Raw genomic sequence first — 263,880 nt, forward strand, 5'->3', positions numbered from 1 at the left:
TCAGTCAATTAATTCTATAGAACAGGACTGAATAATAATGCAAAGTTAATCAAATTAGGTCAAAAACAGGGTGACAGACATCTTTAAACATGTTTGAATGTTTGTCCAGTGACAGTGCTGTCATGGTCCAACTATCTGTTTTCGGGCTTCATCTGCCATGAAAGAAGTGCCAAAATGCAATGGCTCTAATGTGTGTAATCCTTGCCTCACGTGATTCCTACAAGGGCAGCTTGTATTAGGAATTAAACAGCCTTTGCCGAATGCTTACAGTGATGCCTCTCCAACAGATGCTTTTCTAAACATCTGTTGTCCTAGCAAGGACACGCATGATAAAATCCACCATGTTGCAATAAAGTTGTATCAATTATCTACCGTTTAAAAGTGGAGGGCTCAGTGACTTGATCGTATATTAAAGATACACACATAAATTAGTGTGAACCCTAATTTGGACAAGCCCAAATTTTCTGATCATATTAGAATATTTACAGGCTTTACATAATTACAGATTTTTAGGAAAAAATAAAAAATAATAAAAATATAATTAAAAAATAAAATAAAATATTTTTATGTTTTGTTAAATTAAATAAAGACACAAAAGCTGCAATTATTTTATTTTTTTATTTTTTTCATACATTCATAGACTGTGCTGAACGAACATGATTCAAGTAAAATTAAATACATTGTAGCCAATATACACTGCTAAATTAAATAAAAACATAAAAGCTGCTTTTAATTTAATTTCATTTTGTTTACATTTATATAGACTGTGCTAAATAGATGTGATAAATATAAACATAAAATAAATAAAATAAAATCATAAATAAAAAAGATTATTTAAAAACAAGAAAAAGCAAATAATGGCTAAAACTACATGCAGGCTCAGAGTTTAACCATTTTTGGGAAAAATATTATGGGAATGTCATTTTGTCCTTAATGTCAGCAAAAAAGGTTTAGTATTTTTACCCTATTTATTGTTGAAGCGTGAGCCCTTGACACATTCTGTTTCTATAGGGATGTGAGGTTGCCAAGTAATACCAAGAAAAGTCTAACTCTTGGGAACTGCAGTGTGTCACGGCCTCTGCTACTGATGCTGAGCAGAACAGGCATTTTTCCCTCAACTTCATTTGTCCATTTAAAAGAGTGGGTGTAAGTATGTGAGCATGAACTGTGCATGGTATACTTTCACTAATGTGGCAAGAGAGCATGTTTTCATGCTTCCAGTTCAGGCATGAAATTGCAATGATACGGCTGTTTTGTAAGACAAATATGCGTGATTTCAGACATGTAGCTGTAAAAAGGTTTTACATTAACTTCACTTGAATATTTAAGCTGCTGAAAGTGCACTACTATGCTGCATCTTAAATAAACTAGTGCATCTTAGTAAAAGGGTATGACTTATTTCACATATTGTGCTGAAAATCACTGAAGATATGAACAGTGTGTGTTTTTAGATCGATTTTGTTATTGCAGTGAAACAGTGAATACCTTATAAGGTAATGCTTTTTTTTTGGACATATTTAAATATATACTGTATATGTGCATCTATAATGTATAATTCCAATCAATTATGATAAACCTATACTTTTTATACCATTTATATTATTCATGATTATTGTATGATTTTTGTTATTTGTATATTATTATTATTATTATATAATTCACATATATATTAATATATAAACCTTTAAATATATTTATACAATTATTATTTATAGTATTTATTTATAACCTTATTTTCATCCTTGTTGGCACTGAATCTCTGTTGGTTTGGTGAATTATGTTCTTCGTGAACAACAACAAAAAATGAGATTTACAGAAATACTTCAAATATTATACAATATTTGCAATTAAAAAATAAATATTAATTTTTTACATTATTCATACATTATATATTACATATATATTTACATACATCCATTATATTACATACATTATTTTTTCCTACATTTTTATATACAGTTTGATGCCAAATAGTGGCAAATAATGCCATTTTCTGAATAATATTATATAATGTGTCAAACTTTACAGTTGTATCATCTTTTTAGCAACGTAGCATTAATAACATAAAATTTGACTTGCAGATTTTTGTCTATGTCTGTGCTGTCTATGAAGTCATCTGTAACCTATTGTACTTCTAAGTGGATCAAATTATTTAAAGTAGATATATACACATTTAAAATGTAGTTTTTCTTGAAAGCAGACTAAAAATATTGATCATACACTCAGGGGCGTGTCCTAATGTTTGTCCAATCAAATCCTTTTTAACACATCAGAACTAAAAGTCATCTGATATTTTAGCAATTCAGCATTTTATGTCAGGGCAAATCAATCAATCAACCCAGTACTGTGATAGGTTGCTGACCAACCACCTCTTTGGCTGTTCTCCATTATCGTGCTATTGCCAGACTGATTCTGTTGGTTGGTTTACTGTATTTCCTAACACTTTGAGCTGCCATCTGTGTACCGCAATCTAGTTAAAAACAATCCAAACCCCCAATGTTATGAAAAGTGCATATGAAAATGCGTGTACCATAATGCATCACAGTAGCTGTAAACCAATAAATACTTTAAAGCAAGACCTACAACTGATATTACAGACTTTATGCTGCCGATTATTACATAATCATCAGAGTGTATCGAACTAATGATGTTAGAGACTGAACTCGAGTGGAAACTGCTGCGTATCCACTGCAATCAAAGAGAGCGCCATAAGTTGAGCCTTGGCGAAAATCCACTGTTACCAAGCAACCAAACACACCATGAAACATAAGAAACGTGCTGACTGTCAGGAAGGTGTGTGAACTGCAATTGTGTGAAATGTAATTGTGCTGTGATGGAGGAGGCCTAATGACATGACATCAGGCGAAAACCATCTTTTGACACATGAAAAGCTCATTTTATACATTAGATACATGCTTAAAAGCCAGACAAAATGTCTATTTGTGAGGTATTTATATGTGTAATTCTGTCCACTGCAAAATCCTCCCATATATAGGGATAGAAAAAACCCAAATACCCGTGACTAAATCTCTAATCCACTTTATCCTGTAATGATGTGTCTCATAATAAGCCAGCTATGGTAGTGGTACTGTCCAGACATGCTCAGGAGGTCCACGCTAAAGCATCAGGCATGTGATTTTCCAAATATAAGCTGGAGCTACAGAGTAATGAGGTGTTTGTTGCTCTTCATGTACAAGTTTTATTATGTGTTGACTTTCTAGCACCTCCCTGATTAAAACTACTTTGACAATATGACCAAAATCTTTGATATAAACAAAATACTTGTACTTTTCATAGACAACACACATAATTGTACACATATTAAACCAATAAATACAAATATTCACTTACCAAATTTTTAGACTTAGACAATTTTCAAACTTTGTGGAGAAGCTCACAAAGATGGCTGACGAACGTCTGCAAATCTGCAACGGTCTTCACGAGATCTCACAATAAGTGCTGTTGAGAACATGATCTTGTTATTGAATTGATTCAACACGTTTTTGTTTTTTTAAGTTGATAGGGGCAAATATACTAGTTCAGTCAACTTACTCATTGTTTTGCCACAAGATGCACACCAGTAATGTTTTTATCTAAGGCATATGGTTGAGACAGTGAAAACTTACAATGAACAAAATGTGAAAGTTGAATGAACAAATTCAGAAACTGCAAGTTGTGTCAATGAAAAAATGAAAAATAACATTAGTGTACTATTTACGACATTGAATTTAACTGTAGGGGGCTTCAAAGTAGCAAAAATACACAAAACTAATAAAATCACGAATTCTGACTGTAATGAAAAAAATACATTGTGATTTTTAATAGTAAAAATGCTACAGTAAAACCTGTTCATAATGGCAAGCTCTCTTACTAGGCTGTGAACAATTGTAATAAATCTAATGGAACATTTCATGTCATTTTTCAGTAAAATTCTGTTAAATTCGCAGTTTTTGGAAGTGAAAAAGAACATGTGATTATGATAAAACCATGAAGTGATATTCCCAGAATTCCCTGACAGCTCACGTTTGATGTTTTTCATTAAAATAACTGTTTTCGTCTTGCTTTTTCTTATGCTTTAGTTACGTACATTAGTTTAATATTACATCTTGTTAAATGAATGTTTATTGCATTATTTCAGTGTTGTGTGTTACACGTCTAGTGTTACCTCAACTTAAAATGTATTTGTATTCTTAATGTGTGTTTTTGTTAATCACCTTCTGTTTTTTGATGGCTGTCAGTAAATTTTAAAGATATTCTCCTGAAACTGATCATATTAATAATTTAAATCTCACACACACAACATTACCGACCAATATTAAAATTGTGTGTGGGGGTTGCCGCAATATAACAAGATTTAAAATCACTTATCATTGGTATATATCACCATAACCATTATAGACATAGTATGATTTTCCGTAAGCTGCTTTGAAATGATTTGTATTGTGAAATGCACTTTACAAATAAATTAGACTTTTCTTGCTGAATGATATAGCAAACAGCTCCTATCAGCACTATATATCTAAAAAATGACCTTAGCATCTTTCTCCACGTGTTTGCCTTTGATGTGAGGTGTAACACCATTTAACACTAATGCGGGCTTGTGAAACACATTCCTTTGGCCTTGTTTCCAGCTTGCCAGAGCACCTGAGATGGTTGCCATGGTTTCCTGGTCACATATGTTCTGATGATGCAGATCAAGTAGCTGTTGAAATGATCTTCAGATACATGTGCACCATTGGATGATTCCATCCAGGAAGGCATTTCACTGCACACACAAACATGCATGTGAATGTGTATTCAAGACATCATGCATCATATAAATAAATATATACCAGGCCAAGAATGAATGAAGCTCTGAAGGTGTCATTGTTCTCTAGAGGACTAAAGTGCTAGTATTTAAACACTCTGAGCAGACGCAGGAGGCGCTGATAGAGCTGGACAGTTTGGTCGCAGTGTGTGCAAACACAGTGTAACAGTGGCGAGAGGGGGTGTGATTGCAGGCTGTCTCTTCGGCAGTGCTCCAGTGGCACTGTGTTTCTAAATGCCAAAAAAAAAAAGGTTTGTTTAAGAATAAAATACTAACTGATGAAAATGAAACCTGTAACTTGCATGAATGCATGAACATCCTATGTTGTTCTCTAATGAAGACTAATAAGATTCATCGTCCTAATTAAAATGCCAATTAATAATTGATTCTCTGAGTTTGCTTCTGTGAATAGTACTGTACAACATAATAAGCTAATTCCCTTGTTGAGCGTGGTGTGGTTCGAGCCCAAGAAGTGAATAATGCATTCAAATTATAACATGACATAAATAAATTAAATTAAAAAAACTAATGCAGTGACCAGGGAATTAGTAAATTTAAATACACTAATAATACACACAAAGACATTGTTAACATAACATCAAATGCATAAGACATTTTTAATCCTTCAGTGTGACCTTTGACCTGTGCTCATAATTTTATATAACTGTCCTCTCCATGTTATATATGTTGTATGTTGTGTGTGTGTGTGTGTGTGTGTGTGTGTGTGTCTGTGTGTCTGTGTCTGTGTGTCTGTGATGAAAGTGGTGATATACCAAATATTTAACAAATATTTACTGCATTGCATGGATTCTACTATTTCTTATTTTTATTTTCTCTAAAACGATTGGTAAAGGTCATATTTATTATTTGAATTAAAAATAAATATATTCTTTCCTTGTGATTTACAACCTGAATTCCGGAAATGTTGGGACGTTTTTTAAATTTGAATAAAATGAAAACTAATATAACATAAGATAACATAAATGTTTAAATTTTATGCACAAAACTAGCTAATTTCAAATTTGATGCCTGCTACAGGTCTCAAAATAGTTAGGACGGAGGCATGTTTACCATGGTGTAGCATCTCCTCTTTTTTTCAAAACAGTTTGAAGACGTCTGGGCGTCGAGGTTATGAGTTTCTGGAGTTTTGGTGTTGGAATTTGGTCCTATTCTTGCCTGATATATAGGTTTCCAGCTGCTGAAGAGTTCATGCTCATCTTTGATGTATTTTTAAAATTATTATTAAGTAAATAACTTGACAGTTCGCTTAACTTATTTTTTTATTTATTATTTACTTAACAATTTTAAGGCAACGGGTTTCCTAAATTTTTTTAAGTTAAGTCAACTAATCACTTTTTACAGTGTAAAACAGATCTGATGTCAATTAACTTAATTAGTTGCTAGATGTTCTCCAAGCTGAATCTTTTCAAAATGTCTTACTTTTTCAGCCCTTTGTTGCCCCGTGCCAACTTTTTTGAGACCTGTAGCAGACATCAAATTTGAAATGAGTTCATTTAGTGGATAAAAATGTAAAATTTCTTCATTTAAACATTTGTTATGTTCTCTAAATTCTATTGTGAATAAAATATTGGCTCGTGTGATTTGAAAGTCTTTTAGTTTTCATTTTATTCAAATAAAAAAAGAAATTAAAAAAAAAAAACGTCCCAACATTTCCGGAATTCGGGTTGTAATATCTGATTAGCATTTAGTGCAAAAAAAAAAAAAGAAAAAATAAAGGAAAAATCTGTAAGCAGGTGTGAGGTGTCGGATACAGACAGACGCTTAGTCTGTCTGCTTAGTATGGTGTTACATTTTTTTGCCTTTTTTGGCAACTCAAATAATTGTATGCAAAATTCTTAATTGCTTAAAATATCACACATCTACTCATACTACAGTAATTATCACAACAGTATATGAACCTTTTGGTAATTAATTTTAGTAAGAGTGTTTAAAGAAACTGTTTAATTCACTTGGATAAGAGGCGAAGAGTCTTACGCTAATAAAAAAAACATATTTAGATGAACATGATATGAAAACTGTGTGCCACAAAAAATATTTTATACAGTGGTGGCCAAAATTATTAGAACACTAGTATTTTCACCAGCTAAAAATGGTGAGTCAGTAGGAAATATCAGTTTACATTTCCAAACATTAATTTTTCCATTAATTATAATAATCCAGTGAGATTTTTGTTTGCACAAGGAGTCTGACAACAGCCAGAGCTTCACACAGAGATCTGATCTGATCATCATCCAGTCTGTCTGGAATGACATGAAGAAACAGAACAAATTTAGACAGACTAAACCTAGAAGAACTGTGGTAACATCTCCAAGATGCTTCAAGAAACCTATCTGTACACGTATCATGACTTTATACTCTAAATATATATATAAAAAATAACTATAAAGCAATGATACGTGTACAGGCCACAGATATTATCTTTATCCTCTCTAACACTGCCATCTGGTGTTGAAATGTGAAAATTATGCTAGAGGCATTAATTCGACTGATCATATTTTATGTAAATGCATTCGTTCTTTAGTCACTCCCTTTTAAATCCAAATCCATTTTTAAACTACTGGGGGGGAAAAAAATTAATAAAATAGATTTACGCCCAAGTGAACATGTATCGCTCTTATCCGAGAAATGGCCTACACCTACTGCTATTTACCACATATTAACATAATTATCGATTTAAGTACTATTTTAATACCTTCTTTTCAAGTTTAATCCATATATATCTAACATTAATGCTCATCATCAACCGGAAGTCCACGAGCGCTGTCTCAGACCCTCCTCTCTCTTCCGCTCAGATGTCCTTGTAGCTATGGAAACTCATCAGCGGCAGCATCCTCCAGTTTGTTCACCCCGTCGCCTGGACAGCTAAGCTAAATTTGTATGTAAAACATCTCTTCAAAATGGCGATCGGGCGTCAAACGCTTTCCTTGGTGCTCTTTTCATGGCTGTGTGAGTAAGATTTCTTTATTTGCTGTGAATGAGTGAGTGGGTCTTGTTGAATAGGCGGTCGTGGATGGTGTGATGGCATTCTCGCGCTGACCCCTGCTGCTAACGCTTTACTACCGTTAGCCATTTAACGCCACGCTCATTTTAGTGTAAACACAGTTCGCGGTTTCTAGTAAGATAGGAACGTTACTCACTGTTGGAGTAATTGGTTTATATCGCCCTGCGGTGGAATACAACGACCGTGTCTCAAAACCCAGTGAGCTGCCTGCTTTGACAGCATTTTTGGGCGCGTTCGAATATGAACATTCTATATTCAAAGATGCTGTTTAGGTAGGTAGTTCACTAGGGGTTGAGACACAGCTCTAGTTTGTATTCCTTAGCATGCTTCTCGTGCTTGTGTGGTGTCTGTGTATTAATATCCTAATTGAGAGTCGTTTTTAATCAGATTAATTTACCCTTAAAAAGAAGTACACTACGTTTAAAAAGAGGGAAAATTTACAATTAAATGAAAATGTAATGTAGTTTAAATATATATTAAATATAATTAGTTCAACTTAAGAATGTTTTTGACATATGCAATTTCATAATTATATAGAGTGTACTGCCAAGTGTACTGGCAAGCATTTATGGTAAGCTAAAATCTAATGCCATTTCAATTAAAATGTATATGTCATCATTAAATATAGTTGTAATTACACCTTTAATGATGAAGATGCAATTTAGTACATTTAAAATATATTGAATATCAAGTACTTTATGTGATTTAGTACTGTATGTTAATATTTAGTGTCAGCAACACATTAAAATAAGTGTACTTAAATCATGACAAAAAATATATATATATATATTAAAACATAATTTAAAATGTACTTTAAAGTAAAACTTTTAAATTGACATTACAAAGTTCACTTTTTAAAAGTTTAATTATGTGTGTTAAGAAACAGACATGAAAGTGTACTCTTTTTAAGTACTCTTTTTATTTCAGAAAGTATAGTTTTCTAAAGAAATATGCTTTTAAGATTTGAAGTACACTATAAGTGCACGTGCAATACACTTAAGCTCACTTCTTTTTCACAAGAAAATCAACTATTTAAGATCATTGTTGAATTATTTCATTGTAGCTGACATGTTTTTGAGGTATTGCAGGTCACATGTTATTGGACTCTTTTCATTTTCTTCTCAGCACAATGTGCCTCTGTGCAAGTTGTGTGATGTGTGAAGAGGTGTAGCTTTATTCATTCATTCTCAAAGCCTTTGCTGTTGGTCAAAGTGTCCTGAATACCAAGCTACTTTAAAATGGACTCAACTTCAGCCCATTTTCACTTCGTCCAGTGACGGGATCTTTGGATTTTAGAAAGTGCTGTCAGAACTGTGGAGAAGAATTTTTGTAAACAATCATGCAATAAAGAATTTCTCAAGCCAAAGATCACACCACATCCTCCCCCTTTTCCCACTCTTTCTTTTCCCGTCACTTTTTAGGTCACTTCTTTGTAAAGTCTGGAATAGCACATTTAGTTAGTCTGTTTGTAATTTGAAATGCTACAACAATCAGCTATTGTCTTGTAAAGTAATTATCCACCAAGTGTGCCATCAAAACAACCATAAACCGGAATCATAATTAACATAAATTAACACAAATATTAAAATGGGGGCTTTTGTTATGTTGTTTAGAGTGGAAATGCAGAAATGTGTTATTAGGATTTGTTGCAAATGCATATACATTCTTCTCATACATATATACACTGCCTCTCAAAAGTTTGGGATCAGTAAGATTTTTTATGTTTTTAAGGGAGTCTCTTCTGCTCACATCAATGCTCTATTTATTTGATCAAAAATACAGGAAAAAACAGTAATATTGTGAAATATTGCAATTTCTAATATTGGTTTCCTATTTTAATATACTTTAAAATAGAATTTATTTCTGCGATTCCTTCAGAAATTATTCTAATATGCTTAATTATTATGAGCGTTGAAACTGTTGTGCTGCTTCATATTGTTTTTTGGAACGTGATACTTTTTTCTTTGATTCTTTGATAAATACAAAGTTAAAAAGAGCAGTAATTAGAAATCTTTTCTAACAATATAAGTCTTCACGTTAAATGACTTTTTATTCATTTAACACATCCCACCTGAATGAAAGTATTAATTTATATTAAAAAAGAAAGAAAGAAAAAATGTACTGACCTCAAAGTTTTGAATAGCATTGTATATTGTGACACACATTTTTTTTTTAAATAAATGCTGTCCTTTTTACTTAAGTTTTTATTAAGCATAGAATCCTAAAAAAAAACTTCACAGGTCCCCAAAAAAAAATTTAAAAAATGGAGCAACACAACGGTTTCCAACATTGATTATAAATCAGCATATTAGAATGATTTCTGAAGGATCATGTGACACTGAAGACTGGAGTAATGATGCTGAAAATTCAGCTTTGATCACAGAAATAAGTTATATTTGAAAGTGTATTAAAATAGAAAACTGTTATTTTAAATTGCAATAATATTTCACAAAATAAAATTAAAAATGTCTGTATTTTTGATCAAATAGATACAACCTTGATGAGCAGAAGAAACTTCTTTAAAAACATTAAAAATTTTATTAATCCCAAACTTTTGAGCGGCAGTATATATATATATATATATATATATATATATATATATATATATATATACTGTATATGTGTGTGTGTGTGTGTGTGTGTGTGTACATATATATATTATGTATACACACACGAAGAAAAATAATGACTACAGTAAAAAAAAAATAAAAAAAATAAAATACAATAAAAAATATTATCTTCAAATGCAGAGATTTGATTTACACACTTACTTTTCAAACGTGACATTAGCTTTTCCTAATCTTAAAAGTTGTTTGCTGAAAAATTAATCTTATATTTATGCAACATTCTTTTGTTCGGGGACAAAACAGGGACATTTCTAACATTGTCGCTTCCATACTGTGACCGCATGCTTCCCAGCGGTGGATAATGTAGCTTGTCTAATCGGGAAATGTCAACAGCAGATGTAAAAATAGACCATGATGCATGCGATGGGAAAGTCAGCCTTGGAAACGTCACCGGAAACCTTGAAGTCCTCCAGCTGTGGCAATATGAGTCTTTTCTCTAGTCTCCCATAAAGTGCCTCTTCACAGTGGTTAAATGCAGCAGAATTCAGTTCATCAGTTTTGTCAGAACTGTCCCATGTGTAGCTCTTCCTCGAGCTGACAGTCTAGGTGATGATAAAACGCCACAGATGTTTGTATTGTGATAACCGAAGTCTGTCTCATGCTTTGCAGAAGTCCATATGGTAAGATTTTAATCTGATGCTAAAGCCACAGATTATCACATATGGATCACTGTAAATACACTCTGTGGATTTCATGAGATTATGTGAAAGTGGAAAATGCATCTGGAAATAGCAAATGCCCTAAACCCCAAATAATTTTCTCATATGAACGAAGCCTATCGGGACTGTCAGGCTTTGCCAGATAATTTGTTTCATATTTGCCTTTTCATTATGTCACACTGTCTGGCCTTTTTGAGTTGGTGCAGACAGACTAACACTGAAAAAACACACAAGCTCTTCTAAATATGTCCATGAATTTTCAACAGAAATTTGTTCAGGTCTGGGTACAGTTTCCCCAAGATACTTACAAAGTTTATTCTTCCATTATGCTTTCCATAAACATCATAAAAAGCTGAAAAAAAAAATGAAACTGAGAAACTTAGTCACCCATTACTGAAAAGATTATTCATCTTTGACATTAAAACAGAAAAAAAAAAAAAATACTGTAGAGGCTTTTTTAAAACATGAAAGTATAAATAAATCTCACAAAAACATGTCTGGGACTGGGTCATATCCGATATTAATTCTCAACAATGATTCTCATTATATTCTCATTACTGTAGTACAGTGATGAAAAATGATCCTGCCCGCACACAATATATTAAAATCAGAATAAATTAAAGCCAGTACAACAAATATTATAATTGATACATCTTAAATGGGCTATATTTAAGATGTTAATTTAATAAATTATAATAAATGAGTGAAGAGGCAACACAGAATGAGAATGTTAAGGCAGTAATGTCTATTAAATTTACTTTTTTTTTTTTTTTTTAAATTGCATATTATATATAATAATACTTTGGTATACAATGGTATAAAAATGTCTTATTTTTGTACTGTTCTTGACAGATCTGTTATCTGTTCTTTGTCATCTGTTGCAGGCAACAGTACAGCTTCTGCTGTAATTCTCAAAACAACTGAAAAATCAGTATGGACAAATGAATTTGAGTGTAAGTCTTATATGAAGCTGTTTAGTAAGATTACCAGTGTTGGCAAGTAACTACTCACATGTAACAGTGTTACGTAATTTAATTATAAAATAAATGTAACTGTAATCCGTTACAGTTACTAAGAAAAATGTGTATGGCTAATTAAATTACAGTTACTTATGAAAATGTTAATGATTACAAAGGAGGTTACATCTGAATACTTTCTGTAAAAAGCTAGGATATGTTAAATAATATAAATTTCTTGCTTTGCATTATGATGTGCATGATGCCTCCTGCCATTTAAAGGTCGTTTAGTACAGCAATGCTATTCTGATGCTGTTGATTGTTTCTCATGTTTGAATTTATATAGTATAGTAATAGTTATATAGTAAGTAGTAAAAAATAGTAACCTTCCCAACACACTGAAGATTATTTCATTAATGTGTGCATAAATTGATAGGCTATTTCTTGTTTCTTTAAAGCGATTGAGTTGACCTGCTTGATAGAGTCCATTTCTACAAACAATCCCAGAATTGAATGGAAGAAAATTAAAAATGGTGTACCCAGCTATGTTTATTTCCAAAATAAAATTTCAGGTAACAAATTCTTTCTCTCAGAAAATAATGCTGTTTACGTGTTGACAGTGTTTAAGCTAAATTCAACTGAACTGAGCTGCTTTATGTTCTCAGGTGACTTGGAGCACAGGGCTTTGCTGAGAGAGCCTGCAAACCTTCTGATCCTGAACACCAGCAGATCGGACACAGCTCAGTATCGCTGTGAGGTGGCGGCCATCGACGACCAGAAGCCATTTGATGAAATACTAATCAGTCTCGCTGTAAGAGGTACTGTTGGAATAGTTCCTCTCAGGTTCAGCAAGGGGAACATTCTGCGAGTTTTAATCCATGGTTATAACTCTCAGTAATGTTGCACTGAAATGCCAGATGAAAACAGAATTGATTGGACTGTCCGGACAAAAATGTTTCAGTGGGCTTGAGGGCAGGATGAATACATTGAGCTGATCAACGTGATTCCTCTGGACGCAGAAAAATGTCTCTGATTATAATATGCGATGTTACTGTTTGGGACATAAAGCTGAGAGGGAATTTAATGCCATGCAGTATTATATTTAATGCGAATGCTGTTTTCCATTTGCAGTTCAAGTTGGTCTGAAATGAAAATTCACCCTGGTCATTTTTCTAAATACATAATGAAACATTAAAAATGTTTTTTCTGCTTTTTTGTTGTGGATGTGTTGCAGTGAAGCCGGTGATGCCCAGGTGTAGTGTGCCGGAAGCGGTTACGGTGGGTTCGAGCACTGAACTACGCTGTATTGAGAACGAAGGCTTTCCACAGTCACAGTATCAGTGGTTCAAAAACAGCGAGGAGCTGCCAGAAGACCCAAAAACCAGCAGCAAGTTCTACAATTCTTCATACACCATGAACACCGAGACTGGTTCTCTGGTAAGTATTTTGTGCTGACTTGCTAGTAAAAACAACTTACGTTTATTACTTTATTTAAATTTCAGAGGCTTGGATTACATTCTGCGTCACCGTTGTTTTGCAAGGAATTGCAAAAATAATGATTTGTTTTGCTGTGCTTTAAAAATAAGCAGCCTGTGACTGAGTTACATTAATTTTACATTTATTTAAAGCACCATTTATTTAAAACACTTTTTTCTAGAATGGAGAAAGTATTTTAATATTGAAAAATGGCAAACTTAGGGTTTAAATTAAATAATAAGAATTAAAAGTCAGTTAATTTTTGTAGTGTTATTTCTGCGTTTGTGAGAATATTTCATAATATATTTTCTTGTGATCCAAACATGAACCAGCACCGTGTTCGTGCACATATCATGTCTTCTTCAAATGAAATATGCGCGAATAAGGGCGCTGATACAGTCTGATCATGAACGCGATGACACGGCGGATTATTGTGATACACAGCAAACAATGATATAGACCGAAAATCTAAAGAAGAGTAAACAAAAAATAACTATGCCTTTATTCTTTCTGTTTTAAATATATTTTAATATTCATCTGTCTGTATAATGAGGTCTGTGTTTTATTGGTTGTTTTCTCCCCTCTTCCCACCCTCTACACTCCCACTTTTCCACAGTTTTACACGCCCATTTCTGGAGTCTTTTTCAGATCTAAGGTGTGAACGACCAGTGCTGAAACAGGGGGGTTTCATGACCCTTTAAATAAAAATTAGGTTAAGCTATATGTCTTTGTTGTTTAATAAAAATTTGAGGTTTAGATGGAGTTATATATCTTTGTTTTGTTTTTGTTTTTTTGTGGCCAATTAATTGGATTTTTAAAAATGATTTGAATTATGTTGTATTTTACCAGTTTTAACATTAACTGGGCTTTTGCTAAGTGTATGATTTACATTTGATCCACAGAAATTCCGGTCGGTGAAGAAAGAGGATGCAGGTGAATACTATTGCCAGGCCAGAAATGAGGCAGGATGGTCAAAATGCAGTCCTCAGATCATGGAAGTGTGTAAGTGTGCCCCTTAAATGTGCTGGTCAGTAGCTGCACTTAGAAATAATGATTAAGCTCTTAATATAGAAATGATTTATTCACCCTCGTGATGTTCCAAATGCAGTTATTTTTATAACTAAATTATAATAATTCACATTTTTGCGGAGTTATTTATTCATTTGTATGTCATTTCTTTCTAGATGATCTGGACATTGTGGGAATATTCCTAAAGGTGTTAGGTGGAGTGGCAGCATTTATATTTGTCATTGTGGGGATCTGTCAGATTCAGAAAAGTGGCTACTGTTCCTGCAAAGACCACAGGGAAACCAAGTGAGTAAAAACCATAACCACAAAATGAACCTTACAGCATTACCATAAGGGCTGAACTGATTTGATCTTGAATTGAATGCACTTTTGGTAAGATCGCAATGCTCTGTTTCATACAGTTACAAAGTACCCCAACATGACAACAGGATGGACTACACCAGTCCAGATGAGGTAAGGCTGTGTGGATTTGTGACGTGATAAAGCACCACAGATATCATTTTCATGCATTAGCGCACGTTTAGAGGCTGTAGTCAACACTTTGAAATGTTCTTACAAGGATGGATGAAATATCATCCAAGATTTGTTAGTGTTTATCTTCTCAGATTACACCGCAGCGTTTCTCTGACTGCAGATATTTTCTTTTTATTAATGCTAGCAAAGCTCAAAGTGGCATTAGTGCAATCCTCAAAATAATCTCTCAGTAAAATCTCTACATGAAAAAAATATTCAGCTGGATTTGTTTTGCTTTTGTAGTGCCACATTTTAAGTACATATTATTTGCCTGCTCTCTGTTTTTCCTCAGGGACATTTCCGCCACAAGTCCTCCTTTGTTATTTAAAATCAAAGAAGAGGAGACGAGCGCTTAAGCTGTGTGAAGGCCTTGTGAGCTGACATTTGAACTGTCAAGTTATGGATTTTACGCAGAGGTGCGACTTGAGGTTCATGGCTTGCCAAAGTTATTACAAAAACGAAAACTACTGTGTTAAACAGGGAATTTTTACTCCCCTTATTTTGATTTAAACAGACAGGAATCAAACACAGGTTTACTTAATACTCCACAGTTTATATATAAAAATGATGTTCAGTTGAACAACACTAAGATTTATAGCTATTACATGCATCTTGTTCAGTGAAAAATCATTGTTTCAGCAAATCGTAAAGGACTGAACTTAAGAAGTAACATAAAAGATGAGTTTTTTCTAAATAATTGTGAATTTCTGAATGTCACTTGCACTTCAAATTGTAGCAAGGTTGAAATTGCATCCAGGTGCTGCTGTATTTTTGCCCAAAAAGTAGTTAACACATAATACCAGTGCAAGAATTTACATGTCCTCAAGGAAAATATTATATTTCCCACTGGAAATATAGTGTGTGTGTGTGACTATGTAAAGAATCCTGTCAGTGTAAATGTGTACAATGCCATGCCAAGACTGTTTTATCTGGGTCACTTTTGAGAAGAGGATTTTGTGTTAGTGTTTCAGTAGTAGTTTTTGAGTTGATGAACTATAAAAAAGTAGCATTTTAGTTTGAGATTTAATCAAACATCTCCGTAAAGTCAGTAGACTTGGTTGTGCAAGATGATTCATTTACTTAGTTTCATTTTTGAAATATTCCTCTAGATACAGATTACGCACTTGTGGGTTTTTCAGAGTGCCATTTCTGTGTTTAAGTGACCTTCAATGCTTTATAATTGTTTTATACGTTTTGGACATATTGTCCAGGTTTTTTGACTCTGTGTTATTGTTTTAATCTATTTATAATATCTAGGTATATTGTAGTTCACTCCAGAGTAGTAGTTAGACTGTGGGCCGTGTCACAAGAATAAAACTGATTATGTGGAAGCAATCAGCATTGTCTATCCGTTCATTTTGTTTTTAAAACATGTAGCTATATATGTAATTGGACCATCAAATTTACTTTGATTTAACTTGATGTTTTTTCCCCCCACTTTTTATAAGTAACTTACGGAGCCCTTTAAGGGACATGGTGGTGGGAAAAATTCGGGGTGGGAGGAAAAATACTTTTCAAATCTTTTCCGTTCTCTCGCAAAACTTGTGCGTTCCGTCAAGAAACTTTGCGTTCCTTCGCAAAACTTTCGCGTTCTCTTGCAAAGCCATTTGAGTTCGGACAAACATTGGAGGACTAAATTTGATAATAATAAATCCTGATAAAAATTATTAGGCATAATTTTTTAACATTAATAACCTTATTAATTATATTACTAATAATAAAGCAGAATATGAACGCACGTTCAGAATATGAATACAACGCCCTGCATGTTAAGCCTTTTCTTACCCATAGAAAACGCTTAAGGTAGGCTAATGAAAGGTTCATACAGCTCGTATGTTCAGAATGGAGCGGTTCATAAAGTTTTTATTTTGAACTTGGACTCAAGTATAAAGAAATACAGTCAGTGGTTAGTTCAAGGCACGGTTCTGGGACATTCTAAAACGCTTTAATGTGGCTTAATGTATTAAAACATTGGAGGACCAAATTCGATAATAATAAATACTAATAAAATTATTAATAATAAAATTATTAGGCTTATATTAATAACCTTATTAATAATATTACTATTAATAAAGCAGAATAGCCCAGAATATGAATGCAACGGATTTGGTATTTTTAATTCACTGTTTTCATTATAGCCTACCTTAAGCGTTTTATGAGGGAGAAAAAGCTTAGGCTACGTGCAGGGCGTTGCGTTCATATTCTGGGCTATTCTGCTTAGTAATATTATTAATAAGGTTATTAATATTAGCCTAATAATTTTATCAGCTTTTATTATTATCAAATTTGGTCCTCCAATGTCACTGTTTTAAAACATTAAGCCACTTTAAGCGTTTTATTATGTCCCAAAACCGTGCCTTGAACTAAGCACTGACTTATTAATTTATTTGAGTCCAAGTTCAAAATAAAACACTATGAACCGCTCCATTGTGAACAAAGAGTTGTAACCACTGCAGGCTGTAAAGTAAACAGGAAGAATTTGTCTGAACTCAAATGTTTTTGCGAGAGAATGCAAAAGTTTTGCATGGGAACACAAGTATCTTTGCGAGAGAACGCAAAAGTTTTGCGAAGGAATGCAAAAGTTTCGTGAGAGAACTCAAAACATTTGAAAAAAAAATTTTCCTCCCACCCCAAATTTTTCCCACCACCATGTCCCTTAAAGGGCTCCGTAGTAACTTGACGCACTATGACAATATATATTAGTCTTCCTCATGGCATGTCCCACTGTCTAAAAACAGTTTGGCAGACTGTTTATAAAAAACAAATGAAAAAGAGAACCTGGGTTTGATCTTAATAAAATTGTCTAATTTAATGAATAGGAAAATCTAATAGATATGCCCAAGTAAAATTTAAATGTCCTGTCAGACTGGGGCCAGATACTGTATATTCCCATATGTAAACAAATGTAAATACAGTATCTCTTATTGAATTATTCAAAGTGTTTGATGGCAAAACATTTTATTTTACCTTTTTGTTTAAGGCTCAGTGTCATACGATTTTTACATATACTATTGACTGCCAGTCAATGGACAAAGAGAAGCTAAATTATGTGTAGTTAAGCAGTTAATAATGAACACACACTCTTAAAAATAAAAAGTTCTTCATTTATATGTGGTTCCATGAAGAACCTTTAACATCCATGGAGCCTTTGCATTCCACAAACGGTTATTTTTACACTAAGAAAAAAAAAGTTATTTTAAGAAACTGAAAGGTTCTTTGGGGCCCAAAATAGTTTCTCACTGGCATCAGTACAAAAACCTCCTTCTGGAACTTTTATTTTTAAGAGAGCTGTTGATGCTCAGCCACAATATTTCCAAACAATTCTGTATTTGACTTTATACTATAACAAGTACTATATGAAATACCTGACATTCCAGCTATGGTTAAATATTGAATGTATATTCTTAATATTTACAGTTACACTGCAAAAATAATTATTTTCTTAATCAATATTTGTTTTCTTGACAAAATGTTTTTTTCTTGTTTTAAGCATAAACCTAACAAAATATAGTGATGTTTATGCATAAAATATGTTTGCATAATAGTTTAATAAACAGAATTCGAGAAGTCTTATACACAAAGATGTAAATGTGTCTTGTTTTATGGATGTTTAGATATATTTTACTGTAAAACAAGAGAAAAACATTGATTTGGAATTTTTTGCAGTGTATGTTATTATAAGGAAACTTGTCATATTATGTTAAACTGCTGTCCAATTATTTTTGTATTATCTTTAATGTGTGGTTTGTGTGATGTGAAATCAAAACACATTATTAGAGACGAAATCTGAATAGCATTACCACCAAGATGTTTAATTCTTTATGCCACTACACTATTGTACTATCGATAACTAATCCATTATATTATGCTTAGATTATAATATTCTCAGGTACAATTAAAAGAAGTGACCATGTATGTGTACAGTAAATGTGGTCATGTAATCGCTTTTCTTTTACCGTTGTTATTTAATAATAAAGAAATTCTTCTATTAAATAATCACATCATTATTGTTTCCCAATCGCAGAGCCGCAGACCTTTATTATGAAATAAACTGGAACTTTTATTTTGAAATTACCCCTGCAGGAAGATCCAGGAAGTGCGGGAGTTATTTTATGGGCAAATATCTTCCCTGACTGCTGTCTTGCTGTAAATTGAGCTACTTTAATTAAATCAGACAGAAGTATGCATTAGTTTTCGAGCATAATATATTGATATCTCCATTTAATCGCGAATAACAAAGAGTCAAATAGCGTATGCGCTTGTTTTTGAAGGCCACTTGGTAAAAGGTAACTATCAGAGCGCTAGAGAACCTGTAGCTGCTGTCAATCAGGTGATCTATGATCGTACAGCACTGACACTGACACTCAGACATGAGCTTCTTCGGCTTCGGACAGACCGCTGAGATCGACATTGTGTTAAATGACGCCGAGAGCAGGAAGAAAGCTGAGCACAAAACCGAAGATGGCAAAAAGGACAAATATTTCCTTTTCTACGATGGTGAAACTGTAAGTGGGAAAGTTAACGTGACTCTGAAGATTCCTGGAAAGAGGCTGGAGCACTATGGGATCAAAATCGAGTTCGTCGGACAGATTGGTGAGTTCATCCGTCTTTGAATGGACGTTTAGAAACAGTCCTGGTGTTTATGTGTATACAAGGGTGTCCTGTGATCCACAGAGCTGTACTATGACAGAGGGAACCACCATGAGTTTGTGTCGTTAGTGAAGGATCTTGCACGACCTGGTGAGCTTTCGCAGTCCCAGACCTTTGACTTCGACTTCACCCATGTGGAAAAGCCCTATGAATCTTACACTGGCCAGAATGTCAAACTGAGGTAAATCGTTCTATTGCTTCGTTACTAGGGTTACTAATCAGTCAAAGCATTTAGAACTGGCGCTTAGAGTAAAACCATAGTTAATGTTGCTTCTGTAAATACAGAAAATTATGGGATATATATTGTCATACACATTACCAGTCAAAAGTTTTTGAACAGTAAGATTTTTAATGTTTTTTTTTTAAGAATTCTCTTCTGTTCACCAAGCCTGCATTTATTTGATCCAAAATTCAGCAAAAGCAGTAATATTGTTTAATATTTTACTATTTGTAATAACTGCTTTCTTTTTGAAAATATTTAAAAATGTAATTTATTCCTGAGATTATAGAAATTAATACTTTTATTTAGCAAGGATGCTTTAAATTGATCAAAAGTGATGATAAAGACATTTATAATGTTACAAAAGATTTCTATTTCAGATAAATGCTGTTCTTCTGAACTTTCTATTCATCAAAAACTGAAATTCTACTCCGCTGTTTTTAACATAAATGTTTTTTGAGCAGCAAATCAGAATATTAGAATGATTTCTGAAGGAAATGATCACAGGAATAAATGACACTTTATAATATATTCAAATAGAAAACAGTTCTTTTAAATAGTAAAAATATTACACATTTTTTACTGTACTTTGAATCAAATAAATGCAGACTTGGTGAGCAGAAGAGATTTCTTAAAAAAAAAAAAAAATCTTACTGTTTAGAAACTTTTGACTGGTAGTGTTCAACAATATAGCAGCATGGAGTCAGTACCCGAATGTACAGTGTGTGAAGTGTCTCGTTGGGAAGTACAGAACGTACCTGAATTTCTTCATTCTGATCTGTTTAGATACTTTCTGCGAGCGACAATCAGCAGAAGACTGAATGATATCAGTAAAGAGATGGATATCGTCGTACAGACGCTGTGCACGTATCCAGAGATCAACTCCTCCATCAAGATGGAAGTAGGAATTGAAGATTGTCTCCATATTGAGTTTGAATACAACAAATCCAAGTGAGTATCCATGTTGTACCATTAATATAAGTTAAAACAGTTAGATTCACCAAAATGTTTGACACAATTAACCCCAAAAATTAAAAAATATATTGTGTATAATAATTATATATAGTTATTTTTATTAATATTTTTTTATAATGTGCAATGAAAATGTTAAGCACATTTTGCATTCTTTTATTACAAAAACTTTGTATTTTTTACATTATAATGTGTGTGTTTGTGATATCCAGTTTTTTTATAGTTACAAAATAACAAAAAATATGGTAATAAAATGTGCTTATTTTGTAAAGAGGTGTGTGTGTGTGTGTGTGTGTGTGTAGATAGATGCTTGTAAAATGTGCTAAATAATATTGCATACAAAATATATAATTTTTGCAAAAATAGTCCTAAAATGTAATGTTTTTTATTCATAATATAATTTCCTGCGTCCTGTTTAGATACCATCTGAAGGATGTTATCGTAGGCAAGATTTACTTCCTTCTTGTGAGGATAAAGATTAAACACATGGAAATCGATATAGTAAAACGGGAAACGACTGGAACAGGACCCAGTGTGTACCATGAAAATGACACCATTGCCAAATATGAGATCATGGACGGGGCACCGGTGAGAGGTAAAGCTAAACCTTTCATTAGTATTATATTATGATACTACAGAGTCCGTATTGGATGAATTTTTTGTGGCTTCTGTTTAGGCACTTTTCTGAAGTGCATTATTTTCACATGCACTAATATATGGATTTGCTCCTTTATTCTTTTCAGGCGAGTCAATCCCCATCCGCTTATTTCTCGCTGGATACGAGTTGACACCCACCATGAGAGACATCAACAAGAAGTTCTCTGTGCGTTACTACCTGAACCTAGTCCTTATAGATGAAGAAGAGCGACGATACTTCAAACAACAGGTCCGGATTCCACATATAATGTAACATTACACATTACTTATTACTTACAAATGAGTAAAATACATTGCTGTTCATTCTCAACAGGAGATCACACTCTGGAGGAAAGGAGATATTGTGAGGAGAAGTATGTCCCAACAGGCCACCATTGCCGCCCAGAGATATGAGGGATCAAACTCTGAAACGGCGTCAGCACGAGCCAAAGAGGAGAGTAACTAGACCCAAGATGCTTTATGTTCCCTTGAGATCTCAAACGAACCTTGTTACGTCAAAATAATGTTTTATAAACCTCAAAGGGATCAATGTGACACATGATTTTTGCCGAAAAAGTGGTATCTTTGCTTCTTGAGATCAAAAATTAGAATTGAGCTTGTAAAAGGCAGTCCAACTATGTGTATAGATTACAAAATATTTTTTTATTTCTCTTTCCAATACTGCATACATTTCCATTATACAAAAGTGACCAACAGTTTTGAAATGCCAGGCACGATCTTTTCACATGTGCGCCGCTGTTTTCATGCTGTATGTTTGATTTGTGCTTCATGAAGTTGTAAGGCTCAATACTTTCCTATTGTTTGTACATTGCTCAAATTTTGCTTAAGTCAAGTACACTGAGAAATCGAAATCTAACTTCTGTACTTTGTCCTGTTTAATGAGCCCAAAATGACATTTACTGTGATCTTTTGTGTTAAATCTAACTCTTCATAGAGCTCTGCACAGTATTATTCTGTCGTTTAGGGTATTACAGACGAAGGCCTCCAAAGAATGTCTAATAAGGGAACTACTAACTTACTTAACATGAATATTTTTATTATTGATTTTTTTTTTCTTATCTGGTGTCTAAAATGTATTTCCTATAAATAAGAATCAGCAGAATCATCGGCAGCACAAGTTTCCAGTATTCTCAAGAGTGCAGTTTAATGCTGTAATAGAGAAAATCCTTCTTGTGATTGTTTGCTACTCATTTTTCATGTGTATGACATTGTATTATACTAAATATTTGTTTAATGGCTTATTAGCTGTTCAGGTGATGAGGTATACTATTAACAGCCATGCAACCGTGAAAACTTCTGCAAAAGGCTCATTTAATCAGCCCTATTGTAATAAAATTTACTAACCTCTGCATTCAAGATGATTTCCTTTTTTCTACAAAATTAAAATAACGTGATAACTGACTTCTCATAAATGTCGAGAAATCTGGAATTATTAAGTGATATGAAGGAGACAGAAGCACAAGCAAATATTTTATTAACAAAGATTGAAATGTTTTAAGATTATTATTTGCTCATTTGGTATTTTGAGGTTACATGAGTATAGATTACAAAAAGAAAAGACTGACTATAAAATTTAAAGTGAGAGAGAATCATAATGGGATGAGATGAAACAGACTTATATGATGATTTTCATATTGGATCTTCATTCTCCAAACTCAGGATAAAGTCATATTCCTCTGAAAAGAAGAAAAAAATAAGCATGAGCTAACCATTATATTAATATTAATTATATAAAAAAAATAATCTGCTTTTCACAAACCCATAAAGCTGAATATCTGGACTTAATTTAGATTTTTGTCAATACTTCTAATAAATTATAAAATATATTTAATATATAAATTGCTTTTATTTCAGCTAAAACAAAAACAGCATTTAACATTATTGTTATTAAGAAAAAATACATTTTACATTTATAATCACATTTTAAATAATGTTACACTACAGTACATAAAAATGAGAACATTAAATACAACTAACCTGCAGTGAGGGGCTGAACTGATAGTCTGGCTCTGGTGAAGAGGGCCATATCTTTTAAGGGTCCACCTTTAGCTTTGTGCTGCAAGTGATATTTCTTCAGCTCAGTAAGAGGAATGAAACGCTTGGTCATCCTTTCAAACTGAACATCCACCTATACAGAGTTATTAATCTGTGGTCAGTTCTGAAGGCAAAAACATAAGGTTGTCTTTATGAATGTGTTTGTGGTCTGTGTAAAGACACACCATACTCCATTTAGGGTTGTCTGCTTTGCTGGAGGGATCGTAATGTGCGTCCTTCTTGTCAAATTGTGTATGGTCCACATAAGCCTCCTTTACAATCTGGAAAAATAGTTAATGAAAATCATTCTCACTATTGTTACAGTATGTACGTGGTGATCATGTTAAGGTGTTAAGCTTCTACTGTAGTGACTCCTCACCTTCATGAGGCCAGCAATACCTGGCTCTTTGCAGTTACTGTGGTAAAAGAAAGCCTGCTGGCCCACCTTCATATCTCTCATGAAATTACGTGCCTGAGGAGAAAAGTCTCAGGTCTCAGTATAAGTCAATGTTCTGCATATGCTTCTTAAAAAACATAGTCAATAACAACACAAATAATCATAGTCCACCTGATAATTCCTCACTCCATCCCAGCATCCAGTCTGATCGGGAAGGACTTTGAGGTCCTCAATTCCAAACTGAAGTTGGAGGATGACAAGATAATATAATATTATACCATACAGCATCACTTCACATTTAAGTTATTGAGATAATTAGGTTTACCTCCACCTAGTAACATTTAAAAATCTCCTTCAGTAAAAAAACTCCTGCATTATTGAATTTTTTCCTCATATGGAAGTCAGTTTCCATCACATAAGAAAAAATGTGAGGCACCAAATCATAATTATGAGATAAATGTCAAAATTATGAGGTAGGAAGTCATAATTGAGGTGAAAAATGACAGTTAATTATGACATAAAATGTCAGGAATATGAGTCTCTAGTAATTCCTAAGTATGAGATAAGTCAAAACTATGAGATACTAAGTAAAAAACAAATGACATACTAAGTTATGAGTTAAAAAGCTGACATTTTGTCATAAGTGTTTTTATGTCATAATTTTGATTTACAGAAGCATGTTTTTTTCATGTGGTGGGAAAAGACTTCCACTTGTTGTGGTTGCATTGTTGCATGTTGCATTTTTGTTTTACGTTTAAATTTTGCATGCAAACATACATACAAACAAAACAAAACCGTGGACACACGCACACAAAAAAAAAAGGGGTTACCTTCACATCCACTCCATTTTCAATCCGACTCTCAGGTTCAGATTTCATGAGCCAGTGGCTGCAAGATGTTTTGCGTCCGTCATCATTTTTATTTTTCTCCACATCACTTTTTACTCCTGCTGACCTTTTTCTTTTGCCAGTTTTGAGTTGTGCAACATCATCAGACCCCTCACCGTGTTGGGCGTCTGCATCAGCTAAAACAAGAAACAATTAATTATTTAAAGTGGTGACTTTAAAATACGACGCAACCCTTATAATAAGCAGATTACTTACTATGTTTATTAGATTTAGCGCTGCTTCGTGTTCTTTTCTTGGGGGGCATGTTTCACTGGAATTGCGAGGAAATGTTGTTTATACAAGCCCTAGTGATAAAACAGCGCCCTGGCAGATCGCATGTGGTCTGGAGGATCATTTCTGGATTTAGTCTGCTTTTATTTAAAACCAAACCACACAATGTGGAGTATATTAAAATTAGAACGTTTATAATTATCAAAACTGCTTGCAAGTTAAATTTAATACATTCATGCGTGGTATAAAAAACCTAAAGCTGCGTTAATGCTGCGCATGTATGATTCATTTGAAGCTACCTGTCAAGTCCGAACTTTATAGAACTACATTACCCATCATCCCCGCGGTGATGATCCCCGCGTCACTGAATCAACATGGCGGCGGCTAGGGCACTCGTAAGAGGTGTCCGATTGGGTTCATATAGCATCGGTAGAAGTCGCAGTTTAATATTTAACAGTGTACAGAGACGAGGAATAGCAGCGTGCATTGATCGTAAGTCAAATTATTTAAAGACATTGATAATAATAACAGTGTTTCTAGAGAGGCAACGACAAGCAGTCAGTCATTTAGGAGTACTGGAGCATGATTAAGATTCTATGGTTTTAATAAAGTTAGTATATATCTAATGTAGATTTTAATTAATGTAATCTCATATTCGATTATACGTAATTTTGGTGCAGATTTATGGTTTTAAATATCTGTCGATGGACTAATTTCTGTGGAAATCCATGTCACACATTCAATGTTTGGTCCCACTGATAAAACATGAGTCTGTTTTTAATTTGAATTTTATTGGAGTAATACATTTAACGTCATTTTAATCTACATTTTTGTTTAGTAAACTCGGTTGTGCAGGATTGTTGAACCAATATAACGCTTCATTACAGTGTTCCTGGAGTTTCAAAGTTGACGGTTGACAATTTGTAAAATGTATGAACAAATGTTTGATATATTTTTAATTATAAAATCTTACGTTTTATAAACGCGTTATTTAATCGGTTTCGTGCAAACGCTATTGGTTGGCTTTTAATGAGCTCAGCCAATCATATTTGGGGGTGTGTATCGAGCGCAGTTGATTGGCTCAGATGCCGTTTCCTTTGATCCTTCTTGGTCTTCATTACAGCAGATGCTGCTGCTAATACATGATACAGTAGATAAACAATATAAAGTCATATTAGTATATATAACTAATATATAATATTTACTCACACATACACATTTCTGCATATATCTCCACAGCTTCTATAGGACTCACAGATGAACAAAAAGAGTTTCAAAAGGTGGCATTTGACTTTGCTGCCAATGAGATGGCACCACATATGGCAGAATGGGACCAGAAGGTAACCTGCACATCTGACAATGGTGCTTATTGTTTTTATTTAATGCTGAAGCATTCACCAAAGTTGAGCCTCATTAATATCTTTACTTGTAGGAAATTTTCCCTGTGGAGACCATGAGGAAAGCCGCCCAGCTGGGCTTTGGTGGGATTTACGTGAACCCTGATGTTGGGGGGTCGGGACTCTCTCGTCTGGACACCTCTATCATATTTGAGGCTTTATCCACAGGCTGTGTCAGTACTACTGCATACATCAGTATTCACAAGTGAGCCATCTACGCCTCATAAATATCCCTACTAGCTTACTAATATAATACTTGTTATAATAATAAGTTGTTGCTGCATCATAATAATACATAAGGTTGGACTAAATATATTTTTACATAAAGTGGTACATAGTTTTCATTCTTCATGGTTAATTAGGTTTTACATGGTGTTTACTGGTTGTGTTTTAAACAGCATGTGTGCCTGGATGATAGACACATTTGGAAACAATGAGCAGAGGGAGAAATTCTGCCCTGATCTCTGCTCTATGCAGAAGTTTGCCTCATACTGTCTCACAGAACCTGGTAAGTTCAAGATCACATTTTTCTGTGTTCTTTTTTGGGACACATCGGTGTAACTTTTTTTGTGTTCAAAATGTAAAAAAAATTAATATAATAAGCAAGTACTTCATTAATCCATTTTCCAAACCGTGTTCTTGGCTTATCTTAAACACTACAGTACACCTAAAATAAGTTTTTATATTTACTATTTCAGACTGGTACTAGTTGGACTGCTGTGGTGTTCCTGCATGATTTGTCATAGACATAAACAGAGAGAAGTAGCTCCGGCTACAATGTTCTTCCGCAAGACGCACACAGTTCTGTTTATTAATCGATAGAGCGCCAAAAGTTACGGACTGCAGCATTAACTAAAATTATTTAATTCTAAATAAGATATAAATATTATATGAAAAACTTAGAAATGTTGCCTTTGTGACTAACATAAAAATAAATCTAAATAGAAATATAAAAAAATACAAAAACACAATAATTACTAAACTTAAATTAAAGTAGAAATTATGTATAGATATAGTAGTATAGAAATAATTTTAAAATATAGCCGCAAGCATCAATTACGGGGCCAAGCCCGCGAATGGGCTGTTGTTTCGGAAGAACGTAAAAGCAGAAATAGAACGTACATTGAAAAAACAGATAGGTTCAGAAGCACGGAAGTTCAAAATTGTACAGAAGTTCAGATGAGAATGACCAAAAACATGTTTCTGATTCAAGACAAACACGCAAGAAAGATCCAACGTCTGGAAAAGAAGCAACGTTCGCACCGCTCCTGGCCACAGTACCTCTTGCGGTATGGGCATGTGCCACCCTGGATTCGAACCCACGACCTGAAAGGTTCGGGGCCAGTGGCTTAGCAGAGCATGCCACTCAGTTGACACACGTTTGGCAGGCTGCCGAGGAGAGGTTTAGGTGTGAGAATGAGCTCACAAAAAAGTTCTTTAGCATTTTATCCAGAGTAATATGCAAAGTTAAGTTAATTGAAACGCAGCTTATGGTTAACTTGATAGCTGAAGAGTCACATTAAACAGTTTGGTAACTGGTTAGCCTGTAACTTATTAGCATAAGACAACAAACACAGGCAAGGTCAACTTCCGAGAGGTATTTCGGTAATTTGTTGAGTCATTTCTGTGCGGCTCGGTCCAAAGATCATCTGATCAGATTTTGTACAAAATTGAACAAAATCTGTAGGAAGAGTAGCAATAAAACAGTTTTTCATTTACTTCAATATGGCGGACAGACACCCTGATGGAAAATGACAAATGAGACATCGTCAGAATCAGCATAACCCAGGGAAAGTAAGGACATAAAAATAACATTATTTGGACAATGCTTTCAAAAGTTATAAGTGTTTTTGTAAAAATTGTTATATCTCTGGAACACTAGGTGGCGCTGTCTTCTAGCTTCTGAGGTACCTCCGGGACATGGTGTTGATGATCCCTATCGATTTTTGTGCAGATATGTGAAATGGTTCAAAGGATATTGCAATGTATGTCAAATTTCAAAATGGCAGACACGTGGTTCAGCCAATCCTGAACCATAGACCCCAAGTTTATAATTTTCTGACTAACCGTTATAAAAGTTATAAGCAAAAATGTGCATTTTTGGTATCTTACGACCCCATGGGTAGCGCTATCCCCAACTTTGGCATGGGTCCTCGGATCGTGGTGTTAATGAAGCGTACTAAGTTTTGTTTCGATTGATCAAAGTTTGGCCGAGATATAGCCTCTGAACCAATTTTCGGTCAACCTTGTTAAGTTCACAACATCATAACTTTTGGACAAAGATGAATAAAAAATTTTTTGAAGGAGTAGTAGCGAAAAGCCAGAATAATGTACTTTTCAAAATAGCAGCTACTGTAATGGGTGGAGTCTTAATGTAAGCTATTGAATGTGATCAGCGTGAAGAGAGTAATCGGGTATACTGAGTTTTATTTTTCTAGAATTAAGGGTTCAAAAGTTATTACCATTTCAGTGTTGAATTTTTGAACTGCTGGTGGCGCTATAGAGTTGGTCCTAGAGACCCCAAAGTTGGTCAGATCACTATTCATGTCCATCTCTAGAAGTGTGCCAAATTTCATCATTTTCCTATGTTCCCTTCATAGGGCTGCCATAGACCCCCATTGGGGACGAAGAAGAATAAGAAAACATACAGATACAATAGTGGCTACAGCCCATTCTGTGCTTGGCCCCTAAAAACATTTAGGGACATTTTAACTTTTTAACAAAAATATTAAAATGTGAATGTAATTTTACACTTACACTTAAAATTATTTTTAATGCCCTAGCTGTTTAAGACATTGATGCCATAGTTTTAATCATATATAAATATATGTATATTTATTGATTTTTTTTAAATGTATTTATTGATTTTTGTTCCCTAACCTCAGGTAGTGGGAGTGATGCCGCTTCACTTTTAACAAGTGCAAAACTCCAAGGAGATCATTATATCCTGAATGGCTCCAAGGTACCTTGAAAAATGATTGAGAAATTGACAAAAATCTCCATGCAGCTTCCCAACACTTCTGCTGTTTCTGGTCAGGCGTTCATCAGTGGAGGTGGAGACACAGATGTTTATGTGGTGATGTGCAGGACAGGTGGGAAGGGACCTAAGGGCATCTCCTGTCTGGTGGTTGAAAAAGGAACCCCTGGACTCAACTTTGGCAAAAAAGAGAAGAAGGTAATGAACATTTTCAGTGTAAGTGTATTATGTAGGACAGGAACACTGAGCGGTAAATATCGTCCAGCAGATGGCAGGATTGAGTTATATCGTCACTGTTGTGATTTATAATCGGTGTACCAACATCTTTCAGGTAGGTTGGAACTCGCAGCCAACCCGAGCCGTGATATTTGAGGACTGCGCTGTCCCAGTAACCAATCAGCTTGGAGCAGAGGGTCAGGGCTTCAACATTGCCATGAAAGGCCTTAATGGAGGCAGAATTAATATTGGTGAATTGTTTCATAACTTTGATTTGAAACCTTTTTTGATAACCTATTTTTGACAGATTTGTATTCTGGTCATTTTAACCCAGAGAGGATTTTGAATATTATGACATTGGACTAAAACTTACTGACTTTGCTCACAGTTGTGTAACAACTTCCTAACTTTTATACTTTTTTGGGATTTGTTTCCCCCCTTTTTGTTGCACTTGTGGTGTTCCAAGTCAAAAATGAACAGCCTAAGAATTTCTTATAAATTTCATTTGTTTTCTTTCAATTAGAACAAGTATTTTTATTTATTTTTGGAGCTGATTGATCATAGGCCTCATTGATCTGAGCTTATGCACCTGAGTTTCTGAGTGAACACTGGCAAAAATTATCCACAAATAATGCTTTTTCAATCAAAAAGCTCAGATCAATTTCGCTTCGAAAAATAAATTCAAAAGCTGCTAAAAGAAAGAAAAGAGATTTACAAGCAATTTTTCCAAGGATTTTCAGCACAGCACAAGGGTTAACGCTAGTTCTTTGAACCCACAGCTTCTTGTTCCCTTGGAGCAGCTCACGCATCTGTGCTTCTGGCCCGAGATCACATGTGTGTGCGGAAACAGTTTGGAGAAACACTATCAAACAGCCAGGTACCAGCTGAATTGTCTAGCACTGATCTATCTAATAGGATTCAGTCAAATGTCTGTTAAATCAGAAATAGGAAGTTGTTATTGACGTCTGTGTTCAGTTCCTGCAGTTTAAGCTGGCTGAGATGGCCACTAAGCTGGTAGCTTCTCGGCTGCTGGTGCGTCAGGCGGCGGTTGCTCTGCAGGAGGGGCGACCGGAGGCGGTCTCGCTCTGCTCAATGGCCAAACTCTTTGTGACAGATGAATGTTTTTCAGTAAGTATACATACACATTGCTCTGTCGGATTGTGATGAGCTGTTTGATGTTGTTACATAAATACAATAAAGTTTTTGTGATCATCTATTTCAGATATGTAATCAGGCCTTACAGATACATGGAGGTTATGGTTACCTAAAGGACTATGCAGTGCAGCAGTACGTCAGAGACATTAGAGTACATCAGATATTGGAGGGTAATGAGTTTTTGTCTTATAAAAAAAGTTGTAATATATTTTTAAAAATATTTATTTATTTTTCATTTAACTTTTTTTTTTTTTTTAGGTACAAATGAAGTGATGAGGATGATCATTGCGAGAAGTTTGCTCACCGAATCATGATGCTCATAAATGGTCTCCTGTACGGGACGAAATTGTGTCTTCATTGTCTAAAATGTTCATCACAGATATAGGGTTAAGTGACCTGTTATATATTTATATGTCCTACATGTGACTGTAGAGATAACTGGTCTTTCACACTCCAGCATCTGTTGATTTTGATCTTGAGATGTCAACAGTGTTTTATGCAGAAAGTTTGTGCCTTAAACTTGTGAATTAGAAAATATAGATTGCAGTGTTTATTATAACAACACACTTAGGAATTTGGTTTGTTTAGGGTCAAAATACTGTCAGGTTACGAAATGATATGTAAAGAGAAACACTGGCTATAACATTAAAATGAAGCATTTACAAAAGTTACTGAAACAATTTAGTTGAAATCATATAATAAGGCTAACCCATATGTACATATAGACATCAGATTAATTCAATATAATATTAATTCGATAATATCGTCAGAACTTACTTTTTATCACAGACAGCTGTCTTTGTGAGATTGTTTTCAAAGCACAGAAAATCCAATTAGTTCAAGTGTGGCTTTATTATTGTTTGTCTTCATTACACAATATGTATAAATCTGACCCTCATGTTGTTTTTAAAATGATTCTTGTGACTTAAGCTGTTGTGCACCCTGTAATATATATATAAAAAAAGCTGTTTGGTGAAACTTTCCACAAAGACTTTTTGGGTTTCACCTGAAAATCAGTTTTTCTACACTACACTACACTACATTAAAAGTATTTGAACAGTAAGCTGTTTAATGTTTTGTTGTTTTTTTAAGAATTAATACTTTTATTTAGCAAGGATGCTTTAAATTGATCAGAAGTGATGATAAAGAAATTTATAATGCTACAAAATATTTCTATTTCAGATAAATGCTGTTCTTCTGAAATTTCTATTCATCAAAGAAACCTGAAAAATTCAACTTGGCTGTTTTCAACAGAAAAATGATAACTGTTTTTTGAGCAGCAAATCAGAATATTAGAATGACTGGAGTAATGATGCAAAAAAAATCACCTTTGAAATTACAGGAATAAATGACATTTTTAGATATATTCAATTAGAAAGCAAAATTATATCGTTTTTGCTGTACTTTGGATCAAATAAATGCAGGCTTGTTGAGCGCAAGAGATTTCTTTAAAAAAAACATTAAAAATCTTCCTGTTCAAAAACATTTGACTGGTAGTGTATGTTTTGTAAACATGAGTTTATAATGTTCTTAAAGTCGATAAGAATTAAAAGGCTATACATTAGAATGGTCTCAATATCTTTAATTCATCATTATAGTGTTACTGAATGAAATGAGTACAAAGGTACACTGTAAAAAAAATTCCGTAAAATTTACGGTAAAAAACCGGCAGCTGTGGTTGCCGGAATTCTACTGTAAAATATACGGTAGCAACATTTTAGGTTTTACAGTTTTAACTTAAATTTACAGTTAAATACTGTAATTTCATTAACTGATATAATGTTAATATACCAACCTATTGAAGTACTGAAATCTGTTTTGTACCTTTGAAATACACTGATAATTACCAAATGCAGGTGGTGATGAGAAAGTCACATGAAAATCACCAAAGCCCATCACAAGCAGCTTTTAAATAATAACATATATAGAAGGTGCACAGTGTCATTCACACAAACACTAAACACCATCATGGTGAGACTCATTAAACTGAAATGTGCAATAAACATTAATTTAACAACATTAGATGTAACATACAACCCTAATAAACATAACTGATAAGAAAAAAACTAAGAAGAAACATAGTTATTTCAAAGAAAAAACATCAAATTCAAACAAATTTTGAAATGCAACGCAGGGAATTCTGGGAACGTCAGTTTACGGTTTTTCCCTGTAAATTTTACATTCTTTTTCACTTCCAAAAGCGGTATTTCACTGTAAAATTGTCTGAAATGTCTATTACAGTTTTTCACCGTATATATTAGGGAAACGTACCGTTAACCATTTAACAGGTTTTTACCGTAGCTTTTTCACAGTTTTTTACCGTTAAAATCATGGTCATTTTTTACAGTGTACGCTTCTAGGTACATGGGGAAAAAAGTGAATATTAATTGTAGGCTCAGAAATTGAACAAGTAGAACAGATGCAAGAGAAACATCTGAGAAACATCTAAACAGCTGGACTGAAGTGAGACACTTTCAAGTCCGATTGGTCTTCAGTACTGGACTGAAACAGTAGTAGGTTCCCACCGCTCTGCTGATGACGTGCTGAATTGGTTTTCACCTGCCTTGTAGAAAAATGAATGAAAATGCGGAACATGTTGAACATCACATCTAGTTCATAGCGATTTAAAGGCACACCTAACCTCTTTTGCATGTTTTCTGGACGTGCTTCTCCCTTTTCCGTGAAGGATGATATACATGACCATTACTTCAAACAACAGCACAATGAGAGTGATTCCCATAAACACTCCGTCATTGGCAGCAGCATCTATCAATAGAACACCATGCCAAATGATTTCAGTATTCAGTGATTTTAGAGCTGTGTGTGGGGTGTGTGGGGTACTCACAGGTCACTCTGAGGGTTACGCTGCACTCTGCCTGATCGAGTTCATTAAACGCTTTACATGTGTAGGTTCCAGCGATTAAGGCATCAGACAAGTTGTGCAACATCAGAGAACCTGTGTGCTGATCTGAAGAACAAATGAGACAGGATTTTTAGTAATTTTGATTGTAGTAAAAATTGATTATTAATTACTATAAAACATTTTTATTGCATTTGGTTATTACAAACACGCAGCGTTTCGCTTTACAAGATGGTTGATTGTCTGGAGTGGTGTGGAATACTTGTGGGTCATTGTGATGTTTTTATCAGCTGTTTGGTCTGACGGCACCCATTCACTACAAAGGATCCATTGGTGAGCATGTGATGTGATGCTAGATTTCTCCAAATATGCTTTCATGAACAAACAAACTCATCTATATCTTGGATGGTCTGAGAGTGAGTAAATTTTTTAACTTTTGGATATTTGGGTTTTTTGGATTTAGATCATCCTGTTTGGCTCTTTATAAAAGTTGATTAAGCAGATCTGTGCCATCCGTGCTCTATTTCCAGGTGCCAGATTTATTGTTATAGCAGCAGAGGTGTAACGAAGTACAAATACTTCGTTACCTTACTTAAGGAGAAATTTTGGGTAGGCTATCTATACTTTACTGGAGTAATTATTTTTCAGCCGACTTTTTACTTCTACGCAATTATCTGTACTTTCTACTCCTTATATTTTAAAAATAGCCTCCTATTTCATTTCGGCTTGTTTTCATTCCGCTTGTCATCGTTCAAAAAAAATAAAAAATAAAATAAAAAAAAAAACCTATCCAGATTAATCTCGCCATCCGGATAGAGTGATTGTGGTTGGATGAGAAGTATAAACATATATCATTCCGACACGCTATTGGTTTGTACGCGATCCATCGCACCTGCACATGACACAAATCACGTCACACTCCAGCAAGGACATAGCCAGTGTTGGGGTCGTTACTCAAAAAAGATTATTTCTTAAAAGTTATTATTTCTCCACTACTGGCTCATTTATCAAACGGGTGCTTTCTCTTCGTCCTCCGCAAATGAAGCTACAGTAGGTAGTTCGATAGAGAGACGTTTGAATTAATTAGCGTTTGCGATTGACAATGTTGTGATAAGTAGGCTATACTAACTTTGTAACTCGTTACCCCCAACACTGGACACAGCAGACGTATGTAGCCAAGTACGAAGATGTCCGTGGCAGAGACTCAAGAAGAGAACTCGAGCGAAATGTAACTGATGTAGATTACCCTGTTGTTGTACATACAGCATTGAGTCCAAAGTGTTTGTTACGTCTTCTAGTTAAATGTGGCATTGTTGCCATTAGCTATAGAATTGAGCATAGTACAAACCAGGAAGGTATCAGGATTGAGTTTATTAATCACTTGGATTAATCATTAATTTTGACAGCACTAATGTTTATTGTATATAGACAACCATACAAGGGTAATTGTTACTAAGCCTGCCCTGGGTACAGCAATTTTTTTGTCCGTTGCCCTCACAGATTCCTGCAGCTAAGCTTGGGTATACATTTACATTCCAATAAAGGTTAATGATGACATTCCTCTGAAGTTTGACTTTTTGCACCATTACAATACTTATAGACAACTAGTCATCATATCTTCTGCTCCATGAAACACGTTAATGCTCAGTAGTACACATATATGGTTCTTTAATGTATTTGCATTGTACTAAAATGCGTTCATTTTTAATGGGCATATATGCGGCTGAAACAGGTAGCCTAGTGCAACCCAAATTTTTCTACATTAACATTTTAATATAACATTATAGTCATTATGGCCTTTAGAAAAATGTTTTTTAGAGGAGGTGGGGTGGTGCACAATAGGCCCATGTGGCGCGGCCTAAGCTTTTGTCCTTAATGGCATTTTTTTCCTTACATTACTTTTACTTTTATACTTTAAGTAGTTTTGAAACCAGTACTTTTACACTTTTACTTGAGTAAAAAGCTTGAGTTGATACTTCAACTTCTACAGAAGTTTTTTTAAACCCTAGTATCTATACTTCTACCTGAGTAATGAATGTGAATACTTTTGACACCAGTGTATAGCAGCAGCTGATTGTTTCTTACCTTCAACAAAACTGTCTGACGGCAGAGGGGCTGCGTTCTGCTCTCTGCGCCATGAATAGATTAGTGTTGGCTGACCCTGAGAGGAATTACATATCAGAATCACATCATTCTCCATGAAGGAGCATGCCTGCAGCCAACATTCTGGCACAGATGGAGGAGCTGATGATGGAGAGAACAAGTTTCAAAGCTTGAAAAAGTGTGAAATGTAAAAAAAATAAACGTGTAAAATTTAATATATACATTTAAATATATCACAGGAGGTTATTATATTTGGGGTCTGGTATCAAAAAGTTTGAAAATCCATGATCCATCTTACCTAGCACAGTGAGGTTGATCAGACCTTGTCCGCTGCTGGACCAGTCGTTGGGGTTGGTGACCACACATATATACAACCCAGCATCAGATATTTGGGCATTGATGATCCTGACAGAAGCCACGCCCGGCACTGGAGGGTTCTGCACGAGAGCCATCCTTCCCTTCCTAGAGTTCACCCAGTACAGCTTCCCATTGTAGTACAGAACCTGTGTCAAACAGGACATTGAGATCAGATGTGGTGGTTTAATGTACCTGACTGTAAATACAGGAGTCCTCACCCTCTTGGCTTGGGCGGCAGGAGTTCCTGGAGTGGCATAACGCCACTCCAGGGTGAAGCCCTCTGAGGCATGTGTATCATACGTGCAGGTCAGCTCAGCCGATGACCCCGACCGGACAAACACAGAGGGCTTAACCACAACCGCCTGCACATCTGTACAAACAGAACATATCTGTACCTTGTAACAGTAAAGGCATTTAGAATGTTACAAAAGATTTCAATTGCGAGTTGTTCTTTTAAAGTTTCAGAAAAATAAATGTGTCACAGTTTCCACAAAAATATTAAGTAGCACAACTGTTTTCAACTGTTTCATTGATAATCATTTCTGAAGGATCATGTGACACTGTAATGACTGCTGAAAATTCACCTTTGTCATCACAGGAATAAATTGCATTTTCAAATATATTAAAACAGAAACCAATTGTAATTATATTATACAGTATTACCCTTTCTACTGTAGTTTTGATCAAATAACTGCACCCTTGGTGAGCAAGACTTTCAAAAACATTCAAAAATCTTGCCAAAATAAAACTTTTGAACATTAGGGTAATATTTGTTATATAGTTCTCCATTTAACCATTTCCAATTCATATTTATTAAAAAGGGTGAAGGAATTACTCACCGAAGTACTGGAACAAAATGCAGGTTGTGAGGACAATGTGACCATATGCCATTCTTGCAGAGTTCGGAGTTCCAGAAGACAAAATACAACTTTATTGGAAGAAACCACAAAGCCGAGGTGCCTGCAGAACAAATGACCAGCTCACTCGCAGCTCACACTTTTCTACAGTTTTTAACCTGTTGTCTTATTGTAGAAGTTACTTATCTCAAAACTCCCTAACTCTGTTTCCAAGGATCTCCTCATCAGGTGGTTACATTGGTCTACCTTGGCGGACTGCCAAATAGCCTGCATCAATAGCAAAATGATTATTCAGTGTATTTTCTCATTATTTTTATCAGAAGACCTTGAAAGACATGTGGCCTAGAAGAGTAACTTATCAATAAATGCCAACTTCATCCAAAATCTCATTTTTTCCCATGGGACTTCACATCTGGCTTTTGTAATGTTCAAGCTATTTCTACAATTGTTTTCTATAGGATAAATAGAACATTTTTAACAAACCACCCATGAAAAAGTTGGCCATTCTATAGCCGTCTTCTAAGACTACCAATATTATTCCGAATTTTAATTTTATGCCTACTTCGAAAGCAATTTTGCTTCCCATGAGACTAACGAGAAAAAACTGTATTTCTGTTAGGGCCATAATAGAAATTGGGGGCTTGTCCGGGATCCGAGAAAGAAGAAAAATGTTACAGCCAAAATAAAGTGTCTGGTTTTAATATTTAAGATTTGTTTAATGTTGGGTCAATCAAATGCCACATTAAAGAGATGTGCTAGTTTAACTCTTTAAAAAATGTTTTACAATGCAATTTTATATTGGTTTATTTAGCAGAACATTATGGTAAGTGATCAAAACAAGCACCACCACTTAAACACTTGAACCTCACTGAGGCATTTTCCACTTTGAGCCCGTTTATTACGTCTCTGTTTCCATCATATGGACAGTTAATGTATAATGCCTTCAATTCCATATAATGCCAATTTGAAAATAACAAAATAAGTGGAAAAGGCTTACAGAGTAAACAATATCTTCAACCAGAATATTCACAATAACATTCAGCATTAACACTATTATCAAAAATCATATAACATTGCTTCCAATATTCAAGTCATTAAACCACAAGGCTAGTTTTTTTCCGTACATTATCATAAACACACGAATGAATAAATGGACACTTCCATGTAACTTACATGATCAAATGTTTTACAAATTAAGAGTCCTTCCTGCTCCAGTAAACAAGCATGGCAGACACTGGCATTTATGTGTTTGATGCTCTACATCATAAGACAGCATTTTGACGGGCTCTCATTTTATTTTCTACTTTACAGTCATCCCTTTTCTCTCTAAATTTCTAAACAAACTGCTTCACAAATCTGTCAACCGCTTGACAGAAAAAGCGAAAGCTCCTGAGAGAAACAGAGGCACAAAAGGCACAAGAACAGCTGACTCTAAAGATTATTGTCATAAACTTAACAGAATGTCTAAATAACTGGACAAATCTGAATCCATAAACACAACTGTTACAAAAAGTGGACGTCTGCATCCCGTCAAAATGTATAACACACTGTCAAAATAAATGAAAAATACTATTCTCAGTCAGTGAAACGGTTCAAAAAGATGACAAAAAGAACTTCACAGAGTGTTTAGGCATCAGAACACAGATTAAGCTCATTAAAAAAAAACATGTAATACTTTAGAAAACAAATCATAGGTGTTTTTTTACATGGAACTATATTTTACTGTACTTTACTATGTATAAAAAGTCAGCCAAATTTATCGTCACATTTGTCGAAATCCTTCTCCACATACATTTGGCTAGTCGTTAGCACATTATTAGTCTTGAGGGCTGTTACACCAGTGACCCGGCGTGGTTCTGGGTGGGCACCATGATGGGCACGGCCCCCATGCGGGACAGGGTGGCAGTGTTTATAGGCATGTTGAGCGGGCGCGGGGTCTGCGGCTGCGGCCCCTCAGTCCTCTGTGTGGAGCAGCTGTTGGGATTGAGGACTGCGGGAGTGTGATGGCGATGGTGGCGGTGTGTGTGATTTGGTGTGCCGCTGGCGTTGTATCCGGGCAGGCCGTGTAGTGGGTTGGGCTCCCCTGGGCGGAGGCGGAAGGTGGTTGTGCTTCCGGAGGTGGTGAGGATGGAGGCGGTGTCCGAGGCACCAGGGGGGTATGGGTAATGGTTGTTTTGGGGTGGATGCTGAGGGTCCTGTACAGGAGGGCTGGTGGCTATTGAGGACAATGTGCCATTCTTTGATATGATGTCCGATCCTGTGCCACTTTTAGCCCAGGAGACACGTTTCGGAGCCTGTGCATCTTCCCTTAAAGCAATAGAAAGCAGATACTGTAATACACACATCTAATCTGTAGCATTATTATGGATGAAGTGCAAAAATCAAGTTCAGATAATCAGTGTTGGGAAGGTTACTTTGGAAAGGTTATAGATTACAAGTTACCCTACTTAAAAAGTAATAAGTTGTGCAACTATTTCAATTACTTTATTTAAGTAATGTAACTGATTACATTTGATTACTTTTCTAAATTTCTAACAAATGTTTTCAACTGCCAATCATTTTCAGACATTTAAATTAGTAAAAAAGTAATATATTTAAAATTCATTTATTTCATACTAAGTATAGTTCAAATCTATTAACATATTTACTGACATATTGCTCAAGACTTGCTGATATAAAAATTATAATTCAACTTTATTTGGACTACTACTTGTGCACAATGCACATTTCTTAATATTAAGCCTAAAATGTGTTTTAATGTCACTATTGATGTGGATTGTATGATCTTTGAATAACATCGGTCTTTAAATGCAAGATATTTAAAGTAGCACACTTGCAATAGTTCCACTTCAGCACAATCAAATTTACTTTGGTATATCTTTAGTTGGACTATAGCACTACTTAAGCACATTTAAAGTGCATTTAGTACAAAATTAGTTGTTCCAATTTAGAAGACTTTAAGTAGGCCTATACCAGTTTAGTATACTAAAAGTACAATTGCAGGTTTTTTAAAGTACATATACTGTATATGTAAATGTATTTGTAGTATACTTTGCATGAAATAAGTGTATTTTAAATACCTTTTTAGTATATTTCTTTCCACTAGGGTATAGTATGACTCAACACTGAATAAAGTCAGACTTTCAAAATCCTTCATCACTTGAATTAAAATTATAATAATTTTATTTTAAAACACATCCACCACAAAGTCTGAATTTAGCAACTCTTTTTACTTTGAGATCATTCTGAGGTTAAATACAGATTCATAAAATCATAACAAGAAATGGTAAATATTAATTCAAGAAGTATTCAGATGTAAACCCCTTCGTAATGGTTAACATTTTCATTTAATTTTCATTTCTCTTAGTGACTGTTACAGATTACAGTTACATTTATTTTGTAATCAAATTACATAATGCCATTACATATAAGCTACTCCCCAACAATGCAGATATCCTAATAAAATACACATGCTCACTTGATATCATTGGCCATCTCCTCTTCTGTGTCACGGCTTCTCCTCAGGATAAAGATCAGGAATAAAACTAGAGCCATCAGACCCACCACGGAGCCCACCGTGGCCCCGGCGATCACCCAGGCATTGTTAGCTGCAGCCACAAGAGGAACAGTTAGGTAACAGTGAGTGCTGAAATCTACAATATAGAATGTTGCATCAATCTTTTTGAAAGATACTTACGGGTGGAGACCTCTAGATTGATGTGGCAGCTGTCAGTCCCAGCCGTGTTGCTGGCGCGGCAAACATACTTGCCGGACATGCTTTTGGTGAGGTTGCTAAGTCGAAGGGTGCCCTGCCTCTCATCTGAAAATAGAATCAAACATTCATAACGTCATAATTGAACATCAAATATGTCTTTTCAATAGAGTTCACCTTTCTGTATCTATCTTTCAGCTGTTGTAACCTGTTTTAGCATGTGACTGCTTATTCTACTTTTATGGGTGTTTCCTGAGGACTTTTAGATTAAATTAAACATTCCAAAAAAAAACCCACCTTTCCCACTCTCACCAGTTCAATTTGTTCACTAACATTGTTAAACTGTTTACGCCACCATTCAAAAGTATGGGGTCAGTAAGATTTTTTTGAAAGAAGCCTCTTATATTCACTAAAGCTGTATTTATACATGAAAAACAGTAATATTGTGAAATATTATTAAAATAACTGTTTTCTATTTCTAACTGTTTTCTATATTAACTTATAATTTGTTTGGTTTGGTGGAAATGATGTGAGACAGCTATAATTTGTGGAAAATTTAAATTTAATTCATACTTTAAGATTAAAAGGGTAAAGCAATAAAAATCTCATTTGTACATAAAATGCATTTGAAAAATAGCAAAGGTAAATGATGAAGGCATGATAAAAAGTTTCCGAAATGTTTTTTAAGTGATCTTCATGTAAGAAAAAGCTAATAATCTTGTAGTTTCAGTAAAAAGAATAAAAAAACACTTTGGCCATAAAAGTCCACAAAGAAACACCCTTATATGAAATATGATGACATAGGCAGTAAATAAGAGTGTAATTCTTTTAAAATCCCTATTTATGAGAGCACTTTGTCATATGTGTTAACACACATATGTGAGACATATGTGTTAACGACTTGGCTACAGTTATGTTGACAATACTACGCCTATTTTCACTGCATGATACTGGCAAGAAGGACGAGAAGTTAAAAGCATCAAGACAGAGAACAAATATTACATTTCTGCCATTATTACAGTGTTGGCAGAGATCGCAGTCGACCATCTGCTGCTGTAGCTTCTGTCCACACACTGATTGGCCTGCAGTGATGAGCAGCCAAACGCAAATTCCTCAGTGACCAAGAGCCGAGGCCAGACGCCCAGGGACCCCAGTCTGGGCTTTACAGATTTCACAGGAACATTTATACTAATGAAGTGTCACTTAAAATGATTGGCTTCATAAAATCAACACTTCAATGGTCTGTTCAGTTTGTGTTGCTTCGAAACTACGAGACACAGGACTGATTTTAGCACTCTAACAAGACACACAAATATTACAGCACCACATGAGTCATAATTTCAACAATGGGAGGGAACAAAAAAAATGAAAGGGGTTGGATGATGTTTAATATGCTTTTAGACTGATATGGTTTGGATATTGAATCACTCTAATCTCACTGACACACATTTATACAAATGGCTGATTGCTAAACATGCTTATCAAGCTTAAAGCTTTTTTGTTGTTTTTGTCCTTTTTGCCATTTTCTATTGAGAGGGGTTTCGTGCAGATTGTAAACCTCTCTCTGTGAAGGTTAGAGGTTCTGTGGGACTCAAAATAGTGTGTGAACTTTGTTTGTTTTTCACAGAATGATGATCCACCACTGTCATGACCTGAGGAGATGAGAAATGATATGAAGAATATGATGGGTGAGATCGGGAAATAACCCTAGCCAGATTCAAACCCTGCTAGGCCACATTTCAAAAATATTTCTATTCATATCATACAATAGTTTAACAATGATGTTGCAAAGACTATCTTTAAAGACTCAGGATTTTATGTGGCACCGGTCAGCTTTGACTTAAAATACCACCTCAAAAATCAGCAGAATTGTATTCACAGTCAGCCATTTATTTATTCTTACTTCAAGTAAAAATGTCCCATTACAGGGGGCTTTCAAAACTTTGGGGTCACCAAGATTAACAAAAGTCTCATATGCTCACCAAAGCTGTTTATTTGCTTAAAAAAAAAATAATAATAATTTTTTAGGACTCTGATGAATAGAAAGTTCAAACAAACAGCATTTGTGAAATAGAAATCTTCTGTATCATTAAAAATGTCTTTACTGTCCCTTTTGATCAAATTATTGCATCATTGCTAGATAAAAGTATTTATGTCTTTCAAAAAAAGTGATAGCACCAGTAGCTTTATCATTCCTTACTCAAGACAAGCAAACAAGGGTTGAGGAATAAACTAAACAACACTAAGAGTGAACCGCACTCTCAAGAGTCTATCTAAAGGAGTTCTCTCTATCCTAGGGTCTATTCCCTTACCCAGGTATCCCAGCACAAGCACAGGCTGGGGGCAGGACCTCCACTCTGTGAATGCACAGATGAGAGTGACAGAGAGAGAGAGAGAGAGAGAGAGAGGAAGACAGATGACCAGGAGAACACGATACGCTTGTCTTTCCTGAGGGGAGTATTACTGAGCACCTCACCTCCCTCAGGACTCTCACGTCAGGAGAGAAACTGGGAGAACCACGTGCCTGGGATCAAGGAGGAAATTTGCTACATTTGATAAGTATAAGCCAGCTTTTGCGAACAGCTGGCACAGCCGTGTATTTTGACCAAAGATTTGTGCTGATCAGAACGAACATGTCAACAGAAGTCATCATGATATATTTGGGAAAAATGTATTGGATACTAATGTACATTTTCTATTTCTGTAACTGTAATATGTCATGCTTTCTTTATCGTTTGACACGGACTTGAGAGAGCATGCCAGTAGAAATGTAAGATGTTCCTGGCACTCAGTCAAGGTCAAACTTGTTGTGTTTAGAAGCAGATGGGAATGTGTCTCTCTGGCTGATCTAAGGGTAGCGAAGCCACTTCCACCTCTCCTCAGGCCAAAGAGAGGGAGACTTGCTAAATTAGTGATAAATGATGCCTGTGCTCTTCCTCTCTACACAGCATCTAACCAATTTCATCGAGCACAGAGGAAAAAAATAGCCCCTTAAAATGACACAACAATAACAACAAAAATAAGACCTATTTAACACAGTCAAGTTTGAGATCTGTATTAAAAAAAAAAAAATTATTTATCGTAATATTTGGAAATATTATTACCATTTAAAATGACTGTATTTTTGAATATATTTAAAAGGCAAAGGTGAATTTTCAGTATTATTACTCCCGTCTTCAGTGTCACATGATCCTTCAGAAATCATTCAAATATGCTCAAGAAAAATTTGGTTATTTGCTGTTGAAAACAGCTGTGCTGCATAATATTTGTCTGGGAATTGTGAAATATTTTTCTTGCTACATAAAAGCATTCATTTATTTAAAATTCATACTGTTAGTGTATTTCTTTTTTTCTGCTTAAGTAAGATTTATCAATAGAGTTATTTTGTTTTAAGCCTTTTTGGATCAATAGGCCTCCTAGGAATTTTGAATGTGTTTTTAAAATAAATTTTTTTGAGTAAATTAACTCATTACTTCAAGAGACTAACATTAATTGCAGTCAAACAACATGAATTGTAAAACTGTTGTATGGTTTAATATCGTTAAGTAGCAACAACAAGTTTAAAACAGTTGACCAATTTTTCCATCAATAAATTCCCAAAATCTCAAAAGAAATTCCTGGGGGAATGCATGGTAGTCTTCCAGGTTGGTTTACAAATAGACATCATAACTGTCATATTCTAATTCCTTTTCTATCTAGTTAGTTTGTGCTACAGGTAAAAGCAATTAAAAAAGAAGCACTTTACTGTATATGTATGTACAAGAAGAACCTGATTGTTGCTAAATCTTTTAATGCAGCATAGAAAATAATAATTGCTGCTGATAGGATGATCTTGAGTTAACATAGTTTATCAATTTTAATTCTTCAGTCTATTCATTTAACAGCCAGTTGAATTATTGACACACAATTACGCTATTGTCAGGATTCAGCTACTGCTGCTGTGTAGGAATGAGGAATTGTCGGGGTAATTCAACACAGAACCATCTTTATTCATCCAAATAAAGAGACGTAGAGGCAAGACACACACACACATAGCAGGGGGAACAGACGTTTAACAGCGGACAGGAAACAAGGGGCAGAACACACTATAAATAGACAGAACTAACGAGGGGAAAACGAGACACACACCTAGAATCAAATAAGACACGGCTGGGACTAATAGAACTGAATGGGGACAGGAACAGGAAATACCAAATAAGGGCAAACCGGAACTAAACAGGAATACACACGTGACAGCTATTTGATCACTTCTTGTAGTCTGAATATCTCAAGTTTGCTGAAGTACAATGACTTTTGTATAGACAGTTTTGCCAGTTTATCTCTTTAAATAAGATTTTGTTGTTGTTGTTGTTGTTGTTTTAAGAAATTAATACTTTCATTCAGAATCTAACTTGACAAAAGACATTTATAATGTTACAAAATATTTCTGTTTTAAATAAATTTTGTTCTGTTGAACTTTGCATTCATTAAAGGTTTTGCTTGCACTTTATTTTAAGGTGTCCTTGTTACAGTGTAATTATACATTTAAGTACTAAGTAATATTAATTACTAGATGTACTTACTATATGGTTAGGGTTAGGATTAGGGTTTGGTTCAGGGTTACTTGCGTGTAATTATGCATAATTTTTTGTTATTATAATAGTAAGTACATGTAACGTGTAACAAGGACACCTTAAAATAAAGTGTTACCAAGGTTTTCACTTGGTTTTCACAAAAATATTGAGCAGCACAAAATATTCAGCATTGATAATAATAAGAAATGTTTTTTGAGCATCAAATCAGCATATTAGAATGATTTCTGAAGGATCATGTGACACTGAAGACTGGAGTAATGATGCTGAAAAATCAGCTTTGCATCACAAAATGGCATTTTAAAATATATAAAATCTTATTTTAATTTCCAATAATATATCACAATATTATAGTTTTACTGTATCTACAGTAACAATCTATTAAAAATCTCACAGATCCCTAATTTTTGAACGGTAATGTACCATTTAAATGAACCCCATTTTAATCAGTCAAAATATATCAATCCACACAGCAAACAAAACCAAATTTACCTTTCGGTATCATTAGTGAATGAAGAATGAAAAATAAAATCAAAAATGATTTTTAATGCATCCACAAAAGCTCCTGAATTTTTCTCAGACAAAGAAAGAGAATAAAACAATTGCAAATATACAGCTGCAGGAGACTCACTTTGCATGGGAGAGAAGAAGACCTCCGAAAGAGGAGCTGCTTTGGTCCATTTGTACTGAGGAACAGGTTTGCCATCGCTGGATTTACAGCTCAGTGTTACATTGCCATTCAGTACAGGATTTCCTGTCATAGAGCACACAGGCGTGGATGGAGGAACTACAACGATCAGAAAAAGAAATCATGAGACAGACAGTTAAATGTGTAAACCCCAAATATGTGAATAAAGCCCCATTTTGCCAATGTACCTTTAACATTGAGGTGTACCTCTCCAGACAGGCCCGGAGCTCCAGGAATGATGACGTGGCAGTGATAGCGCCCGGAGTCAGACTCCAGTGTGTTATTGATGTAGATGGACAGATTGGCAGAGGGCATCGACATGGCAAAACCCACCCGCCTCCGAAAGTCAGTGCTACCAATGCCAATCTGTCCTGAGAAGTAGGAGATGACCTGCAGTCAAAAACACACAGAGAGACCTTAACACACACCTAGGCATGTGCAGTACACAGTGCGATTATAACGGAGGTAAACTGTCATACTAAAGATAATCCTCTGATGCAAATTCAGACGATCAAGTTTAAATTTATGATAAGCTATAGCAGGCAAAGGGAAACTAGTGAAACTAGCACAAATATCATTCATATACATGCGTACGTTGCATGTGATAGCTGGCTCGCGCATACGGTATAGCTTTACACATTATCATGCCTCAGGGTGTATTAGCTGACATTTACATCTCGATCTAAAACCCTCAGCGACAATGGCTCGAGTTAATCCACTTCTTGCACATCCATCAGATTCATCATGTGCATTTTCATAAGCAGTCTTTGACCTTTCAAGTGTTTCATACTCTTCCTGTGACATTAATGTGAAAGCCATCTGTTGAGTGAGCTGGGTCTGACATGTCAGGTTCATGTAATTTATTAGTCTGCTGATGGAGGACAACAGATTGTTCTATCATGTAATCCATCCATCTTTTTTTCAAAACAACAGCAAAGGAGGACAGGAAATGGATAGCTGACCAATAAAATGGACTTATTTCATATTCAACATTAAGATGAATTTAAAATTGGATAAAGAAATTTAAGATTGGATTAATATATATATATATATATATATATATATATATATATATAAATTGTATGATTTGTTATTAAATTTATATAACCTGGATTTAGACATATATAATGTAGACTTCTAAAATCAACATCAACATGGGTTTAATATAAAATATAATACTGTATATGCACATTTAATACATTATTATTAGTAAATTAATTATATATAACATGGACTTACTGTATTTTAACATTTAACATCAAGATTATGGGTAAACATATATAAAGTGGTTGGCACCGAAAGGCAAAGACGGCAAAAAATAAATTATATATATATATAATTACATAACATATTATATACATAACATTTTTTTTAAATATATACATGCATGTGGTTGTATTTATATATACATAATAAATATACACAGTACACACTCATATATTATGTAAACAAAAACTTTTACTTAGGATGTGATTAATCGCGATTAATCATTTGACTGCACTAATGTATATATATATATATTTAAATAGTTATGAATAAATTACTTCCATTGGACCTATTTGTAACATGGACTTATTTTAAAATTCATCATCAATATTTTATATAAATGTAATAAATTATAAATGAATTATCCAAATATAACATGGAAAGTATTATATATATATATATATATATATATATATATATAAACTTATCTATCTATCTCTCGCTCTCGCTATATATATATATATACATATATATAAACACACACACACACACACACACACACACACATATATATATATATATAAGATTATTATAATGCTAAAAAATGTATAATACTGTTTTCAAACATACTCACTTGTTTGGAGTGATTGGCCATAAAGGTCCAGATGACCGCATTCTTCTCGATGGAGGTAGTGGGGGTGTACCAGGCCTCCAGAACAACCATTTGTCCCATGATTACCTCCATGTCTTTCCGTGGCATCTCGACCCGCTGAGAATCGCCTGTGACAGCAGAGAAACAGCCAGTGTTGAGACACTTATCCTGGACTTCAGAGGGCAAGTTCGGCGACAGGGCTTGACTTTTAGGTGACAACATTAAATTGTACATTTGACAAAATATAATAATCCTACAAAGGCAAAATTCCTAATCCACCCAAACACACAAAAAAACCTTTAAAACCCCTGTGGATCCCAAAAATCATGTACTGAAAAATGAATAAGGTGATATAAGGCATATTTTTCAGCAGTCCATTGCACACAATTTTTTGTATGCATTCAATGCATGTATACGAAAATGCATCTTACAGTATAGAAAAACCATAAATACATCCAAACATGTACATGTTGTATGCTTTCATTTGATGGATTTAGTACAAAGCAGTTCACAAAAACTAGTTGATGTAATTAATGAGCTCCTGCTCCTCGATAAGCAACAAGAGGTTACAATGAATTGCCAAGATAGTTTGAGCAAAGAGCAAGAAAACTGAATATAAAAGTGAAAAACAAAGTTAACTTGTTTATAAGAAAAAAAAAAAAGCAAAGCATGCAAAGCTTCCACTGAAGGAAACATGCTAAATGCTACTCTGAGGAGACTAATTTAAGTACACCCAATGTCAGAGGTCACTCACAGGGCAGGAAGTCTCCTGAGCTGCTCAGCTGGAGGTGGATCAACTGATCCCAGCATTCCAAACTGTCCTGGTCAGCCAGTTTGGTGGTGGATCCCTCACTCACAGACAGACGTGGTGCTGGAGCTCTGCTGAGCTGAGCTGCTGCGCTGCACTGCTGCTATATTCCCTTTACTTTCAGCTTTAAACTGAATCTCTCTGTGACGTCAAGACGCCGGTGTCTTGCTTTAGGCTGAGCGCTGCCCTCAAGCTGCTTTGTTATTGCTCATGAGACTGCGCCCATCTCTCCATTTTTTAATTTCTGTTGCGGATCTGAACTAGTAATCCTCCAACAATCCGCAGCTCAATCTCGCCACGCATTCTACGGGCTCACGTGAAACAAGTCAAGCTCAGCTGGACTTAAAGATGATGTAACTGACAGCTCCTTTGACAAGCACTTTCACTGCTGGACTGCCTTCATTCATATTCTCTCAGAAAGATAAACCTCCCAGATTAAAGGATCCGATGGCAAACTGATCTAAATCACAACCATATTCCTTATTTATCCTCATTAACCTCACAGGGGGGAGCTATACACTGGTACAAGATCTAATCACCAAAAGATTCATATTTTTATTCGTATTTAATACCATTAGTAATCAACTGAAATAAGCTAATTTTATTATTACATTATACAATATTTGTTATTTTGTTATTTATATTTTATTTAGATATAATACATTTATAATTTTATTATATCTAGATATTCAAATATTAATAAATTATAAATCATAATAATAAAAATAAACAATCTAGTAATAATCTATACAAATAATCTATATTGTATTTATATATAAAAATATTTTTACATTATACATTAATAAATTATAACTATTATAATAAACAATAATAATTATTTATATAATATTTTAAGAATTAACATTTATTCAGCAAGGATGCAAGGCAAGGCAAGGCAAGTTTATTTATATAGCACATTTCATACACAGTGGTAATTCAAAATGCTTTACATAAAAGGAAGTGAAATAGTCATTAAAAATAATAATAATCACAGCAATAAAAACAAGGAATTAAAATAATAATAATAACCATCATCACAACAATAAAAACAAGGAATTTAAAAACAAACATTCTCAAGCTTTGTTCAAACTCTTCCGCACTACGAGAAAAATCCTTCCAAAACACCTAACTATTCCACTACTTCACCCCCTGCTTACTTTGACCATCATAAACCAAACATATAGAACTCAGAGGTCCTACTTTCAGTTAAGAATAGAAAATGATTATACATAAAATACAGTGCAATCAGTCCGGACGTAGCACAGTGCTCATTCAACAAATGCACAGCTAAACAGATGAGTTTTGAGTCTGGATTTAAATGTGGCTAATGTTTTAGCACATCTGATCTCTTCTGGAAGCTGGTTCCAACTGCAGGCGGCATAATAGCTAAAAGCGGACTCCCCTTGTTTTGTGTAAACCCTTGGTATTTCTAACTGACTCGATCCTAATGATCTGAGTGGTCTGTTAGGTTTATATTCAGTGAGCATATCTGTAATGTAGGTCCTAGGCCATTGAGTGAATTATAAACGAATAAATGTACTTTAAAATAAATCCTAAATGTAACTGGAAGCCAATGCAAGGACCTGAGGACTCGTGTGATATGCTCAGATTTTCTGGTTCTAGTCAGAATCCTGGCAGCAGCGTTCTGGATGAGCTGCAGCTGTCTAATGGTCTTCTTTGGAAGGCCGGTGAGGAGACCATTACAGTAATCCACCCTGCTTGTGATTAATGCATGAACAAGTTTCTCCAAGTCTTGACTGGAAACAAAACATCTAATTCTTGCAATGTTTTTGAGATGATAGTATGCTGATTTAGTTACTGCTTTGACATGACTACTAAAACTAAGGTCTGTCTCCAGAATCACCCCAAGATTTTTGACTTGGTTTTTAGTTGATTGATCCCTAGAGTCAAGGTATGCATTCACCTAGAGAACTTCATCTTTGTTTCCAAATGCAATGACTTCAGTTTTCTCCTTGTTTAACTGAAGAAAGTTCTGGCACATCCAACTGTTAATTTCATCAATGCATTGGCAGAGGGAGTCAATGGGGCTGTAGTCATTTGGAGATAAGGCTAGGTAAATCTGCATATCATCAGCATAGCTGTGATAGGCAATTTGGTTCTTTCTCATTATTTGACTTAGTGGGAGCATATACAGGCTAAACAAGAGTGGTGCAAGAATTGAGCCTTGTGGGACTCCGCATGTCATGGACGTCCACTTAGACTTATGCTCTCCTATACTCACATAATAACTTCTCCCTTCTAAGTATGACCTGAACCATTTGAGTACCATCCCAGAAAGCCCGACCCAGTTTTCCAGTCTCTCTAGAAGTATGTTATGATCGACAGTGTCAAACGCAGCACTAAGATCTAGTAGTACCAGCACTGATATTTTGCCTGAATCAGAATTAAAGTGAATATCATTTATTATCTTAATGAGTGCTGTCTCTGTGCTATGATGTGCTCGGAAACCAGATTGAAAATTGTCCAGGTATCCATTTGAGTTTAAGTAGTTGTTCAGCTGATTAAAAACTACCTTTTCATATTTCAGATTTGATATTAGTTGCTCAACATGGTGTTATCAAGATTGCGCTTTTTCAGAAGGGGCTTAACAACTGCAGTTTTCAGGGAGTTTGGAAAAGTCCCAGAAGGAATGAGGCATTCACCACTTCTATGAGATCTGCTTCTAAACAGTTAAGCACACTTTTGAAAAAAGATGTGGGAAGTGTGTCAAGATAGCAGGTTGACGATTTAAGGTGCTGTACTATTTCTTCCAAAATCTTACTATCAATTGCTTCAAAAACAGTCACTTATTTTTGAAATTGCGGTCGAATATGTGTGACCTCTGCATAACTTGAGGATGTGCCAATCTCCTTTCTGATATTATTGATCTTCTCAGAAAAGAAGGAAGCAAACTCACTGCATTTGTTGTCGGAGAGCATTTCACTGGGAATCTGACTTGGGGGTTGTCAGTCTCTCCACAGTAGCAAAAAGAGTGCGAGAGTTGTTTAAGTTACTGTTTATAAGGTTTGAGAAGAAGGTCTGTCTAGCTGTGGCTAGTTCCACATTGAAAGCATGAAGGCTGTCTTTATAGATGCTATAGTGAATTTTGAGTTTCGTCTTCCGCCACATCCGCTCAGCTTTTCTGCATTGTCTTTTCATACTCTGAACTGCTGTTGATTTTCTCCAAGATGATTTTTGTCTGCCAGTCTTCTTGCTGACCTTGACCAGAGCAATATCATCAATAACATTCTTAACTTTTGAGTTAAAAGAATCCAGGAGAAGATCAACAGAGTCTCGTTAATGCATCTCTTTCTGACAGAGACAGATCTAGATTCAGTGGTAACAGAGATCAATATATCAAAGAAAATACAGAAGTGATCAGATAGTGCTACATCCTTAATAACAATGGATGAAATGTTTAGACCTCTACTGATGAGTAAATCTAGAGTGTGTCCACGATTGTGTGTGGGTCCATGCACATGCTGGGTCAGATCAATCTGTTTGTGATGAGCTCTGTGGGCAGGGCTCAGCCGGGATAGTTTCCATGAGGAAAGTTTGTTTTGAGTGCGTGGCGTTATCAATGTCCTCGTGGGATGTGTCAACCACATGATGACTCGGAAGCTGATATGAAGTCCTGTGGTCACTCATATTCTGTCCAGGTGTGTGTGTGCCATTCAGGCCGAGTGGATTGGCACACACCACTGAAGGATGACGGAGGGAGAAATAGATATTGCCCTTTAGCACTCTTGCACCAAGTTTGTTTGGGTGGAAGCCATCCAGTTTAAACAGTTGTCTATGGCCCCAGAAAATATTGAAGTTGTCGACGAAGTTGACTCCTTTTGTACTGCAGGTTCTTTGTAGCCATGTATTCAGCCCAAGCAGCCGTGAAAACATGTTAGTTCCCCTTGCTGGGAGTGGTCCACTGATGAACGACTGAACTTCAAGTCTTTGAAGTGTTTCAAAGGGTTCACTGAAATCCTTCTTAAGGAGTTCTGACTGCTCTTTCCAAATATCATTCTTCCCTACATGGATGATGATTCAATTTGCAGTCTTGTGCTTCATCAGAATGTTCCGAAGTTCCTTTTTCACATCAGACACAGTTTCTTGAGGAAAGCAGCATGCAGTTGTAGTCCTGCTAATGATATTTCTGATAATACAGTCACCCACTCTAGCTGCGCTCTGAGTGCCACTGTCTGCTCGACCTCAAGCATCTTTTAGTAGCGATGTTAGCTGCTGGCTGATACAATCTATGTTCAATCACATTTGGGGATTCCTCACCCACATTCATTAATGCTTCAAATCTGTTCTCAAGATGTATAGGGGGTGGTAGAATAACAGTGTTTTCAAGCCTTGTCATAGCCGTATCTGGGGTAGAGGATGCTACCGCAGCAATACGAGATACTCGTGACAATCTGATGTCTCGAGTGCCTTTGGGTCTCACTCAGTCTCGACAGACTAATCGATGGCACAAACAGGGGTTTGTGCCATCGATTAGTCTGTCGATCAGTTTCGGCTTGTTCCTCTACACTTGGTATAAACTGTTGAGATTCACTAGATTCACAGGACTCACCGGCTGTATGCTGAGGGCGTCCGTGATGACGATCTGCTGTGTGTTCCACCTGTTTTAGGAGTCCAGCAAGTAACTTTGTTTCAAGAACCACAATCCTTTGTAGAAGTCTGTGGCAGTTCATGCAGCAAGTATATTCCACAAGAGGCATTTTCTTTCCCATCTGTTAGAATGTCGGCAGCTGTGTTTTCCCGTCTCTGGAATGTAAGCTGCTGGCAGTGGGAGACAAAGAGTATTCCAGTCCCAAAAAATCTTTAGTTTGATGTTTGTGCCAAAACTGTGTTGTTTGAGCACTGTTCTGATCTGCTGAAGTTAAGGTCTTAGAAAAATCTGAGAAAAGTATATAAACATGGAGCAAAGCGCAGAGCAGTAAGCAAGAGCGTCCGAACAGTAGCGAAGCCGGAAGAGAACTCCTTGCATTAAATTGATCAAAAGTGACAATTAAGCAATTATTATGTTATAAAGGTTTATATTTCAAATAAATTATGTTCTTTTGAGCTTTATATTCATCAAAGAATCCCGAAAAAAGTGTGTCGTGGTTTCTACAAAAATATTAAACAGCAAAACTTTATTGATAATATGATTCAGTGACACTGAAGACTGGAGTGATGGCTGCTGAAAAGTCAGCTTTGCATCACAGGAATAAATTACATTTAAAATATATTAAAATACAAAACAAAATACAAAATATTACCGTTTTTCATGTAAAAAACAAATGCAATCTTGGTAAGCATAAGAATCAGGGTAGGGTATCTTCCGTTCATTCGTTACAAAAAAACATGAATTATGCTTGATTTTCCGTTTTTACATTCAGGGCTAGAAAATGAATAAACGGCTTGAATTTTCGATCTCTGCATGTGGGCGGGAATAAAATGACCCTTTCCGATGATTGGTCAACCAAACATTAAACCGTGCTGTCATTAGTTCTTCCACAGTTCTGCACAGCAGAAAACAGTCCTGCTGCTGCAGTTGTATTCGTAGCGTGTTTTTTGCAACTTTCATCACTTTCTCATCAAACAACCAGACTAACAAATGGCTAACGTCTAACATTACCCCTAAAATATAACAATGAAAACCAATTAAAATAAAAATATAATAATAGACCATATACTACACTGATATGAAATAATGTCATATCTTTACATATCTATATAATTTCAACTTCATCTCATGTCCAAAACTCAGCTCAATAAAACAGGCGATGTGCCAAAGATGTAGGCTAGGGGGGTAGCTATGAGTACAGATGTGAATAAATTAATATTAAGCTATGAGAAAATAATAACTTATAACTTTTTTAATAACTTATTTCTCGCACAGGATGCCGAAATTATGCCCATACAGAAGTAAGCCATCTATAGGCTCTGCCCCAGTATGGGCTATTCATTAGCCATTTGTTAGTCTGGTTGTTTGGTGAGAAAGTAATTAAATATAGTTGCAATAAATGCGTTAAGAATGCATATGCTGCGCAGAACTGCAGAAGAACTAGTGATGGCACGATTTAATGTTTGGTTGACCAATCAGCGGAAAGGGGCGTTTTATTCCCACCCACATGCAGAGATGGAATATTCAGGTCGTTAATTTATATTCTAACCAGGAAACGGAAAAATGGAAAATCAAGCATAATTCTTGTTTTTTCGGGGGGTTTTTTAATTGAAAAACTAAAAAAGGAACCGTTTTCTTATTTTTCTGTTTTTAATATTGAATTAAAAAATGAATGAACAGAAGATACCCTGATTCATAAGAGACTTCTTTCAAAAACATTTTAAAAATGTTACCGACCTCAAAATTTGAACAATATATCAAACATAAATATGTAATTAAAGACAAGAAAAAAAAGTGTATTTAAACTTTCCTCGGATATTTAGAACAAAATTCACTTCACGGACTGTCTAATTCAATCAAAATATTATTCAAAAACAGTATTGTACTTGTTTCTGTCTGCTAGATTTGTTTTGCACTTTGTCAACCTTTAATCTTTTTAGTGGTAAAAGCTCAATCTTCCCCTTCGTCCCGGCCTGGGACTTTGGAGGGAGTGTAAGTAGGACATGCGTCGCCTGGGCTCATGAAAGCGACATGCCGATGTGTGGCGGCTCTCTGATGTGCTGCGCTCAGCAACTGTCTCTGTCTGCCCAGGTTTATCCCTTACATTTCTGAGCCATAGTAGTTTATTAAATCAAGGGAAATCTTCCCTAATCCCGTCCCTGGCTCCATCTGTGCTGCTCTAGACAGACACACACAGCACCCAGGTGGAAAGCCTGACATGGACACCTTGATTCAAAGATTAGCACATGGCCACACGACACACACATGTACATTTACACTCAAGAACAGACCTGATGAACTAATTTAGAAGTTCAAATCTTCATCCTGATGCACAGCTATTCACAGTTTGTACTGTGCTTTTATCAAATGTCCTTCCTGAAATAAAAAAAAGTGTTGATATGAAGCTACTCTCATTAAACAGAAACCCATTGTCTTCTAATATAATCTCGACTTTTGCTTGTCTCCTGCTCACATGGTTTGCCTAATAAAGCTTTAGCATGAGCGATCTGAGCCAGCCTTAAAACACAGTGTAACATACAGTGCACAGTGGACATTCAGAAGGTGCAGACTGGAGAAGCTGCACAAAAGCAATGGGTGAGGGACATCTTTTGGAGATGTGTGGAAAATTTCACCCCCCTAAAATTAAAAACCAAACGGAAATGGAGATCACAAATTATAGTACAGATTACTGCAGTTACAATAGGCCTCCTAGTGAGGGCAGCGCAGTACTGCAGGATGAGAACAAAAGAGTAACGGTGATAGATGAGTTTAGATTAACAGATTTAACAGAGTATATATCAATGAGTCAATGAGCCACGGAGTCTCATGTGCATTCGAGAGAATCAGAAATCCACATCAGATCTCAATTTATAAAGCAGATTGCAACCTTTATTAAAAATAAAGGTTGCAAAAGGGAGTTTTCATTATGATGCCACTGAAGAATTATTTTGGGTTCACCAAAGAAACTTTCAGTGAAAAGTTCTTAAAAGAACCATTTTTTTCTTAGTGGGAAGTACATTTTAATAATCTAAATAACCCTTTTCCACAATAAAGAACCTTTAGTACAATGGAAAGGTTCCGTGAACACTAAAGATTCATGAAATCAATGCCAATAAATAATCATTATGTAGTGTAGTGAACTACACTGATTTTCATCACAAACTTTTATACAATACTATTTAAAAATATACATATAATATACATATACATACAGTGTGTGTGTGTGTGTGTGTGTGTATATATATATATATATATATATATATATATATATATGTATGTATGTATGTATACACACACACACACACACACACACAATTACATATGTATAATATAGATAATTAAATAATAAGATAATAATCAATAATAAGATAATTTTAGTTATAAATTAATATACATTATAATATTATAAACACTATAAAAATAAATGAGAATGTACTGGTAATTTTCTGACAAATCATTATCAATTCAACCTGTAAAAAAATTCATATGGAAAATTCCTTTTAATGCATTACATTCTGCCGTCTTTTTACAGATTTTATTAGTGTACCTGTATGTAAGGTAATTTACCCCAACATCCGAGTTAGTTTAAATCATTCAGAAATTATTATTTTTTTCCTTAGCAAATCAGACTGATCTGATTCAGCTCACTGGCTCAGTGATCCAGTCGAAAGAGTTCACAAGTTTATAGCTCACTGGAGAGGAATAACAACAAATGTCTGTTCCTCACACCAAGCTATTGAATGATTTCAATAGATTTGCAATACAGAGGTGTGGACAGATGTTGTTAGTACTGAATGAATTGTTGTTATACAAAAAAAGTTGTGTAAAGATTCTTTAGAATTCTCCTTTTGTATTTCACAGAAATACAAAGCATAGAGATTTGAATGACTAAGGGCTGAGCAAATAAATACCAGACTGAAGTGGATTTATAGGCAACAACTAGGCTACAAGTAACTACCTTCATCCAAAGGTTCATGGTCAACTTATAGGCCTACTCTAAAAGCAAAAGCTGAAATCTCCGTACATCCAAGGTGCTAAAAAACAGGCAAACAGCTTTAATCAAACGTCCTTCCTGAAAAGAAAAAAAAAAGAAAACCTTGAACTGAGTGTTGATAGGAGCCTACTCTCATTAAACAGAGACCCATTGTCTTCTAATATAATCTCCTCTTTTGCTTGTCTCTGGCTCACAAGGGTTGTCTGATAAAGCTTTAGCATGAGCGATCTGAGCCAGCCTTGAAATACCTGCTGATCTTGGGCAGCTGCACATCAGAAAGCACTTAACTGAGGAATGGGCGATGCAGTACGACCGACCCTTCCCGTTTGATTTCAGACTCTATTGTCAGGGGAACGCAGGGTTTAATTATCAGAGAGTTTACCTTGAGTGCTGAGAGCAAGGTCAGCAGTATATGGTGACACTGAGTGAAGTTTGCAAAGGCTGATAAAAATAAAGGCAAATATAAATGCCGTCTTTCCTAAGGAGGAATTTGTGTGTTAAGCAAGAGTTTTCTGGCAGATGGCAATTGAATAATAAACATTTGGTGAAGGTTCCTTTAAATAGGATTACATCAGTTTAATCTCTAGTGCTATTTTAAGCAATTTTCAGTGTGTTGTCACATCAAAAGACCTCTAAATCCCTGCAAGTTTAGATCGATTCTTCATGCATACATGGACACGGACAGGACTGTCATCAAGAGAGGACAATCAGAAACAGTGTCAGGGGCCTACCAAGGTCTTTTAGGTTGTAGCCTACTGATCCAGGCCCTGGGCTAGTAGCTACATACTGTAGGCAGCATTCTAACCACAATGGAACCTATGAAGGTTACTATTTGGAACACTTTACATAGGTCGCATCTCTGCATGCCACTAAAATAATGATTCGCAGGTGAAGAGTATGGGAGACTACACTCACAATTGAGTTTGAAGCTATTATGTTGCTAAGCTAACAATGTGAAAATGAAGCCCTATTCGGACGGGACTAGTTTTACAGGGGGTTGTTAGAGAAATTTGTGTTTCACAGACGTACTTGGTGATTTTAATCCCGTCCGAATCTGCCATGTCTGTGTTTTTCTCACACAACCTCTGTAATAATTCCAGAGCAAATTACCTACTGTTTTTCAGCAAACTCGGTGATCCTCTGAGAAAACTAATCCCGTCCGAATGCGATGTCTGTGATTGCCGGTGATATTTTTTTTCACAACAAATTTCCTTGTGTGTTTTGGCCAACGTGAATTACCGCAGACGCTCTTACCGCACGCAGGTTTGATATTTGCAAAAAAAGCAAAAACAATAATAAAATCAAGAGCCAGATCACGTAAACTGTTAAGACAGGCTATTGTAATATCAGCGTCAGGTAAAATTACTCGTGTTCATTTCTGCACTCAATTACATAATGTTTTAATTACATATGTAGGCCAACCTTCATGAAAATTAAACACAGGTTTACTACAAATAAATAACTAAAGTAAAACTACAGTAACCACACATTAACATGGTTTTGCTATACTAGCCATATAGCTTCACCATGGTATTTGTAGTAAAACTGATTAAAATACTAATGGTAATCAATCTGAAATACGCAATGCACGCATACAGAGCGCGTGATCTCTGAAACGCCCAGATGTACAAAACAGACCCTCCCACCTCATTAATAAAAACGGAGATGTTAGTCCCATCCGAATTGGTACATGAAAATCGCAGACGTCAGGTGATAAGAATCGAAACTCAAACGTAGTTTAGAAAACTAGTCCCGTCCAAATAGGGCTTTACATGCACATTAAAATATACACTACTGTTAAAAAGTATGGGGACAAAGTCTCTTATGCTCACCAAGTACAATGAAAACAGTAATATTGTGAAATATTATTACAATGTAAAAATATAGCTCAAGCCGTCAGTGCAAACGCCACCCCGGTGGCATCAGGAAAACTGTGCCCAGCAGGCACATGCATTACAGTAACCCTCTGGCAGTCTGGTTTTGAGGGATACAGCAATGAAAGGGTTAATCCAAACTATGAAGACTGTGAAAGACACACACACACACACACACACACACACACACACTTGTTTCACTATCCTTGTGGGGACATTCGTAGGCGTAATGGTTTTTATACTGTACTTACTGTATGTGCTATTGCCCTACACCAACCCTCCACCTAAACCTACCCCTTACAGGAGACTTTCTGCATTTTTAGATTTTCAAAAAACTTAATTCTGTGTGATTTATTAACTTGTTTGCCCGTGGAGACCTCAATTTAGGTCCCCACCGTGACACGAGTCCCCATGAGTCTGTGTGTATTCAGGTTTAAGTCCCCACCTGAATAGAAAAACAAGTACACACACACATACACACAACAATATATCAAATTTTGGTAACACTTTCAATAAGGTTTCAGTTATTAACATTAACTATTTTAATTAATATGAACAATAATTATATAGCTTTTATTAATGTTAGTCTCTCTCTATCCTCTCTCTCTCACACACTCACACACACACACATAAAGAACAATATGTAAATCTTTTGTAACACTTTTCAATAAGTTTTAATTTTTTAACATTATATAAGTTAACATGAAGTTAACATGAACAATAATTTTATAGCATTTATGAATCTTCGTTACTGATATGTTCAAAATTGACTACTACATTATTAATTAAAATTTCTGGTTAATGTACATCACTACTGTACCATGACTGTACCATGAACTAACAAAGATTTTTTTACTAAGACAAAGAAATATAGTAAAACGTATGTTGTTCATACTTAGTTTGTTAGTTTTGAATTAACTAATGTTAAAAACTATATTATTGAATTATACTAGTTAAAATGAACAATAATTATATAACATTTATTAATGTTAATTAATGTTAAGTTAAACATTTATTAATACATTATTAAAATTGAAAGTCGTATCTTATTAGTTTATGTACTGTGAATTAACATAAAATTTATATTTTTAATGTTAGTATTAACTAACATCAAATAAGATTAATAAATTATTTTAAAATATATTGTTCCTTTTTAGTTCATGTTAATTAATGCAATACCTTATGTTAACCAAAGGGACCTTAATGTAAATTGTTACCAATACTTTTTATGATCTATAACAATTTAAATAAATAAATAAATATAAATATATATATATATATATAAATGACCTTATTGGAGATTGTTGCCAACAATGTTATGATCTATATCCATTTTAAAATTATCTATAAGCATTTCTAAAACAATTATATAAAACTATATTAGCAGTAAAATACATATTAACTTATTTTATGTATATATTTCATATTCTGTTTAACTGAAATGAGCAGTAAAGGGTCAATACTTAAAATATTTCGTATCCTATCAGTGAGAGATTAAGATACATAAAAGTTGTAATGATTTTTCTTTAAAGATTTAAAAAAAATTATTTTAATGCTGTATAGGCATTTCTACAATAATTATGTAAAAGTATACTGACAGTACAGAACATTTCAGCTGATTCTATGCATTATTTTTCATTCTGATACACAGACAGGCAGATCAGGTAGCTCATGAGGATTAAGGTTATGTCTCCATCCGGTGCTCATACTTGGTATTACAGTCTTCACCTTTAAACAATTTTCAGTGATAGTTTTAATTTTTTTGTGGCCGCTGAGCATGATACATTTTTTAAACTAAGCATGTTTCCTCAGAATGACTTTTTCCCTGTATGTAAAAAGTTTTGAAGTGTTTGGAAACTGCACTTCAAAGATATAAGAAAATTACTGCTATCTTTTTTTACTCTCACTTTAATAAATCACCATTTCAACACCGTTCAAGCTATCCAAAAGCCATTTAAATCTCCTTTGTAATAGATATGCCTAATTAGTTAAGAACAAGGCATTTATAGGTGTATTTATAAACTGCTTACTAATGACTATGAATATTAGAACAATGCTTTATAAAAGGATGAACTAACTATTTACTAATGCTTATCTAATTCATAGCGTGCAGTTATTATAAAGTGTTACCAAATTATGCTGTCAGTTCCCTACAAATTAACTGGTTCTAGGACTTTTTTGGGTAACACTTTATTTTGATGGTCCCTTTTGAACATTCTGTTGACACTAAGTAATGTTGCAACTACATGTCAACAAACTCTCATAAGAGTATTAGTAGACTGCCTGCTTTATATCTACTAACTCCTTATTGTGTTGGTCTCCCAACAGATATTCTACTGACTATAAGTAACTTTGCAAGAACGTGTCAACTTAATCTAACCCTAACCCTACCAGTCAACTAATACACTACTAACAATCTAATGAGAGTCAGTAGAAATGTAGGTGCAACATTACTTATAGTCAATAGAATGTGTTAAAGGGACCATCAAAATAAAGTGAAACCCTTTTTTTTTTTTTGTCCCTAAAACTGCCAGAAAATGATAAGTTCTAAGACATTTCTCAAACTGTAATGCAAAAAACACCAACAACAACAACAAAAAAAAAATACAGATTTTTTTCTTCTTCTGGTGATTAAACAGATGTTTAAAAGTCTCTCTCTCTCTCTCTCTCTGTCTGTCTCTGTCTCTGACCAACCCCCTCAGTCACGCTCACACTTAACAGCCCCCCCACCACCCACACACACACTCACAGAGCTGATGTGCAATCAGATGTCTGATTTTTTTTTTACATTTTCTCTTATCCATAGAGTTTTGTAAAGTCATGAAACTAACCATATTTCCTCAGAATTACTTTTTCTATGTAGTCGATTAAAAAAAAAAATAATAATAATCCTGAGGCCTTACTGGCTTGGGCCCCAATAAGTGTTTTCTATTTTAATATATTTCAAAATGTTATTTATTAATGTGATGGAAAACTGAATTTTCAGCATCATTACTCCAGTCTTCAGTGTCACATGATTCTTCAGAAATCACTCTTATGTGCTGATTTGCTGCTCAAGAAATCTTTCTTACATTATCATTGTCGAAAAAAGTTGTGCTTCTTTATTTTATTTTTTGTGGAAACCATGATACAACCATGATTTCAGGACTGATGAATAGAAGGTTAAAAAGAACAGCATTTGTTTAAAATAGAAATCTTTTGTAACATTATAAATGACACTTTTGATCAATTTAATGCATCCTTGCTGAAGAAAAGTTTTCATTTCTTGAAAAAAAAAAAGCCTGAACATATGTACATTTATAAACATCTCTCAATGTCATGCTAGATGAATTTTTCACTAAGCCAATCGCAATGCATTCTGGGATTGCCCTGTTCATGAAAGATGCATGTCATGCTGCTGAACTTGACCAAAATGAGGAATATCAGAAGCTGCCTATTTTTTGAAACTGCCTTCAGGTCAGCAGTGCGCCCATGATGACTTAAAATGCTGGCTAGGTAGTCAGTTCACAAGTTTTGAGCAGAGCTTTTCCCCCCTTTTCTCCTCTCAGCAATTCATATCCTCTTCCTCTCTCTTTTCGGGCACACACACCACTATAATAACTAATATTAATCTTCAAAAAAAGAATACATTGTACAATGGAGGCCATATATTGTGACATGACATTATGGGAGAAGCTAAAATAGAACGTCTGCAGGGCTGGCGAAAAACTTATGGGCCATAAATATGGTCTTAAATCAATGTGACCATTTTTTGCTCTCAGTCATCAGGACCCAAGCTGTCAGCTGGCCTTTCAGAGAAACCCAAACAACAGAAATAATACCTCAATATACAGAGAGTTAATAGACTCTACAAGTTCAGTCAATAACTGATCATAAAAACACGAGTAGACAGCCAGATACATAGATTTTCAATAAACACCTTTAGGCACCATTACAAACGGTCTTGCTTTAAATAATCTAAGCTGCGACCAAGATCATTATATTTGTTTACAAGTCTGACTGCTCTCAAATTGGCGCACATGCTTTGTTTTGATTGGTGTATTGGTTGGGGAGAGCGCTATAAATCTAAAGAGAGCTGCCTAGAGTGTGGAGAGCATCAATCAGCCTGAATGTGACGGTTCTGAAGTGCTCTCCATCTCTGCCACTCAAGTCTGCGGGAAGAAAATGATGCCGTTCCACAAAGCTACTCTCTCCATAGCCTCTGGCATATGGACACAATCTCCTCCTACAAATCTGTGCAGAAAATATTAATCCATGCAACAGGCAGATGGATCGGGCTTGAATTATATATGGAGCTCGAGCTCAAGGAGGAGAATTACTCCATGAGTCTGACGTGCAACATCAAAATCAGGTTCTGGTGAAGGAAAGTCAGGAGAGAAGATCATTAAGGACTCCTTGGATGAGATGTGATTCACGAAGATAGGATTAGGGTTGGAGTCACAAAGGAAATTTAATGGCCATAAAAGGCTATCAGGAGAGATGAGGCGGCATGTTGCCTCGGGTCCTCAGTTCACTCGGTTCACAAAATTGCAGAGACGGTTTCATCAAAGTGTACGCATGGTATACTGTTGTCCTTGCTGATTCTGAACCAGAGAGCATTGAATTCTGGGTAGGCAGTTACAGCATTGGTACAGCAATGCGGAAAATGCAGACGGAATTACAGAATCCAGTCAAAAAAAATGCGGAATTTGACGGAATTTGCCAAATTTTGGATGGATACATCAAAAGTAGGACAGTACACTTAAATCAAAACGCGATATGGATTAGTGTATGTGAATATAAGCCACAAAATACCATTTAAATATGAATCCTGTGTGTTCAGCTTGTCTCTGTGTAAATAAATGGAGCAGACACGCAATTTCGTTTACTACACGCATACTGAAGCACGAGTGACGTTCGCTGTGTTTTCAGCCTCTGCTGCCTCAATATATGAGTGCATTAACACATGAATATAATCACTATAGCTGCTCTGAGTGTCACTTCATGGGCATTTTACCATTTCTTTTGAGAAAAATAGCGTCATATCATATACAATCAGAAACAGGTCTTCACAGCAACCCGTCAAAATAAAACTTTAGCTTAACTTGAAGAAACCGTGACAGAAATAGTACTTAATGTAATGATAGTACTACTACTACTAATAAAATTACTATTAAAGCATTATTTTTAAAGGAATATTTACCAGAAAATTTATTTACAAGAATTTATTTAGCAGAAAAATGTAATACACAACACAGAGAAATAAATAAAACAATCCAGCAGGCACACTACTTCATAAGACGTTGATATTTGGTTAAATTTCGGTAGCGACGTCAGTTGACAAAAATTCAATGTCAATTCAATGCCTAATGTCAATGTAAATTTGACGTCCAGTACCGACGTCAGCTGATGTTGATATTTGTTGTTTTTAGGTTGTGTAACCAAAATCCAACGTTAAGTCAATGTCAAATTAGCCTTTTTCACAAGAATCGGAAATTACGTCAGCGCAGGGCAGTTAGTTAGTTAGAAGTTAGTTCCGTTACAGGTCTGCGCCTATTATATCAGTGTGCCCTTTTCTCAAATAATGTTTCTTACCTTTTCTGTTTTGTCTGTTTTCCAAGTTGTTGTTATATAATCTATAAAGAAATATAATTTTACTTGTTTGTAACTTATATGTTCCACTCAGACCGCTGACTCGTGAGTTAATGCGCTTAACATAGCGCTGGATGGATCTATTCTCCGTCTCCAGCAAAGTCCCTTTTTTAAATAGTCTTTGATCTCCGGTACATTTGAGCATATTATCTCAGTTTACTTTAATTTATCATGATGTGAACATTTATGTCCAGATGCACATTATTCCAAGAATACATTAAACAATTCTCAGTCCGGTTGAAGCATATTAAACTCAACACAACAATTTAATCCCGATAGAATAGGAACAAAGCAACCGAGTCATCTCTTGTTTAATATGTATTTCCCAGGGCACATTATACAATGTTCATTTACTCCATCACATTAATGCAAAGGAGAGCAAGTAGAAAATTCAACAAATTGTGAAATGTTTGCGCTTTGTAGAGTACAGTACCAGCAGCTCAAGCATTTTCATAGGATCTAATTTGTAAAAGATTCTCGAATTCATTCTTGTTTAGTACGGCCGCTGTTCTCACCGGAAAAACTTTTACCCTGCAAGCGCCAATCCGGAAGCCAGGAACGCGGAAGTGTGAAAAAGGCTAATTGCAGTCAATTACTGACGTTAACCCGATTTTCATTCTCATCCAAAATGCAACGTCTTCCCAACATCATGTCCAACATCAACCTGACGTTAAATTGACATCCTGTGCCTGCTGGGAATAATCAATTTTTTAAAATATAAAATCAATTAATTAGAGATGCTTTTCATTATTAATATTTAATGAAACCATTCAAATGAAATCCAGAAAATTAATGGCAAACAGAATTTGGTTAAAATAAAACTGATTTTGTGAAAAAATAAAACATTTCATAGGGCCATAAGAATGTAATTTTTGTTAAGCTTTTAATAAATTACTATTTATTATTGTAAGTTTCATGATTTCAATTAATTAGACATGCATTTTGATGAATAAAATTTAATTTAACCATTAAAACAGAGTCTGAAAATTTTTTAAACCGAAAATACATAAACAGAATCCAGAAAAAAACTGAATTTGGAAAAAAAATATATGGAAAAAAATTAAATGGATTTCATAGGGCCCTACGTAGGTTTGGACACAGGATCTGCATAATAAGTGGGAAATGTAAAATATGGATAAGAATTCTTATCAGTAAATATTAATAGAGAGATGATAACACTACTTGTTATCCATGTGTGTGTTGGGATCTGAATGTATCCATGTGTAATGACATTGGCTTTATTGGACACCCTCCATCTGTACACACTTATCAGATGTCCGTCATCTAATCGTACGCAGGTCTGTTGAGCTCGGCTCCAGGGTGGGCTGTCTGGATTATAAAAAGAACAAAAATTAAATCTAAACTAAATCACGGAGACCTTAAATCAGACGGTCTCTCCAGTCATGGGCTGTGGGATAAATATTTAGATGTCAGCAAGGGGAATGGATGCACTCTTTTCATCTCTTGGATGTATCATTTCCAGGGAGATCAGACAGCTGCTATGGCAACCTCAGAGCTGACATCATCTTTCAAAGTTTGGGAGGTTAATTAGGCCATTGTTCAATCAAATACTGAAATATATATATATATATATATATATATATTGGTATAGAAACTCTTTTCACTCAGAAGTTGCTAGAAATTGCCAGAAACTTGTCAAATAATTACAAAGAAATGGCAAATTTTGAAGTAAGCAGAAAGTTTTTTTTTTTTTTTAAACAGAGGCTACTAATAGTTTATTATCCTTGTTGTATGTATATATGAAGAGTTCATTTGCAAAAACAGATAACAGATAAAATGTCTGTTTGTTTTTTATCCTGCATTCCAATTAATATCAATCAAAATGCAGTTGGGTTGTTTTGATTAAATAATAATAACAAAAAAATAGCTGACACAATAAAACAATAAAAAACATATATAGTACATAAACACACACACTTGTAAGATTTTAATTTTTTGAAAAAGTCTACTTTCCAAGGCTCCATTCATTTGATCAAATATACAGTAAAATCAGTAATATTGTGAAATATTATTACAATTAAAGAACTGTTCTCTGTTTTAATATAAAATGTAATTTATTCAATGCAGTCAGTCTTCACTGTCATTCTTTCTCCAGAAACATTTCTTATTATTATCAGTGTTGAAAACAGTTGCGCTGCTTACAATTTTAAATATTTTATATATTTAAATATTTTAGGCTATATTTTAAATAATATTTTAAAATGTGACATATTTTATCAGGACTCTTTGATGAGCAGAAAGTTCAAATGAACAGTATTTATTTAAAATCTTTTGGATGTCATTACTGTCGGTTCCTCCTAAATTTGAAAAATCTTATAGACCCAAAACTTTTGAACAGTAGTGTCAGTCTGCTGGAGAAAAGAAAGAGAAGGATGACTGATTAAAACAACAAAAGATGATCCATGTTAACAGCTATTTAAAAGGATGGTACAGTTTTTATAAATGTGCATGTTTGACATAGGGCTCCCAAACAAAACTAAAATGCTTGATCTGACCTAGAAGAAGAGGAGGGCCATTGGGAGCTGAGATGAATGTGAGAGGTCTGTGCCTAAATCCCACAGGGCTGCCCCGTACATCTGTGGGACAGAGTGGACCCCGTGCTGAGGCTCAGGTGTTTTATACAGTTGCCAAGCAAAGGAGCTCAAAGCTAGCATGCAGAACATAGAGTGCTTCGTTATGCGCTCCAATGGAGAGCTGGAAAAACTTAAAAATATGGTCACATCCCAATCTGAAACCCACAGCAGGCCGCTGGCCTTCATTTATTGCCATTACTAGAATGCTCTCCAGGGATGGGAATTTGGATAACATATGGTGAGCAACACAGTCCTATGAGATTTAGTAACATTTAAACAACATTTTTGAATTTTGAAAATATAAAACACTATCAACATAACGGAAAACAGTACAAAATAGTCACTCAAGCTAGCAACATAAAAGTTTACACTACAGTTTAAAAGTTTAGTTAGTTTTTTTTTTATGTTTTTGACAGAAGTCTCTTATGCTCAGTAAGACTGCATGTATAAAATAAAAACAGTAGTACCGTAATTATTTTCAAAATTTAAAGGAAAACGCCACCGTTTTTCCATATTACAATATGTTCTTCTCTCAACTTAGACGAGTTGATACGTACCTCTCCCGTCTCAGTGCGTGCACTCAATCGCTGTAGCGCGCGGCGCCACTATGCTAGCGTTTAGCTTAGCACCATTCATTCCATAGGATCCAAACAGGGATGAATTTAGAAGCCACCAAACACTTCCATGTTTTCCCTATTTAAAGATGGTTACATGAGTAGTTACACGAGTAAGTATGGTGACAAAATAAACAGTGGCGATTTTCTAAGCGGATAAAAATGATGACTGTAATGTATGGCGGAAGAGTATGGAAGCCCGTTTCCGCCACTGAATAAAAAAATAAAAAAGGTTATTGCGACTTTTTATCTCAGAATTCTGACTTCTTTTCTCAGAATTGTGAGATATAAACTCGCAATTCTGACTTTTTTTCTCAGAATTCTGAGATATAAAGTCGCAATTCTGAGATATAAAGTCGCAATTCTGAGATATAAAGTCGCAATTCTGAGATATAAACTCGCAATTCTGAGATATAAACTCGCAATTCTGACTTTTTTTCTCAGAATTCTGAGATATAAAGTCGCAATTCTGAGATATAAACTCGCAATTCTGAGATATAAACTCGCAATTCTGAGATATAAACTCGCAATTCTGAGATATAAACTCGCAATTCTGACTTTTTTTCTCAGAATTCTGAGATATAAAGTCGCAATTCTGAGATATAAACTCGCAATTCTGAGATATAAACTCGCAATTCTGACTTTTTCTCAGAATTCTGAGATATAAACTCGCAATTGCGAGTTTATATCTCACAACTCTGACTTTCTCTCACAATAGGAAACTCCGTGTAAGGCTTTGCAGTGCTTTGTTCAATTTGCACTATCAAAATGAACTAGATAAATGCTGCGTCCGAATATGATTGTTGAACAAACATACAAATGACTAATTATTCTCCATTTCTGTGTTCTGCGCTCATGATTGGACAGTACCATTACCGCCGGGCAGGGTGCGGGAGGGGACGGCACGCACAGCTTTCAGACACAATATTCTTCATTTCTTTATATTTCTGAGTTTGAGGCACGCAGGTGGATTTCCTTCACTCTCGCATAAAACGCGCTTTCATCTCTGTTCTTGCTCTAGAATTATCTTATCTCCTGTATTTAATGTTGTAAGATATCGACCAAGCAAGGCATCTCCGATGAAAATTGTAATTCCTTAATTTATTTACAATTTTCATCGGAGATGCCTTGCTTGGTCGATATCTTACAACATTAAATACAGGAGATAAGATAATTCTAGAGCAAGAACAGAGATTAAAGCGTTTTTATGCGAGAGTGAAGGAAATCCACCTGCGTGCATTCATTCACACTCATGTTACAATAATACGCTCTTTACTTGACAGCTGTTGTTAAAATAACGCGATAGGAGCTGCCTCAAACTCAGAAATATAAAGAAATGAAGAATATTGTGTCTGAAAGCTGTGCGTGTTGCCCCTCCCGCACCCTGCCCGGCGGTAATGGTACTGTCCAACCGCGAGCGCAGAACACGGAAATGGAGAATAATTAGTCATTTGTATGTTTGTTCAACAATCATATTCGGACGCAGCATTTATCTAGTTCATTTTGATAGTGCAAATTGAACAAAGCACTGCAAAGCCTTACACGGAGTTTCCTATTGTGAGAGAAAGTCAGAGTTGTGAGATATAAACTCGCAATTGCGAGAAAAAAGTCAGAATTCTGAGATAAAAAGTCGCAATTCTGAGATATAAACTCGCAATTCTGAGATATAAAGTCGCAATTCTGAGATATAAAGTCGCAATTCTGAGATATAAACTCGCAATTCTGACTTTTTCTCAGAATTCTGAGATAAAAAGTCGCAATAACCTTTTTATTTTTTTTCAGTGGCGGAAACGGGCTTCCATAGAAGAGCACTTCGACCTCGGCGCAGTAATAGTTTTCAGGAGTGATGATATTACTGCACCGAGGTCGAAGTGCAAGGATCCTAATCTGAAAATAACTGTTTTGTATTTTAATATATCAATTAAAATAATAATTAACATTTTTTCCTGTGATGACAAAACTTAATTTTCAGCAGCCATACTCTAGTCTTCAGTTTCATATGATCCTTCAGAAATCATACTTATATGCAGATTTGAAAAACATTTCTTATTATTATCTATATTTTAAAAAAGTGTTGTGCTGCTTAATATTTTTGTTGTGATATTATGTGATATTAATATTTTTGTTTCAAGTTGTATTTTTTTTTTTCAGAATTCTTGAATAAAAAGTTATAGAATAGAATTTTTGTAACATTATAAATGTGTCCCTTTTGATCAATTTAATGCTTTCTTGTTGAATGAAAGTATTAATTTATTTAAAAGAAAAATGGTATGGTTCTTCGTCGGTTCTGATATGTGTATAACAAGAAGATGCATCACTTGACCAGAGAACTGGGATGATGGGCTCATGAAAGATGATGAGTCATAGTGAATCCACCGTTTGCGTCATTGACTGAAATCATGAGTCTGACCTGATCATGTGCACCACATTAAGAATGTTTTCAGAGTCTTAAAGTTTAAAGTGACACAAAAATTGAGTCTGTTGAGTTTTAAAAACAAAACAAACAGTTAAAGTCTAAAAGGGAATCTTCCACCTTAATGCATACAAAGAATAGCATTTTCACACATCGTGATGTCTCTCGTCACACTGCACTTTCATGATGTGGCAAAACTGCAATGCACCTCTCATCAAACACTATACAAATTGTCCTGTAATCATTCAAAAGGTCAGCAGCAAGCAGGTTCAAATTTGACTGGATTGGGTAACACAGGTTTGAGAAACACATTAATGCAAGGATCCTGAATCTTTTGTTTTGCTTCTGGAGACACATGCTGCCTTTTGATGATAAACCATAGGAATGAGCTTGGAAGATGAATGCATCTTATTAAATACTTGACATGTTTATGACTCTGTTGAAAGGACAGGTCAGGATGCCCAGAGCGAGGCATAATATTGTCACAGTGCTTTGCAGTTATACAAACAAAATGAAACATAAAACTAACAGACCAATTTAACACACCACATTTGCTAGCCTGTTGTCAAAACAATTAAGAATAAATCGACTGTTATCATGATGAGTTCTAAAAGAAATTAATGTAATTATGTGGACTTGTGAGGGTAGGCACAATTAGCAGACTCATTTACTATAAATATATATCAGTATATTTATTAGATATCAAATAAAGGGTACAAGATTGTTTTTATAATTTATCAATGTACATTTTTGCTGTATTATGAGTAAGTTGTACCAAATGTTACTTACGGCTGTTGTGTATACTAGTATTTCTTTTAAATAAACTATACATATACACTTTATGCACTTATCACTGTTTCCACAAAACATATTACTGCTTTCAACATTGATAATAATAAGACATGTTTCTTGAGCAAATTAGCATATTAAAATGATTTCTGTAGGATCATGTGACACTGAAGACTGGAGTAATGATGCTAAAAATTCAGCTTTGAAATCACAGAAATACAAACCAGTTATGTTTAAATTGTATTTTGCAACATTAATGTTTTTACTGTATTTTCAATAAAACAAAGACAGCACGGTGAGCATTCTTCTACTTTTTCCAGAAGCATTTAATAATGTTATATAATACAGTAGTGTAAAAATGGTATACATAAAACAGGCTGATGTTTTACTCAGTATAAATATATCTGTAACTCCAAAAGCAGATAATAATGTCACATGTTTTTGCATCCTGTCATATTATCCATAATACATTACTGCAAGATGTGCATGACATGCAAATATTTAAACAAAAAAGCCTTCAGCCTTCACACTGAAGGAGCCACACAACTGTCACACCGAGCTGTGTTTTAATCTGTCAGCAGATACACAGGCACTAGCAAAGACTGAATCAGGACAGGGTGGCACATGATACGTCTCCTTCCTCTAACTGTCACACACACTATTTAGTTAGTAGGCCTATACTAAGACATTCAGCAAACACACAGTACACCAATTACAGAAATGTCTCCCTGGAGCAAACCTGAGGTTAAATGCTTCGCTCAAGGGCACAATAGTAATAGGTTTCCTCATTAGCACACACATTGCCTGGACATGGAAACAAACCTCGCCCAACGTACAGTATGCAATGTGTAGAAAAGAAAATGATATGAATATTGTTAAGTACCATGAGCTGATTCGAAAGTAAAAATTGCTGCCACAGATATCAAATTAGAACCCTAAAATTGCATTGTATTCAAACACAAGACTTCATTCTCTGAATGCATCATTGTCTCAAAGCAGAGGAATCTGCTGAAATGTGCAGGTGTTCATTCACTGACGCACATTCACATCAAGGACATTAGACAGATTGTCCTGTAATCATTCAAAAGGTCAGCAGCAAGCAGGTTCAAATTTGACTGGATTGGGTAACACAGGTTTGAGAAACACATTAATGCAAGGATCCTGAATCTTTTGTTTTGCTTCTGGAGACACATGCTGCCTTTTGATGATAAACCATAGGAATGAGCTTGGAAGATGAATGCATCTTATTAAATACTTGACATGTTTATGACTCTGTTGAAAGGACAGGTCAGGATGCCCAGAGCGAGGCATAATATTGTCACAGTGCTTTGCAGTTATACAAACAAAATGAAACATAAAACTAACAGACCAATTTAACACACCACATTTGCTAGCCTGTTGTCAAAACAATTAAGAATAAATACGACTGTTATCATGATGAGTTCTAAAAGAAATTAATGTAATTATGTGGACTTGTGAGGGTAGGCACAATTAGCAGACTCATTTACTATAAATATATATCAGTATATTTATTAGATATCAAATAAAGGGTACAAGATTGTTTTTATAATTTATCAATGTACATTTTTTTGCTGTATTATGAGTAAGTTGTACCAAATGTTACTTACGGCTGTTGTGTATACTAGTATTTCTTTTTAAATAAACTATACATATACACTTTATGCACTTATCACTGTTTCCACAAAACATATTACTGCTTTCAACATTGATAATAATAAGACATGTTTCTTGAGCAAATTAGCATATTAAAATGATTTCTGTAGGATCATGTGACACTGAAGACTGGAGTAATGATGCTAAAAATTCAGCTTTGAAATCACAGAAATACAAACCAGTTATGTTTAAATTGTATTTTGCAACATTAATGTTTTTACTGTATTTTCAATAAAACAAAGACAGCACGGTGAGCATTCTTCTACTTTTTCCAGAAGCATTTAATAATGTTATATAATACAGTAGTGTAAAAATGGTATACATAAAACAGGCTGATGTTTTACTCAGTATAAATATATCTGTAACTCCAAAAGCAGATAATAATGTCACATGTTTTTGCATCCTGTCATATTATCCATAATACATTACTGCAAGATGTGCATGACATGCAAATATTTAAACAAAAAAGCCTTCAGCCTTCACACTGAAGGAGCCACACAACTGTCACACCGAGCTGTGTTTTAATCTGTCAGCAGATACACAGGCACTAGCAAAGACTGAATCAGGACAGGGTGGCACATGATACGTCTCCTTCCTCTAACTGTCACACACACTATTTAGTTAGTAGGCCTATACTAAGACATTCAGCAAACACACAGTACACCAATTACAGAAATGTCTCCCTGGAGCAAACCTGAGGTTAAATGCTTCGCTCAAGGGCACAATAGTAATAGGTTTCCTCATTAGCACACACATTGCCTGGACATGGAAACAAACCTGCGCCCAACGTACAGTATGCAATGTGTAGAAAAGAAAATGATATGAATATTGTTAAGTACCATGAGCTGATTCGAAAGTAAAAATTGCTGCCACAGATATCAAATTAGAACCCTAAAAATTGCATTGTATTCAAACACAAGACTTCATTCTCTGAATGCATCATTGTCTCAAAGCAGAGGAATCTGCTGAAATGTGCAGGTGTTCATTCACTGACGCACATTCACATCAAGGACATTAGACAGAGCTCCTTTTAGACACTCATTCAAAGCTATGAATATGCGATAGGTTTATATGTCCTGCAACAGACCTTGGTCAGGAAACACAAAATTTAATTTGAGGGAAACAATGCTCTGAGGGATTTCAGTACAGTGCTCTCAATTTGACATACTGACCTAGGTCATATCTACTTTTTACTATCCGAAGTGTTTTGTTTACTGAAAATTTTCAATCCTTTCTGTGAGCTTGTTTTCATTCATGCTGAATTACGTATGGCGTCTACTCCAGACTAAAATCTATAACAGACCATAACAAGTGGATATTTTGAGGCAAATGAAATTAGTGCCTCAACAGTAAACAAGCCAATTAAACGAGGAGGATAAAATGGATGCAAATTTAAAATGATGCATGCGTCACTACTGCATCATGGATTTGAAAATCATAAATACTACAACAGACACAATCATCCTGACTCATTAACCTTGTCTCATTAGACATGCTCAGTCCATTTTGAGCATTTGTGATGTATTCTTTACGAAAGCTACAAAAAATGAAATATAAAACATTTTCAAAAATTAAAACAAACCCTATCTATCAAATTTTTAAGTGCTCTATATGATTCACTATAAGAGTGCTGCTACAAAAATGGTGGCTTCTCTAAGCCTTCATATCAAGCCAACATATCAAACATTAATTACTACATTATGGATTTAGACCATTTATGACCTGTTTTCAGTAATTTAAATAAATGTGTATATATATATATATATATATATGTGAACTAATAAAAATGATAAAAGGTACATAAACCAATTACTGTATTAAAACTTTGAGGTCCAAATCTCACTACTGTTAAGAAAATGTGGTCATGCAGAATAAAGCATGAATATGTGTTTTATAAGTACTAATAAACAGCCAATGTGTATATTACTTGTGATAACTGGTTCTCAAAATAAAGTGTCACCATTAAAACGTAAACTGAAATTTAAAAAAAAAAAAACTCAAACATAAACTACAAAATTAGAAAGTTATATTTTTTAAAAAGCTAATTCAAACATATCAAAATACTATAATAAGATAACACTAAAATAACACTGATAGCAAGCATGATTTGGTGTAAAAACAGCAATTTTCACTTCCATCTGCAAACAACTGTTAATCGTTTGAGTTACCTAAAATATACAGTATCTCACAGAAGTGAGTACACCCCTCACATTTTTGTAAATATTTTATTAACACTGAAGAAATGACACTTTGCTACAATGTAAAGTAGTGAGTGTACAGCTTGTATAACAGTGTAAATCCCTCAAAATAACTCAACACACAGCCATTAATGTCTAAACCGCTGGCCACAAAAGTGAGTACACCCCTAAGTGAAAATGTCCAAATTGGGCCCAATTAGCCATTTTCTCTCCCATGTCATGGGAGTCATGTGACTCATTAGTGCTACAAGGTCTCAGGTGTGAATGGGGAGCAGGTGTGTTAAATTTGGTGTTATCGCTCTCACTCTCTCATACTGGTCACTGGAAGTTCAACATGACACCTCATGGCAAAGAACTCTCTGAGGATCTGAAAAAAAGAATTGTTGCTCTACATAAAGATGGCGTAGGCTATAAGAAGATTGCCAAAACCCTGAAACTGAGCTGCAGCACGGTGGCCAAGACCACACAGCGGTTTAACAGGACAGGTTCCACTCAGAACAGGCCTCACCATGGTCGACCAAAGAAGTTGAGTGCACGTGCTCAGCGTCATATCCAGAGGTTGTGTTTGGGAAATAGACATATGAGTGCTGCCAGCATTGCTGCAGAGGTTGAAGGGGTGGGGGGCAGCCTGTCAGTGCTCACACCATACGCCGCACACTGCATCAAATTGGTCTGCATGGCTGTTGTCCCAGAAGGAAACCTCTTCTAAAGATGATGCACAAAAAAGCCCTCAAACAGTTTGCTGAAGACAAGCAGACTAAGGACATGGATTACTGGAACCATGTCCTGTGGTCTGATGAGACCAAGAAAAACTTATTTGGTTCAGATGGTGTCAAGCGTGTGTGGCGGCAACCAGGTGAGGAGTACAAAGACAAGTGTGTCGTGCTTACTGTCAAGCATGGTGGTGGGAGTGTCATGGTCTGGGGCTGCATGAGTGCTGCCGGCACTGGGGAGCTACAGTTCATTGAGGGAACCATGAATGCCAACATGTACTGTGACATACTGAAGCAGAGCATGATCCCCTCCCTTCGGAGACTGGGTTGCAGGGGAGTATTCCAACATGATAACGACCCCAAACACTTGCTAAAGAAGCTGAGGGTAAAGGTGATGGACTGGCCAAGCATGTCTCCAGACCTAAACCCTATTGAGCATCTGTGGGGCATCCTCAAACAGAAGGTGGAGGAGCGCAAGGTCTCTAACATCCACCATCTCTGTGATGTCGTCATGGAGGAGTGGAAGAGGACTCCAGTGGCAACCTGTGAAGCTCTGGTGAACTCCATGCCCAAGAGTGTAAAGGCAGTGCTGGAAAATAATGGTGGCCACACAAAATATTGACACTTTGGGCCCAATTTGGACATTTTCACTTTTGTGGCCAGCGGTTTAGACATTAATGGCTGTGTGTTGACTTATTTTGAGGGGACAGCAAATTTACACTGTTATACAAGCTGTACATTCACTACTTTACACTGTAGCAAAGTGTTATTTCTTCAGTGTTGTCACATGAAAAGATATAATAAAATATTTAGAAAAATGTGAGGGGTGTACTGACTTCTGTGAGATACTGTATATGACTTAATACATAAATAACGCTGGTCAAATCATTTCATAAAGCTGTCAAGAGTCAACTCTGCAACTGTAAGTATTTTAGAGTGAGAGCTGTTGTTGTTCTGTGGTGTAAAAGATACTGTAATTAGCGCTCAGTACGATTACAGTAAATGGGTTATATTATACGAGAGTGTGCAATCAAGAACGATGACCTTTCCCCCGACTTCTTTTTCCTGGGGCATTTTGTGGATCCTTAGGGGATTGGACGATGTTCCTTAGTCCATGTAGCTAAGCTGTCTCTTCACACTATAATCCCATTAGCAGCCCAAGCTGTCTTTACGAGGAAAAAGACAGGCCGATTCTGGCCTTAACGAACAACAGTTCTTAATCTGTGACTTTTCAATTCCCAGTACAATTGCATTAGGCATTGCTAGTAATTCAGAGAGTGGGTGGAAACCCCTTTTCACATGCTACAAGGAGGATTTCAGCAAATCTACTTTTGGTTATCTATGTTACCAGCCAACATTTTATAATGAGACATCTATTACTATAAAAACGCAATATTAAAATAGATCAGAGGAAAACACAGAAGATCTTATGCTACACAAGTCTGATGCAAGCTGTCTATAAAAATAACATGTCAAGTGGCATCTGTACTGAAATTAATGGAACTTCATCACACCAGCTATGATGGATTGATGTCCTGTTTTGCCTGAAGGAAATCCTTTGCCCTATATTTTGGACAGAAAATCTATTCTATACACCTGATGGTAATTTTTTATTTTAATTGAAAGAGAATAACACTTCCTCTCCAACAACCAAATTCTTCACAGGCTTAAACGTGGGGGTCTGATGAGGAAAAACATTCTCCTAAATAATTGATCACACCATCAGTTCGCTTTAAATTCTACAATGGTTTCTTGGTGCATGAAAGATCATGTACTAGCTTGAGCAAGATATTCGCATGAGACGTATTCACCTTTGCTAAACAATGACGCATTTGGTTTCTGTCACTAAAATAAGTGAACAGTGGGGTCTTGCTATGACTGAATGCCCTAGCGAGCATTTAATGTAGTCACATTTTCCCAAGTATTATCATTGCGCTTCCCTGCTTGACAGTAACAGTCTGCTGCTCAGAAATAATAGATGCTCACCAAAACACTACTTCATTTGCCTCAAAGAAAGTCTATGAGGGAAGCCTGAGGAGAAATGCATTTCAATCCTAGAATGACACTCACTTAGGGATGGAAATCACAAGGAATTTAGCTATTCTATTTCAGATTCATGAACAATTATTTTTAAAGTTTTCTTTCAGGAATTTTGAGGAATAAAAATAAAAAATTGGTTATTTTCCATTGGTGGATCTAATATGGTACATGGATTTCTCATATTATCTATTCTACTCTTAAGTATAATTGAAATAAGACAAACACCATAATCGATATTAATAGAAACTGTGCATGTGTTAGAACAAAAGATAAAAAGCTCCAGGGGACTTCGTGTTTATGTGGAAGCTGTTCATATAGGCAAGATAAATGAAATTCAGTCTGTAGGGAAAAAAATAACTACTAAGTAGCCTGCTTACTTCTCATTTGTAAAGCACAATAGAGAGCCGCTCTTTACCATAACAGAAGCTCCTATTTGCTCCAGACTGCTCTGCTTATGGAACATATTCCAACTATGGAAACTGATGGCTGCGTTTTACTGCTCTCTATCAGGCTTTATGTTACAAACTTTGACAATCAAATTATTAAGGGCAAATGGTTAATAAACAGCACTGAGCCCAATGTACACAGCACAATTTCCACAGCAGAATGTAGAGCACTCCAAACCTCCACAGACTAGGATGCCGGGCTTATCGGGTCCAAGCAGGTTTCACAGATGCTGCTCTGTGCGTGGAACTGGGACTACATCAATTTAGCAACCAAGCTGGGGAAAATTGATGCCTGACATAGAAATGAGAAGGTAACACAACATTAAAGATGACAACAAATTTCCAACTGGCCACATTTGCTTTGGGGCCTGAATTAATTTTTTTGCAGACCACCTTTTTTTCCAAAATAATCTACACAACTGTGTTTATAACTTTAAAAAACTTTAAAAATATAGATATACGTTTTGTATACATACATGTACTGTTTGGGGTTAGAAAGATTTCTTAACAATTCTGAAAGAAGTCTCTTATGGTCACCAAGGCTGAATTTATTTGATTAAAAATACAGTAAAGACAGTAATAATGTAAAATATTTTTATAATTTAGGCTATAATAACTGCTTTGTATTTTAATATATAATTTATTCATTGATTCTTTGCTGAAACGCTGGTGTTTTGTTCACAGCGTGCGCTCGCTGAATGCATTCTGCTCTCTCTAGATTCTCTCATCAGAAACAACAAAGTGCAGAAGTGCTTACGAATTTGTAAGTAATATATTCATTTCACAGTGTAAACAGCATCAGAGATTATAATGGGAGTTTTTGAGAGTGCTTAAAATGTTCTTTGATAATGTAAATGTTCTTTGCTTTCTTTCTGTACAATCAAGGTGTTATAATTAGTAACTTATAATGTTTTATTTAAAAATATTTTATGGCATGACACCCATATCTGGTACTTAGGTAAAAAGATGGGGTTTTATGCATAGTTAATAGATTACAGTATTAGGCTATACTTTGCCTATCGCCCATTATAGATCAACTAACATAATAATCTATAAAGGTGCAAAATGCATTTACTTACACTTATTTGAGAATTGAGATATTAAATTATATAGTTAACACATCTGGGAATATTTTGAATAAAAAGGAAAAATAAAACAAACCTATATCAGTTATACAGTGCTATTGTGGCTGCTGTGTGTCACATGAGAAGCATGATGAACAGAATTTTGGCACCCTTGGTAAATATGATCAAAGAAGGCTATGAAAATTAATCTGCATTGTTAATCCTTTTGATCTTTTACAAAATTCACAAAAATATAACCTTTCATTGGATAATAAGAATTTAAAATGGGGGGAAATATCATTATGAAATAAATGTTTTTCTCTAATACACATTGGCCACAATTAACTTTTATTCAATACTTTTTGAAACCTCCATTTTCCAGTTTAACAGCTCTAAAGTTTCTCCTATAATGCCTGATGAGGTTAGAGAACACCTAACAAGAGATCAGAGACCATTCCTTCATCCAGAATCACTCCAGACCCTTTAGATTCACAGCTCCATGTTGGTGCTTCTTCTCTTTAGTTCACCCACTCATTTTCTATAGGGTTCAGGTCAGAGGACTGGAATGGCCAGCAGAAGCTTGGTTTTGTGCTCAGTGACTCATTTTTGTGTTGTTTTAAATGAGTCAACACAACATTTGTGTTTGGATTATTGTACAGTTGGAAGATCCTAACATGGCCCATTATAAGATTTCCAACAGAGTCAGTCACTTATTGATTTTTTATCTGTTGGTATTTGATAGAATCCATGATGCCATGTGTCTAAACAAGATGTCCAGGACCTCCAGCAGAAATATAGGCCCATGACATCAAAAATACAGCAGTATATTTCATTGTACACATGGGGTACTTTTTATCCCTGTGTTCACCAAACCCATCTTGAGTGTTAAACTCACACTAAAAAGCTCATTTTTTAGTTTCATCTGACCATAGAAGTCAGTCCCATTTGAAGTTCCAGTCGTGTCTGACAACTGAATATGCTGGAGTTTGTTTTTGGATGAGCGAGGAGAATTTTTCTTGAAACCCTCCCAAACAACATGTGGTGATGTAGGTGCTGTTTGACAATTTCTTTTTAAGGTTTTCTGACCCCGAGACTCAACTATTTTCTGCAATTCTCCAGCTGTGGTCCTTGGAGAGTCTTTAGCCACTCAAACTCTCCTCCTCACCATGCATTAGAACGATATAGACACACGTCCTCTTCCAGGCACGTTTCGTAACATTTTATGTTGATTGGAAATTCTTCTAATTTGCGAAGCTCAATTATCTTTTGCTGCACATCAGAAATATATTCTTTGGTTTTTCTCATTGTGATGGATGATTAAGGGAATTTGGGCTTTGTTTTCCCTCCTATTTATATTTCTGTGAAATAGGAAGCCATAGCTGGATAATTTCATGTTCATAATCACCCTGGAGTGCTCAAAATTGTGAATATGAATGGGAGTATACTTAAGAGATATTTTACTCATAAGAATTTCTAGGGGTGCCAATAATTGTGTCCAACGTGTATTTGAGAAAAACATTTATTTCATAATGATATTTCCCACACTGAGGAAGGCTTGGTAGCCGAAACGTTTGTGTCTATTCCCTAATGGTAATGATTGTAAAATAAAACGAAAAAGAAGATTGTTCTCGTGAGTGCGGATCATTAATTCTTCTACAAAGTAACTTAACAGATTGACGCACCAAAACAAAAGAATTAAGTAGCGGAGGAGCACAGTGCAAACGACGTTGTTATAATGATATTTCCCCCCATTTTATATTCTTATTATTCAATGAAAGGTTAAATTTTTGTGAATTTTTAAAATAAAAGATCAAAAGGATTAACAATGCAGATTAATTTTCACAGCCTTCTTTGATCATATTTACCAAGGGTGCCGATATTTTTGGCCATGACTGTACATATAGTACAGTATACAGTATTTATATAGGCCTACAGTAATATCCAAAAAGACTCGAGGCTCTAATTGCTGCCCAAGGTGCTTCTTCAACTTAGTACTGTGTAAAGGGTCTGAATACTTATGTAAATGTGATATTTCAGGGGTTTTTTTCTTGTTAATAAATTTACAGACAATTCTAAAATTCTGTTTTCACCTTTTCATTATGAGATACGGAGTGTAGATTAATGAGGGGAAAAAAGAATTTAAACAATTGTAGTATCAGGCAACAAAATTGAAAAAAGTGAAGGGGGTCTGAATACTTTCTGAATGCACTGTATGTATATCTATACACACAAACACACACACACACACACACACATATATATATATATATATATATATATATATATACATATTACTGACCTACTGTCCAATTCTTCATTATATATTATGTCTAATTCTTCAATATTAGGTCAATTTCTTGTTTATAAAACTTTATCACAATAAGCAATATCGCACTCACAAACATGCTGCTGTACTGAACATGAGCACACAAGTGTGTGAAATTGCTTAATTTCAGACATAATCACTGTCTTTGGACCTTTAACTGCTATTTCGGGATTCAGAATGAAGTCATTGCTGTGCTTCATGCTGCAGGTGCTGAATGCTGCCCCACACAGATGACTGCAAGCTCAGCCCCATCATGCCTGTGATTATTCTACCTAATTACATTTGCAGGTGATGGGTGCACAGCATGGCCAACCTCTTCCACCTTTGATATTATCTCACATGGCCATTTCTCATCCTCGGGCACATCAGAGTAATTGCTACTACTATCAGAGGGACGGCGTAATAAAAAGCCATCCTAGATAAGAGTTAAACACACACAGCCCCTTCACAAGATGTCTGTCACGTAGAGTCAGTGCGATGAAGGACGGACGGATGTGGATCAGCTGCACAGATGTAGCGGCAGGGCAGGGGGAGGTTTAATAAGAGCTCAGGAGAGATGGGGGAGAGATGTTATGCTCTGCCGCGATAAGAGAGAAGGGAACGGACGACTCCGTCGCAGATCAGAGAGAGTGAGAACGAGGAGGGGGAAGGCAGATGAAAGCTTAAAACAATCAGCGGCGTTAATCTGCAAGGTGCAACATCTGCTCCTGGTGTATTCTGAGGTGGCTGGCCCGGATCGGATCCTTTAGGCCCTTATTAGCCTCGCTCGACCAGGACTGGCCTGCCTAAATCCAGGTCACACCTCCTAAAAAACAAGATTTCTGTCAGTCCCCTCAGACTATACAGGGCAACGGGGATTATGTGCCTCCAGGACCAATCTTGCCCCTAAACCACCTTTTAGAATCATGTTCAGCAGGTTAAGTGAATAGCATTGACTACTATAATCTAAAATCAATATATTGCACTATAATGGGTGGTTTGAAAAATATCATGATTTAAACGGTAAAAGACTGTAAAAATGCAATGGTTAAAAAACTGTTAATTGGTTAATAGTAGGTTTCATTACTCTATGAAAAACTGTAATATACCTAATGGGACATTTCATGTGAAATTTAAAGTTGTTGGACATTAAAAAGAAAAAGTCATGTTATACTTGTTACGGGTTGTGGTTGTGGCAATCGCAAAAGGAATATAAATGAAAGACGGGAGGACAAAACGGCTTCAACACACTTTTCCCATTTATTAAACTTAACATTACATTACATTATTAATCACGGACCAAGACAAAGGGAGAACTGAGGACTTTTAAAGGAAAGAGAACAAAAGAGCAAACAACGTAATTAAACTCAGGTGGGGACAATGACAGATAATTAACTAATGAGGAACGGAACTAAACCAAATAAGGACAACGGGGACTTCAGACAGGGCAGACACGTTACAATACTTTACAGTAAAAACATAAATTGAGCTTCCCAGAATTCCCTGAGTGAGCTCACATTTGATGGTTTTTCACTGAAACTGTTTCTTCTTATTATTTTAAATTTGTGTATATGGCACAGTGCACTTTCTGTGTGTTTGGATTTACCTCAGTTTGTGGAAAAACGTCTTGTGAACTTTGATTCATCATGTGGCTCTTTCTTTACCACTTGCGTTTTATCACAGTATTATATATTATATTATATTATATTTAGAGCTGGGTAGTAACTGATTACATGTAATCTGGATCACATAATCGGATTCCAAAAATTGAGTACATGTAAAGCAAATTACATTTTGAAATGTTCATAATCAGATTACAGTTACTTTTTATGGATTACGTAATTACATATTACATATTATTCACACAATGGTACTAAATTATACATGATTTATTGATTCTCTCAAATTCTTATTTTTTTCTCTTTTAAATTTTCCCTTTTAACTTCCTTTCTAAATGTTCTTTTTTAACAACTCACAAACCCACTGCAGTTCTTATTTTAAGCCCAGTTTGGGAAACCCTGGTGTAATGTAATGTTTAATGCATTTATATAAAAAAGGAATATATTTTCTTTCTCTTTGCTTTTTAATTCAATATGAGATGTTTAATGGCAAGTTTAAAACAAGTAAAAAAAATTTAAAAAGATATTCTAAAAGTAATCTTAAAGTGTAGTCTGAATTCTTTACCCAAAATGAGTAACCCAAATTACGTTACTAACTACATTTTGATCACGTAAACTGTAATAAGGAATGGATTACAATTTGTAAGTAATCTACCCAGCTCTGATTAAATTATGTTATGTTATATTATATTATATATTAAAGGTTAAAAAATATATTTTATATTTAATATTATATTATATTATTATTTGATATACCAGATTTCAGTAATAGTGGTATATGTGGTATATCATCATAATTTTTGGTTTATAAACATTATTATAATTTTTTTTACTGTAAATTTAATTTAAACATGTAGTACGACGGCGTTTTAGTGCCTCGTTAAAAAATAAAAAAAATCGAAGATTACGAGATTAAAGTCATAATATTTCGAGAATAAAGTCGAAACTACGAGAATAAAGTCGAAATGTTACGAGAATAAAATTGAAACACTACGAGAATAAAGTCTAAATATTTCGAGAATAAAGTCGAAATTACGAGAATAAAGTCGAAATATTACGAGAATAAAATAGAAATTACGAGAATAAAGTCGAAACACTACAAGAATAAAGTCGAAATATTTCAAGAATAAAGTAGAAATTACGAGAATAAAGTCGAAACACTACAAGAATAAAGTCGAAATATTTCAAGAATAAAGTAGAAATTACGAGAATAAAGTCGAAATGTTTCGAGAATAAAGTCGAAATGTTTCGAGATTAAAGTCGAAATGTTTTGAGAATAAAGATTATATACTTATAATATTTTGAGATATATTTGGAGCACCGGGAGATATTCCAAATCTCAGTTTTCAAAATCTGTCAGTTTTATAGCGAAATACAAACAATATGTAGGCTATATTGCAATAATGTGTTTGTCAAGCGGCATGTGAGTCAATCATCTTTCCGATTACAACAACGAGACATTATTTTCATTATAAATTAGGCTAAACTGTTTTTTTGTTTGTTTTTTTCATGCCTTATGATGTTCCTTCAATTTATATCTTGCTATAAACTTGAAATAAAGAGCAAAAACACATTTATAATTTGTATTTTGTTATAAAACTGGCAGAATTTGAAAGCTGAGCTGTGTGTAAAAGCAACAAAGCACAAAATTGTTGCGATAACTGGTTGGCTGGCGCGCTACAAATAATGAATGGAAGACGTTAAATATTATGTCCTCATTTACAGTATACCATGAATAAAACAGTTTGTGAATAGACACTTAACGTTTACAGCAGAAAAGACAACAATATAACGTATGTTAACAAATTTGAGTCCACTTCAACCTTTAGAACATTTTATTGCTGTTTAATTAAACAGGCTATGTGAGGAATGAAAGTTTGGACGCCACAGACATTTTTGCGGAGTAGGTGGTGGAATTTTCACAATAATTTAATGAATTGATTCACATAGCGATCTGTCACGCCACATTAAAGATCTTGAAAATCACATTATTGTAAGACACATAATTTGTGTTTCGTTATAAAACTGATTTTGAAAGACGAGACTTTGTTTTATATTAAAAGCAGTAAAAGCACAAAGCTTAAGCTATTGCTATTGGGTGGCTGGCGCACTACAAATAACGAATGCAATGGAAGAAATGAAATATTATTTCCAAGCATACTGTCAACGCGAGTATGACACATGGTATGATTTCTGCTAATGATCCCACATATATTTGTAGTGTATTAAAAAAGGGTTAAATAAGAGAGCTACAGTGCCCCCCAAAGGAATGTCGATTGAGTGTGTGAGCTGATGTTAAGATAAACAGTTGTTCCTGTTCAGTCTGTTAATAAATATCATATTCTTGATATTAAGCTGTTTCCGCGAGTCCTTAAAATTGACATCCCAGTAAGATGATGTAGCCACTCGGACGCAACAATATTCAAATCAATTCTGGTGGATTGGCAACTTCTCACGATGCTCTCAATGCGGGCCATTTGCATGCGCAATATAGGCTATACTCTCAAAATATTATAACTTTAATTTCTACTATTTAAATTCTCAAAACATTTCGACTTTATTCTCGAAATATTATGACTTTAATCTCATAATCTTAGATTATTTTATTTTTTTTAAGGTGGCACTAAAACGCCGTCGTAATGTAGAACCTAAAATGTTACTACAGTAAAGGCTTTTTTTTTTTTCCATTTTTTATTGTAACTTTCACAGATTGTTTTTTTTGTTTGTTTGTTTTTTTACAATTTCATTACATTAGTCCTATACAGCACACACTTCATGGTATTTACATTAAAAATTGCATGCCTTATCGCATGTGTTATTGTGGTACTTAGATCAATATAGCCCTTGACAGCTGATCTATGCCAGGGATCCGTCCATCCTAATGAAAGGATAAGCTTCTCCATGTCTAATCCCGCTGAGATAGCTATTTCTCCCCAATAATCCCCATAAAACATACTCTGAACATACAATGACACTATATAGAAATACCTATGGCATATATTGTCAAAAGCTGGAGTGTGTGGTCAGCTAGTTTGCAGTTCCCCAGGTGTCTCTGAAGCCCACACAGGCGCACAGCAGTGTGCCCAGAGGAACCATGGCCTCATTTAGATGGCTGAGATCCTCATTACTGTATCCACTCTCCCAACTTACACCTGCTGTAAAACAGCGTTGCTCTCGCCTACGCTCCGGAAAGCGACACACCGGCACCTTTGAACACACAGCAGGCTCTCAAGGGAAGTGCAACTATGATGCCATGTTGATCTGCTGTTGAAATTGCATGCAAGTTTATAAACAGATTGCAAATATAATTATTTAAGAATCGTGTTGAGAAAACTGTATGGCAGTTGCGTCCGTCCTTTTGCTGTACTACTTCCTGCAGGTGGCAGAAAGAGGGGGAGGGCAACGGGGCTGCAGGTGTGATATGGCAGCACTTACATGAGAAGCTGTGTCTCTTCTAAAGCATTAATGAGAGCTGAATCTGTCTTTTGTCTCAGATCTGTCTGGATATTTCTTGACAGATGAATGTGGGCTTAATGGTTACCAGCCATATAGTTTCCTGGAGTTAATAAGGACTGCACATACAGAGATATAGATATGCCATATAGCGAATTCAAAATATATGTAAACAGGGATGGGTAGGATAACAACATAAATTTGTCATCCAGCACATCCTTTATGTATATTTGCACAGCTAGTGGTCAGGACAATTTTACATTATCACATGTGAAAGCAACAAAAGAGTAATGCAAAAATACATGATGGAACATGTCCCGCAAATGAACATGACATGTTTTGGGGACAACACAAATTAGAGAAATAGCGTAACATGCAAATACAGAATTCAAATTATGTTGTGGATCATCCAATGAGTATTTAGAGTCAGAACTAATTTTATAATATTAGCTTTACTATTTTAAGTATTTGTTTTAGCTCAGTTGCATAATGTGAAGCTGTTTTTGCACTGTCTGACATTCATTTGTTATGAATAATCTACCGTTTTAGTTTGCGTCCACCAAGTTCCAAAAATGTGTTCATTTGTAATATATTTAATTGACTAAATTATCCCCAAAAATACTATGTAAAAAATAAATAAAACTAAGATTACTGGAGTATGTTTTACAAGAAAATACAATTTCCATCCTACTAATTAAAATTTTCATGTGTAATTCAATGCTACTTGTCATTTCTTTGTAATTATTTGTGAAATTTACTAGCAATTTTTCAGTGAAAGTAAAATACTACAACTACACCATTTGTCAGTGCATGCATTACCACAAGGTTATTTAAATATATATATTATTTCAGTTTTCAATAAACCAAATTATACAGTGATATATAGTGTGATATTATACTATCATGTAAGATTTATGCCTAACCCTGTTTTATAATAATCTGTATCAGTACAAATCAAAAGATTGATTCCAACAATAGACCGGTGGCAGGGTTAATGAATTGAAACATGGATTTTTTTGCCAGTATTGAATGTTTTTTGCTGTGCAGTGGGCAAACATAATTTCCTCTGGTAGGTGAGCATTACCGTTTCTAATGATCTCTGTAGTGAATACCCAGTGATCCGCACTCAATTACAGCCATTGATTATCCACCTCCGGCTTTTCACCGAGGATGAAACAGTTTGTTTAAACATGCCGCAATTTGCTACAGGTGGTTTTGTGCTCGGAGAAGCCAATTATTTTATTAGATTTTGATTGATAAAGACGACAATTTTTCAGAGTCGCCTACTAAATGTTAGACTTATTTCAAGCTATCTTTTCTAAAGTACAATCACAATTGACCTTGTACAGTCTAGGAAAAGATCTACGCTATTTTCACAAAGGTTGTAGGATCACAAGTAGATGTAGGTCAGAGTCATACTGACCACAACTGAATACTTGATCAAGGGACTTAAGCCATCTCCTGTGGGGCTTTTCCTTTAAATCGGTATGGAGTGTATTTAAGCTGGTATGGATTAAAAAGCGCTTGATAAATGGCATTTAAATCCTGGGCATTTTCATTTTCAGAAGATTTTAGTTCACAGCAGGCATTAATAAGCCAAAACTGATGTTTCACCATTAATAATAAATAAGGGGTTGTGCCTACATTTACAGTCTGCATACAGAACGTAACCTTCAGAGCACCTTCAGGACTTACCTTCATGTCATTCCAAGCCCTTAAGACTTTAGTTCATCTTCGAAACACAAATTTATATATATTTTAATGAAATCTGAGTGGTTTCTGTCCCTCCATTTGAAGTCCAGGAAACTAAAACTTAAAGATCCATAAAGGTCATAAATTTGTTGTAAAAAATTTTGAATGAACCCAGTGGTTTAAAGTCTTGTGATATACGATTGCTTCATATAATAAACAGATTTAATTTAGGCTTTTGTTTATATATAAACAATGACTGACACACATACATAGAGCACATCAAATATGGTAAACATTGAAGCTCAAACTTTGGTTTGTGACGGATCCATATATGTTTATATGTGAATAAAATGTTCAATAAAAGTTAAATCTGCAAATTATACAAAGCAATCATATTTCTTCACGTTGCTTAAATTAAACCACTTGATTCATATAATTATACAAGGCCTTTATAACCTCTTTGGATCTTACCTGAGTAACTGACTTGAACTTTCAATGGAGGGACAGAAATCTCTCAGGATTCCTTAAAAAATATCTTAATTTGGGTTTCGAAGATTTAACATAGTCTTATGGGTGAGTAAATGATTAATTAATTTTCATATCTAGGTGAACTAGTCTAAATGTTTCTCAAAAAAATGAAATCATTTCAGTATCAAGCATAATATTCTACAGGCTACCACAAAAATGTAACTGCAATATAGTAATTTTGCAAGGCAGCATATATGGTGGCAATTTCCTTTCAGGGTCACTCAAGACAGGTCAAACAAAACAACTAAATATTTGCAGGCTACAACAATCGCATCTGGCAGTTTCCCCATTATAAGGCACACTCACCATATAATGCGATAATGGTGCCTCCCCTGGAGGTACAGAAAACACCACCACATCAGCAACTTGCCATGTCGGAAACACAGACCAAAACCCTGACAAAGCAACCAATACCAGTTTAATAAGGCTCACTACATTTCGAAACATCCAAGAGGTTACGAGGGCATGTGAATGCAATTTTATTATATTCAACCTCGTCCATGGATTGTGAGCAAGGAAGAAAAAACTGCAACACAATGACACGGTTTAATCTCGTCGGCCAGCACTGAGAGTGAATTCGTACCTTGTCCTTGCTTGTAAAAATGCCAGGGTAATTCAGCGGATTACAAGCTCCTCTGACTTGAGGCTTGTTGGAGATTAGTCAGGACAATGGTCATATCACAGCGCCTGAATTCACTGTCACTACTTTCAGGAGTCAGCTGCAATTGGTTACCAACAATCTTCATTTTACCACCTGATTTACTATAAGGAAAAATCACGATTCAAGTCGTTAAGGGTTAATGTGATGACTTCCCATTTAGCAATGAAGAACATGGCTGTACACCAGGATAAAATGTATCCGTTGGTAAGGAGGAAATATTCATTTCTAAAATAATGTCTACAAAAAATATCATGAGGACGCCTAGCCAATGTGTTTTGATTTGTTTATGAATCTCTAGGCTACATCAACTTTAGTTGAATGTTTACACTGCACGGTTTACACATTCAACTACAATATTAAACAGTTGTCTTATTATATAAGATAAATGTATCACAAGATAAACAAAACATAGTTTGATTTTACTAATGATACAGTCCCTTTTAACTTTGTCAGAGTTCGCTCAACACAGTACAGACCATTTTGAAAATGTAGTATTTACATTGTAAGTTAGCTGATATTTATATTCTTATTTATCGTACCTGGAAACAACCACAGCAAGGTGAGAAGCAGAAATGTTGGAGGTCTCCAGTCCATCGCCCCTCACGAAGCGCCCGCTGGAGCGACACCTCATACAGCATGCAGTGACAGTCACTCCCGCGCTCTTCTTATTCTGCCCCGAGCTGTCTTCTGCCGTCCCTCCGATGTTAAAATTAATATTTTTGTTTGAGTATATCAATTCACTCAACCCCGACAGAAGAACTAGACTCCAGCTTGGAAATAAATCCCATTCCCTCCTCTTCTCTCATCCGCACAGCGGACGGCATTTGGAGAAGGGCTCTTTGTAAAGCTCTGGTGGTTCTTTCTTCTAAATAAGCTCTCTGCGGACAGTTACGCAAGTATTCTCATTCATAACTGAAGTTTTTGGCTGTTCTGGGACGGTATGAATCGCGGCTGTCACCTGAGCGCGAAGCCCCTTGCAATCTAGATGTGTGCGGGAAGCCACGCCCCTTTCAGCCTACAGGTGTTATGAGCGCTCCTCGATAATTTCCTCTCTGTATTATAAAAGACAGTTTTATCCATAAACTACTTTAATTAATTCAATGTCATTTTGTAATATATTATATGATTCAATAATATTGTACTGCAAAAACAGTATGAAATCTGCCATCGTTGCAAATGATTAACATCACATGCAACCGATACTGTTCAAAACTGAACTAGTGAAACATATTTTGAGACTCTGAAAGATACTAAATAAATAAATAAAGAGGCAAAACAAATGTATAGATTTGCATATTTCTTCTTTTCTTTTTTCTATTTATTTCTTTTGATGATACAATCATAACTGAAAACATTGTATCCACAATGTATTTGATTATATTTTGTATTTGACCTATAAGAACCATTTTCAGTGTAGGTTTCCATAAGACTGAGTTGGAGCAACCAATTACCGTCTCACATATGTGCATTGTGACATGAGTTGGTCTGTGATATTAGGCTAATCAGTAGGCTACAGGATAAAGCATATACAGACCCCGAGCAAAGCTCATTCTCACCTTCTCCGATTGGATGGTTGCCATAGAAACACATCAGAAGTTCATGCATTAGGGCTGCTCAATTATTGGGGACTGCAGAGCTCAGGTCTTTGATTGTCTTGTCTGAGCTTAACGCTTAACTTAAACTACAGGTACAACGTGTCTGGCACAAAGACTGTGATTAAGAGAAAATGGTCAACTAGAAGTCTTGGTGGTAAGTCAAGCCTGCGCTGTACCCTTCAGTTATTCAGTGTTAAAATGCAGCCTACTGTACAAAATGAGTTGCATTTCCTGAGCGATTTTCAAATGGGCGACATAAGTATATTTTAAATGATTAAATACATTCATAAAATCTACTTATTTATTAAACTGACTGCTGCAGTCAGGCCAGGATTAACAATTATCATATTATTGGAGACAATAGGCAATGTCAATGTCCTTAGGCAATGTCACTGGTCAGCTTTCACACCACTAATATATATTTAAATATGATATTATATGCATAGAAATATTGCTATATAAATAGAGATTTAAAAGTAGAAGCCAAAAAATAAAAATAATTTTTTTTTTAAAATTGGGGTGTCTGTGGGTGTCACCACTATAAAAAGAATATACTGAGTGGCAGAAAGTTACAGCTGCTGTCAGCACTGCTGCTTCAGTGAGAGGAGCAAAAATGATCAGATCTTATGGTTGTTGATTGATGAAGCGGTGACAATATATAAAAAGGTTTTACAGGCTGTCAATGTTGTGTATGCAACACAGAGGGAGACAGCACAGCCTGCACATAATGTGTGTGCCAAACAAAAAAGCTAAGAGACAAATATTGCACCATGACTTATGTTTTTCTTCACATTCAATATTATAATATCCATTTGGAGTTCCATGACATTGAAAACTATGTTGGCAAGGCCATGGTTTAAAGAATAGGTCACACAATATGAAAACTTGCTGAAAAGGACATTAAGATTTGGTTACTTCATTGGAACAGATTTAGAGAAATGTTGCATTACATCACTTGTTCACCAATGGATGCTGTGCAGTGAATGGGTGCCGTCAGAATGAGAGTCTAACCAGCTGATAAAAACATCACAATAATCCACAAGTAATCCACACGACTCCCGTCCATCAAGTAGAATTAGAATTAGAATTCTTTATTGTCATTGTACACAAGATACAACGAAACTGCAGAGCTTCTGAATAAGGTGCATAGACAAAAAAACTAAAAGGAAATATACATGATACAAAGAGATGTACAATTAAAATATTTAAGCTAAGGCAAAAGAATAAAGAAAAAGAACGTAGAAAGAATTGCTTGTATATATATAAAAAATAATAGTAAGTAACAGCTTGTCAAAAAGATTATTGCACTGATGTGAGGTAGACTTCAGACTCTGAATAAAACTATTTGGAATGGGGATATAAAACATTGCACTAAAAAGAAGATAATGCACTAGAATATAATGCAGCACTGCACTGAAGGAATAAAAATATAGAGAAACATTGCACTAGGAATGGAGATTGCACAGAATATGATACCCATAATACACATATTGTACTGAGTAAAATGTAAGTACTAATGTAATGTACTAAGTAACAACTAGTGAAGTGTTTTTATCAGCTGTTTGGACTCTCATTCTTATGGCACCCATTCACTGCACAGCATCCATTGGTGAGAAAGTGATGTAACGCTAAATTTCTCCAAATCTGTTCTGATAAACAAACAAACTCAGCTACATCTTGGATGACCGGAAGGTGAGTACATTTTTAGGTGAACTATTCGTTTATTTATTCTGGTGAACTATTTGTTTAAGGCCATTGCGTGTCAGCTGTACGGCAACATGTTTTTGGATTCATGTTCTGCATAATATACCATTTTATATTACATACAGTAACTGTGTGCAGTAATGATTGTCTTTTTGTCTTGTCTGGAGTTGACCATAGCCACTTCAGAAATAATTTGGTCAAAGCCATCACAGGTTACTTACATACAAAGGGATTGGAAGTGCTTTCTGATAACAAAAGCAAATTCACTAAGAGCCTAAATTATATATTCAATATATAATTATATATAGGCTTCTATGGCAAGGTTACATAAACCCCTTGTTGACCAGGGTTTTAGGCATGAGGCTTATAATTTACTTTTAAGTATTGGAATTTTGAACTATATTTGAATGCTAGTTTGCCCATTGTTATTAATCCAATTTCCTCTTGTTCCCATTTATTGGGCATCTTATTTATATGGCATTTTTATGTTTTCTATATAAAAGTATTTTAGATAAGAACTTTTAAAACTATTTTTTTTCTATGTAAAAAAAGGAAATAAATAGCTTTTAAACAAAAATGAAAAATTAAGTAATATATGTTCAATATAGCTTCACTTGAACCAACAGTTCTAAACAGACAATATATGTGTCTTCTCTGCCACCTAGTGGTCATAAAGGACCCTCCAAAAATTTCAAAAAGACTTGATACACAACCAAATTACATTCATTTATAATATTTCATTTTACAAAAAGGAACGTCTTACAAGGTCAGATTTGTGCAGTTCACTCGGTTAAAGTGTTTGACAACTGGGACAGAATATGGTGTAAACCACTGTATATATAATAAATGGTTTTAAATCCGTTTAAAATCTAAGCCAAACATACAGAGATTTACTGACCTTTAACCAACTCCATAACATAGAAAAATCTGCTGATAGAAAACTATAGCTGCCAGTGGTATTACACAACCATTAATCCAGACATTTCACTCAGTAAGGTTTTGACCCAGTACAGCTCATATACACATAGACATATGGGGCAGGAAAGGCCGGAATAGCCACTGACCCTGAGAGACTGAGACCAAACAATCAGCTCCTGACTGTGGAAAGTAAATTGCATTCCATGTGAGTTTGTGGTTATGTACATCAATAACAATAACATAACAACAATTATTATTGTTGTTGTTATGTTATATAAAATATGTAATACAAATTTAATAAATATAAAAGTTTTGATAATCAAGAAATGTTTTCGTTTTCCAGAGTCGCCATTAGTCAGTCTGCACGTGACCATATTAGCGAATTGTGCTGTTGCTTATCCCCAAGATGTTTTGCTTCTGTATTTTAGGTCGTGATATCTTCTACTCAAACTAAAATTATTTTAAATTACGCAGAAGCCTCCAAAGTGACATATTTTTGGTCACGCTCTGCTACGCTGGACTTCAGCCGCCGCCTGGTGCTTCTATCAAAACGAGGTACAAAATTGAATGAAGGGTCACTTCTCTTATGTATCAATATATATGTAATAATTATATAGCTATACAGCTCCAGATTTTTTATGCTTTTGAAAGACGTCTCACCAAGCTCACTAAGACTGCATTCATATAGCTACAGTAAAAAACAGCAATATTTTGAAATATTATTCAAATTTAACAATAACTGTTTTCTGATGCATTTGTAATTTATTCCTGTGATGGCAAAGCTGAATTTTCAGCAGCTATTACTCCAGTGTTTAGTCTAAACTGATCCTTTGTTTTGTTTTTAAATATATATATTTCTAATACATTAGTTTGGTGCTCAATAATGGTCCTTCTTGTTACTCAAAGCTTGTATAGGAGTACATTGCAAAATACAGGCATTAGGCACATGTATCTCTTATCTATGAAAGCTGTGTTTTTAAGTCAATGTTTTGACTTAACTCCAACAGACCGAGTTTGAATATCTATTTTGTATGTGTAAATAATATCAGTGAACATGTTCTCTTCTAATTAAACATCTGTTAGGTTACACAGTAATCCATGTATCTGGACTCCATCAGATAAATCAATAAGTCTTAGTGACTGCAGGGGCAACAGTGTTCTGTTCACTGCCCCTTGGCCATTCAGATTCAACATAACAAAAGAAACAATGAGTTGAACCTCAGCTGTGAGAATGCACCTCATCACAGGGACAATAGACTCCTATATTCTGCCTTCATAAACACATTCCTTGGTTTTATTTTTGTTAGTTAATAGTGCGGTACTCTTTTCTTCATCAGAGGCGCTGGTTTAATTGCATAGAGTTACAAAAGAAGCGATCTGTTGGTAAGCATGATTCCTATAGTTTCTTTGGTACAATCTGTTGAACAGATTCTCTGGGGAATCTTTGTAAAGAAATGATGCAGATGGACAGAAAAAGAGAGAGAGTGCAAAAGACACACAGACAGAGAGATGGAGCTCCAGTGGCAGTAGTCATTTCCAGTAGTCACATAGGTGGAACTGATGCATTTGTTTCACCTCTGCTTTCAGACCAAGATAACTCCATCCATTTTTTATTTCAACAGTATCTTCAAAATCTCAGACTTACTTGAATGGATTTATATTGATTCTAGATTATTTTTTTCCACTGAATACCAGCGGACATTGAAGACTGAAGCAAAAAGTTTGTGCACACAAGAAGAAAATGCTGCTCCATCTACTCAGAGCACTTCTTCAGTTGAACATATATACACAAACTAAAGACACAGATACCACGCTTCCCTTCACTTCAGTCACTGCTAAGAGTCTGTCACACCTGGATTTGGAGGGAGCCATTGATGTCAACGGTGAGTTAATTTTCCTAAATGTTTTAGAAGGTGTTTTACAGACTTGATGTAAGCTGTCTAATATAATATAAAATGCACTTCATGATAGATGTGTTTCTTGTCTGTATAACTGAATATATTTGAATCAAACTGACTGCATTTAGTTTGAAGTAGTCTTAAAAACTATCATCCAAAAATGACTTTTATGTACCTGACTGCTAAAACAGGTACAGTCTCAAGGGGCTTCTTGGTCGTTGCCATGACAACAGTTGAGGAGTGGTCCTGCAAGGACTTGAGTTGTATAAAACCTTTGTCTGTACTTATAAAATTGTGGAGTCTTTGAGTTGAAAGACTCCAGTCCCTGATGCTGATTTTTGTATTCTCATCAATCCCTGATGAGGATTTAAGTATTACAGTTAGTTGTAAGATGTTTGTTTACTAAAAAGAACAGAGTTCGTTTGGGAATCACACTACACTGGTTGCACTGTGAGGTGTTCAAAATCGCCCCCTATACCCTCATTCACTTTTCCCTAAATCATGAAAACAAGCTAGCAATTTTGGAGGCTGCATTCAAATTCGAAGTGCGCCTGAAGGGCTGCTGCTTTTGCATAGTTTGTGCTTGCTGTTTAATAATCATTTGAAACTTAGCAAACTGGCAGCTCCAATAGTAATGAAAAGATTCATCTTGAACTCTGTCTTGGATACTAGCATGTATAAATCTTAATTAAACAATTTAATAATTGTTAATAACTAATGATTGTTTAATAAATAAAGGTTAGCAGGCTAATGTACTATGAAACTCTACAAAGCAAAGTTTCACTATGAATTTTCATATACATTCTTACAAAATGTATAATAAAATTTCTTATAGTTATAACAATATTTTTTTTAAACATTTTGTAAGAAATGTGTTACACAAAATGTATTAATCATGCATAATTTATTGTCATTACTATAGTAAGTACATGTTATGTAATAAGGACACTATAAAATTAAAGTTACCAAAATTTCTTATCAATTTTTATAAAATTGTCTTAAAATTGATAGGACAATTTTGTAAGAAAAATGTATTTATTTTTGTTTTCTTATAAAGTATATATAACTATAAAAACAATATATAAATATTTATTCATCTGGCAGTGTTGCTTGCAATACCGCCAGGTGCAAGTATTGCTGCTTCAAGTCAAGGTGTCAGACACTACCAGGACTTGCTGGTAGGCATGGAAAGGCCACTCATGTCAGCCCACCAGATGCAAAGCTTACCGAAGACAGAAAACAACTGGGTGGCCTTGACAGGAGTTGTTTTCTGATCAGAATCAGAATCAGAATCAGAATCAGAAAGAGCGTTTATTGCCAAGTATGCTTGTGCATACAAGGAATTTGTTTTAGTGTCATAAGCTTCCTGTTTACAGAGACAACAATGACACACAGACAATAAATGTTCTTCACGTCTTACTCCATGACCTGAAACAAAAATAAAATCAGCATTATTTGTCTAAATACTTTACATTTAGAGCAAATTTGACTTGGCAAAACGTTGGCAAAAAATGTAACTTCTCTAAACAATGTGAATTGTTTTGTTATAACAGCTAACATATTTGGCAAGTTTGGAAATGACACCTAATAAAACTATTCTCAAATCATGCTCTGATCAAAAATCATGAAATTAATTCTAAAATGTTTGGTGTTATAATGTAAGCAGCTTGTTTTGGGACAGTGATTCTTTGTTATAAAAAGGTAGAAGTACAGAAGTTTCCATAATTGAAGAATCAAGCATTAATCAATAATATCTTTATGTGAATGTACTGTCAATAAATGAACGATATGATTCAGCCTCACTCTGGTACTCCTTCTCAGCTTGAGCCAGGTCGTAATTTTCAGCTCTGCGGGCCAGAAGCTTCTTTTTCTTTTTTACTCCTTTCTCTCTACCTCCTTTCTCCCTCCATCAATCTCACCACTACCAACAGGCGTCTCATCAAGACAATGAGGATGATGGCTCTCTGCCGTCTTGGTGTTGTACATGGGTTTCATGTACACATTCCATATCAATCGCTTAGCTTTTGGTCGTGAACTAAGCTGTCTCATGGTAAGACATTGGATTTGGGTTCAGTGAATCTTGACATTGTCGTCCTGGAATACACAGATACATTTTCCAACATAATTGTTTAAAAATTAAAGCTACACACTGCATCAGTTACAAGAATTGTTGCAAAATGTTATATGCCAAAAACATATTAATCACTGCAGTAATGATTCAGTTCTAGGCTCTTCAGTATTTGTTTTTTATATCCAAATGGTGACTTCTTAATGTTAAAATAATCCAACATAGATTATGAAAATGTAAAGCTTGATTCCCTGATAGGTTTTGTAGACATATATAGGCCTATATCCCTTTGATTTCCTTTGACATTTACAGAGTGCCTACTTTTTCCTGATGATTTGACACATTTCATTTGTGCATATATGGCTATATATCTATATAAATCATTCATACTGTAAGTATATCTCAGAAATTTTAGTATGTTCACAATAGCATAATTCCACAAACAAGCCCCCTATTGTGGTTCCCAACCCTTTTATTAACTAAAAAGGTATTGATATCTCCAGTAGATGGCAGTAAATATATATATATTTGAGGCACCGTTGTCAGTTTCTAGGGCCATTTTCATCATAATTCTGCACAGATAACCTCAAGAGTTTATACTCTAGTGATAAACCACACCACCCTCAAGTGAATTAATAAACAAAAGCATCTGTACCATAGCAGTCATGCTATTCCCAGCTGAGGTCACAATTGTGTCTACTAGAGGTCAAGCTGTGAAGTTTTATTGATGTTGTCAGGCAGGTGTACGGTCTGCTCTTTTATCCCAACTGACCCCACTCCCCCTCCCCAAAAATACACCCCTCATCACCATCCTCATCCCAAACCCCTACATTTATCATCCTCCACACTTATACACAGATGAATGCCCTCACTTCTGTCACTGAGCTGTTATGTCGTTGTGCCAGACCACAGGGAATCATCATAAGTCTATTGTGTTCTCACAGTACGCGTGTCTACTTGAGCACCCGTCCCGGGATCAGGCCCTTTGTTATGAAAAGCTCGACCTGCCCCTGAGTGACCCGCAGTCTGTGTCTCCGTCCCCCACCTCTCCCACCCCTTTCCTGAATCCGGGAGAAACTCGGAGCCAGGGCCATATGGCACTGCCACGCCACTGACAGGAACTGTAGACAGCAAAAACAGAAACATGGGCTATAGGCCAACTTAGGCCATCAAGAACCCAAATACGTGTGTGTGGTGCAGCGATTATGTTATTTTTAGCGTTGTGCTGTTGTTGTTTCCTCGCCGTGTGTTTACACGGAATACATGGAGGCGTATCTGCAGGTGCTTGGCCTAATCAAAAGTACTCAAATGTATTTGCGTCAAGGGTCCTCTTCAAGTATCACCTAGCGTTTTTGTAAAAGAGCATGGATGAGTCAGTATTTACCTTCACGTGCCATTGACGTGAGCTTTGCTTTTTCTTTTCTGTCCATTTTTTTGTACCGTGCATCACTTTGGCAAAGTCTTGTGTGAATCGAAACACAATTTACAGCTGAAGAAAATTGGTGATGCATTGCCATGCTTTTTCCAAAAAAAGTTGACTTCCTCAGTGTTCCTTTGAGACAGCATATGGATGAATAGCCAGTTCCCAATGGGAAAATATACGTTTGTTCACCAAAAACTAGCAGGTTACGGAGGCGTATTGGAAGAAAGTCTAGAACTGTAGTTAAAAAGGTCTTGCGCAGTCTGCTTCGTTTGTAGAAATGTCAATAAAAGCCTTTGAGGAGATAAAAATGTAGTTCTGTGTGTTTGTTTGTGCTGTCGAGTTTTTTTGAAATGTGCCCCACATTGTTAGAGTCCATAGTTTCTGTGGCAGAAAGAAATTATGACTCATCCGTCTTTGATTACAGGATAGCAGGATGATAATTTGTTTGTGACAGCACTGGTCTGAATATGTCTAAACACATAATTGTGTGTCCCCTGCAAGGCAATCATAGCTGACATCCTCCTTTGACATGTAGGTGCATGTTGATGATAAACATGTCACTGAGAGTATCAGAGAAATGGCTGAACGTAAATGAGCAATTTTGCATCTCATCTCAGTCTGAGAGAGTTATAATGTTAATTAACTGTTTCGTATAAGGAATCAGATAAAACATTGCTTTTAGAATTTTGACGGGTCCGTTGTTTCTGACGCAAGCAAAGAAGCGTGAACCCAACGTGCGTGGACAGCAAATTCATGCTTTTAAAATAGTTGTTATTGATGCAGTGAGATCTTGATGAAGGTTTTCATTCGGACCTCTCAGACATTGTTTGCTATTACTCAGAGCAATTTCTCAACCGAGGTGAGGAGAATTTCAATTTGTTGCACAGTTGGTTTCCTTAGAGCTCGCAACTGTTGTCTGTCCTCAGATTCTCGGCCGATTTTGAGCATCAAAGAAAGACAAATGTTCGCTTCTTGCTTCAATAATGGTGGTCTTTCAAAACAGACACAAAGTCAATGCAGTAAAGAAAAACGGCACATAGTATAAGGAAAGCCCTGGAGAAGAGCACCAGTAAATCTTGAGAAGGCCGATCAATGAGAGGTCTGATTGCATTGGAAGTAACATCCGCTTAATGGGTTGCTGTAAAATATAGCCGCATATCTAGAAATGCAACACTGAAAAGGATAGCCAGACAGTTTAAACAAAGATAATTTTTGCTTCAGAATACTCTGAAATTTGTTAAAGTGAGTCCTGCTGATGTGAGGTGAAACAATAGTGCACAGGCTACAATTCAGGTACATGGAGCTCAAACATAAATGCTTTGCTTTTTGATCACATAGTATGTCAGCTTGACTGAGAGTCAGTGTCTATGATTTTTAAAAAAATAATAAAAAAAACTTTTAAAGAATTTTTTATTTTTTATTTTTTTAACCAGTTAACCATCAACCAAAGATGAAAAACCTAGGCTATATACAGTAGTGGACAAAATTATTAGAACGTTAGTATTTTCACCAGCTAAAAAATGGTTTTAAGTCAGTTATATCTTTGCTGAAGTGTGTCAGTAGGAAATATTTGTTTACATTTCCAAACATTAATTTTGCCATTAATTGTAATAATCCAGTGAGCACAAGGAGTCTGATAACAGCCATTGCTCCACACAGAGATCTGATCTGATCATCATGCAGTTTGTCTGGAATGACATGAAGAAACAGAACAAACCGAGACAGACTAAATCTAGAAGAACTGTGGCAACGTCTTCAAGATGCTTCAAGAAACCTACCTGCAAAGCTCCCTGAAAAAGTGTGCCCAATTGTACCTAGCTGCACACCAAATGTTGATTTAATTTAGTTAACAGAAGTTAATTGATAAAGAAAATCTATTTATGACATTATTTTTGACAGCATCCTCATTTTACACCATTTTTACTCAAGTGCCTAAAACTTTTAACAGTACTTGCAGATCAGACTCCTTGTGCAAACAAAAATCGCACTGGATTATTACAATTAATGACAAAATGAATGTTTGGAAATGTAAACTGATATTTCCTTCTGACACACTACAGCAAAATACACTTAAAACCATTTTTTAGCTGGTAAAAAAATACTAGTGTTCTAATAATTTTGGCAATCACTATAAATATATATATAAAGTAAATAGATATTATAATACATAATTATTTGATAATGATTTTTTTTTTTTTTTAATTAGTTAGAAAGGTTAAATACCCTTGAACGGGACAGCGATGCAAAGCTGTCGCTTTAAGGTTTGTTTGGGAAGCGCGCGCTCTGCTCTGAAGCTCCACTCGCTTCATTCTGCGGAGCGCTGTCACACTCGAGCATCTTATTCAAACGCCGTGCAGTGAGCTGAATGGATGAACAGCTTGTGAACTCTGTGTACCGCATTCAGCGCTTCAGCCGACGGACATTACAGCCAAATGAGTGACTGAAGGAGTGAACAAACTAGTTAGACATTAGAGTCGTCATGCAGTTCTTAATACAAAGACCCTCGCGTTTCGGATCCAGACATCACTGAGACTTTATTGTAATGCGCTGCCGTGGATTTCTCCAAGAGAGCAGCTGAAGTGCTTTTTCCGCCCTCATTTTTATTTCATGAGTTCAAATTGGTTCGCGTTCGCCTGCCATGTTCCAATGAGAATGTCTTTTGTTTAGAAACTGTATACTTATGCCGTAAAGAAAAGCGCAAGCCTAAAGCCAAATGGCTTTTACTGTCATAGGAACCCTGTTACTGATGCTCTCTAACATCTATAGCTCTTCAGGTGAGTTAAAACACTGTATTAATCTGATTTTTGGTTCAATAATGTAATTTGTAATTTGAAAGTAAGTTTAATCTTTAAGTTTGACTCTCAGACGTGATATAGCCTATCACTGTAAATACAGCCAGTTTTTGGATATATAACTTATTCGATGTGAATTTTTTAGAACTTATTCGATGTGAACTTTATATTTTGTACCAGAAAATCTTGCGTTTACTATCAATTTTGAGTGACATCAGGTCACATCTACCTATAAAAACAGGTGTAGAAACATTTTCACTAAGAAATTGCTTCTTAATACATAAAGTTCAACACAATTCTAAACTGGAAAGACTGAATTAAGTGTCTTCTAGTGAAACGTACTCAAGAAAACTTCGACAAATCATTTTACAGTGACAACAACAGTAACAATACACTGTGAAGAATTCAGAACTTAAATGTAATGCTTTTTAATAAGTTCATTCAGCTTTTTGACTACTTTAAATGTAATTACTGATCATGGAAATTGAGCTAACACTCAAAATCAAACAGAAATGACAGACTTTTTTTGTAATGAGTTAAATGGAAACAGTAATGTTTTTATAGCATAATGATCATTTTTGCAGGGAAGCGTGAGACAATAATAAGAAAAGGTTTCCATTAAAAGATGAGAAAGATCAAAATCACGCTGGATACAACACAAGACAGCTGTGTTATAAAATATTCATGTTCAGGCACTTCTCAAAGCGTATTATAAGGAAGACTATTGTGTTTGATTTCTTCATTTGGTAGCTAATGGTACAAAACAAGCACTGCAGTACAAATAGAAATTTTATGCTGTTTAGAAAGGTATTTCTAGCTATTAGAAATGCCATTTATGTTTATTTGTTTTGACAGTCTGTTATTACAGTACTCACAGATGTCTTAAATCTGGACATGACAGCTACTGTTACGAGTAAATATTTACAATACAAGACCCATTTCCATGATTTCCTCCTACACCCTTTGTATGTGTACCATGCTTGATTGCGGTGAAATGACCTGTAAGAGACTGACCGCATACGTTTGGCAGGTGCAGAGAGGGATGCCACTGCTGTATCATCAGTCTGCAGTGTGGCATGATGTGTCCCCCTGCTGAGGCTGGCTTAATGGCCTTCTGCATTACAGGAGACAGCGGCTGCTGTACACGGCGAGCTTTAGAAAGAGACTTTATGAGTTATGCATCTGTCTTCCCATTGTGGGGGTGCCCGAGCTGAAAGGATTCTTAAAATAGAGCTATGTGTGTATTAATATGCAGTGGGTTTATCGATTTGACTGTCAGCTGTGAATATGAAAAGCATTATGTGCTGTGTGCTTAGAGAAAGTTCAGAGTTAAAACATACTGTATAATATGAAAGATGATAGATAATACCATATAATAGCAGACTTCATATTCCGGTTGCTAAGAGACGTCTGTACCACAGGCAGATCTGGAGTCACAAATTGTTTTTGAAGGTATACTTAGTCCAAATCTGACCAAATATGAAATAGTAATAATATGTTTTAAATAATCCAATACATTGCCAATTTATTTTGACTATACTTGGATTAACTGCAGCTCTTAATCCAATGACTATTTGGCTATTATCTATTTGTTTATCATTCTATCTATCCATCGTTCCATCTATCGATCTATGTTTATCTGTTTATCTGCCATTCTATCTATCTATCTATCTATCTATCTATCTATCTATCTATCTATCTATCTATCTATCTATCATCTATCTATCTATCTATCTATCTATCTTCATCTATCTATCTATCTATCTATCTATCATTCTGTCTTTCTATTGTTCTATCATTCCATCGTTCTATCATTCCATCATTCTATCTATCTATCTATCTATCTATCTATCTATCTATCTATCTATCTATCTATCTATCTATCTATCTATCTATCTATCTATCTATCTATCTATCTATCTATCTATCTATCTATCTATTGTTCTATTGTTCTATTGTTCTATTGTTCTGTCTATTTGTCATTCTATCATCTTATCATTCTGTCTTTCTGTTCTATCATTCCATCGTTCTATCATTCCATCATTATATCTATCTATCTATCTATCTATCTATCTATCTATCTATCTATCTATCTATCATTCATCTATCTATCTATCTATCTATCTATCTATCTATCTATCTATCTATCTATCTATCTATCTATCTATCTATCTGTTGTCCTCTTATCTATCATTCCATCTATCCATCATTCTAGTAATTGTTTTATCTATCATTCTATCTATTTTATCTGTTGTTCTTATCTATTTAATCCAACGATTATTTTGAGACATGTTGGCACCATTCACAGTAACATCACATCAGCTTTGCTTAATTTTTCCATAGACCAATGATTCATTCGGCTTATTGCTTTTCACTTAGCAAATAGGTGTTCCAGATTTAATTTTCGTAAGTAAATGCTCTTGTTCCTTAAATTGGGGGAATGTGGGTGTGTTTGTGTTTATATTTATTACCAGAAAACTGCAGACTGCAAAATCTCCCGCAGCTGTCATTAATGTAAAATGTCTGAAGCTTGGAACTGACATAACAAAAGCTGTTCAGTTTGTGTAACTTAGCAGTTGCAGTCACGTTAGGGCAAATGGCCAACTACGAGAGGTTGAATGGGGTTGACAGAGATAATGGTGTTTCTGAAACGATGACAAATGGCCTGAGATGGATCACCCAGCAGAGATGTAAGCTGTCACAGTTAGCCGATAAGAACAGTTTTTGCGGCGCTGTGAAAAGCGTTGTGCCTGGCGTAATAATGGGTCTAGGAATCATACCAGCAGATCTCTTTCATGAACAACTATTTTGTTTTGTTCTTTGATCAGTGTACACCAGTACGCACCCGTGCACCCATTAGTAATGTCTGTTGAGGAAAAAAACATTACTGATCCCAGAGAGCCAGGCTGATGCTCTGTTATTTGAATATGTTAGAAGCAAACAGCTTTGAAAATTTGACTGGGCACAAGGTCTCTGGTCACTGTTTTCAAAATGTATTAGCTTTAGTGATGGTACACTTAAGCCCTAAGGAAAAAGAGGGTGAAGCATGCATGTCTAATATTTGTAAATATTAATTACTGTAATGCATTACATAATGCCATAGCTTGTGGACATACACTGAATATAACTTATGTCAACAGTATTTCAGCGGGAAGACACTTGATCCTCCTGTTTTAATTCATCTATCCATCCACCCATCTAAATGCTTTAACATCTATCATTCTAACATTTTATCTATCATTCTATCAAACGTTCTATCTATTGTTCAAGCAAACATTCTATTTCTAATTTTCTATCTATAATTCTAACATTCTAGCTGTCCTATCCATTCATTCATCCATTCTTTCTAATGTTCTACCTAACACAGTCAAACATTCTATCATTCTGTCCATCCATCCCTCTGTATATCAAACATTCTGTTTCTAAAATTGTATCTATCGTGCTATCATTCAATATCATCTATTGCTCTATCTATCATTCTGTTACATCAAACATTCTATCTATCTATCTATCTGTCTGTCTGTCTATCTATCTAATGTTCTGTCTATCGTTCTCTCTATCTATCGTTCCATCTATCCATTATTCTAGTAAATGTATCATTCTATTATTCTATCTATCATTCTAATCTCACTATCTGTTTTCCTATCTGTCAAATGATTGTTCTATAGTTCAAACGACTTTAAGCCAACTTTTAAAGTTTATCCTTTTCTAGTTAACAATGATAGTGATATAAATTGATTTCAGTTCATTTTAATTCTTTGGTTTTCCATTTGAACTGCAATTCTGCATGCTATTTGCTTATTTCTCTTGACATGCCAAACTTTCCACATTCATGTTCATAATATGTATCCAGCAAAACCCATTTATATCCACTACTCAGGGAATCTACCACTGAGAGATACCACGAGAATTAGAATCTCCCACATATTTCTCATGTGAGTTTCGTGCGTAAATATTTAACAGAACTATGTGTGACTGCATGACAGCACCTTCTTTCAGTGCTTTTTTCACTTGATTATGCTGTGGGACTAATTTGATTCACTGTTGCCCATATGTAACCTTCTTTCCCGTAAGAGATGAACCTGTTAATGTGGTCTTATACCTCTCATTCGCATTTTCCAAAAGGAAGCGGTGACTGTGTACGCCATGAAATCACTGACAGATAATTATCCTTTCAAATCAGGCGTAGCTTTTCATGTGTGATGGGATTGAAAAGCACAGGCTTTTATTCGTTCCTTTCATTCTCTCACAAGGACCAATTAGCTTGCCATAACTTTAAAAATGATGATGCCTCTGAGTAGTGAGGAGTTATAATCTCAACTGCTGTAAATGGATGGAAACATACTTACGCTGAGTGTAATGCGCAGCAGGAGGCTGATGAACTATTTAGGTGTTCATGACCGAGTTTTTATGAAAGTCATTAGTAACTTCATTGAATTTAGTTTCACCAAGAAAAACACCTTGTGCTTTCTAAGGGCTGTTTTCTTCCACTGGAGTGCTTTTAGACAAATTACGTTTTCTCCTTCGTTCTGTAGATGCTATTATTTAATCGCAGCACGCACACACACCAACTGTTGAAATTTTACACCCTTTTAACATCAAGTAAAACCCAACACATGGCCACTGCAGTGCCTTCCACTGTAAGTATTCCACCTCGTAAAAGCACAAAGAAGAAAACCTCTCTGTTTGTTCTGTAGCCCCGGATAGAGCAGAATTCATCACTAATGGGCGGTGAGGTTTGGAGCCTCATTCAACAGCCGCAGCCATGCTAGACTCAGCCTTAATGTCAGCTTCTTTTAACTTTGCACTGATTTCGTCTGGCTCTCTGGGCTGAAAGCTTAATAGGTGCTGAGTCATCAGCCTTTGAGAGGTTCATCCCCGGTTCGCTTTCCCACTGGCCATTAGAAGCCTCTCGCCCCTCGTTCCATCCTTTGACTGATGCTGGTGAAGACTATAGTTGTGTGGTTGAATGGTGCACCCCAGGCACTCTGTTACAAAAGTTTTTATTTCACAATTTTTTTTGTTAGAAATGCAATTCAAGTGGTTCCACACAAATGTTAGGCAGTTTCAGTCCTGCTTTGTTTATGCTCAGAGCCAATTAAATCAGGGTCAAACCACCTTAGACACTGGGGGATAATATTTAGGTAACTAAAACTGAATCAGATGTATTAAACAGACATGCATTTAGCTAACTCATTATGTTTGAGTAAATAAAGCTGATATGGCGATAAACCCAAGTAATGAAGGTTAAGTGCTTGAATTAGTATAGAAGTTGTGTCCCAAGTGAGATACTATACACTATGCACTTATACAATGCACTATGTACTCAACCATTTAGTGAATGAATTTGATAAGGTTATTTCACCATCCTGCGTCAGAGTCTGATACCCCCTCCACCCTTGCTATGTAAGGAAAGCTGTGACAGTTGAGTGCATTAAGTGTCCAACATCCCACACTTCAGTTAATTTTGTGTATTATCTGGGTATTTGAAGTGCACTTTTTCTTTGGATTTTTTTGTTTTGTTTATACTACAAATGGCACATAATTGGGATGCACCTACTGTCATTTAGCTGAAATGATTAACAAAGCAGCTTACTCTTGAAGCAATCAAGGTTAAAACTTGTTCATATGAAGATTGAAGCAGCAACCTTTTGGTTACTAGCCCTGTTCTTTAGCCACCTCAGCTCACCACCATTTTTATCTTTTGTTTTGTTTTAAATTTTATGTTAAATTAGGTTTAACTGCCTGGTTTTGTTAAATAGTATTTACTATAAAGGTGCCTAACATTCCCTCTGTATGTCCACAGATTGCTCTGATTTAGTATTTTATTGGAAAATTTTTGGGTCAGGGTCAGGAATTAAGGGGGGTTTGGGGCAAAAGTAAACAAAAAATCCCTCAAATTTAAAGTGCCCCTATTTTGCCATTTTCAAGGTTCCTAATATTGTTTTGGGAGCCTCCTACAATAGGTTTACATGGCATGCGAGGTCAAAAAATGTGTGGTTTTCTCATAATCTGCATTTAATATCACCTCATTTTCCTACGATTCTCTATCGATCTAAAGTTTCAGTCTCTCTAAACCCCTCCATTCTGTGAGTCTACTCTGCTCTGATTGGTCAGATGGCTCAGTCTGTTGTGATTGGTCTACCACATACAGCGTGTGTTGGAAACGATACGGCCCTTTCCATAGTTCCGCATTTTGAATGCTCAGTGGAAAGTATAAACATCTATTATTTATCATACTGACAGGTTGGGATTCAGTGGAGACAGCTGGTCCAATTAAACTGGGTACTGAGCAATATTTCAAGAGCAAGTTTTTTTTGAATGCTGCGTTAAACTCCCCAAATCTTTGCAGCCTCATCTTCCGGAAGTGAAAATAAAATGAATTTACTTTCACATTACATTTCACACTTAATTTTTTAAAATATCCAAAAATGCCCTTGTACAATTAAACTAAATCTGTTACCAGTGTTACAATTAAACTGTAATGTGAAGGTGAATAGATAGTGTTGATTGTGTATTACATTTATATCTGCTCACGTTGCATCAAATATTTCTTTTTATGCATAGTTTTTTTGCAGCGTTGAGCATTATTACCAATCACACACATATCTATTGGGTGCATGAATGTAATGGCCAGCAGTGTTTAGATTAGTCACCGGTGATGAAAAAAGAAAAGTAGATTCAGCTTTGGTGCCACTTTTGCAATTTAAAGGTTACTTATGTTGATTATGTAACTGCATTTAGCACTCTGATTGATTGACTTAATTTAAGTATTTGACATGAAGGACAACACAAATACTTTTTATAAGGTACGGTAATTCTAAAAATTGCCCTTACAATCTTAGGGGACAAATATTACTGCTTACTAGAAAAGTACATTTCTGGCACTGATATACATTACATCTGCCAGATGCTTTTAGCCAGATGCTTTTAACCTTCACTGTTGATTCCTCACAGGGTCCCGCCCACGTTTGGATGATGTTCCCCCCAGGATAGTGGAGGATCCCTCTGATCTGATCGTGTCAAAGGGTGAGCCGGCCACACTGAACTGCAAGGCAGAGGGTCGACCCACGCCCACGGTGGAGTGGTATAAAGACGGCGAGCACGTTGAAACCGATAAGGACGACCCTCGCTCTCACCGCATGCTTTTGCCCAGCGGCTCTCTTTTTTTCCTGCGCATCGTTCATGGACGCCGCAGCAAACCTGACGAGGGAGTTTACACTTGCGTTGCCCGCAATTACCTAGGAGAGGCCGTTAGCCGAAACGCCTCACTGGAAGTAGCTAGTAAGTACCTTCTGATGAATTCCACCTTGCTTAGTGATTCTGGATGGAGCGTAGCTATGCTGAAATAAAAGTAATCTATCCCTCTCAGACATGGCCTGAGGTTTTGTTTGTCGAGTTCTTTGTGGCAGGCTGCTGGTGAGTTTTTGCCTGTTGTGACAGTGTGTCCTCCTGCTGTGTGACTGCGCTCTGGGCCTTTGGCTCAGCTGTAATCCAGCTCTCTGGCACGGGAACGTCACCATATCCAGCTCCACCGCCAGAAGAAACTGGATTAGCAAGTTTGTTGATTAGAATTGGAATGCAACTAATTAGATTCCCCAAAGTTTGCTCATTAAAACAAACAGCAGCAATTTCCTGGTGTCTGTTTTCCACACGACCATCTCCTTTCTTTTTATACAAGCTGCATCTTTTGGAATACACAATTTATAATATGGTCCCTATTTTAGTTAAATATTTTATTTAATTTTTCATTTTTTTGTTGTTGTTTGTTTTGTTGGTTAGATTGAACTAACAATGAAACATACTTCTAAAGTATTTATTAATCTTAATGTTAATTTCAATATTTACTGATACATTTTATTTTACATTTTGATATTAAAATCAAGAATGAAATTATCTGTTAATATTATTTAATGGACCTGAACTAACATGAACTAACAATGGACAGTTGTAGATGTTAATGTTAAGATTATGCTTTAACAAACAGTGCTGGGAAGGTTACTTTGCAAAAAGGTTACAGATTACCTTATTTTATTAAGTTACCTTATTTAAAATGTAATACGTAGTGTAAATATTTCAATTATTAACTGATTACTTTCTGATTACTTTTTCTAAATTTCTAACTTTTAATCGTTTTCAAACATCTTAAGCAGGCAACGTTAACCTACAGTATAGTACTCAACGCTGATTACTGTCAGACTTTCAAAATCCTTCATCACTTGAATTAAGATTATAATAATTTTATTTTAAAGCACAGCACTAATCCATTTTTAAAACACCAGAACACATTTTTATCACTTGCCATGGTGGCAACTCTTAGTTTGTAGCCTAAAGCTTTCAGCTCAAATGGAAATGAGAACCAATCAAAACCATCAGAATAGCATCACTTTACTAAATGGCCTTTAAATGGCAGGAGGCATTGTGCACATCAAAAACAGGCAAAGCAACAAATCAGTATTATTCAACATATCCTAGCATTTTACAGAAAATATTAAGGTGTAATCCCCTTTGTAATCATTAACATTTTCATAAGCAACTATCATTTAATTATACTTTTTTTTTCTCAGTAACTGTAATACAGTTAGATTTATTTTGTAATTAAATTATGTTATCCCGTAGCATGCAACTAACTGCATGTAGTTACTCCCCAGTCCCCAGCACTGTTAACAAATATTTGGCTCATTGTTAGTTAATGTTAGTTAATGCAATAACCAGTGTTAACTAATGGAACCTTATTGTAAAGTGTTACCACTTCAAATTTTCTCATATTTCCTTGTTATTTTCAGGAGTCTGATTTTTGTCAGTTTGCTGTGGCGCTTTGAGATGAAGGTGAGGCTGATCTGATGTAAACGTCAGAAGGTCAATGTCAAATCAAACCCATTTCGATCTACCGACTTGCCTAAATAAATGATTAAAGTGTTTCCCCGTTCAAAATGAAATGAGCTCTTAAAATAGACATCCTTAACTGCCGAGGGAGAGTCGAGCCCTTAGAGCCATTACAGACTTTTGCTTACTATCCCAGAGGACGCTGAGTAGCAGAGCATGCTGGGTGAAAATGATTTGCAATCATGCACTCGGCGGTAGATCTTATCCAGAAGTCTGCATACTCACTCTCCCAAATAGCTCTTCATATTTTTGGCCACCTATAAATAGCAGGAAGGGGAATACTGGCTGATTGTAGTGCCATTCTTTAAGACCTAAATCTCATTATATCACTATTCATTTAGAATGTGGGTTTTTTTCAGTCACAAGATTTGCTGAATGATGCTGCGTGGCCTTTAAATCCAAGTCATAATTACCGCATTGAAAAATATGTCGTCTAAGCAAGCCTTACAAGATGATTTATTATGTACGATTAAAGTCAGAAAGAGGAAGGAATCGTTTTTTGCTCTCTAGAGTCCATATAGACTCACACTCAGCACTCCTGCGAGCTTCAAATCAGGCTGGATATTAGCTCGTGCTGCACAATGCTCGTGAATTAAGTGCTCGTCCTTGTGGAAGATGAGACTCGGGTCATACACCAGGAGACCCAGCTCACCGCCGGCCGTATCTTCTCCTCAGCAGTGATTAATGTGCTAATTAGAGCTGGACAGTTTCCAGCGCGACCGCGGCATGAGGGCAGAGCGGGTGGTTTATGAAGACGGAGGATCCTGAGGGGTACAACAGGTGAAGGAAAGGGGCGAGGGTGAGCAATCCTTCACACATCTCTGAGACCTCGTCTAGTCCTGCAGCTCAGATTATAGCAGCAAGCGGATTGAGGTGGAAAAAAAATTTGATTGTATACATGGGATCAGCCTGTTTGTGATAAGTGAGCAGTTTTTGCCACGACAAGTCTGATGCAGCCGTGCCCATCTGTTAGATATTTCAGCTTATGGGACTCGTAAACACGGAGAGTTGTTGAGCTATGAAATGTTCACTCTGTGCTTGTTTGTTGGTGAATCACTCGTGTTTTTCAGTATTAGGCACATGTGTGATGTGATTAACTGTTCTAGTCGAGTTGTCCTGGGAGAGAGAATTTTTGGAAACACATTAGTTTTTGGCTTGATCTGTGCACACACTTTTCACCAAGAAAGAATAATAATGATCAAACAATGTGTTTTTTACAGATGAAAGAAACTTTTAGTGTTAGTTATAGTATGTTTTAGTAAGTATATAGAATGTTTTAAATTCACATTTATTTTTAAATTTAATTTATTTGATTTTAATTTTAGTACGTCATTTTTTAAAAGTTCTTTATTTAAAGGGACAGTTCACACAAAAATGAAAATTACCCCATGATTTAGGCCTACTCATCCTCAAGCCGTCCTAGGTGTATATGACTTTCTTATTTCAGATGAATACAATCTGAGTTATATAAAAAAATGTCCTGGCTCTTCCAAGCTGTGGCAGTGAATGAGGTTTAAGATTTTGAAGCCCAAAAAACTGCATCCATCCATCCATCCATCATAAAAAGTACTCCACACTGCTCTGGGGGTTTAATAAAGGCCTTCTGAAGCTCACTACGACTACGTGCTATGTCATCTGCCGTAACGCCACTCTCTCATGAACGAGTGTACGACAGTTAGCAGAAGCTAGAGATTATAGTTTATAAAGTTATAAATATGGATATTTTTCTTATACAAATGCATCAATTCACTTCAGAAGGCCTATATTGACCTCCCGGAGTCATGTGGAGTACTTTTTATGATGGATGTATGCAGTTTATTGGGCTTCAAAAGCTGGACCCCCATTCGCTGGCATTATAAGGCTTGGAAGAGCCAGGACATTTTTTAATATAGCTCCGATTGTATTCGTCTGAAAGACGGTATACATACAGTATACACCTAGGATGGTGAGGGTGAGTAAATCATGGGGTAATTTTCATTTTAATTTTTTATATTTTAATATTTTAATATTTATATTTTATTTCAGCTTTATTTCTAATAAAATTATTATTATCAATTAAAATATCAAGACTTACCATTTTTTTCAATGTCATAGAGAAATCTTATTCATAAATGGCTGACAATACAAAGTCAGTGTTGATCACATGACCATGCATGCATACTTTGAGAAGGGTAGAGAAGAAACTAATTCAAATTCAGCACGTATTCTGGCAGTATGTGTCTTTGGACAAAAGCCTGTGTTTACAGCAGTGAGTTTCAAGCATCCACTCACTTTTTTTTTTCAAGAAAATGTTAAAAGCGACTTTATTCATCAAGGTTTAAACAGCCATCGCAAGTATAAATCGCTCTTTAAATTCAACTTGCATTTCAAGGTCTTTGACAAACAAAAAGAATTGTGCATTTTATGAAAAGCCAGTGTTGTTCTGTAATATTAAAGGGTTCACCAGTAAGAGAAGACTGAATCTGCGTCTTACACTAATATATTAATCCATGCAATGCTAAACCGCAGTATATTGGGGGATACAGTATTATCCACCTAACATATGTATGCCACAGGACCACTGCTTAATCTGACGCTTGTCATAATGGCAGAATGACAAATGGCAAGTGCGACTAGTGGAGCCTGTTATTTCCTTTTTTAAATTTTTTAAAAAATTTATTTTTGGCAGAAGTAGATATTTAGCTCTTGGCTTGAATGCAAATCCATTCACGTATTCTCTCAAAATAGCAGCTTTGTGTTGAAGCTTTTATGCAAGAGAAAAGCTGTATCTATTTCAAAGCATTGAATGTGGCAGTCTGTCTGGGGGAGCAAACTGCCGCGTTCCCTGAGCCTGGATTAAGATAAAGTAGGACAAATGAAAAATAAAACTTGCTTAAAAGGCTCTAGACCCAGCTGTCCCTCTTTCACCCAGTGTGGGATTATAAAGTAATGATGCTCCGTGGCAGCTTTTCCCTAATACATCTTTCCCCATGCGCTCTTATCTAAACCCTCTGAAGGGCTGTTATGGGATTTCTTGCATGCGCAATGTTGTTGAACATAACCAATCGCATTTTATATCGCATATCTTCCATGCTCTTTGTCCGTTTCATGTAAAATGCGTTACATTTTCAGCTGTTGTGTTTCATTTCAGGAAGACAATTTCCGACCAAGTTCTATCCTTTTATTGATTGTTCAAGAAAGCACATAAAAGCCGGAAAGAGATGTTGAATGGGATTTTATCAGTCCAAACGGAAGTAAACACAAACGACGTGCAGATTAACCCAGGCAGTGTCTCTCTGGGTGGGTCGATTAGCCGAGTCTCAACACAGGGACTAACGTAGCGTGGGATTAGCCCACCTCATGGGATGGATTTATTTATGTGGCTCTGAAATGAACAAATAACAACATCCTGTCTAGTCCACACACACTTCCAGCTGTGTGTCAGAATCCCGGCCGGCCGTAACCCATCACAACCACATCCACTTTCATGCACCGCCATATAATTACACGTTAACGGTTAGCATAATTCTGCATGTAATTGTCAGGCTGAAAGTGTAGGAGTGCTTCAGTTAGCTTGAAACATTTCACAAGTCTCCTCCCACTCCCATACACACACACACACCAACAGATGGCCGCTCGTCAAACCCGATACGGATTCTTCAGGTTAGAATGATTGTCCTTTTAAGACCGATGTCTGAGTCACAAACGGGCGAATGTGTTGTGGGTCTCCATAGTGGGGGATGCAAATGAGCGGCCGTGTGTAAAGAAGGAGAAAGAGCGCGTGGTGAGTCAATGGTGGGCTATTAATAATGTACATCCCAACAGGCTTGTCATTTACCATCATTCCATGATCTCTACGGGGGGCAGAGAAGAAAGACTTCTGGCCTTTTGAAATGAGCCTGACCTGTGTGATTCAGATTCAGCTTGTGAAATGTCCTTTTGCTCCTATAATTCAAAATCATGAGTTGTCGGAATACCAGTGATCACAAATTCAAAATTTTTGGTGCAGTGATGAATATGTTTAGGTTGTGTTCACTGCAGGGGTTTCACTGTGGAAGCATGTGTAACAACCTAACAGGAACTCATTGAAATGGGAAGCCCAAATGATTAGTTACTTAGGTCCCACTTTATATTAGGTGGCCTTAACTACTATGTACTTACATTTGAATTAATCATTTGGTACAATGCACTTATTGTGTACATACATGTTATTACATTGTGCTTATATTTTTTAAAATACCTATATGTAATTACATCTGTAATGAATTTCTGTAATTACATTTATACACTGTTGACCCATCCCTTAAACCTTAACCCACCCTTAATCCTACCCATACCACCAAACCTGTCCCTAACCTTACCCATATCACACCTCAATAGCAGCAAAAGTGTTTTGCAATACAGTATGAACACAATAAGTACATTGTACTTATTTTTTGATGTAAGTACATAGTAGTTAAGGCCACCTAATATGAAGTGTAACCGTTACTTATTTATGAAAGCAATGGTTGTGTCTGAAAACATAGTACCTACCATAGTAACTACCTTGTTAGGGGGTCTACCAGGAGAGAGACCAAATTTCTGGAAATGTGCGTTATATGACTAATGACTCAGGAAAATGAACAGTGACTGTCCTGAGTTGTAATGTAAAAGAGAGCAAACGGGCAAAAATATATTGGCTGTTTGGTCCATTTAATGCTTTTAACAGATGTGTGTGTGTGTGTGTGTGTGTGTGGTTCAGGTAAACCCTATGTTATGGAGAAAATGTCCATTTGCTGTCCCCATGAGGAAACAAGCTTATAATAAAATTAAAAAATATATATTTTTTATTTTTAGAAAATACAGTTTGTACAGTATAAAAACCATTATGCCTATGGATTGTCCACTAAAAAATGTGCATATAATATTACTAATGTACTAAGGCAAAATTCATTTGTCAAAATATTACATGTGCTGGATAGATAGTATATTTGGTGTGTGTGCATATACAGGTGCTGGTCATATAATTAGAATATCATCAAAAAGTTGATTTATTTCACCAATTCCATTCAAAAAGTGAAACTTGTATATTATATTCATTCATTACACACAGACTGATATATTTCAAATGTTTATTTCTTTTAATTTTGATGATTACAACTGACAACTAAGGAAAATCCCAAATTCATTATCTCAGAAAATTAGAATATTACTTAAGACCAATACAAAGAAATCATTTTTAGAAATCTTGGCCAAATGAAAAGTATGAGCATGTACAGCACTCAATACTTAGTTGGGGCTCCTTTTGCCTGAATTACTGCAGCAATGCGGCGTGGCATGGAGTCGATCAGTCTGTGGCACTGCTCAGGTGTTATGAGAGCCCAGGTTGCTCTCATAGTGGCCTTCAGCTCTTCTGCATTGTTGGGTGTGGCATATCGCATCTTCCTCTTCACAATACCCCATAGATTTTCTATGGGGTTAAGGTCAGGCAAGTTTGCTGGTCAATTAAGAACAGGGATACTGGTTGCTTTGGCACTGTGTGCAGGTGCCAAGTCCTGTTGGAAAATGAAATCTGCATCTCCATAAAGTTGGTCAGCAGCAGGAAGCATGAAGTGCTCTAAAACTTCCTGGTATACGGCTGCGTTGACCTTGGACCTCAGAAAACACAGTGGACCAACACCAGCAGATGACATGGCACCCCAAACCATCACTGACTGTGGAAACTTTACACTGGACTTCAAGCAACGTGGATTGTGTGCCTCTCCTCTTCCTCCAGACTCTGGGACCCTGATTTCCAAAGGAAATGCAAAATTTACTTTCATCAGAGAACATAACTTTGGACCACTCAGCAGCAGTCCAGTCCTTTTTGTCTTTAGCCCAGGCGAGACGCTTCTGACGCTGTCTGTTGTTCAAGAGTGGCTTGACACAAGGAATGCGACAGCTGAAACCCATGTCTTGCATACGTCTGTGCGTAGTGGTTTTTGAAGCACTGACTCCAGCTGCAGTCCACTCTTTGTGAATCTCCCCCACATTTTTGAATGGGTTTTGTTTCACAATCCTCTCCAGGGTGCTGTTATCCCTATTGCTTGTACACTTTTTTCTACCACATCTCTCTATTAATGTGCTTGGACACAGAGCTCTGTGAACAGCCAGCCTCTTTTGCAATGACCTTTTGTGTCTTGCCCTCCTTGTGCAACGTGTCAGTGGTCGTCTTTTGGACAACTGTCAAGTCAGCAGTCTTCCCCATGATTGTGTAGCCTACAGAACTAGACTGAGAGACCATTTAAAGGCCTTTGCAGGTGTTTTGAGTTAATTAGCTGATTAGAGTGTGGCACCAGGTGTCTTCAATATTGAACCTTTTCGCAATATTCTAATTTTCTGAGATACTGAATTTGGGATTTTCCTTAGTTGTCAGTTATAATCATCAAAATTAAAAGAAATAAACATTTGAAATATATCAGTCTGTGTGTAATGAATGAATATAATATACAAGTTTCACTTTTTGAATGGAATTAGTAAAATAAATCAACTTTTTGATGATATTCTAATTATATGACCAGCACCTGTATATTTATATTGCACTAAAGCAAAGATTTATTAAAATATCATGTGATACAGTGCTAATTTCATATTATGTATGTACAATTATAGTTTTATTAATATTTTGAACTTGAATTTAATATTTTGAAACATTAATTTGATACTTTGACTTAAAATTTTACTTTGTGTTAATAATTTTCTTATGCACATTTTTGTTAGATTGTGTTTAATAATTTTTATATTTAGTTTATATTTATATTTAAGATCTCTACATTTTTAAAAAGATTTTGAATTAATAAAAGTTTTAGTAAACAATAACACTACACAATACACAAACCTGAAGAAAAACAGTTTTATTCAAACTGATTTGTATAGTGCTTTTCACAATTAACTTTTGTCCTCTGCAATTTTCTGCAGACCCCCGAGCACCAATTTGCAACCCTCTAATTTGAAAACATCTGACCTAAACAGCATTTTTTTTTTTTTTATCGTTGTGGGCGCAGAATGCTGTCTTAGAAAGTATGCTGTTGGATTTTGAGACACAGCCAACGTATAAGGAATAAGTTATTGCTAATTCATGTCGATTTATTTCCATATATAATTTTAGCTGCTGAAGTAATTGGCTTGTACAGCATATGTAAGGGATGATGATGATTTTGCTGTGCATGGTCTGCTCGTTGGAAGGAAGCCAAGCAGAATTAAGAGAATGACCGTAATGTTTTGTGCCGGTCATGTGACCCACTCAGGCTTTCAGCTGTAGCTAATGAGTCTCTCTGCTCATGTCACTCACCTCACAGATGATTAAAAATCACATTGCTTTCCCTTTTTCGTGCTTCGTAATAAAGTGCAGATGATGAGAGGGGGAATGAATGGCTTCCTGAACACACCGCCAAGAGGGACGAACCCTGTCAGAGCCAAGCGTGTATCATTCTTTCCCATAACTAGGCATGTGGTATCGCCGAGGGCACTTACGAGCTTTGTGTGCGGGCTGGCCAGCTCTAGGTAAACGGTGACACTATTTTACCCTCTCTTTTCTTAACCAGCGCTCATGAATAACACATGGCTTCGTCTCCTGAAAAATGCAACATGCTGTGGGCTGTTTGGGAACAGCCTGTCCTTGTCCTTGCTTGTGCATATGCCTCCTGCGAGTTAAATCCTGTTCAGGAGGTGACAGGCCACCACAGTGGACTGCAGGGGACGGAGAATGTATGCACACTGCCAATTTGCAAGCTCATGCATGCATATATGTATTATACCACTGTTGTTATGTTTCTGTTTGGGGGCCATCAGTTACCCTCGGCGTCAGCTTTCATTATCAGAGTGGCCATCGGATCTGCAACGATTAGAAGGTGTCCACCGGGTGAGATGGCTTTTGTGGAACGGGGCAGATGTCTGTGTTGGGTGTGCCGTTGGTCGGTTGGGCATTTTTCTGCAACATCTGCACTCTTTCTCTTGTAAAAACATGCTTTTATATGCTAGGGAAGGCCTATGCTTTGTTTGTACACTGTTAGAGTGGCCCAAGGGAATGAGTGGATGCTTATTTAATGGTGACAGACAATGGTGGATGGAGTCGGCAGATCTTACGGGCCAACGGGGGAAAAGGACAAGTGAATCATTTTATAGTCAGTTAGTTTAAAAAATAATTAGCCTTTAGGGGATGAATTTATTTGTTGGGTTGATAGCATTTTCAACTGAATGTCAAATCTGTTGTGTAATTGGCTTTTGGTTGCAGGCACTTATTGTTGTATTACTATATTTTGTATTAAAAAGTCCATTTATGAATTTTAATGAAATTATTATCGAAAAAACATGCCTCTGCCTACATTTTTACAAGTTTACTGCAGTTACCAGCTGAAATCAACACTAGTGACAGTAAAACACCAACAACTTGTATTCCTTTTTTACACAAATTATAATTTCAGGGGCAGATAACACTATAGTTATAACCTTAAAATTTTTACCATAGTGTGTGATTTGTAAAACGTATTTATTTTGACATTCGCATGACATAACCAGGTCCATAAATATGGGTTTTTTGACATTGTAAACTTGCTCAGTAGCTCATGTGGTACAGAATTGCACAAGTCATGTGAAACACGATGAGTCATGATAAAACAGCTCAAAGCCTTGTAGAAGCAAGCTAAATTTCCATGTTTGCTTCAGCAAATGCATTTCTACCTCATGTTTGCTTTTTTTAACATATAGGTTAGGTTTAGAGTAGAGTTTAATGTAGGTGGTACATTTTTTTTAAACGCTATAAAGCGTTAACCTTCTAGCACCACCACTCATTTCATTTCTGAATTGCCACAATTTGTACAACAACCAACTAATAAAACATTGGTAGATGTCACTCACTGGATATTTCACTTTAAAAGTGCCACTTTAAAATGAGTAGCCTATTTCATTCAGTATTAAAAAAATCAAGTAAGTCACCTAGCCTTGTGTCCAACAGACTGTTAGCTTCACAACATGCTAAGAGATCAGAGTCTTTTATTGAAAAGGTCAGCAAGTAATAAACCAATATTTAGACATTTTTAAAGTATGAGCATTGGCCAATAATTGTGCAAAGTTAATTTCAGCATACAATTAGCACTAAGTTTTGTGAGTAAGGCTAACCATTAAGCTTAGGGTGTATTCACACCTGTCTTGTTTGGTTCGATTGAATCGAACTCAAGTTTGTTTCCCCCCCCTGGTGCTGATCTTTTGGGCAGGTGTGAATACAGCAATCGCACTCTGGTGCAGACCAAACAACCGTACTGAGACTCAGAGGTGGTCTCGGTCCGGTTCCAAACGAACTCTGGTACGGTTGAATGGAGGAACCAATGAATGGATGACCTTAAGCGCACGTGTGGTTTTGTTTACAGTTTCTGGTTCACTTGCAAAATTACAGTGTGAAAGCAAACCAATCAAAAAAAATCAACATTGTATTTGGTCCGGACCAAAGCAAGTGAACTAGCGGGCTTTCCTGGTGTGAATACACCCTTAATTTGCATAGAAAGGATGCATGTTTGTGCTAAAAAGAATGACAGTGAGCTAATTACATTTGGCCCTGGTTAAACTGGATTGCGAGTAGATAATGAACAGGATGCAAAAAATACCATGGCACAACAACGATTGCCTCTATTGATTTGCCACTAAAAATCAAAAATGTGAAGAAATGTGTTTGAGTGAACAGGAATGTGGCAGATTGTGTTGGATGGAAGAGTGTTGAGGTTGGTTATGGTCAGGTTGGGTGCCCAGACTGACAGATGAGCACTTCAAATTCTGAAGTGAGTCACTTACTGTCCATAGACAGACCCGCACCATTTGTCCCAGCCTGAAAGATATGAATATTCATAGACAGGAGATGAGCATGAGTTTAACTAACAAAAAAAATGGAGCACTCGGCACTCTGGATCTCACCAATAACATGACATTTCAATGAATATTTATAAGTAATTATCACAAGTCATTGCATTTATAAAGGTCTGCCAAGGGACGGTGTAGCCAGGACTCGGTAATACAGCAGAAATGCAGAAGAGGTCATATCATAAATATGAATCGATGGCTGAATTTATTTATTTGGAATCATTTTAATGCTTTACATTCTACGATTTCATTTGTAGCCCACGACAGGTGAGATTACACCTTATAATTGAGGTGTTAATCGAAAAAATTCATCCACAAAGTGTTTAAGAGATAAGACGGGAAGATATTGCGGCTGTCAGATTGGTGATTAATTTGAGGACAACGGTGTGCGTTATTACCGAAATGCATTTATATTTCACAGAGATGAGAATATGAGTGGCATTTATGCTTGTGTGTGTGTGTGAGGCTCTGTAGCAGCCGCTGGTGAGAGTCTACAGCCCGTAGGAGCTCACCCTTTGATGTAGGAAACTCAAAGGGCCCCCTGAGGCAGCTGCCATAGGGCAGGGGTCGCATTTTTAATCTGTCAGTCACCACTTGGGATTTATGGGTAACTTTTCCTGCCAAGCCAAACAGCGGGGAATGTAGCATTCTGCCGTTCGCTCTCAGTGTGAAGGGTATAGGCATAGAAAAGAGAAGGGGGCAGAGTTCACAGTGTTTACCGTTAACACTGACGCTTAGTAAGGTCAGCAAAACCAGCCATTGTTGAATTTGGCTGTCTGCAGAGTTTAAGCATTGGCTTCCCTGTTGGATTTTGTTTTGCGAGACTTTAAAGTTGTGTACCAAAACCTAGTGTGCTGTCTATTAACGTTTTGTTCAGGTCCATATTCATATTTATGAGTTGTGAAGTTGTATTTATGATGACAGACTTTGATTGGATGTCGATGTACCTTTTGCAAAAATAAAGCATTTAAACTTCTGCAAAACGATCATTAAAGAATGAGCATCAGGTGTGTTTTTGCTTTGTTTTTATTAAGTTTATGATGGTGCTATGAATTATCATATTATTATCATTTATTATAATTGTGCAGTTGTATTTTATACATGCTACTTAGCTAGTTTTATTGGAAAAATAATAATTCTCGGGGCTCAAAGAAAATCCTTTAAAAATTGTTTCAATTTTCAAAGAAAATTACACATTTCCCACTTGTAATTATTATTGTTTATGTGTGTTCAACTGGTTAATACAGGCTTACTGACATGAACGCAATATACTGTAAGATACCTTGTGTTGGCCAAATTCTAAGGGGAAAAAAAATACAATAAGGTCAACAAAGTGAGAGACATATATACAGTCATGGCCAAAAATATCGGCACCCTTGCAATTCTGTCAGAAAATGCAACCCTTCTCTCAGAAAATTGTTGCAGTTGCAAATGTTTTGGTACTCACATTTATTTATTTTTTTGTTTGCATTGGAACAACACAAGTCAGATCTGATACAATTCCACACAGAACACAAAAAAAGCACTGGACAAAATTATTGGCACCCTTAACTTAATATTTGGTAGCACCCCCTTTGGAAAAAATAACTGAAATCAATTGCTTCCTGTAACCATGAATGAGTTTCTTACACCTCTCTACTGGAATTTTGGACCATTCTTCTTTTGCAAACTGCTCCAGGTCATTCAGATTTGAAGGAGGCCTTCTCCCAACTGCTGTTTTGAGATCTCTCCACAGGTGTTCTATGGGATTCAGATCTGGACTCATTGCTGGCCATTTCAGAACTCTCCAGCGCTTTGTTTTTAACCATTTCTGAGTGCTTTTTGAAGTGTGTCCTGCTGGAAGACCCATGACCTCTGGTGGAGACGCAGCTTTCTGACACTGGCCATTACGTTGCGCCCCAAAATTCTTTGGTAATCATCAGATTTCATGATACCGTTCACACAGTCAAGGCATCCAGTGCCAGAAGCAGCAAAGCAACCCCAAAACATCTTTGAACCTCCACCATGTTTGACTGAAGGGACTGTGTTCTTTTCTTTGAAGGCCTCATTTCTTTTTCTGTAAACAGTGCCATGATGTCCTTTACCAAAAAGCTCTACTTTTGTCTCATCTATCCACAGTACGTTCTCCCAGAAGGATTGTGGTTTTGTCACATAAGTTTTGGCAAACTCCAGTCTTGCTTTTTTATGCCTTTGTGTCAGCAGTGGTGTCCTCCTGGGTCTCCTACCATAGCGTCCCTTTTCATTCAGATGGTGACGGATAGTGCGAGCTGACACTGTTGCTGTGTCTGCAGATCAGCTTGAATTTGTTTGGAAGTTAATCAAGGTTCTTTATCCACCATTCGAACAATCCTTCGTTGTAATATTTCACTAATTTTGCTTTTGCGTCCACGTCAGAAGGTCGGGAGGTTAGCTACAGTGCCATGGGCTGTAAACCACTTGATGATATTGCGCACAGTGGACACAGAAACATTAAGATCTCTGGAGATGGACTTGTAGCCTTGAGGCTACAATTGCAAGGGTGCCGATATTTTTGGCCATGACTGTAATTAATTCTGAAAATAGTTAATTCTATTCAACATGTTACTGTTTTACAGTTTTTTTTGTGTGTTCTGTTTCTATGCTTAATAGGACATTGTGACATTTGTTGAAAGGCACTCTGATAAGCTGATTGTTTGGTTAGCAACATGCTAACATCAAACTGTTGTAAATAATTGTGAGTCAAGTCAAGGAGAGTGAAATGTTGATTTTAGTGTAGCTTTAAAGGGATAGTTCACCCAAAAATGAAGATTCTGTTATTAATTACAACCTGAATTCCGGAAATGTTGTGACGTTTTTTAAATTTGAATAAAATGAAAACTAAAAGACTTTCAAATCACACAAGCCAATATTGTATTCACAATAGAACATAGAGAACATAAATGTTTAAACGGAGAAATTTTACACTTTTATCCACTAAATGAGCTCATTTCAAATTTGATGTCTGCTACAGGTCTCAAAAAAGTTGGCACGGGGTCAACAAAGGGCTGAAAAAGCAAGAAATTTTGAAAAGATTCAGCTGGGAGAACATCTAGCAACTAATTAAGTTAACTGACATCAGGTCTGTAACATGATTATCTATAAAATGGATGTCTTAGAGAGACAGAGTCTCTCAGAAGTAAAGATGGGCAGAGACTCTCCAATCTGTGAAAGAGTGCGTAAAAAGATTGTGGAATACAAAAAAACGTCCCAACATTTCCGGAATTCAGTTTGTACTCACCCTCATTTCGTTCCAAACCTGAAGATATTCGCTCATCTTCGGAACACAGATTAAGATATTTTTTATGAAATCCGAGAGCTTTCCGACCCTGCATAGACAGCAATGCAACTGAAATGTTTTATGGCCCAGAAATGTAGTTAGGACATCATTAAAATAGTCCATGTGACATGTGTTGTTATTTTTGTTTTCTTTGCACACAAAAAGTATTCTTGTAGCGTCATAAAATTACGATTGAACCACTGATGTCACATGGACTATTTTAAACAATGTCCTTATCTTTCTGGGTCTTGAATGTGGTAGTTGCGTCGCTGTCTGTGGAGGGTCAGAAAGCTCTCGGATTTCATGAAAAATATCTTTATTTGTGTTCCAAAAATGAACAAAGTTCTTATGGGTTTGGAACGACATGAGGGTGAGTAATTAATGACAGAAATTTTTGGGTGAACTATCCCTTTAATTCTGTACAAAAAGGTACCAAAAATAATAGGTAAGTTAATAAATAATCTAATTACAAAAAACATATGTGTCTGTTCTATGTATTTTTATGCTTATTTCAGAACTTACTTAGAACTTAGCAACTTGTCATACACTGTTGAAATCAATTCTGAGTTATATCTCATGCAGATCAATATTTTTGTGGCACGCAGAGTTGCTACCTAAATAGAGTGCTCCAAATTGGCCACATATGAGGTTCCTACTTATGTACATAACTGTTCAAAATATGGGGTCTGTAAGATTTTCACTGTTTTTGAAAAAAAGTCTCTTATGCTCAATAAGGCTTCATTTATTTGATCAAAAATACAGAAAAAATAGTAAGATTGTGAAATATTATGACCATATAAAATAACTATTTTTTGATATTTTAAAATTTAATTTATCCCTGTGCTAGCAGGATTAGATATTATTAGTAACGTAATTAGACGTACATTATCACACGATCCTTGTAAATATCTTTACTGTCATTGCATCCATGCTGAATAAAAGTATTAATTACTTTAAAAAAATCTTACTGACCCCAAGCTTTTGAACAGTAGTATAAATAGAAGGCAGCTCACTAGATTTTGGAGCAGACCCCTAGTCATGTCATGCTTCTTTTCTGTGGTCAATTATTCAGCTGTATTTAAATGTGAATGTGTTGTCATGAAAACACTTTATAATTGATAAGATGAGAAAGCCAAGGCATTACGTACAGGAAGGAGCACAGGAGATTTGAGGACAGGAGCTGCGAGAAAGCGAAGATAAGACGCCTCATTCATCTCTGACTCACAATTCCCAAGTTCCTCAATGAAGATCCATGAATAAACAGCTCACACAGGGGAGCAGATGAAAACATACCAAACAAGCACAACACAGCATACAGCTAACACTTGTCTCAATCTCCCATAGTTCTCAGGGATGATTTCCGCCAGCCTCCCAATGATGTGGTGGTGGCAGCAGGAGAGCCCGCTGTGCTGGAGTGCGTCCCTCCCAGGGGTCACCCCGAGCCCACCGTTTCCTGGAAGAGGAACAATGTTCGTGTCAATGACAAGGACGGCAGGATCTCTGTGAGTCAATAGCAGATAGTGCAATGTTGGCACAGGAGTGATGATTAGGTTGTAGTGCAGCAGTGACATCACCTCTGCAACCAGCATCGATTGAAACATAAATCAGTGCACTTGCTCACGTCCTGTTCTCCACCAACAATGACATCACTGCCAAATGCAAATTATCTAAATGAAAGGTGCACTTAGCATTATTCTATGTTTGTGCTGTGCTGGTTACCAGTGTTGTTATAGCTAAAACTGAAACTCTTTGTGTTAAAAAATGGAAAATTTAAATTTAAATTAAAAATGTTGCTTAAGTGTAAGTCCTAAAATGACTAAAACTGAAAACTGAAAATATACAAATAACAGCTAAAAAAAAAAAAAAAGCTATAAATACTATAATAGTATAATAAATTAACTTCTTTTATTAGGCTTCTGATATAAGTGGAGTCTTCATATAATGAATATTTTTCCAAAGTATATATTTAAAAAAATATATTATTCATTTATTTATGTGTTAACCCAGCTAACAAGGAACGTTATTGGTCTTCATGGAATGTTTAATTCCTGAAATATTTTCATCTGACTTTTTTAAATGTTGCTACTTGTTTCAGAGAACATAAAAAAAAAAATTACATTCACATAATGTTTGCGTGTTCCTTTAACATTTGAATAACCAAGAAAAATGTTTTTTAAATATTTGGACATTTTGAATTCATTCAACATTCAGAAATGGCATTTTCATAAATTAATGAAAGTTAGCTAACCATTCTTAGAACATTTTTGTTAGCTTGAAAACTTTTTAAAACTTTTTTTATACATTACTGAGTGCACCTTAACTGAAGAAAATACTGAAAAATCATTTTTAAGAATCAAATCAGGTTGTACGATGATATAGTGATATGTGTGATTTTTTTTTTTCTTCAGATGCGTGGTGGTAAGCTAATGATTTCTCACACCAGGAAAAGTGACGCAGGCATGTACGTGTGCGTAGGCACCAATATGGTGGGCGAGAGAGACAGTGATCCAGCCGAACTCGTTGTGTTTGGTAAGTCTAATTTCCTGGCTCATTTTTGAGGTTTCACAAAGGAGTGAAAATAATCACTATGTGATATGTGTGTGACTGTGTGAGCAGAGAGGCCAGTGTTCATCCGCAGACCTGTGAATCAGATTGTTTTGGCTGAGGAGACTGTTGACTTCTTGTGTGAGGTTCATGGAGACCCGGCTCCGACTGTCCGCTGGAACAGAGACGAAGGAGAACTACCGCGGGGGAGGCAAGACTCTGCTTACAAACATTTGCGATGCTGTTACAGCAGCTTCATGAAGCTCACATGCCAGTTTAATGACATTTATGGAGAGCCAGATTAGAAAATCAGTTTCCTATTTCCGTTATAGTTGAGTTAGAGAAGCAGAAAGCTCATTAAACCAATAAACCTCAAACTGAGGAATAATGTTTATTGCATAATACAGCATTATACAACAAGACCTTAAAGGGATAGTTAACCCAAAAATGAAAATTCTGTCTCGCCCTCATGTCGTTGCAAACCCATTAGACTTTCGTTCATCTTCACAGCACAAATGAAGATATTTTTAATGAAACCTGAGAGATTTCTGTCCCTCCACTGAAAGTCTGTTACACCAAAACAATTCATGAAGATATTCAGCCAGTCTGATTGTGCTTCCCTTTAACGTATTTGATAAGCTTTACTGTGTGTATGTGTGCTGATCAATGTTTATAAGATTTCATTTAGGCTTTTATTCATATAAAGCAGGGTTGCACAATATTTTTTACATATTTTAAAGCCCTAATATAATGCGATCGTGTCTCAGCTGAAGAATAAATGATTCATATAGATTGCTTTTACAATGTCATTTTGTACTTTTTGATGCATGAAAGTTTAGGTTCCATGAACTTTCAGTGGATGGACAAAAATGATTAGAGAATATTAAAAAATATCTTAATTTTTGTTCCAAAATTAAATATGTTTAGTTAGGAAATGTATTACTATCATTTGAACTCAGTCTGAGCGGTGCAGTGTAGTGGTTACCACATATTAGTGCTGATTCAGGTTGAAATCTGGCTTAAATTATGTCAGAGACAGTTTGAAGAGAAGGAGACTGACCACTTTTAGAAAAATGTGTGTTCGAAACTGCAATGCTCAATATAGCAATGGAAATGGAAATCGCATTGTATTGTGTTTTGAGCTAACGAAGCAAAACTTGTTAACGTTGTTGTTAGGTTTTATTGGCAGTATGGCATATGTGATTTCAATGAAAGCTTTCTTAGCCAACAATTTTAGAGATTTCAGTCTTTTCCCATTCAAATAGATTGCTGTCGCTGTTTGACTAGAAAGATGACCACCAAGTGAACTGATTTGAATCTTGGTCCCATTTCCTTTCTCTTCCCAAATAGTCTCCTTTCTACTGTCAAATAAAAAAGTGGCAAAAGCCCCAAGAATAAAATATAATTAGTGTTTCCTAGAGTTTGGGGCGCAGTAAAGTGGCATATTTGATGGAGTCTCACAGAAATGTCCTCTCAGAGAGTATAAGGATGTAGACAGGCTGTAGGAGGAAAGTGCGATGACTGTTCAATCTGCTCTCCTCACGGACAACCACTGTCTCTTTTCACCTTCTCGGCCGAGTAGATTTGAGATCCGTGGTGACAACAGCCTGCGTCTGGTAAGGGTCAGAGCAGAGGACGAGGGCACTTACACGTGTGTCACAGAAAACAGCGTGGGCAAAACCGAAGCCTCCGCCGTGCTGCAGGTCCACGGTAAGACGCTCAGGCATGCGTCCTTTTACACAACACACATCACAGCGCACATGAAATATGAATCACAAAGAAGCAAGCTGATATTCTTAGCTTCATGCATATGTTGCCACTCATCTCCATTAAACAGACCTCACTGCAGCCATTTGAACCTGTCAGGCACAATCAGTCTGATCTGTGTGAAGTCACAAGGAAGGATTTATCAGCTCCTCTGTTGCTGCTTAAATGTTAACTCTGTTCTAACGCATTGCCTCATTGCCTAGATAGCCAGCTGACTTCTAAAGCCCAAATATAGTACTCAGTTCTGATGCAAACACTTTGCATATGCATTCAGCCGAACACATCGCCTTTCGAAATATTCGCCATTGTGCTTGACACGTGCACTAGAAAGATTCATCCTTGTCAAGTGCACTATTTCTTTCCAGAACTTACTAGCAATAAAAATGTCATTGTACTCATTTAAACAAGCTGTCTCATTTAATTTGGGTGTATCTTTTAACTAACTCATGCCAGCACTCATAAATGCATGTATATTTTGTTGTTGAGGTCTCTGGTAGTTCTTTTTCAACTGTGAAACAATGGCCCGGGCCAATGTTGTCACCTTGTGGACAAACTAAGTAGTGCAAAAAACAAAATTTTTGAAAATGCATATGCTAGGTGCAGACACAGAGCATGCAAGATTAGAAAAATCGGACTGTGTGCCTACAGTGTGTGCATACTGTACTATGCTGTAGTGATGGCTAAATGAAGCTTTGTGATGCACTGAAGCTTTTCTCGCAATTGTATCGCAAAAGGGTTCATTACGCAAAGCTTTACGATACAGTGTACAATGTGACCATCTAGTGGTTGTAGCAATGTACACTGGCACAAATTAAATTAAACAAATTCATGAATTAAATATGCCTATATGCTTATAACTATATTTTATATTTTAAGCTTAGTGTGGGCATAATATAAAATGATACTGGATGACCACCCTGGGATTCGTTCTTTTTTAATTAGATACTGAAGCAGTCAAGTGATTTTCAGGCGAACAAAGTTTCGTCATAATTCATGTCAACGAATCAAGCTCCGATACAATGCTTTGTTTTGTTTTTTTGACACAAGCTTCTCAGCTTTGTTGTTGAGCATAACATCACTGCTATGCTGATTATAACATTTACGCAATGTTCACTGTATATATACCCTAGCGTACACATAAATCCAAAATAATCTTGGCATCACGACTGTCATGGAAGTGACTTATTTAGGCAGCAACTGGAAGCACAATACAAATAGCAAGAGACTTGATTCACAATTGCTTTCATTGAAGTTTATGTTAGCATGTTGCTAAGCTAACAACATGATACTGAAATAAGCACAAAATACACAAACATCGGGTACTTCTTTTTTTATTAGACTGAACTATTTTTCTTGATACTTTTCAGTGTTGAATGAAATATACACTTTACATATTTATATAGCCTACCTCATTCACCATCTTGGATTTAGTTATCCTCTGAGCTTATGTGAAAATTCTGTCATGATTTACTCACCCTCATGTTGTTCCAAATCTGTTTGACTTTCTTTTATTATGTTTAGATAAAAATAAATGCAAAAAGTCAGTGGGGACCAAATGTTGTTTTGGATCCCGTTGAGTTTCATTGGATTGACGAAAACAATTTGAAATACATTCTTCAAAATATCAGTGTTCCACTGAAAACAGAAAACTCTTGAACAGAAAACAGCAACATAAATTATTGTAGGTATTTCTACTCAGGCAGCTTCGGAACAGAGCAACTATATGGAGCTTACATTAAAGCGTGTGGATTACTGTATTTGACAGCTGTTATAGAGAGACGGTATGCTTTAGCAAACTGCCGGAGTGCAGAGGCAGTGTTAATAGAACGTGGCAAAGTGTGTGTAGAAATGAGCAAGAGAAAGAGCGAGTGAGAGAGAGAACTGGATGGGAATCTAACTGGCACAAGCTGGGGGAAGCAGCTGTAGCAGACCTGATTCAATTCATCCTCCAGTTATTTTGCCAGTCTGAATTAAGATGAGACCAAGCAGCTCTGCCTCCATCTCCTTCCTACTGCCTACTTTTTCTGCCTCACTCTCTCTCTCTCTCTCTCTCTCTCTCTTTCTCTCTCCATTTTCTGACTCAGGGCCATTTTCTTGATGTTTCATTTGTGAATTTTCTGTCTCATTTGCCTTGATGTTTTGTTGCCCTTCATCATTTCATCCTTACCAACCTTTCCTTCCTCTTCACTGCATGCTGCCGCATTTCACAAGGTGGCACAGGCAAACTGTTTTATGTCTGCTGCTTTGCATTGAGTATGCGTGAGTATGATAGAAATGTGTGTGAATGCTTCAAAAAGACATTTCAAGTCATTACTCTGATACTGCCATTAGATTAAAGGAGATTTCAGAGCTTGTGAAATGCAACGTTTAAAGCAGCTGCTTAATATTAATAACACTGAAACTGGAACAATCAAACTTTTAAAAAAGACAGTGACTACTACATTTTCAGGAATCACAAGCAAATTTTACATTTATATTTGTGCATTTTTTTGACACTTTTATCCAAAACAACGGTGCTAGCATTACCTAAAGATCGAACCCATGACCTCACGTCGCCCTCTACCAACTACAAGGATTTTAAGACTGAATACAGTTGCTGTCATCCACCTCTCTCAGATCTTGAAAAGAAACGGTGTAAAATATCAATGGGGCCAAGCCTTCTACCATCGATGCTTGGCAGTGCTTTCTTTTTGATATACGTGACTGTATAAAGGAGTGACTTTTGTGTTTTCTTGCCTTTCCTCTTTCCCTCCCTTTGATTGGACTTTGAGATATTGAGTATGTGTCTGTTGTTGTTTTTATTTTATTTTATTTTATTTTTTATTTTTTTATTTTATTTTGGATGTTGTGTATAAAAATAAATAAAATGTTGATAACAAAAAGAAACGGTGTAAAATAGAAAATAAGAGTTAAAAATAGAAACCTTTGAATGTGTCTCATTAATTAGTACACTTGCTTTACCACATTAATTTGTGGCACCCATGTTAGTGACGTTAGTTAAAATCTGACATGTGACTTTGACTAATCCTGTTTCTGCACATCTCCGCATTTCCTGTCCTCTCTCTTACTGTCTATATCAATATAATATAATTTTTATATTAATTATTAATATTAAAATAACTGCATAAAGAGGATCCAGTTAAGGTTTTTCCATACCAGCCAATAAAGAGTAAATTATATAGTATATGTTTAGCATTTTTTTCCTTGGTTCTTGCTTACAAACAGTATGTTTTGGAAAGTAAATTAAATGAAATTTTGCATAATACTGCTGTAATACATCTGAAAGTATTTTAGTCACATATGTGGAATATTTCTCACTTTAATCTGCCAAAACTAAAATATGACAAACAAAATCCCAATGCGTTGTTTTTTTTTTTTATGTCACTCACAGCATCACATATGACATGAGCCAGTATCCGTCTCTCAGTGGAACCGCACCTGTCACAAAAACCAGGATTTCACACTCCACATTTTCATTGCGGTGGATTAACGTGAGAAATATTCCACATATGTGAGTGTAATTCTTACAGATTTACTTCTGTATTATGCAGCAGTATTATGCAAAGGTTTCCAGCCACTGGCGAGTAACTAGTTTCATTTACTCTCCACAGCAATATTTACTTACATTGGCACTTGATGACTTTTAGTTTTGGACCTACACATATGTAAATACACAGTAACAGAAGTTTGAGTAAATATATGTATGCAGTCTGTTAACTTTTACTTCCTGTGTGATGTTATGAGAACACCTGTGCTCATGTGAGATTGACAGGGCCTGAGTCTGTCAGGGGAACGCTGTCTTCTCTGATCCTCTCAGCAGATGTTTGCTGCCTTCTAGCCTAACATTTTCCCAACATACCAGGGAGCAAAGCCACGGCATCAGTGACTTAACACGCTGAAGATTACGACTGACCACACACATCTGCTGTTTTTACACTCATCAGACAAGCGCACACAATGAGCGGCCATGTGCACAAGAGCTTTTACCAAGCCCAACAAATGCCCACAGGATGAGTCGTGAGTCAAATGCATCCTCGTTCACTGGATCATCTCAAACGTGCCCTGTATTAAAAATGGGAAATGGTGCAGTTTAATTCTGTGGCTTTTAAAAGGGACATTTCATGCAAAAATGAAAACTGTCATTTATTCGCCCTCATGTGGAAGCTTATTTCTGCCACAGGATAAAAAAATGTAAAAAGGTATTAGTGAGTTTTTATCAATAGAAGCCTGTTTCCGCCACTGAATAAAAAAATACAAATAAAAGGTAATTGCAACTTTTTATCTCACAATTCTGACTTTTTTCTCACAATTGCATGTTATAAAGTCACAATTGCGAGATATGAACTCGCAATTCTGATTTATTTTCTCAGAATTGAGAGTTTACATCAGAATTGTGAGTAAATATCTTGCAATTTTGACTTTATAACACAGAATTGTGAGATATAAACTTGCAGTTGTAAGAAAATGGCCAGTATTTTTTTCCCCTCAAAATTGCACTTTATAATTCACAATTGAGAGTTTATATCTCACAATTCTGAGAAAAAAATTAAGAATTGCACGTTTATATCGTGCAATTTTGAGAAAGCCAGAACTTGCAATTGCGAGAAAAAAGTCTGAATTACAAGTTTGTATCTCACAATTACAATTACTCAACGATCCTATCGAAATAATAAAAGCAAAAATTCCATATAAATACGTTTTTTGGGGGGGTTTTTTGTCAATGAGGTCCAAAACAACATTCTCATTGGACCACATTGATTTCCATTGTACACTCTTAAAAATAAAGGTTCCATAAGGTGGTTTTCAAAGTGATGTTAAATAAGAAACATTTTGGGTTCCATAAAGAACCATTCAGTAAACAGTTCTTAAAAGAACCTTAGTGTGAAGAACATTTTAATAATCTAAACAAACTTTTTTCCACAATAAAGTATGATTTGTGGAATAGAAAGGTATCATGGATGTCAAAGTTGCTTCATTGAACCATAAATACTAATAAAGATATTTAAGGTCTTGATTTTTAAGGCCAAGAATACATTTTTAAAAATATTGTCAGTCCCTTTAAGGCTCCAGAATTTTTATTCTACTCGGAAATGTTTCTTTAACTCATTATTTCAATCCCTAAAGCTGACATGCAAGTCAATCTGTCGCTTGGGAGTTGTCACCTGCAGAAGTGAACAGTAGCTCCGTCAGCCCCGAGCCACTTCTCCCCACACTATTATTCTCCTCCGGTTTATATGATCTTTGTCGGCTTCTCGTCATGAGTTGTTATTTGTGTGGGAGCTTGTAGCCCCATCAGAAAAAATGTGAAAATGGAGAAACAACACGGATGAGTCAGATCTCGCGCTCTCTCCCTGTCTGCCTTTCACGCTCTCATACGCCTTCTCTCACTTGAGTCTGGTGTACAAACCTACTGTGAAGTTTCTGAACAGCAGGGTAGCGGTCTGGTTATCTAAACAAAGACACACAGCCTTGAGCCCAGTGCCGTACTAAAAAGTAGGCGGGAAATGGCTGCTGGATAACGTTGGTGGTTCCGTTTGGCTTTCAGAGCGATAAACCGAGCAGTAACCACCTCAAACATCACCGCTGAAAACAGATGTTTTTCGATATCGTGCATCCACCGCTATCCCAGCGTGAGCCACAGACTCCAGCATCAGAATCTGCTTTGCAGTCACAACTAATTACTTGCTATAATCTGGGCTGAGTGGAGACTATGTTTTAAATCTGACAGCTCTCGCGCTAATGTGCAAATCACAGAGCTGATGAGCCTCAGAGGACAGCACTTAACTGATAAGTGATTTAAAATATTGAGAAATCCACTTCATGTTTTTATAGAGTGGGCGAGCGTAGATGGTGTTTGGTGAGGGTTAAATTCAATCAAACCAAGTTCAAGTTTTTGTCAGAGCCCTCATATGGCATCGCAAATTCTGTCTCTTCAACATCTCAGTTGTTTCTGCTAGAAGATTTAAAGGAGAACAAATTAAAATGTTTGCTCACAAAACAGCCACAAACAGACATCTCAGTAAAGTACGCCAAATTTCGATAGTCTGCTGTGTCATTTTAGATTGGAAACTGATTTTTGGGTGTTGGGGTTTTCAGCTGATTAGCATTAGTTTTTTTTTTAGTGAATCAGGTGCTGAAACAACAGAGACTGTGTATGCAAATAAATGACTCCCCCTGAGATGTTTGCTTGAGTCTCCTACTTCGCAGATGTTTCTCTTGAGAAACATACTCTAGAGTTTTCAGAATGTTTCTCTGCAATGCCACAAACTCTCTAATTTGCAGAGATGCCAAAGTCTTCAATCATTTGGTTTCAGAGCATTTCTCAAGTATATGTTTATTACTTAAATCTCATTGAGTTGATAGATTTGGTCTACTGGCTAATTCAACTTTTCCTCTGTAAATTGCTTATTGAGTCCAGCTTGTCCTTCTTGTGTCATTTTGCCAACATTTTTTGCCATTATTTCTTGTCCTCCCTCCATCCGTCTGTATAGCAAACGTAGCAAAAAAAGGACAAACATACAGAAAAATCATGAAGCATTTCAAATTCTCTAACCAGCCACATTCTGCTCTCTCTGGCCTTAGTGCCCCCACAGATTGACGTACGTCCCCAGGATCAAGTCGCTGCTCAAGGACGGACTGTAACTTTTCAATGTGGCACCCAGGGAAACCCTCTTCCTGCAGTTTTCTGGCAAAAAGAAGGCAGTCAGGTGAGTGCTAGGGGTGGGCGGATCGATCCTAATATCGATAGTATCGATACCAACGTTGGTATCGGTATCGGATCGATACTAGCCTGATTAGATCGATACTTTAGGTTAATTTTCTCTCCTCTACACTTAATATATTGCTGTATACATTCAACAAAGAATAGACATGTCTGTGTGTTTATATACCGCTCTTTTCACGTCTCGTATGCAAACATTACTGCTCCTCCCCTGCATTAGTGTTTTGTTATGCCATTATGTGACTCAGCGGCTTCAAGCAGAAGCGGATATTATTGGCAACAGCGAGAGGTGGAACTGTAGAAATTCGCTACTGTGGCAACAGCACCAAACTTATTCACTTTTTTTCAATGTGGAAGTAAGCCTTTTTCATAGACTGAATGTGCGAGACTTCCACTTCATTAGGCACGGTAGGGAAATCTTGAGTAAAATTGTTTCTGCACTCCACCGTGTGTGTTTATTATTAAGACAATTCATTAAAATAATACGGTAAGAAACACCAGTTTGCAATACCAAGCAAGCAGCAAAACGAACTGTTTTGTACAGTTAAAAATTTCTGAAAGCGGATGAGACTGGAAGCCAGACCCATTAAATTTACTGAATTTGGCCTTTTTATACAGTAATACTGTCTTCAACCATTAAGCCATGTTGTTGTTTTTTTTTCTTTATAAAGGTTTTCTATCAGAGGAAAACACTTAACATGCATGCACTTTGCGATCATATCCTGGGCTGCTAGCCTGCATATAGTTTGCATCATCAGTATACTGAGTTGGCCTTTCAATATTACTTTCTTAATACATTAGGCCCCGCTAAGTTTTTTTTTTCTTTATAACTCTTTTCTATGGGAGGAAAATGCTTAACACGAAACTTTACGGTTGCTTTCATATTCTGGGCTCCTCTGCTTGCAAACTACTTTCAGAAAGGCAAATAATATCCACATAGCTTTAAGGTGAATGTAATATTTTAGTCATATCAGCATAAGTTATTGTTAATTTTCAAAGTGTAATTGGTCATTTAAATGTATGTTATTAAAAAGGGAAAAGTATCGGTATCAGTATCGGCGATACTTGCCCTGTATTTACTTGGTATCGGATCGATACCAAAATTTGCAGTATCGCACACCCCTAGTGAGTGCAGCTTATGCTTCCTACAGTATCTAATCAAGCACACCTTGTTTTGAGCTCAAACAATGCAATGAAACTGTATAGTCCCTAGTGAAAAATAAACATACTAAAATGTATTTGAAATACATTTATTTCATGCTAATACATTTAAAGACCTGCAATTGTACTTTTGGCATACTAAACTGGTATACTTCTGCTAAATTGGAAAAACTTATTTTGTACTTAATGCACTTTAATTGTGCGGACGTATTGCTGAAGTCCAACTAAAGAAATACTGAAGTATATTTGATTGTGCTAAAGTGGAACTAAAGCAAATATGCTTCAGGTACACTTTAAAGTTTAAAGACCGATATTATTAGGAAATAATAATATTAAGAAATGTGTATTGTGCACAAGTATTACTCCAAATCAAGTTTAATTATATATTTTTTATTTATTTTTTTGTCAGTAAATATGTTTTAGATACTAAAAGATTTGAACTATACTTAGTATGAAATAAATGTATTTTAAATATTATTATTAAATATTACTTTTTATTAGGGGTATCTGTCTCATTTTGTGTGCTTTTGTGATACTGCACTAGTAGCAAGCTTGAAGTTGTGGTTAAGTAACATGCTAAAGCTACAGTGAGGGAAAATATTATTTGATCCTCTTCTGATATTGTACGTTTGCCCACTGACAAAGAAATGATCAGTATATAATTTTAATGGTTTATTTTAACAGTGAGAGACAGAATAACAACAAAAAAATCCAGAAAAAAAGCATTTCAAAAAAGTTATAAATTGATTTGCATTTTAATGAGTGAAATAAGTATTTGATCCCCTATCAATCAGCAAGATTTCTGGCTCCCAGGTGTCTTTTATACAGGTAAGGAGCTGAGATTAGGAGCACTCTCTTAAAGGGAATGCTCCTAATCTCAGTTTGTTATGTGTATAAAAGACACCTGTCCACAGAGGCAATCAGTCAATCACATTCCAAACTCTCCACCATGGCCGAGACCAAAGAGCTGTCCAAGGATGTCAGGGACAAGATTGTAGACCTACACAAGGCTGGAATGGGCTACAAGACCATCGCCAAGCAGCTTGGTGAGAAGGTGACAACAGCTGGTGAAATTATTCGCAAATGGAGGAAACACAAAATAACTGTCAGTCTCCCTCGGACTGGGGCTCCATGCAAGATCTCACCTCGTGGAGTTTCAGTGATCATGAGAACGGTGAGGAATCAGCCCAGAACTACACAGGAGGATCTTGTCAATGATCTCAAGGCAGCTGGGACCATAGTCACCAAGAAAACAGTTGGTAACACACTACGCCGTGAAGGACTGAAATCCTGCAGCACCCGCAAGGTCCCCCTGCTCAAGAAAGCACATGTACAGGCCCATCTGAAGTTTGCCAATGATTCAGAGGAGAACTGGGTGATAGTGTTGTGGTCAGAGGAGATGGCCATCCCCACCGTCAAACATGGAGGTGGAAACATTATGCTTTGGGGGTGTTTTTACGCTAAGGGGACAGGACAACTGCACCGCTTCAAAGGGACCCAAAACACACGGCCAAGGCAACAAAGGAGTGGGCCAAGAAGAAGCACATTAAGGTCTTGGAGTGGCCTAGCCAGTCTCCAGACCTTAATCCCATAGAAAATCAGTGGAGGGAGCTGAAGGTTTGGGTTGCCAAACGTCAGCCTCGAAACCTTAATGACTTGGAGAGGATCTGCAAAGAGGAGTGGGACAAAATCCCTCCTGAGATGTGTGCAAACCTGGTGGCCAACTACAAGAAACGTCTGAACTCTGTGATTGCCAACAAGAGTTTTGCCACCAAGTACTAAGTCATGTTTTGCTAAGGGGTCAAATACTTATTTCACTCATTAAAATGCAAATCAATTTATAACTTTTTTGAAATGCGTCTTTCTGAATTTTATTGTTGTTATTCTGTCTCTCACTGTTCAAATAAACCTACCATTAAAATTATAGACTTTCTTTTCTGACATTTCATTGTCAGTGGGCAAACGTACAAAATCAGCAGGGGATCAAATATACGTTTTTCCCTCACTGTAGCAGCACCAAAACGAGAGAATGTGTGTTTAAAATGAAAAACATTAACATTCAAAGATTTTTTTTAAAGAAATGAACAAGGATCCATTAAATTGACCAAAAGTGTGTATAAAGACATTCATAATATTACAGCAAATTTTTATTTCAAATAAATGCTGGAAAAAGTATAGGGTATAATGTATTCAACAAAAATACTATAAAAACATTATTTAAGAAAATAATATAAAAATACAACAGAACTGTTTTCAGCATTCACAGTAATCAGCATATCAAAATGATTTCTGAAGGATCATGTGCCACTGAAGACTGCAGCTGAAATTCAGCTTTACCCTCACAGGAATAAATTACATTTCATATTCAAATAGAAAACAGTTATTTTAATTTGTAAGAAAATTTCACAATATTACTGTTTTACTGTATTTTTGATTAAATAAATGCAGTCATAGTGAGCATAAGTGGCTTTACATTAAATAAATCCTACCAACCCCAAACTTCTAAACAGTAGTGTATAAATACACTACATTACCCTTTGAAATTCATGCAGTATATAGTCAAGTACATACTGTATAGTGTAAGTAAACAGTGCATTGTACATGATTCGAGACACTTATGAGCTTATGAGATGGCTCAGCATTGTCCCCCAGTAATCCAATACTTCACTGTATGTCATGCGTGGGTTTAAAGAGCCTGATTGGAGATCAAAGGCAGATCTCTTCATATAAAGATGATTTATTTGCATCTCAGAGCATGTTTATCAGTGACTCATTAACTTAGCCAGAGCTTGAAAACAAGCCTAGAGCCTCTCGATGATTATATTTACCCTTGTTGATGCTGATTAGTCGTGTATTGCTGATTGCATTGAAGAGATGATTCAGAGCGTTGGATTGCTGGAGCTGGGCCCTTTGACAAAACAGCATGTTTTCAGAGCCATTATGGGAAGCCACCGATGAGAGTTGGGCCTCCTAGAGAGACTTGTGAAGGAGTGGGAGGAGAAAATTTGACACAGAGGAACATCAGGTGTCAGAGCAGTTCCCATAGGCCAGCAAAAGCACATCGTTCAGTGTAATGGCAGTCAGGAGTGTGTTTCGATGCTAAAAATAGACCTCCATCAGTGCGGTGAAGAGCTAAAGACCACTCAGCCTTGATGGCTCACATCATTTTGGAGTCATTTAGGGTGTGGTCTGTGCAATGGATTTTATAGCACATCCCCCGTGTTCACGCTTGTAAGCCATTTGCAGCTGTGTTCCAGATTAGGCTGTAGCCTTTTCACCTTCATCCATTACTTGCCCATTTTAAGCCTCTTAAGAGAAGTGCATGGATTCCCCCTCACTTACTGTACGTACCCCCAGTTAACCCCACTGAAGTCCCACAAAGGAGCAAACAGCTTCGCTCAGCGAAATTAAACTGCCAGAAAAACACAACCGAGCGCTCAAATCAGTTGATGTGCAGTTTTGATGGAGATGAGATCTTTTAATCGGCTTACAGTTTTTCAGTGATATTTTGGAGGCACCATATTCAAGCATTTTATTTTTTTAGATACTTAAATACTTGTCTTCAACAAGGACACATTAAATTGATCAAAGTGACAGTGAAGACATTAATCATGTTAAAAAAGATTCCTATTTCTAAGAAATGCTGTTCTTTGAACTTTCTATTTATCAAAAACTCCTGAAAATAAAAATGTATTAAGCAGCACAACTGTTAATAAGATGTCTCTTGAGCAGCAAATCAGCATATTAGAATGATTTTTGAAGGATCATGTGACCAGTGTTGGGGAGTAACTAGTTACATGTAACGGAATTATGTAATTTAATTACAAAATAAAAGTAATTGTAATCAGTTACAGTTACTGAGAAAAAATGTGTAATTAAATTACAGTTACTCATGAAAATGTTAAGGATTACAAAGGGGGTTACATCTGATTTTTTTCACACACACTCTCACATACAGATTTAATTGACTTCTTTCATAAATTGCAGTGACTGCTCTAAAATATGAAACACCAATGTTTCAGGAGTTTATAACATGCTTATCCGATAAATCTTATATTTCCTTTATGTATATGCTTTATTTTTTTAAGATTAACTCTTTTTTTTTCTAAGGCATTGTTAGATCCAGTGTTTCCTGTCATAGCTATGCAAAGATTTGATTTCAAAAACAGTATCATTGCTATTAAGGTATTTCTTGTTATAATTTTAAATCTGTATTTAACCTCAGCATGATTTTAAGGTAAGTCTGATTTTGTGGTGGCTGTGCTTCAAAGGGGACATTTTCCACAAGGTGGTATGATTCATTAGGGTCTTCTTGAAATGGTCTCAGTGGTTGTGTAAAACAACACCCTTTTACCTTGTTAAAAACAGCTCTGTTCACAGTGACTTGTTTCGGTGCATATCTCTTTACATGCTAATGAGCACTGCTCACTCCGCCCCTCTCTTCTGTGGAAATGATCCATCCTTGAGTTTTAACTTTTTTAACAAAACCTACCTTTAATTGTCCCTCATTCAGAATACAGTCTGGAGTAAAATGATTTGCGCAGCCAGGCATAAACGAATTTAGTGAATGTGAAGTGAAGTGACATGTGGCCAAGTATGGTGACCCATACTCGGAATTTGTGCTCTGCATTTAATCCATCCAAGTGCACACACAGCAGTGAACACACACACACACACACACACACACCGTAAACACACACCCAGAGCAGTGAGCAGCCATATTGCTGCGGCACCTGAGGAGCAGTTGGGGGTTCGGTGCCTTGCTCAAGGGTCTCACCTCAGTCATGGTACTGAAGGTGGAAGAGAGCGCTGGTTATTCACTACAAAATCAAAATGGCTTGATAATTGAGATTGTTTAGGTTTTTGGGAGATTAAAAAAAGGAGTGAATTTCTATCATTGTGGTTGTGTCCACAAACTGCTAAGACACATTTATATGCAAATGAAGATATTTTTCATCCAATGTCTCCTTTAAAATTAAAATATTATAATCTTAATTCAAGTGATGAAAGATTTCAGTAATCAGTGTTGAGTTCTACTGTAAGGTTAACCCTGCCTGGTTAACATGTTTGAAAATTATTAACAGTTGAAAACATTAGAAATTTAGAAAAGTAATCAAATGTAATCAGTTACATTACTTTAATAAAGTAATTGAAAAGTTACACTACTTATTACATTTTAAGTAGGGTAACTTGTAATCTGTAACCTATTACATTTCCAAAGTAACCTTCCCAACACTGCATGTGACACTGAAGACTGGAGTAATGAAGCTGAAAATTCAGCTTTGTCGTGAGTAAATAATATTTTAAAATACATTAAAATAGAAAAGTTATTTTAAGTTGTAATAATATTACTGTTTTACTGTATATTTTATGAAATCTTTTAAAAATATAAAAATTCTTAATGACCCCAAACTTTTAAATGATACTATATGAACTATTGTATGTAAATGTTCTATGATTTAACACAAAATAACATATTTTAAAATGAACATTAACCTAGATTAATAAATGCTTTAAATTAATTTTTAATTGTTAGACCATTATTTTAATATTAGATTATAAACGATAAATGGTGGATATTAAAATATTTTTAATTACAACTATTTTCATATAATGTCCAGTTCTGTTCATCAAACTCTTTTACTTCAAAAGAACAAGAACGATCCTGTTTTCCATGGCTGTTTGGAATTTGTAAATCAGACATTCAGTCTCTCTGAACACTGTGTAATTTGCCCACAGTGTGGTGTGAACTCAAGAGTCTGTCCTCTGTCGTAGATGCTGCTTTTCCCCGGCCAACCTCCTTCCCAGTCGGGCCGTTATTCTGTGTCCATGAGTGGAGAGCTGTCCATCTCTGATGTTCACTCTGAGGACTCCGGCTCCTATATCTGCCAGGCGATCAGTGTGGCAGGAAGTGTCCTCGCCAAGGCTCTGCTGGAAGTGGAAACTGGTGAGTATCTGGGATTACAGTTCATCCTACCCAGCAAATGGCATCTCTGGAGACAATTGTGAAGAAAACCCCTAGTATTAACAAACCACCTGAGCGTGAACACACACACAATGCACACGGCTCTTCAATTTGATGTGCGTTCCTTAAGTCATAAAGCTAGTTTTTAATTAATGGTGCTTGCTGAGGGATCACTAAAAGTGAAGTGTACTTGAACACACTTCATTTTAAAACTTTGCAGTATCTCCTTTTATAATAAACTAGTTGACTGTTCTACAAGCTCAAGGTTTTAGTGCAGTTCACAATCTTTTGTGCCAAGTGATTGCTTATGATCAGTGTTGGGCACGTTACTTTAAAAAAGTAATTAGTTACAGTTACTAGTTAATTCTCACAAATAGTAACTGAGATAGTAACTAAGTTGCATCATTATAAAAGTAACTAATTACCAGGGAAAGTAACTATTGCGTTACTTTTTTTTTTTTAAATGTTCAAATGTCAAATAACTTGGATGCCCCCAATATTAAATTTGTTAAATTAATGAAATGGACGCTAAGTAGAAAAAATTATTATTATAAAACATTGTACATTAATCTACACTATTTATCTACTGACACTTGCATCAGTCAGTCAAGCATTATAATATAATATTATGATAATTTAGCATTATATGATGATAGAACTTTAGTAATTAGAATAACCAAGTATGAATGCATATTTGTCATGTTGACTAAACTTTTAGTGTTTCATTTAGTGTTTCTATAAAAAAAAAAAAAGGCGGGGGGACTAAGGATCAATGAGCTGCTGGGTTCATGAATATTAATCATGTTGTCTGCGTTCGCTCGAATTGATTTGCTGAAATGAAAACAGGGATGGTAATAGGTGAGCCCCAGCCAATGAGATTGTCGTTTGCGCATTAGTTCCGCCCACTGCCAGAGAAAAAGCTGAAGAATTCCAAAGGAACTCCGTTATTTTGACAGGAAAATACAAGAAAGAATATCGTTTACATGTAGCGCGTCAATTCTGCATGTTATGAAAGACTCTCTTGCTCTGTATCTTTCTTTGCGAGTGTGAGACAAAGCGACGACTAGTCGTGCGCCTTCACACTAGAGTTTATGGTACGTCAAATACAGGTAGCCTACACTGCGCATCCATTCGGATGAATTGAAAAATAAAATTCTAATAAATTATAGTAACGCCGCATTTTATTGTCAGTAACGGTAACGGCGTTGTAACGGGGGAAACAGTAATTCGTTTGATTACTCATTACTGAAAAAAATAACGCCGTTAGTAACTCCGTTTATTTATAACGCTGTTATTCCCATCACTGCTTATGATCTGCTGTTAATATGAATATTTACCTTACGGCATTTATATTGTAATATGTTGAGAATTGTTGTAAGAGTATTGCTTCCTCCTCTTTTTTAACGAGTAACGTTACCTGGAAGGAGTAAAACATAGACACTTCAAAATAAAAGTCCTGGGGTTTTTTGGAGGGCATGTTTGTAATTGAAAGTCCTGCATTATGCATAAAATCTTTTTTCTGAATATTATTGGTATTGTGGTTACAAAATAAACCGTATCTGGTGTTTAATTAAATGTAAAACCCTTGTGACTTCTCTCTGGGCCGCCTTGTCACAGTAAGAAAAGATTCAGTATATAGATTTTATTAGTATCAACACAATAATCTTGTAATTGTTTTTCTTTAATATCATCATATCAGCAAATCCAATATGGATAGACTCTAGTTCATATGTATTGATGTCTTGAGTATTTTAACCCTGTTTTGCTGTTGAATATGTGCCGTAGCCAGTTTAATTAAGTAAGAATCTGAGAAACATGCTTTATTTTGAGATTGTATGGGTTTGTTTTGTATGCGGAATTCATTTTATTCCTGCAACTCTTAAAAAATTCCTTAAAAAGTCTTAAAATTCAGCAGATACCCTGAAATAACTAGTCTTAGTCAACCATCCTGACCCATCACCCCAATTCCACAATATCTTCATCTTTTGTGCCATTGTGTTCTCAAAGTGTGATTAACTCTGACTGCCAGTTGCACTTCCGTAGCCGTACAAGTAAGTCGGACTGATCTTTGGATGCCAGAAGCACTGTTAGACAACTGGACAGATGCAAACACACTCCTCACAAACACACTGTGCTGTTTATCCTCCAGGCCCATCAGATCTCGTCCCTCCAATTATCCGACAGGGCCCAGCCAACCAGACGCTCGCTTTAGGCTCCAGCGCCCTACTCCAGTGCCATGTGATGGGCAGCCCAATCCCCAGCGTCAGGTGGGAGAAGGACGGGCAAAGCGTTCTGAGCGATGACATTCACATAAGCCTAATGGAAAACGGCACTTTACACATCAGCGGCTTGAAGGTATTTGACAGACACTTCAGACAAAGATGTGAATTGTTTGCTTTGATTAGGGCTGTGAAAAGCGAAAGCTCCCCGGACAGAGAGCCTCTGAGAAAACATTTCAAACTAAGTGAGACGTTCACAAGCACACCTGAAATAATGGTGTCCACTTGAGCGTTTCTTACTCGAGGCAGGGTTTCCATCAGCGCATGCAAAACACATTTAGCCACGTAACGTTCATAAATCAATAACCAACAGATTTGATCACTCGGAGAATCTCTGCGTACATTTAGCTCAGATGTAATTACGCACACGAAATTACACTGATAAAGTGGAAGTGACACTAATCTGCAGTTTCCTTCCAAGTTTGGAGAAAAGAGTAAGATTTGATTTAATTGATTTTGGCATTCATTCATCAAGTAGGTTCAATGGAAAAATAGCTCAAGACTTAAAGCTCTGAGTGCAATACATCTAAACAACCAGCCAAATCTTTCATGTCATGATATAGTGTTTGACATAACAGATATATTAGCCTATCAAATAAGGATGGAGGACTGAAATATTTCATTTGCTAATATTACTCTGTGGAGCTCTCTTTTGAATGTTAAAGCAGCATCGTACATCTTATATCATAACATGATATATTAGAATCATGGTTGTGTGCCATCCACAATTCAATTCATGAATTATCAATATTAGTTGTGTTTAATATTACCGACATTTTATTTGATAAATTAACTTGAATTTTTATGGACCATAATTGAGCAATGCTTGATTTCCCAGAATGCACTAATTTAGTTTTCATTACACACAAAAAAAAGTTGATTTACAAAATAAATAAATAAATACATTTGAAAAAAGGACCCTTAGGAACATTATTGCATTTTTCCAATTTTTTTTTTTGTTTTTTTTTTTGTTTTGGCTGTTTAACTTAATGCAAACACCATACATTTTGCCAAAAATGTGTATTTTTATTTGAAATTTTAATATTTCACCCTCATGTCCTTTGTGTGTGTAGAAAAAGTAGTACCATTCACTTTATTATAGTTTATTTGTTTATGTTGTATTATGTTGTAATGAAATAAAATAGTAATCGTTATATTATATTATATTTTATATTTTAACAGTTTTTTTTAATACACATACACATGTGGAATAGTTCCAGAAACATTTTATGATATTAATTTTATTCGATATAATGCATTTTATTTGATAAATTCACTATAATTTTTATGGACCATAATGGAGCAATGCTTTATTTCCCAGAATGCACTAATTTAGTTTTTAAAAAATTAAATGTCTTTTATTTTATATTTATTGCAATGTATTTATTTTGTTATTAATTAATAAAAATGAAGTGCGTGTTGGGATACTATGCACTATAGTGTACAGGGTACATATATATATATATATATATATATATATATATCAGGGTATATGTAAGCATAATTACTTCAAATTAATGATATAATTATATTTAATCATAAACATTCTTGTGTTGAACATTAAAATTGCTCTGTTATGCAAATGTGTTCATTGCAATTCTGTAAATTTCTTTTTCTGCCATTCCAGTTGGAATTCTTGTAGCATCTGGTCAGGTCAATTTAAATTCATACTGAAAGGGCACCTGTTTTTAAATTCAGAAGTTTGACCCTAATATAGCATTCAAAAGACATTGTCGTTCAAAAGTTAGTTTAAGTAACTTGAGAAAAGCAGCTGTATATTGTACAGCTTTTCTTCGCTTCACATTTCAAGAACATTCCAATATGAATGCCATCTGTGGTACAAAGTCTGTATATCTTAATTGAGACGTTTGACAGATTTCACTGCGGTACGCAGAATACAAAACAGCCGTTGAGAATGTCAAAAGTGATCTTAGAGGAGCTCTAACAGTCACGACCTCAAACTAACCGAAAACAAATTGAAATGACTGATCGGTTGAAACAATACATTTGATCTGCATCATTTGGAGAGAAAGAGAAAAGCACACAACTACTTCAGAAGCATTGCATGCTCGCAATTATCTTCGTCGTCTTTCAGAGATGATTTTGTCTTCTCTGTTGCTAGGAGACTGACTCAGGGACGTACACCTGTGTCGCATCCAGTTCCACTGGTGAGACGAGTTGGAGTGGGACCGTGACAGTGAAAGGTAGCATACAAGCATTCTTCTCTGTAACACAGCTCTCTATAAGACTTTGAAAAGGCTGACACTTCAAGAAACATGGATGATTTCAATGTGCAGTCAAATGTCCTTGGACAAGAATGCACCCTTGACGCAGTCACATTTGACTCTTGTTTCTTGTGTTTAGCGACTGGAACATCGTCCGTCCCGCGGGTCTCGCAGTCCCTGCAGCTGCCTGGTCCTCCTCAGAAGCCCGTGGTGACAGATGTGACCTCAAATAGCGTCACTCTCACTTGGCAGCCCAACCCACATGAGGGCGGAGCTGCTGTCACTTCCTACATCATTGAGGCTTTCAGGTTTCTATCTTTATTAATGCTAAATTACTACTGTTTGAATAACTTTGCACCTTTTTACTTTCATTGAAAGGGTTGGTAACACTTTAAAATAAGGTTCCATTTAATAACATTAGTTAATTACATTAGTTAACATGAACTAACAGTGAAAAAATACTTCTGAAGCATTTATTAATCTTAGCTGATGTTAATTTCAGCATTTACTAATTCATAATTACACTCATAGGTTGTCTGTTAATATTATTTAAAAAGGGTTAGTTCACCCAAAAATGAAAATTGTCATTAATTACTTACCTTCATGTTGTTCCAAACCCGTAAGACCTTCGTTCATCTTCAGAACACAAATTAAGATATTTTTGATGAAATCCGAGAACTTTCTGACCCTCCATAGATGCAAAGAAAACAAACTTTATTCAACAGTTGTATACAAGCAGAGGAATGCACACGCATGCGTCGTGGTAATCTCATGAGCACGTGTTGAAGACTGACACGCAAGAGAAGAAATTGTTGAACAAAGTCATTATTTTTGTTTTCTCGTAGCTTCTTAACATTAAGGTTGAACCACTGATGTCACATGGACTATTTTAATGATGTCTTTACTATCTTTCTGGGCCTTGAACGTGTCAGTTGCATTGCTGTCTATGGAGGGTCAGAAAGCTCTCGGATTTCATCATAAATATATTAATTTGTATACCGAAGATGAACAAAGGTCTTATGGGTTTGGAATGACGCGAGGGTGCAATTAATGACGGAATTTTTATTTTTGGGTCAGCTATCCCTTTAATTGACCTGAGGTAACATGAACGAACAATGAACTGCTGTATTTTCATTAACTAATGTTAACAAAGATTAACAAATACAGGAACAAATGTCTTGGCTATAGTTAGTTAATATTAGTTAACTAATGGGAGTTTTTTGTAAAGTGTTACTGAAGGGTTTAAAGTGTATACATCAATATTCTTGTGCATCCTTGGGAACATTTTTGTATTTTTGATCATTTTGGCTGTTAATGCAAATTATTTTTGCCAAAAATGCGTATTTTTTATTGGAATTTTAATATTTCACCTTTGTGTCGTTTGTGTGTATAAATCCATAAAAGTGGTACTATACACTTTATTATCGGTTTAGTTTATGTTGTATTATGTTGTAGTTGTAGTTGTAGTTTAGTTGTTTATTTTTCTTCTACAAACTTCTCCTTATCTACCAAGAAGTCCTTGAAGAGTTGAAAGTTGAAGACTTCTGATTTATGGAAACAAGCATTTTGGAAGGTTTAAAAGTATAAACATACAGCTTTAATTTGAGTTAAAATGCTAACATTTTGCATGAATATGTGTGTGTAATTTGAGCTGTTATTTTACCTAAATCAGCCTTTTGAGGTGGCACTACTTTTCTAAGTGGATAAACATCTGGTTATGTGTTTTTCCTCAATATAAACAACCCCTCCTGGATCTTTATGCACATCATGAGAAAGTTACAAGGTTTACTCCAGTGCAGGGCTTTGCCCTATAGACTTCTATTGTAATGCATTACTATACACACTTTCAGTGTCAGAAATCCAATTTTCCATTAAGAGGCAATATTGGTCCCCTGGATTTGATTTTCAGGGGCATTTTTTTTTTCACATTTATGGGGTTGTGTTTATTTCTAACGATATAAAATCACGTTGTGTCATCATTTTATATCTTTTATAATTGGATTTTAGGGTGTCACCAATAAAACAAAATCAATATTTACTCATATTTTCTGTCATATTGTGTATAACTAGGCCTAGAATAAAATATTAAGAGCTATATCAGATGTTACAAACGAGAAAAACATGTTATGGAGCATTTCTCCTGTGTTTTAAAATTCAGTGGGATTATTTTTCGCCTGAGCCACTTTTAATTTCTGACCCTGTATGCATTACATATGATTTGTGCTTGTGTTTACACACTGAGGGCTGAGTTTTGTGGTAATCAAAAGCCTGTTACGGATGCTGTCGATACAGCTTAACTTGCATTGAGCCTGGAACATTCCTCTCCTGCAAAAGTTTGCACTTTATCTCGTATTGGGAAATGCATTCAGTCAGTTCCTGCATGGATTTAAAATCTCCAGCACTGCTACATACTAAAAAGAAATATATCAGGAAGGGGGTTCTACACCTTCTCCAGTGGCCTGATGGGTAGAGCGGGTGGCAGACGTTCTCATTATAGTGCCGGTTTTGTTAGAGACGTCATTCAGAGTGTCAGAGCGGATGGAAGTTTATGATAAAGTGAGAGTGAAGCATTGCTCTCTTGCAGGCTGGATGTTCCCTGGGGCTGCAGTTAGAATTCAGCAGAACTTGTCCCTCTGGGCTCTGTGGAGGTCAGATGAACAGAAGGCTCTATTATTGTCCCGCCAGGAGAGCAGCAGGGAGGGTGATGCAGGGAGGCCGAGAGTAGAGGCCAAGTCGTTATTTAGCTCTGCTCTGACACCTTGTTAAGAAGACGCTCGGATTTATAGTGCAGCTCGCTCTGTTGAGAGGTCACGGTCGTGCGCACAGTCCGAGAAGTCGACTGAGCAGACCTTATGTGCTCACGGTGCATGGAGACGAGGCCAGATCCTCTCCATTGTCCTTCACACCCTGCTCCGTGCTCATTTTTTCTCATTAACAAAGGCCAATGTGTCCAATTCAGCATGCTAGTGAAGCTTTTTTTATTCACACAAGACATTAGAGTCTGTTGGGGAGTAACAAACTTGCTATGAAGTTAACTACATTTTTCATTTGCATGACAATAGCTGTTTTTGAAAAACTGCAGGTTTTCTAGTAACATGCTATTTTTTCGACAGGTAGCAGTATGGCAAAATAGCAGGTGTTTGTATTCTGTACACAGCCACCTTACAACTGAGCAAGCTGAGGGAATAAATAAACAGTCTCTACTAGAACGTCTGTATCTCTCAAAGTCAGATTGATTTAGAGAGTCAGATAATTCATTTTAATGAACTGGTTCAAAAACAGTTTGAATTATTACTTGGTTAATTACTGCTATTTATCACTGTTATTCAGTTACATGTTGCCTATTTAGTGTTTAATAATAATAATAATAATACATTTATTTTATATAGCGCCTCTAAAAGTTGCTTTCTCAAAGTGCTGTACATAAAAGCTTACATAAAGGAAAACACAACAATAAAAACAATAAATTATAAATTCAACAAGAGATAAATAAAAAAAATACAACAGAAACCTAATCAAATAAAAACATTCCTAAAAAAGAATGTTTTGAGAGAGGTTTTAAAAACAGCTAAAGAATTAGCATCCTTAATGTCAGATGGGAGAGAATTCCACAGTTTTGGAGCATAAGTTGGGAATGCCCTGTCCCCCTAGATCGCAGCCGTGTTTTAGGAACAACTAAGAGACCATGCTGAGACGATGAGTAGGGCGTTAAAAGATCTGCCAAATACTGTGGAGTAAGACCATGCAGAGCCTTGTATGTAAGCATTAAAATTTTAAAATCTACACGATATTTAACAGGGAGCCAGTGTAACGTCTCCAAAACAGGAGTTATATGATCACCAGCCCTAGCCCCAGTTAAAATTCTAGCTGCTGAATTCTGCAAGTATTGCAATTTGTTAAGAGAAGATTTGGACACTCCAATAAGGAGAGCATTGCAATAATCAATTCGTGAGAAAACAAAAGAGTTAATAAAATTTTCAGCAACAGAAAAGGGCAACATAGGCCGAATACGTGCAATATTTCTAAGATAAAAAAAACGAGGTCTTTATCGTATTCTGTACAAAAGGCTCAAATGACAGGGTGGCATCAAAGATAACGCCAAGATTTTTTAATTTACTTTGTAGCTCTAGGGCAACACCATCATCTGACAGATCTATAGAAGCAGCATTTCGCAGTTGGTGAGGAGAGCCAAGAAGCATGACTTCAGTTTTAGAGCTATTCGGACACAAATAATTGTCAGACATCCACAACTTAATCTCAGAAATACAGTTGGAAAGATGAGAAACATCCACAAATTGACCAGGTTGAGAATGTATATAAATCTGAGTATCATCAGCATAGAAGTGATAGCTGAGGTTAAGGGATCTTAATATCTGACCAAAAGGATAGATATAAATGCTAAAAAAACAGGGGACCATGAACTGAGCCCTGTGGGACACCAGTACAAACGGGATCCACATCAGACCTGGAACCATCCATGAAAACAAACTGACTGCGACCCATAAAATATGACTGAAACCAATCTAGGGCAGTCCCAGATACACCAAAAACAGTTTCCAGTCGATTAAGTAAAACCATATAGTCAACAGTGTCGAAGGCTGAACTGAGATCAAGTAAGATGAGAATAGAGAGAGAGCCAGAATCAGAAGCTAACAGTAAACCATTGACTACTTTAACCAGGGCTGTTTCAGTACTATGCAACTTCCTGAACCCAGATTGAAGGGGCTCAAACAGATTATTGACCGTTAAATTATTGTGTAACTGAGACAAAACAACACCCTCTAAAATTTTTGCTATAAATGGAAGGTGTGAAATTGGACGAACGTTGCAGAGATTGTTCCAATCACTATTTTGCTTTTTTAATATAGGAGTGACAGCAGCAGTTTTAAATGCTGCCTGCACAACACCAGTGGACAAGGAGTCATTTATTATTGTAAGAACAGCAGGGCACAAGTAACCAAAACAGGATTTGAATAAATTAGAAGGCAAGGGATCAAGTATGCAAGTAGATGCTTTCATACGAGATACCTGTGCACAAAGAGACTCAGAAGTGACTAAGGAGAAATTAGAGAAGGGTGTACCGGAAAAACTTGGTAGATTTAACTTGGCCTAGAAGAATTAAGAATATCTTTTAACTAAAAAAATTAAGAAAATCATTGCATGACTGAACTGACGCAGTTAAAGTATTCACACTGTCTACTTTCAATAGACTGTTAATGATGTGAAAGAGCTGCCTAGGGTTATTATGATTATTGTCAATGGTCTGAGAAAAATATGAAGACCTCGCAGTATCAATTTCTGCTTTATACTGGCCCAAACATGATTTCCAAGCTTGATGAAAACCTGACAAGCCAGAGCCAAGCCATTTACGTTCCAGTTTGCAACATTCCACCTTCTTTGAACGCAAATGATCATTATACCAGGGAGCTGTATGTACGAAGGAGACATTTTGTGTTTAGTATGAATCTATGTAGTGTTAATGTTATACTATTGAAAACTGAATAATAGAATTATGTATCATATGAAATATCATATAAAATTTGGGTTCTGTAAGATTTTAATATTTTTGAAAGATGGCTCTTATGCTCAGCAAGGCTGCATTTACTTGAACAAAAATACAGTAAAAACAGTAAAATTGTTAAATATTATTACAATTTAAAATAGCTGTTTTCTATTTCAGTATATTTTGAATTGTAATTCATTCCTGTGATGGCAAAGCTGAATTTTCAGAAGTCATTACGTCAGTCTTCAGTGTCACATGATCTTTCAGAAATCATTCAAATATACTGATATGATGCCTAAGAAACATTACTATTATTATCAATGTTAAAAAACAGTTGTGCTGCTTAATATGTTTTGTGGAACCTCTATATGGAACAAGTCTATGATGAATAAAAAGTTCAAAACTACACCATTTATTTGAAATAGAAACCTTTTCTAACATAATAAATGTCATTGCTGTTATTTTTGAGAAATGTAATGCATCCTGCCTGAATAAAAGTATTAATTTTACTGACCCCAAACCAACCACATATATATCTGATACAGATCCCTTATATTTCTTCAGTGTCTTTGTTAATAGCTTTAATATAATATATTTAATTTATGAGTAGCTTGTGATTTGTGACAAGCTACAGTTTCAAAGTAGCTTCCCCAACACCGAACAGAATTACTAATATAACAATTATTTGAATATTCAAATGCGTATCCTCTGTTGTATAATTGAACCCTGTCATAATTCAAATAATGTATTTTCATGTCTATGGATGAGCATCGCACTGATTTTTTTCTGATGGATAAGGAATGTTATTAGGCATGACGCAAAGCGCAGCAATTCACAATGAATTAGTTCTTTTCTAAAAAGGCATCAGTAGCAAAGATAAATGTTAAATTATTACATTTATTAATAATGTAATATAGTAATATGGCTCATCAGCTTAACTGTAAGCTGCAACTTGACACATTAATATGGAATTCAGTTGATGTAAAGTCAGTGGCTTTGAAAGTCATTCATTTTGATTGTAAAGCTGGAGATGTGTTTTGTGAATTAATGTAGTGTTCATTTAATGTGTCTTATTCCAGTCAGTCAGTGGGCAGCACATGGCAGACTGTAGCTGATCTCGTGAGGCTAGAGAAGCACACAGTGTCTGGGCTTTACCCCAATACCGTGTACCTTTTCATCATCCGAGCGATCAACTCCTACGGCCTGAGTGACCCCAGCCCTATCTCAGAGCCAGTCCGAACACAAGGTTAGTGTAGGTTTGTTGTAGTGTGTGTGATGCTGTTTTTATGCTTTGTGCACATCAGCATAATTTTGTGTGTACATTTTCAGATGTTCCAGAAGGTCAGGGGAAAGACCAGGCACATGTGCAGATGGATTTAGGAGGGGTCAAGGTTCATCTGCAGACACCCAAAATCTTGAGCCCTACAAGTGTTAAAATCACATGGATTGTGAGTATATGATTTGATGTACATATGTAGACATGCATTTTCAGTGGGACGGTAAATGATGAGAAATAAGTAAATATCAGTACATTAGTACATAAATGATTTATTATCGGTATCTGACAAAATTACATGGCCATTCACAAGCTCTGAAACTCATGATACCATATGTATGTGTTGATATTTTTGCAGCTTGACCGGCATCCTCGCTATATTGAAGGTTACAGGCTGTATTACAGGCCTGTGGGGAGTGCGTGGATGATCCAGGACGTAAAAGCAGGCCCCCTACACACTGCTGTCCTAACAGAGCTATACAGTGGAAAAGAATACGAGTTTAAAATGAGACCGTATTACAATGAGTTTCAGGGGATTGACAGTGAAATAGCTGTGGTTCGCACTCCTGATGAAGGCAAGACTTGTTTTGATATTCAAATCGAGTCTTTAGCTTTTAGTTCGCATGACTTTCATTTTACCCTCAAACTTTTGCTGTAATGTTAATGTTTTGACATTTGCCCATCATATTTCTGCTTTTAGTGCTGAGCGGCCCTCCTCAGGGAGTCGGCGTGGTGCAGTTAAGTAACAGTTCAACCGTACGAGTGTCCTGGCAGCCTCCTCCCCCTGATGTACCAGAAGAGCTCATACAAGAGTACAGGGTGAGACCGGTGAAGCCTTTATATGGGGAGCCTTTCGGTGACCGCTAAGTAAAATAGTAATGGCTGAAGTCTGTTTCTGGGTTGTACAGGTGTGGTGTGTAGGAAACGAGTCTCAGCAGATGATCAACAGGAGTGTGGATGGGGATACGCTGTGGGTGCTGTTGGATGGGCTGTTGCCTGAGTCTATGTATCGCGTGCAGGTCGCAGCGGTGACAAGTGCAGGAGTGGGCGCTCATAGCCAACCTGTTTTCATCTTCCTGAGTGAGTACCGCCATCATTTCCACCCAGGAATATCTTAAACTATTAGCTCCTTTTTGAAACATGATAGCTGGTTTCTAATTGGTCTAAGTTGGTCAACAAACCAGTTACCAGGTGGTCATACTAGATGCCATGTAATGACCAGCTTGAACCAGTTGAAAAAAACAGCACTGACCAGATAATAATCAGCTGTGACCAATAACTTTTTTGGCCAACTAATAACTTGATCCAACTAACAACCAATTTAGACCTGCTAATAACCATCTTCACCAGCTATTAACTTGCTTGATCCAGCTAATAACCATCTTGGTCACCTAACAACCAGATTGAATCAGTTAAAAACCAGCAGTGACCAGCTAAAAACCAGCTTGGACTAATAACCATTTTGGCCAGCTAATGACTGGCTTGAGCCAACTAATAACCAGTTTAGACCTGCTAATAACCATTTTGGCTAGTTAATAACCAATGACCATCTTCATAAGCTATTAAAAGGTTTGACCCAGCTTGGAATAGCTAATAACCATCTTGGCCAGTTAATGACCAAATTGAACCAGTTAAAAACAGCTTTGAACAGCTAACAACTTGCTTGGACCATTCAGTGACCAGTTTGATTAGCTTGGCCAGCTAATGACCGCCTGATCCAACTAATAACCAGTTTAGACCTGCTAATAACCATTTTGGCTTGCTAACTACCTGCTTGGACAAGCCACTAACCATCTTTGCCAGCTATTTAAATGCTTGATCCAGCTAATAACTAGTTCAGACCAACTAATAACTATCTTGTCCAGCTAACGGCCAGATTGAACCAGCTAAAAAGCAACAGTGGCCAGCTAATAACCAGCTTGGACCAATAACCATTTTGGGCAGCTAATGACTGGCTTGATCCAACTAATAACCAGACCTGCTCATTTTGGCTAGCTAATAACCATCTTGGCCAGATAATGGTCAGATTGAACCTGCTAAAAACCAGCAGTGACCAGTTAATAACCAGCTTGGACCAATAACCATCTTGGCCAGTTAATGACTGGCTTGATCCAACTAATAACCAGTTTAGACCTGCTAATAACCATTTTGGCTAGTTAATAACCTGCTTGGACAAACTAATGACCATCTTCACCAGCTTTTGACAGGCTTGACCTATCTTATAACCAGCTTGGACTAGCTAATAAGCCAAAAACCAAATGCTTGATCTGGCTAATAACTAGTTTTGACTATCTAATAACAATCTTGGCCAGCTAATGGCCAGACTGAACAAGCGATAATTTTCTTTGACCAGCTTGTCCAGCTAATGAGCGGCTTGTTCCAGCTAATAACCAGCTAGACCAGCTATTAATCCTGCTACCATGTTTTGTGCTGTCCAAAACACAGCTGCCAGTTTAAGCTGGATTTGTCCGGCATGTTTATAAAAAATATTTACCACACACCTCTGATGGTGACATTTATCCCACCTAACAGATTCTTATCTCAGCATTTACTCGTATTTTATGTTAAGGAATCGAAAATGCTAAGGAATCAAAAATGTTAGGGATTTTCATGCTGTGTGTCAGTTGAAGATAAATGATGATGAAATATATTTTGATAAAATGTTTCCTGTATAAGACAAGAAGCATTTACTCTTCTGTCTCTTTTCCGTTTTCACATAATCGCTCTTATTCACTTTTTTCCATTTCCTCCTTATATCTTCTATCAGAAGTAGCAATAGATCAGTCGTTGTCAGTGGTGAAGGATGATATCGTCAGCCTATCCGAGCAGATCACAGGGGTGGTCCGTCAGCCAGCTTTCATCGCCGGGATTGGTGTATCATCCTGGATGGTTCTAATGGGTTTCAGTGCCTGGATCTACTGCAGACACAGGAGGAGGAAAGAACTTGGACACTATACTACTTCCTTTGCATATACGCCCGCAGGTAACCTTCTTACCATACTAGCACAAAACTAACAATGTGTGTCTCTAAATCATGTTGTCAGAAGAGCTTTTGGGATGAATTCTTTCTCATATTTTTTTCTTTAGTTGCTCTCTCTCGAGGTGATGGGTCGGATCTTATAAATGGAAGGTCTGTATCATAGGAGACTTTAAATTTACCCACGGTAGAACATGGAAAATGGTCAGGAAAAATTAAATAAAAAATGAACATTAAAATGACTATTATTAATTAATTTAATTACAAAAAAATTTAATATAATATTATCCCTTATAAAAAATTATATATAATGTAAAATAATTTATTTTAAATTAAATGATTTAATTTCCTTTACAGGCCATGTTTGTTGGAGTCACATTTGGGTAACTACCCTTGGCTGGCTGACTCGTGGCCTACCAGCAACTTCTCTCGAAATGGAAAAGACTCGGTCAACTGCTGTGCAGGCGGACTTGATTCCACAGATCAATACTACAACAGTAAGATCTCTGTCATGGGCGTTCCCCTACATTATGGTACTGTCACACTTACAAATCAAATCTCCTATAACTCATTAATCTGTTTTCCAGCTTCAGGATTATCAAATTATATGAGCCAGAATGGGAAGTACAGCCCGGCCTCTAATGAAGGCGCCATATACTGTACCATCAACCCAGCCGATGCAGATGGGCATGATGTGTGCAGCCTGTACTCTCAGGGTCCAGACCCATACACCAGCACTCCAGTCCTCTCCAAAACTGACCTCTACAGCATGGAGCAGGACCTGGATCAGTGGAGCCTTCAGTCCAGCCACAGTGGAGCAGAATATGCAAAGCTTCAGTACCCAAGAGGCGAAAATGGTAGGAGTGACATTGATTTCAATCATGAGGGTTAAGGATTGGTTCTTTAGGTCCTAGGCAGGAATTATGCAGACAGATTGGATCAACAAGTGCTGCAACAAATGCTGATGTCAATTTTATGCAGATGGACTTGAGTTTAGCCTTGTGACCGTTTCATGCTGTTTTACAGCCAAACTGATGAAGCAGAAGTCTCTAGGACAAACCACTTCACCAACTTGGTCTGATGTGATGTCCCTACATTCAGCACAAAACAAGGAAGTTCAAAACACAGACAAAAGACACAGGTAATAACCATTCTAAGGCAGAACATTTGTATATGTCCAGATAAGCATGGTAGTTTATGGTAAATGTACAAAAGAACTTGCTGTGATCATGATGCATGATCAACAAGCCATGGTAACGTCATTGAAATGGTTCGTATCTGAAAAACATGGTATTACCATGTTGCATGTCCAAAAACTGTGGTACAGTAAAAAAATATGATAATACTATGGTAAATGTCCACAAACCATGGCATCATGTCAAATGACCATGGTACTTAAACAAAAAGCCATTTTAATACCACAGTCCAAGCTCTTGGTACCATGTCAAAACATCAAAATACCATGGTACATACTGTATCTAAAAATCATGGTATTACCATGGTGCATGTCCAAAGCCATTGTACTGCGTGATAAAAACCATTGTAATGCCATGCTGCATGTCTAAAAACTGTTGTATAATTAAAAAAAAAAAAAACATGCTAATACTGTGGTAAATGTCAAATAATCATGGTACCATGTCAAAAGAACATGGTACTTGTTTAAAAACCAATGTTAATACCATGGTGTATGTCCAAAAATTTGTAGTACAATAACAAATTTAAAAAACATGATAAGACCACAGTAAATGTCCAACAACTATGATACCATGTGATAAAAGCATTGTAATACCATGGTAAATGTCTATGGACCATGGTACCATGTTAAAATATCATGTTAATACCATGGAAAATTTCCAACAACCATTGAACCATATCAGAAGACCATGGTACTTGTTTGAAAAGCCATGATAATACCATGGTGCATGTCCAAAAACTGTGGTACAATTTAAAATAAAACATGCTAATTCCATTGTAAATGTCAAATAACCATGATATAACCATGGTACTATGTTAAAATACCATGGTAATATCATAGTATATATCCAAAAACCATGGTACCATGTCAAAAGAACATTAATGTTATTAATACATACTGTACATGTTAATACTATGGTGTCCGAAATGTACCATTTGTATGTCTAAAAATTGTGGTACTGTACAATTAAAAAAAACATACTAATACCATGGTAAATGTCCATGTACCATGGTACCATTTTAAAATAGCATGTTAATACCATTGTAAATGTCCGACAACCATTGTACCATGTTAAAATACCATGGAATTTGTTAATATGACAGTACATGTCCAGAATCAAATGATACGACCATAGTACAAGTTCAAAATCTGTGGTAATACCATGTTACTGTCAGCCCATTTCTAGAAGATTTCATCAACGTATAAACCTGCTTTTCAGTAGTTGTCCTCTGACTTTTTTTCTTTTAAGTTCAGACACTTCTGGATATAAATCTCCTTCTCAGAAAAGTGACCCAATATGGAACCTGTGCAACATGGTAAAATGTAGTCTGGGTGATAAATTGAGGTCTTATCTAAACGTATTTGATGTTTCAGCTCAAAGTGACAGGGGCTAATGATGTTAGCGCTTAGAGCCAAGCCGTCCTGGCTGTTTGAGACGGGGCCGAGAGGCAGGTCGCCAGACGCGGCTTCTCAGAATGAACCTGAAAGAATAGCCACGGGTTGGAATGAAGCGGAACCACACATATCAACCTTTGTCCTCAATGCTTTCTTCCTTTCACATCATATTTTTATCACCACCCTCCATGGATGAAACTGCTTTGACAAATTTTTGATAAGCTTTTTTACAATGCTGTCTTTTGTACCCACATTGGATTCTCTTTTATAGTATTTTTTTTACTTTTTTCAAAGGACCGCAGTCTGATTTTATTTACCGCAGTCTTTTATCGTGTAATGAAATCGCTGCTAGATGCATCAGGGGTCCAGAGTCTTTTGATATGTGTTCTTTTTGTGTGTTTGTATGAAGTTTCTTTGTTCTTGCTTTGTTTTAAACCTAGTTTGTGTTTAATAGTGTACCGATATTTTAGGTTTAACTGGAATCCTAATGTTTACGTCTCAATAGCCTTGAGGAGGATGAAGAGTGGTGTCCTCCACTGCCTGAGCGATCTTATCTGATTGAGGGTCTGGAGGACGTAGCCATTCTGCCTTTGAGAGGAGAGGAAACCAACAGGGTCACGACCTATAGCCTGCAGTCCACAGCAACTCTCACACCCTCCCCCAGCGAGGAGCAGTACCCGCCAAACCTGCACCATCCAGACCTGCTGCCACGGTAAACACACACACACACACAAAGGCATCAGGGCTCGACATTAAAGGAATAGTTCACCTTCATGTTGTTAATGTTAATTGGGTTAAAAATGGTAAAACTCCTAAATATGGCCATTTTAATGCAAATAAGCATTTTTTATACAGTAGCCTATTTTGTGTGTGTGTGTGGAACAAACTGAAATTTAAGTTGTTACCTAACCATAGTTGATTTGACAGCTCAATATAATCAATGAATAATAATAGATAGATAGATAGATAGATAGATAGATAGACAGATGCTATTTTTCTATATAAATGCTAAGTTTCTATAAGGAAAAAAACATTTATCACGGTTTCCACAAAAATATTAAGCAGTGCAACTGTTTTCAACATTGATAATTTTTTTGTTGACCATCAAATCAGCATATTATTATGATTTGCAAAGAATCATGTGACACTAAAGACTGAATTAATGGCACCTAAAAATTCAGCTTTGAAATCACAAATTATTTCACATCTTTTCATATCTCTTCATATATTTTTAGCTTTTTTCTTTATTAAAACTGATTTTACTTTTTTCTTGCCATGACAATAGCTTTAGAATCTGACTTGGTGTAAAAGAAAAAAACAAACAAAAAACAAAATTCTCATGTGTCTATTCAACAGGAAAACACAGTGTGCACACAATACACAGTTTGCTCTTTCCAACCCAAATCTGTTAACCAAGACAGAGTCTCTAAATGGCAGCGTTCCCAACCACAGCGGTCCTTGGAGAGATATTGCTGAAATGGAGGAACTGTTCTCCAACAACACAGGCACGAGTAGGCCCTTCACCGCTGGAAAAATAACTGTTTTTATTACATTGCTGAAGATTATGTATGGAGAACATAATCTTTGTTTACTTTAATCTGCACTGCTATTAGGAGAATATACATCATTCACGTCCTCAATTCAGAAGCCCAGGCCTAAGAAGAAATCTCAAAAGGATGGCTTTGCGAGACGAGAAGTGTTGAAACCAGGGAGTAAGAATCCACATAGTTAATAAATTATTGATTGTAGTAATTAAAGCAGTTGCTCTTCTGTAATAATGGAGTGGAGAGATGATCATTCACACTTTTGGTTTGTGCGTGTCTGCAGACTTGCCTCCTCCACCTGAGCCCCCTCCTGTAACGGAGGACCCACTCAAGCACCTGAAAGACAACGGCGGGAGCAGGACGCCCCCACAACACAGAGAGAGAAGATCAGACCGCAGAACAGCTGCACAGTGGAGCACACAAGGTCAGACTTAAGGTGGAGCAAAAAACCTTAGCTAATAGAGATGCAAGTATCACTATTAGTACTAAAAATAAACCCCAAAATACCTTAGCATTCACATTGCAATGCAATAAAATAGGGTATGTAATTATTTTTTATTAAAAAAAAAAAAAAAGGTAAAACTCTTAAAATGGCTAGTTTTATGTAAATATTAAGCATTTAAAAACGTGTTCGTATAAAACATTATTTAAAATATATGTGTATATATATACACATATATAGATTATGAAATCTAAATGTTAAATCTAAATGCAAATGTTAAATCTTAAATTTATAAATAAATAGAAATGTTACATGTATATATAAAATATAAATGTTAATTGAATTTTTAAAAAATTATTTGTTACAAACTGCAAAATATGGCCATTTTTATGCAAAAGCTTTTAAAAAGTTTAAAGTTATGCATTTGTGTAAATGTTAAATCCTAAATATAACCATCTTAAATTTAGCAAATAACTATAAATGTTGTTCAAAAAATCTAAACATGTTAAATCTAATTGTAAATCTAAAACATAAATGTGTATAGCAATAAATATTCATGTTATAAATAAATTTTATAGTGTTATAAATAAAATACTTAAATATAACTATATATCAGTGTGGTAAAACAAGGGGGCAGTTTTTTTTAATTAAACGGGTTGAGAAAAATATGGCCGGTTTTAAACAATTATGCATTTGTGTACAAACAATACCTGAAAAATTTTGATTTAATTTTGATATTTATTTTGATATTAAATCCTCTATTTAAATTTAAATGTAAAATATAAATGTTTCAAATAAAATATAAATGTTAAACCTAAATGTAAACCTAAATTATACGTGTTAAATATAAAAAGTATTAATAATTAATGTATTAAATAAGTGTTAAATATAAATCTAGATCTTGACATTTATATAATTACAAATCAAAACCTCTGGGCTTTCTCGACATTGGACTAGTGTGACATTGAACACTTTAGCAATGCCCTGGCAACCATCCACAGCATCATCCATAGTAACGCACTAGTATCGTGACTGCAAGTTTTGCACCACTCTCATCTTCCTTATAAAACGTAGTTGTGATTGATATCAACAAAACAATCTGCACCTAAACTTCCTAGTAAAAATCACTTAGAGCACCTTGAAACAACCTGGCAACCACAAACAGCGTTAGCCATTGAACCACACATGGGCAAGCAGCGTCTCATATTCTAAATAAAATATAAAAATAAAATTCTGTGTGTTGTGCTTTTTGTTTCTCACTGTATATTTGACTGTTGTATATTTCACTGCACAGATGAAGATTTAATCCAGTATTTCAAAGCAAACCTGCTGTCCAGTGGTCAGATGTCCAGCCACTGTTCCCTCTCCAGAAGCTCTGCCTCTCAATCCTCTGCAACCTCGCGTTCCTTGGGGGCAGGAAGGAGGAGAAACGAGGTTAGATGAGTTTGTGTGGGACTGTGTATCTCGTCTGGTCACACATGGTCTGAATAAGTTCATTAGTCACTGGCCACGCGTGGGGCCTTGGAGCATTGCAGTAAATTAACAATCGATAAGCTCCAGGACACTGAGCGTGCAGAGCTGGAAGCACACTAAATGAATCAGGCAAATGATTACATTTCCACTTTTTTAAAGAACTGTGTTATCTCATGTGGTCTCCATGGTATTGATATTCCAATGAATATTAAAAATACAACTAATATGTTTGTTGGTTAGAGCTAAGTAGAATATTACTGCATGTTACTGCTTTAATGTGCCAGAACTAGATTGCTTGGCAACAAGATGATGATTTTATGTAATTTTGGGCTTGCTTATTTTCAGAACATGATATGAAGAGAGGAAGTTGCCCTGTTGTTCACCACTCTACATGCAACATACGCCATGCAGTGTATATGCCTCCACGCTCTGGTCCTTCACCTTTTTTTGTTCGTCATTTTTGTCTCTGTATTTTTTTAGAAACGTTTTTTAAATGATCCATTGTTGTCCTACCTCTGTATGTATATATTTTTACAATGTTTTTGTGTGAGGAAAAAGGCATGCCGGAAGGTGTGCGATTTTATTATTTATTATTATTATTTATTGTATTTATTAGTTTAAAAAGAAAATCAAATGTTTAAAAATATGTCAGAAAATTTTAGATGAACATGATGTTTGAATGTATCTGGCGCATACATGTACGCCTCAATGTCTACATGTAATAAAAAGGTGTTTCAACATTTTTGTGAAAAATATAGCAGATATTATCAGGCAGAGTCTATGTGAACAAACCATCCAATCATACATTAGTAAGCCTATAGAATACCAAATGTTTCTTGTTGTAAATCCACACTTTGACTGTCTCCTTACTATCCTGTGCTCACTGAAAGGTTTTTCATTTCTCCTGGAGAATGATTTATGCCATGTCAGACTGTTTTCCACTAATGCATCAATCATATGCAGTTTTACATGTTCGGATTGCATACAAAACACAATAAAACTCATGTTCTAAGACTTGTTTTACAGTACTGTTACTGATATGGATTTCTTCCTGTATTATTTTGTCAATAACTGTGCACTTGGGTATGGAATTCATGAAAATGCATCCGTTCATGACATGAGTGTGTATTAAAAATGCATCACAAATCACGTTTGCATGGCAGAATTTTGTGAGAGAAAAGCATGAGGGATCCAAGTAGGCCTAGGTAATCATGCAATGGGCGTATTTCAAGTTAACCATACGCCAGTAGGTGGCGACAAGCGAGTCATGAATCTTTCTTTCAACCGGTTTGTTCAAAAGCACTGATTTATTCATAAACAAAGCGTGACCATTTTCACAAGAGTCATTCAATGGTAAAATTGCATCCAATACTGAAAGTAACAAATTTTTATGAACTAGTCATTGAATCATAAGTGATTCATTCTGGAACAAAACAACGCAGGTTTTCCTCAGAGACAAAAAATTACAAAGTAACTCAATATTGTGTCTAAAAGGTAAGTTGTTTCTTTTATATTGAACTGGATAAACAACAGCACTCTTGGTCGTATGATTATGCTTAATTATCTTTATTTATCTCTCATTAAATCTAAATGGACTAATATTGATAGCCCGGTGCAGAGAGCCTCACCTGACCATCTGAAATTACTATTTACAAACGCCTACATCTTTTATTTAGATGCAAATTCTACAAGCCACTGATTGAATTCCTCTTTTCATAAATTGAATTTACTCCCTGAAATGGCTTAACTGCCGCAGAAATAATTTAAACCCTGAAAGACTGTTATTTTGGTGTTGCAGTTGCCAAAAGGTACCTTTAAGGACAAAACATATTTGCGTCTAATCAGCATCAGTGCACGAGCATCAACACAGCTGTCCAAAGCAGAAATGTGCATTTTCTGTCGCTTAGAAACAAGCGCAGACATAAAAATATGACACGTTTAATGAATACACCAGTCTGTTTTGAGCACATTAACTATGGCCTAGTTAAAGTAGGGTGGTTCAAGTCGGCAAGAGGTGAGGTGAATGTGAGTGTGTCTCACCTGAGACCTTCTTCTCAGGAGATGATTTTGAAATGTTAACAAACACTTTCTGACCTCTGCATTGGCTCTGAATATGACCCCACTCACCTCGTGCAGTCTAGTCACATTTGAAATCACACAGTAGGCAGCAAACAGGCACAGGCTTAATTAACTCACATGTGGTGTATTTAAAACCCTGTGGGCCCCTCTGGGTTTAAACGAGAAAGGAACATTTGAAAATGTATGCTAGTGTGAATGGGCCGTTGCTGGGATACGTGTGGGTAATGCTGGGTATTTCAGTTAAATATGGGTCAGTCTTGTCCCCACACTCATTTCATATGGTGTCACGTGTGTTAAGAGAGATGTCTGATGATTTCTCAAAGCATATCCCAGTGGTTCTTTGGGAAGGCAGATGTGTAAAACCTCTGCATTGATTGGTGGGGAGTAAAGCTCCATTAATGCAGCACTCAGAATTGATGAAGGGAGTCTATGGATTTTTACAAGCAACTTTGCAGGTTGAGTTTTTGGTAGCACAAGCATTTTGTTCGGATTGTATAGCAACCGGATCCCACGTTTGAGAGTTTGTGGAGGAGACTTAATCGAAGTTGTTGTTGTTTAATTTTTCTAAATAGATTTTAGCAATTTTAATTTACTTTTTTTTTAAAATGATTATATCATACTATATCGTCATGGTCCATGGAGGCAGCTTTTTGTTGTACTGTTAGAGTCTCCAGTGCCATATTATCATTTGTTGAGCGTGTTAGCAATTTTCAGGATGTATGAAAGATTCATAGGCTAATAATTCATAATTCAGTATTGTTAGACTGAGGTTTAACTTTAAGCTTTATCCTATTTTGGACATAGACCCCTCTTTCCCTATAGGTCATTTGAGCATTAGGATGGAGAATTAAGAAAATTGCAAAATAAAACAATAAGCAATGATCCAGCGATCTGTAATTTTACCTTTAATACTTAAGTACATAAAAAGTAAGCATTTACTCATGTATTATTTAAAACGAGTATGGGTCTAATACTGGCCTGATATTTCATGAGGGCCTCTGTACTGTACTTGATTTGTGTTCTTCGTCCACACTGTTTATGAGTGCAGTGGATTAGGGTTTTATATTGTAATTTTCATTCCACAATGACAAACTGAACCGGAGAGGGGCTGGTTGGCTCTAACTGTGAGTGCTTTTCTATTTCAATTAATGTGGATTAACTGAGCTACAGCAAGGCCTGTGCTGGATCATTGTCTAATGAGGAGAAATGACTGACAGAATGCATTATTTCACACATTTGTAAGTATGGGAAAATGTGCTCTAGAATGTGTAATGAACTTGCATCACAATATGAGATGCAAATGACTGTTACTTTTGATTTTCATTCAAATCTGAAAATACAGTTCCAATCACTGGCAGAAGTAATATTTAATAATTTTACAATTCTGGCTCTGAATTTGCTAGTCAGTATTGATAGACAAGTAAAATCTGTACATAAATCCAACACCATTTTAATATTTGTATGCATATACAGACTCATTAATATTGTTTAAAAGAATTACAATAAGCATGATATTCAGTAGCATTTATAAAATATATAAAGGCATATTCTTTGTTGTATGTATAATGTATAATATATTTAAATGTTTTTAAATATTTATTTATAATAATTTAATTTATATTATCATTGTACTAAAACAAAAATATTATATTATCATAAAATATTAATATTATCTTTAAAATATGATCTGTTAATGTACTGTTAAACCTAAAGAGAAGTGTTTTAGTTAATTCAGATATAGTGCTTTTCACAGTAAATATTGTTTACAACACCTAACAATGTGGATGAGTGATTAAAAACAAGGAACCATGAGAATCTGTCTTCACCTAGTGGTGGATCAGTGTTTTTGCACACTAAAAATGGTGTGGGTGTGACTGGTCAAGATCAGAGTTGACTGAGTTCAAACCAGATGGTCAGGACACAGCAACAAGTCTCACACTCCAGACCTCAAAGTATGTTATCATGAATAGTCAAAATAGAGAGTTTGAGAAAAACAGCAAACCAGCCCAAGCCTGTTTTACCTGGTTAAAGCTGGCTAAAATGTTTTTGACAGGTTTAGCATGGCCCAAATCACTATAAAATCAGCAAATATCACTTCTTGAGAGACCAAAAAAAAACAATTCAGACTGGTTTAAGTCATTTTTCAACAGGTATATTTCAGAAGTCTTCTAAAATCGAGGCCTTTATTTCACTACTTGCATATGCAGTGTTTGAGCTCATTTTTGCACTCTTGAAAAAGCACTGGGAGAAGATTGGAAACTCAATTGCTTGAAGCCATTGTTTCAGTTGTAAAATGGATTTAGACGAGCACAAATCTAATTAGCCAATTAGCTAGCCAGCAGCACAGATCCACAGTGATGTTTAGCCTAATGAATCCGGCACACTGCGTTGTTTGCCACGGTTCCCTCAGCGCTCTGAAATGAAGCGTGTGTCCCAAAATGAGCTTTTAGCACCTCAGAAGCCATTCAGACAGACACAGGAGGATTACAGAGACTGTGATCATTTAGCCATTGTTGCATCATTCCAAACTCAGCGCCTATGACGCAGAGGATGACGTCATGATGCATTACTTGCTATGCTGAGGGCATCTGCCTTGTACAATTTCACCCCTGGGAACAGAGAAAATGAAGCTTGTATAATTGAGGAGTGAGTTAATACTGCATCACAAACTCTTCAATTATACAAGCTCAGTTTTCTCTCTTGGACCCCATGAATCTAGTTTCTGTGTCCACAAATCATTAATTAAAAAGCCCTTTTTTCTGCCATTTCTTTCAAGCTGCAATTGTTCGGTTTGTGAAGTTTTTTTATTTGCTTATTATAACTAGTCATAGACAAAAAAAAAATAATAATAATCTTTTTAACAAAGCATGTACTTTTTTTGATGAGGTAGATCAAATTTAGTTTTCCTTCCCTAACAAACAAGTATGATTTTATTAAACAAAGAACAAAATAAAACAGGGAAAAAACAATGTATAAAGTACCATAACATTGCATAGGATCTTAATATACAAAAAAAAATGGAGACAACGTAAGTAATAAACAGAGTATTTAAAGAGGCCTAATAATAACCATCCTGTCCATTTCAAGCCAGACAGTGCAAAAAAGGACTTACCCTGACTCATTAATTATTATATTAATATATATATATATATATATGTGTGTGTGTGTGTGTGTGTATAGGGAATTATTTATTTATTCATTTGTTCAAATATAATAACTGTCTCATTTACATAAAATGCATTGTTGCATTAAAAAACATTGCAGGACATGCAATGTCTGCAGACACATATTTAAAAGTTTATCTTGATTTTACTTGGACACAGTGTTAATTTTTAACATTACACCAGTTACATATACTCTGCTTTTGTGGGACGAAAATTACGTAATGCTAATTGTTCGTGAAACAGAGCAAAATGCAGAAAAGCAAGAACAGCGGGTAAAATAAGTATTGAACACGTCACCATTTTTCTCAGTAAATATATTTCTAAAGGTTCTGTTGACATGAAATTTTCACCAGATGTCGGTAACAACCCAAGTAATCCATATATGCAAATAAAACAAAACAAATAAGTTCAGAAATGGAAGTTATGTGTAATAAAATGGAATGACACAGGGAAAAAGTATTGAACTACTGAAATGTATTTAATACTTTGTACAAAAGCCTTTGTTGGTAATGACAGCTTCAAGACGCCTCCTGTAGGAGAAACTAGTCACATGCATTGCTCAGGTGTGATTTTGGTCCATTCTTCCACACAGTCTTCAAATCTTGAAGGTTGTGTGGGCCTCTTCTATGAACTGATCTTTAGTTCTTATTTTCTATTGGATTCAAGCCATTCTAGCAGCTTTATTTTCTTTCTCTGAAACCAATTGAGAGTTTCCTTGGCTGTGTTTGGGATCATTGTCTTGCTGAAATGCCCACATTTGATCATCTTCATCATCCTGGTACTGTAGGTGTTGGGGACTGAACCAGCTAATATGAATTTCCACTGACTAGGGGCAAAAATTGCTTTCTAATAACTCATAGATTTCAGCTGGTGTCTTGGATTTCCATGCCTTTTTGCACCTCCCTTTCTTCATGTGTTCAATACTTTTTCTCTGTGTCATTTAATTTTATTACACAGAACTTAATTTCTGAACTTGTTTTATTTTCTTTGCATGTATGGATTACTTGGGTTGTTACCGACATCTGGTGAAAATTTCAAGTCAACAGCACCATTAGAAATATATTTACTGAGAAAAATGGTGATGTGTTCAATACTTATTTTACCCGCTGTATACTTCGAGGTACTCATGTGCACGTGCATATTTACATAGGAGAAAAAAAATGAAACAGTGGAATGCCAAAATAGGTTTTGAGCGAATGCCCTTCAAATAGAGGTCATTCATTGCTGTTTCATGTTTCTATGTGTTCTTTGGATGGAGGCCTATACTAGAATTTTAAATCCACCATAACAAATATATTTTCTAAGCGTAACATTCAGTGATGATGTTTTTTTGTAGTTCCACTCCAAGTTAGCATCACCCAGCTTCCCTTTACAAAATAACCCAACAGGAATTTCCCACTGGCTTTTGGATTTCTGCAGAAAATAAGCTCTGTGACCAACAAAAGCAGGCCAAAACCTGGAAATGGTAATTGATCATAAAGATTCTTAAACGTTTAGTTCATTGTGATAACCACAGACCTTGCTGCATGCATTTAACCAAAAACCCACTGACTTTGGGACAGTGGAACTGGAAGTGCTTAAATGTTAATTAGTTTCCAGGTTTTGGCCAACAAAAACATGTCATCCCTGCAGCATCCTATAAGTCTGAGGCCTTTACTACTCTCAGAGGAGGAGCGAGCCCATCTAATCTTTCAATCAACAGGCAGAGTATATAAGCAGCTGCTTACCTCTCTCCGGTCTCAGCTGCTCTAGCATCCCTCCACCTCCCCAATCTCCACCTTCTTCTTAGGTACCTTGCCCTTTGTAATCACCTCATATCATGTCCCTGGGGGTTTTATCAGAGCTCGAGTTGAAGCTGCTTCATTGAGCCACTCATTAGTGGAAGCCAAATAAGTTTACTCTATTTCCTAATGATTATATGGGCAAACGAACTCGTTAATTTAGTATAAGCACTATGCAGTGTTGGGAAGGTTACTATTTCAGTTACTTTATTAAAGTAATATAAATGATTAAATTTGATTACATGTTTGATTACTTTAATACATTTCAAGCAAATGTTAACTCTTAATCAGTTAATCAACTCTCAGACAGGTTGTAGCCTAAAGCTTTCAGTGGCAGTGTGGATTGATGTAATTGGCAGAAGTGGTGCACTGAAAACTCAACCAAGAGAGCCAATCAACAGCATCAGGATAGCATCGCTTTACTAAATGGCCTTTAAATGGCAGGAGGCATTGTGCACATCAAGGCAAAGCAACAGATGAATATTAGTCAACATATCCTAGCTTTTTACAAAAAATATTCAGATGCATCCCCTTTGTAATCATTAATATTTTCATAAGTAACTGTAACGGATTAGAGTTACATTTATTTTGTAATTAAATTAGTATGTTGAATATGGTGCAGGCCTCAGTGGAACTTGCGCCATAACTTCTGCATACCAGACTGAGCCAAAACATTTTTGATATGTAAATATTGCAGGACAGAAACGCTTGAAGACGGAAAACACAGAAGTATCCCTTGCAGAGACACTATGAAGAGTAGCAGTAAGATGGGTGAGTATTTAGAGAACTACAAGCACTACTATCAATTACCAGAGCAGGAACCCCACATATCAAGACAGATCAGATATCCTCATATTCCCTCTGACACTTGGCCATGGATGCACATAGAAAGAGTGTCAAGTGTTGCTTTCTCTCTTAATCCTATTAATGGTAAAAAGTCTCCCTCTGCTGGTTGTAAAATCAACTAGAAACCTTTTAACCCCAAAAGCTGCTTTTGGCTGTAACAGCACCACTTTCATTATACAGCTCTCTAATCCTTTAATAAATACAAAGATAAACATAACCAAACCTTCACCAACTCTCCTGGAAAATATCTTAATCATTCGAGGGTAAATGGCACATTTACAAAGTTCCAGCTGCTATTATGTTCAATGTCCTGAAGAGGATTGATGTTTTATTAGTTCCTGTGGGCAGATTAGCTCTATTTTTATCTGTTCATTACTTTCTATTTTCAGTCTAGTGCATTACTTTAATGTGAAGGCTCTAGGTGGCATCTAATGTCTAAGTAGACATGGAGCTTTCAGGGGAGATCCTTAACCTTTCGTGGTTTAATACTCCACTAAAATGAAGCTTTTAAAATAAAGGCCCAGCAGGAGAAATGTTGTAAAGTGAATGGATAAATAATAACTGTGTAGTGCTTAGTGGAAAAAAGTACATTTTTGGATGTTTTATGTCATTTTGTATATTTAAAATCATATATTTCATATATTCTTGCTGTAAAATAAATTAAAAGTATATAAATGATTGAAATGTCTCCTTGAATTAACAGAACGGGGAAAAAAACACGACAAATATTATAATGAAAAACAAGAATTAGAAATGTTTGTACATTTTCCTGAAAAACTGCTTGTCATTTTGCTGTTAACTTTTCTATGATGCTTCTATATTGTCAATTGAAAGTACTTTGTCATCAGTATTAGTGAAACTAGTGCTAAAAAGTTTTGTATTTTCAGCAGATTCTCTTAAGCACTCATGTGGCCTCTCTGATTGGCTGACAGCTCTATTGTTGGTCTCCGCTCTCCACCCAGCTCCTGTGCCCTCACAAAAAATAACTGCCAATAGCTCATGGAAATCTGCCTGCCTTGGCATAATTGAGCTTCACACTATTCAGTCTGATAAAAAAAATTGGGGGGAAAAAGAGGTAGGTTATTTTATTTTTATTTTTCGTATTGTATGTTGATTTGTTGTTGTGAATTGAGTTTTTAAATCCCTTCACACTTTACAAAAGGTGATTTTAGGCCATCAATCACATTTGCCTAGTCACAGCTGATGTGATAAGGTTTAGATGCTGTACATTTGTGTGAAAATAATGTTCACAAACTCATTTATCTTTAATTATACAAGATCATTCAAAAAAGACATTAAAAACCATTCATTAGAAATGATTTAGCTAGTATGATTAAAAAAGAACCAAAAGAATTTTGATTTTAGCTTGTTCAGAATTTTTTTTTAAACAGTTGCACAGATTTATTTTGAATTTGATTGAAATTTAACTTCATTTTAATTTAACTTAAGCTCTGCCTTTTATTATGGTAAACTGATGATAAACACTGTTGTTGTTCACTGAAATTAAAAGTTGTTTCCATTAATTAAAATAAAGCTGAAAGAAAATGTAAATGCTAGATGAGAAACTTTAAAAAGTAAATAAATAAATTAAAAAAAATTTTAATTATAATTAATAAAAATGATAAAAGCACTAAAATTAGCACTAACTAAAATTAAAATGAAAACTGAAAATATAAAAAATATAAAGATAATGCTATAATCATATTTAATAATAATTTAATACATTCATGCTTGCTACAGTTTTTTAATTAATCTGTAATTAAAGTATGTTTACATATGTTTAGAAAAATATTTTGAATTAATTTGAGTATTTTGTCAGTGTGTCTGTAGGTGCAAGATGTACAGCTTTATGGGAGGTGGATTGTTTTGTGCAGGAGTGGGAAATATACTCCTGGTGATCTCTACTGCCACTGATTACTGGATGCAGTACCGCCAGTCCGGCAGTTACATGCATCAGGGCCTGTGGCGCTACTGCGTACCTGGAAAATGCATGACACACACAGACAGCATCGGTGAGACATCATGGACACAAAATATATACATTAGAAAATTGTACAAAAATCAACTAATCTCTGGTTCCATTTGAACAGCATATTGGGATGCCACCCGGGCCTTCATGATCCTGTCCATCTTAGCTTGTTTCTTTGGCATCATCATCGGTGTCATGGCTTTCATCAATTACTCCTCCTTTAACGCTTTTGACAAAACCTTTGCTGCGGGAATTCTCTATTTCATTTCATGTAAGAATGTCAATGCATCCAATACTAAAAATAACATTAAGAAGTTGAATTATTCCTATATATCTAAATTGACTATATGTGAAGTCATTGTTTATTTGCGTTTTACATTCTAGGCTTCTTTGTGCTGCTGGCTATGGCTGTCTACACTGGGATGACAGTCAACTACTTTGGAAAACGATATGGGAACTGGCGGTTCTCGTGGTCGTACATAATGGGTTGGGTTTCTGTGGTGCTCACTTTCTTTTCAGGTACACTTTATGTTTATATTCTGTCATGAATATAGGCCTACACAAAGTTAAGTTTTATCAACAGAGTATGCAGTTAGTTACTACAGAGTAAAATGCATATAAAAGTGCACCAGAATATTCAGAATATTCTTGTACACAAAAAAAAAAAAAAAACTTCATTCAACAATTTCTTCTCTTCTTCATGAAGACTGACAGTGAAGAGAAGAAATTGTTGAATAAAGTCACTATTTTTGTTTTCTTTGCACACAAAAAGTATTCTCGTAGCTTCATAAAATTAAGGTTGAACCACTGGTGCCACATGGACCATTTTAACGATGTCCTTACTACCGTTCTGGGCTTTGAATGTGTCAGTTGCATTGCTGTCTATGCAGGGTCAGAAATCTCTCGGATTTCATCAAAAATATCTTCATTTGTTCCGAAGATGAACAGGTGTTCTAAATGGGTGAACTGTCCCTTTAAATGTTACATCCTGACAACATGGTCATGACAAGATTAGTAAAGTTGTTGCTAATGTAGTAGTTATTAACATTCCTTGTCTTTCTCTTGCAGGGATCTTCTATATGTGTGCTTACCGGATGTATGAACCGAGAGGTCCCATGTCACGCTGATGCTTCTCATCTTAGATCTACTATTTGATCCATTCAGTCTGAATGTGAACCATCCCTTCATTTTAGACCTATCATTTATTGTTTATTTTAAAATCACATAACACAAACTAATAAATTACTTATACAGTACTATTTCAGTACAAATTTGTTTATTTTCTATGTGTATTTCCTATACAAACTAATATGATGTTCAGATCTGGGCTGCGTTTCCCAAAAGCATCGAAAGTTGATCGTAGCTCCATTGGTGGCAATGGGTCTGCGATGTACTTTGGCTTACGATGCTTTTGGGAAACGCAGCCCAGGTTGGTACCAAAATATAAGACTATATATGTTTAGAAGAAAACAACATTTAGAAAAACTTGCTTTTATGGTGAAATTTAGATTTAAGTTCTTGTAGAATTTCATCTGCATTTAAGCAGTTTCCAGAATATACAAAAGTTTGGGATCAGTATGATTTTAATTTTAAATAAGCTTCTTATGCTCACTAAGGCTGTATTAATAATGTTGTGTAGTATTATTACAATTTAAAAGTGTTTATTTATTTATTACGTCAAAGTTGAATTTTCAGCAGCCATTATCATATCTTCAGTGTCGTGTGATCTTTCAGAAATCCTTCTAATATGCAATAAACATTCCTTAATATTTTCAATGTTAGGGAACTATGATACATTTATTTCAGGATTCTTTGATAAATAGAAAGTAGAAACGACCAGCATTTATTTGCAATAAATCTTTTGTAACTATATAAATGTTTTACTGTCACTTTTGATCAATTTAAAACATCTCGCTGAACAAAAGTATTAATTTCTTTTAAATCAAAATCTTACTGACCTCAAACTTTTGAACAGTAGGGAGAATTTAATCAGTTTAAAAGGTCGACTTTATTTTAGACTTTTTATTTAAGGAAGAACCAAAACCACACAGCATTCACTTTGTGAACAGCAAATACTTTATTGTCAGTGTTCGACGCACCAGAATGTGATGCATATGCAGCATTTTTAACATATGTTTAACATGAGAACAAAAACATGCCGCTCAAAACAGCTACAAAGCAAACTGGTAACATTTAAGTACAAGTACTTACTCATGAGTTATACCTCAACTCACAACTGATCAAAAATAAATCTTTGACGAACATGCAAAAGAGAAAGCATACTTATTAAAGTGCTCCAAAACTACACAGTAGGTGCTCCAAACAGTGAGAAACTTTCTCAGAATAATTTAATCAACTTCTTCAATGGTTGGTCCAGAGGATCCACTTCCACCAGGGGCACCTCCAGCTCCTGGAAAGGCTCCAGGCATTCCTTCTGGCATCCCACCAGCGCTCTGGTACAGCTTGGTGATGATAGGGTTGCACACCTTCTCTAGTTCCTTCTGCTGATGCTCAAACTCGTCCTTCTCAGCTGTCTGTACAGAAATGACAAGAGGAATTGAGTACTATGGATGCACAAAGATGACTGGACATCTCAAACACAAAAGCTGAGAACCATACCTGGTTTTTGTCCAGCCAGCTTATGACTTCATTGCACTTGTCAAGGATCTTCTGCTTGTCCTCATCACTAATCTTGCCCTTGAGTTTCTCATCTTCAACTGTGGACTTCATGTTGAAGGAGTAGGACTCAAGGCCGTTCTTGGCAGCAACCTTATCTCTTTGGACATCATCCTCAGCCTTGTACTTCTCAGCTTCCTGGACCATGCGCTCAATGTCCTCCTTGCTTAGACGTCCTAGAAAAGTTAGGACCATTGATTAGGACTTCAGTTTCCAATGATAAAAGACACTCAGGAGATCAAGAGTTATGTTACCTTTGTCATTGGTGATGGTGATCTTGTTCTCCTTGCCGGTGCTCTTGTCTACAGCGGAGACATTCATTATGCCATTGGCATCAATGTCAAAGGTTACTTCAATCTGGGGGACGCCACGTGGAGCAGGAGGGATGCCCGTCAGCTCAAACTTTCCCAGCAAGTTATTGTCCTTAGTCATTGCTCTTTCACCCTCATACACCTACAGTAGAGGAATGCCTTAAACGTGAAACTTTGCCAGAAACCGTGGACAAACAAAAAAACTAAAAGAAACATCTTCTCACCTGAATGAGGACACCAGGCTGGTTGTCGGAGTACGTGGTAAAGGTCTGTGTTTGTTTGGTTGGGATGGTAGTGTTACGTTTGATCAGGATGGTCATAACGCCACCAGCAGTCTCAATTCCCAAGGACAGAGGAGTAACGTCCAGGAGCAACAGGTCTTGGACATTCTCAGACTTGTCTCCAGACAAAATGGCTGCCTGGACAGCTATAAAAAAGGAAATAAGTCTCTAATAGGACATTTATTCAAAATAATCTCAATTTTCATTACCTGCTCCATATGCGACAGCCTCATCCGGATTGATGCTCTTGTTCAGTTCCTTCCCATTGAAGAAGTCCTGTAGAAGCTTTTGGATCTTTGGGATACGGGTGGATCCTCCAACAAGGACAATATCGTGAACCTGAGACTTGTCCAGTTTAGCATCACGGAGGGATTTCTCGACCGGATCCAACGTGCCACGGAAGAGATCGGCGTTGAGCTCTTCAAAACGAGCCCTGGTGATTGAAGTGTAGAAATCAATTCCCTCATAAAGAGAGTCGATTTCGATGCTGGCCTGAGTGCTGGAGGACAAAGTGCGTTTTGCCCGCTCGCACGCTGTGCGCAGCCGACGGACGGCCCTCTTGTTGTCACTAATGTCCTTTTTGTACTTGCGCTTGAACTCCGAGATGAAATGGTTGACCATGCGACTGTCAAAGTCTTCTCCGCCAAGGTGAGTGTCTCCAGCTGTAGACTTGACCTCAAAGATGCCATCCTCAATTGTAAGAATGGACACATCAAAAGTGCCACCACCAAGATCGAAGATCAGGACGTTTCTCTCAGAGCCAACCTGGTACCAGACAAATAAATCAGTTGTATTCAACAATTACTGCTTTAATATTGTTGTAAAGTAAAAGTAGCACTCTTACTTTCTTGTCCAGACCATATGCAATGGCAGCAGCAGTCGGCTCATTGATAATTCGTAGAACATTGAGGCCAGAGATAGTCCCAGCATCCTTTGTGGCCTGGCGCTGAGAGTCATTGAAGTAAGCAGGTACCGTAATAACAGCATTCGTGATAGTCTGTGAACACAGATTCACGAAGTGCAACAGTTGATTCTTTTTACAGAAGTCATCCTCTTAATCAGAAAGCACTTGTTCCTTACAAATGTTTAAGATGTGTTTTTCAAACAGGCCTCTTTCATGCTCTAATAAACTGCCGCGTGTCAATGTTGACAGGTTAGACATGTCAACATCTTTAGACATACAGCAACAAGGCAACAATGATTTCTCAGCACCATTATAGCAAATACAGGCATTGTGTTTGACAGAAACCTACCTTTCCAAGGTATGCCTCAGCAATTTCCTTCATCTTTATAAGCACCATGGAAGAAATCTCCTCTGGGTAAAAGTTCTTGGTCTCCCCTTTGTATTCAACTTGAACTTTGGGGCGTGAGCTGTCATTTATAACAGTGAACGGCCAATGCTTCATGTCTGACTGCACAACAGAGTCATCAAACCTCCGTCCAATGAGCCTTTTTGCATCTAGAGAAACAAAAATGCCAACAAACTCAGAACATGTGCTATTTAACAATTCATAAATAAGCCAATAAATGTTTGTATATGGCCAAAATTCATACTATTTTGCTTAAATTAAGACTAAAAACTACTGTTTAGCTACAGTTCGACATCAGATCATTTATGAACAATATGAAAACCTGATTTTCACTTGGAGATTTGCTAAAGATTACACTTAACAGTATTATTAAATGATTTGTGTGTTTAATATTAACTGATTGAGTGAGCGTAATATAAATGTAAAGCTACGGGAAATGAGCATGCACAAATATCCAGTATTGGTTGATACAGATACATTTTTAAAAATCTCAAAATTATATCATGCATAAATCCTCTTACCAAAGACTGTATTGGTGGGGTTCATTGCTACTTGATTTTTGGCAGCATCTCCAATCAGCCTCTCTGTGTCTGTGAATGCTACATAACTTGGTGTGGTCCTGTTACCCTGGTCATTGGCAATTATCTCAACTTTGCCATGCTGAAAGACCCCCACGCAAGAGTAGGTGGTCCCCAGATCAATGCCAACTGCTGGTCCCTTTGACATGGTTTCTGCTGGCAGCAGACACACATGGCAGTGGTTAATATTCATTATGAAATACTTTAAGCATTCAACCCAAGACTCCCAAATAAGGGATGTATGTTTGTTTGATATCCTATTCATAGCTCAATTCTTTGTTTACATTATATTGGTGTTTACACAAAAGCTTTACTGGCACACTAGACATCAGATGATCCTTGGCCTACCACAGAGTGGATCAGCTGTCATTGTGTTAAAAGATGCTACTTCAAACAGAGCTGGGGAAAGCACATCACAACAGCTTTATCATTCCTTAGGTTTCTGTAGTGATTGTGTTTATAAATCAAAATCATGACAAAAAAAAAGTCCTCATTTGACTTTTTTCTGTGGAAAATAAAAGATGTCAGAAAGAATGACAGCCCCAATCTGTCACTTTCACGTCCTTTTGAGTAAAACAACAAAATATTCGTTTTGAGTGAACTATCCCTTTAAGATAATTGACTGTCTCTGAGGGAAAGTTATGGTTCAGATTCCTATCGTTTGCACCAGACTATTATGCAACATTTGTGATCTCCGTATGCATTCCTGAATTGGAAAAACTGGGAGTGTCTTATGGAATCATCTGCTGCTAGAACATTCCATAAACCCCAATCAAGCACTCGCACAACATTTCGAAAACGCTCAAATTGCATGCATTATTAACGTTCTAGAACATTCCATATGATCGCTGGTTCAGAATGCAGATCGAATTCAGGAAAATATTTAAAAATAACATTTTAAAGAAAATCTAAACTCTTTAACTTAAAATGCATAATAACAATAGTCATCATAATGCTCACCAGAAACGCTGTGTGTCTGTCAATCACCTGTGGTGCTGCAGCTCGAGACGCTCGCGATATCTGCAGCAGAAGGCAGAAGTGTGCGGCTGAAATGCGCTTCAAGACTCTTCCTGAGAACAGTCCAGAACATGAAACCAGCGCAGCAGCCAATCACGTCTCACGGCCGCTGGAGCGCTCAGAGATGGAGAACGCCAGCCGAGTTCCGCCTATTATTACACAGCAGAATGTTTCTAAACGAAGGAAAATATCGGTCCATTGAGTTCCAGAACATTCCCAGATCATTTAGAGTACTTTTTTGCACTAATCAGGTATCCAGTCAAATGGATGGTCATGGCTGTGTCAGTGAATATCGATTACAATAAGCATAAAATAAACAGGACTGAAGTAGTTTCATGAATGTGAACGATGAAAAATATACAATTTAACAAAATAAGAAATTAACCTACAGAAATAATTTCTAACGCTAGTGACTGGTAGATAAACCCGAGAAAATCCCACATAGTTCCCTCTAGCGGCCATTTTGCTCGAGTGGCGTCTTCATTTCGTATTTCTAATACCAGACGACGGTCGGGACAAAATCCCTGGAGTTAGAAACCTCTTTATTATAATAATATCCTTATAAGTAGAACGAAACGCTTTTCTTAAACTAAGGGATTTGTTACATTAAGCTTTAAGTTACTGACACGGGATAGCGCTGTTGTTATGGTTACCTCCTCAGGTCAGCTCGATTTCTGTTCGCGAGTGGTGCAGTTTTCTAACTTTTGTGTTCACTGAAACATTATAAAACGTATATAATGTATTAAAAATAATACATAAACTTGAGAACCCAGGCTTTTTGGTTTACTGGTGTTTTCTAACACTGCTATCTGTGCCACGTCCCTTTAAATGATGTCAGAAGGAAACCCTCAGGTATCTATCTATCTATCTATCCATCCATGCATTCTCTATTATAAATCAATGCTGTCATCTCGAAGTTTCGGATGAATTTAATGCGTTTTTTAAAATTATAATATAAATTATATATATATATAGCCTATATATATATAGACCTATTAATAAATATGGTAATTGTTGTCACATATTACCTGTATTCACCCTTATAGGATATTTGTATTTATTTATTCTATACTTCTGCTAAATTAGATATTTAGCTTTGGTTATTACAGATTTTCTCTGTCGCTTTGATGCATTTCTTGAATCATCCTAAATATTTGCAAAGAAGTATGTCCTTGTGTCATTGTTCACAAACAAGATAGTCAAAATGCTCAGTCATGTTGTCAGTATAATAGTGCACTCTGTTACAGTTTTTCTCAGTTGCTTTGGTGCATTTCTCAGATCAGAAATTAAATTTTCAAAACTACTTCAATATCTAGTCACTTGTGCACATCATAAAAGCAGTTTCTCATTCTTTTGAACAAATTGCGATTGCTTTGGTACATTCATGCAACTGATTATGTACATATGTCTTGGTTTCCTACATTTTCAGTTACTAATATCATGTTGCTCAAAATGTGTTATATAGTTCTCCATGCTATAGTCTTACCTCTGAAAACATCTAGTCATTAGTTCATTGTATAAGTCATTAAATGCAAAATTGTTGATCTAGTTGTCATAAACTGTCAAATATATTTTCTATGCATTTCTATTAGATTTTTTGTAAATTTGCCATGAATTGTGCAAGTGAATCTTGACTTTCACTAATGAAGAGAATGTAGATCAACCAATGATAAATTCTCTGAAATAGCTCAAAGGTGCATCTCATGAATCTTCGATTGGAAAGCATATATAGACAGAGGACAACACAAGAGTTACAAATTCTGGCAGTGGATGAACATCCTGTAAACGATCAGGGTCAACATCAGGTTATACTGACAACATGACTAAGCATTTTGACTATCTTGTTAGTGAACAATGACACAAGGACTTTTCAGTCTGATGGCACTCATATGTTCATTGACAATAAATACTTACTTTTGAGAGATGAACTAAAGATTTTGAGTAAGTTACAGGCTTTTGCAGGAAATCCATTGTGTGGTGCTGTTTGTACAAATTGTTTTGAGAAATGCACATACTTCTTTGCAAATATTAAGGATGATTCGTGAAATGCACCACAGCGACTGAGAAAAACTGTAGTATTATCTGATGTAAACTATGGAAACAGTTTGGATGACAGTTACTGTACTGAAATGCAGAAGGCTGTGCTTCTTATGTATGCCATATATCCATTTCAAAAGTACAAATTTACACATTACTGGATATTGATTGAAAGAGACTGTTTCGAAATGTTTGAATTATTGAGGATATGGTCGATCTCCCAATATTTAGCTGCACCCTTCAGCCATTGTAAAGCCATGATTGACAACGTGGTCCACAATAGTGGCCTTTATTTCATATGAAATGCGCCTCTGTCCTTGGCCTCTTCCTCTGTTTCGCCTCTGTATCCTTCCACCATGCGTCCTTACTCCTCTTCTTCCTCTCGGCTGTTGACCCTGATCGTTTTCTGGATGTTCATCCACTGCCAGAATTTGTAACTCTTGTGTTGTCCTCTGTCTATATATGCTTTCCAATTGAAGATTCATGAGATGCACCTTTGAGCTATTTCAGAGAATTTATCATTGGTTGATCTACATTCTCTTCATTAGTGAAAGTCAAGATTCACTTGCACAATTCATGGCAAATTTACAAGAAAAAGTCTAATAGAAATGTGTAGAAAATATGTTTGACAGTTTATGACAACTAGATCAACCATTTTGCATTTAATGACTTATATGATGAACTAATGACTAGATGTTTTCAGAGGTAAGACTATAGCAAAGATGAACAAGTTCTCTAGGTGAATGCATACCTTGAGTCTAGGGGTCAATCAACTAAAAACCAAGTAAAAAATCTTGGGGTGATTCTGGAGACAGACCTTAGTTTTAGTAGTCATGTCAAAGCAGTAACTAAATCAGCATACTATCATCTCAAAAACATTGCAAGAATTAGATATTTTGTTTCCAGTCAAGACTTGGAGAAACTTGTTCATGCATTTATCACCAGCAGGGTGGATTATTGTAATGGTCTCCTCACCGGCCTTCTAAAGAAGACCATTAGACAGCTGCAGCTCATCCAGAACGCTGCTGCCAGGATTCTGACTAGAACCAGAAAATCTGAGCATATCACACGAGTCCTCAGGTCCTTACACTGGCTTCCAGTTACATTTAGGATTGATTTTAAAGTACTTTTACTTGTTTATAATTCACTCAATGGCCTAGGACCTAAATACATTGCAGATATGCTCACTGAATATAAACCTAACAGACCACTCAGATCATTAGGATCGAGTCAGTTAGAAATACCAAGGGTTCACACAAAACAAGGCGAGTCCACTTTTAGCTATTATGCCGCCTGCAGTTGGAACCAGCTTCCAGAAGAGATCAGATGTGCTAAAACATTAGCCACTTTTAAATCCAGACTCAAAACTCATCTGTTTAGCTGTGCATTTGTTGAATGAGCACTGTGCTACGTCCGAACTGATTGCACTATGTATAATCATTCTCAAATTCTTTTTTAAATCAATTTTTAAATCACTTTGTTTTTATTGTTGTGATTATTATTATTTCTAATTCCTTGTTATTATTATTTTTTAATGACTATTTCACTTCCTTTTATGTAAAGCACTTTGAATTACCACTGTGTTTGAAATGTGCTATATAAATAAACTTGCCTTGCCTATAGCACAGAGAACTATATAATACATTTTGAGCAACATGATATTAGCAACTGAAACCGCAGACAAATGTACATAATCAGTTGCATGAATGAACCAAAGCAATCGCAATTTGTTCAAAAGAATGAGAAACTGCTTTTATGATGTGCACAAGTGACTAGATATTGAAGTAGTTTTGAAAATTTCATTTCTGATCTGAGAAATGCACCAAAGCGACTGTAATGCCTCTGCAGTATAGCTGCGCTGTGAATCTGCCTCATCAACAAGTGGCCACAAGGTGGCATAGTCATGAAAACCCCTGTCAGTCAGAGAGCTGTCACAGTTGTCAATAGTGTACTGTACATGATGTTAGTAAGACATTAAGTCCACATACACTGAAAACAATCCGTGACAGTAGAAACTGAATGTCCGATAAATAAGATGCAGGTATTGTATAGAGGGTGTGATGAGTTGAGCCTTAACAGAAAGCACAGCAGAAGCTGGACACACCCTTGAGCTCCAGACAAAGCAAAGCAGTTGATCATTTCAAATCCTCTGGGATGTGATATCTTCAACAAAGGGAGTTCAATCAGAAAATAGAGGAATGTCATTCTATAGTTTTATTCACAATAGCTTTTTGTACCTGACCTGGATAAAGCTAAAGGGCAGACAAGCATGCAGTCATGATGACCCAGTCATAAAAGTTTAAAATCACAATAAACATTACATTCACTGAATTCTCACAGGTTAACCAAACCTATGGAAAAAAAACAATTCTGGAAATGAATTATTAGTTAATTTTCCAACATGACTGAAATACTCATTATGTATATTTATTAAGAAACATTAAATATAAATGTAAGATTAAGAATTGTTGAATACCAAAAGTGGCATACTGACCATTTTGAAGAAACTCTTTGAGAATCATAGTTATTGCTCTGTCTTACAAGAGTAATTCCCTTCTTTTTTTTCTTTTGTATGTATATGTTTGGTTTGACCTGTATTGAAAAGGTGCTTGGTTTCATCGAGGGAATGTCCTGTATGTGGTTGCTGTTCTAAGAAAACAACAGTGGGTACCTTTTTGTTGAAATAAGTGTTTAACTATGACTAGTGTTAGTGCCAATATTCATAAAAAGAAATTCTATCTCTCCTTGTTAAGTGACCAACACCTTTCTTTAACACCCTACCTGGCGACAAAGATTATATAACTCTGTTAAAGCATATTGGGAAACACACAAAAATAAAAAATAAAAAAGTGAGGACAGTTGACATACTATTCATACTACACTTTTAAAAATACTGTCTCTTATATCAAATCAATTTTTTTTTTTTTTTTTTGTCATTATTTACTCTTCCTGTCGTTCCAAACCTGTATGACTTATTTTTTCTGTGGGAACACAAAAGAAGATATTTTGAAACATGTTGGTAATAAAACAGTTCCTTTGTATAGACAAAAAAAAACAAAAAAAAAACACGTCTTACACATTTCTCAATATAATTTATTTTCAATTTCACAGAAAAAAAGAAAGTCATACAGGTTTGGGTGAAAAAATAATGATAGAATTTTCAATTTTGGGTGAAATATGCAGCAAATAATTATATAAATAAATTTATACTAAATTAAAACTAAATTATGTTTAATTATTTTATTATGAATAAGAATTCTACTTGGTCAAACATTAAAACTGAAATAAATTAGTAAAAATTATACATTTGATTATTGTACATAATACATACAATATATAATAAATACATTATGTATTACAAATACATAACCCTACAATGGTATTGTAAATTTGTATTATTGAACTGTTGAATGATTTGCTCGGCCCGATTGAATAGGATGAATTGAAATCTTAAGACCTTAATGAGGAAAGAGGCCTGACATACTTTTATTTCCACGAGCCAGTTTTAGGTGTGGTTCTAGGAACTATCTGTTCAATCAACAATATTGATGACAAAATTGTTTTGTAAAACTTAGTTACCAGATCTGAATAGATATCAGTGGGGAGATCGCTGAGAGTCTCATGTTGCTGTCTTTTGTCATGTTTTTTCTCACACCCTTCTCATCTGTATAAATACCCAATCTGGAAAAATCTGCAAGAAAGGAAGGAGAAGTTACTCATCAGAAGTTTATAGATCCAAAAGGTAACGTTTCTTTCACTCTCTAAAATGATCTGATATAACATTTTTATTATTTAAAAAACAGACTTTTTTTGTCTTAAAGTATATTCATATTAGATGAAAAAAGTCTGAAAGGAGTGTTTGCTTCATTGGTTTGTATTTTCTAATGGTTTGTCTTTTCTAGTTTGCCTCAGGATGATCAGAATAGTCCAGCTATTGTGTCTTTCTGGCCTTCTTCTACAGTGTGAAGGTCAGGGTCTCCAGTCATGCCTCACTCACCCCACGTACAGACCGGCAGGTTAGTGCTTTCACTGTTTTCTTAATCAGATGTGTCTCATTTTCCAGGAAAAATTATACATTCACTTGAGAAGCAAAACTGCAGAAGATATAAAGATGTATTAGACAACACATTTTGTTATTTGTAACTTTTTGTTTAATGTTCTAACAACACTGGCAAAAAAAGTCAGCCAGTGAAGAAAAATAATGTTAGAAAGGGATAAATTCTCATTTTAGAAAAATGAATGATCTTTTCTTAAACATTTTATCTTACAAAATTAAAATTATCTTAGTTTTGCTTCACAAATACATGTATCTTGTTTAAAGGATAATTTTGACATTTTTACTAGAAAACAAAAGACATAAAAACTGGTTAAAAAATGCATTGATATGAGTCAAATTAATGCAGGAGCACCTTGAGTAACAGAATATTCCTATATCTTTCAGAAAACGCCGACATGACAGTGATGTGTGGAACCAATCATATGTTTTTAAAAGTTTTCATTTGTCCAATGTATTTCGGGGGATACAACGAATCACTAATGGCGCTCAATGCTAAGTTTAACATCCCAGCCTGCCGTGGAGTAGCGGACTGGACTGTCAATCCTCCCGTATTGCTGTTCAACTTCTCAATCTCTCAGGAGACTCTCACACTTTGTGGCAACAATATGAACGTAAGAGCTTTTCACTTTAAAGCAATCAACTTTTAAACTTTTCATCCTAGTGATTTCCATAATCACGTTTGTTGGTTAGATTACAAGTCAAGTGGGATCAGGAGTATTCTCAGACTTCTCTCAGATCCAGTCTGTTAATGTCTCTGGATTAATCAATTCCTGGGATCCCAGCACCAGCACTATCACTTACAGGCAACAACTGATGTACCAGTTTTCATGTCTGTATCCACTGCAGTATTTAGTCAACAACACTGAGCTCAGCGTGTGAGTATAAATGCCAAGAATGTGTTTCTCCGTTGAGGTTTCTGTACTGAAACTTGCATGACAAAGAGTATTTTTGTGCCAACAGTTCAGGAGTGAGTCTAGCAGTAAAGGACAACAATGGCACCTTCGTCAGTACTCTAAGCATGGGTCTTTACACTGTAAGGATATTTTCATTAAATAACACTTACTCAGTTAATCAGTGACATTCTTGACATCCTCTCTTTATTTTGAACGTTGTTTTTAGACTGCCAACTATACTACCAAACTCCAGATACCAGGATCTGGGCTGCAGTTGAAAACTCGCATATATGTGCAGGTCAAGGCAACAAATCTCACAAACAAGTAAGAATTCAACTCTCCAGTGTTATGGTATATAATATTTAAAATTTGCTTTTATTTTCAGTTTTCAGTTGAATTGTATTTTAAGTATGTGCTTGTGTCAGTTTTTCATTTCTATTTAGCTCAATTTATACTTCAATTTAAATGTATTTATTTCAGTTAGTTGCCAAGGCAACAAGTATTTATATTTTTTAAGCTTTATTTCAAGCAATCATTATTTCAATAGTCTTGGTTTTAGTTTTAATTCAAATTGAAATGAACACTGCTGATTATACATTTATAGATCAAATTATTGATGTTATCGTCTATTGTAAGGTTCAATGTGTTGCTGGACCGTTGCTATGCCACAACAAGCCCGTATCCAACCAGCAGCACCTCTTATGATCTTTTTATTGGGTGAGTCATTCATAAAAAGCAGACTGAAAGAGAGTAGTTGAGAAGACGCTTTAATTCTCTTGTGAGAATCACATCTATTGTTGTTTTTAGGTGTAATCGTGATGCCCAGACAAAGATTGATTGGAACGGGTTATCCCAGGAAGCTCACTTCTCCTTTGAGGCCTTCCGCTTTTTGGAACACAAAAACCTGACCATCTCCACTTTCTACCTGCATTGTGCTACCCGACTCTGTGAGAACTCCACTTGTGCCTCCTTGCTTCCGGTAACTAATCGTGCTTATCTGATGACAGAATTTCATTTGTTTACTTTATTTTAGATTCGTTTTAGTTTGGCTCAACTCAGGGTTATGTGTGGATGTGTGGATTTCATCAGACCTTTTTTTTGGATGTGTTTTCGTAGAAATGCGTTACGAAAAGAGAAGCACGGTCTCCGGAGAACAACTCTACTAATGTTGCCACTGTCTCCTCAGGACCAATCAGAACTAGAGTTGACAACGGTACAAAGAATTATATCGTAGTTATATAAAAAATAACTAAAGTTTCTGATTTGTACTGATTTCAAATTCTCTTCCACTTCTTCCTCAGGTGGCCTTTTGCCCGCTAGATGTAAGAATTCACTCATTTTATTGAACTCATTAAGAACCTTATCTAAATAGTTCTATTAATATTTTGTAATTATGATGTGATTAATATTGATTTATCTTCCTATGTGTATCTAGTTACCTCATCAGCATCCATCCCTCAGCTGACTTATGTTGGTGTAGCCACTGGCTTGCTGAGCTTCTTTCTATTTGACTGGCTGTCTACATCAGGACTTGCACAGTGATCTACCTTGGGATTCTGGAATTCCTTATCACTTGACTCAAAACAATGTTTCTTAGAAGATATCTCACCTGTTACATAAATGTGAGAAAATATATCATTTGTCAGTTATTAGCACCTCAATTTTAATGTGGTAAATAGACTGTTGTTTTGCGATTTTTATTTTCTTTTGTTCTATGTTCTATGATCTTCTATGAGAGCAAGAAAAAAGAAACATATTCAATATGTAGTTTACATATTTTGTTCTTTTGAAAAGACTATAATGCATGTAACACTGCTTTGGGGGGAAATGTATGCACTATGAATGTAACAATTTAAGGTTTAAACTTGAATAAAAATATTAGAACCTGTCTTTGTCCCCCAGGATTTTCTCTCATCCGGGTTATCAGTCAATGTGAGGATTTCATTCATTATAATGTTCAGTTAAATATTTGTTCACATAACATCAAACACAGGTGCATAAAAGTATATTACCATTTAAGACTCTCACAAAATAAACATGCATATGACTGACTGTATGCTACATCAGTTTCCCTTCCGCTCTCGTTCTGTATTCCACTTCGCTACAAAACCCATTTTTATTGGTTAAAAGTTGATGATTTGTAATGTTTATAATGGTATTTGTGGAAACCATTAGAATTTCTGTAATGTTTTCCAGCAGTTTTTGAGTTAAATTGTAGAATTCTGAAAACAGAATTAGACTTTAGCTTTCTGAAACTATACTACATAAAACATATAACTACACTACATGAAGCAAAACAAAAACAGCAGACGGGCTGAATGAGGACGCAAATTCTCTCTCTGACAGCAGGTGGCACTTATGGAACAGCAGCGCTGCGCTCATAACCCTGCAAACATGCTCCTGCGGGGCCCATGCTGGCTTTTTGCAGGCACAGTGGACTAGGTCCAGCTCACACCAAACCTAAACAGGCCCAGTGCGGGCTTGCCCAGGCGAGGCCCACAGCTTTAGGCTCACCGTGGGCCAACCCGTTCGGGCCCAGAGCAACTTTTGTACCTTTGGGCCCATGCAGGTTTTTGTGTAGGCAGCCCTGTAATGCAACTAGGAGAATACAAACAACATTGACTGGCCATTCTTTAGCCAGTTTGTTGTTGATTAATAGTGCGGGCTCTGTGTGGGCCTAGTGAGGGCTTCCTGGGGGCTAAGTGAGGGCTGCCCATGCAGGGCCAGCACTAAGGGGCCAACGTTTTGCCGCTGGGGGCCCTTAGGCTGGCCCTAAGTGTAAAGGGCCACCGCAGGCTTGTTTGCAAGGAATGCTACTTTAATATGCAAGATGAAAAGGAAATACCATCTAAACTTTTCTGAAGACAAGTCAGTTCTCTTCAGAGATACATTAATATAAACCCCTCCGCCAACAGTATCGCAATTTTTTTTTATTGTGACCCCATGTATAAAGAAGCGTTAAGAAAAAAAAACAATGCATGGCCTCTACGGCTTCCGTAGTAAACACCAGCTTCTCGCTAAAGACGAAATCATGCAACTTCACATTCATGCACTGTTGCGTGAAAATATAAGTTATTACACAAGAAAACTATTTCTGATTCAGAGATTGGCATATCACATAGATTAAACAGGTATGCCAATACTTTTTCAATAATTAGCCTACTGCATGCATTTAATCAGAACAATGTAGCCTCATGCAAATAAAAACATTGTTTGTTGTCTAGTTTATAGTTTATTGTTAAACTGTTAAGTCTTTGATTAATAAAAGTTTAATGGATACATTTATATTCTGGCTTTGTAACGGGGAAAAAACAAACAAACCGCACATTTGTCTTAAGGTGATTCTGATTGCAGGTACATTTGGTGTCCAAAGTCACTATTTTTGTCTGCTTTTTTCAAATGGTTGTTTTTAATCATTTTAATAATTTTTTACTCATTATGGATCACAAGATTACAGACCATAACAATATAATACTTTCTGTAAAAGTGTCTTACAACACTGAAAATCATTTCTTGTTGTTCAAATTAGTATTTTTTATTTTTTTTTGGCATCATGTATCATTGTTTAAACAAAATATTTTATTTTACTTTTTTGTAATATTTCATTTATCATCATTAATATGCTATTTTCCTAATTCTAGAACATTAAATTGTTTAAAAATGACATTTCTTATAAAAATGTGTCCATAAATCTTGCATCAACTCTGTTACTGTACCATACATTGCTTTTAAATTATCTCCCACAACTATGTAAGATACAGGAAATGATGTCACTTTGGTGTGTTCTCTCTGAGAAAGTCTTTTAATCTAAAAAGTTATGTTAATGTTCTGTTCAACTCTGTTATCAACAATGGTGACAGTATGTAACAGATGTCAGTTCTGTTACTTTACAGTTCTTGGGTCAACTCTGTTTATGAACTATTTTCACCAAAAATAATGAAATTGATGTTGATGTATTTTTGCACCCTTATACTATTTCATATACTATTATATTATATATATATATATATTATATATACTTTTTTTTACTGGAAATTGTATATAATAAATTTGTAGATGGAAAAATATTTGCTCTAAGGGGATGGTTCTGTGAAGACCATTGAATGAAGAACAATACCTAATTTGTCTGTAACAGAGTTAACAAATAATACCATAAAGAAATTTTTTTTTTTTTTTTTTTGCACCGAATTATTAAAATGGGATATGTTTTCAATAAAACTGAATTCACACTCCTTTCTTACGATATCAGACAGTTGATGTAATTTATCACAGGCATCCAAATATTATGGGACTGGGGACTACAATTGCTACTCATCTTTATGAGCTAACATTAATATATTTTAAGTTTCCATTTCCAATTTTTTTTTCTTTGTTTAAAATGTGAATAGCACATTTTGACTTTATACGTCTTGATGGTATTTGAGAATGTGGGTCAAGAGGGCAGACATTTAGATGTCACAATTTTGTGCATCCGTTTATGCAATCTGTGAATCTCAGGGCAAAATCTTTCTCTCCCAAAGGAGCATGTTCTTTTTTTTCCTGAAAGAGTGTGTGGAACTTAATCCAGTCCTTTGAGACAGGAGAGAGTATGTGCCAGCTACACAGTGTACACATGTTGCTCAGACAGCTCTGCTCCTCTCTTCAGTCTCACCAGAGCTCTTGTTCTGCGAGCGTGACCCGGTCTCACCTCCTCCTTTCAGAGCCTTGGCTCTTCGCACCAGATCTCAACAGTGGTTCATTGTATTTGTATGCATTGTCAGAATGGCATTGTCATGTAATACAAAGTCCAGTACAGCACTGTCATTGGCTTAAAAACAGTTGTATCCAGAATTGAGAAGCCAACAGATTTTAAAATTGAGTCCTGTGCTAATTTCTTTGGTAGTCAGATGTTAATTTGTGTATTCTGTGCATGATAATAGTGTAGTATATACTCATACTAGGGTAAAATTTGTCACCACATACAAATTCCTTTGATATAGCAAGATAAAAAAATTACAAAAATTCAGCATGGTGAACCAACTTTCTGTTTATTCATTTGCTTTTGGCATGTTAATTAGGAGTATCCTGCATTATTTTGCTTGTGGTACAGTATGCCTTTGAGCTATGATGTTAGTACAGGCGTATTTGACAAATAAAGCAGTCACCCACTTTGCACATTTTTGGCAACAAATCTGTTCCCCCCACACAGTTTGTTACAATACACACATTCTGTGTTTCCCTCCTTTCCTGGTTTAATCATTTTTTACTTTTGTCGAGGCTTTGGATTTTAGCTTTTTACCCTCAAATAGTATTCTTAAACGTATTCAGCATTGATTTAACAACCTATTTTGAAGTCTTGAACATATACTACAGTTTATAAGGTCTTTGGACTCAAAATATATGTGATGTTTTAAGGCATTCCCATTAGCTATATAAATCTGTAACCTCTTAAAAATAGATTACATTAGAAAAAAAACACCTGAACATCCACCTTTAGACATTGCTTATAACTTGCATTTTGAAATCGGTAAATGATCTCATGTAAAACGTTATTGGCTCAATAAGTTCAATCTGATCTCTGTTCAATCCTACTGAACACAGGAGTCAAGACAATAAATAAATCCAGCTAGAGAATATCTGTATATCTGGAAACAGAACTCATGTCGATGTCAGGTCTAATCGGGGCCAAAACGCGACAAAAACCTAATCTATTATACTATAAATCATAACAAATGCAAGATATTATATATGGAAAAATATTATTTGAAAGATGTGATTTTATAAATGTCCCTGCAATCTCATTTCCATGTGTTTTTGGCTGCTGTTACCATCCTCAGTGGTAACATGCCCTCCACCCATTCATTGGGAGATTCCATCATTCTCCTCCATAAAGCGACTTCCTCTGCTGTAGAGTCCATCCAGTCCACCTGTACTCCGTAACTCTTGCCTGTACACAAAATGAGCTTTTGTGTTAATATGTATTTACTATGTGTTTATGGTTATAGATCTCAGAACCCACAAACATGCAACATTGGACTGCACCTGTGCCCATGCCGAGTCTCAGGCCTCCGAGCAGGTGATTGGCTAGTCGGTCACGGTCCCAAACAGTAAGCTCCACACAAGCCTCTTTCAGGTCCTCTGCCCTGAAGCCATCATACACCATAGTGTGGTTAAAAATGGGGTTGACTGTTCTCTTCAGCACCCGAGTCTTCTGACGGCTCTTTTTGCTGGTGTCTGGGAGTACAAAGCTGTGCAAGGAATTAAACAAACCATTATTTAGTAGGACACTAAAGATGTTTTCAAGAAAAATAGCTATAATGCCATGCAATAACAATATAATAGAATTGTTTTATTATTATTGTTATTACCATTTTACATATGGGTCAATAGTTGGACTTCTGATAAGAGGGAGATTCTTGCAGTCTTTGACCCAGATATGCACCTCACCAGAGCCAGGAATGTTCTTTGCTGGATTAAAAAAAGAAACATTAGCACTAATCATTTGACAAAACTTTGACATTTGACTTTTTCTGTGACATAATGTGCTGTCTTTCATTATAAGAGTTTTGTGTAGAAAACATTTTCACTCAGAAATTACATAGAAATAACAAGTAAACCATTGAATTAAAGGTGAAATGAAGAAGAATTTTCTTGTAAAATGTACACCAATAATCTTTACTTACAACTTTGAAAAATCATTTTTTACAGTGTGTGAATGTGAATTATTGTGAATAGTAAATGATTGTAAAGGGTGGAGCCTTACAATGCGAAATCTGAGGCAGGAAACGTATGGCCAGCCTCATCTGTCCTCTCAAGTCAGATGGCTGGAGGCTGTTTGTGGTCTGAGAGAACAGATTCTGGAATCAGAACAAAACCGCTTAAAGGCATAATTCAGCCCAAAATAAAAATTCTGCCATTATTTAAAGCTAGGGTAGGCAAATTTCTCCAGTTTTTTGTTATACTGGTTGAAAGTCTCTTCTTATATGTGACCCTGGACCACAAAACCAGTCTTAAGTCACTGGGGTATATTTGTAGCAATAGCCAAAAATACATTGTATGGGTCAAAATGATTGATTTTTCTTTTATGCCAAAAATCATTAGGACATTAATTAAAGATCATGTTCCAAGAAGACATTTTGTAAATTTCCTACTGTAAATATATCAAAACTTATTTTTTGATTAGTAACATGCATTGCTAAGAACTTAATTTGGACAACTTTAAAGGCGATTTTCTCAATATGTTTTTTCTCAATGTTTTTTTTTTTCTCAATATGATGTTTTTGGACCCTCAGATTCAAGATTTTCAAATAGTTGTATCTCGGCCAAATATTGTCCTATCATAACAAACAAAAATGTTGGTTTTGTAGTCCAGGGTCACATATACACCTTCTTATTTAGACCACTTTAATTATTGATTGCTATCAGGTTGTGGAAAGATTTTCAACAGTCAGAATTGGGGCAGAAGTGATGTGAAAAAGGGGCGTGTGCAAAGGTTGTTTGAAAACATGCTTTACTTTTGTATTTCCACTAGATGACACTAGTAGCACAGAAACTGCATACTCCAGCATACTCTCAATTTGTGCACAGATTTTGATCCCAATTTGCAGTCTGGAGAAGTCAATGCATTTTTAGTGTATGATGGGCACAAGCTTTTTTTGTTTAGCTTCAGGTTCATTCCATCAAGTGAGCGGATATCAAACATGTTTGATATTTTGATTTTAGGACACAGGTTTTCATTTGTCATATGCAACAAGGCAGATGTTTCTGTGTTCGGAATAATTTGAAAGTCTGCACTAGTAAACCAAAAAATGAATCGGTAAAAAAAAAAATATTTACCTATTGGTTCATGCATTTGTGTATGAAGTATTTTAACTTTGAAAATGCTGTATATCATCAGTGCGATGTAAGAGAAATGATCAACAAATTCATACTATACCCTTGGTTTAAGAGGTAAAAGTTTCCACTCTGGGTCATTAAAATTCCAAGAGGACAGGTCAAGCTCAATCTCACCCAGGAAACTGTTACGACCAAATGTGTCATTGTGCCATGCTGAAAGGTTGAGAACCTGGGATGTCAGGTACTCCATTCGAACTCTGTACTGTATGCATTAAATAATAAAATGAACAAAGATTATTAGGCATGCATATAGCATATATAATGCATATAGGGGAGGCTGGGGCCTGCATTTCCCCCATTATAGCCTGGAACACACCCAATAGTGGGGCATGTTGTCACAATGGAATCTGCCATCAAACAGTCTATTATAGACATTTCAGCTTGGTATGAATAGTAAAACAATTACGAAACATTATGCAATTAATGCAACAAAGTGAAATGTAATGTGCAAATGTATAAATTATTACAAATATTGTAATTTTTTTTAATGAATGTAATATTTTCTAATTTAATTAATATTGTAATTACTAAATGCGTAACATTTAAATGCATGAAAAATGCGACAACTGGCCCAGACTTGTTTTATCAGTGATGTTCTTACCCTAAGAATCTCATTGTATGTAGGATTCAGTGTTTTCTTCTTCACAGCAGTTTTTCTTTTTCCCAAATTGGCAGGATCAGGAATGAGGTAACTCTTAACATACCTAAACAAAGAACAAGTTCTCCACGGAGAAAAATTTTCTATTTCAAGGAGAAAGGGTGGGTGGTACTGAGATCGCAATCTTACGGGTCAGATCGATTCCTCTTGGTGTCCACTGCTGCCAGATTCTGGCACTGAACAACAAAGATGTGGAACTCCCGCAACTTGTGCACATAGTTTAGTGAAAACTGGATGCTTCCTTGGACGTCAACACTGCTGTAGTCGCTATTGTACACACTCACAACACTGCCGCTAACCTGAGGATGATGAAAATACAGTATTGAATAATTCCCAGTACACCAATGTGCTTAAGTGGTTAGTTCACCCAAAAGTGAAAATTCTGTCATTAATTACTGACACTCATGTTGTTTTAAACCCGTAAGAACTTAGTTAATCTAAAAAATTAAGATAAATTTGATCAAATCCGAGAGACCCTGCATAGACAGCAACACAACTACTACGTTCAATGCCCAGAAAAGTAATAAATACATTGTTAAAATAGTCCATGTGACATCAGTGGTTCAACCTTAATTTTATGAAGCTATGAGAATACTTTCTGTGCGCAATAAAACCAAAAAAAAAAAACTTTATACAACAATTTCTTCTCTTCCGTGTCAATCTCCACCTCAGTTAATGACAGTACCACGATGCATGTGAGTGTATTCCACAGCACATCCGGGTTCTACATCAGAACGCCAACTCCTGCGTCAGCAGCACCACACGCTGTGACGGAAGAGAAGAAATTGTTGAATAAAGTCATTATTTTTGTTTTCTTTATGCACAAAAAGTATTCTCGTATCTTCATAAAATTAAGGTTGAACCACTGATGCCACATGGACTATTTTAACAATGGCTTTACTAACTTTCTGGGCCTTGAACGTGTCAGTTGTGTTGCTGCCTATGCAGGGTCAGAAAGCTCTCGGATTTCATTAAAAATATCTTAATTTGTGTTCCGAAGATGAATGAAGATCTTACTGGTTTGGAACGTCATGAGGGTGAGTAATTAATGACAGTTTTCATTTTTGGGTGAACTATCCCTTTAACGTCAAATTAAATTGGACCCTATTTACATTTTAAGCAAATATTTTGGGTCTTATTGTGAGCAATTCATCAGCATACTTAAGCAAATCATGTTTATCTTCATAATCTGATTAGAATAAAGTCCTGCACTGCTTTTTTCTCATAGAACTTTCTGTTTAATTTGGATTACGGTGGTCTGGTTACAAAAGTAAAATGGGTTGTGAATGACTTAAAGAAAATAACAAATCATATCTGAGGTAAGTGGGATAATTGACAGGTTCTGTTTCCATAAGTGTATAGAGTATATGCTATATTATATGCATGTTCTTGGTAAATAGTTATGAACATACAGATGACAGGGAGGTGGATCCAGAGTAGTTGCTGAGGTCAGTGAATTGTCTGTTATTCCACTGTGGTACACCGCTGCGAGAACTGCTCTCGGAGTCACTTTCCCCTCCATCACTCTAAAAAGACAGACACTTTGAGCACCACAACTTTTTTGTGACCTGACCTTTTATCTTAGATAAAAACAACAAATGAACCAACTTCTTTTTCCAGGAATGAGGGCACTGATTTGCTGAGTTGCTTCAGGTGCACTGGGTCTGATATGGCAAAGGAAGTTTGGACAAGTGTGCTAGAGTCTTAAACAAGACATCAGGAGTGAGATTCAGAGCAAATGCCAATGTCATATGATGTCAAAAAATGAGTGCATATAAAACATATCAAGAAGTTAAGCTCAAAACTTGCCATCATAGTTGCTCTGCATGTAGTCATTTGTTTGTTTTTGGTCTTGTCCTTAAGGAAAAGATCACAATGACAAAACAAAAGAAAAAGTAGAACAGATTCTGTTGGCATCTGTACTTTCCATTTAGAGCCAAACAATAAGGTGTACTGGAAGAAGCATTGTGCTGCTACTGCATGATAAGTAAACTCTGAAAGGAAGAGCTAAATCTGGATATAGTGCTTTTAGCTGAAAAACGAATAATAAACTGTATATAAATTATAGTCGGATGCAGTTTAAAAAATGTTTGACATGATAGAGAGGATTGATGCTTACTAGGAAGAGTGCTGATGTCTTCCATGCTTTTATGGTACACTGGTCTAGATGAAGCACGTCTCAAAGCTTTCTGAATGGCACTTTCATTTTCACCTGGAAGATTTAACAGTGTAAGTTTAATCCCATAGAGGTATAAAGAATGAATTCAAGAAGCAAGAAGAATGTTGCTGGTGTTTTGTTCCCTTTTCTTTTATTATTGTGTAATGTGAGGACTAACTATTTGACACTTGAAAGGGAAGCTGTGAGAAATTCTAATTCAACGCAGATTTAATTACATTTAATTTGTAAATAGTTTAAGACTGGGGTAATTTAGTCCTTTTTAAATCATGGTAATAATTCTCTAATGACTGCACACACATTTCATGCTTATACTTGTGGTTAAACACTTTTTCTAAATCACTAAACCTAAGTATTAAACTTTGGCATGTAGTTTGTCCTTCAAATTGTGATCTGATAAAAAGAGGCGTATTATTACTTTTCTAAACAATCAGATTTACGATTCACACCTGGCAGTTGATGAAACTGAAAAACTGAAAGTGTTCCTGTAGCTCAAACAATAGAGCATACTAATAACAAAGGTCATGGTTTCAGTTTCCAGGGAATACATGTATTTACAAGATGTATAGCTTAAATGCAGTGAAAGTAACACTGGATAAAAGATCTACCGAATGTAAAAGTGAAATGCATGAAAAATATCTCATAAATTTACATGTGTACACTTTTGTCTAATATTGGAATCCAATTGTTCCAGATGAAGGGCATCCTTGGTTAAAAAAAGAAAAGTCTGTGAAACCTGTACAGTATAGTAAGAGACAAAGCTTCAAACTCACGGTTTAAATTACACTTAGTGGCATTTCCATCAGTTTGTGTGGTTGAGTGGCGTCCCAGGCTCCCTCTCCTGGTTTGTAGGTCGGGGGAACCCTGTACTGGAGTACTGGTTTTCACAGGGGAACATTTACAGCTGCGGTGTGTCTCTGGAGATGATGTAAATGAAGTGCAGATAAAATCGTCAACCTGCTCTGCAACTGGAGGTGGAGTGTACATACTTCTGTCCTCTGTGATGCCAAGGTAATGCTGGTAGTCCCGTGGAATGAAGGATCTAGCAAGAGGTTGAGAGTCAGAATCCTCTGAGGTACGTGACGAACTTCTCTGAGTGTTCTTGTCTCTGTCTCTCCAAGAGATTTCTGGGGATGTTTTTGGCAGGGTATAGCTAGCTTCCTGTGTTTTCCTGGACTGTGTGATGTTAGTTTCTGGTGCCTTTTTAACCTGTTGCAGATTGGGGCCCTGGAACTTCTTGGACTGAGGATTTAAGTCCTGGCTTTGCTCCTCAACCGCAGTGTTCACAGAAAACATGCTAGCGGCACGCCGCATGGCATTTGCTTTTCCGTTTAGACTGCCTTTGCTATTTCTTCTACCGTGTTTAGGTTGTGACTCTTGAACAACCTGATGTTTAAGTACCATTGTGACTTCTGAAGAGGCCTGAGAGCCTTTCTGTTGCTGAAGAGAATGAGACACTCCATGGGAGGTTGATTCGCCTGAGATCATGTGCGACTGATCGGTTTTTGATCCAGATTCTTGTCTTGACATAATCCTCTTCTTTGAGGGAGACTGGAATACTCTGGTTTTGGCTGTTGAGGATGTTTTGTTATTCTGGCTTTCATTTCCAAAGTCTTTGAAATTGGCTCTTTCATCTTGGCTGTGTGGACTTAAGGATCTCTGATTTCCACTTTCAAGAACTGGCGACCTTTGCCCAGATTTTGTAGGTGATCCTCCCCAGAAGTCACGGAGGTTCTTGAACTGTAAAGTGCTCATACCATCCATCATAACTGGCTTATCCTTCCGTAGTGGATGCACCGGGAAATTGGGAAACAGTCTACCTCTGGCAGAAGTACTGTCCTCAACATCATCATCATAATCATCATACTCAGTACCTATTGTTCTGAGATCAAACTCAGATTTTGTAAATCTTTGGTTCAGTCGAGCAGTAGTAGTCAATCTGTTTTGAGCTGCTGCTGATGTTCTAGATTCTTTCTCCCAGAAGGACTTGAGTTGCTTGATCCTCTCTGCCATGTTCTCTTGCTGAGAATTCTGCTTAACAAAAGGCACTTGATTTGTCCTTGGTGCGGTTCTTGATTTTGCCTCCAATTCTTTTGGAGGAGTGTGATCTGCATCACTGCTGTTGATGCTAATGGTGCCTCTGCTATCACCATTTTGACCCACTAGCAAGGGTCCACTGTCAAGTGATGGCGAAGATGATTTTAAATGTGGAACATCGTTCTCTAAGGGAGAGCTTGCATGTATTTGGTCAGTGTTCTGATTAGCATATATCAATGGTGGTTTTGATTCATCTGTAAAAATGGGTACTTGAGGTTTAAAGGTGGTGTTACCACTTCCAACATGCTCAAGGTCTAAATCTTCTCCAACTCTCTCTTGTTTCTGATGTCCTGAAAATGTTACTTCCAAGCTCTGCTCACTTCTCTGTTGTTCCTCTACACCTTCAGTTGGCTTTCTGCTAATATCACTAGGGATGAAGTGTTCATTTTTAGCAGGTGTGCTAGATTTGCCGATCAAAATCTTTGGACCAATGTTTTCTTTCTCCCAGAATGATCTCAAATTGGCAATCTTTGGTCGCTGATTCTCTTCAGCACCTGTTATTTCTTTTGGCTGATTTTGAGTCTGCTTGATATCAGTGTTTTCACGTTTGACTTTAGTCTCTTCCTCTCTCTTGATTTTGTTCTCATTTAGACTAACTTTCCCACCTACAGAAATATTCACCTCTGGGATCTCTGGAGGCATATTGTTTGTAGTAAGAGCAGAGTCAATAGAAGGTTTTTTAATGAGAGGTTCTTTATAAGAAGCAGATTCATATCCTCTCTGTTCTTTTGGAGAATTCTGGGAAGGCTCATCAACACTCTGTTCCTTTCCCCAATCTGTCTGTTCTAGAAATATTGTATTGACTTCTGATGGAACCTCTTCACTTTGGCGTGGTATGATTAAGTACACATTATCTCTTGGCTTGGCTCTCTGATCAATGTCATCTTCAAAGTCTATGTCATCGATCTTGGTGTCGTCCTCCATGTCTTGGACATTGCTCTCTACATCAAGCCTATCACTGCTGTCTGAGCTTCTGCTAAACCACTCAAGAACTTTGGCAATGGAATCTCCTTGTTCATCGGTAGGTGTGGGAATATGTTCATCTGTCATGACTTCCATTTTGGTATCTTCTTGTTTTGAGTTATTAGTCTTTCGTTTTATATTGAAGACAAGGGGGCTGCTGTCAGTCTCACAGTCAGTAGAGGCATCTGTCTTGTTGAATGTATCTGTTATGTTGAGGGATCTGGGAAATTGTTGATCTGTAAGACAAACAGTGTAGCATTGAATGGCCAGAGCAGAATCTAGACGACACTATTGTAAGCAGTAATTTAATTCAACTAAATAAAAATTTAAGATTATTTAACCCAAATATGAAAATCATGTCATCATTTACTAACCTGCATGTCATTCCAAACCCATATGACTCTCTTTCTTCTGCAGAACACAGCAGTAGATGCACAAAGGAGAAAATGTAATGAATATCCAATTGCGTGAATTTTCAATATAGGTGGCAGTACCTTGTAAGTTGGTGTGCTGAAGCAGAAGAAGGGTGAACATTTCCATCACCTACTGGACTGGTTTGTGAAGAGCTGGACAAGTTTACAATTGCTTGAATATCAGGTTGTTTTTCACCAAAACTGATTGGAGCACTTGGGAAATGATCGGCAAGCTAAATATTTATTTTGCTGACACATTGGGTGCTTTAAGCACTAAAGTGAGACCCAGTGTACTGCCATTATTTTTCAGTTCACCCAAAATTTAACTGGATGCTTGTTAAATTATCTCCTTTGTGATCGGCAGAAGTCAGTCAGTCGTACAGGTTTGAAATGACATGATGATAGGTAAATAACATAATTCTCATTTTTGGGTGAATTTCTCCTTTAACAAATTTTGAACATTTCTAAAAAATCATACCAACAGCAGTTTTCTTCATATTTTCTTCAGTTCCTATCGTTTCTGATTTCGGATTCAGACTCATATGATTTTCCACATTCCCAGATTTGTGCATTGTAGATTGAGGGACAGTGATCTCATCCAGTGGCTTTTCAGAGTTGTCAGTCAACGTGAACATTGCATTCTCACGAGGAAGGTTAATTTCACCAGAAATATTTTGGCCCTCTAATTCCATACTTGAAGTCTGAGGAAGGCAACTATTTGTTTCTCTTCTTTGTTTTACAAGTTCTTCCACTTTTTTGCCATCATCTGCTCTTGTGATAGAGTTCAGACTTAGACGTGGTTTTATTTTTGGCTTTTCTTGTAAGCCTTGTGGAGGGTTTATCAGTTGCGATGAAGCTCTAACTGGTAAGCGTGACTTTGGCAACTTCGGTGGTGAAGGAGAGCTAAACTGCTCTTTGTTTTCAGTTTTGCTACCTGATTCTTCTGTACTACCCAGAGAAAGTCTAGATTCTTCAAGATCCTTTTCTTGACTGCTGTTTTTCCGAACATAGCTCAGGGATACTACTGGTTGTCTCAGTTGGCTCTTGAGAGCAGGCTCATTGGAGCTATGTTTGGGGATATTTCTTGGTGGTGGAGACCTGATACCTGAGCCTGCTGTAGTAGACACACCCTGGCTGGACACAGAGCTGGTGCTGTCTGAGACAGAGCTCTGTGGTTTGTTGATTTTGGTCCTCTTCTTTGGCACAGGCTTTTGACCAGGAGCTTTGTTGTGTGGGGTGTTAAAGACCTCACTATTAACTTCACCATGACTTGCTTCCTGATGTTTTACTGCAAATGTGAGACTTGTAAGCATGGGAGAACACAAAACTACAAAATTCTTAAAAGTTCTGAGCACAAATGAACATTATACAACAAGTTGCCACATAAACCTTGTGAATCAGAGCCTCTGTCTAATGATTTCCTGAGTCCAGGTCCTGATGTAAAGTGGATATCAGTTTCCTCAAAATCAAGCTCTACTGGAACACTGTTAAACGGGTTGTGCCTTGGCTGGAACCAGGTAAAGAGACAAAGTTAACAATGAAGAAATACATTGATTATTGATGCCATATTTATTTACTTGTCCTTTAGCAATGAACTTCACTCAAAATTACCACACTAGAGTGACCTAGACTTAGAAGGGGTAATATCATGGATTTTTATAAAGTAATTTTATTTATTTCCTTATCCTGTAGTGTTACTGAAGATATGAATTTTAGATAAAATTCATGACTATTTTCCACCTTCTCTCTGATAGATTGAAATAACCCATTTTTTATATCTCTACACCTAACACCCTGGTTGCATGTGACATGAGAAACAGCTGTGTTTACTCACAAGCTGCAATATACTCAACTGTTTGCTCTGCCCCATCCTTCAGTAACAGCCTCTTTGCAAAGCCTGTGTTAAATTGTGGCAATATCCTCCTTAGTTCCTGTCAGTCTCATGTTAATCTTGAGTACTTACAGCATAATCTTGAGTACCTATTGCATCCTTCATATCGCTGAAGAGTCTTTTAGTTTTATCAGATTTATAAAAGACAGATACTGTACAGCTGTACCACTTCTCTCCGAAAACAGTCAAGGTCCTTGAGGTGTGCTGTGGGCGGAGCTAAAGACTCAAGAGCACGCAAAGCTTTTCCGTAGCGATCGTCTGCAAGCTGCGACATCAACATAAAACAGGAACAAAACTTGATTGACTTAAGTTGGCTAAAAATCAGATCGAGCCATATACTCTGGTTGCTGTGTGCGTGCACTCTTCCTGCAGAAGTGCCTACACAAGGAAATCCACTCTTTATAACGTCATACAGGGCCATAATCGAAAAAAGCTTTCTGAAACTTATACGAACCCTGAAGGAGTGTCTTTGGCGCAGAAATACTCCGTCATACGTCAACTCGATTTTTTGAGACTTTGCCAAAGAATTGGATTCTCATGCTAAACATGACCAATGTAAATAAGTCAGAATGTATGAAATAGCAGTAGACACCCTCTTTAATGTATTCATTTGACAGCCATGAAAGTCATGAAAGTTCAGTAGGTACCATTTTCCCACATTCTTAATAAATGGTCTATTTGGACTGGAGAGGATGTTTAGAATTTTTTTAATTCCTTATGATATGACCCCTTTAAGTGTTTTTCCCAAAAAATATACAGTAATGGTGAAGGCAGTTGACCCTGATATGTCTGTATAGTTTAATGAGCACTTACATACCTTGGATGGCGATCTCATGCCTATGTTTAGTTTTTCTTGCTGGACCTCTAACGTTTCACCATTTTCCCTAATTTTAAAACAAATAACAATTTAATTTTTAGCAATTTTTCATAGAAAAACAAAAGAAAAGTCCAGCTAATTTGGACTAAAGTTCTACAAAACATCCTGCAATGACCAGGATCAATTAAACCTTCACAGGCAGAGTACTTTAAAAAGACAGCATGCAAACTCCTCTGTTGACCCTTGTCGAGTCATAAAGATCTTGAAATCATAAGGTATCCACACCTGTAAAGCACACAAAGCGTCTGGGAGGGGTGGAGGTTGCACACACAGTGCAAACCAAAGGGTTCTGGCATGTGTGAACAGTTATTACTCTTCTTGTTCCAGATAAGTTGATAAATACAGAGCTACTAGATGAGATGAAGAATGTGTGTCTAAATATTCAGTGTAGGATTATGCCAAGCGCACTGAACCATTGATGTCTGTGCTTTAGTACATGAACATTTAGCATTACCTCTCCTTTAGCGGCTCTGAGGACTCAGTAGTTTGTGTTACTTTAGGCGACGTCATGATGCCATCACTATCCTTTCGGCTGATGCTTCTGGATCTGCCGCCCCATGACTTGGTTAAATACTCTATGAATGAGGATAGTGAGATGTTTAATGCTGTTTGATATGCTTGCTAGCAAAGCATTTAATCAAGTTGCATGTGTGAACTGTAGGCGTTTTGGTCTCACCAACAACTGAGGGTTTCCTTTGCTTCATCGATGCCATGATGACTTCAGAGCCGTGAATCCTGTCCTGGTGTCTCTGTGACTTTGCTTCGTAGAACCATTCCCCTGACATAAATTTGCGTTTGTCTTCCTCTGGGACAGCTTTCTGTAGCTGTCTGGGAATCAGATGAGAGGTTCAACTTGGGTGAGAAAAATTAAAATCATCAACAGTTCCCAGCAACATTCATCTAACCTAATATAGTCTCACCTCCGCATGGTCCTTTGGACAAATACCATGCATTCCACAGGCCACAAATTAGTTTACTCCATAAGCCATCAAGGACAGCACAGCACAGCACTTATCACGTCCTCTGTTGTTTGCTCACAAAATGTTGAATTCTTTTTATGTACAAATGTGTCAGGCAGTTCTTTGAGTGCTTGGGTCATAAACTGAGCTTTCCAAATGTCGATATCTCATTGCACTTTTTTATTACGTTACACAGCTCTCCTGTATGACAGCCTCTTAAATAAATAGCATTCCTTATGACCAAAGAGTCGGGACAAACTCTTCCTTCATTGACTTATACACAAAACTGTCTTCATTACTGACTCTGTTTGCTTTGCAAATACTAAATCTCTCATAATGGCTGCTGCTTAGGTACTATCAATGTTCCCAGTAGCTGTACCCTGTTAAGTAATTCAGACACTAATGATAAGGAGTTTTATTGAATGATTCAAGAAAAACAGCTCAAGAGGTCAAAATGAATAATTATACTATGACTTGTTTAAGAGGTGGTTAATGTTAAATGCTACAAATAGCTAAAATTTCAAAACAACCATAATAAAGACATTGTGAGTATTTGCAGTGATTCAAAATTGTTTGATTAAAATCATGTGTTTGGAAACAACCATTGGAACACATCTTCGCTTTTGAAGGAGGGGAAACTATGTTGGTCATGTGAAAAGGCCAAGACAATTATTCCACAAGGGTAGACTTAATCCTTTTAGAAGGTTGAGTACAGTTGAGGCCAGATTTTGCATTCTTCCTTTCATGTAGACTACCAGTCTCCATTCAAAGCATTAAACACGAGAACAAATAGTTTGCTAGTGCAATGGCGTTCATGTGAGTGAACCCCTCAGTGTTTGTTTTTGGGTTAATGCCCTGTTTTTTCATGTTGTATTATGTTATATGTCATTATATGCATATGCAAAAGTTTGTAGTTGGTAAGATTTTATTTATTATTATTTATTATCTTATGCTCATAAAGAGAATAAAAAGAATTATTTGGTCAAAAATACAGAAAACTGTATTATTGTGAAATATTATTACAATTTAAAAAAAGAAAAACCTTTCTATCGTAATATATTTGAAAATATGATTTAATCCTGTGATGGCAAAGCTGAATTTTCAGCATCATTACTCCAGTCTTCAGTGTCACATGATCCTTCAGAAATCATTCTAATATGCTAATTTGATGATCAAAAAAAATTCTTAGTATTATCAATGTTGAAAACAGTTGTGCTGCTTAGTATTTTTGCAAAAAAACTGATTCAGTTTTTCAGGATTTTTTGCTGGATAGAAATTGCATTATCAATTGTTGCATTATAAATGTCTTTACTGTCACTTTTGATCAATTTAGTATTAATTATTAACCACCAACATTTGAAGAGTAATGTATATTTTAAGTTAATTTGTATGTGAACGTACAAGGGAAAATGTATTTCAGATTTACTAATATTTTATTCACCTTTTAGCTTTTTACAGTTTATTTCACTTTAATTTTTCAGAGTCAAAATATTTTTAAGATGTGTTTTTACACATTTTAAAAAATATATGAATATTCAGTGTAATCCCTCAGTTGATGCCATAAAATGCCATTTATAATAATTATAGAAAAATTCAACTTAAAATTGATTTACAAAAACAAAATTGCATATCACACTGCTGCCACTTTTTGAGATCAGCTATGATTTACATTAAAAGAGGGGGTCGTTGAGCCTACAAATAAAAGTTTGATTATGCTGGTTAAGCAATCTTACTTGATTCGTTCCTCCTCTGCTTTCTTCAACTCGGAATCCCTCTTTAAAACTGTCAAGATCATCTCCTGCTCCTCCTCGGTCAGGTGGCTCAGGTCTATCATGATGACCACTGTTCTTCTCACAGTTGGGGACTCTAGTACTGAGACTCACAGAGTCCACACTGCTATCTGTTGTTCTTCCTGAATCACCTTCATTTCATTATGCGCAATTATGGCTCCTGAAATCAGCACACCAAAACATCCGAGATTCTTTATTAGTCTCATTCACATCAGATCAGGCTTTTCTATGAAAATACAATAATTAGAGTATTATTCAGTCATTTATTTAATGGAAAGGACAGATGTAACCCAATTTGCATGCTGAATTTGATGTAATTTGGAATGAAATGTGATTCTAAATAAGTGCACAATGAAGTTGAGTGAGAGCCTGTTTAGAGAACGCTGAGATTAGACAAAACATGTGACGGCACTGTCAGTTGACCATGAGAAGGGGCAGACCTTTACATTGAGCACATTTAAAACAAATGATGAACTTTTCCATTGAACATAAATTGCATAATGCTGATCCTATTTAAAAGTCATGTCAGATAATGGCTTTCATATGTTCTATTAACATTATTGGTTTATTTCTATGCACAGAAAAATAAGAACACGCTTGAATTCATTTGTTAAAAAAATTTCCTTCCATGATCATATGACCATATTTAATGCTTAAGACACCAGCGTGTCACGTTAACTGTGCAAATATTTGAAAACAGCTCACTGAAACACTATTTACTCTGGGTTACACCTGGATCAAAACAAGTCTCAAAGAAATGACAAAGGCAGCCTAATACATAACATTATACAAACAACAAGCGAACAATAAAATAACATTGAAATGTTAATGCTTTACATTAGTGAGGAGCTTAGTAAGGAATGGAAATACCGTACATATTCTCTTATGAGATTCTGACTCAAATCTGAAATTATGAATGTGTTTGGTATGATTAAACAAAACAAACCATGTATCAAGAGCATATGAGTAACGAATTTAACATGCTGATTGATCTGCAGATGCTGTAATGTCGCATCCTGAATCCTGTTTCTTGTCCAAATGTCTTTTGACTTATCAAAGGAGGCTTTCATTAGGCTGGGTTCAATTGAATAAGTTCTTAGTAAACAAACAGCGTTTTATGAAATGCACTATATTTACATATCAACTTTAAATTGCACTTTTTAATAAACAGGAAAAGTAACAATAAATTAATGTTGTATTTTTTCCTGGATATGTAATATAATTGAAGCATCTTAATTGGAGCTTCGGGAGTCCATCTGTTGATGTTTTAGACATGTAATTGAATTTTAAAAACAGGATAATGTGGTGTATCCCTGTCTGCAGTGCTGTCTGGGGATTCATGTGCTCTTTTTCTATTCTGTTTTCTCTTAAATTCATTGTTCCTCCATATTTCATTTATATTTAAAAGGCATAAATGCATTGCATTCATCAGTGATACATAGCCTACACAAACTCACGAGCAGGGAAGGCAAGAACCTGTCACAACTACTTTTCTTCACATTACAATCATTTCGAAACTCAAAACCAACCGGAGATTAGTAACCACGTTTTATAAATACAGCGTAAATACAGCTTTATATGAATTATGTCAGTCTATCGATCACAACACTTTATTTTTCATGTAACGTTAGTTTACTCGAAACCGAACACAGTGACAACCTTGAAGAATAAAGTATTTCATTAAACCTTAGAGGCTCGTGTATATATTCTGTAGTGGCAAAACAATCTTCACAAACATAACGACAGGTACGTGTCGATATGAAAGGTTTCAGCTCACCTTGTTTCCGTGGCAGAACCTCTGGAGCGCCTCTCCGACGCTCAGCACAGAACATCTTCACTGTATGAGCGACGCGTCTCTCGGGGTTGGACGGAGTCTTGACGTCGGCTTCCAGTCGACCAATCAAAGACGGCGTTTGAGCGGTCAACGCGACGCGCCAAGATAGAACGCTCCAATCGGAAGTATACGGCGTGCGTATTTCACGCGAGCGTTAAGGCATTAAAGTTGTTTCCTAAAGAATGCAAATGAACAGTATAATGAAGGCCCCATACGCAAACATTTAAATAGTTTATATTTCACACGGTCTGTCTTTTTACATGCGTTTTAAATGTGTTGTATTTGTTTTTTACATTTATGTACGAGAATTGTAATGAATTCTAGTCTACTTGGGCCAGGAGTCGTTCTCATAATTTACAAACCCACTGAATACATCTTAAAACTTATCTGCATAATGATATTAATACGTTATTTGTGATTAGTAATTCAGTCAGCCAGGGTCTGTGCACTGCAAAACAACAACATTATTTCATAAGTCTTCCGTTTTTTTTCTGTACTGCTGTTATGGTTTAGGTCCTAATTTGATTAGTGAATGCTGATACACAACAGCACAGGGACTTTTGATTTCATCACTTAGCTTGTCTGTTTTTGTTCCAGACACTCTGTGCGTCAATGATGGGGACTTTTCAGTGTTTCTGTAGGTTAAATACACCAGTAGGTGGCGACAAATTACTGTGCTTATGAGCGAATCATTGAATCATTTACCGAATCAGTTTGTTCAAAACAGATTCAGGAACACAACATGTCTGTGTGTATGTTACTTAATTTCCTGGTACGTTCAAGGAAAATAAATATACAAATGTAGTCTTTCTGATTCCTCAAGTTTATATTAGAACAGGTTTAACCTGGTTTATGTTTAACAAGTAGGAGCAAGATTTTAACAGTATAAGAGTCAAGTGAGTACAAACTCTCAAATCTATCAAACATTTTTATACCTCCGTTAAGCTTCAGAGTATTGAATCTATGACTTGAGTGAACTGTGTTTACAGGTTCCTATTGGTACACCTATGTTTAGGTGTATTTGAAAGTCATAAAGACTAGTACATGATTAACCATCATGTCAAGCTGAAAAAACTAATGCATGATCATAAAACAAACATACACAAGATTTGTGGAAGCTGCACTTTATTTGAAAAAGAAAGAGTTCACTAATTGTTCTTACATCTTTTAAATACATAAACAAAACAAACAAACAAACAAAAAAAAAGATCCGTGAGGACAACACAGAAATTATTCAGTAAAACTTAGGTCAGTTCTGATTTGATTGAATTGCTTTCATATTTCAAACCATCCTTAGCCAACCCCCTGGACAAACTGCCTACATGATTATATGTATATATACATAAAAGCACCGATCAACAGTGCTCGAACCGTCTCCCAGTCAGCGTTTCTCATATTTTACACTACAAATTTACAGTGATATCAATAACCCTGTCCGTGACCAATAGCTAGAGGAGCGTCCAGCTCCCGTTCAGTATTCCTGGACTTTTAGAGAGCAGGGTGCCTAACTTGACGAGAAGTCTGAAACATGAGGGCAACTCTTAACATTCAGATCAGGGGCAGCCAGATCTTTACGGTCCGTGTGAAAATGATGGCATGCCATGCATAATGCAGAACACCTCCCTTCCCAAGTGCAACACCTCACAGTCACGGAGGAAGTGCTTTTCTACTCCGACAAATATCTCATTGCAAAACCCCTAAGCACAGTATCGACTAAACAGTATAACAAACCATTCACTAATGATTACCCTCCCAATAGCCTTGGGCTGCAAACATTTCATCTACGGGAAGTTGTTCTAGACATAAAACTTAGAGAATAGTTAGTGCTCTATCATTTAGCTTACAGGTGTATTTTTCACATAATATCTATTTTAAAAGTCTAAACCTTCATTATACAATCCAACACCCATGAATAATGTTGAATTCTTATTTATATTTTCCCCCGATGTACATCGTAAACTCTCCTGTTTTATTTTTTAGGCATTAATTATAAATAAATACAAACGACACGCAAGAAAGGTCTACCGGTGAATACAATTAAAGTCAAAACTAAAAGATAAAGTGTAAAACAAAGTTACTGTTACTATTTCATAACACGTACTATATCAGATGCTGAGTTATACTCCGATTTAGGTCGGCGTTCGCCACAAGACCTCTCATCAGATTCTCCTGGTCGAAGGAAAAAAACAATCTAGCTGGAAAATCAAACTATAGCTTCTCAGAACACAAAATATCCAAGTCTTTCAATGCCCTTACCTACCTTAACAGATTATAAAATGTATGAGGAATCCCTTTATGGGTTGAACAGCAGCATCACTTGACATCTTAAACAAATTACGAAATGATTGCAGTATGCTCCCAGTCTTTCAACACACTTGGTTTACATCTTTGACGTCGAGTATGTTGTGGGATCGGTCCTCTGAAGAGCATCCCAGCACAGAGGACAGAGCTGAATGGTTTGACATCAGGGAGCAACTTCATTTTGTGTTACATAAACTGCATCTGGAAGAAGAGACAATTACAATTAAGAAGATGCTTTAAACAACAGTGTGTGTTAAGTCTACAAGAAACGGTGTTCGTGACCCATGTCGCTTCCATAATGCGATACATTTATGAATGAAACCTGGAACTGGGAACTGATTGGATAGTGAAGAGTCTCTGTATGATAGGTTGGAGGAGAGGGTTTGATGTCAACCAAAAAGGAGAAACGTTTTAGAGGTGTTACAGAAAGTTGCAGGGTTTCCAGTTTGGGGTTACCGGATAAGTAAAATCATTTTATACAGACTATACTCACAGAAAATGAAAAAGTGATGAAATATCTTGAAATATCTGTGCATGACTAGAAAAAATATATTCCATATAGAAATCTCCATGACTTCAAAATATATTATCAGGACTGAATATCAGTTTTAAAGGTGAATTCAGTCATTTGTTCTTACTGTTATTTGTCATATAATTAAATAAATTGTTGAAAAATGAAATGAAATGTTTAATATACACTTGAAATTAAACATATTAAGAAAGAATAGTGTCAGTTTTATTTATTTATATTTAATTGTAAGATTTAAAACACTTTTAAAAAGTGATGATTTTATATCTGTTTAACTAGAAAAAAATTATATTCCCTATAGAAATATATCATCACATATATATATTCAGGCATAATTATCACATTTTTAAAGGTGAACTCAGTAATTTTCCCCACACTTGTTGTTGTTGTTATTATTATTATTATTATTAATTCATTAATTATTAATTAATAGTAGCATGAAATATGTTTAAAATAATGTACACTAAGGAATATGTTTTAAGAAAGTAAACTGTCAATTTTGTTAATAAAATAATTTTAACATTTAAAAAATAAAATAAATTAACTATACACATATATGTGTGTGTGCAGTCTATTTGTACAGTCTACATCTAGCAAGAGGCACGAGATGAAACTGACTATGAGTGCATGCAAGACCATCGGTGAGCACAAACACATGCGGTACCTAGACAAAAGACGAAGCTCTACAAGAAATCCTTGAGAGAGAGCTGTGCAAAGGGGTCTTGTCCTGGGGCTCTGAGAGGACTCTGACTGGAAGGGCTAGAGGCAGCGGAGGGCTAATGCAGAGAATAACACAGAGAGAGAAAGGAAAGAGCTTGGAGTGACAGGGAGAAGCACATGTGGAGGAGGAGAGGAATGATCTGCAGTTTGGGAGGGAGTTCTCTGTCTTCATGGCCCATCAGAACACAATGGACCATGATTATAAGGAGGGTTAATAGAAAGCTACATTCATCACAAGAACAACGTAACGTACATGAAAGGTTAGAGAGATTGTATGGGCTGTACCTGTGCGCTGGACACTGATCCGAACGGATTGGATGGCCTCATGACCGGCTGTGTGTACATCATTGTGGGCTGGGTCATCATGCTCATAGAGGGCAACTGTGGAGGCTACAAAAATCACAACCAACCTCAATTCTGGCAGCTGGTTTCACAGCAGGGTTATTATAGTTAAATGAAACCAAAGCCATAGATAATAAACATTGACTGAATTAAAATGAACCAGGAAAAAAAAAATGTAAACCTTTTATTTCAGCTCATTTTCATTTAATTTAACTCAATACTAAAATAACAAACTGAAACTGAAATTAAAATGAGTAAAAACTATATCGCATTTAAAAAAATAATAATAATTACAAAAACGCAATGATAATTGTAACGATAACTGAAAACAGAAAATTCAAAGTTATAAAAAAAATAATAAAATTACTAACCATGCCATATCCCATCATTCCTGTAGGTGTTGTAGCAGGGAAAGCCATTATGGATGGTGGCTATAAAACAAAGAAAGACTACTAAGAACACTAAGTTCATATGTGATTCATTTCACTATATTTGCTCTGTTCCAAAAACCTTAAGACACCTTGTTTTAGCAAAATCCCAGAATGCACTTCAGTGAGCTCAGTTAATAAATGGCAGGCAAGGCAGAAAAAATGTCAGTTATGATTTAAACATTTTAATGTAATGCAAATATATTACTTTAATCAATGTTTGTGTGCTGTATATTTAAGTATTGAACTGTTAGCTAATTTCAAATGCTTCTGAAATAATTTGTTCAGTTCTAAATTGATCACTTAAAGGGATAGTTCACCCAAAAATGAAAATTTTGTCATTAGTTATTAACCCGCATGTTGTTCCAAACCCGTTAGACCTTTGCTCATCTTCAGAACACAAATTAAGATATTTCTGATGAAATCCGAGAGATTTCTGAATCTGCATAGACAGCAAAGTAACTACCATGTTCAAGGCCCAGAAAGGTAGTAAGGACATTATTAAAATAGTCCATGTGACATCAGTGTCTAGGGGAGTCAATACTAATTATAAAAAGCCAGAGCCATTCTGCAGATTTTGTTGAGTCAGAGTTGACAATTTTGCAGAAAATCGCATAGTTTATGATGGGCACAGACTCTTCAGACTGAATCTCAGCAAATTTCAAACATGTTTGATAGTTTGAGATTATTTTAGAACACATTGTTTGCATTTATCACTTGTCTCCTAGCAATGAGGCACTCATTTAGTGAATAATGCCCAGTTTTCTCTGTAACCATTTACAAGGTTGGCAAGTGTGTGATGCCTAGTGTTTTTAAAAGTCATGTAATGTATTCCAGCCTTAAGAGGTAAGGATGCTTCCCTAGAAGGTAGCTGCTTATGTACACAGCTCACTTGGTTTTGGAACAGAGCAATTTTATCAAAAGAAAGTACAGCTATACCATAGAGACAGGGTTCCATGTAGTAGATGGAGCAGTTTTGGGTTGCCAGTTCATTCCACCAGTTAATCTTTTCTCTCCTGGCTGGTTCCAATGGATATCACTGCGAAAATAGTTGACTAATATTAACACCAAATCAGAAAATGAAAAATGTACATACTGAGCACATTAAAGGGCAAAATTCTTACTTTTTAGTGGTACCGTTTCCAATGCCCAGATCTATAGTGAGAAAATATATATTTTATGAAGACTTTAAAGAGGTACATTTAACAAATTTTGAAAATCAGGGGCCGTTCACAAGAGAACATGTTGCTTTTCCATTGTTTCTCTATGTAAGCATGCACTAAATAGACATCACTGACAATTACGCTTGGATTTTTTGCAGCATCTACTTGATCCAGACCTGACATAACTGGCCTGAATATCACGTTTATACATGCAAAAATGCATTCTTTGTGAAATGGCCCCTAACAATGTATAATATCTTCCTTTTAGCATCATATTCTGAAAAAACACAAATTATGCAACTTCTGAATAACTGACACTTACTTCCAACAAGGTTGGCCAAGGAAGAATCCAGGTCGTCTGACACCAGTTTCTCTGGGAGCTGATTGGAGGACTGATTTGAACCGGCCACAGTGGGTTTTAAAATCCCTGCTGTGGCATTTACAAATAAGTCAGGTGAGTATATTTATATAGCATATTTGATACACAATGGTGATTCAGTGTGCTTTGCATAAGCATAATAAAGCAAATAAGAAACATACAGACACAAAAGCCAAGTTTAAAATCACTTAATGCTGTCAGTTCAGAAACTTCTGATTACGTGTTGATGTGTTTTCATTTGATTTTACCTAAAATGCCTTACCATCTGTATCCAGGCTATTAGACGAGGCAGCTTTAGTACCAAAAACAGACTCAAAGTCAACACGCAGCTCCCCTGAGCTCTGTGGAGGAGGGATTTGTGAAGCTCCGTATCCTTCAAAAGGTACAAAAAGCCATTTAAACCTTCTTACAGAAGTCACAATATAGACTAGGACACCGTCTGAAGAATACACAAGTTGAAACAATGCCAAATTTAAGTTCAATTGCTGCCAATACGTGGACTAGAGTCCATGGTCACAAGTTAGTGGAGGGTAAACTACAGTCATGCACAAGACATCCTGAAAAACTACAAGGGATAGTTCACCAAAATGCAAAACGAACTGAACGAGTATTCTGGCTGTTGAGCTCCAAAAAGCATAAAACACAATGAGGGTGAGTAAATGATGACAGTATTGTAATTTTTTGGGTAAACTATCCCTTTAAGGATCTGATTTTGAATGGTGTTATATTATGTTAGATCAGACAGCATTAGAGACGAAGGGAAACATATATCACAAAGGGGTGCAGCACCACACAAGGCAACCTCCAGCCACAGGCTCCCTACCTCTGAATAGGCCTGCTACAGTGGAGGGCTCAGACTGGAAGGGAGAGGGGTTTGGGAGATGCTGGACCATAGACGGCTGACCGAACGAGTCTGACAGGCAGGCGGGGAGAAGGAGAAACAACACGGCAAGCGTTACAGACATAAAAGACATCTGAGATTCAGAGTGGATTAGTAAAGAGCGTATTTAAACAGCAGTATTAAGACAGCCAGAAGGCAAACAGCATCCAGCAGGGATCATCACAGGTTAGTCCCTGTACACTGCTTCAGTGCTCCTATGTTTCCAGACAGAGGGGAAACATAGGTGGGATGGTTTGCATCATGGTACCTGAGATTAAGTGCTCTATCCGCACAGTGCGTTTGTAATTGGTTGATACAGATGAACTTGAATCAATAAAGGGATTGTACTGATCTATGGTGGAAAAGGAAAAACAATCATTCACTTATAGCTTTATAGTTTAACTACTAAACCTTTACAAAGCAAAGATAGACTGGTGTGAAAACTGGAATGAAATGCGTGATTTTCTGACAAACTTTTGTTGTAGAACGCTTCAGAATGTTTCATAAATAATATATGTTTGATTAGTTGCTGTCAAATTATTAAAATATTTATTTGTCAGTTTTTAAATGCCAGGTTCCACTCATTGTTTATATTTCACTTGCTGACCTTTGGTAATTATTAAAATTGCATCTTACAAAGTCTTTAAGAAGAGCATTAAATATTTTTCATTTTTAATATTTCAGTAATCACACGTGTTAACGCATTACCTTTGATAGCCCTACTTTTATATATTGCCCTTAAAAGTCTGGGTCCCTTTATTTTTATTTTTATAAAAGAAAGGAATACTTTTATTCAGCAAGGATATGTGGCAGTAAATATATTTATAATGTTTAAAAATCTATTTCAGAAAATGCTGTTCTTTTGTACTTCCTGTTCATCAAAACTACTTCAAATAAAAATATTTTCAGCATCAAATTAGCATATTAGAATGATTTCTGAAGGATCATGTGACACTGAAGACTGGTGTAATTATGCTGAAAATTCAGCTTTCCATCACAGGAATAAATTACATTTTAAAATATATTAAAATAGAAAACAGTTCTCTTAAATTGTAATAATATTTCACAATATTACTGTATTTTTGATCACATAAATGCAACCCTGAGGAGAATGAGACTTTCAAAACATTAAAATATTCTTACAGACCCCAAACTTTTGAATGGTGGTGTATATCTTTGTTCTTCAAATTTGGATATTATCATAAATATGTTGGAAGTTGGGCAAAATAATCTATTCAGAATGTAGTTATATCATCTTGTTTATTTGTATTTCTTTACACCCAGTTAACATGCATTTTTCCAGTTGTTTTGGTCTCACACTACCTACAACCGCTTTAATTTTAGCTTTAAATCAAGATAAAAACGGTAATTAATGAAACAGCCCCACTATAACAAAGCCAAAACAAAGCTCTATGGGTACAAACATTATTTGAGGGTTATCTATAGTACTGCCACATAACCTCCATTTAGTCTCCAATTACAGACTGCATTCTTACTCAGATGCCGAGCTCAACTGTAAGAACGATGTGACCGAACTTAATCAGAGGATTCCTGATTTGACACAACGGGATACACTGTGCATGCGAAACAACGAAGGACTTTCAACGACCAGAAAAACTCAAACTAATAAAACACTTTGGATGGGTGGATGGGTGGGTTGGAATAAAGAAACTAAAGCGTGTTTACCACCAAAAATCTCATGACCTGACGTCCTAGAGGAGAAACTAACACCATCTGATGACATAACGGGTAGATGAGCACCATCAACAACAACTTTGGTTAGGAAAGGGTTTAGGTTTGGAATGGAGTCATCTACAGCTTCAGAAGAAGAGAAAGGATCTGAGCAGGCAAAAGGAGAAAGAGAAAGAGTCGAATAGGAGGACATTAGAACGAGACTCAAGTTAACACAGAGAAGGCTACAGCATGCTGAATCTCTGAGACGGTCACACGCAAAGGGTCTCACCTCCCCATGCCGTGGCCACAGAGGCTCCGGGCTGCATGCTTGACTGAAAGTTAGTCTGCAAGTCGAAGAGGTCGCTCTCCATCTTCAGGGCACTGAGGATCAGAAAACAAAACAAAAATGTCTTAATCCTCAACCGATTTAAAGGGATAGTTCACCCATAAATGAAAATTACCCCATGATTTACTCACCCTCAAGCCATCCTAGGTGTATATGACTTTCTTCTTTCAGACGAATACAGTCAGTTATATTAAAAAATATCCTGGCTCTTCCAAGCTTTATAATGGCAGTGAATGAGGGTTGAGATTTTCAAGCCCAAAAAAGTGCATTCATCCATCATAAAAAGTGCTCCACGTTTTTAATAAAGGCCTTCTAAAGTGAAGCGATGTGTTTGTGTAAAGAAATATCCATATTTAAAACTTTACAAACTGTAATCTCTATCTTCTGCTAACTGTCGTACGCACGTTCACGAGAGAGTGGTGTTCCAGCGGATGACGTTGGATACAGGGATTGAAATTAACTTTTTCACTCACCAGCCAGACTTTTTAAGTTACCGGCCATTCATAACCTCTACTAGCCAAAAATAAATAAATAAACATAAATAAACCAACAGCTTGAGGCTGTCTACACTGGACGTGACAAAGATATAATTTGCAAATAATTGTGTGTCAGTACTAAGGGTGTGCGATATTGACAAAAAAAAAATATTTTCTGGGACTTTATCGATAAAGATCATTAGACGATATTTTGCTGAGTGTGTTATTGTGTTGATATCTTAAGGACTACTGTGAACAGCTGACTCCTATAGTTTTTGATATTCTTCATATTCTGTGTTGTGGTCAGTTCACAGCAGTGATAGAAATGTATCTTTTCCAATAAGTTAAAATAGATTTTACCCTTTTATGGGCATTTTTACCTTTATAAAGCCATTTTTTCTAAAAGTGTGCATCATCTTTTGAGTCAAATTCTTACATTTAATCAATCAATTATAATAATAATACATTTAGGCCGTTACTAAACAAATGAAAAACAAACGCATAAATAAAGTTTTGATATTTTAAACATGAAATGTTGAATACTGATATTTAAAATTATTTTAAAAATGAAAATATACTTTAAATGTAAAATTAAAACCGGCAATAGGTGGCAGCAAGTCACTGTTAATAAGTGAGTCGTTGCGATTGAACCGAATCATTTAAAAGGTTGATTCATTCAGGAACGAAACACTGTCAAGTTGCTCAGAGACGTAAAACAGTGCTTTGGCTGTGTTTAGAATGTTTTTTTGTTGGCGAAATTGAGCAAAAACAGGCAATATGGTGTCTAAAACATAAGACTCTTGATATTAACTTTTTGTTTATTGAGCTGTTGTATAAAATCAATATCACATTAGTAACCATGCTGATTCTTTAAAGGAAATAGGCTCATTCTCCAACTCCCCCAGAGTTAATAAGTTGAGTTTTACCGTTTTTGAATCCATTCAGCCGATCTCTGGGTCTGGCGATAGCACTTTTAGCATAGCTTAGCATATATCATTGAATCCGATTAGACCAGTAGCATCGCGTTCAAAAATGACCGAAGAGTTTCGATATTTGTCCTCTTTAAAACTTGACTCTTCTGTAGTTATATCGTGTACTAAGACCGGCGGAAAATGAAAAGTTGCGATTTTCTAGGCTGATATATAGGTAACTAGTTATAATATAGCTGGGGACTACTTTCAGGCGCTGCGTAATATCACTGCGCCTGCTGCGGCCATGGTACGGCAGCAAAGTTCCTTGATTATTACGCCGGAATGAGAGTATAGTTGCTAGCCAAATCGGCCTAGAAAATCGCAACTTTTCATTTTCCGCCGGTCTTACTACACGATATAACTACAGAAGAGTCAAGTTTTAAATAGGACAAATATCGAAACTCTTTGGTCATTTTTGAACGCGATGCTACTGGTCTAATCGGATTCAATGATCTATGCTAAGCTATGCTAAAAGTGCTATCGCCAGACCCAGAGATCGGCTGAATGGATTCAAAAACGGTAAAACTCAACTTATTAACTCTGGGGGAGTTGGAGAATGAGCCTATTTCCAAAAAAAGTGGAGTGTTCCTTTAAGAAAAAACGGCACTCTTTATGTGATATTGATTAACTATATGAATGGATATAAATACTGTATATACATTTTCTGCCCCCTTGAATTATGTGATCATTCTTAATGCATATTAATAGACTGAATCATGCAGTGAAAGAACGCACTCTAAATGCACATGCGCACTAAGTTAGTCTAACCAGACTTCATCACGTAGTCGCGTATGAGTGCACTCTTGTAGGTGTGCTTTGTTTGGTTTTTGCAATATACTCAATAATGTCATGATGTCTCACGAGTTCAGTTTTTGCGCTAAACCTGCGCAGATTTGGCTTGCATGAACTTCCCCAAGAAATTAATGGGTGAACATAACTTACGAAAAGTAACCTGCCAAATTGGCTATTGATTTGACGATGTTACCCACCACAGCTGATTTTTACCTGCATTTGGCGGGTTGGCGGGTGTTAATTTCAAACCCTGGTTGGATGTATGCGTAACGTAAGCTCCGGTGATTAATGACGAACGAGGAAGCGCAGAGGAGAGAGCAAAACACAACACCAGTCATGAATTAGAAGTACAAAACGAGGATTTGTAAAGAAAAATGTTGGAGGATTTCAATAAAAGCCAAGAGGAGACTGGTTTTCCTTTGCTCAAAACAAAACAAAACTCACAAGACTAGCATATTCTGACTGGAGCTTACACTTGCCTACGTCCTACGTCATCTGCTGGACGCCACTCTCTCGTGAACGTGCATACCACAGTTAGCAGAAGATAGAGATTACGGTTCAGAAAGTTTTAATTATGGACATTTGTCTTACAAAAATGCATTGATTCACTTCAGAAGGCCTATATTAACCCCCCGGAGCCATGTGGAGCACTTTTTATGATGGATGAATGCACTTTTTTGGGTTTCAAAATCTCAACCACCATTCACTGCCATTCATACAGCTTGGAAGAGCCAGGACAGTTTTTAATATAACTCCAATTGTAATCGTCTGAAAGAAAAAAAGGCATATACACCTAGGATGGCTCGAGATGTCACACTGTGAAGAGATTTGATTGGCTAACCCATTGGAGCAGCTGGGAGTGGAGAACAGGTCGATGGCAGGAGCTGTGCTGATGCATGCTGCTGTGGTGGAGACTGGAGAAGTGTCGGTCGTGGCAAACGAAGGCCTCTTGGAGAGCTCCTTCAGCCTCTGTTCCTGTTTACAAAAAGCCAAGAAACCTTTTAGACAGGAAGGAGCCGTCTGATTGGCATGGAGAATAACCTACCAACCACTTTTCATTCATTAGTGTGATGTTTTGAGGATAAATTTGAAATGTGATACCAAGCTCATTCATATAATTGTTTTAACATTGATCTGCCTTAAAGAAACCTGCTAAATATTAATCAAAGATTCAATCTTAGCAAATTCTGTCAGTCTGGCCACTTTTCCTATCATTCATCCCAGAACCAGAAGTGTGAATTAAAGCAGCAGCAAGTTGTTCACAAAGTTTTCTGATTAATAAACCTGTGCACTCGGACTTATGGAAGTACCCAGCCAATCACATAAGACGTTTTCACCAACTCTTGCCAATATTGTGTGCAATATATGCATTATATAGTGTAGGAATGGTTTATGAGCTTCAGACACATATAGAAAAGACACCTATCATTAATCTAACACACAAAATATTGTCCTCGAAGGCCACATACACACTGGAAAGCTTAAGGAGTGACAACTGTATTTAAACATATAAGAGACTCCCCAAACTTACAGTTTTGTGTGTGTACAGAAATCGCAATGAGTGACACCATTGTAAACACGGAAATGTTTTGCCATCTTGTGCATTTGGTATCTGCTATTTTTGATCAAAGTAATATTACAGTGACCAAAGACTTGTTACATTCTGTGATTTTAACTAAACCACTGTCGACAGATGTGCTGTTTTATGTCTTGCTTTGCAGAGCACACTCTTGAAGTGTTGCCAAGTCCACTTGTCCACATTATAGGCAAGGCTTATTAATCATCTATGGCCTTGTTGTTTGGGCTCGGCTCATAAAGCAATCCAGTTTATGGAGTGAATACATTAGGCAGGTGCAGGACACTATATTTTTGTATGTATCTTACTTTCAAGATAACACGTTTGGATTCAAGTGTATTATGGGCTTGTTATTATTTGCTGTATTTTTTTTTATATAACAAGACCTGGCAACACTAATGTGTCAAATCACACCTGGTTTACAGTGATTTTTTGCACCACTCATACAGAAGGGAGACACATCTCTGATAAGCGTTTACATACATCATTAACAACAAGTTGTTCGTTTCAGCACACACGGTGTAGAATTTCTGTACGTTTTTCACTAGCTGCATTTTTTCTGAATTTACTGAATTCACACACACACACACACACACACACACACACACAAATGTACAATGCAGAAGTATATAGAGTATTGTCCAAATGTGTGCACATACAACTAGAAAACAGGAAATCTATAATGAACCAAAGAAAAATAAGCAAAAATGAACAGAAAATACTGGAAATCCTTTCCTCTGGTGGGTGAAATCATTTTTGATGTGTGTCCTGTTATGTACCTTTAGAGCTTTCAATCGCGCCTGCTCCTCCTCCAGAGCTGCCTGCTTTTCCCTTTCATCCACTTTGGTGAAAGACATGCCAGTGTTGGCCAGAGATGACACAGCATTGGAGAGTGTGCTTGCCCTACAAAAGTCGGAGAGAGATAAATTGGGCTTCTGTGAGTACCAAATAGAAATTTACACCTAGAGTATACAGAACTCTTGTCATATTTGTCAAGCGCAAGCTCTTCTAATTTAGAATACATCAATACCTGTCAACATAATGCATCTGTTAGAACTCATTAATTTGTATTCAGCTCTGAATGTGACACATGAATGGCCCACCTGCTGGCGGCAGTGGAGTCCTTCACCTTCTTTCCTTCTAATGAAGCCAAGTGTTGCTCCAGGGCATCCAGAAGACTGCTTGGGGCCTGAGGGAATGCACAAACATTTACTCAGGAATACAGCACTGACTGCATCAAGCCTCCAATGAAAAGGCAATAAATAGCTTATTGGCAATAAGAATTAAACAGTGCAGAGGAGTGCAGAGAAGAGTCAGAAAAGTACTTACACACACGGTAAACTGAAGGTGGACAGAAGGTGGAAAGATAAAGGGAAATACAGAATATAAAGGTGGTCTTGGTCAGACATATAATGCATGAGTTTCAAATCTGCTCTTATATAAGACTATGATGGAATTTGCATTGGATTATAATGTGTCCATGTTTAACATTTGCCATTATGACTTAGATGTTAATGTATATACTAAACGTTTCTCACTCCCAAGGTGTCAAATACTACTGCTTGGGTAAAAGCCCAACATTATTATTATTATAATCATGAACCCATACTCTCAGGAATATATTCATCATCTGAAATGTGTTTGTGCTGTAATTGTACTCTACTCCAAATTTTTAAAACAGTATACAGATTTTATTTAAATTAAATTTACACATGACACAAAATGGCTCCAACAGCTGTATCTGAGTGAGAACCTCTTGCATATTCTGTCAATATACTTGTCATAACTGTGGAAGTCATGATTCTATTATCTCTATTAGTGTAATTATTATTCTGAAATCTCCACTGAGCCCATAACACCTTTATTTGCTGTAGACAGGGAAAAGTTAAGACAGAAAAGCTGAGAAATCTTTAGTGACATGCGCATCCTAATGACCTGCATGCATCTTTAAGTCAGAAATGCATTTGTGCAAAGTAACGGAAGAGAGAAAGCAGAACAGTTTCAGAAAATACTCAGGCTAGTTAATAATGCAGAACGAGTGCAGGTGTTAAAGTCAGAATAAAAGTGTAGTCTTACCTGAGACAGGTCAGGTATGTCCCCGCGGTCTATTCCCACCTGCTGTGAGGTGTGGAGAACAAATATGTTACATAGCGCTCTTTTAATGAAGTCCCTTGCTAACCAGAACAACACATGAGAATCTCACCTCTGCCACTTTGAGGAACTCTGAAATCCGGGTCATTCGAGTGAGGAATTTCTTGTAAATGTCCAAACCCTCTTTGCACTGGACTTTTTTCATATCAAAATACTTTTCTGTAAGAGGTAGATGAATAAGTATGCATTACTAATCAGCACTATGCTGTTATCTACATGTGTAGATTATATCTGCATGTAGTATAGATTATAGACTACACTACAGCAATGGTTTAAAGTTAAAATGACTTGATTAGTTTGTTGCTTACAAACACGCAGCTTTTTGCTTCACAAAACGTTAATTGATGGGCTGCAGTGGTGTGGATTACTTGTGGATTACTGTGTTGTTTTTATCAGCTGTTTGGACGCAGAGGATCTATTGGTGAGCAAGTGATATAATGCTAAATTTCTCCAAATCTGTTTTGATTTGGCCTGAGGGTGAGTAGATTTTCATCAAAATTTCATTTTTGGGTGAACTACTCAAATCTGTAATGTACATCTTTCATATAAAAGTGAAGAGTGTATTTATACTAGTGCTGTCAAACGATTAATTGTGATTAATCACATCCAAAATAAAGGTTTTTGTGTACATAATGTGTGTTTACTGTGTATATTTATTATGTATATTTAAATACAAACACATGCATGTATAAAAATATGTAGTTTATATATTAAATATATTTATAGAAATATAAGAATAAATATTTTCAAAACATATACTGTATGTGTGTGTATTTATGTATACATCATAAATATACACAGTTCACACAGACATATTATGTCAACAAAATCTTTTATTTTGGATGCGATTAATCGCGATTACTCATTTGACAGCACTATTTTAGAGAGTATTTTGTTTATTTATTTAGAATTGAGATGAAACCATCCTGAAAGACCTACCCAGTAAGTTTATTATCCCTTCATTGTAAGCTGCAAAAAGTCGGATGGAGTCTTTGAAGAGAAGCATGAAGGCTGCATTGATAACCCCATTGGTAAGTTCATTGGCATTGACCTGGACAAACAAAAAAGAAAAAACATATTTTTAAATATATGCAACACAAACGCTTTGCTTCTACATAGTATATTATTCATTGCATATATTCATTCATAAGTCATTTTTATCAATGAACATGCATGTATATAGATCAACCATCAGTTTACATTGAAGTCAAGAAGGGCATCCATCTGGTTCTGTATAATGGGGATGGTTTTAAGAAGCTTCTCTGTGTTCATGGTTCTCATCACTCCATCCACCCTTAAGGAAAAGATTTTAAAATATAGGTCAAATGACATTAGGGGGATCAGTGCATGGAGGTTTAGTGGATGATCCAGCGCAATGACTTCAAGCACTTAATGCAAGTACTTCAAACCTAGTGCTGCACAAATCCCCCTCAAATGATTTAGAACAAAAATTACAGCTAAGGCTAAAAAAAACAAAACAACTTTGTATCGAGTGAAAAATTTGCTGGTCAAATGAATCACTGTTTGAGTTACATAATGCACTTAATGTAAAATTCAGCACACCAGAGAAAGCAGGAACTAGACACTACCTTTAGATTCAAAATCATTTTATAAAATGTATAAAAAATATCCTACCCACGCTTTACTTTCGTGAAGTCAAATGCCACCTGTCGATATGAAACCGCTTTCTCATTCAGATATCGACTATACCTCCGAATGAATGTTGACATATCATAACCTAGGGAGACACCAATAAATATCACAGTTAATAAATAAAGTATTTTATTTAGAATAAATGTTCAGGAGTAGTTGCTAAGAATCACAAAGGAAGTGTGCTACAATCAGGAAAAGGGAATTTGAAATGTTAAATTAAAACTGTTAAAAAGTGAATGTTATAAATATTATTATAAAACAAATTACATAAATTAAAAAAGAAAATAATTTTATTATAACATCATATAAAATGCCGTAAAATAAATGCTTAATTTACAACAATTTAAATAATGCATCCAAAGAGGAGCACGAAAGAAAAATGAAATCTCCGTAGAGCCTGAAACAAATAGTTCAATACTGTACCTTGTAGGCCACTTTTGTCCAGGAAATTACTGAGGTTGAATAATGTGTTCCTGGAGGCCAAGTACTGAATAAATCGCTGTAACCAAAATAATAAAAAAAGGTTTAATGCATAGAATTATTTGATGATCTTTATTAGCGCATGGACAAAAAATATGAAAAAGTGGACAGGTCTCCCAGTCACGCACCTCGTTCCCGTATACCATGAGGTGATGTGTTGTGATTAGAGACTTAAAGACCACCACCCAGCTGGTGTTGGTGGTCCTCTCGAACAAAGAGTCTGCCAGCTGAGGAATGTTCACATTCATCTCATTGGTACAGTGTATCAGGTCTACAATAGAAACAGAGATTTCCATTAACTACTGACATTAATAACTTGGTGAACAGGCAACAGAGCGCACTGGTATAGAGCTTAAAATGTAATAAATCAAAGGATTACCATGCATTTGTAACATAAAACAAAACAAAAATAATAGTACTCTGTGGAGAGAGCCCACATATATAAGCTTTTCTACATATAAAATGTGTTTTATTCTGGATTATGTAACAGGAATTGCACAGCCCACTACTAACTCTGCTGGTGGACTTTCTAGATGAAATGTTTACTGCCCTTCTGCTAATATGCTTTAGGGGAGTGAAACAGTTGTGGTGTAGTGGTCACATAGACAGTGATGTAGTGCAGTTTCAGATGAGCTGCTACTATCTGAATGAATGAGGTTGACTTCAGTCGTGTGGTTGGTTGATTGGTTTGGTGTAAGGCAGCTGCCTCCAGAACACTGCCAACTTTGATTCATCCAGTTATGTCACTCCTACTCTGAGAAACAAAGCCCTCGCCACAAAAGATGTCAACGGAAATGTTCAGAATCAGATCTTATCTGTTCTACAGCTATAGCAAAAGCAGTTCATCTTTTTTTTGGTAAAAAGATCCATAAGTAACCATAATTTATGTGACGTATTATAACTTGAAGGGTTGGTTCAACCCAAAAACTGTAAAAGCTGTATAACTTCTGTGGAACGTAAAAGAAGATATTTCAGTGTGTGTGTGTGTGTGTGTGTGTGTGTTTTGTCCAGTGGAAGTCAATAGGCACCAAAGCTGTTTGGTTACTAACATTCTTCAAAGCAGTGTTACTTTTTAAATGCTATTATAGTTTTTATTAATATTTTTTTTTTTTTTTTTAATTAATATTTTGAATTCATTTTTAATTTTCTGTTTCCGTTTTAATTTTATTTAAAGTTGCAGTAATTTTGCTGTTTGTCATTTTATTTGGTTTTTATATATATATATATATATATATATCTACACTACTAGTCAACGGTTTTTGAACAGTAAGATTTTTAATGTTTTTTAAAGAATTCTCTTCTGCTCACCAAGCCTGCATTCATTCGATTCAAAATACAGCAAAAAAGGTAATTATTCGAAATATTTTTACTATTTAAAATAACTGTTTTCTATTTGAATATATTTTAAAGTGTCATTTATTCCTGTGATTTCAATGCTGATTTTTTTTTAGCATAATTACTCCAGTCACATGATCCTTCAGAAATCATTCTAGTATTCTGATTTGCTGCTCAAAAAACACATTACTATTATTATGTTGAAAACAACTGAGTAGAATTTTTTTCAGGTTTCAATGATGAATAGAAAGTTTAGAAGAACAGCATTTATCTGAAATAGATATCTTTTGTATCAATATAAATGTCTTTATCATCACTTTTGATCAATTTAAAGCATCCTTGCTAAATAAAAGTATTAATTTCTATAATTTCTTTCCCCAAAAAAATACACTGACTCCAAGTTTTTGAATGGTTTATTAGTGTATAAAGTTACAAAAGCTTTTTATTTCAGATAAATGCTCATCTTTGGATCTTTCTACTCAAAGAATCCTGAAAAAATGTACTCAACTTATTTAGATGTTCATGATAATAATAAAAAATATTTCTTGAACAGCAAATCAGCATATTAGAATGATTTCTGAAGGATCATGTGACATTTAAGACTGGAGTAATGATCACAGCTTTGATCACATAAATTACATTTTTAAAATATATTTAAATAGAAAGCAGTTATTTTAAATAGTAAAATAATATTTCACAATATTACTGCTTTTGCTGTATTTTGGATCAAATAAATGCAAGCTTGGTGAGCAAAAGAGAATTCTTTAAAAAACATTAAAAATCTTACTGTTAAAAAACCTTTGACTGATAGTAGTGTATATGTATTTTATTTATTTTTATTTCAGTTTTAGTTATTTTAATACATCAAGTTCGCCTTTATGATCTAAGTTTTAGTTAACCATAATAACCTTCCTTTAAAATATATTCTTTTATGTTCCACAGAGGAAAGACACTCATAGGGGTTCGGAATGACATGAGGGCAAGTAAATGATGGCAGAATTTTAATTTTTGGCTAAACTATCCCTTTAACACTAAAATTGTTAAAGGGATAGTTCACAAAAAATGAAAATTCTGTCATACCCTCATGCCATTCTAAACCCGTAAGACCTTCGTTCATCTTCAGAACACAAATTAAGATATTTTTGTTGAAATCCGAGAACTTTCTGACCCTGCATAGACGCAACTGACACGTTCAAGGCCCAGAAAAGTAGTAAAGACATCGTTAAAATAGTCCATGTGACATCAGTGGTTCAACTGTAATGTTATGACGCTACGAGAATACTTTTTGTACGCAAAGAAAACAAAAATAAAGACTTTATTCAACAACTATTTTTAAAAAAATGAATTCGCATCGAACACTAACACTGAAGAGAAGAAGTCGTAGAGTAAATTCATTATGTTTGTTTTCTTTGCATACAATAATATTCTCGTAGCTTCATAAAATTACGGTTGAACCACTGACGTCACATGGACTATTTTAACGATGTCCTTAGTACCTTTCTGTGCCTTGAACGTGTCAGTTGCGTTGCTGTCTATGGAGGTTCAGAAAGCTCTCGGATTTCATCAAAAATATATTAATATGTATACTGAAGATGAATGAAGGTATTACATCTTTGGAACGACCTGACGGTGAGTAATTAATGACAGAATTTGCATATCCCTTTAAGTTTACTTACATTGGAGTAAAATCCAATGAAATTGAATTATTCTGCATGAAAGGTGCATATAATCCTAAGGATGCAGAGAACAATTTCCACATTTTCCTTTTTTAATATTCCAACTACAGTCCTTCAAACATGTCATAGCTTGTCTTATAACACTGTAAGAACTAAATGAGAGAGTAGTCAGGCCTGGCTGAGACAGACGTAAATAGAGATCTATTCTCAAGCACAGACTGGCACTAGACCAGCACTTCTTAAAGAAGGTGCACAGCATTGACTGCCATCACCTGCCAGCTTGTCGCCAAACGAATATGAGAATCGAATACACCCGAAACACCTTCCTTACAATAACCCCTGCACACCAGCCTGAGAAAAACAATAGCACTGATTTATTTCTGCCCAATGAGCATTATAAGGAATTAATATTTAACCAGAATTTACCAGCTGAGGAGGTCCACATGAGGTCATAAACTGTATTAAAACAGATTTGGGCACTATAAAAGCATTATGGGATCAAACTTAAGGACAATCCCATCATTCTTGCTTATATAAATATCGCAGTATTGCACGTGCACAGTCCTGCTTCAACACAGTTGAAAGTAATGCATGTCAGTTTGTCATAAATGGTCTGTGTTTCAATATCATTACACAGGAGTCTGTCTCTAAGCACATTAGCTTAGCACAACCAGGGCCTGCCCATTGTACAATAGCCTAAAATCGTAGCCATAACAATCAAAGCGACAGATGTACACACGTTCATCATCGCAATTCACATTAAACACTCAGCTGATAATACTTACAGTCCAAATGTTTCTTTTTAGGGCCCATTATTTCGTGAGTTGTAGCCTTGCACACTGTTTTGGATACGGCTGATCCAGTAACGCTATGCTGAGCAGCAGTTATCCTGTCTGTAATGCTCTGCCCAGACATCTTCAAAGCTTTCCAACGATCGACAATCAAATAATACGTATGAATATTGAAATTCAGGCTGCTGCTAAATAGCGTTCACAGTTCCTGGTCGACTTCCTGCCGTACGATACGAGAATACGGGGAGACAAAGATTGCTCGGACAAGGCAGATGGGAAGCCTTGCACACAGTTATCCGCTGCGCGAGACGAAGATGAATCCACAAATGATGTTAGCGAATATCTGGCGCGGAATTGTTACATTGTTACGGGTTTCACTCGCGCGTCGTAAAGGCTCGTGACTCATCTCTCGTGTCCCCGACACTAATCCCGCCGTTCAGCCGCCGCCTGTTTTATTTCTGTAAACCCGCAGGATTGAAGAGCAGCGAAGGCATTCAGTGAAATGGCGGGCCTGTGCTGTTCCATGAGAGCTGGAGGAATATAGGACACTGGCCGCTGATGCTGCTGATCCTGGATCAGGCAGACGCCTTCTCCATTACAAATGCGCTTGGAATAAAGGGACGATCAAGAATATACTCGGATATTTTTCCGCGTGTTTAATTTTTTGATTAGATAGATTTAGATTTTATTATCTTGACATTAAATATATATATTATTATAAATCTATAGTAGTGACCGAATGCTTAGATAGCAATTAAATAAACGCAACAGTTATATATTCCTGATTTTTCAAGTGACTGGTCCTCTGCACAATTTTGTATTAATTTTTTTAATTTTTTAAGAAACATGACATTTTCGGAGTTGAAGGCAGTCCTTTCAGGTGTGTTTCTAATATAGCGTGTTAATGGGGAGTAACTAATACATGTAACTAAATCACGTAATTTAATTACAAAATAATTGTAATCAGTTACAGTTACTGAGAAAAAAAAAGAGTAATTAAATTACAGTTACTTATGAAAATGTATAACGATTTCTGATTTTGTTCATACACCCACATAGGCTACAGATTAACTGATTTATTTCCCAAATTGCATTGACTGCTCTAAAATATAAGACACCAATGTTTCAGGCGTTTAGGACACAGAATAGGACGCATGCTTATTCGATAACTGTTTTATTTACTGTTTAGGTTTATGCATATGCTTTTTTTTTTTTCCAAGGCATTGTAGATACCAGTGTTTCCTTTGATTTCAAAAACAGTATCATAACTATAAACTATTTCTTGTTATGGTTTTAAATCTGTATTTAACCTCAGAATGATCTCAGAGTAAGTCTTATTTTGTGGTGGCTGTGCTTTAAAATTAAATTATTATAATCTTAATTCAAGTGATGAAGGATTTTGAAAATCACTCTAATCAGTGGTTAACCCTGCCTAGTTTACACGTTTGACAATTATTAACAGTTGAAAACATTAGAAATTTCGGCAAGTAATCAAAAAGTAGCCTAATCAAATGTAATCAGTTACATTACTTTAGTAAAGTAATTGAAATGGTTACACTACTTATTACATTTTAGATAGGGTAACTTGTAATCTGTACATTTCCAATAACATTCCCAACACTGAGGATATATGCTCTTGGCATTTATAAACGGTTCAACACCATCAAATCTAGAAAAGATGTGTCAAATAATCATTATATATTGACAAATCTAGCCTATAATCATGTCGTAACTCATAGGATGTGAAATATGAAAAAGGACTTATGTATTTTTCACATACTTTTTACACACGTGTGTACAGGTTTATATGGTTTATGAGGACACAAATGTGTATAATGACATAGGTATTACAACGTGAACATGGTTTATGAGAACACTTCTCGTGTCTTGTGTAAACCAAATGACTAAAAAATACAAAAGAATTACTTTATTCTTTTTTTGTATTTTTTATTTAATTCTTTTTATTTAGTCTTTTTTGTTTAAATGCAAAAAGTTTTCTGTGAAGGGTATGGGTTAGAGTTAGGGGATAGAAAATACAGTTTGTACAGTGTGTGTGTGTGTGTGTGTGTGTGTGATTTTCCTTTAAAGATACATAGGCCTTGTTTCATAGTAAGTAATGTCCACAGACCCTCAGTACACCATGGGTCAAACGTTTGGAATAATTACGATTTTTTTAATATTGTTGAATAAAGTTTCTTATGCTCGCCAAGCCATATATTTGACAAATGAAATAAATATTTCACAATATTACTGTTTTTATTTTATTTAAGAAATTAAAAATTTATTTTAAATAGAAGTTGTTCCTAACAAACCGGTATGACTTTCTTTCTTCAGTGGAACATAAAAGATATTCTGAAGAAGGGTGATTATTTTAAGGATTAGTATTTTAAAGTTAATTATTTTAAGTTAATCAATACTTTACAGTTACAGACATTTATAACGTTTATAACAAAAATGTATGTTTCAAATAAATGCTGTTCTTTCAAACTTTCTGTTCATCAAAGTATCCTGAAAGAACATGCATCACAGTTCCCATAAAATTAAGTTTTCAACATTGATAATAAGAGAAAATATTTCTTGAGCATCAAATCAGCATACAGTATTAGAAGGATTTCTGAAGGGTCATGTTACACTGAAGACTGGATGCTGAAAATTCAGCTTTGCCATCACTGGAATGAATTTGAATATATATTTTTAAAAAACAGCCTATTTTAAATTGAATTAATACTTCACAATATTACTGTTTTTACTGTATTTAAAAATAAAATACATAAAATACATGCAGCCTTGGTGAGCATAAGAGACCACTTTCAAAAACATTTTAAAAAATCTTGTTTATGGTCTGTGATTTTAATAGTGGGGGATAATGTAATTATAAAAGTTGACAAATTAAAGTGAAAAAAAATCCCTTAAAAGCTCTTAAAAATAAAGGTGCTTCAAAAGGTTCTTCACAGCAATGCCATATAAGAACCATTTTTGGTTCCAAAGAACCATTCAGTCAAAGGTTCTTTAAAGAACCATCTCTTTCTTACCTTTTTATAATCTGGAGAACCTTCTTTCGCCACAAAGAACCTTTTGTGAAACAGAAAGGTTCTTCAGATGTTAAAGGTTCTTTATGGAACCATTTAGACAAAAAAGTTATTCTATGGAATCGTGAAGCACCTTTATTTTTAAGAGTAAATGTTACAAAGAATCTTTTTTAAAGATTACATTTAAAGAGGAGGGACTTCATGAAGTTTGATGAAATAAATGCACCTGAATCAAATACTGAAACAGTTGATCTTATGAACACTAATTCAGAACAAATCTGAACAATAGTTTAGAAAGTATTTGTTATAGTGGCTTGCATGTAAGTATGGAAGCCCGTTTCCGCCATAAAAAAAAAAAAAGAAAAAAAAAAGAAAAGGTTATTGCGAGGGGGGGGAGACTGATATGTTCTCAGAATTGCGAGTTTATATCTCAGAATTATGACTTTTTAACTCGCAATTGCGAGTTTATATCACACAATTCTGAGGGAAAAAGTCAGAATTGCGAGTTTGTATCACGCAGTTATAAGGAAAAAAGTCAGAATTGTGAGATAAAAAGTCGCAATAACCTTTTTTATTTTTTATTCAGTGGCGGAAACGTGCTTCCATATGTATGGGCTATATGTAAGAAGCAGTATGAATGTAGAAGTTAATGGCAATGACACAAGTCAAGTCATCACGCTCATGCGCCACCTGATATGAACACTAGAGGGCGCAGTCGAAACAATATGCCGACGGCACGGAGATGCGCCTGTGATTCTGCATTTCAACAGCATATTCTCTCCCTTTCATGTGGGAGATAAAACATACTTATGTTTAATGAATAATTAGATTAAAACATCTAGATCTAATGAATGTTTTTTTAATTATTTAAATGACTAAACCAATGCGATTTAATCATGTAGCCCAAGGAACAACAAAACTCTCTTCTTTACTGTTCTTATTTTCTTTACCTCTGAGCATCAACTGGTGAAAGCACTTAATGAATTAATTTCAATTAATGTAATTAAATAAATTTACATTAATATCATTCTGATTTCTCTTAAATTTAATTTATGAAAACTGCTTAAATTTACACATGCTTTTCCCCTCTTATTGAAAAATATTATGTTTTCTTTATATAGCCTAAGCAGCTTAACAAAAGAAAATTTTCTTTTGCTTTAGAAAATAAAACATAATAACATGTAGGAGGGTCCAACATCAGTAAGCTTGTATTTGGATAACAACCTTGTCCCCTGAAATGTTAGCTGACATTTTTGTCCTCCTTTGAAACTGTAGTCACATTTCAAAGGTTTTATTATTCATACAAACAAAACATGTATGTTGAAAGTCCCGTACTATCAAGTGTTTCGGATAGATTTCACTCGGTGAGCTGGGCTATTCACTATATATTTGTCAGTAATAAAAACAAGTATAGTAAAACAAAATAAATGAATCAGTAATCTATTTTCTTGATTTGATAGTGGCATAGATTTAAAGGCATTTGTGTGAAAAATTGATAACGGTATAATAATAAGCATTGTTTTCATGATCATTCTAATCATCGTGCCATTCCATGCAATGAATCAAATTAGATGATGCTTATGTCTGTATATGCGGCTGATCTGACTGTAATATAAACACATCTGAGGAAAACTATATGGGACACTGTAAAAAGTGATAAGTTGACTTAACTTAAAAAAATTGAGGAAACCTGTTGCCTTAAAATTATTAAGTAAGTGATATTTCTTTTTAAAAAGTTAAGTGAACTTGACAATTCACTTCACTTATTTTTTTAATTATCATTTACTTAAAAATTGTAAGGCAACGGGTTTCCTCAATTTTTAAGTTAAGTCAACTTATCACTTTTTACAGTGTGCTATATGCTTACATTTGATATCTGTGTAATTGTTACTCTAGAATTAAGGGCTTAACTCTGCAAATGGTGATTGCATTATAAACTGTTCCTCAATATAGGAACATAGAAGAACCATTTTTGGTTCCACAAAGAACCATTCAGTCAAAGGTTCTTTAAAGAACCATCTCTTCATTGCCTTTTTATAATCTGAAGAACCTAAAGAATCTTTTGTGAAACAGAAAGGTTCTTCAGATGTCAAAGGTTCTTTATGGAACCATTTAGACAAAAAAAAAAAAAGGTTCCTCTATGAGTCTATGGCATGGTGAAGCACCTTTATTTTTAAGAGTGTATGAGAATATACTGTCCTCGCAGCTCTGACCCCAGCAGCTGCTCTCAGTACAGTGATCACTAAAAACAATTGAATGTCATGTAATCCGTCAGTATGAATCAGAACACATGGTCACCTGACAGTACATCTGGGTCGTTTCATGGGTGGGTGTTGTGAAGTACAGTACATGGTTTTGCTTTCAGGATTTATTCTGTATTCATTTCAGGAGAAGGGGGCCATTTGATCCCATTTGGTCTGAATAGTAGCCCTGTCCAAAGTTCAGCATATTTGATTTCAACACAGCCTACACTGTTAGACATTTCAAAGGGTTTTTACAGTAACTTACTGTAATTACAATTTACAGTAGCAAACTGTATTTGATTTATCAGTATACTACTGTAATTCATTCATTTTAATATAGATTTCATTAGATTTTATAATTTTTATATAGAATTCATTTTATTTTTACTCTACATAGGTACTACTGGCATTCAATTAAAACAGACACAATAATTACAAAATATCAAATTCTTTATTTAAAACATTGCATGTATAACACATAAAAATACAGTCTTCCAACTCTGGAACAGTGCAACTTCACCATTTCTCCTGTCTTAGGATGTTTTGCAGTGCATTTTGTTGTGATTTATCCTCACAAAGAATCTTTAGGCAACAGAAACAAAACAGGGAAAAAAGACAAACAGCCAAAGAATACATAGCGGTCTGCAAAACCCAGGTGCTGCTCCAAAACGTAGCCACCATCTTTGCTCACCATCCACTTTGACAGAAATGTCTTCTCTGAAAAACAAGTAGAAGAAATAGCACACTTTTAAAAGGCAAACCTCATACAGAATACACAAATCTCTCAAAAACATAGTTGTTCTCTTACCATGAATTATCAGTCTCGGGGTGGCTGGCATGTCCATGTCTTTCTTGATGCTTCATTGCAGTTGCCTTTAAAACATAAATACAAAAAAAAATGCAGTAAACCTTAAATTCCATTAAAAACTATAACAAACTAATTCTAAAACTAGAAAGGCAGCTAGCCATGAAACTTAACTTAGCTAACATTGGATTTTATTTTCTCAGGCTACTGGCCAACATTAACTACTAACACCTGAACTAAATTTCACATTAGTTAACCTAATGTTAATATAAGATAAACGTTGCTCGTTAAGAACTATTTTAATTCGGTAACTTAATTCAATAAGCTGACAAAAGTCGTTTGAAACGACGGCGCAGTTTACCATGGTAAAGTTCTGTAACCATCATGTTGACGAGTAAATGTTACTAACCTTAGGTAAACTGGTGTGCAAAAATCTGACACAAACACGCAGACAAACGTACATATATTTTTACCTTGCTTGCTGGTCTTTTTCGCTCGTAAAGTGCATCGACACAGCGTAGATGTTTTCCGGAGCTCTTCCACTCTGGCGGGGTCATCCCCGGGAAAAACCTGCGGCGCTGCCCGCTGCTTCCGTGTCTTTCTCGGACGCGAGTGGCGCGGCGAGGCGCGACTCGATAAAAAACAATATAGAACCCATTATATATATTATCTTCAGTGGATGCGGACAGTAATGTGATGCCCCGGTATATTTCTGATGTACAGATCAGTGGCGTGCACAAGGGGGCAGGGGCTCGAGCCCTGCCCTTTGAGGTCCGACGGTAAAGTGCCCTTAAGGTCCGGTGATTAAGGTCTGCAATTTCTGCCGAGGGTTGAGCTGTTCGATATGACGATTTTTGATCGTGGACTATAAAAATGTCTCCACGATCTGCTTTTTTGAAGAAATATCGTAGTATCGTACTTCGGCGCGCATTCTATCAGCTGCAGTTCTGGCGCCGCTGTCTCTATATACTGTACAACGCCACATACATTCACATCAGTGTTAACTCAGCAGTAGAGTTACTCTCACGGGACACTGCACTTATTCGCAGTCACCAAAAGTACATTATTTGCATCTGCTTCAAAGACTTACTGGTTAAACGTTTCACTCGTGTTCTGTTCTGACGAGCGCCTTTTCTGAGCACATACACCCAAAGCGCGTGCTCTAAAAAGCCCGTCAAACAGCGCCTGATTACTGAACTAAGTTATGTTTTGTGCTAATACTGTCAAAACACACAAGGTTTATGTATAGACTCAGTTGGTTATGTCTAAAATGAAGGTAAACAGCTGAGAGAAACGCATGCGTGCCTGTATATTAGATGCGTGCAGGTCTTAAAGGGACAGTACTAAACATGCTACCGACTGTCATTAAAGGGATAGTTATTAAAATTGTAATTCTGTCATTATTTACTCACTCACATGTTGTCCCAAACCTGTATTAATTTATTTCTTGTGCTGAACACAAAAGAAGATATTTTGAAGAATGTGGCTAACCAAACAGTTGCTGGTTCACATTGACTTTAACAGTGTGAAAAAAATACTATGGAAGTCACTGTAGACCAGCAACTGTTTGGTTTTCCACATTCTTCAAAATAGCATTTATTTTCAGCAGAAGAAACTCGTTCAGGTTTAAAACAACTTTTGAGTGAGTAAATGAAGGTATAAAAATCAAACACTAGTCTATTTTAATTTTGGGGTGAATTATTCCTTTAATGTTAATAAAACACCAAACACAAAGAGAAAAATCACTCACTACTCTTGACTGAAAAACTTTAATACAGTTGCTTTAATAGGAATCAATCTATATAGTGTTTTATTTTTATATTTGTTCATTCAATTTCTTGAATGCTCCTGCTAAATACACCTATTGTAGACTACAATAAAACACTGTTTATTTTATTTGTATATTATGTGTATTTGTAATGTGTATCTTTGCTCTCATTTTTTAATAACAAAGATAAAATAATGACAACAATTTTTATCTTCACCCACTTTGGCCTAAATATCCGCCATACTTTTTTATATTTTGTTACCTTGAAAGGCTTTGTCTTTATAATAGGGAAATTAGTCTGGCTGTACTGCTCAAACAACTTGCAAAATAGAAAATCCAACATGACAAAGAATTGTGATAATATTGTGAATCGTGATATTTAGAAAAAAAAAATTGTGATATTTTTGCCATATCGCCCACCCCTAGCTGAGGGGGACCAAACCCATACAACCCCCAAACACACATTTTGCCCCTGCCCCTCCGGAGGTCTGTGCACGCCACTGGTACAGATGTACTCCAAGCGCTCGCGCTGTTTCTGATACGAAGTACAAACGGATTTTCCAATCATTAGAAGCGATGTAACACATCAGTAGTCAGTCCCAAGCTGCTGCGGCGTTGTAGACACGGTGCAGGGCAAATTGTGTCAGTCCAAATGTAAGAAATGAGGAAAATAAAACGACCTCAGTATAATGGCGCCAAAGAGACCGTTACAGTAGTATACAGCAATTTTAAAAAATACAGTAAGTCTCTGTATGTGGGGTCTGACGTCACAGAAAATTACCGTGATGCAAAGGGTATTACAGTTATTTACTGTAAAGGGAATTTTCAGTATTATACTGGGTGATATACAGTAAATAACTGTGGAAATTACAGAAATGTCTAACAGTGTAATAAGAGCAAGATTCTTCAAAGGTAGAAACCATTTGATCCTTTTTGTGACCATTAGCATCCCAACAAATTCAATGTTGTTTATGACTCATAATTAGAGTATACCAGTAAAAAGTTTTTTTATGTTTTCTAAAGAATTCTCTTCTGATCATCAAGCCTGCATTTATTTGATCCAAAATACTGCAAAGGTAGTAATACTGTGAAATATTTGTACTATTTAAAATAACTTATTTTTATTTTAAAATATTTTAAAATGTAATTTATTCCTGAGATCAAAGCTAAAATTTCAGCATCATTACTCCAGTCACATGATCTTTCAGAAATCATTTGAAATTTGCTGTTCAATAAACATTTATTATTATTATTATTATTATCAATATTTAAAACAGTTGAGCACATTTTTTTCAGGATTCTTTGATGAATAAAAAGATGCAAAGATCAGAATTTATCTGAAATAAAAAGCTTTTGTAACATTATACACTATACCATTCAAAAGCTTGCAGTCAGTATAATTATTTTTATTTTATTTATTTATTTTGGGCAAAGAAATTATAGAAATTAATACTTTTATTTAGCAAGGATGCTTTAAATTTATCAAAAGTGATGATAAAGAAATGTAAATGTTACAAAAGATTTCTATTTCAGATAAATGCTGTTCTTCTGAACTTTCTATTCATCAAAGAAACCTGAAAAAATTCAAATGTTTTTTTGAGCAGCAAATCAGAATGATTTCTGAAGGATCATGTGACTGGAGTACTGATGCTAAAAATTCAGCTCTGAAATCATAGGAACAAATTACATTTTAAAATGTATTCAAATAGAAAACAGTTATTTTAAATAGTAAAAATATTTCAAAACTGTATTATTTTGCTGTACTTTGAATCAAATAAATGCAGGCTTGGCGAACAGAAAAGACTTCTTAAAAAACATCTTATACTGTTCAAAAACGTTTAACTGGTAGTATATAACATTTTACCAACCTGTGTAATGTAAGCAATAATGCATAAAAGTTTGGGTTCTGTAAGAGTTTGTTTGTTTTTCTGAAAGAAATGAATGCTTTTATTCAGCAAGGACGCATTAAATGAATCAAAAGTTAACAGTAAAGACCTTTATAAATGTTAAAACAGATTTCTATTTAATAACGTATAGTTTCCACAAAAATATTGATAATATGTTTCATGAGCACTAAATCAGCATATTAGACTGATTCATGCTTTAAAAAAAAGTAGTTATTACTGCATATTAACACTTCTTATTTATGAAATATAAACTGATTAAATCAGCATATTAAACATGGCAATTATTATCTATTAGCTTTACTATTTAATGTCAAAACTGGGCAGTTTGCGATCTTCACTGAGTGGATCACTGAGCGTTTCTGGTTGAGATAAGCGCTGCGCGAGGAACCGGGAGGCCACAGTAACAATAGCAGCACACTCACTATCAACCCCGATGGACCGACAGAGAGAATAGGCCCTTTAGTCACTTCAGCTGCTGATGAAAACATAATTCCTGCCTTCAGTCCCACATTGAGCTCAGACATTATTGAGCGATGACAGAGGCAGATCAAGCCATGAGGAGACGAGTGGGAAATCGTAAAAGCTGCTCATGTTTCTAGCTCCATTAAAAAAGATTTGTTCAGCGCATTGAGATTGTGATGGATTTTCCCATGTTGTCCAGGACAGCTCTTTTTGTTTAAGACGTCTGATAATGGCTCATTGTTTTGTCCGCGGTAGAGGCCCGTGGTGCGGGCGGCCCTGTGGAGATGCCAGGCTGCCCATTCACTCAGTGGTGGAGGGCCGAGACACATGGAGCACAGCTCACCTGCATCAGGGGACTGAGGTAGGAGACTCAGACTCATGTTAAGTCAAAAATGTTATACTGTTATACTGTTATACATTTTTTGAAATTTGATTTTTTTTTAAATGGCAAAAATGTGTGTTCTCCTTGCTTTCCAGGTGTTGAAATGGAGTGGATATGTGTTCCTCTTGTGCTTTTCTGTGGGATTCATTTAGCTTTTACACAGTTCAACGGATTCAACTGTGATCCAAACTACCACAGCAGATTCCTGGTAAGAAAGGCCTAATAAACAATAATACATTACAGTTCAAAAGTCAGTTAGATTTGGGTTTGTTTGTTTGTTTTGAAATAAATTAATACTCCATTCAGCAAAGACACATTAAATGAATCAAAAGTTAACAGTAAAGACCTTTATAAATGTTAAAACAGATTTCTATTTAATAACGTATAGTTTCCACAAAAATATTGATAATATGTTTCATGAGCACTAAATCAGCATATTAGACTGATTCATGCTTTAAAAAAGTAGTTATTACTGCATATTAACACTTCTTATTTATGAAATATAAACTGATTAAATCAGCATATTAAACATGGCAATTATTATCTATTAGCTTTACTATTTAATGTCAAAACTGGGCAGTTTGCGATCTTCACTGAGTGGATCACTGAGCGTTTCTGGTTGAGATAAGCGCTGCGCGAGGAACCGGGAGGCCACAGTAACAATAGCAGCACACTCACTATCAACCCCGATGGACCGACAGAGAGAATAGGCCCTTTAGTCACTTCAGCTGCTGATGAAAACATAATTCCTGCCTTCAGTCCCACATTGAGCTCAGACATTATTGAGCGATGACAGAGGCAGATCAAGCCATGAGGAGACGAGTGGGAAATCGTAAAAGCTGCTCATGTTTCTAGCTCCATTAAAAAAGATTTGTTCAGCGCATTGAGATTGTGATGGATTTTCCCATGTTGTCCAGGACAGCTCTTTTTGTTTAAGACGTCTGATAATGGCTCATTGTTTTGTCCGCGGTAGAGGCCCGTGGTGCGGCGGCCCTGTGGAGATGCCAGGCTGCCCATTCACTCAGTGGTGGAGGGCCGAGACACATGGAGCACAGCTCACCTGCATCAGGGGACTGAGGTAGGAGACTCAGACTCATGTTAAGTCAAAAATGTTATACTGTTATACTGTTATACATTTTTTGAAATTTGATTTTTTTTTAAATGGCAAAAATGTGTGTTCTCCTTGCTTTCCAGGTGTTGAAATGGAGTGGATATGTGTTCCTCTTGTGCTTTTCTGTGGGATTCATTTAGCTTTTACACAGTTCAACGGATTCAACTGTGATCCAAACTACCACAGCAGATTCCCTGGTAAGAAAGGCCTAATAAACAATAATACATTACAGTTCAAAAGTCAGTTAGATTTGGGTTTGTTTGTTTGTTTTGAAATAAATTAATACTCCATTCAGCAAAGACACATTAAATCGATCAAAAATGATAGTAAATACACTTATAATGTTAAAACAAATTCTATTTCAAATAAATGCTTCTTTTCAAAAAGAAAAATGTATATGCTTAAATTTGACATTTTTACAAATAATTAAATAATTTTTAATTCATAAAAATATTTACAAGAAAATCTGCATATTTGAAAGATTTCTGAAAGATCATGTGACACTGAAGACTGGTGTTATGATGCTGAACAAATTCAATTTTAAAATATATTAAAATAAAAATACAAATCTATTTAAAATTGCAATGATATTTCACAATATTACTGACTTTTATTATTGTTGTTGTTGTTGTTGTAATTATTATTATTATTAAGTTTAATGTATTTTTGATTACAATCAGCCTTCATGAGCATAAGAGACTTCTTTCAAAAACATAAAAAATTCTACCATCCCCAGTCTTTTGAACAGAATAAATCAATTTTTAATAATTAATAATTTATTATTTTTAAAATGCTTATTTTTCTGTAAAAAAAATGTAACTATATAAGATAATGAAAATATTATTAAGAAATTTTAGAATATTGAATATTGAAAAATTTATAACAAGTAAAAGTTTCAAAGTAAATGAGCAAGTAGTATTTCCAGCTCCAAAAGAGCAAATATTCTTGCTTGTGGAGTTTATGGAGCTCAAGTTCTCCTATCATTAAAGAAAAAGGGGGACGAACCAAATACTAAAACATTCTGAAATTCATAATAATATTTCAGTTCAGCTTTGCACTTACATAGTCACACTGATAATGTCATTTGTAATGGAAAATGTGTAAAAAATAAAATAAAATAAAAAAATGCTAAATTGAAGCATTTCCTTTATTTGACTTTTGGACTGTATTTTATTGTAAGCCCATGTTTAGTAAAGAATGTTGTCTCCAATTGAAACACATATTATGAGGGTTTCATTTACTTCTATAATTTTTTTTCCTCAAGGTGAGAGAGATATCAGTGTATACTGTGGCGTTCAGACAATCACACTAAAGATTAACCTCTGTCCTGTGCTGTACTCTGGATACACTGATGCTGACTTGGCACTGAACAGTCGTCATGGAGACTCCCAATGCCGAGGCTTCATAAACAACAATACTTTCCCCACAGCTGTGCTCTTCAGTATCAGCCTGAGCACACTGGAGGCCTGCGGTAACATGCTGGAGGTGAGAGATGCATTCACTTACACACAAGTACTATGGTATAGTTTTACATTCAGTACTATTGAACTGTCTATGTGAACTTGCACCAGCTTCACGTTTTGCACTGTTTGTGTTAAAGGAATAGTTCACCCCAAAATTACAGTTTGCTGTACTCCCAGGCTATCCAAGTTGTGGATGAGTTTGCTTTTTCACTGGAACAGATGTGGAGAAATTTAGCATTACATCACTTGCTCATCAATAGATCCTCTGCAGTGAATGGGTGCCGTCAGAATGAGAGTCCAAACATCTGATAAAAACATTACCACAAGTAATCCACACAACACTAATCCATCAATTAATGTCTTGTGAAGTGAAAAGCTGTGTGTTTGTGATAAACAAGTCCATAATTATGATATTTTTAACTTTGAACCATTGCTTCCATGGCTAAAATAGCAATCCATAATTTATAATTAGTGAAAAAGTCTATTCGCTTTTGTCCTCTCACGTCGAAATCTACAGACATGCATTTGTGGATTATTGTGATGTTTTTATCAGATGTTTGGACTCTCATTCTGACGGCACCCATTCACTGCAGAGGATCCATTTAATGAGCAAGTGATGTAATTCTACATTTCCCTAAATCTGTTGCAATGAGCAAACAAACTCTTCCACACCTTGAATGGCCTGAGTAAATTTTCATTTTTGGGTGAACTATTATTCCATTACGTAACGTAACTGATATGTAATCCTAAATAACAAATTTGGTTATATGAGTTTTAAAAACTTTTCTATTTCTCTAATCAGGTTTCTACATCTCAAGGCTTTAATGCCTATGGGAACATCTCCATGGTACAGATGGGTAATATATCAGGCTACATTGACACCCCAGATCCTCCAACTGTTATCAGCTACCTGCCAGGTCTGGTGTATAAATTCAGCTGTAGTTATCCTCTGGAGTACCTGCTCAACAACAGCCAGCTGGCAGCGTGAGTCTGTTTTCTGACGTAACAACCTACTTCTACAACTACAACTCTGCATTTATCAGAATAATCAATCCTTTGCTCATATGTTCTGCTGTGAATATACAGCCATAATATCTTGTTTTAATCTCATTCTTCTTTACCAGCTCATCTGCTGCAATATCAGTGAAAGACAACAACGGCACTTTCCTGAGCACTCTCAGTCTAGTGCTTTACAATGTGAGTGATCTCTGTAGTTCATAAAATAAAAATGCATTTTAAAGTATGGATGTGCAGCAATACAAAATGTTTCATACATTTTCTGCACCAAGTTTTTGTTACATGTAATTTACAAAGTTAGTAAATTAGGTTACACTTTATTTTTAGGTGTCATTGTTACCGTGTAATTATATATTTAAGTACTGAGTAATATTAATGAACTATATGTGCACTGTAAAAAGTGATAAGTTGACTTAACTTCTTAACTTAAATATTTTAAGGCAAAGGGTTTCCTCAATTTTTTTAAGTAAATGATCATTTAAAAAATAAGTTAAGTGAATTGTCAAGTTCACTTAACTTTTTTTATTTATTTATTTTTATTATTATTTACGTAATAATTTTAACGTAACGGGTTTCCTCAATTTTTTTAAGTTAAGTCAACTTATCACTTTTTACAGTGTACTTACTATATGGTTAGGTTTAGGATTAGGGTTTTCCTTAGGGTTACTTGCATGTATGTATGCATACTTTCTTGTTATTATAATAGTAAGTGCATGTAATGTGTAACAAGGACACCTTAAAATAAAGTGTTAAAAATTTGCAACTAACTATACATAAAAATGTATATTTTATGAATATTGTTTATCATGTTTAAATGTTAATGGTTGTATACTTACAATTTAATTACATTTAAATTCATTATTATTATTATTAGATATTTGTTTGAGAAATGAATTAACTTAGAATTACAAATTAAATTTGACTTATTTGGATTGTAAATAATTTATTTTTACGATCTGTTATTATCAGTTTCATATTGTGGATGTGTACAAAAATGTGTATGTAGTTCTCAAAGTTAAATTAAAATGTAAAAATGGCATGTTGCAATGAAGAATGACTTAGCCCACCATACAATATCAAATTTTCTTTGTTTCATATTTTACAGGACTCAACCTTCAGTCAGCTGATCTCTATACCAATGTCCGGCCTGTCCTTGAAAACTCGTGTGTTTGCTGCAGTTAGGGCTACAAATCTGGACAAGAGGTATATTGTACAGAGAAAAATTTTTTTTTATTTATTCTAAACTCATTTTAAATTCATTAATAGTATAAGCTCATTACTAGTTGTGGGTAAATACTTTTTTGAGGCCTTGTTAACTAAGCCCCTGTTGTTGTTTTTTGGAGATTAGAGATTTGATTCCCATTAATAGCAGAAATGACTGTGTTTTCCCCACAGGTGGAACGTTCTGATGGATCACTGTTACGCCACCCCCTCTGGGAACCCTAATGATGGGATACGCTACAACCTTTTCTTTGGGTAATTTAGTATTTTCTGAAATTATGTGCACATTAACTCGGTGAGTCCTCATTACCTGCTCAACTATACAATGCACAAAGGCCTTTTAGAGGAAATCTTTTGTGTGTGTGAGTGTATGTGTGTGCACAGTTGTGTTTGGGTATGACTGAAGATAATCAGTTTATCTGTAGATTTCAGCAGATTTCAGGTTTAAAGAGGCTTTATTTTTGTGGGGGTTTAAATAGGTGCTACAAGGATCCACAGACAACTGTATTTGAGAACGGAAAAAGTCAAATGGGCCGCTTTGCGTTTGAAGTTTTCCGTTTTGTGAAACATAAGAACCAGAAGACATCCACAGTGTTTCTGCACTGTATTACAAAGCTGTGTCGAGTAGATGACTGCGCAATACTAATGCCGGTAAACAGTCATAATGCTGAAGTATTTCATGGTTCATAATGTATTTTACGTGTAGCAACTGAACAAGAACACTGACTGTAATATCATTCATGGCAGATCTGTGGAAAACGCAGGAGGAGAGACACTGTGGAGGAACATGTCGTAACAGGTTCATCCTCAGGGGATGCCGTCATAACCGCAGGGCCCATAATCACTAGGAGCGGTGAGAGCCATCCTCAGCTTTATAGTCTGTTTAATTCAATTTATTTAATTTCTTTCACAAGTTGTCGCACAGAGTTTTGGTTGTTAAGTAAACTGAATTATTAACAGTATAAAAGTAAAATCTACTAAATCTTATGACATTGTATTGAATAAAATGAATGAGTAAACCTAATTAAAACATTTCACATTACAAATGTGATGTGGTGACCCTAAAAATAACATTTATCGTATTTAACATATTTACAAAATAAAACATCATTAAAATAAACAATAATTATCGTTCAAAAGTAAGAAGGGGTCTGTAATTTTTTTGAAAGAACTGTCTTATGTTAACCAAGCCTGCATTTATTTGATCAAAAGTACAAATAAATAAATAAATCTTTTGTGGCATTACAAATGTCTTTACTGTCAATTTTATCAGTTTAATGCAGAAAAGTATACATTTCTTAAAAAAAAAAAAAAAAACCTTAAATAGTCATATTTCAAACACGTTTTAATTTCTGTGAGACAACATCACCTTAAAATATAATATGTTTATAAAATATATGTTTTGAAAAACAAGAGATGCAGTCAATCTCACGGGCCTCAACATTTGGCACACAAAGTATGATAATGGTAACAATCAATGGATTATCTTTCTAAACATGACAGCAAAATCAATAACAACATGGTGTAAAAGCAAACAGTAAAACCAGGCAAACCTGTGCACGCTGGGAACACCAGCATTGTAATGTTAAGTAGATTTTATATATTTGTTATACCTTTGAAATTGACTTTTATTTTGTACGATTTTTATTAGTACAAATGTGGAATTTGCTTAAAGCTTGAGATGCAATTGATGTAGTTCAATGTAGAAAGTGTTAAACCATGAAACCATTTACCACAAAAACCTTGCTTGTTTTCTGCAGATGAATCTCCAACCAACAACTCACAACTTGGTAAGATATTTCTTTAAGTAGCCTGCTAAATGTTTTTCATTAGTAGACCCCCCACCCCACCGTGTCCTTTCTGTGAGACATCAAGCTCTGTTTTCACTGTGCAACAATGAACACCAGTGTCAAGTTCTGCAAATGAGATCCATGAAAACTGTGGTACGCATTTACAGAACTTGTCTGATTTTGACCGCTATCCCTCTCAACCCCATTCACCCCCACAAACCTCTGGTGACCCCCACTCACCCCCACTCTCCCCTCTCTGTGCCCCTGCAGTGAGCGGATCCTCCCAGCATCTGAATGCTGTAACCAGTGCCTTGATATCGGGTGTGGTTGTGCTGGGAGTGACGAGTCTGGGCCTCTTCATCCTCTCCCTCAGGCTGCTCAGGAAGCCCAGCCCTTCTAGTCTGACAGGGGTCTGGAACCCCAGCTTCAGATGACCATGACGTCCAAATCCAGAGTGCACTGAAATACGTCAAACAATATTTGGTCACTGCTCTCGCATGTCACAAAATTGCCATTGGTTGGCTTTGTCAAACGAGTTTTCTCTTATGAATTTAATAGTGTCTTTTAAAATACCTCAGTTTGTTTTCCGTATCAGGGTCTGTGATCCTATATGTCTTGAAGTGCAGAGCACAAATTAAATGTAGAGTGTTCACATTTAGATTGCAGATTATTTGCTTTATGAATTATTGTTGATCTGTGCAATGAGTAGAATAAGTGATGAAAAAAATTAGACAGAGGTCTTCCTAGTTGGCAGCAACAGATTAGATCGAATACCGCAGAAAAACTGCCCAATTAATATTGATTTTTAATACAGTTTTTGTTTATTTTTTACAAATGGAGGGACAAATCACAGTTGTTTTCAATGGTAATAAACAGCTTGACGCAGTCACTGTTAACCTAGACAATTTTTTTAATTGGTTTTTAATTTGCATGATATAGTTTAAAATATAAATGAAATATTTTTAGATGCACATTTATGGTGTTATTAAATTGATGTGCCATTATAATCTTTTTTAAATTCAAATTGTAAATATGTACAACCTGTTGTTTTTCCCAAACAGATTTTGTCAGCTGCACATAATGGACATTTTTAAAGTGTTTTAATATAAAAATGAATTCAAACCGATGTCTCATTTCAGTATACTCAGTATACTTATTGCTCACAGATAATTTTCAACATATCTAAAATCACACTCTAACAATCTTTATTCAGCCACAAGAAATGACATCGAAAATACAACACAGACACAAACCACTCATCTAATTCTCACAGTGCCACTGTAGATCTCCACAATCTGCATCCTTTCTCTACATAATCCCAGATTACTGCACGGAGCCAAAAACTAGAAAAATCTGATGCAGTGATTGTTTATCTCCCTTTCGTTTCTTATGTGTGTGTAAAAAGTCCACCGCATTGTTTTGCTAAGATATTTAACTGAACACGTCATGGCCAGCATCATATTATAATGAGGTCTATAACATTTTTCATGGTTTTGTGTCCTTGTCAATAGAGGAAGGCCAACACCCTACACTGATTTGACCCTAATTAGAAAAAGTGTTGTCCTTCCCAGGTAGCTCAGCTGACAGGTTCATGTTACAATTCCATTGGTGTAAATTTTCTGTGAAGTGGTACCTCATTTTCACAGATTTCACATCATTAGCAGGAGATAAGAAGCAAGGAAGAATCCAAAACTTACTATTCGAACCTTACTATTTGAAAAGCTTCAGAATTATTAAAGTGTTGTTACTCCCAAAGGGATAGTTCACCCAAAAAATAATTTGCCATCATTTACTCATCCTCATGTCCTTCCAAACCTGAATAACTTTCTTTCTTCTTCTGTTTTTGAACATTTAATGAAAGTCAGTGGTTGTTTTAGATGCCATTGCAGACATTTTTCAAAATATCTTCTTTCATGTTCCACAATGAACCCCTTCAGCATAACCTTTTGACAATCATTATCACAACCATCAAATAGGTGTGTACAAACCGTGTGATTTCATGCAGTGACCATCAAGATTTAAAGCTAACAAACTTTCTAAAAGGCATGGAAGGTCAGACCGATAGACTTTTAGGTTCAAAGAGAAGATGGGACCTCCCATATATTGTGTACTTCTTCAATAGAGTTTGTACTTAGTTTATTAAATTACACGTTAATATCTTTCAGGATGTACAAGATGACAAAGACAGTGGTCATTGTTTATGATCTACCTTTAAAGGTGATGTGTAAAGTTTCAAGGTTTGCCTCAAGGTAATGGTACCTTATCCACAAAAGTGAATTGTTCTTGAGAACTCAAGCAACCATACTGAATGGCAAATGACCTTGTTTTGGCCCAATCCTGCGGAAGTACCTGAGAACTAACTTCTCCTACACACGTACATATATAAATAACAGACTGAAGCCTGTCAGAGTTAATCCAGCAGTGACTTTGAGAAGATAGAGGATCTTTAACAGCAAGGATAACTTTGAGATTTTCTCTGGGGTGCTGAGACTCATTCAACAGTCATTTTTGGACATTGATGAAGAGCAGATAGCTGACATGGTTCTCCTCAGCCTCTTGATTTTAGGTGCTCTGGTTAAAGGCCACCTGGCTCTTAGTGCTAATGAGTGTGGGAATTCCTTCAGGCGTCCAGGTAGGCCTACTGTCCTGCATGGTTTTGTCTCCAGTAATTATTGTAACTGCTTTTAAAACTAAAATAATTCATCAGTTTAATAGGAAAGACTTCAGGGAGCTTTTCTTTTGCCTTGCAGCGTACACCGACATCGCAGTGTATTGCGGGACCCAGTCTATAAATTTGGCCATCCAGGTTTGCCCGGTCATTTACACCGGATATAATGAGAGTCTGTTGATTCTGAATCAAATGGCAAACGATCCGTTGTGTCGCGGAACGCTGGATGCGACTGTCAGTCCTCCGGTCTTGCGCTTCAGCTTCCCGCTAAGACAGTTAGACGCCTGCGGCAGCATCTTCCGCGTGAGTATTACTGCATCTTACACTATATTCACACTGATCAAATATTCTCTAATATGCTCTCTGGTGAGTTGAATAGGCCAGCAAACTAGCGAGGTTACCAACAGGGGTCAGTGTTATTCATACGCACTGACAGCGTCGTTGACAAGTATTCAAAACGCCAAAAAAACAAAACAAAAGATGATTAGTTCCCCATTTTCCCTGTATTTTGTAACCTCTCTCTGCAAGTCTAATTCATTTCATTGTCTTAATTTGTAGACCACCAGCGCTCCAGGGAAAGGGATCTTCTCGGACTTCTCTAACATCCAGACGGTGAACATCAGCGGGGTGGTCAGATCTTTTGACCCCACAATAGGAACAGTGACCTACAACGCCGAGCTGAGTTATTTTTACTCCTGTGCATATCCACTCGAGTACCTGGTCAACAATACACAAGTTGATGTGTAAGCTCTTTTAACTCTCTTAATAGATGAATTCTGCTGAAATAGCTTAATAAAAAGTCTTAAACCAGCCTAAGCTGGTCGCAGCTATAGTCTCCCAGTTTTCAGTTTTGGACTGGCCCAATTCTGGCTAACCGTTTTTAAACAACAAGGATGCGTTGAAAACGGTTTTAAAAGATTCCTATTTCAAATAGATGCTTTTCTTTTAAACGTTCTAGTCATCAAAGAATCCTGAATGGAAAAATGTATCACGATTTCCACAACAATATTAAACTGTTTAAACTGTTTTCTCTGATGGTAATAATAACAATAAACGTTTCTTGAGCACTAAATCAGTGTATTTGAATGATTTCTGAAGGATCACTGAAGACTAGAGTAATGGTGCTGAAAATTCAGCTTTGCCAACAAAGGAATAATAAATTACGTTTTAAAATATATTTAATTAGAAAACAATCATTTTAATATGCAATAATGTTTCAAAATGTCCCCATTAGATAAATGCAGCTTTGGTGAGCATAAGAGACTTTTTTTTTTTTTTTTTTAATTAACAAAACAGTAGTTTGAACAGCAGTGTGAAGTATGCATCTTGTTGACTGAGTAGTGAATAATTATTTTCAAGGGCTCTAACTATGTATAACTTGTAATCTCTAACCTTTACCTCCCTCTTCAGGTCATCCTCCTCTATTGCAGTGATTGACAACAATGGTAGCTTCATCAGCACTTTAAGCATGCAGCTCTTCAAAGTAAATAAAGGAAAAAGTTTCTAAAAATCTAGCTATGCTATGTCATATTGTGTCCATATATAATTGTGTGTGTATATTCATATATAATTGTGTGTCTAGGATGTAAACTACACAACTCCACTCGTTATCCCAGCCATTGGTATTGAGCTCAGAACCAGAGTCTACGTGCAAGTCATTGCAGCAAACTTGACTTCACAGTGAGTGACATTTGCTGATGTTTCTTCCGAGGTATACCTTCATTAGTTAGTGTAGAAATTGACTGATTCTGTCCTCCTCCTCTACAGGTATCATGTTCTGCTGGATCGATGCTATGCCTCCATCTCAGCCTTACCTGCAAATTCAACCTTTTTCAACCTCTTTGTCCCGTAAGTCTAAAAAAGGGAGGTTTTGAAATGTCAGGGAATTTTGAGAGAAGCCATGGAAATTAATTGGTTGTCTAATTTATTTTATATATGCTATATTTATAATAAATCTTATAAATCAAAAATGTAACAAAAAATGAATTATTTTAAAGAAAATGTCATCAATTAGGGAATTTTGAGAGAAGTCATGTTAAAAATAACTTTTACTTATTTATTATATTATACATACATATTTATATTAAATTAATATTTACATTTATATTATACTTATATATATATATATATATATAATTAATAATTAATATAATTAATCTAATATAATTTTAAAAATTAAGAATATATCGGAATAAGAAATGTTGTTTTTGAGTCTCTAAAAACTCATGAACAAAGCCATGGAAATTCATTGCTCGTCTAATTTATTTTATCTAGACTATATTTATAATAAATCTTATAAATCAATAATATAACACAAAATTAATTATTTTAAAGAAAATGTAATCAATTAGGGAATTTTGAGAGAAGTCATGTTAAAAATAACTTTTATAATATAATTTATTTTATATTTTACTTATTTATTATATTATACTTATATATATATATATATATATATTATACATATATACTTATATATATTTTATATTAAATTAATAATTCATATAATTAATCTAATATAATAAAAAAAAAGAATATATCGGAATACGAAATGTTGTTTTTGAGACTCTACAAGATTATTTTTAAAACTCACAAACAAAGCCATGGAAATTCATTGGTCGTCTAATTTATTTTATACTATATTTACAATAAATATTATAAATCGATAATATAACAAAAAATATATATATATTTTAAAGAATATTTCATCAATTAGAAATTGTTCTTTTATTGTTTTTTAGTCTTTTTATTGGTTATTAGTTATTAGTTTGTTTGTTTTTTATTAGAATTATTTTATAAACTCAACAAAGCCACAAAGCCATGGAAATTCATTGGTCATACTTAAAAATACTCCTTCTCTCCTTTTCTTAAAGGTGCTCACGGGATCAGTTGACCACCATGTTGGAGAATGGAAACAGTCAGAAGGCTCGCTTTAGCTTCCCGGCCTTCCGCTTTGTCGAGCAGCAGAACCAGACCATTTCCAACTACTACCTCCACTGCATTACCAGGCTTTGTGAAACCAGCACCTGCGCCCAGTTCAAGGTACCACACGTTCTTCAAACCGGCCTATCAGACTACAAGAATTGGGGTCTTAACTAAATCTAGATCAGATAAATGTGTCCTGATTTATTGTTTAACCCTCATCCATTTTCACTGATCAGCAATGCAACAGAAGGAGGAGACGGGAAATACAGACAACCACAATTAAAGATGGCCTCTCAGACACCACCCTCATCACCTCAGGACCTATTAGGACTAAAGCTGAAACCCGTATGGCTCTCTTCCACCTCACTGTCCTTGTCATAATAGATAATACTAATCGAAAGTTATTTCAATACGCATAAATGTAGCTAAATAATAACTGCATATTGTTCTTTCTTTCAGCTCTCGCCACTAAGGAAGAAGGTAAGCCTCCCTCATCAATGTGATTAGTTTACAGAAGAAAACCTGAAAATTTGGTAATAACATGCTGTCTCTTGTATTCCTGTACAGGCTTGAGCAGCGCACAGAAGGACAGTGGTAATGGGGCGTCTGTAGGACTGAGCATCGCTCTGGCCGTCCTCGTCATTGTGGGCACCGTTGCTGCCCTCATGGCCGTGTCGTTTTATCGCAAACTCAGGATGCTGCGTTAATTGTCCCGTGATCCCAGAGCTCTTTTTGTGTAGGACCAATACAACAGCACTGGTGGAGGTGGGAACTGGGGATCCATATTATTAATATCTGACTTTTTAAATTAAAAAGCTTTGTCGGCATAGCAGACAACACGATTGTCATTTGAAATGCAAATATTGCAACCAAAAAAATGTTTTTGAATATATAATAACTTATATTATAAGGCACAAATGTTTAAATGTGCAACATTTTATTTTAAAGCAAACATGTACAGAGTGCATTTGGTGTGAGAAAGAGGATTACAAAGGGAGCGATGCTTGTGTATCAACAGTGGTTTTAAAAGGATATTTGTGTAGATAAAACATTTTATCCAAGTTGTGCTACATTAAAGCAAGATTCAAGGCTTTAGGATTGACAGCTTTGAAAGAACAGGTGAAAGAAACATTTCATAAAGTTATTACAGCTGCATGAAGAGCCTTGCTTTGATTTAGCAAACTTGAATCTGAGAAGGAGTTTCATTTTGGAAAAAGGATTATACGAATGCTTATTTTATTTCAGATGTTCCAGCATATGCAATATATTACAAATTCAGACAGTTGTCTTGTGAAACATGTTTGTTTTTATTTTTTGAGTTTGTACTTTTATTGCATGCAATGTCATTAACAGGTTAATAAAGGCTTGTAGGATTGTGAGAACAGTCTTGATTTCCTCTCCTGTTAAAACGCAGTCACCACTAGAGGGAGCCGATCACCATTGTTTGAAAAAACACATTGGCTAGAATAATGTTTTAGTCTTCTTGCAAAAGTGTTTCTTTATGGTTGTCTTAAAGTTAATTTTACAAAGCACTGTTTAGCAGATAGCAGATTTATATATATATATATATATATATATATATATATATATATATATATATATATATGTGACCCTGGACCACAAAACCAGTCTTAAGTCGCTGGGGTATATTTGTAGCAATAGCCAAAAATACACTGCATGGGTCAAAATTATAGATTTTTCTTTTATGCCAAAAATCATTAGGATATTAAGTAAAGATCATATTCCATGAAGATATTTTGTAAATTTACTACTGTAAATATATCAAAACGTCATTTTTGATTAGTAATATGCATTGCTAAGAATACATTTGGACAACTTTAAAGGCGATTTTCTCAATATTTAGATTTTTTTGCACCCTCAGATTCCACATTTTCAAATAGTTATATCTCAGCCAAATATTGTCCGATCCTAACAAACCATACATCAATGAAAAGCTTATTTATTCAGCTTTCAGATGATGTATAAATCTCAATTTCGGAAAATTGACACTTAAGACTGGTTTTGTGGTCCAGAGTCACATATACAAAAGTTACAAGTTATTCGTTATTCAATAGTATTTGTATTCTCCTATCTTTATTTTGGATGCATTATTTTACAACGTGGAACAAAGGATGCCAACTTGTACGCAATTGGGGGACATCGCGGAGCAAAGAAACAAGAACACTGTACAAAAAAAAAAAGTTGTTTCAACTTAAAATAATTTGTTACCCCGCTGACTTAAAATTTTTAGTTTATTCAGCTAAAATATTCCAGTTGTCCCTTAAATTAACATCAAGTAACTTAAAATTTCAAGTTGACTAAACTATAAAAATTTAAGTCAGCGCGGTAACAAATTATTTTAAGTTGAAACAACTTTTTTTTTTTTACAGTGAAGAAGCGGATCCGACAGACAAGATGAGGCCTACTATTATTACTCCCTGTCGCCAGAAGAATTTTTTTGTGAATGTGACAGACTTAATAAGTAGCCTACAGTAAACTATTTGCATTACAAACTAATGTTTTTATGCTTACGAGTTACGACAATGCATTAAAATAATATGGTAAGAAATTCAAATACCAGTTACAACAATAAACAACTGGAAACACCTGAAGCCTCGCACATTCACAGTTTGGCCACGCCTGCCTTATGTTTTTTTATTAAAGGGATAGTTCACCCAAAAATGAAAATTCTGTCATTAATTACTCACCCTCATGTCTCCAAACCCGTAAAACCTTCGTTCATCAAATTAAGGTATTTTTGATGGAATCTGAGACCTGTCTGACCCTCCATAAACAGCAAGGGTCCCAACACGATCAAGGCTCAGAAACGTAGCAAGGAGATTGTTAAAATAATCCATGTGACATCAGGGGTTCAACCGTAATTTTACGAAGCTACGAGAATACTTTTTGTGAGCAAAAGAAAAAAAAACTACTTTATTCAAATTCATCTCCTCTGTGTCACCCTAGCGCTAATTTGGAGAATATCTGCTGGGCAGAAACTGCGTACACTCTTCTGTGTTAGCTGCATACCGCATGCGCTGTTTTCGTTCAGATCAAAGCATAAATATACGTAGAAGACGTATCCGCGTGGTGTGGCTGACACAGAAGAGCGTACGCAGTTTGCGTTCAGTGGATATTCTCCAAAATGGCGCTACGCTGATGTAGAGGAGACGAATTTGAATAAAGATGGTACTTTTTTTTTGCATGCAAAAAGTATTCTCGTAGCTTCGTAAAATTACGGTTGAGAATTGTAGTAGGCTAACTAAAGCTAAAACACTTATAATTTATTAATTTATTATTATAGAATTACATAATACAAAATCTTAAATGTATAGGTGTTGGCTATAGGCAGTGTTTAGATAAACTGTGCTAGGGTGTGCCAAAACAATTATGGTAAAGCCTCAGATTATGTGTGCACATCTTGAGTAACAAAACTAAAAACTCTGCATCTTGTTTCGGTTCTTATTACAAATATGACCATATGTATTCAACTGGAAAATGCTTTGGCAATTTCCTTTACAGATTATTGTGTTAGCGAGGAGTGTTGTTTGATAATTGATGCCTGTGTAAGCATATAGCTCTTGTTTCAGATGAAAGCACATTAGTCATATTCTCATAACTGGAGGTGCTTTCGTATGTCCTGCAGTGTTGTACCAGTACACAAATAGTATACCAACTCTCTATTCACTCTGAATAAACAGGTAAATTAGCCTAATGCTTGTTCATACAACACATCCCCTCAAATGAATTCACATTTAAGATATATTAGAGTGATATTAAGGATGCCTTGCTGTAATGTCAGAGCCACTGCAAATTAAAAATTTACATGGTGCTAAGTAGGTCATGATAAATGCATAGAAAAATGACTTTCATTATATGGTGATGAGGATATTAATACAATATGAGGAGGGACAGTGGGATATGAGAAGTAAATATGCCAGTCCTCCAGTGGGTAAATCTCTAATTGTGTGTGAGTGAGGTTGTCATCAGAAGCATTACCTGAGAAATGTTCTCGTCTGGTGAGATGAGGCCGGGCAGAGGATCTTCAGAGGATACGGGTGTGACCTTATTAGTTAGAAAGAACGATGACTTCATTTCAATTGCAACGCAATGTGCTAATTGCAATGGCTAAAAGTCATATGCGAGCGGTGATTTATTGTGTCATAATGGAATTCTCTATGATGCAATTTCATGTAATGTTAAATTGCATGGCAGGGTTAAGCTAATTAATGGAGAAGATATATTTAAAATAGACAAGTAGTGTCATTTTGGGAGATGGAGTTAGCAAGAAATTACCAGACAGGAAAGGAATCATGAAACATTGATGCACTGTACCATATCCAGACAGATGGGCCTATCTGCCGCTGTCTGTCTCTGGAGACTGTGGGTAAAACATTAACAGTGAATGAAACACTCAGTCTATTAGATACTGTGCAATATTGCTATGATGTTGGGTTAACCTTTTTTTTTTTTTTTTTTTTGGCAAAATAATGGCAATTGTTTTTTTCTGAGTATGAGGAAATGAGAAAATCAGCTGCTGGAAAATTAACTCATATTTTTAACCAAACAAAACAAGGGCCAAATCCCCAGACGAAGCACTCCAGGCATTTTGTTGTTGTCATGACAGAACATATATTTGATCATTTTTAAAAATGTTGTAATATTGTGAAATATATTTACAATTTAATAAAAAAATGTTTACTATTTTAATGTTTTATGAGTATAAGTAGTAGTATAATTTCTGCAATTGTAATTTTTGTGTAAACACATTTATGTGCCTTTGAGCAGCATATGTGTAAAAATTTACCTTTTCATGGAGAAAGACCTTTTAAAGCATTAAAAATGCACCACAGGTTTTTTATTTTTTATTTTGATGGCTAGGTTACTAATGCAACTTCTTTTTTAAATATTGCAATTACATTCAGATATTGCAAAACAACTGTGAAGAAGAAATGTACAAGGCTGTCTAGGAAAAACTGGTTTTGTTCAAGGAGTTGTGTAACTCTATAGACACTCACAGGCAGCTTGAAACATGAAATCATGTTTATCGTCAATGTAGAAATTGGTATTTACAGTTATGAATTACACAGGAAATGCCACCCAGACTTTTTGGCAATCAGACCATTTTTTTGGACACCATCAGGGTGTAGTTTCACCAGGACAAACTGCACCAGTGGAATGCAGTGCCATTTACACCCTCTGACCCAGATGTACAGGAGAGTCCAGGGCTGAAGCGCCAGACCGTGCCAGCAGTAGGGGATGGGACGGTTGAGTGCGTCCTATAGCAGACCCCCTGCTGAGCGCAGACCAGCCCCGGACACACGTCTCCCGACCTGCTCCAGCTGTAGAGGAGCAGCACATCTTTCATAATTCATTACAGAGAACCGAGACACAATGCAGCAGCCTGCAGCCTGTGCTATGATGTAAAAAGTGTTGCATTATGCATAGGATATGTTATGTTCTCTGCTTCAGACCGAGCGAAGGTCTGGCCTCTGAATCACTGAGTGATTGGGAAAGAGGGCAAATGTCAATTTGTATTGTGGTGACCCAGATGATTTGTGAAAATGCTCCTCACACATAACCCGCCAGGTCAGCATGAATCTGTCACCACACTGAATTCTAAACAAGGATGGACACGGGATTTAACCAATTGGATAAAACTAAAAAACTCTTGTTGTGTTGGAGAAAATAAATAAAAATGTCATCATTTACTTCATGTTGTTCTAAACTTTGACTTTGAAGGAATAGTTCACCCAAAAAAATAAAATTCCTTTCTTAACAGATTTGGATAAATTTATCATTACATCACTTGCTCACCATCCTCTTGCAGTGAATGGGTGCCGTCAGAATTCAGCTTTTCGCTTCATAAGACGTTAATTGATAGATTGGAATCGTGTGGATTATTGTGATGTTTTTATCAGCTGTTTAAACTCTCATTCTGACGGCACCCATTCACTGCAAAGGATCCACTGGTGAGAAAAGTGAGTACATTTTCAGCAAATTTTCATTTTGTAGTGAACTAATCCTTCAATTTTTATAGGCAAAAACAAGTTAGAGATGCATTACAGCTGAAAATGTGTTAATTTCATAATTGAAGAACTCTGCAGCATGCTATTCTCTTACTGTAAAGCTGCTTTGAAACAACCTGCATTGCGATATACAGTAAATACACTTGACTTGGAATGACATGAGGGTGAATAAATAATGACAGACTGTTCATTTCTGAACAAATCTAGAGTTACATAGAACTGCCTTCAGGCAAATGTGGCCTACATCCGGTTGACTCTTCTTTTTACTGGAACATCACAATTTTTTGTACATTAAATTAGTCACAATGCTCAAACGAATACATATTTCTAAGCAGTAACTCATGCAGTCATTGTGAGTCACTCAATACAAGTCTTACCGGTTCACAAAGCGGCTTAGACACTCTTTTATTGTGAAGACTGAAGGGATCTGAGCACTTTGAGTCAGAGACAACCACTTCATTAAAGTTTTATAGCCTCAAGAGATGCAAAGACATTTCAGTTCAGAATACAAACACCAGTATTGTCCTGGGTATTCAGTAAGAATATGTGCTCCATATTACTGAGTTTCTTTCAGACGCTGTAGGTTTACTCCTGTTTGTTGTCACAAAGGTTTGGATACATATACATTCTGCAAGAGGAAATTGTCTGTCTACATGGACATATGAAAGCTGATGTTTGTAAGGGACACTGTTAGCGGGAAAGACGGGGAGGGGTGTTTCGTGACTGACAAGTGACAATTGTGATGATGTCTGGGCAGATCTTTGGCTGCGGATGTGTTTGGGGTTTGGACATTTGGAGCGGTTTGACCCCGTTTGGAATGCGACCATGTCTGAAAAATGCAAAGCCCCGGTTTTTGTCTGAAAAGCTGCCGGAGGGCTTGTGAAATTCTGTCAATGGCAGTCAACAGGATCTCAAACAGACTTTCATAGTTCCACAACAGAGACCTGCAAAGATTTACAAACCCAACAGGATGAAACATGCTCAGCAGAACCAACATCTGCATCTTCCTTTAATCTTTACAACATTTTTCATGCTGTGTTTCCTAAGTTGTATGCAGTGTTATTACTCTTTTATATTTTTATTAATATTGTATATACACTGTAAAAAAAATTCTACCGTAAAAAATACGGTAACAACATTTTAGGTTTTACGGTTTTAAATTAAATTTACAGTTAAATACCGTAATTTCATTATCTGATATAATGTTAATATACAAACCTATTGAAGTACTGAAATCTGTTTTTTACCTTTGAAATACACTGATAAACACCAAATGCAGGTGATGATGAGAAAGTCACATGATCAACCAAATCCCATCACAAGCAGCTTTTAAATAATAACATATATAGAAGGTGCACAGTGTCATTCACACAAGCTTTAAACACCAACATGGTGAGACTCATTAAACTGAAACGTCAGTTTACGGTTTTCCCTGTAAATTTTACAGGAACTTACCGTTAACCATTTAACATGTTTTTACTGTAGCATTTTCACAGTTTTTTTACCATTAAAATCACGGTAATTTTTTACAGTGTACATAATATTAATATTTCATTATAATAATACAATATGTTGAATAAGCTTTTATTTTTATATTTTCAGGTTTCATTTTGATTTAAATATAGCTTTAATTTATTTTTATTTTAGTTTTACTTGAACCTATTTCAGTTATTTCAGGCAACACTTCTAATTTATCATTTCAGTTTTTCATCCAATATATTTATAATCTTTTAAAAATTTTATTTCAGCTTCATTTCCCAAAACAATTTTAATAGTTTTAGTTAACAGTAACACTTAATCACTGTATATTGTACATCCTCAGATCCTCCACAGTCTCTGCTCTGCTCAGTTTCTGTGTCACTGCAATTTAAAGCATAAAGCAAATTCCAGCATTATCATAAAAAGTAAAAATTTAGCCATTAACTTCTTATCATTTTTGATATTTTTTTGACTTTGTTCTGCATCTTACTAATTGAATGGGAGGAAACTCATAGCATTCATATTTTCTAAGGAATTCTTAAACCTCCCACCATGACTAAATCCATGCCATTAAACAGGAACAACATGCTCTTTGACAAGTAGCTTCTTTGCTTCCTCTGTAGATGCTCATTTCATTTGTGTGATGACTAAAGCTACTTAATAATGCATTTCAGACCTTTTTATCTTGGTTTTCAGTGCTTTGCATTTATTGTAAAAGCATGTGGGATAATGGGTATTGCAGCCTGTCAATTAATCCCAATAGTAATAGTGTTTTCTGCTTGTTTTTATTAGCTTAGCCACACCCCGTTATCTAAGCATTGTCGTATGAACCTCTAAATGGTTAAAGATGGTTAAATATTTCATTACAAAGTAATATAACTGATACTGAGGTTCTCATATCTAGACCTTTGTGATCAGTGTGCTTGTCGTCTCTGTTGTCTTGGTTTCTGTCACTAAAAAAAGTGGTGCTAATCAAAGAAAAACGACAACAACGACACCCTCCAACTGAGACTGCTTTGCATTATTGTTTATTTGGGCCTTGGTCTGTTTTTTGTCAGATATCTTGATCTCGGTTTCAGATATTAGGTCTTTGTCTGGACGTCTGGTCTTGGTTTGACAGACTCCAGGATTCCAGTTATCAGGAAACCAGAGCATCTGAAATCTCTCGCATGCTTTGATGCACAACGAAAGTGATAAACATTATCCAGAGTAAATGTGTGGGATGAAGGAGACTGATATGTCATCAGAGTGTTTCATTAGAATGATTCAAAAAAGGGCTTTAGTGGCTCTGGAGATTGTTATGAAATGAATCTGGGTTTTTAAAAAAGGATCAAATTGTGCAGAGATACAGCGCTCCCCTCACACAATGCCTTTGAGGTTTTCTCACAAAATCTGGCTTTAAAAAAAGATAACCTTTTACCTTCAGCTTGGTTTGGATGTGGAGAAGCAGTTAGCTGCAAGCATTCATTCAGGTGTCTCTGCTGCTAAACAGGGTTTCAGAGAAGTACAGTCTAACATTGTATTTGGGTTGTTCAAATGAAATAGACTGTTTAGACTAACAAGCATCACAATGTTCACAAAACACATCTGTGTGAATGTTGAGAGTACTTGAGAGCAATTAACTACCACACATGTTCGGTGAGGCAAAGATGAGTGATTTTAGCACATGTTAGGGCAGCAATGTTCACCTCAAAGTAGGCAAAACTAAAATAACACTAAATCATCTCAACAAACTTTGATGTTTTTTTAATTGTTTGTGAGCGCCCAGCATGCATTGTGGCATGAATAAATTATACAGTTACTGTTTGAGAATAAATGTTTTACTTCTTTCTGTTTATTTTATGCTTTTATTGTTGTTTTTGTCATCACTGTTAGTTTTTTGGTTGTTGATGTTCACTGCTCATATTTCGTACTTTATTTACTTTCCTTATGGGTTATTTTAAATTCTGTTAAAGATAAATGTAAGTTGCTTATGTTGCATGTCAATTCGCTGAATTGCTGTTGAGTTTTGCATTTAGCATTTAGCACTGAACATGCAAATCCAAGAAATAAGGACAATTGAGAAATCTCAATGTATTGTGTTGCCTTTTTATTTTATTTTATTTTTTCACGTTTCATTTTGTAAGGGCCTGTGAAGTCATTTTTATTTTCTGCAGGATGATGTAACAATAAAGTAGCGTCATTTATATTTTATAACACAAAGTTAAACATTTTACTCATGTAAACTCATGCTGACAAGAATGTAGCCATTTTATTTTATTACAACATAAAAGGTGGGTAGTGTGAAATATAATATCCTACATCTTCTTCAGTTTAAGGTTAATATTACGACTAGTCAAGATTGTATGTTGTCTTCATAGTATCAGAACATCAAAGAAATCAAAGCTTCTCTACATGTGGTCTGCCTTTTACATCCTTTTAGAACTTATCAAATATTTACATGCCCATACCATCATAATCCTCTCATAAAAGGCTCTCATATATTACCTCACCACAAAAAAAAACTAAACAATAAAAACACAAATTCTGTGCCATTTAGCATTTCACAAAAGAAGTGCAAGCTGTTTTATCTTACATTATATCATTCAACCTTTTTTTAAATGCAAAATAAATGACCGAAAAGGAAAGCACTGCATTATTGTAGTGCAAGTGGAGGTTCAATAAAAAGCCCTTCTTCACTGAAAATGTTATAAAGGCACAGTTTGATATGCTACAATCTATATAACAGAGAAGAAAGGGGAAAAGGGAACCCTGGGGAAAAGTGGGGCTATAAACTCACATATAGAGCATGAGAAAGTGGGGGCTTTCAGCTGACGCTTTGTGTTAATGGACGCTTTGCATTTGCCGGGTCATGCTAAAGCTCTCACAAATTGTGAGATGGTCTCCAACCATTACAGACCACAAATTGATTGATTCCTGTAAGCATCAGGAAGCTTAAATTACTTAAGTTACTGAAAAGGACACACAATTACTGGCCCTCCTTCACCTTCCTTATGAGTTCTAAAGTCAATACTGTATAATTCACATGCTTTCCCAAATGGTGGTTCAGACACATTAATGTATTTGCTTTAGATAACTTCACTCAAGTTATGAAGCAATGAACAGTCCGACCCGATTGTTCCAGTTTGATTTTCCTCCTTCCTCATTAACACGCCAAAATATTTTGTAAGCAATATGTTGAAAAATGGCATTGCTAAAAGGAGCATGCGCACATGGGTGATACCTTGTTATTCAAAGCCTGAGGCTGAGAGTCGTTCTCGCTGGGACTCTTTCTGAAAAACACAGAAACTGGAAGACGGCCCAAGGCTGTGGGCTCTAATCCTTGAGATGTGCGCATCACCTGGACCAGATCTTGTGCTAGATCAGTCCCTCAGAGCTCTCACAGCACAACAGCAAGAAATAAAAACAGTTCAATTCAACAGCTTATTGCACAAAAAGTCATTTCATAAAACTGCCTCATGAACCTCTCATTTTTCCTTTCTTTGAAATAATGTGATTATTTTAAGCACTCCAAATCTCCAAACCACATCAAAACAAGGAGAGAAAAAAAGAACCAAAACTCCCTGCCCCAAAGAAAGATGGGTAAGTAACCTTTATTCTGACTCTTTTTTTGTTTTGTTTTAACATGTCTCTGCCTCAAAGGGTGAACGATTATCTGACCATAAAGGCCCTGTGAAAATGATCTGTTTCACTTTTTCAGGGCCTGTGAGGTCATTTTCATTTTCTGCAGGATGATGTAATGATCACGTCCTGGTTACACCTGAATAGTGTCACAAAAACAACAAGCTCTTAACAGGGTTTTGAAGGTCTGATTTAAGTAAATAAATAAATCAATAAAATAATTTCTACACATTAATTATTTGAGTTCCTTTTCATTTGACAGAGGACATCTTAAAATTAGCAATTTAATAAAAATACAATTATTAAAATTTAAAATAAAATATAAATGCATAAAATAAAAAATAAAATCTTTGTTTGCAATATAAATTCTTAAATAAAATAAAATAGTCTTGGCAACACTGTGCTATTAAAAACAAATGTAAAAGACCAAGCCAATCTTCTATGTTCTCACTGCCAAGCACAGTCAGATGAACTAATGAAGCATTCATGCATTTGAGTTTGTCTATTGACTGACACTGAGCAGGTCATGAAGGGCATCCACACCTCCCACAGATCTGTAGATTACGTCAGGGTCAAAGTGTCATCCTCCACTCTCAGCCCCCTCCCTCCAATGCATTCAATATAATGAGGCTCTGCTGCTTAGAGACTCTCATTCACACTCGGCGGAACGGTTGAATGTCCTTTGAGCATATTGGAGGAGAGCATCCCTCTCTCTCACTTTTAATTGCAGACGAACTTATTTGAAGCTCACACATTTTTTTCGGCATCTAATTGGTGTTGGTTTGTACTAATTTGAAGCAAACGCTCCTCATCAGCTTCATTTCCCCCTATCTGAGGTGTCACCCACTGTTTAGGACTTTGTTTGTCTAATGCAAAATTTCATGGCTTTGTTCATTTGCTTCAGGCAAATCTTTACCTCACAGAGTTCATGTTCGCAAACTATGCTTTTGACACCAAAATGTAACTTTAATATCAGATGAATGCATGCAATAAACAAAAACAATCAGTTGCATAATTATATCTTTTAGTAAGGGGACTATTTCTATATTAACAATAAAACTAACCACCAAAACACCTAAGGATGTTAATGAAATACTGTGCCCTGTTTATGAACTCTCTCTGAGCTGTCATAGGCTCTCCTTTGAGAGCGAATCGTCATGGTTTGCCTTTGTTCTTCATGCATTCAGTCTCGTATCTATCAGGCGGGCCATTAGGAGGTGTGAGGAAGTACAATACAAACCGAATGAGATGAGGGAACACCCCACCCCTGAGCCCACCTGCCACTGAGCTGAGTGTGTGTGTGTGTGACGGGGGATTTCAGCTAACATTGGGGCAATAAAATGCAAAAGAGGAGAAAAAAAAGTGGCTTGGTGGCTAACAGGGAGGAGGGATAGATAATGGAGGGAGAAAGAAAGAAAGAAAGAAAGAAAGAAAGAAAGAAAGAAAGAGAAAGATGCAAATGATTTACGTCTCTTTGTGTACCAGGTTCACTAGATTTGATCAGGCTTTAAAAGAGATTCTCTTAAAGGCTCTTTCATTTCCAGTTTAACCTGTTTGACTGATTTTATGTTTTGCACAGGATTTGATTAATTAAATAACATGAGCATATAGCTAACATGATTAGTTCTATACTATTGCAGCCTTAGGCACACAAAACTGTGAGGTGTAAAAAGCATGTCAAGCAAGACATGTAAAGCCATTGGAAATTATGTAGTGCTTGTTGGCTTGTCACCTACAAAGCAATAAATAACACCTAATAAGGAATGTTCTCAGAATCTTGACTTGTTATGAACAAACGTTCAGAGTTACCTGGTCTTTAATGTTATAATAATGTAAAATGATCATAATGTAATGTTCTCTTAAAAAAAAAAAAAAAAAAAAAAACACCTTTAAAAAGATTTTAAAAACTTTAGAGAACATATAATGGTTTTCAGAACTTAATAGGATCTTTAGCAAAACATTTGAAACATTTCTGGTAACAGCTGGATACTGACTGCTTTAACAAATAAAACTAGTAGCTAGTATTGCTTAAAAATCCTTAGACTAGTGGTTTTCAACTATTCTAGCTCCAAGGTTTCCATTGTTTGAGCCAATATTCAAATTTATTCAGTCAGTTTGAAAAATTGCTGGGTGTGGAAAGAAAATTGCAGTAGTTGGATGGCAAATCATGTTTACATGTTTTAGGCCAACAATTTGGGAAATTATATTGCGATTTTAGTGTTTTAATTAGGTTAAATAATGTTGCAGCCACATTGTAAGTTTTTCATCT

The 263,880-nt window shown here is 35.8% G+C and overlaps 14 protein-coding genes and 1 long non-coding RNA gene across 34 annotated transcripts; 8 read left to right on the plus strand and 7 right to left on the minus strand.

Moving 5' to 3' along the window:
- The first annotated feature begins 7,616 nt into the window (after positions 1-7,616).
- On the plus strand, positions 7,617-19,076 carry jam3a (junctional adhesion molecule 3a). Its single transcript, XM_058799004.1, has 9 exons — positions 7,617-7,774; positions 12,000-12,068; positions 12,530-12,643; positions 12,737-12,889; positions 13,306-13,508; positions 14,450-14,549; positions 14,732-14,861; positions 14,978-15,029; positions 15,382-19,076. The coding sequence occupies exons 1-9, from the start codon at positions 7,726-7,728 to the stop codon at positions 15,415-15,417; spliced, it is 906 nt and encodes a 301-aa protein (XP_058654987.1). The 5' UTR covers positions 7,617-7,725; the 3' UTR covers positions 15,418-19,076.
- A 96-nt stretch (positions 19,077-19,172) lies between these two features.
- Positions 19,173-22,937, plus strand: vps26b (VPS26, retromer complex component B). The gene is made up of 6 exons (XM_058744834.1): positions 19,173-19,682; positions 19,764-19,920; positions 20,746-20,910; positions 21,351-21,526; positions 21,675-21,817; positions 21,902-22,937. Exons 1-6 carry the CDS (start codon positions 19,460-19,462, stop codon positions 22,031-22,033), a joined length of 996 nt encoding a protein of 331 aa, XP_058600817.1. The 5' UTR covers positions 19,173-19,459; the 3' UTR covers positions 22,034-22,937.
- Positions 22,938-23,045: 108 nt separating this feature from the next.
- Positions 23,046-25,315, minus strand: thyn1 (thymocyte nuclear protein 1). Its single transcript, XM_058744837.1, has 7 exons — positions 25,123-25,315; positions 24,850-25,043; positions 24,191-24,259; positions 24,002-24,094; positions 23,808-23,903; positions 23,566-23,716; positions 23,046-23,264 (listed from the first exon to the last, which is right to left on the minus strand). The coding sequence occupies exons 1-7, from the start codon at positions 25,169-25,171 to the stop codon at positions 23,218-23,220; spliced, it is 699 nt and encodes a 232-aa protein (XP_058600820.1). The 5' UTR covers positions 25,172-25,315; the 3' UTR covers positions 23,046-23,217.
- A 57-nt stretch (positions 25,316-25,372) lies between these two features.
- On the plus strand, positions 25,373-32,326 carry acad8 (acyl-CoA dehydrogenase family, member 8). The gene is made up of 11 exons (XM_058744833.1): positions 25,373-25,629; positions 26,377-26,477; positions 26,570-26,739; positions 26,933-27,042; positions 29,420-29,496; positions 29,572-29,709; positions 29,843-29,978; positions 30,507-30,604; positions 30,703-30,855; positions 30,950-31,052; positions 31,141-32,326. The coding sequence occupies exons 1-11, from the start codon at positions 25,512-25,514 to the stop codon at positions 31,194-31,196; spliced, it is 1,260 nt and encodes a 419-aa protein (XP_058600816.1). The 5' UTR covers positions 25,373-25,511; the 3' UTR covers positions 31,197-32,326.
- A 132-nt stretch (positions 32,327-32,458) lies between these two features.
- On the minus strand, positions 32,459-37,186 carry LOC131520536 (V-set and immunoglobulin domain-containing protein 2-like). Of its 2 annotated transcripts, none has more exons than XM_058744835.1 (7): positions 37,042-37,186; positions 36,421-36,572; positions 36,144-36,348; positions 35,828-35,986; positions 33,728-33,850; positions 33,524-33,648; positions 32,459-33,441 (listed from the first exon to the last, which is right to left on the minus strand). In XM_058744835.1, the coding sequence occupies exons 1-7, from the start codon at positions 37,091-37,093 to the stop codon at positions 33,328-33,330; spliced, it is 930 nt and encodes a 309-aa protein (XP_058600818.1). In that variant the 5' UTR covers positions 37,094-37,186; the 3' UTR covers positions 32,459-33,327. The 2 variants fall into 2 exon arrangements, with proteins under 2 accessions (XP_058600818.1, XP_058600819.1); XM_058744836.1 differs by having other exon boundaries at positions 32,459-33,445.
- A 689-nt stretch (positions 37,187-37,875) lies between these two features.
- On the minus strand, positions 37,876-90,278 carry esamb (endothelial cell adhesion molecule b). Of its 3 annotated transcripts, none has more exons than XM_058744994.1 (7): positions 90,147-90,278; positions 47,871-48,016; positions 46,219-46,420; positions 45,974-46,129; positions 40,757-40,879; positions 40,538-40,667; positions 37,876-39,366 (listed from the first exon to the last, which is right to left on the minus strand). In XM_058744994.1, the coding sequence occupies exons 1-7, from the start codon at positions 90,199-90,201 to the stop codon at positions 38,892-38,894; spliced, it is 1,287 nt and encodes a 428-aa protein (XP_058600977.1). In that variant the 5' UTR covers positions 90,202-90,278; the 3' UTR covers positions 37,876-38,891. The 3 variants fall into 3 exon arrangements, with proteins under 3 accessions (XP_058600977.1, XP_058600978.1, XP_058600976.1); XM_058744995.1 differs by lacking the exon at positions 90,147-90,278 and adding an exon at positions 67,956-68,088; XM_058744993.1 differs by lacking the exon at positions 90,147-90,278 and adding an exon at positions 53,267-53,389.
- Positions 90,279-95,544: 5,266 nt separating this feature from the next.
- On the plus strand, positions 95,545-163,513 carry zgc:77784 (uncharacterized protein LOC402947 homolog). 3 transcript variants are annotated; one of them, XM_058744422.1, is made up of 27 exons: positions 95,545-95,707; positions 108,963-109,289; positions 125,377-125,534; positions 126,441-126,561; positions 126,649-126,787; positions 128,159-128,286; positions 134,926-135,050; positions 142,001-142,172; positions 144,340-144,545; positions 146,592-146,673; positions 146,834-147,002; positions 153,277-153,443; positions 153,527-153,645; positions 153,832-154,048; positions 154,174-154,292; positions 154,382-154,553; positions 156,241-156,456; positions 156,561-156,603; positions 156,808-156,947; positions 157,038-157,307; positions 157,477-157,591; positions 159,546-159,752; positions 160,397-160,551; positions 160,654-160,752; positions 160,868-161,008; positions 162,321-162,460; positions 162,845-163,513. In XM_058744422.1, exons 1-27 carry the CDS (start codon positions 95,566-95,568, stop codon positions 162,854-162,856), a joined length of 4,101 nt encoding a protein of 1,366 aa, XP_058600405.1. In that variant the 5' UTR covers positions 95,545-95,565; the 3' UTR covers positions 162,857-163,513. The 3 variants fall into 3 exon arrangements, with proteins under 3 accessions (XP_058600405.1, XP_058600406.1, XP_058600407.1); XM_058744423.1 differs by having other exon boundaries at positions 95,546-95,707; positions 160,397-160,545; XM_058744424.1 differs by lacking the exon at positions 95,545-95,707 and adding an exon at positions 101,498-101,987.
- A 287-nt stretch (positions 163,514-163,800) lies between these two features.
- lim2.3 (lens intrinsic membrane protein 2.3) lies at positions 163,801-173,567 on the plus strand. The gene is made up of 7 exons (XM_058745061.1): positions 163,801-163,993; positions 170,221-170,294; positions 171,257-171,444; positions 172,189-172,381; positions 172,460-172,609; positions 172,723-172,857; positions 173,407-173,567. The coding sequence occupies exons 2-7, from the start codon at positions 170,273-170,275 to the stop codon at positions 173,463-173,465; spliced, it is 747 nt and encodes a 248-aa protein (XP_058601044.1). The 5' UTR covers positions 163,801-163,993; positions 170,221-170,272; the 3' UTR covers positions 173,466-173,567.
- Positions 173,568-174,396: 829 nt separating this feature from the next.
- On the minus strand, positions 174,397-178,630 carry hspa8b (heat shock protein family A (Hsp70) member 8b). The gene is given in 10 exon segments (XM_058799178.1): positions 174,397-174,782; positions 174,784-174,872; positions 174,958-175,190; positions 175,269-175,467; positions 175,550-175,752; positions 175,816-176,371; positions 176,451-176,603; positions 176,860-177,065; positions 177,438-177,647; positions 178,482-178,630. Coding segments are annotated over 10 exon segments (2,058 nt in total). The 5' UTR covers positions 178,585-178,630; the 3' UTR covers positions 174,397-174,676.
- Positions 178,631-178,755: 125 nt separating this feature from the next.
- si:dkey-4p15.5 (zona pellucida-like domain-containing protein 1) lies at positions 178,756-187,386 on the plus strand. 3 transcript variants are annotated; one of them, XM_058799180.1, is made up of 13 exons: positions 178,756-179,363; positions 183,154-183,211; positions 184,251-184,290; positions 184,451-184,564; positions 184,990-185,216; positions 185,296-185,480; positions 185,566-185,638; positions 185,725-185,822; positions 186,135-186,215; positions 186,306-186,477; positions 186,615-186,711; positions 186,800-186,820; positions 186,934-187,386. In XM_058799180.1, the coding sequence occupies exons 4-13, from the start codon at positions 184,462-184,464 to the stop codon at positions 187,038-187,040; spliced, it is 1,164 nt and encodes a 387-aa protein (XP_058655163.1). In that variant the 5' UTR covers positions 178,756-179,363; positions 183,154-183,211; positions 184,251-184,290; positions 184,451-184,461; the 3' UTR covers positions 187,041-187,386. The 3 variants fall into 3 exon arrangements, with proteins under 3 accessions (XP_058655163.1, XP_058655165.1, XP_058655162.1); XM_058799182.1 differs by lacking the exon at positions 183,154-183,211 and having other exon boundaries at positions 184,247-184,290; XM_058799179.1 differs by lacking the exon at positions 183,154-183,211.
- Positions 187,387-190,506: 3,120 nt separating this feature from the next.
- sytl2b (synaptotagmin-like 2b) lies at positions 190,507-207,050 on the minus strand. Of its 5 annotated transcripts, none has more exons than XM_058745477.1 (19): positions 206,975-207,050; positions 205,141-205,357; positions 203,125-203,276; positions 202,903-203,023; positions 202,389-202,455; positions 201,070-201,187; positions 200,159-200,968; positions 196,993-199,503; positions 196,151-196,243; positions 195,841-195,888; positions 195,640-195,734; positions 195,444-195,557; positions 194,161-194,330; positions 193,975-194,077; positions 193,414-193,575; positions 192,241-192,334; positions 191,846-191,945; positions 191,520-191,725; positions 190,507-191,424 (listed from the first exon to the last, which is right to left on the minus strand). In XM_058745477.1, the coding sequence occupies exons 2-19, from the start codon at positions 205,239-205,241 to the stop codon at positions 191,276-191,278; spliced, it is 5,214 nt and encodes a 1,737-aa protein (XP_058601460.1). In that variant the 5' UTR covers positions 205,242-205,357; positions 206,975-207,050; the 3' UTR covers positions 190,507-191,275. The 5 variants fall into 5 exon arrangements, with proteins under 5 accessions (XP_058601460.1, XP_058601461.1, XP_058601459.1 ...); XM_058745478.1 differs by having other exon boundaries at positions 192,241-192,319; positions 196,981-199,503; XM_058745476.1 differs by having other exon boundaries at positions 196,981-199,503.
- A 1,096-nt stretch (positions 207,051-208,146) lies between these two features.
- Positions 208,147-228,253, minus strand: picalmb (phosphatidylinositol binding clathrin assembly protein b). 8 transcript variants are annotated; one of them, XM_058744980.1, is made up of 24 exons: positions 227,689-228,253; positions 224,021-224,163; positions 223,836-223,911; positions 223,395-223,497; positions 222,960-223,053; positions 222,699-222,810; positions 221,812-221,918; positions 221,685-221,726; positions 220,938-220,949; positions 220,712-220,797; positions 220,388-220,511; positions 218,874-219,007; positions 215,737-215,828; positions 215,460-215,612; positions 214,042-214,125; positions 213,717-213,806; positions 213,156-213,266; positions 212,837-212,944; positions 212,476-212,506; positions 212,291-212,390; positions 211,295-211,354; positions 210,867-210,971; positions 210,526-210,637; positions 208,147-209,533 (listed from the first exon to the last, which is right to left on the minus strand). In XM_058744980.1, the coding sequence occupies exons 1-23, from the start codon at positions 227,816-227,818 to the stop codon at positions 210,545-210,547; spliced, it is 2,190 nt and encodes a 729-aa protein (XP_058600963.1). In that variant the 5' UTR covers positions 227,819-228,253; the 3' UTR covers positions 208,147-209,533; positions 210,526-210,544. The 8 variants fall into 8 exon arrangements, with proteins under 8 accessions (XP_058600963.1, XP_058600964.1, XP_058600966.1 ...); XM_058744981.1 differs by lacking the exon at positions 220,938-220,949; XM_058744983.1 differs by lacking the exon at positions 214,042-214,125.
- Positions 228,254-233,489: 5,236 nt separating this feature from the next.
- On the minus strand, positions 233,490-234,470 carry LOC131520917 (uncharacterized). The gene is made up of 3 exons (XR_009266158.1): positions 234,245-234,470; positions 233,775-233,839; positions 233,490-233,683 (listed from the first exon to the last, which is right to left on the minus strand). It is a non-coding gene; the product is annotated as an uncharacterized LOC131520917 (long non-coding RNA).
- A 5,022-nt stretch (positions 234,471-239,492) lies between these two features.
- Positions 239,493-245,409, plus strand: zpld1b (zona pellucida-like domain containing 1b). The gene is made up of 10 exons (XM_058745114.1): positions 239,493-239,598; positions 240,666-240,886; positions 241,667-241,848; positions 241,989-242,061; positions 242,987-243,084; positions 243,277-243,357; positions 243,582-243,753; positions 243,850-243,955; positions 244,863-244,892; positions 245,163-245,409. Exons 1-10 carry the CDS (start codon positions 239,493-239,495, stop codon positions 245,324-245,326), a joined length of 1,233 nt encoding a protein of 410 aa, XP_058601097.1. The 3' UTR covers positions 245,327-245,409.
- Positions 245,410-247,227: 1,818 nt separating this feature from the next.
- Positions 247,228-251,847, plus strand: si:ch211-229d2.5 (zona pellucida-like domain-containing protein 1). 2 transcript variants are annotated; one of them, XM_058745010.1, is made up of 10 exons: positions 247,228-247,524; positions 247,643-247,863; positions 248,119-248,303; positions 248,971-249,043; positions 249,143-249,240; positions 249,328-249,408; positions 250,431-250,599; positions 250,719-250,827; positions 250,942-250,962; positions 251,050-251,847. In XM_058745010.1, exons 1-10 carry the CDS (start codon positions 247,431-247,433, stop codon positions 251,187-251,189), a joined length of 1,191 nt encoding a protein of 396 aa, XP_058600993.1. In that variant the 5' UTR covers positions 247,228-247,430; the 3' UTR covers positions 251,190-251,847. The 2 variants fall into 2 exon arrangements, with proteins under 2 accessions (XP_058600993.1, XP_058600991.1); XM_058745008.1 differs by having other exon boundaries at positions 247,375-247,863.
- The last annotated feature ends 12,033 nt before the right edge of the window (positions 251,848-263,880 follow it).

The sequence above is a fragment of the Onychostoma macrolepis genome, chromosome 15 (genome assembly GCF_012432095.1).
Source record: "Onychostoma macrolepis isolate SWU-2019 chromosome 15, ASM1243209v1, whole genome shotgun sequence".
Classification (NCBI taxonomy): Eukaryota; Metazoa; Chordata; class Actinopteri; order Cypriniformes; family Cyprinidae; genus Onychostoma; species Onychostoma macrolepis.

Bases quoted from the DNA above. Each gene is read 5' to 3' on its own strand.
- zpld1b (XM_058745114.1), top strand. From the start codon at position 239,493: ATGGAGTGGATATGTGTTCCTCTTGTGCTTTTCTGTGGGATTCATTTA. The intron at 239,599-240,665 runs GTAAGAAAGGCC...TTTTTCCTCAAG, and splicing joins CTACCACAGCAGATTCCCTG to GTGAGAGAGATATCAGTGTA. The intron at 243,085-243,276 runs GTATATTGTACA...TTTTCCCCACAG, and splicing joins GCTACAAATCTGGACAAGAG to GTGGAACGTTCTGATGGATC.
- si:ch211-229d2.5 (XM_058745008.1), top strand. From the start codon at position 247,495: ATGAGTGTGGGAATTCCTTCAGGCGTCCAGGTAGGCCTACTGTCCTGC. The intron at 247,864-248,118 runs GTGAGTATTACT...CTTAATTTGTAG, and splicing joins CCTGCGGCAGCATCTTCCGC to ACCACCAGCGCTCCAGGGAA. The intron at 249,241-249,327 runs GTGAGTGACATT...CCTCCTCTACAG, and splicing joins GCAGCAAACTTGACTTCACA to GTATCATGTTCTGCTGGATC.
- zgc:77784 (XM_058744422.1), top strand. From the start codon at position 95,566: ATGCTGCTCCATCTACTCAGAGCACTTCTTCAGTTGAACATATATACA. The intron at 126,788-128,158 runs GCAAGACTCTGC...TCGGCCGAGTAG, and splicing joins GGAGAACTACCGCGGGGGAG to ATTTGAGATCCGTGGTGACA. The intron at 128,287-134,925 runs GTAAGACGCTCA...CTCTGGCCTTAG, and splicing joins CGCCGTGCTGCAGGTCCACG to TGCCCCCACAGATTGACGTA.
- esamb (XM_058744993.1), bottom strand. From the start codon at position 53,387: ATGAACTGCCACAGACTTCTACAAAGGATTGTGGTTCTTGAAACAAAG. The intron at 48,017-53,266 runs GTGAGTCCTGTG...CTGCTGTCACAG, and splicing joins ACGCCCTCAGCATACAGCCG to GCGATTCTCAGCGGGTCGAG. The intron at 46,130-46,218 runs GTACATTGGCAA...TGATCGTTGTAG, and splicing joins GGTACACCTCAATGTTAAAG to TTCCTCCATCCACGCCTGTG.
- thyn1 (XM_058744837.1), bottom strand. From the start codon at position 25,171: ATGCCCCCCAAGAAAAGAACACGAAGCAGCGCTAAATCTAATAAACAT. The intron at 24,095-24,190 runs GTGGACTATGAT...TTTTCTCCTCAG, and splicing joins ATGGAGTGAGGAATTATCAG to GCACGTAATTTCATGAGAGA. The intron at 23,717-23,807 runs GTGTGTCTTTAC...AACTCTGTATAG, and splicing joins ACAACCCTAAATGGAGTATG to GTGGATGTTCAGTTTGAAAG.
- si:dkey-4p15.5 (XM_058799179.1), top strand. From the start codon at position 179,340: ATGATGTCAGAAGGAAACCCTCAG. The intron at 185,481-185,565 runs GTGAGTATAAAT...TTGTGCCAACAG, and splicing joins AACAACACTGAGCTCAGCGT to TTCAGGAGTGAGTCTAGCAG. The intron at 186,216-186,305 runs GTGAGTCATTCA...TGTTGTTTTTAG, and splicing joins TCTTATGATCTTTTTATTGG to GTGTAATCGTGATGCCCAGA.
- vps26b (XM_058744834.1), top strand. From the start codon at position 19,460: ATGAGCTTCTTCGGCTTCGGACAGACCGCTGAGATCGACATTGTGTTA. The intron at 19,683-19,763 runs GTGAGTTCATCC...TGTGATCCACAG, and splicing joins CGAGTTCGTCGGACAGATTG to AGCTGTACTATGACAGAGGG. The intron at 21,527-21,674 runs GTAAAGCTAAAC...TATTCTTTTCAG, and splicing joins GGACGGGGCACCGGTGAGAG to GCGAGTCAATCCCCATCCGC.
- LOC131520536 (XM_058744835.1), bottom strand. From the start codon at position 37,093: ATGGCATATGGTCACATTGTCCTCACAACCTGCATTTTGTTCCAGTAC. The intron at 36,349-36,420 runs GTGAGGACTCCT...TGTTTGACACAG, and splicing joins CTGCCGCCCAAGCCAAGAGG to GTTCTGTACTACAATGGGAA. The intron at 35,987-36,143 runs GTAAGATGGATC...CTCCATCATCAG, and splicing joins GATCAACCTCACTGTGCTAG to CTCCTCCATCTGTGCCAGAA.
- sytl2b (XM_058745476.1), bottom strand. From the start codon at position 205,241: ATGATAGACCTGAGCCACCTGACCGAGGAGGAGCAGGAGATGATCTTG. The intron at 195,889-196,150 runs GTAAGCATCAAT...CTTTTCCTTAAG, and splicing joins AGACATCAGCACTCTTCCTA to GACAAGACCAAAAACAAACA. The intron at 192,335-193,413 runs GTATAGTATGAA...TTCTGATTCCAG, and splicing joins TTTTACCTCTTAAACCAAGG to AATCTGTTCTCTCAGACCAC.
- lim2.3 (XM_058745061.1), top strand. From the start codon at position 170,273: ATGAAGAGTAGCAGTAAGATGG. The intron at 171,445-172,188 runs GTAGGTTATTTT...GTATTTTGTCAG, and splicing joins AAAATTGGGGGGAAAAAGAG to TGTGTCTGTAGGTGCAAGAT. The intron at 172,382-172,459 runs GTGAGACATCAT...CCATTTGAACAG, and splicing joins GACACACACAGACAGCATCG to CATATTGGGATGCCACCCGG.
- picalmb (XM_058744980.1), bottom strand. From the start codon at position 227,818: ATGTCTGGGCAGAGCATTACAGACAGGATAACTGCTGCTCAGCATAGC. The intron at 224,164-227,688 runs GTAAGTATTATC...TTTCTATTGTAG, and splicing joins TAAAAAGAAACATTTGGACT to ACCTGATACACTGTACCAAT. The intron at 220,512-220,711 runs GTGGGCCATTCA...CGACTTTTGTAG, and splicing joins GACTCCACTGCCGCCAGCAG to GGCAAGCACACTCTCCAATG.
- jam3a (XM_058799004.1), top strand. From the start codon at position 7,726: ATGGCGATCGGGCGTCAAACGCTTTCCTTGGTGCTCTTTTCATGGCTG. The intron at 12,644-12,736 runs GTAACAAATTCT...TTATGTTCTCAG, and splicing joins TTTCCAAAATAAAATTTCAG to GTGACTTGGAGCACAGGGCT. The intron at 14,550-14,731 runs GTAAGTGTGCCC...ATTTCTTTCTAG, and splicing joins TCCTCAGATCATGGAAGTGT to ATGATCTGGACATTGTGGGA.
- acad8 (XM_058744833.1), top strand. From the start codon at position 25,512: ATGGCGGCGGCTAGGGCACTCGTAAGAGGTGTCCGATTGGGTTCATAT. The intron at 27,043-29,419 runs GTAAGTTCAAGA...CCCTAACCTCAG, and splicing joins ATACTGTCTCACAGAACCTG to GTAGTGGGAGTGATGCCGCT. The intron at 29,497-29,571 runs GTACCTTGAAAA...GTTTCTGGTCAG, and splicing joins ATATCCTGAATGGCTCCAAG to GCGTTCATCAGTGGAGGTGG.